The sequence below is a fragment of the Oryctolagus cuniculus genome, chromosome 14, assembly GCF_964237555.1.
Source record: "Oryctolagus cuniculus chromosome 14, mOryCun1.1, whole genome shotgun sequence".
NCBI classification, from domain to species: domain Eukaryota; kingdom Metazoa; phylum Chordata; class Mammalia; order Lagomorpha; family Leporidae; genus Oryctolagus; species Oryctolagus cuniculus.
In genome coordinates this window covers 97,157,968-97,433,023 of record NC_091445.1, presented here as the reverse complement: position 1 = coordinate 97,433,023, position 275,056 = coordinate 97,157,968, and the positions used below count along the sequence as shown (strand labels likewise).

The 275,056-nt window shown below is 61.5% G+C and overlaps 9 protein-coding genes, 1 long non-coding RNA gene and 1 pseudogene across 47 annotated transcripts in view; 4 read left to right on the top strand and 7 right to left on the bottom strand.

The window, feature by feature from the left end:
- AHRR (aryl hydrocarbon receptor repressor) overlaps positions 1-6,282 on the top strand; it is a 69,813-nt gene extending 63,531 nt beyond the window's left edge. For 4 of the 5 annotated variants that reach the window (XM_070056964.1, XM_070056960.1, XM_070056961.1 and 1 more), the window contains 3 exons: positions 2,631-2,692; positions 2,811-2,955; positions 3,563-6,282. In XM_070056964.1, coding sequence (XP_069913065.1) covers positions 2,631-2,692; positions 2,811-2,955; positions 3,563-4,505 — 1,150 coding nt within the window. In that variant the 3' untranslated portion in view covers positions 4,506-6,282. The remainder of the gene's footprint in view (positions 1-2,630; positions 2,693-2,810; positions 2,956-3,562) is intronic. The other variant, XM_070056963.1, reaches the window with a different exon arrangement.
- A 6,662-nt stretch (positions 6,283-12,944) lies between these two features.
- Positions 12,945-39,469, top strand: EXOC3 (exocyst complex component 3). The gene is made up of 13 exons (XM_070056959.1): positions 12,945-13,078; positions 15,840-16,032; positions 17,982-18,201; positions 22,270-22,951; positions 25,145-25,262; positions 26,292-26,417; positions 29,250-29,350; positions 31,125-31,235; positions 31,312-31,462; positions 32,582-32,704; positions 37,835-37,996; positions 38,370-38,497; positions 39,221-39,469. Exons 2-13 carry the CDS (start codon positions 15,889-15,891, stop codon positions 39,390-39,392), a joined length of 2,238 nt encoding a protein of 745 aa, XP_069913060.1. The 5' UTR covers positions 12,945-13,078; positions 15,840-15,888; the 3' UTR covers positions 39,393-39,469.
- A 5,441-nt stretch (positions 39,470-44,910) lies between these two features.
- On the bottom strand, positions 44,911-74,827 carry SLC9A3 (solute carrier family 9 member A3; the record flags this gene model as incomplete). The annotated part of the gene is given in 17 exon segments (NM_001082697.1): positions 44,911-44,952; positions 45,455-45,689; positions 45,908-46,024; positions 46,362-46,434; positions 46,523-46,702; positions 46,799-46,928; positions 47,318-47,433; positions 48,280-48,409; positions 49,605-49,675; positions 49,759-49,848; positions 50,114-50,316; positions 50,534-50,754; positions 51,173-51,350; positions 51,721-51,799; positions 53,214-53,374; positions 55,434-55,736; positions 74,496-74,827. Coding segments are annotated over 17 exon segments (2,499 nt in total). The 3' UTR covers positions 44,911-44,948.
- Positions 74,828-106,796: 31,969 nt separating this feature from the next.
- CEP72 (centrosomal protein 72) lies at positions 106,797-131,554 on the top strand. Of its 5 annotated transcripts, none has more exons than XR_011382170.1 (12): positions 106,797-106,944; positions 112,793-112,920; positions 114,951-115,143; positions 117,673-117,781; positions 118,233-118,411; positions 120,499-120,693; positions 121,799-122,076; positions 122,949-123,087; positions 123,718-123,969; positions 124,062-124,258; positions 129,882-129,993; positions 131,208-131,554. XR_011382170.1 is itself a non-coding variant. In XM_017339221.3 (12 exons), exons 1-12 carry the CDS (start codon positions 106,866-106,868, stop codon positions 131,365-131,367), a joined length of 1,896 nt encoding a protein of 631 aa, XP_017194710.3. In that variant the 5' UTR covers positions 106,797-106,865; the 3' UTR covers positions 131,368-131,554. The 5 variants fall into 5 exon arrangements, 4 of the variants coding, with proteins under 4 accessions (XP_017194710.3, XP_051697577.2, XP_051697578.2 ...); XM_017339221.3 differs by lacking the exon at positions 123,718-123,969 and adding an exon at positions 127,055-127,181; XM_051841617.2 differs by lacking the exons at positions 106,797-106,944; positions 123,718-123,969 and adding exons at positions 107,054-107,409; positions 127,055-127,181.
- Positions 131,555-135,976: 4,422 nt separating this feature from the next.
- On the bottom strand, positions 135,977-152,634 carry TPPP (tubulin polymerization promoting protein). 3 transcript variants are annotated; one of them, XM_051841622.2, is made up of 4 exons: positions 152,428-152,634; positions 144,294-144,614; positions 139,138-139,291; positions 135,977-139,040 (listed from the first exon to the last, which is right to left on the bottom strand). In XM_051841622.2, exons 2-4 carry the CDS (start codon positions 144,608-144,610, stop codon positions 138,846-138,848), a joined length of 666 nt encoding a protein of 221 aa, XP_051697582.1. In that variant the 5' UTR covers positions 144,611-144,614; positions 152,428-152,634; the 3' UTR covers positions 135,977-138,845. The 3 variants fall into 3 exon arrangements, with proteins under 3 accessions (XP_051697582.1, XP_051697581.1, XP_051697580.2); XM_051841621.2 differs by having other exon boundaries at positions 152,418-152,633; XM_051841620.2 differs by lacking the exon at positions 152,428-152,634 and adding an exon at positions 148,999-149,154.
- Positions 152,635-156,561: 3,927 nt separating this feature from the next.
- On the bottom strand, positions 156,562-158,353 carry LOC138845264 (calcium-binding protein P-like). The gene has a single exon (XM_070056958.1). The coding sequence runs from the start codon at positions 158,351-158,353 to the stop codon at positions 157,649-157,651; it is 705 nt and encodes a 234-aa protein (XP_069913059.1). The 3' UTR covers positions 156,562-157,648.
- Positions 158,354-159,472: 1,119 nt separating this feature from the next.
- On the bottom strand, positions 159,473-209,841 carry LOC103346006 (palmitoyltransferase ZDHHC11). Of its 26 annotated transcripts, XM_070056943.1 has the most exons (17): positions 205,241-209,841; positions 203,220-203,303; positions 202,770-202,860; positions 201,120-201,341; positions 191,896-192,071; positions 190,648-190,749; positions 189,138-189,262; positions 187,390-187,542; positions 182,555-182,667; positions 181,729-181,763; positions 178,432-178,513; positions 178,346-178,401; positions 177,570-177,604; positions 173,259-173,352; positions 167,186-167,214; positions 166,099-166,180; positions 163,757-165,469 (listed from the first exon to the last, which is right to left on the bottom strand). In XM_070056943.1, the coding sequence occupies exons 3-17, from the start codon at positions 202,779-202,781 to the stop codon at positions 165,238-165,240; spliced, it is 1,548 nt and encodes a 515-aa protein (XP_069913044.1). In that variant the 5' UTR covers positions 202,782-202,860; positions 203,220-203,303; positions 205,241-209,841; the 3' UTR covers positions 163,757-165,237. The 26 variants fall into 26 exon arrangements, with proteins under 26 accessions (XP_069913043.1, XP_069913035.1, XP_069913036.1 ...); XM_070056942.1 differs by lacking the exons at positions 163,757-165,469; positions 202,770-202,860; positions 203,220-203,303; positions 205,241-209,841 and adding exons at positions 159,473-159,977; positions 161,611-161,686 and having other exon boundaries at positions 201,120-202,760; XM_070056934.1 differs by lacking the exons at positions 163,757-165,469; positions 167,186-167,214; positions 202,770-202,860; positions 203,220-203,303; positions 205,241-209,841 and adding exons at positions 159,473-159,977; positions 161,611-161,686 and having other exon boundaries at positions 201,120-202,760.
- Positions 167,718-167,815, bottom strand: LOC138845266 (U6 spliceosomal RNA; annotated as a pseudogene).
- A 563-nt stretch (positions 209,842-210,404) lies between the features above and the next one.
- Positions 210,405-238,340, bottom strand: BRD9 (bromodomain containing 9). 3 transcript variants are annotated; one of them, XM_070056929.1, is made up of 16 exons: positions 238,208-238,340; positions 237,049-237,263; positions 236,644-236,776; positions 234,167-234,227; positions 233,241-233,385; positions 231,744-231,854; positions 231,046-231,221; positions 226,181-226,313; positions 224,366-224,441; positions 222,998-223,093; positions 221,321-221,453; positions 217,948-218,059; positions 216,109-216,147; positions 215,253-215,355; positions 212,159-212,326; positions 210,405-211,069 (listed from the first exon to the last, which is right to left on the bottom strand). In XM_070056929.1, exons 1-16 carry the CDS (start codon positions 238,257-238,259, stop codon positions 210,969-210,971), a joined length of 1,854 nt encoding a protein of 617 aa, XP_069913030.1. In that variant the 5' UTR covers positions 238,260-238,340; the 3' UTR covers positions 210,405-210,968. The 3 variants fall into 3 exon arrangements, with proteins under 3 accessions (XP_069913030.1, XP_069913031.1, XP_069913032.1); XM_070056930.1 differs by having other exon boundaries at positions 231,046-231,161; XM_070056931.1 differs by having other exon boundaries at positions 231,046-231,158.
- On the bottom strand, positions 218,073-221,314 carry LOC138845265 (uncharacterized). The gene is made up of 3 exons (XR_011382169.1): positions 218,831-221,314; positions 218,415-218,557; positions 218,073-218,366 (listed from the first exon to the last, which is right to left on the bottom strand). It is a non-coding gene; the product is annotated as an uncharacterized lncRNA (long non-coding RNA).
- TRIP13 (thyroid hormone receptor interactor 13) lies at positions 238,330-256,190 on the top strand. Its single transcript, XM_051840567.2, has 13 exons — positions 238,330-238,617; positions 239,599-239,764; positions 241,505-241,634; positions 242,475-242,530; positions 243,599-243,689; positions 246,206-246,278; positions 248,975-249,038; positions 249,787-249,873; positions 250,070-250,176; positions 252,035-252,188; positions 253,420-253,532; positions 254,506-254,575; positions 255,315-256,190. The coding sequence occupies exons 1-13, from the start codon at positions 238,526-238,528 to the stop codon at positions 255,408-255,410; spliced, it is 1,299 nt and encodes a 432-aa protein (XP_051696527.1). The 5' UTR covers positions 238,330-238,525; the 3' UTR covers positions 255,411-256,190.
- The last annotated feature ends 18,866 nt before the right edge of the window (positions 256,191-275,056 follow it).

Sequence of the window (275,056 nt, the reverse complement as noted above, 5' to 3'; positions counted from 1 at the left end):
CAGCCCTAAAAACAAAATAAAGGGACAAATCCTAGGCCCTCTCACTCTTCTGGAGCTGGGCTGCCCCCGGTGCCAGTGCAGGAAGTCAGGCCCTGTCCACTTGGCCAGCAGCACTGCAGGTGTACAGGGCCGCATCCTGACTCACAGGTGCCACACAGGTGTGGGGGTCAGCGGGTCATGGACCAGTCCTCCAGCTGCCCAGACACTATGAGCGCCCTGTGCCATGTTGAGGGTCTAGTGTCAGTAAGGACGCGCTGTTTCATAGAGAATGTCGTCAAAGCTCAGAGGAGGAAAGAAGGCGCCTGGAGATCTTGTCCCCCAGCAGCTGGGTGGTTCTGAACCCTGCAGTGACCAGCGTTGAGAAGCCAGCTCCCCACTCCCATAAGCCGGTCGGTTCCTGTGAGCTCCGGGGCAGGTGTAGGATGCACACCTGCAGCCTCAGGGGCCTGGCGGGCTGCTCGGGCCGGGTCACATCCCTTAGCGGCCATCGCAGTCTTTTGCAGCTTCTTCTGGCAGGGACTTTGCTACGTGCTGCTGCTCATCTTCCCGAAGTCTGTCCTGTGGGTTCTCCTGCCCACTAGAGTTTATTTGTGACGTCAAATCCATGTCTGCCTGCTTTGTTGCCCATTCATGACCCCGTGTCTGGTGGAGAATGCATGTGACTGCGAATGCTCACAGTCCTAGCCGAGGTCCAGCAAGGCAGAGCCAGCCCCCTGCCCTCTGCCCTCTGCCCTCTGCCCTCTCTCGCCTCTCCTCCTGCTCCCCTGGCCTGTGGTCTCAGGTGTCCTGCAGAGACACCCAGGGGACAGAGAGGCTGGTGGTGCGGGAGGCTGTGGCTTGGGGTCAGCGAGACAGGGTTTGACTCCAGCTCTGGCCCCTGCTAGTGGGCAGCACCAGGCGAAGCACCCAGCATCTGTCTTTAGAAAAATGAAGGAACAGCATCTGTCAATGAGCTGCTCTGTGCTCGCTGATTCGGTGTTCGTGGCTCGGTGGAGCCTGAATCCTGGGCCACGATGACTGTGTCTCCACTCTGTCCTTCTAGGAGGACACGCGGGCTCCGAGATGCCCTGGGAGTGCGTTCAGGAGCAGGGCTGGCGGCCTTCAAGGGCCTGGGAAGGGACCTGAGTCAGAGGTTTTCAGTGACAGAGAAAAGACTTTGTAATGAGGAGGAGTCCAAGGCGTGTGAGGAGTGTGAGGAGTGAGGGATGTGAAGAGTGAGGAGGGTGAGGGGTGTGAGGAGTGTGAAGGGTGTGAGGGTGTGAGGAGTGTGAGGAGTCTGAGCGTGAGAAGTATGAGGAGTCAGAGTGTGAGGGGTGTGAGTGTGAGGAGTGTGAGGGGGTGTGAGTGTGAGGAGTGTGAGGGGGTGAGGGGTGTGAGTTTGAGGAGTGTGAGTATGAGGAGTGTGAGGAGAGTGTGAGGGGTGTGAGTGTGAGGGGTGTGAGGAGTGTGAGGAGTGTGAGGGGGTGAGGAGTGTGAGGGGTGTGAGGGGTGTGAGTGTGAGGAGTGTGAGTGTGAGGAGTGTGAAGAGTATGAGGAGTCAGCATGTGAGGCATGTGAGTGTGAGGAGTGAGGCGTGTGAGGGCTGTGAGGAGTTTGAGGAGTCTGAGTGTGAGGAGTGTGAGGGGTGTGATAGTGAAAAGTGTGAGGGGTATGAGGAGTGTGAGGGGTGTGAGTGTGAGGAGTGTGAAGGGTGTGAGTGTGAGAAATGCGAGGGGTGTGAGTGTGAGGAGTGTGAGGGGTGTGAGTGTGAGGAGCGTGAGGGTCCAAGGCTTGTGAGGAGTGTGAGGAGTGTGAAGAGCCCGTGTGTATGAGGTGTGTGAGGCGTGTGAGGAGCCCTTGTGTGTGAGGAGCCCGTGTGTGTGAGGAGCCCTTGTGTGTGAGGAGCCCGTGTGTGTGAGGAGCCCTTGTGTGTGAGGAGCCCGTGTGTGTGAGGAGCCCTTGTGTGTGAGGAGCCCGTGTGTGTGAGGTGTGTGAGGAGTGTGAGGAGCCCTTGTGTGTGAGGAGTGTGAGGAGTGTGAGGAGCCCGTGTGCGTGAGGAGTTGAGGCGTGTGAGGAGCCCTGTGTGTGAGGAGCCCGTGTGCGTGAGGAGTGTGAGGCATGTGAGGAGTGTGAGGAGCCCGTGTGCGTGAGGAGTGTGAGGAGTGTGAGGAGCCCGTGTGTGTGAGGAGCCCGTGTGCGTGAGGAGTGTGAGGCGTGTGAGGAGTGTGAGGAGCCCGTGTGTGTGAGGAGTGTGAGGAGTGTGAGGAGTGTGAGGAGTGTGAGGAGTGTGAGGAGCCCGTGTGCGTGAGGAGCCCGTGTGTGTGAGGAGTGTGAGGAGTGTGAGGAGTGTGAGGAGTGTGAGGAGTGTGAGGAGCCCATGTGCGTGAGGAGCCCATGTGTGTGAGGAGTGTGAGGAGCCCGTGTGTGTGAGGAGTGTGAGGAGCCCGTGTGCGTGAGGAGCCCGTGTGTGTGAGGAGTGTGAGGAGCCCTTGTGTGTGAGGAGCCCATGTGTGTGAGGAGTCCGAGGCGTGTGAGGAGCCCGTGTGTGTGAGGAGCCCATGTGCATGAGGAGTTGAAGCGTGTGAGGTACCACTCGCCGCTGGGGAGTTCTGCCGTCCGCACGCGGTGGACCTGCGTCTCGTTCTTCACAGCGCCACGGCCGCCGCGACCCTGTGTGACGCGGACTCGCACGGGAAGCGCAGTCCGCCTGCAGGTACGCGGGCCGTCTAGCTTGTGCCTTCCCTGGGTGAGCCCCCCTGCCCCAAGCCCGAGCCCGTGCCCCGGCAGCCGCTCCTGGGCTCACGCGCGGCCTTTCCCCCGCCACACCCCAGCAGGGAGGGGCAGCGCAGAGAGCTGCACGTCGCTGTTCAGGGCGCAGATGGACGCGGGGCGCTGGGCCCGGGTCCCCGCCAGGGCCCCCTGCATGTGCCTGAGGAGTGGTCCTGACTTCATCTTCCATCCCGAGGGGGCCGCGGGGTAAGTGGTGCCGGGCGCAGCCCCTGCCCCTAATGCAAAGCAAAGGGAGGGTCCTCACTGGACGGGATGGGTGGCCGGAGGCCCTGACAGCCCCGGCGCACATGCGGGTCCCCATGGCTGCCGGGCCTGGTGGCACCCTGGAGGAAGGGTGCAGAGGACGCCCAGGGCTCTGGCCAGGGCTGCCCAGACGCTGGCCTCGCCCTCTCTGGGTCACCTGTGCTGGGGAGCCCGCTTCACTCCCATCTCCTGGGCCCTCTTGTGGCCAGCTGTGTGGCCAGCTCCTCCTCGACACGGTGTGGTCAGCGCGGCTGGAGGCGGGGCTTCACGGTCACGGCCCAGCCTCCGCACGCTGGCCACTCGCACGCAGCAGGAGCCTCCCAGAGTGGGCTCCCTGCGGGCAGGGTGGGCGGAGCTTCTGCCTCCAGTCTGGGACACCCCCCCCCCCCAGCGCTGGGGGCGGGGTAGGCACAGGGAGGCTGAGGCTTGGGCAGCCTGGAGTTACAAGGGCTGGGGCAAAGCCCTGGTGAATCCCAGCCTAATTAAAGGCCCTGCCCCGGAGACCCCCTCAAGGGGGAGAGCCCTCTTAGGAGCTGTCTTCTCTCTGCAGGGACGAGGAGGAAGAGGAGCAGGCAGGGGTGCTGAGCAGCTGTGCTGCGGTGAGGGGGCTCCGGGAGATGCGCAGGTATGACTGCCGGCTGCAGACGCCGGGGCCCGTGCGGCACCTGAGCTGGACAGCAGGAGCACACGGTGAGGGCGGTGGCTCCAGGCTGAGGCCGCAGCCCAGTAGGAGCCAGCTGGGCTCCGTGCAAGCCATGCCTCGCGGCTCCTGTGTGCCCTACCCCAGTGTGCAGGGCTCGGGCGGTGCCAGGGGTACAGCTGCCTTCAGAGATTCTCCCGCTTCGCATCTGCCGAGCCGTTGTCCCGACGCCTATGCCAGCCGGACCAGCAGGCCCCCGCGGGACGTGGCTCAGGGCCCCGGGCCCCTGCCTGCCTGCCGCGTGCCCCAGGGGCCCCCGCCTGCAGCTCAGCACTTCCCAGCAGGCAGCGGCTCCACCGAGGACACCCAGGGAGCCCCGTGCCACCCCCTGATGTCGCTGGAGATGCCCATCAAAATGGAGAAAGACTCTGGACCCGAGGATGCCGCAGGCGCCTGCAGTCCTGGCCAGGTGTGGCAGGGAGCCAGCAACGTGGCCAAGTCACACCTGGTCACTTTCCCTACCAGGGTGCACCTGAAAGTGGAGCCGCACTCCAGGCCCCAGGTGTACGCCCCACACCTTGGGCACAGAGTGCTGGGAGCAGCCCCCCACAGCAGGGCCGCCGCTGGGCCTTGCAGAGAGCTGGCCCCATTCTACCCCCCACCCTGCGCCTGCCTGGAGCACCTGCACAGCCTTCCTGAGCCGCAGCGCCCCCTCCACCTCTGCACACCTGGCCGCCCTGAGCACCAGCCCCTGGGTCCCGGGGACGCCCCCACGGTCAAGCGCGAGCCCCTAGACTCACCCCCCTGGGCCCTGATTCCGCCCGGGGCCTCTGAGTGCACATTCCTGCCCTAGCACTGCTGGCCCCCTGGGGCTGCTGACTGGCTGGGGCTGCCTCCACTGGGACACAGGGACACGGCCTGAGCCCCAGCAGCAGAGCCCTGCAGGGTGGTGTGTTGGACCGTGTGTTACAGGTGTCCTGCCATGACCCTAACTCTGCTTAGTGACCATGATGCTCTTTGAGAAGTTGAGGTCATCAAGAGAGTGGCCAGCGGTGGCACACACAACACGGCCGGCCAGTGCTTTGTGCTTCAAGAAGCAGCTCCACAGTCCAGGTTGGCGCCCACGGGTGTGGCGCCTCCAGCCCGGCCTCCAGTCTGCCTCTCAGCCTCCTGCCTGTGGGTAGGGCAAGGCTTCAGGGCGGAGGATGTTGGCGAGCAGCACAGGGTGCATTAGTGAGTCGCTCAGTGGGAGGTGACCCTGAGCATCATGGAAGGAACCCAAGAGGGTGCACGTGGAAGGGGCTGTGGGTGCTGGGAAGTGCAGCAGGTGCAAGAGGGGCCACGGGTGGGTGGAGGCACAGGAAGCATCTGGGAACTGCCCTGGGATTTTCATGGGTGCCTGAGGACCACCCACGGCAACTTGGGGCTGCAGGCGCAGTCCCGGCTCCTTCCAAGTGCCCTTGGCCGGCGTGGAACATCCAGTGCACAACAGAGGATGTGGAGGAGGCCACGCAGCGGGTCCAGTGCCTGCCCTGAGGCCACCTTCTCTTGGGAGCCGTGGCCGTGGCAGCGCCTGCAGACCAGGGACCTGTGGGCCAGGGACCTGCCTGCACATTCAGGCTTCAGCTTGGGCTCTGCCGTTCATGGCCTTGGGACAGCAGTGTTCAGCCCCTGGGTGGACATGCATGGTAAATGCACACTTGTGGACACGTGGCTCAGCAGCACACACCTGGGGTGCTTGCCCTCAGCAGCCCGGGCTCAGGAGGATTTGCCCTGGGGCAGCGATGGGGCTGAAGATATCCTCCCAGCACTCAGGGCCACCTGCGCAATGGCCTCTCGGGTCTGCTCATCCCACAATTCCCTTTGCAAAGGTGACCTTGATGCCATGCTGTCATGGGCAGGAGCCATGCTCACAGCCTCCACGTCCACTGCCAGTTTCTTATTCCCCTGACGCCTGAAATCAGGATAATGGCCTAACTACCTCGGGGCACAGCCACCTGGGGATGAAGTCACCTGGGGATGCAGCCACCTAGGGATGAAGTCACCAGGGGACGCAGACATCTGGGGACACAGCCACCTGGGTACACAGCAACCTGGGGACACAGCCACTTGGGAAGACAGCCACCTTGGGACACAGCCACCTAGGGATGAAGTCACCAGGGGACACAGCTATCTGGGGACGCAGACATCTGGGGACACAGTCACCTGGGGACACAGCCACCTGGGGACGCAGCCACCTGGGGACATAGCCACTTGGGGATGGAGCCACCTGAGGACACAGCCACCTGGAGACACAGCCACCTAGGGATGAAGTCACCAGGGGAAACAGCTATCTGGGGACACAGCCACCTGAGGATGCAACCACCTGGGGACACAGCCACCTGAGGATGCAGACACCTGGGGACGCAGTCACCTAGGGATGAAGTCACCAGGGAACGCAGACATCTGGGGACACAGCCACTTGGGGACGCAGCCACCTGGGGACACAGCCACCTAGGGATGAAGTCACCAGGGGACACAGCCACCTGGGGACGCAGCCACCTGGAGACACAGACACCTGGGGATGCAGCCGCCTTGGAATAGAGTACAACCACCTGGGGACACAGCCACCTGGGGATGCAGACACCTGGGGATGCAGCCACCTTGGAATAGAGTACAACCACCTGGGGATGCAGCCCTAAGGATGCACCTGGGGACGCAGCCACCTGGTCTGATTCTCGCTCTCTGCACAGCTGGCCCAGCGTTCCCTCTTCACTCGGTCTTGTGCCCAGCGCGGCACTGCACTCTGCTGTTAATGACTTCACCCTTAAGACAGGGGTGTGGTACTTCAGGCTCTTCCTCCTTTCCTCCTATCCCAACCAAGCGCCCACTCTGCCTCTAGAAAGCCCCTCCTGGTGTCCAGACTCCAGCATCTCCCAGGCAGGAGCGGTGGGGGCAGGGCAGTTCCCGAGGCTCGTAGGCAGCCCAGCGCTCAGCACCACCCCTTCCTGCCTTGGAGCAGGAGCAGCAACAGACGAGCAGGTGTGATGCCTCCGGAGTGTCCTGAAAGTGCATGGAAACAGGAAGAGAAGAAATGAGACGTCATCATGCGTTTCCAGCCCCTCTGAGGTGGCCGACGGGGGCCACAGATCCTGCCCAGGAGACTTCCCCCCAGAAACAGCCACCCACCCCTCCTGGACCAGCATGGACCAGTCCAGTGGCCTCGGCTGCCTGATGGGTCATGCTCTCTTGACCCTCATTCCACAGCTGGGTTTTGTGTTCTGGGGACACGCTGTGTCACGGGCGCCAAAAATTGTCTCAGTGAGAACTTTTGCCATTTTCTCCCCAGGTCCTGCAGGAGGCTGTGTGAGGAAGGCAGCAGGAAGGGGCAGGGGCAGGTGTGTGATGTCACAGGGACACAGGGAGGGGCAGGGGGCAGGTGTGTGATGTCACAGGACACAGGGAGGGGCAGGGGGCAGGTGTGTGATGTCACAGGACACGGGGGGGCTGGGGGCAGGTGTGTGATGTCACAGGGACACAGGGAAGGGCAGGGGGCAGGTATGTGATGTCACAGGAGACAGGGAGGGGCAGGGGCAGGTGTTTGATGTCACAGGAGACACAGGGAGGGGCAGGTGTGTGATGTCACAGGAGGCACAGGGAGGGGCAGGTGTGTGATGTCACAGGGACACAGGGAGGGGCAGGGGGCAGGTGTGTGATGTCACAGACACAGGGAGGGGCAGGGGCAGGTGTGTGATGTCATAGGAGACAAAGAGGCAGGGGCAGGTGTGTGATGTCATAGGACACAGGGAGGGATGGGGGTAGGTGTGTGATGTCACAGGAGACAGGAGGGGACAGGTGTGTGATGTCACAGGAGACAGGGAGGGGCAGGTGTGTGATGTCAGGGACACAGGGAGGGGCAGGGGGCAGGTTGTGATGTCACAAGAGACAGGGAGGTGCAGGTGTGTGATGTCACAGGAGACAGGGAAGGGCAGGGGGCAGGTGTGTGATGTCACAGGGACACAGGGAGGGGGCAGGTATGTGATGTCACAGGAGACAGGGAGGGGCAGGGGCAGGTGTGTGATGTCACAGGGAGGGGCAGGGGGCAGGTGTGTGATATCACAGGAGGCAGTTGTGTCTTTCTGTTGTGGGCTCTTTTGCTTGTACAAATATAACTGAAAATTATTAAAATCATATATAAAGTGGGAATGGGAGGGAAGGGGAGTGAGATACAAGTCCTGTTTTACATTTTTTCAGATTGTATTAGAAGAAATGAGTTAATATCCAGACTAAATTGCTCTATTTTTAAGCTGTTGCTGTGATGCCAATTCTTCCTCGGTGCCTGTATGAGACCTCTCAGCTATATCGTCATGCAGTGGTTTTACGCAATGTGCAACAGGACGTGAGGGAAACCACGAGTTCATTGGGTTTAGTGAAGTGGAAGTGCCTGCGTGATCTTCTGAATGGAGTGACTCCACTTCCTTCAGGTGTGGGCGGTTGAGTTACGCTGTGCGGTGGAGGCAGGTGCAGGTGAAGACAGAGCCCAGGCTGCACCAGGGAAACTGGGGACCCAGCGCCCGTGGCCACCCGGGTGAGGGCTGTCCTGCAGGCAACGAGGAGGGCAGAGCTGAAGGTGCTGTGGTGACCGCTGCTGGCAGTGGGCGAAGCCAGGCCCAGGCCTCCTCCATGTGTCCTGTGGTGCCGTGTGCTGTCTGTGTCGGCAGCCTCCCCGTCACACCCTGCAACCCTGCGTCCTCCCCAGGCCAGTCCCACCTGGGGAACCCCGTCTGTCACCACACCCTGGCCCAGCTTGCACCCCTCATGCCCCCACACCACCACTGCTGCCCAGGAGCCGGGGGTGGCCCTGTGAGACCTGTGAGGGCATCTGGCAGCTGCTGGCAAGGCTCAAATTTCAATAGATATATAGCAGGCAAATTTTAAAGAGAATTATTTATTTGAAAGGTAGAGTTACAGAGAGGGAGGAAGAAGAATCTTCTGTCCACCGGTTCATTCCCCAGATGGCCACACAGCCTGGGCTGGGCCAAGCTGAAGCCAGGAGCCAGGAGTTTCTTCTGGGTCTCCCACATGGGTGCGGGGGCCCAAGCCCTCAGGCCATCTTCCACTGCTTTTCCAGGGAGCTGGATTGGAAGTGGAGCAGCCGGGACTCGAACTGGTGCCCATATGGGATGCAGGCAGCGGCTTGACTCGAAGGGGCCAGGTGCCACTCAAGTGGCCTCCATTCCCAGCCACTTGTGCGTTTTCTCCCGGGCTGTCCCCGCCTGTGTTCTGTTTTTGTCCCTGTCCCTCCATGTGCAGGCTCACAACGCTCTCTTCCTGGGACCTCTGCAGTCTGCCCCTGTCGGGGCTGGGCAGAGTCTTCCTGGGCTTTGCTTTTCTTTTTTGACAGGCAGAGTAGACAGAGAGAGAGAGAGAGAGAGAGAGAAAGGTCTTCCTTTGCCGTTGGTTCACCCTCCAATGGCCGCTGTGGCCGGCGCACCGCGCTGATCCAAAGACAGGAGCCAGGTGCTTCTCCTGGTCTCCCATGGGGTGCAGAGCCCAAGGACTTGGGCCATCCTCCACTGCACTCCCGGGCCACAGCAGAGAGCTGGCCTGGAAGAGGGGCAACCAGGACAGAATCCGGCGCCCCGACCAGGACTAGAACCCGGGGTGCCGGCGCCACAAGGCGGAGGATTAGCCTAGTGAGCCACAGCGCCGGCCTTCCTTGGCTTCTGCCAAGGGCTGAGGGTCAAACCCTCAGCCTTGCAGAACTGAAACCATGCCCGGGCTGGCCTGGGCAGTCAGGCAGGCCTCCTGCCATCCTTGGGACCCTGGAGAGCATTTCTCAGTTTATTTCAGAGGTGGGAGGAGAGGAGTCATCGGTGGTGGGGTGGGGTCAAAGGGGCTCCTGTTTCCCAGGTTCACTCTCCAGGTGCCTGCGACAGCCGTGCTGGGCACGCCCTCCGGATCTCCTGCATGGATGTCGGGCGCCAAGCGCTTGAGCCATCACTGTTGCCTCCCAGGTGTGCACAAGCAGGAGCTGGATTGGAATGGGAGCCGTGCGTGGATTAGGGTGCACAGTCCAGGCAGCATCTTAACCTTGCTTTCCGATTTCTGGTGTGTTTTTCTGGGTCTGCCCTTCCTCGGGGGATGCACCCCTGTGAACACCCAGCCTCACATGGGATCTCCACCTGCTGGGAGCCTGACCCCATCTTGTCCTCTGTGCAGTGAGAATCCAAGCCCTGGCATAGCCGGCCACCTCCCGCTCCCTGTTTGCTGCTTCCTCACCTCCACTTCTGCTTACATCCCACACCTCCCCTCTCTGAGCTACACCCAGGTGTGAGCCCCAACCTCCCCTCTCTGAGGTGCACCAGGTGTGTGAGCCCCAACCTCCCCTCTCTGAGGTGCACCAGGTGTGTGAGCCCCAACCTCCCCTCTCTGAGGTGCACCAGGTGTGTGAGCCCAACCTCCCCGCTCTGAGGTGCACCAGGTATGTGAGCCCAACCTCCCCGCTCTGAGGTGCACCAGGTATGTGAGCTCTGGGGCACGTGTGGCAGCCCCCAGCTCCGTGTTCCCATCCCTGTCACGTTCAGACCCCCCTGAACGGGATGTGGGCACCATCCCGGCTGATGATCATCCGCAGAGTTGGTGACAGACTGAAAGACTCTCATTCAGATGCAGTGTTGAGGCCACAGGTGTTTCCACCACAGCTGGTGGTCTCACAGTGGCCGCTCTCAGGAGGGTGAGGCCCTTGCAGCCGCTGGCCTCCCCTCCATCCCCCACAGGGCCTGCCACACCTTCCCACCTGCACGCCGCTCAGGGCAGTGCCCCACAGGTGGAGGGCCTTGCCTGCCCAGGGACCTGCCCAGCCTGGCATCCAAGGCTCTCCTGAGTGTTCCAGGGCCCCTGTCCCACTGCTGTGGGTCCCACGTGGGCTTCTGGTCTGTGTGTGTGCCACGAGGGCTGAATTCATTCCTCACCCCTGGGCACGGCAGAGGCCAGGCTGCCCCCGGGTGGCAGCTGCTACAGGAGTCACACTACACACTGTCCCTTCCTCCTGAGCCCGTGCCCTGTGCCAGCCGTCAGCCCGAGGGGAGCCGGGCTACTGCAGGGAGCACGTGGGGTCTCGGCGTGGCACTGGGAAGGAGGAGGAGGGCCCTGGGCGCTCCAAGAGCCGTCCCTGCCTCCATTTGCAGCACGCTCAGCTTCTGCTCACAAAGCAGAGACCACTTCACTGATGCCTTAAAGAAGGTTCACACAAAATTGTAGCCAAAAAGCCCGAGCCCGCATGGGAGCAGAGGTGGAATGCTCCACTAGGGAGCGGGGGCAGAGGTTCACTTCAGCTGGTTTTCTGTGGGACGGAGGGTGCACCGTTTGTCATAGGGGCGGGGGAGTCTCTGGGGGTCCAGGCAGGGAGTCCACACTCCCTGGTCTGATGGAGACACCCGCCTGTGACAAGCACTGACCTGGCTGAGGATGGCGTTTGCTACTTTTTGTTGCACATGGGAGGGGCGCCCGGCACCAGAGCTGACCCAGTGAGGGCTCCGCTGGTGCCCGCAGCTGCCCCACACCTGTCTCTCTTAGGGGCTCTCCCAGTGAGCAGCAGCCTTATGGGACAGACAGAGCCTGACTGCCCAGCCTGCTGGGCCTCCATCAGCCTGAGCCCCAGCCCGAGCCTGTTCTGTATGAGAGCAGAGGTCACTGCCAAGGATGTCCCCTGTGACCATGTGACTCACAGCCTGATGCCATCTGTCCATCCTGAGGGCATCTGACCCCGGGCACCATCCTGTCCATCCTGAGGGCATCTGACCCCAGGCACCACCTGTCCATCCTGAGGGCATCTGACCCCGGGCACCACCTGTCCATCCTGAGGGCATCTGACCCCGGGCACCACCTGTCCACCCTGAGGGCATCTGACCCCGGGCACCATCCTGTCCATCCTGAGGGCATCTGACCCCGGGCACCACCTGTCCATCCTGAGGGCATCTGACCCCGGGCACCACCTGTCCACCCTGAGGGCATCTGACCCCGGGCACCACCTGTCCACCCTGAGGGCATCTGACCCCGGGCACCATCCTGTCCATCCTGAGGGCATCTGACCCCGGGCACCACCTGTCCACCCTGAGGGCATCTGACCCCGGGCACCACCTGTCCATCCTGAGGGCATCTGACCCCGGGCACCATCCTGTCCATCCTGAGGGCATCTGACCCCGGGCACCATCCTGAGGGCATCTGACCCCGGGCACCATCCTGTCCATCCTGAGGGCATCTGACCCCGAGAACCACCTGTCCACCCTGAGGGCATCTGACCCCGGGCACCACCTGTCCATCCTGAGGGCATCTGACCCCGGGCACCATCCTAAGGGCATCTGACCCCGGGCACCATCCTGCGGGTATCTGACCCTGGGTTTCACCTGTCCATCCTGAGGGCAACACCCCTGGGTTTCACCTGTCCATCCTGAGGGCACCACCCCTGGGTGCCACCTGTCCATCCTGAGGGCATCTGACCCCGGGCACCATCCTGTGGGCATCTGACCCCGGGCACCATCTGTCCATCCTGAGGGCACCACCCCTGGGTGCCACCTGTCCATCCTGAGGGCATCTGACACATGGAGTGAAGCCAGCTGGGACTCACTGCACTGTCCCTGACTGTGCCCGCCTCACTGGGTCAGAGCTCAGGGAACGGAAGGCTGTAAACACCTCAGTTGTGTTTCATTCAGTGCCCACACTTGCTTTGCCAGGAAGAAGTGGCAGCGGCAGCATGAAGGGAAACGCTCCCAAGAACGCCCATGCACGCTGCTGCCGTGACCCCCCCAGGGCCCAGCACAGAGGGTGGAGGGCTCCTGTGAGCCCCCTCCCATGTCCGGTATTCTAGGCCGTTATGGCCTTGACACCGAGGTGCCCACAGCAGAACTTCTGTGACACGAAAGCACACGCGCGAACACACATGTCCACACGCATGTGCACACATGTGCACACCCACACAAATACACACATGCACACGCGTTCACACACGTTCACGCACACACACATACATACACGGGCATACGCGCCCACACAAATACACACATGCACACGCGTTCACGCACAGGCGCGCACACACGCGCACGCCCGCACACCCGCACACCCGCACTCGCGCACACACACCGCGATGGGGCGGGCCGGGGGTCGGCGCCTGCGGCTGTGAATCCTGAGGGGTCCGGGCGGGCGGCGTCCGGCGCACGTCAGGGAAGGGGCGGCGGAGCCGGGACAGGCAGGAAGCCCCCAGCCGTCACCGGGCTCCGTGGACAGCGACCCCCGGAGCACCGGACGGTCTTGCCGTCCCGAAGGCCCGCCCACTGGCCAGGCCCCGCCCGCCACCTGCGTCGCCGGAAGCGGAAGTGCCCTTCAGCGTCCACTTCCTGTCGGGCCCGGGAGCGGGCGGCGGCTGCAGCGGCAGCGGCGGCGCGGGCGGTGAGGCGTTGTGGGGTCCGAAGGCTTGCGGTCCGCTGGGTGGTGGCCGCCGACCCTGCCGCCGTTGTCCTTGGGCGTCCGCGGGATGAGCGGCGGCCGGGGCGGGGCCCGAGGGCGGGGCTCCCCGAGGCCGTCTGGGCCGCGGTGCGGTGTCCGCCTCGCTGTGTCCTCTCGGCTCGGGAGTCTCTTCAGCCGGGTGTCACCCCGCGCGGGTCGTCCCCCGGCCCGGCCGTCACCCCCGCGGGTGTCCCCGGGCCGGGTGTTAGCCCCGCGGGTCGTCCACCAGTGCGGGTGTCACCCCCACGGATCGTCCCCAGGCCCGGGTGTCCCCCCCGCGGGTCATCCCCCGGCCTGAGTGTCACCCCCGCGGGTCGTCCCCTGGCCTGGCCGTCACCCCCACGGATCGTCCCCCTGCCTGAGTGTTACCCCCACGGATCGTCCCCCTGCCTGTCACCCCTGCGGGTCGTCCCCCGGCCCGGGTGTCCCCCCCGCGGGTCGTCCCCTGGCCTGGCCGTCACCCCCACGGATCGTCCCCCTGCCTGAGTGTTACCCCCACGGATCGTCCCCCTGCCTGTCACCCCTGCGGGTCGTCCCCCGGCCCGGGTGTCCCCCCCGCGGGTCATACCCCGGCCTGAGTGTCACCCCCGCGGGTCGTCCCCTGGCCTGGCCGTCACCCCCACGGATCGTCCCCCTGCCTGAGTGTCACCCCTGCGGGTCATCCCCCGGCCTGAGTGTCACCCCCGCGGGTCGTCCCCGGGCACGGTGTCACCCCCAGGGCGTCGCCCCCTGGCCCGGGAGTCACCCCCGCGGGTCGCTCCCGAGCACAGGTGTCACCCCGTGGTGTCTGCCCATCTGACTCCTCAGCCCATCGGTGCCTCCCCGATGCCGGTGTGGGAGGGCTGTGGAGGTTCCTCAGGGTCTCTGGGGCCCTAGGAGTTCCCGTCTGGCCTGGGGAGACTGGCGCACCCTGTGCGGTCCCTGGTGAGCCTCCTGCTTTCCCGGTCTGTTCAGAGGCGAGCCCTCCGCTGCCCTGCACCCAGGAAGGGTGCTGAGGGCCAGTGCGGCCGGGCTCAGGGCACGCTGCGAGCGTCTTGGCTGTGGTCATCAAGATGAGGGTCCCGTGTCAGCGGGAACGTGGTCGTGTGCAAAGCCGCACTCTGGGTACTGAAGCAATGCAGGGAGCAGCGGGGGCCACCGAGCCGGCAGGAGAGGGCGCCTGGGGGGGCGGGGGGACGCGGCTGCCTCTGGCGTGTCCATATCTCCCGTGCGTTGTTGTATGTGGTTTGATTTCGTAACCAGGGGAGGAGAAGAGGGTAGTGGTTGCAGTGCCGCCTCTGAAAGAGAAGAGACCCGCACGTTCTCCTGAGAGCCGGGAATGGGAATGAGAAAGCCCGGCAGAGGTGGCCGTGGTGGGGGTAGTGCTGGAGCTGGGGCCGCTGGCGGGGGAGCTGGGTCAGCGCCTGTGCCGCGTCCCCTGCCCTCCCCACCCTCTGTCAGGGCTGTGAAATGCAGGGGATGGAGTTGTGCGTGGTGATTTGCAGGGCGGCCCTGGGTGCGTGCTCGCCCTCTGGGGCAGTTGTGCGCGGCCCTGGGCTGGCGAGAAGGCTCCTGTCAGGGGCGCCGCAGGGCCTCGGGCTGACGTGTGCAGGTTCACGCACAGGGACTGGTGCGCGCGCTTGCTTTCTCGTGCACAGGGGTTTCTTTCTTCCTTTTTCTTTTTTATTAAGATTTATTTATTTATTTGAAAGAGTTACACATTGAGAGGAGAGGCAGAGAGAGAGAGGGGTCTTCCACCGCTGGTTCACTCCTCAACCGGCCACTACAGTCGGAGCTGTGCTAATTTGAAGCCAGGAGCCAGGAGCTTCTTCCGGGTCTCCCACATGGGTGCAGGGGCCCAAGGACTTGGACCATCTTCTACTGCTTTCCCAGGCCATAGCGGAAGCTGGATCAGAAGTGGAGCAGCCGGGACTGGAGCCGGCGCCCATGTGGGATGCCGGCATTGCAGGCAGCAGCTTTATGCGCTACGCCACAGTGCCGGCCCCAACAGGGGTTTCTACATGTAATGTAAAACCATCCCTGAGGGGCCGGCGCTGTGGTGCAGTGGGTTAACACCCTGGCCTAAAGCACCAGCATCCCATATTGGTGCCGGTTCTAGTCCCGGCTGCTCCTCTTCCGATCTAGCTCTCTGCTGTGGCCTGGGAAAGCAGTGGAGGATGGCTCAAGTCCTTGGGCCCGTACATCCATGTGGGAGACCCGGAAGAAGCTCCTGGCTCCTGGCTTCAGATCCAGCCGTTGCAGCCATCTGGGGAGTGAACCATCAGATGGAAGACCTCTCTCTCTCTCTCTCTCTCTCTCTCTCTCTGCCTCTTCTCTCTCTGTGTAGCTCAGACTTTGAAATAAATAAATAAATCTTAAAAAAAAAAATCCCTGAATTTGAGTCAGGGGGTTCATGAGCCTGGTTACGCTTTCTTTCTAGTTTACTTGCGGTCTCAGACACCTCTCATATGGCCCCAGATGGTCAGTCGACTGGGGGTGTTCAGTGCCCTTGTGGTCAGCTGGCTATAGGGGGAGTGCTCAGTGCCCACATGGTCAGCTGGGTAGGGACGTGCTCTGTGCCCACGTGGTCAGCTGGCTGGGGGACATGCTCTGTGCCCACGTGGTCAGCTGGCTGGGGGCGTGCTCAGTGCCCACATGGCCAGCTGGCTGGGGACGTGCTCGGTGCCCGTGTCTCCACCTTCCTAACCCTGTCTCTCTTGTACAGTCAGTGCCCCTGGAATGACAGGCGTGGGGACTGTGCCCTCTCGTGGACCATGAAGGAGACCGACCGCGAGGCTGTGGCAACAGCCGTGCAGCGGGTAGCTGGCATGCTTCAGCGCCCAGACCAGCTGGACAAAGTGCAGCAGTACCGCCGAAGAGAGGCTCGGAAGAAGGCCTCCGTGGAGGCCAGGCTGAAGGTAGGAGGCCGCACCTGCTGCACTCTGGGCGGGACAGTCATTTATTTTGAACTTGGGTTCCTGCCTGACAGTGTCACAGTGAGTTTGCTCAGCTGGACTTTCTGAGGACGAGGACGAGGCAGAGCTGGACTCCTCCCAGTCAGCAGATTCGCAGGAGAAACCAGGTCCTGGTCCTGCTGGGCTGAGTGTGCCAGCAGTCAGGAGGAAGAGCTACACACCTTTTTTTTTTTTTTTTTTTTAAGATTGATTTATTTATTTGAAAGGCAGAGTTACAGGGAGGGGGAGAGAGCGAGCTCTTTCATATCCTGGTTCCCCCCCAAATGGCAGCAACAGCTAGGATGGAGGCAGGCTGGAGCCAGGAGCTTCGTCTGGGTCTCCCACGTGGGTGCAGGGGCCCAAGGTCTTGGGCATCCTCCGCTGCCTTCCCGGGCATGTTGGCAGGAAGCTGCATTGGAAGTGGAGCGGCTGGGACTCGAGCAGCTGCTTGTGTGGCGAGCCGGCATCTCGTAACCCACTGCTCCATGACACTGGCCCCTGGACAGGTTCACGAAGTGTGTGTGGGAGTGAGACAGAAAAGGTATTTTATGGTTTAGATTGGCTTTCAGCCTGACTGATCTGAGCAGGCAAGGTTTTATTGAAATAGGCACATTCAGGGTAGTCATAGCAGGTTAGAACCACGGCCTGCCTGGCTGCCACCCACTCGAGCCGTGCAGGACCTGAGAGAGGGCCTTGAGGAGAGCCAGCTCACATGGGCAGGGCAGTGAGCTTGCGCTCCACTTGGAGACAGGAGGGCTGTCAGCAAGCCAGGGTGGGCTCGTTCGTGTCCCAGCCAGGCACCCAGAGCCCCCTGCACTGCTCTGAAACAGCGGCTTCCTGTTAACCGGAAAAACAGTTTGGACCTGCTGTGTTTCTAACCTGAGCTTTTATCTGCTGTCAAAATGTGTGGGACTTGGCCGGCGCCGCGGCTCACTTGGCTAATCCTCCGCCTGCGGTGCCAGCACCCCAGGTCCTAGTCCCGGTTGGGGTGCCAGATTCTGTCCCGGTTGCTTCCCTTCCAGTCCAGCTCTCTGCTGTGGCCCAGGAAGGCAATGGAGGATGGCCCAAGTGCTTGGGCCCTGCACCCCATGGGAGACCAGGAGAAGCACCTGGCTCCTGGCTTTGGATTGGTGCAGCGTGCCAGCAGTAGCGGTCATTTGGGGGGTGAACCAACGGAAAAGGAAGACCTTTTTCTCTCTCTCACTGTCTAACTCTGCCTGTCCAAAAAAAAAGTGTGGGACTAACAGTCGTCATAGTGACTTAGAGACCTTGAGGGGTTGTTGTGACTATGGATGCCTGTTTCTAGGTGTGACATAGACTCCCGGTGAATGTTGTTCCTGGCTGGTCCCTCCCTTCCCCATCCCCGGCCATGGCTCCTGCACGGCCCTCCCCGTGGCTGTGCTGCTCTGGCTGGCCCAGCACGAGAGCCCACACCCCGATGTGCCAGTTCAGTGTGGGGTCCACCACCCTTGCATCGAGTCTGGGCCCAGGTGAGTGGTGGGAGCCCCAGCTGAGGAAGAAGTCTGCTAGTTTCCTGTACCTCAGGAAGCTCTGTTGGAAAGGTGGGAGATACCTGGGTGATGTCCCTCTAAGGAGGTCATTTAAGAGGTGGCGAGGGCCCGAGGCAGGCCCAGGAGGTGTCCGTTGTCATCAGGTGGCGAGGCAGGACAGGGCTCTTGGGAAGATTTCTTGTCAGAGCTTTCAGAGGCATCGTTGTTCCGTCCCAAGGCAGCAGTGAGAAAAGAAGCGATCTGAGTAAATCTCTGTCCACTTGATTCCTTTTTCTGGATGGGAACTATCTCTTGCTGCTGAGATGCATCTTCTGAACTTGGCCATCCTGGGGAAGGTTTGCTCGTTGGGATGCAGCTGGTGGCTGTCTCTGGCTCTGCTCACCTGCACACTGTCTCCCTTAGGCTGCGATCCAGTCACAGCTGGACGGGGTGCGCACAGGCCTGAGCCAGCTCCACAACGCACTGAGCGATGTCAAGGACATCCAGCAGGCGCTGGCCGACGTCAGCAAGGACTGGAGGCAGAGCATCAACACCATCGAGAGCCTCAAGGACGTGAAGGACGCTGTGGTGCAGCATAGCCAGCTGGCCGCCGCCGTGGAGAACCTCAAGAACATCTTCTCAGGTGCCCTGGCCGGCGGCGGGGCCTGGCGGTCGTGGGCTGCCCACTGCCCATGTTCACACCCCGGCCGTTACTCGAGGCGTTTTGGAGACCTGTCGGAGTGGGCAGTGAGCCTGTGTCCCACCTGCTCAGTTTCTTCTGACACTGACGGCCCTGGCTCTGCAGGGAGGCCCAGAGCTGAGCGAGCAGTGTTGGAACAGTGTCCTTGTGGGCTGTGGGCTGTGTGAGGGAGCTGGGGGAGCAGCGGCGCACAGGCCTGCGGAGCAGGGGCCTGGTGGAGCTGTGCATGGCAGGGCGGGGCGACGCTTTCAGAGTGGTCTCTCTCAGTACCTGGTGAGCAGGAGCCTCGGGCTCAGCAGCCTGGCCTGGAGCAGTGTCAGGTGCACCTGGGTGGTGGCTCCTGGCGTTTGTGCTCACACACCTCCCCACTCGCGGGGATGTGACCTGGTCTTAGGCCCCCAGAACATGTATTTCTCCTCCATCACCTGCCAGCGTCCCCGACGTGCTTCAGACCCCCCAAGCAGCAGCCTTGGCGTGGTCGGACTCCTTACCTGTCTCCCTCAAACATCTTGCACCAAAGTCTTCTTTCTGCTCCGTCCCCACAGTGCCAGGTCAGGAGTCAAGGTCTGCCCAGTGCCCTGGGATTCCAGCTTCCTCCCCACTTGGCTCCGTGCTGGCCATGGCTGCTTGGCTGTGCTCCACAGCATCATAGCTACTGTCTGAACACTGAGGCCAAAGTGCCCAGGTCCTGAAGTCATGTGTGGTTGGTATGGTGCCCACACCCATGGCATACCTTGGTCTGTGTAGCCCAGCCTCCCCTGGCGTCTACTTGTGCCTGGAGCTACAGCCTGGCTGAGCCCGTCACTGTCCCCCTGTGTGTGCCCATCCTTTGGTGGCACAGAACCTATCACTTCTTACGTCGTCCCAACTGTCACGTTCACAGCAGGTGCTTGGGAAGCCGCTCCTCTCGGTGGCTGTTGACTGCCTGAAGTTGGAGCAGAGGCCCCACACCTGAACTGCCCTGGTGGTACTCAGCCGGCGCTGTCCTCGTCCATCTTGCTGCTCCTGTAACCTCCTGTTGCCTGACTGCATCTTCCTGTGAGACTAGTGCCTCGTGACCAGAGTTAGTCGCTGGGATTCGTTCATCCCCAGCTGTTGAAATGATTCTCTTCACTTGATGAACAGAGGGCCCTGTCGCGTGCACATGTTCCTGTTAGCGTGGATTTCCACTGGGAACCTGTGGCCTGTGGTTCCCTCGTGCCTGGAAGTCCTCGGGCGTAGCTGTGGACACAGGCCCCTTGGTCCTGTTAGGCCGCGTGTGACAGAGCTCACACCTCGGTGGCTGTAGGTGTGTGCGTGGTAGTTGTAAGCACACGCTACTGTTGTCCTTGCACACGTGAAAAGCTGTACCCGTGACACAGGAACTCCCCCAGCCCCAACACCTGCCTTTCTGCCTGGTGTCTCACGGGATGTGACTGCTGTGTGCACCTCAGGTGTACGTGGGACCACACGGCGTTTGTCTTTGTGTCTGGTGTGATTCACTTAGTTTGGTGAGAATTGCTTCCCCCTTCCAGGCTGACTGGGGTTGTTTTATAAATACGCGGCCTTGGCGGCTGCCGTCTATTGATGAACACTGGGGTTGCTTCTGTGTCTGGATTGCTGTTGTCAGTAGTGCTGTGAACGTGGCTTTGCAGATGTCTCAGTTCTTTCAGAAACATACTCAGGAGTGGGATTGCTGCATTTTATGTACTTCTGGTTTTAATTTTTATTTTGTTTATTTGAAAGGCAGAGAGACAGACAGGGAGAAAGACCTTTTCTCTGCCGGTTCCCTCCCTGATGGGCCGGGCTGAAGCTAGCGAATGGTCACAAGTCCAGGGCTCCCGCGTGGGTGCTGGGGACCCAGCTGTCTGACCGTGGCCTGGTGCTCCCCAGTGTCTGCAGTAGTAGGATGCTGGAGCCAGGAGCCAGAGGTGGAGCTCACACCCAGGCACTGCTGTGTGAGCTGCGGGCGTCTTCACACTGAGGCCAGACGCCCAGCCCTGTTGCCAGTTTTTGAATCAGGTTATTTTGTTGTCGTTGAGTGTAAGGTGTTTTCTGAATATTCTGCATATTAATCCTTTATCAGATAGTGCTACTTCTCCCACTCTGTGGGTTACCCCTTGATGCACAAAGTTTTAAATTTTTCATAAAATCCGGTTTATTTTTTCTTTTGCTGCCTGTGCCTTTGGTGTCTCCCCCAAGAAACCGTTGCTGCGTCAGGTGTCATGGGGCCGGCATCGTGGGTCAGTGGGTTAAGCTGGGTCGAGACATCCGCACCCATCATCAGAAAGCAGCGGATGACTGCGCAGTTGGCTGGGCCCCTGCCGCCCGTGTAGGAGACCCAGCTAGAGCTCGTAGTGGATACTGCCCAAGTGTTCGCAGTGAGGCCACCGCCTCCTGGCCGCTGGACAGGGCTGTGGTCCTTGTGAAGGCACGCCTGCCTGAACGAGTGTGGCTGCGGTAAGCGTAAGGTTTGGGGTGTTAATAGAGACTGCTCTTGGGAAAACTCCTTACCATGCTTCAAGGACACAGAAGGTGAGCCAGCAGCAGCTGGGACTTCTCTCCCACGATAAGTATGTCCCACGGCACTTACCTCCCTTCCTCGTGCCTGCTTGTCCTGCAGTGATTTGTAGGGCACATCCTTGATTGTTACGTTACTAGTTGAACCCTAGGCTGGAGCTGGCCAGTGGCATTCGTGGGGTGAATGCCTGTGTTCCGGCTCATCATCTGAAACTCCGCAGTTCCTAGCTCCTGACTGGCTTGGCCCATCCCAGAGTTAGTTCCCCTGCTTCCCGGGATTCCTGCTGTGCGTATGTCGGTCTGCGTGCAGCTGCCCGGGCTTCCTTGTGCTCTGTTCACTTTGCTTCAGTCTGTCTGTGGATTCTTCTTCTGCCTGCTCAAGTCTCTCTTTGAATTCCTTAGTGCACTTTTTTTCAGTATCAGTTTCTTTTTGGGTTTTCTCTTTTTTGACATTCCTTTTAGTTTTATATCACTTTTTTTTACGATTTATTTTATTTATTTAAAAGGCAGAGTTAGAGAGCAAGAGGTCTTCCATCCACTGGTTCACTCCCCAAATGGTGCATCAGCCTGGGCTGGGCCAGGCAGAAGCCAGAAACCACTAGTTTTATCTGGGTCTCCCATGCTAGTGCAGGGGCCCAAGCACTTGGGCCATCCTCTGCTGCTTTCCCAGGTGCATTAGCAGGGACCTGGATTGAAAGTGGAGCAGCCGTGACTCGAACTGGCAGCGGCTCAACCTGCTGAGCCACGGCGCCAGTCCATAACGCTTTCTTTACTTTCTCTGTGTCTCTTTTTAGTTCTCGAGCATCTTTAAACTCGTTGCAAAGCTTTTGACTAGGAGTTCTGCATCAGGTCTTCCGGGAGAGAATTTACTTTTTCCTTTGGGTGTATTTTCCTCCTTCTTCGTATGTCTTATGATTTTTGCCCAAATTGGACATGGAATTTAACAGTGTGGAAACCCTGGAGTCCCGTCTGCCTTTCCAGGGTGTGCTGGTTTCGCTCTTCGCCTCTGGGCTGCTGCAGGCTGGCTGTGTGCTGAGCTCCTCCCAGGTCTTCTGAGCCTTGCCTTGTCCTGGGCATGCCCAGTGACTTTCTATTCGGAACATCTTTGTCTGGCTTCAAAGCAGGGTAGTAGGGGGCCTGACCCTTTTAATGCCCTGGAAGTCAGTTTAGCAGGAGAGTGAGGGGCACTGCCAGAACAGATCCTGGGTGTTTAGAGCGTGGGATTTTTCTTGGCCCTCTACCCCCTCCATTGTCTCCTGCCAGTGGAGTGCAGGCTGCCTGTCCCGAGGCTGGCGGTGAGGGTGGGTCGCTCCTCCTGTGAAGGCAGTGTAGCACCCGGGCCTCCTCTGGCAGGCAGAAGCCTGGATGAGATTGTGCAGGTCCCATGTAGTGCACATCAGGTGGGGCCTGCCGGTACCGCTGTCTCTCTGGGGAGAGGGTGCTCGCCTGCCCAGACCCTGCCCACCCCTTGGGTGCGTTTCTTCATGGTGTGGTCTTGTGTCTGTTCCCCAGTGCCCGAGATTGTGAGGGAGACCCAGGACCTGATTGAGCAGGGGGCGCTCCTGCAGGCACACCGCAAGCTGATGGAGCTGGAGTGCTCGCGGGACGGGCTGATGTACGAGCAGTACCGCATGGACAGTGGCAACACGCGCGACATGACCCTCATCCACGGCTACTTCGGCAGCACGCAGGCGCTCTCCGACGAGCTGGCCAAGCAGCTGTGGATGGTGCTGCAGAGGTCACTGGTCACCGTCCGCCGAGACCCCACCTTGCTGGTGTCTGTGGTCAGGATCATCGAGAGGGAAGAAAAAATTGACAGGCGTATACTTGACCGCAAAAAGCAAACCGGCTTTGTTCCTCCCGGGAGGCCCAAAAATTGGAAAGAGAAAATGTTTGCCATCTTGGACAGAACCGTGACCACCAGAATCGAGGGCACACAGGCAGACACCCGGGAGTCGGACAAGATGTGGCTGGTCCGCCACCTGGAGATCATAAGGAAGTACGTCCTGGACGACCTCATCGTGGCCAAAAACCTGATGGTTCAGTGTTTTCCTCCCCATTACGAGATCTTCAAGAATCTCCTGGGCATGTACCACCAGGCCCTGAGCACACGCATGCAGGAGCTCGCGGCAGAAGACCTGGAAGCCAGTGAGATCGTGAGCCTGCTGACCTGGGTGCTGAACACCTACGCCAGGTAAAGCCGCTCCGCACGGCCGGGGCAGTCTCCGGCGAGTCTGTTGGCTGCTCTGCTGCAGGCAGAGCGTAGCTTGCTGGTGCGCCTGAGGGGACTTCCTTGGGGTCAGGACCAGCCTGTGGTTTCAGTGCTGCCTGTCTGTGGGACCCTGCTCTTGCCGTCCAGCCTCTGTCGAGCAGGTGCAGCGTCGGGCTCGCTCTCTGTGCTCACCATGTGCCGGGTGCTCCTCCCAGCAGCACCGCGGGGCAGGAGTGTTCTTTCCCATTTGACGCGAGCACACCCGCCCCAGGAGCTGCTGGGACTTGCACCAGGCACCAGCTGGTGAGATGGCCACCATCCGCTTCCAGCTTCTGAGGAAGGGAGGGTTCAGGTTCACACAGCCAGCGAGTGGGGAGCAGGGTTCCAGCCCGGGCTCTGGGCCTTGCCGGAGCTCTGGCCGCTAGGTTGTGGGTGTTTGCTTGTGTCACTCACGTTCCCACTGCCTACGCTGTCAGCACCGTGTGTCCCTGGAAGGCCTGTGGCAGCCTGGTGGACTGTGTCAGGGCAGTTGAGCTGCTCCCTAGCCCTCGCTGGGGGTTCTCGAGGCAGAGATAACCTGGGCTAAGTGAGCAGCCCCTCAGTGCTTGCAGAATTCTCTGCAAGTGCTTGGACCCCTCGCAGACCGTGGCCAGGCGTTAATGTCCATCACTCAGGGTCTGAGTGCACGTGTAGGGAGTGTGGCTTGCACACGAGATTTCTGCACCTCCACACCGCGGACTTCTCTTCTGTTGTTTTTTGTTTGTTTGTTTTAAAAATTTATCTATTTTTATTTGAATGGCAGGGTTACGGAGAAGCAGAGAGAGAGTGAGAGAGACCAGTCTTCCATCCGCTGGTTCACTCCCTAAATGGCCAGAACAGCCGGAGCTGGGTCTGTCCAAAGCCAGGAGCCAGGAGCTTCCTCTGGGTCTCCCCGTGGGTGCAGGGGCCCAAGCACTGGGCCATCTCCACTGCTTTCCCAGGCCATAGCGGAGAGCTGGATCAGAAGTGGAGCAGCGGAGACTTGAACCAGTGCCCATGTGGGATGCCAGCACTGAGGGCGGCAGCTTTCCCACTACGTCACAGCGCCCGCCTGAAGACCACAGACTTCTAAGAGCACTGCCACATACTCATGACTGTTTGTGATGAGACTTCTTTTTTTTTATGATTTATTTATTTGCAAGTCAGAGTTACACAGAGAGGAGAGGCAGAAAGAGAGAGAGAGAGAGGCCGGCGCCGCGGCTCACTAGGCTAATCCTCCGCCTAGCGGCGCCGGCACACCGGGTTCTAGTCCCGGTTGGGGCGCCGGATTCTGTCCCAGTTGCCCCTCTTCCAGGCCAGCCCTCTGCTGTGGCCAGGGAGTGCAGTGGAGGATGGCCCAGGTGCTTGGGCCCTGCACCCCATGGGAGACCAGGAAAAGCACCTGGCTCCTGGCTCCTGCCATCGGATCAGCGTGGTGCGCCGGCCGCAGCGCGCTGGCCGCGGCGGCCATTGGAGGGTGAACCAACGGCAAAGGAAGACCTTTCTCTCTGTCTCTCTCTCTCACTGTCCACTCTGCCTGTCAAAAAAAAAAAAAAAAAAAAAAGAGAGAGAGAGAGAAAGGTCTTCCATCCGATGGTTATCTCCCCAATTGGCCACAACGGCTGGAGCTGCACTGATCCAAAGCCAGGAGCTTCTTCTGGGTCTGCTACGCGGGTGCAGGGGCCCAGAGACTTGGGCCATCTTCTGCTTTCCCAGGCCACAGCACAGTGGGCTGAGCACGACTTCACTTAACTCTTGCTGGCTTGCTTTTAGTCCATCATGCCCAGTTGTGCTCCTGCAGAAACTGGTGGCTCTGCGTCCAAATTGCAGCACTTTTTATCTTCTTACTCAGTAGGACGTGCTGACCCAGCACTTGCATGAGTGAACAGACGGCTCGCTTGCACGGGGCTCTGTCTGGCGTTTGAACCCCTGGCCCCTGTGAGGCCGAGGGCTGGGTTAGAGTGACTTGGACATGCACCAATATGTGATGCCTCCTCCCTCGGGTCTGCCCACAAGGCCCCTGTCGTGCCCGAATGGTGACTGTACCGCGTCCAGGGTGGTGGACTCGTGTGTCAGAAGGAATCGCACTCCTAGACTCAGCCAAGAGTGTTCTGTGTCCCTTGTGACCCAGCATTCCCCTTCCTGGTTTCACTGCAGTGCAGAGATGATGGGAAACGCAGAGCTGGCCCCGGAAGTGGACGTGCACGCCCTAGAGCCTTTACTTTCTCCAGATGTGGTCTCTGAGCTGCTGGACACGTACATGTCAACTCTCACTGTGAGTAGAGCCTGGCAACAGTCCCACCGCTGTGTCCACTGGGCGTGGCCAGCCTTAGGGGCAAAAGAAGGTAGGGTGAGAGAGAAGTCTTGACATGTCCCTCCCAGGTGTGCTCTGCCACCTTGGCTCTGTCTAGGACTTGAAGTGGCCGGGAGAGCGGTCCATTCTCTGTCCCTGGAGTGGGGCTGTACCCCTGCAGGCTGGCGAGACCTGACGTCCATGCCACATACAGTGGTGCCTGCCAGATGCCTAGTTCTGAGTCCCAGTGAGGGTGGCAGTTAGGGGACCAGTGGGCAGGTGCGGCTGTAGCCGGCTGACCACAGGCAGTCTTCCAGTTAGACAGGGTTGTGTTCTGCTTCCTCGGAAAGGGTGTGACCAAAGGTATGAGTGAACTTTCGATGGCTACAAGGAGATACCCTCTTCAGGCTTCTTTCTGAAGCAAAGGCGCTTGCTTTGGCTCGCGGTTCCAGAGATTCACAGTCCAGGGTTGGGCAGACCCCATTGGTCCAGCCCCTGGTGATGTGTTCTTGCTGGCAGAGTCCCAGGGCAGTGCAGGGACCACATGGCCAGAGACAGGGAGCGCACAGGGCTGTGTCAGTGTCTGTGGGCTCTTGTGAAGGCCCGGATCAGCTGTGGGTGCCCCGTGCATACAGACAGACAGTGTACACGCGTCCAGCACCAGGCACAGACCCACCTCCTCAGTGCTGTTCACACAAGACGAGACGGCCTTCTGGTGCTGGGGTCCTAGGAGTGGAGGCCGTGTCTTCTGGGGGGATTGAGCTGATGTGGCTGCTGGGTCTGGGCCTGGATGTGCCCAGCCTGACCGGTGCCTGCTGTCTGCTGCCTGGCCCTGTCCTCCAGTGGGATGGCCATACGCAAGGCTCCTGGTCCGTGGAGGCTGTGCTAGGGTCTCGGGGAGCAGGGCTTTGTGACATACGGTCTGGTCTGTGCAGCTGCTCACGGCTGCAGAACTCTGGGCGGGACTCAGAGCTCTGCTCTCTCTTCTCCGTGGTATTGAACCTCTTCTAGTCAAACATCATTGCCTGGCTGCGGAAAGCTCTAGAAACAGACAAGAAAGACTGGAGCAAAGAGACGGAGCCCGAAGCTGACCAGGACGGGTACTACCAGACCACACTCCCTGCCATCGTCTTCCAGGTGCGGTCTTGGGTGGTCAGTGGGATCCATGGGATCACACACAGATGCAGTACACCTGATCTTTCTTAGAAAGCATGGAGACACGTGCACGAGTCCTGTCCCCGCCCAGTGCCCCCCGGGACTGCACTCGCCTCGTAGTCTTACAGGAGGTCTTCATGGTTTTCTCATCTCTGGGTTACTCCTGACTTAGAACACGGTGCACCCCCGTTACTCCTGACTTAGAACCTGGGTGCACCCCTGTAACTCCTGACTTAGAACACGGTGCACCCCTGTTACTCCTGACTTAGAACATGGTGCACCCCTGTTACTCCTGACTTAGAACCTGGGTGTACCCCCTGTTACTCCTGACTTAGAACACGGGTGCACACACTGTTACTCCTGACTTAGAATATGGTGCACCCCTGTTACTCCTGACTTAGAACACGGGTGCACCCCTGTTACTCCTGACTTAGAACACGAGTGCACCCCTGTTACTCCTGACTTAGAACACGAGTGCACCCCTGTTACTCCTGACTTAGAACACGAGTGCACCCCTGTTACTCGTGACTTAGAACCCGGTGCACCGCCAGTTACTCCTGACTTAGAACCGGTGCACCCCTGTTACTCCTGACTTAGAACATGGTGCACCCCTGTAACTCCTGACTTAGAACCCGGTGCACCCCCTGTTACTCGTGACTTAGAACATGGTGCACCCCTGTTACTCGTGACTTAGAACACGGTGCACCCCTGTTACTCCTGACTTAGAACACGGTGCACCCCTGTTACCCCTGACTTAGAACACGGTGCACCCCTGTTACTCGTGACTTAGAACACAGTGCACCCCTGTTACTCCTAACTTAGAACCCGGATGCACCCCTGTTACTCCTGACTTAGAACACGGTGCACCCCCTGTTACTCCTGACTTAGAACCCGGTGCACCCCTGTTACTCGTGACTTAGAACACGGTGCACCCCCTGTTACTCCTGACTTAGAACCCGGTGCACCCCTGTTACTCGTGACTTAGAACACGGTGCACCCCCTGTTACTCCTGACTTAGAACACGGGTGTACCCCCTGTTACTCCTGACTTAGAACACGGTGCACCCCTGTTACTCCTGAGTTAGAACCCGGTGCACCCCTGTTACTCCTGACTTAGAACACGGTGCACCCCCTGTAACTCCTGACTTAGAACCCGGTGCACCCCTGTTACTCGTGACTTAGAACACAGTGCACCCCTGTTACTCGTGACTTAGAACACGGTGCACCCCCTGTTACTCCTGACTTAGAACCGGTGCACCCCTGTTACTCGTGACTTAGAACCCGGTGCACCCCTGTTACTCCTGACTTAGAACACGGTGCACCCCTCTTACTCGTGACTTAGAACACGGTGCACTCCCCTGTTACTCCTGACTTAGAACACGGTACACCCCTGTTACTCGTGACTTAGAACACGGTGCACCCCTGTTACTCCTGACTTAGAACACGAGTGCACCCCTGTTACTCCTGACTTAGAACCCGGTGCACCCCTGTTACTCGTGACTTAGAACACAGTGCACCCCCCTGTTACTCCTGACTTAGAACCCAGTGCACCCCCTGTTGCTCCTGACTTAGAACCCGGGTGCACCCTCTGTAACTACTGACTTAGAACCCGGTGCACCCCTGTAACTCCTGACTTAGAACACGGTGCACCCCCTGTAACTCCTGACTTGGAACACGGTGCACCCCTGTTACTCCTGACTTAGAACCTGTGCACCCCCTGTTACTCCTGACTTAGAACACGGTGCACCCCTGTTACTCGTGACTTAGAACACAGTGCACCCCTGTTACTTGTGACTTAGAACACGGTGCACCACCTGTTACTCCTGACTTAGAACCGGTGCACCCCTGTTACTCGTGACTTAGAACCCGGTGCACCCCTGTTACTCGTGACTTAGAACACGGTGCACCCCTGTTACTCGTGACTTAGAACACAGTGCACCCCCCTGTTACTCCTGACTTAGAACCCAGTGCACCCCCTGTTGCTCCTGACTTAGAACCTGGGTGTACCCCCTGTAACTCCTGACTTAGAACACGGTGCACCCCCTGTAACTCCTGACTTGGAACACGGTGCACCCCTGTTACTCCTGACTTAGAACCTGTGCACCCCCTGTTACTCCTGACTTAGAACACGAGGGCACCCCCTGTTACTCGTGACATAGAACACGATACACCCCTGTTACTCCTGACTTAGAACCGGTGCACCCCTCTTACTCGTGGCGGACCTGAGCTGCTTCTGTGGTGCCCAGGCCTGTCGATGCCGAGGCGTCCTCAGAAGTGCTGTGCACTGAGTGGGGAGCACTAGTGTCAGTCGCTTCCTGCACTTTTACTTTGGTCCCATGCTGGGGTCAGACCCCCCGTCCTCTCACCACTGGCGGCTTTCTGGTGCCGGCCACCTCACGTGTTGCTCCCTTGCACTTGCCTCTTGCTTGAGTGGCGTTGCTGAAGGGGCGGGCGTGGGGCAGGGAGCTCTGCCTGCTCAGAGCGGTTTGAACCGCAGGCAGGAGTGCGGGCTGCTGGGCACGGGGCCTCGGGTGGCACTGTCCTCACCTCCCCTGTGCTTTGGAGCTGCCATGACAGGCATGTGCAACTGGAGCCCTGGGGGCGTAGGCTGTGCAGCCCAGCCCCTGGCCCGTGGCCCAGCATCGCCTCCTGGACGGTCCCCGTCAGCCCTCACGTCAGCACGTGGACAAGTAGCGTGTGCTATTTTTGAGGTAGTTGGGTTTTTCTCTGAATGTGCAGTAGCGGCTGAGGTTTGTGGGTACTGGGAAGCCTGCACTCCACTGGTTACGTCAGTGCTCACACCTTCTGATTTTAGATGTTTGAACAGAATCTTCAAGTTGCTGCTCAGATAAGTGAGGACTTGAAAACCAAGGTGCTGGTTCTGTGTCTGCAGCAGATGAACTCTTTCCTAAGCAGGTACGCGTCTTTGCCCCTGTGCAGTGTAGAAGTGATGTGTTACAGTTAAGAGCAGGCATCTGTGATCCAAGGATAGTTTAAGCCCAGAGGCTCTGAGAAAGCCCCTCTGCACCCACAGTGGCTCTCCTAAGGCTGCCGTTAGGGTGGGGTGCACTCTCCCTCCGGGCCTCACCCTCAGCAGTGATGTGTTCTGAGAGTGAACCGCTGGGGACGGGGGGACAGCTATGCCAGCTGAGGCAGTCACTCCCCTCCAGGGCTGCCCCTGGCAGAACTGGGCCTGGACGGAGCTCGAGGTGGGCTGTGCCCAGTGTGCTGCTCTCTTCTAAGCTGTTGGCAGAGCAGATCTCAGCCCTGTACAGCAGTAGGGAGGCGTGGAAGAGCCTGTGTCTGTCAGCGGGGATCTGCAGCCACCCTCGCCTGACCTCTCCACTCCCACCATCCTCTCTCCCTCTCCTTTCTCTGCTGAAGACCTTCCAGGTGCATCCCAGACCTCTCAAAGCAGTGCTGTCGGCTCACACTTCCCAGTTGTCTCTGACATTTCCTGGCTGTGTGTCACATGGAACCAGCAGGTCTATGCTGCAGGTGGCCATGAGGGCTCCCGCCACCAAGTCGGTGGTTTGTGGGAGGTGGGCAGATAAGTCTCCTGGAGTGCTGGCCCTCACACTGCCAGCTGCCTGAGACCAGCAGGCAGCTCTGAGGCTTCTTGGGGCCCTGCTGGTCTGTTTATTGACCTGGGCTCCCCATTGCAGTCTGTCAGGAGACTTAGAATCCGCCTGTCATGCCGAGGGCTCAAGGGCTGACGACCAGGCCTCTCACCCAGACTCCCCATCCAACATCCATCCACCCATGGGGATGGGGCTCAAGTTCCCTGAGACGGTTCCTCCAGAGGTCCTGGCCAAGTTAGCCCCCTCATCAGAGGTCAGAATGCGTGTGCAGTGGGATCGTCTGTAAGACAAACGTTCCCAGACCATCCGCGGTTGTTCAGCCACCGGAGCCATGCTTGGACAGAGCGGAGTGGGTGCTTGTCCATTGCCGGTGTGCAGCGTGAACACAGCCCGCACGTGTACTGTGTAGGCCCAGGGGTCTCCACAGCAGGCCTGAAAGCAAAGTGCATGCTGTCTTGGCCTTGACATTTTAAGTCTAATTTATTTAAATATGACTTCTTCTGAGGCAGTTTTGGAAAGGAACATCTTACCTTTTTTAAAATGATTTTTGAAGATTTATTTTATTTGAAAGACTTACACAGGAGAGGCAGGAGCGAGAGAGAGAGAGAGGGATCTTCCATCCGATGGTTCACTCCCCAGTTGGCTGCAATGGCTGGAGCTGTGCCGATTTGAAGCCAGGAGTTAGGAGCCTCCTCCAGGTCTCCTATGCAAGTGCAGGGGCCCAAGGATCGGAAGAGAAGCAGCCGGGTCTCCAACCCAACCGGCGCCCATATGGGATGCCAGTGCTTCAGGCCAGGGCGTTAACCTGCTGCGCCACAGCGCCGGTCCCAAGGGACATCTTACCTTACATTGATGCTGTTCTATGAGTTTCTAGGTGAATTGTGTGTAAGATAAAATAAGATAATGCTTCCTGAAGTCCCTGTAATCAGGTATCTTCATGATCAGGGTATCAGAATATAGAACCATGTTTCCATACCTGGTACAGAATTGAATCTGGTTTGTTGCTGGGGACGTGGGGTTGTTGCACCAGACAGAGTCAGCGCGGTGTTGGGAATGGCTGTCGGCTGTCCTTGCTTGATGAGACTCTTGCCTGGGCTGTGCGTCTGTAGGTACCGGGAAGAGGCACAGCTGTATAAGGAGGAGCACCTGAGGAACCGGCAGCAGCCGCACTGCTACGTCCAGTACATGATCGCAGTCATCAACAACTGCCAGACGTTCAAGTGAGTGTCGTGTGGAACGGGACAAAGCGGCCACAGTGCGCAGCCACCTCCTTGAGCCTGAAATGTTTCCTTGCAGAGAATCCATCGTGAGTTTAAAAAAGAAGTATTTAAAGAACGAAGTGGAGGAGGGCGTGGCCCCCAGCCAACCCAACATGGACGGGATATTAGACGCCATTGCAAAGGAGGGCTGTGGCAGCCTGCTGGAGGAGGTCTTCCTGGACTTGGAGGTGGGTGATTCCCTTGGGCGCAGGTGTAGGAGGCACACCGTAAACTGTCCAGGTGGACACTGTGCGTACTGACCTGTACACTGCACTCGTACTCAGTGTTGGAGGGTGTCTGTGTCTGGGGTGCGCCCTCGGCAGAGACCCCCAGGAAGCACTGAAGCCGTGAGCAACTCGGTGCATGCAGAGTAGGAACAAGCGTGGAGAAGCTGTCCCCACACCAGATTGCACAGCTGTGGGAAAACACAGCACAGGCGTCACGTGACCTGGCACTGACTCAGAGGCCTCACATACGTGAGCCGGTGGGTTTCCTGCACACGTAGAGGGGCTCAGTATCACTTAGGTGTATGCCGGGCACCCTCGCTTGGGTCCTGCTGGAAGGGAGCTTGGGTGCTGCGTGGTTCCAGTGTCACGTGGTGGGCGTGCTGTGGCAGTGTAAGAGCTTCCTCACAAGTGGCTGAAGAGAAAGAAAGTGTTTGCCTTTGAGAGAACGTCAGAAAGCTTATTAGCAAGACAGCGTGATAGCAGTTAACACAGGACTTGCGTGGACACTTCCTGGGAAGGGGAGCACCAGTGTCCTGACCGAGGAGCAGGGGCCGGTGCAGGCTGAACGTCGTCTGTTGCTGGGGCAGGAGCAGCTCTGTGGCTGAGGGCAGAGAACAGAGGTGTGGCGCTGCGTCGGGGAGCTTGGGGGAGCAGTTGGGAAGTCTGGTTCTCAGAGTTCTGGTTGGTGCACTGTGGACTGAGGAATTCGGCTTTAGGAATTTCACCAGCAGAAATGTGCAGATTCCCTGCCGCACTGCGTACAGTTGAAAACATGAGGACGTTTCAGTGTCCTTCAGTAGAGAATCTAGCTGATAAACTGGAGTGTGAACATGTAAGTGTCTGAGCCATGGAATGAAGCTCAGCACACACAGGACTTCATATCTGATGTCGTACACAGAGCTACACGTCTCGCGTGGTTTAGGGGAGCCCGTCCCAGTGGTTGCAGGTAGTGCACGTGCAGCGCATCTGCAGGTGACGAGTGTGTGTCGCGGTCATCAGTGGGCCTGGCAGAGGCACACGGCCGTGACCCCCTCCTGGGTGCACGGTCCCATGGGCGTTGTTCCTGTGATGTGCTTGCAGCAACATCTGAATGAGCTCATGACGAAGAAGTGGCTTCTGGGGTCAAACGCCGTGGACATCATCTGTGTCACCGTGGAAGACTATTTCAACGATTTTGCCAAAATCAAAAAGCCATATAAAAAGGTAAGAATGTGGGTTCACTGGAACCAGTGTCTCCAAGAAGGCTGTGGGGGGCGTCAGTGAGCACTGAGGCACCGCTCACCTGACCTCCAGGGGGCACCGCTCACCTGTCCTCCAGGGGGCACCGCTCACCTGAGGCACCGCTCACCTGACCTCCAGGGGGCACCGCTCACCTGAGGCACAGCTCACCTGCCCACTTGTCTTCCCTGGGCAAGAGGGCCCAGCACTGGGGGCTGCAAGCCCTTCTCAGACCCCTCCAGTGCACACTCAGGTTGCTGGCCTGTCCACTCTGCAGTGGCCAGAGCCCATGGTCAGTGGGCTGGAGGGACTGCATGCACCTGCAGAGCCTGTCTGGCTGCCTGCCCTCCTACCCCCACACCAGGTGCTGTGTCTTCTCCTTACCCATGTCTCGGGCATCTTTTCTTACAGTCGTTGCTACTCTTAAGTTTTACGTTTGGGGGCTAGTGCTGTGGCGTAGTGGGTAAAACCGCTGGCATCCCATATGCACACCAGTTTGAGTCCCGGCTGTTCCATTTTCCATCTAACTCCCTGCTAATGAGCCTGGGAAGGCAGTGGAAGATTGCCCAAGTGCTTGGCCCCTGCACCCATGTAGGAGACCCGAAAGAAGCTCCTGGCTCCTGGCTTTGGATCAGCCCAGCTCCTGCTGTTGCAGCCATTTGGGGAGTGAACCAGCAGATGGAAAACCTTTCTCGCTGTCTACTCCCTGCCAACTCTGCCTTTTCACTAAATAAATCTTAAAAGGAGTTTTAACTTAAAAAAAATGTTTAGTTTTTATTTAGTTGAAAGGCAGAGCAACAGAGAGAGCTTCCATCTGCTCTTTACTCCCCAGATGTCTCCAAAAGCCGAGGCCGGGCCAGGCTGAAGCTGGGAGCCAGGAGCTCCTTCTGAGTCTCCCCTATGAGTGGCAAAGCCTGCTTCCTCCCAGGTGCATTGTGGGAAGCTGGCTGGGAAGGTGGGGGCAGGACCTGACCCAGGCCCTCTGAGCTGGGCTGTCGGTGTCATGAGCGGGGCGAGTGCGTGCAGCAGGAGAACGGACGTCCAGCTGCCTGTGTCTGGCTGATGGAAATCCAGGTGGTTTGATAGCTTCCGTGTATGCCCAGCCCTCTGTCCATCTGTCTAGCTTCTTTCACTCCACATGGACAGCCGTAGCCTCTGTGTGTGAGGGCGTTGTGTGCCGTTTTCATTGCTGGTGGTCACCACCGCCCTGTCTTCCCTGTCTCCACACTGGCTGGGACACCCAGCACGGCCCAACTCCTGATTTTAAGGGAAATTCTTCCAACTCCTCGCTTTTAGAAAGGAGCCCCACAGGGAGATCCAGAGGTGGTAAATTGACTGAACTTGATTGGACTCATCACGGCAGCCAGAGGCCTCCGCCAACAGTCACGGCCAGCGAAAGCAAGCCCGGGAGAACGCCTTGCTGAGTGACAAGTGTGGTTGTTGTGGCCCTTGTCCTGGGCAAGCGCAGGGACAAGAAACCCCAGGAGTCACACCCCCTCCCCCACTCCCAGGCCAGCCAAGACTGGCCGTGAGCATGGGACCTGTGATGAGGGTGCTCACTCCTGTGCTGTGGGTGAGTGTGCACTGGTGCACCCTGGGTCACTCCACACCCAGCAAATGTCTTCAGAGGCCTTGGGCCCCAAGTGGGCCCATGAGGACAGAGAGGGGCCAGATCCCTGAGTGGTCCTCCTTCCTGGACGCTGGTTGGTGGCCTGGTGCCAGGGGTGAGGGGTCCAAGCAAGAGACCCAGGAGGAAAGGGAGGCCGTGGTGTGTGACGTGTATGCACACTGCATGCGTGGTGTAGAAATGTGTCTTTAATGTGTGTGGTGTGTATGTGTAGGATGTGTGAGGCTTGTGCATATTGTATGTTTTTGCATGTGTGAAATGTGTGTGTTGTATACATTGAGTGTGGGAATATGTGTACACATGTGTGCACATGTATGTGTATGCATGTGTATGGCCACATATGCATGTGGTGTGGGCTGTGTGCTCGTTGCATGGAGGGTGCACTGTGTGTTGTGTACGTGGGTGTTACATTCTGCTTTGGTCATGCCCAGAGCTCCTCCCTGCTTGGAGTTGGGCTGAGGCGGTCCCTTGTAGGGGACAGCGCCAGGCATGGGACCAGCTGCCCCTGGTCCTAGGATTCCCTTTTAGGCAGGGCGGGTTGTTCTGAGGCCAGCACAGGTAAGAACTAGGAATGCACGCAGCCAGAGGAGGCAGGAGCTCCGAGCTGTCTGCAGGTTGGTGATCGGTGCGTGGTGGCCGTGGCTTCCCAAGAGCGCGTCACACCGGCAGGGGACCCCTCCCCCAGAGGCGGCCTCGCCCTCCTCGCGTGGCAGACCTTGTGTGTCTTACGTCTCGTATTTTACAGAGGACTGTGAGGAATGTTGGCAGATGGGAGCTGTTCATGTCCTTTCCTTTGTGTCCCGACGTCTCTTTCTTTCCTGACATTAATGTGATAAGGGGAGGCTGTCCTGGACACCTCTCCTCTGACCAGGAGAGCACCCGTCTCTTCCTGACAGGAGCGCGTGTGTGGTTTGGGTTTGTTTTTAGCCAGGACCTGGCGTTGAGTTTTACTAATGGGCTTCTCCGTCTGTTGGAGTCTCTCCGGTGTCAGCCAAGGCCGTGAACTACGTGTAAAGGGTTTTCTGCTGTCAGTGACCTTTGTGTTTCTGAGACGAGTTCACCCGAGTCATGGGGGTTTCTTACTGCTCCGTGCTTGGTGGGTCTGCTCCTCGTGTTTTGTTGGGGATTCTCTTTCACCCAGATGTGCGTGTGGGACATGGCCTGTGATTTTCCTCCGAGTGTCTCTCGCTGGCTTTCTCCTCGCGCGTGTGGCGATCTGATGTGCTGACGTAGGGCGGACCCCTCTTCCCACGTCGTCTGGGGACTGGAAGCCCCTGCTCCTCCACGGTGTGGGAAGTCCCTGAGGTTTCTGAGTGGGTGTAGTGCCCCCTCTGCCCTGAGGGGGCTTTGGCCGTCTGTTTGCTGGTGTGGGTGGTGTTTCGCTGTCAGCTAGCCTAGAAGTGCAGTCAACAGAAGGCCAGGGAAACACCAGATGGAGAACGCGGTGTGGCCAGTGCCCCTTCCCGGGGTTCTGACTTCCTCCGTGGCTACTTGTCTGCTGTGTGTCCTCCTTAGCCGCAAGCCCAGAGCCGTGTCCATACACTCACAGTGGCCCTCGTGCGTGTCCACACCTCCCTGAGCCGAGGAGGTTGTGGCCAGAGGCCGACTTCCTGGCCGTCCCCCATCCCTGGTCCTCGGCCCTCTCCCAGCTGAGGCCGGGCGGTGGGCTTGGGGAGTCTGCCCTGCATCCAGAGGGGTTGGGCCAGGCTGCGCACCCCCAGCATCGAGCGAAGGCCCCTCCCCCATCAGCATCTTGTTCCGCAGTCACCCCCTCTCCCTACTGGGTTCACCTGGAGCCCTCTATCCTGAGCTCCGTCACAGTCCCGCATTTGTGCTGGGCCATCTGGGTTTGTAGTCTCTTGTAGGTTGGGGTCCTGGTTGGCTCTGAGTCGCATCTTGCTCCTCCTGCTTGTGTGTCTCTGTCCTGGGCTGGCCCCCGTCCCAGAATTCCTGTCTAGAGTCCTGGCCTGGTGTCTCAGGGCGTGACTTTACAGAGGACTGTGTGGGTGGTGCTGGGCTCTGGTGTCCGTGTGAGAAGAGGAGGTTAGGGTGCAGACGTGCACAGGGCCCTCAGGACACAGGGAGAGGACAGCGTCTGCACACCTAGGAGAGGCCTTGGTAGGGGCCAGCCCTGCCCACCCCTGGGTCTTGGATTCCACCTGCACAGTGTGGCACAGGTCTCTGCCACGGAGCCCTGGTCTGCGTCCTTTTTCATGGCAGCTGAGTGGACCGAGACAGCTTCTAGCATAGCTTCCCCTGAGGAACGACACCCTTGATTTTAGTGGAGTCAAATTCACCCCATTTTTTACGGTCCTATCGGTGTGTCTTGGGGAATCTTCCTTCCCCAGGAGCCTGAAGATTAAGCCGACTGCCGGGATGACCTGGCCTGAATCAGAGCCCTGCTTCCGTTAGTTCACGTCTCAACAATCGTGTTTCTCTTCCTGAAAACTATGGTTGTTTAATTTTAGGCTTACCTGGTCAGTTTTGTATCTTTTTGCTTTTGTATTTTGGACCTTCCGTATCTGGACACTAGATGCGTTGACTGGTGTCTGGGCCGCTTCTGTCTTGCGCTATGCTGTCCGTTGAGATGGGGTTTGAGCTCATGTTGGACAGGGGATTCTGGGAGCTAAGGGAAGGGTGCCTCTTCCGGCTGCCAGCAGCTGCCGGTGCTGTCGGTCTTCTTCAGGGCCCTGGGGTCTCCTTGCTTTGCTATGAAGCCGCACCCTCAGGACAGCGGTTGGCGTGGGTCTCAGTTCATGTCAGGGCAGCCTTCTCACGCTTGCTCAGGCCACAACAGAGTGGACGCAGCTGGGATCCCAATGTGATGTCAGCTGTCACATTGTCGATCCACAGTTGAGGGACGGCTGACCAACACCTGTGTGTCCCGATGGGCTCAGTCATGCCCACTTGTGTTCCTGCGCCGCCTTCCTGGCCTTCCCCCTTGGCTTCTCCTCTGGAAACCTCCCCAGTACTCGGGCTTGGGGCTCCTCTTCCCCCAGAGGTCCTGCCAGTGCTTGAGGTGTGGCTGTCATCAACCCCAAAGAACAGCAGGCTCGTGCCCCTGCACACACCTCTGTCCTGTCAAGCCCCACACCGTCCAGCCGCTCTGCCGAGGGGTCATAGCTCAGAGACAGTTGCGGGGCGGGGGGCTGAGGAGGGGGTCAGGAGACCTGAAGCAGGTTTCATAAAGCTGGTGCTGGGCTGGCGTGCATGGCAGCTTTCTCGTGCCCATAACGATGACGTCAAACCTGGGCTCTTTGTTCTGAGCATCGGCGTCCACACGCTGGGTACCCTGGAGGTCTCCCCGCTCAGCCCTGGGCCTCTGTGCTTGCAGTGACCCCGTTAGAGGTGTCCACGGGTTGGTAACAAAACTGCCGCTGTGCTTATTTGGCATAGTGGTACTCACACTACACCGGCCCGCGGTGGCGCCCAGGAGCAGGCGGGACAGCTGGCCGGCTGGGCGTCCGGCTGACTGTGCTTCCCTGCAGAGGATGACGGCGGAGGCGCACCGGCGCGTGGTGGTGGAGTACCTGCGGGCCGTCATGCAGAAGCGGATCTCCTTCCGCAGCCCCGAGGAGCGCAAAGAGGGCGCTGAGAAGATGGTGAGGGAGGCGGAGCAGCTGCGTTTCCTGTTCCGGAAGCTGGCTTCTGTGAGTGTCGGGAGTGACCCAGGTGGTCTGGGTTCAGATCCTGCCCAGCCCTGTGGTTGGAGAGTGACTGAATTACCTCAGGGGCCCTGCTCTTTGAGTGCCTTCCCCGACCCCCCCTCCTGCCCCCCACCCCGTCCCATCTTGTTTCTGTGCCAGGCTGGTCACGAACCTCTGACCTGACTGAAGCCAGGCACAGGTGTGACAGGCACCCCTCACCCCAGCCCCCGGCCCTGCAAGGAAAGCCCTGGCTCTCGGGTGGATCGTGAGGGATTTTCACACAAGAGGAAGGTGCGGTGCTGGCCAGAACAGCACCTGCACCTGCAGCTGGGCTGATGGAGCTGAGGCCACTCTCCGGGTCCCCGCTGCTGTCCAGGGGTTCGGTGAGGACGTGGATGGACATTGTGACACCATCGTGGCCGTTGCTGAAGTGATCAAGCTGACTGACCCGTCCCTGCTCTACTTGGAGGTGTCGACCCTGGTCAGCAAGTACCCCGACATCAGGTACGCGCGGCACGGCGCCTGCCGGAGCACGTGCACCACCTCCTGGCTCTCGGGATCCAGAGGTGAAGGCTGGGCCTGCTGGTGGAGGGGGCTGGCAAAGGCACAGCAGACCAAGTTTTGGGGCCGGCTGAGCAGGCCCCTGCTGCGTCCTGCTGGCAGGACCCTTGGCCCAGGTCCACACACCTGCATGTGGCTCAGCCACGCCAGCCTGAGTGGGCAGAAGCTATGGGCGTGTCACAGCAGCATGGGCCATGGGAGTGGGCTGAGCCAGTGACTGTAGGAACCTCGTGTGGGTCTCATGCCATGCTATTCCCATGGACACAATATTCAGAGTCCCCAGTGTCAGGCTAAGGGAGTGGGCAGGTCCACGCCCCCGCCCATGGACCGAGCCTTTGTGATCCTGTCCCAGGCACCTGTTGCCTTCCCAAGGGGCCATGTTGTGTTGTGGAGCTCAGTGGGTACCTCCAAGGCCTCAGCTTCTTCTCTTACTGCTACGCTCTGCGAGGTGGGAAGAGCCAGGATCCTGGGTCCTCTGGGATCTCCGTTTTACACTGGCAGCTTTTAAACCGAGACTTGGAGAAGCAGCATTCGAAAGCTGTCTGCCATGGAGGTGGGGAGGAGCACAGTGGGGGACGGGCGCCTGCTGCTCACAGCTGTCCACACCACCCGTGGGGGCCGGAGACGGTGAGGGGCACGTGTGGGCTGACATCTTCTCCCCTACAGAGATGACCACATTGGCGCTCTCCTGGCCATGCGGGGGGACGCTAGCCGAGACATGAAGCAGACCATCATAGAAACGCTGGAGCAGGGCCCCACGCAGGCCAACCCCAACTACGTGCCCATCTTCAAGGAGATCATGGTGCCCAGCCTGAACGTGGCAAAGCTCCTCAAGTAGCCACGTGGGTCGCCAGCCTGCCACTCAGCACCTTCTCGCCCACACCCTCAGAAACGCATTAAAAGCAAAGTTACACTACAGATCCATGTTTGCTGGTGTCAGTTTCACAGGCCTCTTCTGAGCGTCGGGCGTGGAGAGTGTGTCCTGGTGGCTGTGAGGCCACACAGTTGTCCCCTTTTGCTTTCCAAGACTGTGAACACAGTGCTGCTGGGAGTGTGCACGAGGTGCAGGGTGGGACTGCATCCAGCTCTGGGTCTCACACTCCCCCGAGACGCACACTCTGGTCTCACACCCTCCTGTGATACACCGTGTGGGTCTCACACCTGCCTGGGTCACATACTCTGTCACACACCCACCTGAGACATGCACTCTGTGTCACACACACACTCTGTGTCTCACACCCACCTGAGACATGCACTCTGTGTCACACACACACTCTGTGTCTCACACCCACCTGAGACATGCACTCTGTGTCACACACACTCTGTCTCACACCCACCTGAGACATGCACTCTGTGTCACACACACTCTGTGTCTCATACTCTCCTGAGACACACACTCTGTGTCTCACACACTCTGTGTCACACACCCGCCGGGGACGTGCACTCTGGGTCTCACACCTGCCTGTATCACACACACTGGGTCTCATGCCCTCCTGAGACGCACACTCTGTGTCGCACACTCTGGTCTCACACTCACCTGAGATGCACACTCTGTGTCTCACACCCGTCTGGGACATGCACTCTGGAACTCTGGCCCCCAGTTGGCACCTCAGCTCCTCGGTGAAGGTGGAGCAAGGCTGTGTCTCACTGTGATGTTCTCTGGGGTTGCTGCAGCGTCAGATCTGTTTCCGGCCACCAGCTGGCCATGCAGCCTGGCCAGCATGCAGGGCACCCATTGCACCTCAGCTTGTCCTGCAGATGACAGACTCACCTCCCCGGCACCCCTGAAGACGAGCACGGTGCTGGTGCTTTCGAGAGTGTAAATTTTGATAAAAGTGTATGTGGGATGCGTTTTAGGACTTGTAGATTTGCTTATTCCTTTTTTATTGTAAAGACTGGTTGATTGATTTGAAAGGCAGAACATCAGAGAGTGAGGATGAGACAGCGAGCTCGTCCCTTGGTTTACTCCCCAAATGGCTGCAGCAGCCAGGGCTGGACCAGGATGAAGCCAGGAGTCAGGAACTCCATCCTGGTCTCCTCCATGAGTGTAAGGGCCCATGCACCTGGGCCATCATCCGCCCCCTTCCCAGGTGCATCGGCTGGAAGCTGGGTCAGAAGCCAAGAAGCTCTGATGTGGCATCCTGGCCACCGGTGAACCTGCTGCACAAAAACCCAGCCCTAAATTCTGCTTATTCTTGACACGGAATCCCTTAGTCACCATCACCGAGCTGCCCCGTGCATCTGCCTTTGGTCTGGTGGCGGCGTGCATGTGTCTTCACTGAGCTCAGTAAGAAACTGTGTCCAAGCCGGCACCGTGGCTCAATAGGCTAATCCTCCACCTTGCGGCGCCGGCATACCGGGTTCTAGTCCCGGTTGGGGCGCCGGATTCTGTCCAGGTTGCCCCTCTTCCAGGCCAGCTCTCTGCTGTGGCCAGGGAGTGCAGTGGAGGATGGCCCAGGTGCTTGGGCCCTGCACCCCATGGGAGACCAGGAAAAGCACCTGGATCCTGGCTCCTGCCTTCGGATCAGCACGGTGCGCCGGCTGCAGTGGCAGCCATTGGAGGGTGAACCAACGGCAAAGGAAGACCTTTCTCTCTCTGTCTCTGTCCACTCTGCCTGTCAAAAATTAAAAAAAAAAAAAGAAACTGTGTCCAGAGTGAAGTGGGTCCCTGCCAGCCCCTGGTCCTGCCATCACTGCAGGTGTGTGCTCTGCTGGGTAAGCGCTGTGTGGGTTCCCCTGTGCCCGGCGGCCAGCCCTCTGTCCTTGCATCAAAGCCCAGAGCACGCTGCTGCTGTGTGGGCCCGGGTCCGCACTTTAAACATGACTGAGTGTGCATTCACCGTTCTTCCGTCTTCATTGAAGAAGGGAAAAGTCACAAATAGGACTTTTTCTTAAAATAATCAAAACCTGAATAGAATTAACTAACTAAAAATTAGATGCAGGGTTGGTTTTTTTGACTTACTGAAAAGGCAGGGTTACAGAGATAGAGGGAAAGGGAGAGAGATCGGCCACCTGCTGGTTCACTCCCCAGACGGCCCCAGCAGCCGGGGCTGAGCCAGGCTAAGATCAGGGGCTCAAGTGCTTGGGCCGCCCTCAGCTGTTTTCCGAGCGGATTTGCAGGGAGCTGGGTCGGGACTTGAACCAGTGTGCGTGTGGGCTGCCGGTGTCCCCTTAACCAGGGGGTGCAGTCCTTGGTGGTTATTGGCTCAGGAGAGATGTGCGGCTAATGCGTGGTTTAACCCTGCTCCCTGCCTAACACGGAGCCTGGCACGCCCCTGGGTGTGGGAAGAGGCAGCACGCGCAGAGCTGCACTGCGTGTTCACAGTTCTCCGGAGGCTGTCGTAATAGTGTGAACTCCTCCGCTGAGGAGTCAGCCCCTCACCCTGGGAGGAGCGTCCTGGTGGCAGCCGTGTGGTGTGCGAGGTGTCCTTAACCGCGTGTCACGCCCCTGCAGGGCCATGTGGCTGAGCATCTGCAGTGCGGACAGGAGCGCTTTCCTGAAGGGTGGGTAGGCTTGACTCCAGAGGCAGAGCGTTGGCCAGAATGCACAGGAAGGCACGGCCATCTGATTCCAGGAGGGTCACCTCCAAGCCACACAGTGGGTGTGAGACCTGGTAGCCACGGCCCAGGGAGGGGGCAGCACGGAGCCTGGGTGTGGGGTTGGAAAGAGCAGGCAGTTCACTGGGGTCCCAGAAAGCGAGGAGGCTGCAGGTGAGGCTCAGCGAAGCAGCCTCCTCTCTTCCTCAAGGTGGTCCCCGTCCCCTCAGTGCGGCCAGTCAAGAGGAAGCCACCCTGAGAGGGCGGGACTGGACAGTGTCCCCCCCCCCCCCCCCCCCGCAGGCTGCTGGCAGGGGCGTGGACTCTGTGTGGTCTGAAGCCCTGTAATGTCAGGTTACCTCCCCTCGCAGTTCTCTTTTTATAACAAACATTTACAAACTTAACTGTTCAAGAGTGCGTCTGTGACCTCTTACTCCACCTGCAGGGGTCAGAGTCCGCCTGGACATGGGGTCGGGCACATGGCTGTCCTGGGTCCACTGACCTCTGCCCGCTCTACCACCGCGTCTCATGCAAAGACGCTTCCTTGGTCGCAGGCTCGGGACCCTAGTGTCCCTGCCCACTCTGGTTGCTAAGGTGCCTCACCCTCCAGCACACACCAGGGGGTGCTGTTCCTGCAACCTGGATGCCAGCCTGCTGCCTGCGGCTGCCCTAGCCAGTACCCTGGGGGCCTTGGACCTCTGTTCTGGTGTTTCATGGGGCCTGCTTGGCACTACCCAGTACCCAGGCTGTGTCTACTCCACCAGCCAGAAAGGGCAGCCACGCTGTCTGGTCAGTGTCCCCAGGACAGTGCTCCTGAACACAGCTGCACCCAGAATGCCTTCAAACGTCTTTAATCGAGTGGCTGCAGCAGCTGTCGCGGGGCTCGGGCATCTTAAGGCACATAGTTTTGTGATTAGAACCCCCCAGTCTACAGGTGACATCACCGATTCACAGCCCTCCCCACTCGTCACTTGGATACAGTCCATGTCCACCTCTGATGTGATTCTTCCTGAAGTCTCACAATTGGGCAGTTCTGAACAATCCACTGGGCACTGTAACAGTGGATTTCAAGAGGATACAGAAGTGAGGACTAGTGATTTCCTAAGTTGTGTACTTTGTAGTCTACCGCAAGGTAGGCCAGCGTTTAGCATTAAATAAATACTCCTCCGTAATAAAAATTTTTACAGTGGTTTTCCTAAGGAAATACATTCATGAGGCTCTGTGTACATTCTGTTTACAACCGTGACGACACGAGGCTTCTCATCCAGGAGACGAGCACAGAGCCCAGGCACAGCACTGCGCGCGGACGTCAGGGTGCGAGACGTTGGCGCATCGTTCCGTCGCAGCCGGGCTCAGCTTGGTGGGGCCCCGGACACAGAGGCAGATGCAGGCTGCCGCCACGGATCTAGCTGCTTCCCGCAGCTGGGAGTCTGCCCAGCATCCAGTGGTCCAGCCGGAGGTGCCGGCCGCCTGCTACTCTGTCCCCCCCAGGCGGGGCAGGCACTTGGAAGGTGGCTGTGGCGCAGATGGGACTGCCCCCTGGAGCCGGGTGGTTCAGGCTCTGCTGCGTAGGTGGCTGATTTTGTCTCGGAGCTGGCTGAAGGGGCTGGGAAGCGTGAGGAGGCCTGCTGAAGCCAGACGCCCGGGAACTGTCCACAGCGGCCCCACTGATGAGTCCGACTGTGAGCAAACCGTCGGCGTGCCGAAGCCTCGGAAAGTGATTTGTGTGGTGAGCGAACTTGCTGTTGCTTTCACTTTTCTCAGCTGCAAAGCCGTGGACAGAGCTCAGCGTGTGACATTCAGCTACTGGTGACGTCCCTTAGCTGGGCGATTCAGAGCACAGACTCAGAACTGGGCCAGACACACGCAGCTGAGTTTTCCTGAGCAGGGTGAGGCCAGTGGCAGGTGACAGCTCCATGGGCTGCGACCCCAGGGTGGGGGAGAGGGGATCCATGGCCCAGGAGTCTCAGCCAAGTCTCCCTCGGGGCCTGAGCCCCTGCTGTCCCTTTAGCCCTCCCCTGCTGTGGCTAGTGGGGACAGCAACCACCTGGCCCTCAACCCCCTGAAGGGCAGGCTGTGGTTCTGAACAGGAACCCTGCCCGCGTCACCCACAGCAGCCGCAGTGTCCCAGCCCCTAGAGCCCTGGGTGCAGGCAGGGCTGCAGTCCAGGGTGACAGGACCTGTGTGCCCAGCTCAGGAGTTCCAGCACAAAACTGAAGAGTGAACAAGGGATGTCGCTGCCCGCAGCCCACACGGAGTCCCGCAGTCCCAGAACTGGCCAGAGAACAGCCACCACGCAGGCCCCCTGCCGGCCAGAGTTGGCTCAGGACGCCCAAGGACTGCACCCTCCCCCGCACCCCGTCCCGCTGCCCTGGGGCGCAGAGCCCCGCTCTGGGGGCCCCTGTCCCTGAGTGGGTCGGCAGTGCAAACAGCATCATGGACGTGCAGACGAGGACATCGGAGCACCTGCCCTGCCCTCGGCGGGCGCCGTCACAGCGGCGTCTCCTCTTGCTCCAGGGCCAGAGGCGACGAGGCGCTCGACAGGGGCAGCGACGCGAGCTTGAGCAGCGCGGGGCGGCGGCGCACGCGGGGCCGCTGGAACGAACGCCGGCTGTGCACGCGGCGCGCCGCCGCAGACCTCGCGTGGGCACTGGGCAGCGCCCTGCGCTCCGGTCCCGCACCGGGCTCGCGGGCGGGCCCGGACGGGGCGGCGTCCGGCGCTGCGTCGTCGGACGTGGGCGGAGCGGGGCTCGGAGCTCGCGGGCGCGGGAGCCGCGCGGGCGGCGGGGGCTTCTCGGCGTCAGGTGGCCGGCGGCGCGGGGACGAGCGTCCGGTCAGCGGCGTGTCGGAGCCCGTGTCACCTGCGGGGTTGGGGCGGGCGTGAGGCGCGGGAGGCGCTGGGGGACCCCCGCCCGCGCCGAGGCCCGCCCGAGCAGCTCCCTCCCGGATGCCCGCTCTGGGCGGCGGATCGGGGGTGCTCCTGGGAGGGCGCAGCGAGGAGCGGCGGGGGCCGCCCTGCCTGGGGCCTGCCGGGCTGCAAGGCCGAAGGTAACTGCTGCTCGCAGAGAGAAAGAGAGAGAGAGGGCGAGGGCGAGAGCGACAGAGCAGAGCTCCTGCTTCCTGGGAAATGGAGGTGAACCGCCCCCCCCCCCACCGCGCGCGGGCCCTCCCCGCCCCCGGCGCCACCGCCTCTCCTGCACTCTTTCCTTCTTCACCCGCGCCTGTCCCTTTGGGAAGAGAAACACCTCCCGGCGGGCCCTGAGCGGCTCCCTCCCGCCTGCAGCAGGGTCCCAGGAAGGGTGCGGAGGACAGTTCCAGAAGGGAGGCTGCGAGAGGAGCTGCGAGAGAGCAGGCAGTGGTTACATGTGTGTGGACTCGGGGTGTTCAGCGCCGTCCTCCGCCAGCAGGAACGAGTCCACCGACTTGTTGCTGAGCCGGAAGGGCGCCAGGCGGCGGAAGTTGCCCGGGGAGTAGGGGATCTGCACGCGGGCCCTCTGGGAGGGCACCACGGCCTCCCCGGGAGACAGCCAGGGTGGCACCCTGGCCAGGAGGCTGGGGGCCAGGTCCTCGTCCGGGGAGAACACAGGGTTGTCAATTCCTAGGAGAGAGGGCGTGGCCGCTGAGTGTCCAGGGCACCTCAGCTGCAGGGGTCGGCCGGCACCACAGGCTCCAGTCACCTGCCACGTTTCAGGCTGCAGCCCCTCACCCACCCGGGACACAGGCCCAGCCAGCTCCTGGCCAGGCAGACCTGCTGGGAGGGTGTGCACGGCCCCCAGGCCCTCGTGTCCCCTCGTCCACACTCCCCTCGGTCCTCACCTGCAGGGGAGTCGGAGGTCGTGTCCTTGGTGACGCTGGCCAGGAACTCGATCCCCCCACTCATCTTCTCAGCCTCGTAGTAGTCGGGGGCCTCCTCGGGGTCTGAAAGTTCCAGCTCTGGTGGGGAGTGGGGGGTGAGGGGACTCCCCGGGGGTGAGGAGGACCCAGGTCCACCCTGCCCAGAGGGGCTGTCGTGGCCACCAGATGGCCAGCCGGGTGTGCTGGACAAAAAGCCACGGAGTGCTGCCCACCTGCCCTGGCCATCCCTGGCCTTCTGGGGAGTTAGGTCAGAGAGAAAGGGGCAGGGACCCCAGGGCCAGGAGGGAAGGGGAGAGGGGCAGGGATGAGGCGGCAGTGGGCTGCAGGCCACCAGGGTTCCCCAGGGGACGCCCCTCCCCCGTATCTCTCCTTAAGGGTGAAGTCATGGGCAAGGGACACCGCCCCCTCCCCGTACCTCTCTCCTTAAGGGTGAGGCCGTAGGCAGGGCTGTCCAGGGGCAGCTTCCCGTTGGGGACACTGCTGTTTCTCTGAGGAGCAGACATGGAGCCTTGCAGAGCCGGTGAGGGGTCCCTGGGGTCCAGCCGTCCCCCGCCCCGCACGCCGCCCCGCGCGTACCCGCTTCTGCGCCCGCTCCCGCTCCCGCTTGTGCTTGGTCGCCTTCTTGCTCTGGCCGAGGCCCAGCTTGGCCGACTTGAAGGACTCCAGCCGCTTGCGCATGGTGCGGTGGAAGATCTCCTTGTCCTGCTTCTCGTCCTCGCTGGGGCTGAGCACGTGCCGGCTGTACAGGTGTTTGTACTGGGGACGGGGCGGGGGAGGGGGCGTCAGCCCTGCGCCCGCCCCGCCCCGCCCCGCCCCACGCCGCCCAGCGCCGCCCCGCCTGCCCCGCGCCACCTCCTGCCGAGGCTTGTACAGGTACTGCTGCAGCGTGTGGTGCGTGATGACGTCCTCTGCGTCGCGCACGCTGCGCCGCCGCTGCTCCAGCGACTGCATGTCCAGGCACACGGCGCTGGCACTCTCCCTCCTGTGCAGGGGAACGCTGAGCCCACAGCACCCACTCCCACGAGGCCACAAACCCCCGCCCTGAGACCCCCCGGAGGTGGGCATGGTGCTGTCCACTGCCTCTCCCCAGCGCCCGCATAGCCAAACCAGCCACAGCTGCCAGGGGCCCTGCAGGCGCCTTCGCGGCTGGCAATGTGCCTGCAGCTCCCTCCTTCCCTGTCCGCTTCCTGCCCACCCAGCCCCCTGGGGACCCTGCCTCCCTCGGTGAGCCGCCCCCCCCCCCCCGCCGCCGCCGCCGCCGCCGCCACATTTACAGCTCTCGGCCGCTTGATGGTTGGGTGAGGGGCCTCTCGGGAAGGACCCCCACCCAGCAGCAGGCTCTGGGGCCCCGGGAGCCCCTGGGACACGTACAGGAGGTAGGAGACGGAGGCCTCCACGGTGGACGGGCGCGGCGTGCTGAAGTCCACATTGACCATGTTGTCAGTGCTCGGGGAGCGGATGAAGGCCAGGGAGCCTCGGCGCTCTCCCTGGGGGACACGGCCCCATCAGCCACGTGTCCCTGCCCACATGAGAGGGCTCCTGCCCCACCCGAGACCCAAGCCAGGAAGAAGTGGGGTGTTGGGGCCCGGAGCTCTTGGCTGTGTGAAGGGACACCTTGGGGACACCTGAGAAAGGGAGCCCAAAGGCCGCCAGGGGACAGCTGGGCGCTAGGGCTACTGTGTGAGAGGACCGAGGCCCCCCACGGCCCCCGCCGGGCTGGGGGTCCGCATGGGGGCCCTGGGGGCCAGCCGGCCCGGCTCCACTGCTCTGCACGGGCTGAGGGAGGCGGGGCGTGCCGCCGTCGCTGCCGGTTTGCCCTGCCAGGGCTCTGCTCGTCACCGGGACGGGCTCTGGTTTTTTGCCTCTAACTCACGGCTCCTCTCTGACCTTGCGCAGACTGGTGGTGCGGGAAGGGCTGCGCCCCCAGCAGCGCTGAGTGACTGGGACGTGGGTCACGGACTGCTTACAGAGTCACGCGTGTGTGGCAGCACTGAACTCACACGTGGCTTGTGTGCAGGCACATTCGCTCCCTTGTGTGGTGACGCGTGTGATCACACGTGTGCACATGTGTGTGCATGTAGGCCTACAAGGCTACTTCTAAATGTTCACCAAAAATGAAATGAAAAGATACGTTTATCCTGGTGCGTCTTTGAATGCCATCCACAGTTGTTGGTACCCATTTCTGTGGTGTGTGCACAGGGGTACTGGGGCCTCGCCTCCCTGTCTCCTGCTGTCTCTTGGGAGGGCAAATAAGGACCTGGCCTGGGTCTGGGGACCGGGGAGATGAAGCGAAGCTGGCTGAGCCGGCCCCGCGAGGGAAGGGGGCCGGGCACCTCGGTCACGTAGCTGATGGCATCCTTCAGGTTCAGCTCGTGGAACACGTTCAGAATCCGGTCCCGAGACTTCTGGGCCGACTGCCTCATGAGCAGTTTGCTGAGGAACCTCCGGTCGAAGTTGGCCCACCTGGAAACAGGCGGACAGAGCCGTCAGCTCACGGAGCCCGCGGCCTCGACCCAGGACCCGTTCTCCTCCTGGGCGGGTGGACGTGACGACCCCGGGGCCCAGCAGTTACGAGGCTGCTCGGGACACCCCGTCCCATGTGAGAGTGCCTGGGTTCTGCTTCCTGCTGATACTGCAGTGCCGCCCACGTGGGAGACGGGCTGCGCTCCCAGCCGTCGCAGGGTGAACCAGCGGGTGAGAGGTCTTCGTGTCTGTCCTCCCCCTCCCTCTCTGTCTCGCTCCATTCCTCTCCCTCTGCTCGCATTCCACAATCTCCCTGGTTGGATGGCACTGTCTGAACACACACAAACGTGGATTCTACATTCCCAGGGTCTGCCTCATCCTCAGGAGGTGGCCTGGGGGCGCGCACAGGACCCTGGCCAGGAGCCTGTGTGACCTTCCCAGGAGCAGGGGCCCACGGAGCTCTCGGCTTGGACAGAGCCAAGTTGGCCAGAGTGAGGCTGTTCAGCTCAGACACCCCGGGGGGCTCCAGACACAGCCCCTCAGTGGCAGAGGGGGTGAGGCCCCAGGGAGCTGGAGCTGTCGCCCCAGGGGCCAGCTGCTTCACTGCCCTCTACCCAGGTCAAGTTTTCGGCCAGACCGAGACCCTTCGCTGATGTAGGTTTCTGAGGGCCCAGACATGAGGCCGTCCAGCGCCTGCTGTTGGTGGCCGTGCAGGAGGCCGAGTCCTGCTGGCTACCAGGCTGATCACGTCCTAGCATCCAGTTTGTCTTTTGACCACACGTGCCCAGTGCCAGGCTCACACAGTGGTGCTGGCACGCCCCCCTCTGCTTACAGGAGGGGAATGAGCGCATCTCTCCCACTCCCATCTCCCACGTAACGTGGCTGCCTGGGATGAACTGGCCACCGTGGCCGTCCGGGCCCCGGCAGCTCAGTGGAGCCAGGCGTTCTCCTTTCCATGTGTGTGCACCTGCGTGTCTGGTGCACACCTGAGCCTTGGCCTCGTGGGGCAGAGGAGCCCTGAGAGTCAGGACCGGGCTGATTACCCGGCCAGAGTGGAGGGACTTCCGGAAGCTCCGTGCCATTTGGTTTACGTGGCTTTCTGTTCCCCCGCTTGTCCTGTAGGTTCCACAGCCCATCACCAGGGTCAGGGGCTGAAGGAGGGTGCCACCGGCCACGACCGGCGCCTCTTACTTACTTGTCCCTGAGATAATTGTGCCCGATCTGCCCGGATATGTCCTCGATGGCCGAGAGGATGTGGTCGAAAGCCTTTTGGAGGAGAGGGGTGTTGGGTGTGGGCCAGCAGCAGGACTGCCCAGCCCCCCGGCGGCCCCGGGGACCCCGGCCCCTACCCGGCCGTGCAGCTTCTCGTTCAGCTTGGGCTCCCGGTGCTCGCTGCGCTTCACCTTCAGCCACTGCACCAGCGGCTTGATGGTCAGGCCCTGGGGACACAGGGGCCCTGCTGAGCCCACGCCCCACCTGGCAGGGCAAGCGGAGGCCCGGCTGCCGTGCCCCACCCTGCAGGAGCCCCCAGCCCCTTGCTTTGGCCAGAAGTCCCGGTCCGGGCCCTCCCGCGAGAGCCACTGCCCCGACAAATGGTGCTGTGTCCCCAGTGGCCGCGTGGAGGCCTACATAGCGCTCCTAGTTACTAAAATTACAAAACCCAATTAGGTCCCGAGCCCAAGACCCCGTCCTGGGGCGCCGCACCTGGAAGATGACGGTGAAGAAGACGACGATGATGGTGGTGCTGACGAACAAGTTCTTCTCCTTGACCTTGTTCCCGTCCAGCAGCGCGACCAGGGCGAAGGCCACGGCCCCGCGCAGGCCGCCGTAGGACATGACCACCTGGTCGATCAGCTCCAGCTGCACCATGCGGTACCGGTTCAGCAGCCAGGTCTGCAGCACGACACCTGGGGGCCGGCGGTGCTCAGCCCCGGGCCGGGCCGGGCCTGCATCTCTGTGCCCCGTGGGCCCCTCCCCAGCCTCGCTGCCCTGCCCGGAGTTAGCAGGAACCCAGCAGGCTCCCCGTGAGTTCCAGCACCGTCCATCCCGACAGGCAGGGCACACCCCAGTCTGTGGGGGTGCTGGGACCCTCACGGGGGGCGGCCCCCAGCCCCCGGAGCTCACCGATGGCCCGGAACACGGACACGAAGAGCAGCGTGAGCAGCACGAAGGCCGTGTTCCAGGTCCAGATGAGCGGGTCCACGGCCGAGATGCCCAGGAACATGAAGATGATGGTCTCAGCCCCGCTGGCCAGCATCTTCATGGTGTAGCGCACTGTGGTGGCCGACTGCTCCGAGATGTTGGCTTTCACGTACTTCTGACAGCAGATGCCGCAGAAGGTGATACTGGGGGCGGCAGGCCGGGCGGGGCAGCTCAGGACCAGCGGGCGGGGCAGCGGAGCCCAGACCCGCCATCCCGGCCGCTGGCCCCGCCTTGGGGTCAGCCCTGCGCTGAGTGGATGTAGCGCCGCTGGCGACCAGCGCCCTGGACTGGTGCCCACAGCCCGGCGTGCACACCAAACCCACAAAGACCTGCTTCTGGGCCCCAAGCGGGCAGCCTGGGGGTCCGTCCACAGCCTGGTCCTGCCCGCTTGGGGGCTCAGGGCAGACCCGGGGCACCGGTGCCCCACAAGGGCCTCCTGGAAGCCTTGCCCCACCCAGCAGGTCCCAGGGCCCATGGGCAGAGACCTGGGCATGCACCTCCCCCACGGCGAGGGCCAGGCCTCGGCCACCCTGGCCCAGACGCGCTCTGCGGGGCACTCACGCCAGGATGGACGACAGGGACAGCATCTCGGACGTCAGGTAGCTCAGGTAGGAGATGATGAAGACGAAGCCGGGCTCGATGACGCGCACGTGCTTGGTGAAGCGCGTCACCAGCGACAGCAGGAAGGCGAAGACCACCCCCACCAGCGTGCCCCCCAGGCTCACCACGAAGAAGGACACTGCGGGGACAGCAGGCCCGGCTCAGCCCGGCAGCGTGGGCGAGGCTGGCCGCCACTCCTGCCCACAGTTGCCTGGTAACCGCCCCGCGGAGGGGCCGTGGGCCTGGGAAACAAGAGCTTGATTCTCTGTCCTCAGTGTGGAGGGGAGAGGACGCAGCCCGCCCACCCAGGGGAGCAGCGTGGGGGTTGGGGAGGCGGCAGGACCTCCCAGGGTGCCCAGCTCAGCTGTCCTCTGACTGCCCGGGGCCCATGGGAAACCCTGACAGTGAAGAGGCCTGCAGGGCCTCGCACCCCAGGAGCAGCAGAGACTTCTGGGAACTTCCTGTGCTCCTCTGATGGACAGGCAGGGCGGGACCCACAACCCACATACCTATGCCCTTCACACAGTCCACGCCTGTCACCTTGTCACCACCCAGTGTCACAAAAGATTGGAACACGTTGTACAGCACCTGCGGGAGGGCGTCTGGTCAGCCCCGGGCTGCGGCTGCGGGGGGCCAGCAGGCGGCAGAGGCGGCAGCCCCGGGGGCAGAGCTGGTCTTTCCCACCTCGCCGGGGCAGTGCAGACTTGCCCAGACACATGCTGACGGTGGCGCTGGGACCCTGGGGGCTGTGGCCCCCGACTCTGGGCTCTTGGAGTTTGGGGTCTGCTCAGACCCCAGGGCTGCCCTGAAGGGTTGAGGCGCAAAGATGGAGTGGTCTGGCTGTGATGGTCCTACGGTCGCCTACGGGGTCTTCAAGGGCAGCCGGGACGTCACAACCTCGGCAGGGAGCCCGGGAGCTCTCCCTGCACGGGACACGGCGCTGCCACCCCCAGGGCCCCAGGGGCACACAGCAGCCTTCGCTCTGTTTTCGATTAAAGTCCAATTAATTCTGCATTTTCCTGGGAGCCTTGTGTCTGCTGCCAAACACAAGAAATCTGGTGCAGGGCAGATCTGGCTCCTGGAGCCTGAGACTCGGATGGCGCGGCGGCTGGAAGGCGGGGCCCCCAGGCTGCAGAGGACGGCCAGTCGGGGCCGTGCAGCTGCACGACTTCCTTGTGGGATATGGCTGACGCAGCCCCAGCCCATGGCAGCCCGGCTCGCTTCCCGGCCCAGAACTCACGTGTGGGAGCCCCGTGCCCGGATAGGGTCTTTAAAAGAGGCAAACTGGCCAGACGGAGGCACTGAGGGTCTGCGTCACAGGAGAGGGACGCACACGGAGGGCCGGCCACACGAGGCACAGCCAGCCCTGCCCCCACTGCTGTGTCCCGGCTTCTGCTGGGCAACCCCAGGTGTTATTGTGACTCCCGTGGGAGGGGAGACAGAGAAAGCCCCCACGTGCTGGTTCACTCCGCTAATGCTTGCCGCGGCTGGGGCTGGGCCAGGCTGAAGTGGGGAGCCAGGAGCTCAGGCGGGTCTCGCACGTGGGCGGCGGGGACCCAACCGCTTGAGCTCACCGCAGCCCCCAGCTGTGCATAGCAGGAAGCTGGAGTCAGGAGCGGGGCTGGGCTGGAAGCCAAGTGCTCCGAGGGGATGCAGGTGTCTGTCACCTCTAGGCCAAACGCCTCCCCCTGCTCGTCTGCTCCTAAGGAAGCAGGAAGCGGCAGATCCACAGTAGAGACCCCTGCCCTGGGGTCTCAGCGCTGGCCCCTGGCCCTGCGGGATGAAGTGGGCAGGTCTGAGGAGCAAACCGTGAGACTGTGACGGAAACTCCACTAGGCGTGGGTGGGGGCTGCTAACCACGAGGCCCTGTGCCTCACGGCGTTGGAGGCAGCAGTGGTGCAGGGTCATAGGTCATCGAGGCCAGGCCCCTGCGGCCCACAGATGCCAGGGACACTAGACACCCAATCAGTTTTGCTGCGGCTGGGACGCCGCCCACTCTCACCACCGTGACGGCGTCGTTTAGCAGCGACTCCCCGAAAACGATGATGAACAGAACCTCGTTGACGTGGACCTCCTCGAACACGGCCAGCACGGCCACGGGGTCCACGGCAGCAATGAGGCTGCCGAACAGCAGGAAGTCCAGGAGGCCGATCTTCAGTTCGCCTGCAAGATAAGCAGGGACTGTGGGTCTCCGGGGCACCCGGGAAGGGCGCAGCCAGGGCACCGGAGCCCCTGTGGGGTCAGTGTGACCCCTGAAGTCACAGGGGGCTGCAGGGGAGCAGGCAGGGGCAGGGCCGACCCAGGCCTGGCCTGAGGTGGGGCTATGGGCACACAAAGTGCTAAGAGGCCTGCCGGCAGGTGGGCAACAGAAGGCAGGTGCAGAGGGCGTTCAGGGTGTCGGGGACAGCAGGGGAAGGCAGGTCCACATGAGGCCCCTCCCTCTCAGGGCTCCAGGCAGGTCTGCACCCCTGCATCTCAGGCCGTGCACATCCCCTCCCTGCCCTGCATCTCACACCCTGCACAGCCCCCCCATCTCAGGCCATGCACCACAGCACCCCCCCACCCTGCATCTCAGGCCGTGCACAGCCCCCCAGATCTCACACTGCACAGCCCCCCCCATCTCAGGCCGTGCACAGCTCCCCCCCATCTCAGGCCGTGCACAGCTCCCCCTGTATCTCAGGCCATGCACAGCCCCCCCCCCCATCTCAGGCTGTGCACAGCTCCCCCCCCATCTCAGGCCATGCACAGCCCCCTCCTCAGGCCGGCTTTCTGGGGCCCTGCCGGCCGCCTTCTTGGCTATAAAGAGGGCATTGAGTCCTCTGTCCATCCCGTGGGCCTAGCAGACCGCTCAGCCTTGAGGGGGTGCAGGAGCCTGCCCAGGGCCGGAGAAGTGCAGGGAGGGCCGGGACCAAGCTCACAGCTGGCAGTCCTCCAGGGCGCCCACGTCCGCGCAGCCCAGAATACGTCTGCCTGGGCTGTGCCAGAACCTGCCCATCCCACTCCAGGCCGAGGCCCGGGCCCGTGGGAGGGCCCAGCGGGAGCCAGTGAGCGGGTCCCCGTGCTCCCCGTGGGGTCAGCAGTGCAGCCCCTGAGACTCCGCAGGGCCTGGGGTTTCTGTCTGGGGCAGGACTTGCGCTGCCCCTCCACCCAGCTGAGCCTCAGGCTGCGGCCACACGCAGCCCTGCTAGGCCCGCCTCCGAGGGGCGCTGTGGGCCAGGCCTCCCCGTGACGCTGCACGCCGCATCTGAGCGTCAGTTCTGGTCCCAGCTGCTGCCCTTCCGCTCCAGCCCCCTGCTCGTGGCCTGGGAAGGCAGTGGAGGGTGGCCCAAGTGCTTGGGCCCTGCACCTGTGTCAGAGAGCGGGGCGGAGCTCCTGGCTCCTGGCTCTGGCCTGTCTCAGCCCTGGATGTTGTGGCCATGTGGGAAGTGAATCAACCAGCAGATGGAAGCTCTCTTGCTCACTCTCCACACCCCAACCCCTGTCACTCTGCCTTTCGACTGAAAATAAGTAAAGAAAAAAATAAGAACAAAAGTCCCCTCTCAGGCCTCCCGTGCAGGTCCAGCTCTTGCTCCAGGGCCTGACGGGTCTGCGGCAATTTCTGGAAAAGTGCTGACCCCAGCAGTCCCGAGGTGGCCAGGGGTGGGCCCTCCCCGGGGCAGCAGCCCTTCTGGCCTCCGCCTGGCGGTCCAGCAGGCACTGGCCCTGCCGGGGGCCTCACCCTGCACCCGGGGCAAGGAGACGGCAGCATCTGCACGGCTTCTCCCCCTGCCTGGGCCACCCAAGCATGGGCCACGGCTGTTCACGTCCACAGTGCAGGAGCAGCCCGGCCTGCCTGTGCACACGGCCCCGGGCCTCTGAGCCTGGCCAGCCTGCGCAGCTAACCAGTTAGAGCCAGCGCAGTCCCGGGCAGGATCAGGTACCTGTGGCAGGTGGGGTGACCCGGGCTGCTATGTGGCCACCGACACACAGGAGGGCTGCAGTGCCGGGCTCAGTGGACAGGACACTGGGCGCTGTGGGCAGCTCAGCCTGTGGTCCGTGGCCCTCACCTGGGGGCTTCTGCCAGCCCCTCCTCCCTTTCCCTGGGGCCGACCCCAGCCCCAGACGCTCCCCGGAAGAACAGGCTCCCACCTGCCCGGCCGGTCCTGAATTCGAGGGGGCGCTCGGTGGGCCCCTTGTGCACACCCTCCTTGGGGTCTGTTTCCTGCCCGGCCCCCGGACTCACCCATGATGCCGCTGAGGAAGACTCCGTAGAGCGACAGCCCGGTGGTGGCCGCGTTCCACACGGTGCCCACGACGGCGTAGAGCAGGATGCTGCCCAGGTTGCTGAAGAAGAGCCGGTTGGGCATGAAGTAGCCGGCGTCCAGCACGATGGGCGGCAGCAGGTAGAAGAAGAAGACGGTGGGCGTGAGCGTGAAGGAGGCGATGTGGTCGGCGGCCAGGACGATGCCGCCTAGCACCAGGCCCAGCACGATGAGCAGCGCGCTCTCGGGGACGACACTGGTGACCTTGTGGGACAGGTGGAAGACTGCGGGGGAGGGGAGCGCGTCAGGAGCGGCCGCGGCAGGCACCTGAGCCCCTGGGGGCCCTGTGCTCCCTGCACTGCCCTCCCTCAGCTGCCCGGACCCTGCCCCAGCTGGTGTCTCCCCTCCCTGTCGGGTCAAGCCCAGAGGCTCAGCGCCTCAGACGCCGCCCCCACTCTTGCACAGGGAGCTCAGCGGGGCTGGCAGGAGGTGGCTGAGGGGACAGGCGGAGCCCCCCACGAGGGGCCAGGGCGGGGGAGCCCAGTCCCAGGGCAGCCATCGCCTGTCCCACTGTAGCCACCTTCGGGGGGCTGTGGAGTGCAGCCCCAGGTCTCCGGGTCTCCCCCAGCCAGCCTCCGGCCTCGGCCGCCCTGGGCTGCGCAGACTGAGCCCCACACGAAGCTCTGGGGGTCGGGAAGCTGCCAGGAGGGTGACTCCTTCAGCCCGAGAAAGTACGGTGCAGTTACTACTTTTGTTCCCGGGCTTTGGCCAAAGTCCTCTTGGATGCCAAGCGTCCCCCAGGACAGCCGAGGCCCCAGCCCAGCACAGAGAGTGAGGAGCAGGAGGACCCAGGTCCCGGGCCACACCAGAACCTCCAGGAGGCACCAGCCAGCCCCGCCCTCGACCCGCTCGGCTCCTCCCTGCCCAGCTCCCCCCTGCGGCTTCCTGACGGGTCCTCTTCAAACCTGGTCTGAGCCGGGCACCCTGACCCTGCAGCCAGCACCGCTGTGGGGACAGAGGACCTGCTCCCGGGTGTCCGGTCACGGCTCTGTCCCCCTCTGGGGGGCAGCAGCGCTGGGAGGCAGCACGATGGCCACCATGGCCACGATGGCCAAAGCCCGCAAGGCAGCCTCACGGAGCATGAGTGGACAGCGCAGGTGGCGTTCCTCCGGGAGGTGCCCCCCACACCGGCTCGCCACCTGGGGCCTGGGAGTGTGCATCAGGCTCTGGGGCCTGGGGGGCACACATGGGAGCCGTGTCCCAGGTCCCAGGTCCCAGGTCCCAGGGATGGCCATGTCCGCTGCATTTGGTGCGATGGCCACAGGCCCAGGGCAGCACTGGACTCTGGCAGGCCCTGGGCTGGCTGGGGAGCCTGCACTGTCTCTCGGGGGTCACTGAGAGGTTCAGGGATGGGCCAGTGGTTGACCACCTCCCCTCCTGTTCCTTCCCAATGGCCACGGAGCTGGGCCTGTATCCGTGGTCCCTGCCCAGAGCTGGGCGCCCCCACAGGCCTGCCCACGGCTCCACACCTGCCCGTGGCTGTGGCCAGACCTGAGGGACATTTCCTTCCTCGCTGGCCCTGTTCCTCACCAGCCCCAGCCCACAGCAGCTGCCCAGCCGGGTCTCCCTGAGGATCCACTGTCCTGGGATCCACTGCTCTGCTTCTGAGCCAAAAATCCTGGCTCTGCGCCTCACCCCTGCAGACATGGCCTGCAGCTCTGACCAGGGCTCAGCCGGACGGTGTCCTGGGCTCCCACGTCCCTGAAACCCTGACTGCCGCTGCCCGTGGGGCCGGCCCAGTTGCGGGAGGCTGTTCTATCAACCAAGGGTGAACCTCGGCGCCAGCAGGTCCCCGTCACTTCCGACCCAGTTCCCTGAGCCGCCTCAGCGCCCAGCACCTGCTGCCGGCGGGGGCTCCGGGCTGCACAGGAGCCCCTCCCCCTGCACACACACGTGTGCATGTCTGTGCCTGTGTGCGTCTATGTGTGGTGTGTGTATGCCTGTGTGTCCACGTGTGCACCTGTGTGTGCATGTCTGTGCCTGTGTGTCCACGTGTGCACCTGTGTGTGCATGTCTGTGCCCACGTGTGCACCTGTGTGTGCATGTCTGTGCCCACGTGTGCACCTGTGTGTCCATGTCTGTGCCTGTATGTCCATGTGTGCCCACGTGTGCATGTCTGTGCCTGTGTGTGTCCACGTGTGCACCTGTGTGTGCATGTCTGTGCCTGTGTGTGTGTCCACATGTGCACCTGTGTGTGCGTGTGAGGGGGGTCCTTTCCCATTTCCTCCAGGCTAGCCCCTCCCCTGCCCTGGCTCTGGGGGCTGGGGGCTGATTTCTGCTGCCCTGCTGCTGAGGCCCACACCTCCATGGTTTGTGCCAGTGGTGGGGGCTGGGCTTGCCGGGGTCTCAGGACTCCCCGGCCTCCGAGCCAGGACTGCCTCTCAGGCAGCGATCGACCGGACTCCGATGGCTCAAGCGGCAATTTGCACGGTGCAGCACCCGTGGGTGCAATGGGCCCATCATGGCGGGGAGTCAGGTTCCTGCTCCGCCTGCACGGGCCTGACACGTGGGGCCACGCACATGCCTGTGACCGGGAAATGGACACCCTGACCCAGGAGTGGCTCCCGGCACGGCCTGGACGCTCCCTGTCCCTCCTGAGTGCTGATTCATCTCCAACAGCGGATTGGGCAGGCCGACGGCACGCGTGTGGACACGCACTCACCTGTGGGCCTTCCCCGTCCTCTGTCCCCCCACTCTAAGGGCAGACGCCATGCTGCTCCAGGGCATCTGGGGGTCCGTGGGGCCATCTCTGTCTACAGGTACCTCCTTCAAGCCCCAGGTGAGACAGGTGCCCCCAGGAGCCCAGGAGATGGGTGCCCCAGGAGCCCAGGGGAGGCGGGTGGACCGCTGTTTCACTCCCTAGGGCCCTGGACCTGAGAAAGTCTGGCATGGAGGTCTGGGAAGGGGATGTGTGAGGCCTTAGGGAAAACAGAGCAGAACGAACAGCCTGATGTAGACACCATCACAGCTTACAGCCCACTGTATACACTGTCACAGCCGCCCACGGTATACACCATCACAGCTAACAGCCCACTGTATACACCATCACAGCTAACAGCCCACTGTATACACCATCACAGCTACCCACTATATGCACTGTCACAGCTAGCAGCCTACTGTATACACTGCCACAGCTAACAGGCACTGTGTACACCGTCGCAGTCAGGGCCGACAGCGACCCAGGCTCAGTGTTGGAATGTGCCTGTTGTGACGCTCAGCGGCACCACGACCAAGCCCAGCACTGAGGTGAGCTCTGACACGTGCGGAAGGAGGCGGTGTGGCCCGTGGCTGGCTCCGGCGTGGCTGGCTCCGGCGTGGCTGACAGCCTGACACAGCAGCAGCCAGAGACAGGGCTGGGTCTCTTCGGAGGCCAGAAGAAAGCACGGTGGGGACAGGACGCTGGGAGCGGTGAGGACAGAGCCGCCCACAGGTCGAGGGGCACCCAGCCACGGGAACCATGGCCGAGGCCCAGGGGGTCACAGCCAATTAAGCACAGAATGGCGTGGCCGCGCGCTGGTAACGACAGGTGGCTTTTAGTGCTCATTACAAAGCCCCGTGCGAGGCAAAGGTTGCTGCGAAACTGCCCGTTTCCGGACCAGCGCTGGGCTGCCCAGGGGCAGGCTTGGCCCCGAGGGACACAGCCTGGCGGGCCTGGGTCAAGCCCGAGTCCCGGCCGTCCAGGGGATGGGCAGATTCCGCTGAGTCTACGCAAGGGCAGCAGCACAGCAAATCCTCTGGTTTTACTTTAACGTGGACCTGGCCTCACGCATGGGCTCTGCCTCACAGAGACCAGGGTGGGCAGCAAGGGCGGGAGAAGTGGGGGGCTCGTCACACAGCCCAGGTCGGCAGGGCGGGCCGGGCGGTCTCACTCACAAGTGGGCAGATGCACAGGCACACACGCACACACACGGATACACGCGGATACACACACATGCACACACACAGATACATACACAGTCAGGTACACGCACATGTACACAGTCTCACACAGATACAGAGATACACACGTACATGTGTACACACAGTCACACACAGAGATACACACGTGTGCACACACATACAGATACACGTAACACAAATGCAACACTAGCACACAGCGCAGTCACATATGCACTCAATGCACACACAGAGCACAAAGTCACACAGGTGTACACACGTGTACACACAGAGACACACATGTGTGCACATGCAGACACACAGATACACATGTGTACACGTGCAGTCACACACATACAGAGATACATGTAACACACACACAAATGCAACACTAGCACACAGCGCAGTCACACACACACACTCACAGTGCGCACACAGAGCACAGAGACACCGGCACACGCACACGGGCACCACACAAGGACACACGGGCACGCGCAGACACGGGCACCGCACAAGGACACACGGGCACGCGCAGACACACGGGCACCGCGCAAGGACACACGGGCACGCGCAGACACACGGGCACCACACAAGGACACACGGGCACGCGCAGACACGGGCACCGCACAAGGTCACACGAGCACATGCAGACACACGGGCACCGCGCAAGGACACACGGGCACGCGCAGACACGGGCACCGCACAAGGACACACGGGCACGCGCAGACACGGGCACCGTGCAGGGGTTCCCACAGACTTGCACACAGGGAGCAGAGCCTGTTGCTCAGAGCAGCTCAGGGCAGGGACCGCAGCTGAGTCAGCCCCGCCCCGGGCGCGAGGCCCAGGCGTGTGCGGTGACCTCCCAGCAGCCTCTGCAGCCAGCACCAGTGGCCGCCCTGAGCCCGACGGGTGAGGAGGGCTGTGGGGTTCTCCCGGGGCCGTGTGGGGAGCTCCTCCCCGGCAAGGCGGGGCCTGCTGGGGCCAGGGCGGCCGCAGCCTCTGCTCCGCGTCTCGTGGCTTCCAGAACAGCAGCCCCTTCCGATGGCCTCGGCTCACCCGTCAGGCACTTCAAAGGCTGCCCACTTACAAAATGCAAGCAAGCCTTGCCGCGTTTTATATTTTAAAACTATGTCGTTGGGGCCAGCGTGTACACAGCAGGGAAAGCCACCTGCGGTGCCGGCATCCCATAGGAGCGCCAGCTCGAGGCCCGGCTGCCCCTCTTCCAGGCCAGCTCTCTGCTGGGGCCCGGGAAGGCAGTGGAGGATGCCCAAGTGCTTGGGCCCTGCACCCCATGGGAGACACGGAGGAAGCTCCTGGCTCCTGCCTTCGGCCTGGCCCAGCCCTGGCTGCTGCAGCCATCTGGGGAGTGAACCAGAGGATGGAAGACCTCTCTCTCTCTCTCTCTCTCTGTCTCTTATTCTATCTGTAACTCTGCCTTTCAAATAAAATAAATTTTAAAATCTTTAAAACCTAAAGTGGAAGGGGGGGGGGAACTAACCAGTGTTGAGTGCGGCTGTCCCAGGACCCAACCTCCTGACACAAGTGGCCTCCGGGGTCGACTTAGAAAACCCAGGTGAGAACCCCTGTGGGCAGCGGCCCAGTGCGGGCAGTGGGAGAGCAGGGTCCCCGACGCTGTCCCCCGAGAGCGGCAGCCACCCCCAGGACTGTGCGCATCAGTCACGGCAAGCAGCAAGGGCTCGGGTCCCCAGAAGCTGGAGCCCAGCGGCCACCCACACCACGCTGCCCTCTCGACCCCCCGCCTGTCACTGCGCCACAGCCCGTCCTTGCGGGGGCTCTGGCTGCCAGTCCCGGCGTCCTCACGGCCTCCTGGGCCCGGGGCTGCCGGCTGGGGCTGTCCCGGCAGCAGCCCCGGAGGAGCAGACACGACACAGGGGCCCCGGCCCGGAGAAGGGACAAGCTCACAGCAAGGTCCCTGCCTCCTGCAGCTATTTGGCACGTGGGAAGCACTCCTGGAAGGAGCAAGCCCGGCCCCCGTGTGAGCTCTTGGGAGCTTGGGAGGACGCAAGCGGACCCTCAGCCCACCCAAGTGGACTGCCTGGTACAACGACACCACTCCCAGATGTGACGTCCGTCACACGGTCCCAGACGAAGATTAGTTTTAATTTTTTAATTTTTTTTTTGACAGGCAGTTAGACAGTCAGAAAGAGACAGAGAAAGGCCTTCCTTTCCATTGGTTCACCCCTCAAGTGACCACCACAGCCAGCATGATGCGCCGATCTGAAGCCAGGAGCCAGGTGCTTCTCCTGGTCTCCCATGGGGTGCAGGGCCCAAGCACTTGGGCATCCTCCACTGCACTCCCAGGCCACAGCAGAGAGCTGGACTGGAAGAAGAGTGAACGGGACAGAACCGGCACCCCAACCAGGACTAGAACCTGGTGTGCTGGCGCTGCAGGCGGAGGATTAGCCTAGTGAGCCGCGGTGCCGGCCCCAGACGAAGATCAGGCAGAGACTCTGGGTCGACCCAGAGAACGGCCTCAAAGCTGCTGCTAGCACCTACGCAAGGGCACCAGGGAAACAGGTCCTGACGCACTGGATGGCGCCTACCTGTCTGCTGGGGAGACAGGGACGGCACATCTCCCTCCACTGCCTCACCCCCAGATGCCTGCAACAGCTGGGCTGGGCCAGGCCAGGGCCAGGGGCAGGGGCTCCATCCAGGCCTCCCACGTGGGCGGCAGGGCACAAGCAGGGCAGCCGTGGCTGCTGCCCCTGGGCTGCGCGTCAGCAGGGAGCGGAACTGGGCCAGGCTTGCTGACCGGGGTGCAGGCTGGACGCCACCTGTCTCGCAGGGGTAGCGACATGTCGGCCAGGAGCACACGGGCCGTGAACGCCTCAACCGGGACGCACAGAAGGACTCAGGCCTGCGGCCACACAGCAGAGAGCAGAGCTGGCCCCAACACAGCCCGCGGGCCAAGACTGCTGACCACGGAAACAGAAGCCGCCCAAAGAACCTACAGGGAATTCCGGGTTGATGAGCGCGGTGTCTGAAGGGACCCTCAGCTGCCTGGGTGAGGAGGTGACTTGGGCAGTAGAGGTGACCTGGGCAGCAGAGGAGGTGACCTGGGCAGCAGAGGAGGTGGCCTGGACAGCAGAGGTGACCTGGGCAGCAGAGGTGACCTGGACAGCAGAGGAGGTGACCTGGGCAGCAGAGGAGACCTGGACAGCAGAGGTGACCTGGACAGCAGAGGAGGTGACCTGGGCAGCAGAGGAGACCTGGACAGCAGAGGAGGTGACCTGGGCAGCAGAGGAGACCTGGACAGCAGAGGAGGTGACCTGGGCAGCAGAGGAGACCTGGGCAGCAGAAGTGACCTGGACAGCAGAGGTGACCTGGACAGCAGAGGTGACCTGGGCAGCAGAAGTGACCTGGACAGCAGAGGAGGTGGCCTGGACAGCAGAGGTGACCTGGGCAGCAGAAGTGACCTGGACAGCAGAGGAGGTGACCTGGACAGCAGAGGTGACCTGGACAGCAGAGGAGTGACCTGGACAGCAGAGGAGGTGACCTGGACAGCAGAGGTGACCTGGACAGCAGAGGAGTGACCTGGACAGCACAGGAGGTGACCTGGGCAGCAGAGGAGTGACCTGGGCAGCAGAGGAGGTGACCTGGGCAGCAGGAGGTGACCTTGACCTTCCAGCAAAGGGCTGGCGGGCGTGAGCAGGGCCTGGATGACCTGAAGGTGCCACTCTGCACCAGGAGCTGCTCCCGTCCTCGGCTAGGAGGCTTGTGTGGATCTGGGGAACTCTGCGGTTCCCGGGCAGGGCAAGTACAAGACTGCAGGCACCCAGGCACTGGCCAGCGCCGTGCGGCCGGCCCCTCTGACGTGAGAGCCAGCACAGGCCGCACCGGGACCCCGGCGCCGGCTGAGGGGAGGGGCCCCGCCCCGACAGAGCGTGGTGCTGAGGAAGCGCAGCCCTGAGCGGGGAGCAGGCACAGCCGGCAGGGAGGAGGGCGCTCCAGCCTCAGGGGACCCCACCAGAAGCGGGGGCCCCAGGGACCCAGGGCCAAACGCACCCAAAGACCCCAGGGGGCGGGCTCCCAGTGGCATCTGGGCGTGGGGAATGCCGGGAACCTGTCAATCACATTGCGGAGCAGCCGCCAGATTGGCTGGGCTCTACAGCCGGGTGTGGTGGCCGGGGGCCAGGAGGGCCACCCCAAGGACCGAGCCGATGGAAAATCCACGGAGGAGACGCAGCTCTGGGGCAGGCCTGGGGACGCGGGGCCTCCCGGAGGCGTGCGAGCAGGGTCTCTGCGGGGGGCAGGCTCAGCCCGGCTTGAGAAAATTCCAGCGGGGACATTCGCTCCGAGGGCTCCTTTTGTGCAGATAAAATGTGTGGGCAGCGTCCCAAGGCCACTGCAGACCAGACCAGCCTGTGCCGCTCACGTGGCCACGGCCCCCACCATCCGGGAGCCCACAGAGTGACCCCCAGCCGGGCCTGAGTCACGAGCTGCTGCCTGGGCAGCGGCAGGGAGCCACGGGCACGATGAGTTTGGATGTCTGTGCCGTGTGCCAAGGGCACGGGGGCCAGCGGCAGAGAAGCCCCCCACAGGGGACGAGGGAGGGCCCAGGGTCCCCCCGCCAGGTCTTGAAGCATGTGGAGCTGGGGGCGGTGCAAAGGGCACTGAGGCCCCGGGCGCAGCCTCGCCCAGGCTGTGCCAGCTCCCCAGGCCCCATCGTCCACCCCAGACGTGGCGGGGTCATGCTAGGAGGCCCTGGCCACCTCCCTGTGGGGCCACCCCACAGGGTGAGCGGCCACCGCAGAGCAGGCGGCCCCGTCTGTGGAGTCACAAGTCCACGCTCCCTGCACACGGGACGGCTCTGTGTCCAGGCCTGGCTTATCTCTGGCAGCCTCGGTTTCCAGGGGCTGAGATGAAAGTCCCCGCCCCCGGGCTGCTGGGAGATGCCAATCAGACCCCCGGAGCGCTGGCTCCCCAGTGGCGGGCGGGCAGCCACACAGGCAGCCCCCACTCCGGGGCACCCCAGTTGCCCCAGCTCGGTTCACCCACACGGGCCCTGGCAAGTCTCGGGGGGAAGCCAGTGACCTGGCCGCCGGGAGCAGCTCCCAGGGGAGGGGGTGCCAGGGGCTGAAGCCCTCAGAAGTTCCAAATGCCAGAGTAGAAACCAGAATCCAACAGAACAGTCCAGAGCCCCCCCCTTGGGAGAGAAACCCCGAGGCGAGCTGGCTGCTCCCAAGGAGGCACAGCACAGACACAGACTGGGGCCGGACCCCGGGGGCTCAGGGCAGTGGCCCACCTGAGCCTCCCCTGCCAGCTGGGGAGCGGGGCCAGAGCGGGGGCGGGCAGGGCTGGCCTCCTCCCTGAGGGAAGCCGACAGCCCCAGGGGACAAAGATGGCTCTGCCTGGCAGGCAGCACGGGCAGGGGTTTGCTGGAGGCTCCCCCATCTTCCGAGAGTCGAGAGGTCAGTGCCAGTGGGCAGGGCAAGAGCGACAGCTTGGAGGAGTAGCGCAGAGGCCCTGGGGAGGGGGCTGGCACGTGCGCCCCCTGTCGGCACGCCCATGCTGCCAGCCCCCCCCGCCCCCGCCCCGTGACTCCCAGCATCCCACGCCTGGGCCCAGCACAGCCCCTGCTAGGCCTACCCATCCCCTTTCTCTGCAGGCTCTGCCCTCGGTCCTGTAAGCCCACCTTGGGACTCCTGTATGCACCCACCCACAGGTGAGGTCCTGGCCGAGAGGCCCCAAATACCCAACACGCATCAGCAAAACCATGGGTGGCCCAAAGGTGACAAAACACACAGACGCTGACGCCGAAAGCACACCCACTTAGCTCAGCACCAAGACCCACAAAGGAATCGCAATAACCAAACTCGGGCACAAGTCTGACAGAGTGCGCAAGAGCCCTGTGCCGGGAAAATGTGGAATTCTGATGGAAGCCATTTAAAAGGTGACCTTCCTGGAGGGAAACGCCAAGACCCCCTCGCTCAGCAGCAGGCCGTGACCCACATTCAAAGCAGTGCCGGCAGGAGTCTCCTGGCCACGGCGGAGCGAGCCTGGAGTGTGAGTGCCGTGCAGAGGTCCCGGGAGTCCACGCATCACGGACGCGGCACAGAGCCTGGGAGCCGACTCTGCCGAGCCCCCGCAGCTCTAGCCCTGGTGCCGTGGCCACACAGCGCTCCAACCCGGCCGCAGTGCAGGAGGGAGCCTAGCGTGGCTTCTCACCCAGTGACGCCCCCAAAACTAGGCACAGGCCCCCAGAGCTCACCAGAGGACTCACTCGAAAGGGGCAGGAGGCCCAGGTGTGGAACACGAGACCACGGGACTTCTGGAAGGACCCGCGGGGGCCGTCAGGTGACCTCCAGCTTGGCGGTGAACTTCAGGTAAAATGCCAACCACATGACCCATGCATGAGAGAAAAAACTGCTGAACTGGATTTCGCGAAAGTTAAAAGAATTAAAATGCTAAGAGAATGCAAAGACAGCCACAAGCTGGGAGAAAGCATTTGCAAAGCTTTTACCTGGAAAGGGCGCATTTCCAAAACGCACGAAAAACAAGGCAGTGAACAGCCGGACCAAAGACACCCGTGGCAAAGATGCAAATGAGAAGACGCCAGAGCCCGGCACACGGGGGCCGTCCTAAGATCCCAGCCTGGAAAGGCTGCACCATCCCGGCCGCACGAACATCCGGGGCCAGGGTCAGAGGGCGGGGTGACCCAGCTCCGGTGACCCTGACACCTTTGGGCAAACCCGGGGCGCAGCCAACACTGGGGGCACTCAAGCAAGCGAGGTCCTGTGCAGACGCTGGGGCCGGGGCCGCGGGAGGAGGCAGGCGGGGCACAGGGACGCTGGGCCACTCTGGGCTGTTCCCCAAGTCTGAAAGTCTGGGAATTCATCTCTCCCAGGAAGCAGCGCCCTCACCCGGGGTAGACACACCCGCCTCTCTCCTGGACCCTCACGGCTCAGAGGGGCCCCTGCACCGCACCAGACAGCCGCACCGCAGAGGCCAGGAGGGCTGGGGGCCAGGGAGGGGCAGTGTGGTGTGCAAGTGGGCGCCAGGTGGGTGTGGGCAGCAGCAGGGGCCGCCCGCTCCAGGAAGCGACAGAGCCCGGGGGCTGGGAGCTGGTGGCCTTGGGCGGCCCCACCTGAAGCTTGCAGCGGCTTCAGTCACCCAGGTCCCCGGCTGGCAGGCCCAGGTGTGGCAGGGAGAGTCCCACACCACCGGGCACCACCATAGCGGTGTGCGGTTAAAGTCATCCTGCTTTATCACTGGGGACCGCTGATCTATGTGCCTGTTTTATAAGCTAAACGTGAGGTGCAAAGCCATAGCCTGCACGGTTCAGCTGCACCCACAGCCCAGTCCCCCACGGGGCTCCTGGAGGGATCTGCTGTGCACAGCCGCCACACTCCCTCTCAGGAGCTGCTCCTGAGGGACCCACAATGCAGCTGTTGGTGATGCCTGGGCCCGAGGGCCCTCACAGACCCAGAATCCCCCACGCCGCAGGACTGGGGAGAGAGCCCAGGACACACCTGCAGGCCACGGGGCAAGGCGCGCTGAGTCCCAGAGACGGTGTGGGCCCCGGCCACAGACCCCTTCAGTCCCTTAGAAACCTCTGGTGCCGTGACTGCCACACCTGCCTCCACGTGTGCACACGCCTCCTCTATGCTCACACATGTGTCACCACCACGGCGCACACACGGCCCCGCTGGTGACGCTGTGTTGGCCACGGTGCCCCTCACTGCTGGGGGTGGGGAGCCTTGGGTAACTCCGCTCGGTGCTGTTGGCCACTCAGCGGGTCCAGCTCTGTGGGCTGGGCTGGAGCAGGGACCCCCACCCAGAGGGGGCTGCGCCTCCCTGCCCCTCCCCCGTCTGGGAAGCTGTGCCGTCTCCGAGTGACCCGGCTCTTGAGAAACCCAGGACGAGGACCCGGGGGTGGGAAGAGGCGCCCGGGACAGCCGAGGGAGCAGGACCCTGGGGTTGGTCCCTTGCGAGGTGCAAGCCCCTCTGAGGTCTGCGCATCCTGTACCCTCCCTCCCAGCTCTGCTGAGACCCCCCGCCGGTGACAACACAGCCACCACTCCCTGGGCACTGCCGGGGGCTGGGTCCCCAGAGATCGGGCAACGTCTGGGAGGACAGGGCCCGCAGGAGCTGGGGTCCCACTCCTCACGGCCGCCCTGGGGCGCCAGACATAGCCTTGGCCTCCATTCAGACCCCACTGGACTTTGGCACCCCAGCCCAGCAGGTGGCGAATTCACAGAGGTTTCCTGATTGGCCAGAGTCAGACTGCACAGCCGCCCCGACCCCGGCACCCGGGGACACGCTGTCCCTGCCCTCGGCCCTCCCCACGCCCCACCCAGGACGCCGGCCCAGGGAGCCCAGGCTGGCAGGCCCCCCGCAGGCGCAGGGTCACGCCCTTCCCTGCAGCACTGCTTTCCCTGAAGGCTGTCCCGTGCCTGGGCAGAGTCCACACCCTTCAGCCTGCCCTGTCTTCCAGCCCTGACACCGTCTGCACGAGCCCCGGGCGGGGCCTCCTCTGGGGACCCCAGGTCCTCTTGCTCTGCCTGGCCCCCTCCCCCAAGGCTGACTCACCATCCCCTTCTGCACCCCTGGCTGCCCCGGAGCCCTCAGCCTGAGGCTCGGTGCTCCCTGGACGCATGAGGCTCCATGGCAGAGCCCCCAGGAGCAGCCCAAGGCAGGACCCGAGGACGGCAGAGAATCGACCCCCGGCCTGTCCTGCCACGGGCACAGTGCCCCTCCCCCGACGCCACGCCCCACACAGCATACCCAGTGTGGACGCTTGGCTTCTCGGGTGTGCACTCTCTGAATGTCTTTGAGCACAGGTGGACAACGCCGGAAGCCGTGCCCACGTCACGAGCCCCGGGAGGGGCCCGGCCAGCGCTCATCAGCACCCCGCTGCCCCTTGCCCCTCTGCACATGGGCTGTGAGGGGCGGTGTCAGCAGGTGGCCGTTCCCCAGCCACGACTCCTGGGGGGGTCTGGGTTGGTTTAGCTTGGATTCACCCGCAGCGGTGCCTACAGGTCCTGACACCACATCTGTTGCCTGAATACTGAACTAACCGTTAGGGGCTCCTGTCCTGACGCAGCTGTCGCCATACGGACAAAATAAACCAGATGGAAAAGCCACCACCGTCCCGGGGGCCCGGCCCAGTCGCTGTGCCAGGAGAGGGCTGTGGGTGGGGCCTGGCGCCAAGGTGGATGATTCAGGGTGTGCCCCCACCCCGGCTCTGACACCGAGGGGCTTCAGGAGCCACTTCCCGGGTCTGGGCCCCAGCATCTGGAGGACACTACAGACGGGGCGAGCCAGGCCTCTCCCACGCAGCACGCACCTGCTCATTCATTCATTCACCCACACCCACGCCGCCATGCGTGCATTCATTCCCTCGTCTGTCCACATCGGGTCCTTGCAGCCACAGGCCCGCCAGGCTCCAGGCTCAGAGTCCAGAAGAACAAGCAGACGCCCCGGCCCCTTGCCACACAGGCTTGGCCAAGCCGGAAGAACCGGGTGCTGGGAGCGGAGTCCTGGGCGCTGGGGTGAGCAGCACTCCCAGCTCAGAGAGGGTGAGGCGGGAGATGCCGGGTGTGGGGATGAGGCGCAGTGGGTGGGGCTCGGCTCCAGGAGAGAAAACAGCACTGGGGAAGGAGGAAGTGGGGGTGGGCTGAGAGGTCAGAGGTCATGGGGATGGGACAGAGAGCCAAGGGGCAGGTGCCACCTGGGGCAACAGACAGGGACTGCTCAGCCCCTCACCCTGGAGTCACCCCTTCTTAGTGTGTCCCTACGCAATGGACAAGGACCTTCCAGCCACCCACATGGCCAGAGAGAAACCATCCACTCCGGGCTCTGCACAGACCTAGCGCCAAGACCCAGCACCCCAAGACCTGGCACCTGGAGACTCAACACCCTGAGACCCGGCACCCCAAGACCTGGCACCTGGAGACTCAGCACCCCGAGACCCAGCACCCCAAAACCCAACACCCCAAGATCCAACACCCCGAGACCCAGCACCCCGAGACCCAGCACCCCAAGACCCAACACCCCAAGATCCAACACCCCGAGACCCAGCACCCTGAGACCCAGCACCCTAAGACCCAGCACCCTAAGACCCAGTACCCTGAAACTGGCACCTGGAGACCCAGCATCATGAACTCAGTACCCTGAGACCTGGTACCCCGAGAACTAGCACCCCAAGACCCAACACCCCAAGATCCAACACCCTAAGACCCAGCTTCCTGAGACTGGCACCTAGAGACCCAGCACCCTATGAGCCAGTACCCTGAGACCCAGCACCCAAGACCCAGCACCCCAAGACCCAACACCCCAAGACCCAACACCCTGAAACTGGCACTTGGAGACCCAGCATCATGAACTCAGTACCCTGAGACCTGGTACCTGGAGACCCAGCACCCTGAGACCTGACACCCTGAGACCTGGCACCTGGAGACTCAGTACCCCGAGATCCAGCACCCCGAGACTGGCCCCTGGAGACTCAGTACCCCGAGACCCAGCACCCTGAGACCTGACACCCTGAGACCTGGCACCTGGAGACTCAGTACCCCGAGATCCAGCACCCCGAGACTGGCCCCTGGAGACTCAGTACCCCGAGACTGGCCCCTGGAGACTCAGTACCCCCAGACCCAGCACCCCAAGACTGGCCCCTAGAGACTCAGCACCCCGAGACCCAGCACCCTGAGACCTGGCCCCTGGAGTCTCAGCACCCCGAGACCCAGCACCCCGAGACTGGCCCCTGGAGACCTGATGCTGAAGAGCAGGCTCCTGGCGGCCACGCCATGGGCACAGAGGTCACAGGGGCAGGCCCCACGCCCGTGCCCAAGTGGGGACCGAGCTGGCTGTGGGGAGGCCCCGGCCTCTTCTCCGGGGAGGTGAATCGCTGGGCCTGGTTCACCACAGAGACCGCAGGTGTGGAGTTTGGCCCCCTGAATGGGGTCGGCAATACAGAGGTGGGGACCCCAAGTCCAGCTCCTGGGGAGCCCTGGCAAGGGAAATCCCCTGCTGCCAGCTGGGTGAGCAGAACCCACATCCTTCCCAGAGCGTGAGCGCCCAGCAGGGCCAACAGGTGCGGGTGGGCCCTGCCTGGACAGGACAGCCTGGGGCTCGGCCCCTGACCTTTGCCCTCTCCTCGGGAGATTCCCAGGCAAGGCGGCGTGGATTGCTTCCAGTGGCTGCTGACCCAGACCAGCAGTCTCTCCCTCCCAGGGCAACGCTGGGCACGTCCGGCTCCCACCTCTGCTGCTGGCCCTGGCTCCAGGCCCGCCGACACACCGCTCCTGCCTCTCGTGCTTGGGCCCAGAGCCCCTCCCTCGTCCTCTGGGGGAGCAGAGGGGGTGGGAGAGCAGCAGGGGCAGGAGCCGTGGGAAAGCTGTGGGACAGGCAGGGTGTCTCACAGGGCCTCCTGTCCCGGGGCACACGGAATACAAACCTCGAGCTCCCAAGCTGGACCCCGGCTCCTCCACAGCCTGGGACTGTGACCCAGGGCAGCCACGTGGAGACATCACAGGTCTAGACAGAGATCACAGCCCCACAGGCAGGAGCAGACCTCCGGGCGCCAGGACAGGGGCCTTGAAGGGCCACTGTACACGCATCCAAAGAGAAGGCTACGGTCCAAGGCCAAGGCCTCAGCAGCAGCATCACAGAACAGCACTGAGAGACAGAGGCAGACGGCAGAGCCCCCACCCTCACCCCACGGGAGCGTCCCAAGCCTGGAGCCCCTGGAACCACCACTTCCCTGAACTGGGGACAAGCACTTCCCATGACCCCGAGGGTCCCCATCTTGGCAGGCCACACGCCCAGGGCTAACACTGGTGAAGTGCCCAGGGGGGCTCCAGCTGGACGGCTACCTGAGGGGTCACAGAAGTCCCATCCAGGACCTCTGTCCTCCGCTGCCCTGCACCCCAGGGGTCCCTGCTGGTCTCTATGCCGGCCGGCCCTTGGGGTGCGAGTCTACAGCCGCCATCCAAACCCATGTTCCATGCCCGCCGGCCAGGGAGTGAATCACCAGGCGCCAGGGGCCTTGGGCCAGCATCCAGGGTGGGCCTCACCCCTCACCACCTGGCACAGCCCCAGCCTCAGTGTGCCCTCCAGACCCTGGGTTACTCGCCTAGGGTGCCATGGGGATCACTCTCCCTGCCAGGACCCACGACCTCTGCTGCGTAGTGGCCCCTGCAGGCCGCTGGTATGAGTGTCTCAGCCTCGCCGTGTCCTCACAGCCACCCCAGCTGGCAGGACAGACGAGGTCAGCGCAGTGGACGGCCCTGCCCAGAAGCGAGCGGCTCGGGGGGTAGGGGGACAGACTGGGCCGGAAGCCCCCACCTCTGCATTGCAATTGACAGCCCAGGACCCCCGCTGTCCTCCCAGGAGCAGCTCTGGGTTGTGCCCATTCTGTCCATTGCCCTATGGCCAGTGCTGACCAAGTCCCGCCCTCCCGACAGCCCCAAGTAGGGGCCAAAGTCCTCTGAGGCCTGCAGAGAGCCGGTTCAGCCTCCCCCATGGACCCCCGCAGCCTGGCCTCCTCCTCAGCCTGCCCGGGCGCCTCCCCTGGCCTCCTCAGCTCTCCTGCCTGGCCCAGGGTCACCAGCTCACCAAACGGGATGAGGCAGGATGTGACCTGCTGTGTGTGGCTGCTGGCTGGAGACCCCAGGAGCAGGCATCCTGGATGTCCCTGCCCCCGTGCCACGGACAGGAGCTCCAGCCTCAGCGGCTCCTCCCTCCCTTTCTGACTCTCCATACCAGGTGGGGAGCCCAGGGGCCAAGGGCACAGAGCAGGGAGCTCACAGCAAAGCCTCTGGGAGGCCAGACCCACACCTGACCCTCAGCAGGCTCTGGGCCACGCTGCTGCTGCGCTGTCCCTAGCAGCTGGAACGGGCAGCTCTAGCTCTGCGGCCTCTCTCTGTCCCCAGCTGCCCGAAGGACACACCCAGAGCCAGACTGGGTGCGCATGTGCCACTCCAGAGACTCGGAACAGGGGCTGGCATCGTGGTGTGCAGGGAAGGCCACCCACACGGGCGCCGGTTCGAGTCTGGCTGCTCCACTTCCCTTCCAGCTCCCTGCTAATGGCCTGGGAAAGCAGAAGAGGACGGCCAAACTGTTTGGGCCCTGCCACCCAGGAGGGAGACCCAGATGAAGCTCCCGGCTCCTGCCTTTGGCCTGGCCCAGCACTGGCCTTGGTGGCCATGTGGGCAGTGAACCAGCAGATGGGAGATCTCTCTCTCTCTCGCTCTCACTCTCGCTCTCTCTCCATCTCTCCCCTTTCTCTGTAACTCTGACCAAATGCTGGGAGATCACAAACACCCAGCCATCCTGGTAGGACCACCCCGACCGCTTCAGACAACACAATGGCTCCACAAGCAGGATGAAGCCCTCGGCTGGGGACATGGGGCAGCTTCACGGAACCCAGGATCCCCCATTCCTGCAGGATCCGCCGCACAGTGGCTGCGCCTGGCTGCGTGATGGCGCTGGGGCCTCTGCTGCGGGCAGCGGCTCTGGAGACTGCGAGGAGGCAGGTCAGGTGCAGAGTTCACAGGGCAGGGGGCAGGAGGAGGGTGAGCCACAGGGAGGGGGATGGGTATGGGGGCCTGCTTGTTACTGTTGGGGTTGGGGAAGGTGAGTGGGGGGGGGCAGAGTCTGGGCCGGGGGCCTGCACAGGGGCACCACAGTGACTTGTGAGGCTGGGGCTTGTTACCTGAGGAGGGGACGAGGAGGGGACCCAGTGTCACCTGGGTGTGGGGAGATGACCATGCCAGGATCCCTGTTGGGCAGTCATACCCCTGGGTGAACAGGAGAGCGCCACGGTGCTGGTGTGGCCAGCCAGGCAGTGGAGATGGGGCACAGGTCAGAGCCAGGGCCTGGGTGGGGAGGAGGTCGGGCCTCTGAGCTGCTGAGACACCAGGAGGGGCGGCCACACAGAGGGCAGGTGGGTGAGGGGCAGCAAGGGTCCTGGCTTACATTTTAGGGGGGAGAGACTTGGCCCCTCTGTGGATGCGCCCCAGGGTGGGACATTGCAAAGGAGACTTGGCCCCTCTGCGGATGCACCCCAGGGTGGGACATTGCAAAGGAGACTGTGTCCTTAGAGCCCCTGCTGGTCACAGGCATGTGCTGCTGGGGAGGGGGACGGGTGGCCACCACAGCCGCCTGGACGTCCACTCTGGTCTAGTCCGTGTGCTTGGGAGACCTAGGGAACGGCAAGCTCTGGGGCCAGGCAGAACCCGGTCCCCTCGAGTGGGGTTGGCCCGCGAGTGCCCCGTCCACTGTCTGAGCCCTCCCCACTGCTGCTCCCACGGCAGGCTGTGGAGGCTGGACCTCAGCAGGCAGTAGCCTTAGGAAGCAGCCAGGGTTGGCCCTGCACCCACGGTGGCAAGGCCACAAGCCCCACTCTCACGAGGAGACCCAGCAGCCAGGTCAGGGGGCCAGGAGGCCACAGAGAAGAGGAGACAGGAGGATCTGGAGAGGGAGAGGGAGGAGAGGGATGGAAGGGGAGGGGCCAGGTCTGCAGGAGCAGATCCCAGCAGCGTGCCCCCAGGCTGGCAGGGGACCCCTAAGCCGCCCCTCCTTGCACCAGATTCCCCCATGGGAACTCCCCCGGGGGCGGCTGCTCGGCTCCCTGGCTCCACCCAGCTGGAGCCTCCACCGCTCAATCAAGCCAGCCAGCGCCTCCAGGAAGACCCTCCCTGCAAACTTTGATCCCTACCGCGCAGAAGAACGCTGACCTTGCTGTCACCTTGCCCGGAGGTCCCTGCAAGCCCCACTTTCCCGGACCTGTGCGCCGCTCAGGAAGAGAAAGGGCGGACAGACAAGCCGCGCCGGGCTCGCCCTGTTCCCGGGGTTGCTTTTCTGATGGAAGGGAAACGTCGCCGAACCCGGCCAGACCGAGAGCCTTAAAGCCCCCAGACCCTGCGGGAGACCCAGCGACAGCGGCCTGGACGCCAGCAGAAGGAGCCGATGAGACCGGCCTGGCGCCCGGACTTGCAGCTGCGCTCCAACCCGCGGCGGCCGCAACTCCGCCGGACGCGCCCCTTCCCCATCGGATACCCAAGACCAGGCGGCGGCGGCGCGGCCGAGACCGAGGCCCGCGCCTGGCTTGGTCCCTCGGACGGGATCCCAGGGCCGCTTACCGATCTTAGCCAAGCTGGCCACGAGGACCCAGAGCGCGATGATGTACGGGTCCTGGACGTGGTGCCATTTGAACGTGACTATCTGGAAGCCCTGGATCTCATCGTGATGCTCCTGCTCGGCGCCCTGCGTCCAGGGCAGCGCGCCCAGCGCCAGCACCAGCGCCAGCAGCAACCCCCAGCAAGGGCCGCAGCCCCCGCGCCCTGACATCGCCTCTGCCGCTCAGCGCCGGGGCCCGACGCGCATGTCGCGTGGGGAGGGTCCCTCTGCGCGAGGCCGCGGGACGCGCGTGGGCGGCGTGAAGCCTTGCGCGAGCCGGTGAGGCGGCAGTCCCGGTCCCCGCCAGCTGGGGTGGCCTTTAATCCGGCGGCCCCAGGGCGGGGCCTTCCCGCCCCCGCCGCGCACACGTGAGCGCAGACACCGTCGCCTGCCCGCCCGGCCTGCGCACGCCCTGCCCAGGACGCCCGGCCCCAGCTCCTGCGCGCCGGTCCCGGCGCCTTCTCCGGAGCAGCTGCCGGGAAGGCACAGGTCCGCGAGGTCGCGCTGCGAAGGGCAAACCGGGACCGGGTGGCCGCCTCCCTTGGGGGCGGGGCCCCTCGGACTCGGACACAGTGCGGATGGACGGGCCGTCCCGGCGCCTCCGGCATCCCCCGCGGGGCTCCCGAAGTCGCTCCCTGTGCGCCAGCGCGGGACCGGGGCCAGCGGGGCAGCCAGCCGGGCACTGCCTTCCACGCACACCCACAGCACGCAGAGGGTCAAGCGCCCCTCCCCGGCGCCGCCCCTCCCCGCCCACCGCAGCTGCCGCTCGTTCCGCGAGGGGCGACTGAGCTCGGAGGGCGGGGGCTCAGCCCTCCGGCTCCAGGGCGGCAGCGTCCCCGGCGCCGCACGACCCCGCCTGCACCTCGCGCGCCGCTCGCTGGGGCTCCCCAGCCTGCGAGGCGAGCTCCGCGGGCTCTGCTTTTGCTCGCGCGGTTTCCAGCCTCTCACTCGCCTGACGCTCCAGACACACAAAACTCCCGGAGCTGCCGTGCGGGCGCTGCCCCGACTCCCGCTGCTCTCCCGCCAGCTCCAGTGTCACCTTCCCCCTTCCCGCCCCGACCCCTCGGGAGCACCCGCTCCCTCTCCGTTCCCTCCCCGGGGCTCAGGCACCTGGCACACAACAGCGCGGGGACACCCGCGGGTAGGCAGCGCCCAGGTTGGCGGATGCACTCAGAGCACCCAGGGGCCTGAGCGCAGTGCTGAGGCTGGGGCTTGGTCGGCTCCCGGGCTCCCCCCCACCCACACCCGCTGACGGGAGCTGTCCTGTGACCCCCCAAGGCAGTGTTCCTGTTGGGCTGCCCTGGGCGTCCCGGCTGGGCAGCTGGTGGTGCAGGGCTAATGGGCTAACGACGGGTCTGGCACTGAGCCCACGGGGGTACCTGGCTGGCTGCTGGGGCTCTGTCATGGGCAGTGGGAGCCGGAAAGTGGAGGTCTGAGGAGGGACGCCGTGAGGCTCACCAGACCAAGTCAGCTTGGGCGGTGCGGTGGGCGCTCCCGCCCCTGTGCGCTCCGATCTACCTTCTCCCTCCACACTTGCCAGGCGGCCCCTCTCCCTGGCTTCTGTGGAGGGATTATGGCCACACAATGCACTCAAACATGTTGAGATAGTACCACCACCACCACCAAAAGTCCAGAAGGCAGCGTCATCTCCCTAACCCAAACCCTGAGCTGCAAGATTAAGAAAACTTGCTGTGAGGTCTGTAAACGCCTCTCGGGAGTGCTGAAGCAAACGGCTCAGAATCTGAGCTTCGCTTAACGAAATCGGGCGGTGCCGGCAGTGGAGCGTGGAGGCGTTTGAGGCTTGGGGCCGTGGGCACCCACCGACCACTCAGCCATCATTGCCTGCTGGCCGAGCACCCTGGTTTCTGGTTGGTGAGCCCTTGGGGACAGATGGGTGGGAGCCTCCCCTCTGGTCTCAGGAAGCCTTGGCTGGGGAGGGGTCTGGGCCCTTGGAGCCCGGGAAATGGTGAGATCTGGGCTGGGGGCTCCCAATGCCAGGGCTCCTGCAGGGATAGCCAGGGCCGGGGCGCAGGGCGGCAGGGTCTGCAGCAAGCAGCTCTGAGCACAGCCGTCTGGGGTCCCGGGCGCCACCGAGTCTAGGTTTCCTGCGGTCCAACCCGCGGCGCCGGTGCTGCCCAGGAGTCCTCCTCCCAGCTCCCGCAATCAGGCCCAGGACTACCCCTCCTCCTTCCCGGCCCCTCCCGGCATCCTCCCCGCGCATGTGGCATCTGGGGTCCGCTTCGCTGGCTGCGCGGTTCCCGGGGCACCTCCCAAGGCCCCGGCCAGCCGCCGCTCCCTCACCCCGCAAACCCAGCTGAGGAAGGAAAAGGGACAAATGCAGACAAAGGGTCGGGCCTGGGTCTCCTCCCCAGTGAAGCCGCAGCCTCAAATCCTAGGGCCGCGCAGCACTGCCCCCACCTGGTCCTGGCCATGCCGAGGGGAGAGGCGGCACAAACGAGCAACCAGGGAAGAGGGGCGTGCAGGGGCAGCTGGCTGGCGAAGCAGCAAAGGTGGAGAGGTTTCAGATCCTGGGTCAGGTTTACTCTGCCAGGTTCTCTGCACCGCGTTCTTCTCCGGTCCTTTTGATAAACTTGCAGAGGGTTGTGGTTTTATTCGCCGCTGGCACAGCCGGATCCTGATCCTGTCGGCTGCCTCTGCCGCCCACCTCCTCAGCTGTTGTGTCTTCTGTTCTCCCCGGCTTTCCTTCCTCCTTGAACTCGGAGCTGGGCCCGAATCCCAGGAGAGCCCCAGGCCCCTCCCAAGAGCAGCCGAGTGGTCCCGGAGGTCGGGGCCGCCCCCTGGGCCTTCTCTGCCTCCTTTGGACACATTGCTGGCTCCGATTGCTGCTTCACTCGCATCCTGGAGCTTCCCAGTGTGTCTGTGTGTGGGGGGGGGAGGGTGTTCCGGTTATCACCCAGGTGCCGGGGAGTCCACGCAACCCCAAGCCCACCTGGCACCCAGGCCTCTCTCTGTTTGCAGGAGCCCCAGAAGTTTGTCTCTCGTGTCACTCACGAGCCCCCAAGCCGCAGCTCCTGTTGGTTCTGTCACTCGCCCAGGTGTGGCTCCGAGGATAACAGACTCGTTCTGCTGCTGCTCGCAGACCTGGTTAATCTGGCCAAGCATTCTTATAATTCACTTGCCTGCCGCAAAGATTTGCTCGGATAGCGTTAGGTTCTGCATGTGGCACAGACATGCCCTCTGACGGATGACCACCAGGGGACGGGAAGTGGGCCCTTGGGGATAGCCAGTGTCAGAGGAGGCACAGAGGAGAGGTCCCACGAGCAGCGGTCACGAATCTTGCCACCTGCCTGCACTGCACGTTGCAAGTCGTTGCTGGGACTGCCAGTGTCCCTGACGTCTCTCACTTGCGTGATCGTTCAGGCCTCCTCTGGGGCTTCCTCCTGGGCTCCCAGGTCACCTGGGGGCTCCAGCCAGCATCCCTGGGGACATGGGCCTGGCTGCGGATGATTAGGGTCAGGGTCAGGCGTGGGGCCATCGCACCGGCCTCCTGTGGATTTGCTCTGTCCCCAGAAGCTCAGCTCTTGGCCACCTCTCCTGGCATCCGGGCCAACCCTCTGGGAGGACTCTGAAGCCTGGAAGACGCAGCAGCAGCCGCTTGGCCAAACTGAGGCTGCAGCTGGCCCGGGACCTGCTGCATGGTCAGGGGCGCCTTCCTCCAGGAGCCAGGAGGAGCTACAGGCGGCGGAGCTTGGCGTTCCAGCTGTGCTGCGTGGCCATGGTCAGCCCTCCTCACCCTGCCTCGGTGGAAGCCCGTGAGGGAGGAGGGCCTCAGTGGACACACTGTCCATGCCGCTGTCCGTGGCTTCCACCTTGGACCAGAAGGGCCGGAAGTCTCACGCAGTTTCTCGTGGGGCTCTGGGGCAGGCATCCCCTCCTGTGCTGGGTGAGATCCGTTTTCATCTGTGAGCCTGCTTCCCCTCTGTGGTGGCTGTTCCCAGGTGGGAACCGCTTCGAGCCAGCCTGCGGGGACACAGGGTGCACCCCAGTAGTTCCCTGAAGCCCTGGGGGTGACCATGGTATGCAGTGCCAGCCTGTCCCTTGCACCTCAGACCTGCTGGACAGGGACGGCACACAGAGCAGAAGCCTCTGGAACAGCTAGGACTGCTGGACGGGGGCCAGGCCCCCTGGGCCTGACAACACCGGCATCCCAGGTGGCCAGCGGCCCCGCCTCACCTGCATTGGAGCTCAACAGCGTGGGGCCTGAGAGGCTGGAAGACAATGGGGCCCACAGGGGGTGGTGGCCTCTGGACTTTGTCTAAGTGCCTGGTTGACGCAGTGTGCCCTGGAGGATCCCGGGAGTTAGCATGTACACGGTGGCCCTGAGACCCCACCCCTCAGGGTGCAGAGTTCGTGTGGTGCCACTGGAGACCCCACCCGTCGGGGAGCAGAGTGCACACGGTGCTCCTGGAGACCCCAGCCTGGGCTGGGCAGAGCCCTGGTGGTGGGAAGTGCCCTGGCTCTTGGTAGGCGGGCGTAGCTGTGTTAAGTCATTCTTGATAGCATTTCTCCCCAAAGGAATCCAGAAGGATTTCGCCGAAGAATGGAAGTTCTGTGCCTGTGAATGAGTGAGCTCTCCTCGTGGGTTGTGAGAGTCAGCATCGCCCCTGCCTCGGTCTGCCACTCCACGCACTTCTTAGGTGTGCAGCGCCTCCAGGATGATGGCGAATGGGGCCGGGTGAGCCAGGTTAAGGCACAGTCCTACAGGTGCAGGGGAGACCTAGGATGGGGGGGGGTCTGTTCCTTCTGCCTCGGGGCTGGGCCTGCAGCTGGGAAGAGGCAGCAGCTGAGGGATGAGGAGGGGACTGCGACCTGTGTTCAGGTCTCACATTCACCCATCTGTGCTGCTTCCATCATGAGCCACTGTGGACTTGTGGGAATCCTGACGGCAAAACTGGTCACCCAGGAAGCTTACAGCTGACACGGGAGCCCACTGGCATGTCCCCAGTGCCTCTTCCCACTGAGAGACGCCACATATGCCCGTCTTTGGGGTTCTATTTGGGGGATGGGGTAATCTTTGGCCTGGGTCCACCTCCCTGGTCTGCCCAACCTTGGGCCAGCAGACAGGAGCCCCTGGGCAGTGGCCATCGGCCCCAGCCACCCTGGGGTTACCAGGATCGGGACCACTGTGGGCTCCGACTCCCTGGGAAGGAAAGAATCGTCCGCATCCCAGACAGTGCTGGACACCAAGGAGCTGGGTGAGGCCCCCCCCCCCCCCGGCGGTGGGAAATTTCCACGGAGAGGAATGCCTGCTGCCTGGTGTGAGGGCTCGGGGAATTCCCAGGAAGGGGCCGGGGCACACTCATTTGCACAAATTAGCCTTTCAGATCGGAATGTCGCTCAGGCCAGAGCAGGTCGGCACAGGACGGCTCCGGGGCCAGCACTCAGTGTCCCAAGCTCAGAGCCAAGGGCCCTCCACCCCCGCGGCCTCTCCCCTCGAAGCCTTGGAGCTGGCCACTGTCATACACAGGGCCATGGAGAAGACAGAAGGACCCTAGGCCACCTGCTCCCCCTGACCCGAGGCAGTAGCATGTGCCAGCACCCCAACCCTTCTGGAACATGCCGGACTCCTCTGATGGGGGCAGAGACAGGGTTTCTGCCTCTCCCTGCCCTCTTGCTGCAGGGGCCCCCGGACAGGCTCAGGGGGCCACAGCACACGGTCGGGTCTCTCACGAGTGCATTCTGCTCAAGGAAGGAGGCCAGGCCCACCGTCCCAGCAGGGCCAGGCAGGCCCCTTGGCTGGCCTTCCCCCTGCAGCCAAGAAGCTGCCCTGGTCCCCCAGGCCACGGCCCCACCTTGGCAGGAGGAAGGCTGCTCCATCCCGGGTGCCGTCCCTGAGCCCCACCCCTCCTAAGACCTGGCAGCGTGGACTGCAGTCGCTGGAGCAGTCACCAGGTGGGTACAGGCTGTCCTAGGCCGGCCCCGGCTGGGCTGAGGTCAATTGGGCTGTAAAGGAGATGTGGCCGCATTGGACACAAACAGCGACTTCTCTCCAGAAAGTTTATTGGGTGCAATCCGGAGGCAGGATTAGGGAGCCAGCTCAGCCTGAGTCACCGTTTAGTGGCCCTGGAGGGGCGTGGGCCATTCCCCACCTGGGCAGCCCACCTGGGGCCCGACATGTGCCCCTGCCCCCAGAGCTTCCAGGGCAGCCTTGGCCAACTCCAGTGGGCACCCGAGTTCCAGACCTGAAGGCCAAACAGCCCGCGGCCAGGAGCATGGGCTGCAAGTGTTGGTTTCAGGAATAATATTTTCAGAGCTCAGCCTCTCGGTGGCAGCTCATGTTTTCCTTGGACTTGGACAGGGTCCCCCGCTCCCCTCTGCAGTGGCTCCGCTGGCCATGGGGGCTCACCGGGCCACATGGAGCCCAGGAGCTTACTGGGCCTCCATGTTCCCCATGGAAGCGTCCCAGTGTCCCAGTGTTCCCCCAGTTCTGAAACTCTCTCTGGCCAGGGTGCTCCCTCCCACCGGGTGAAGGCCAGCCCAGGGCCTGATGAGCGTGGCCTCTGTGTCCAGCAAAACCCACCAAGGAGGGACGCCTGTGCCGTGGCCCCGTGCCGTGGCCCCATGCTGCCGCCTGCACCTGCTTCCTGGCTGGCCAGGCTGGGGGTCTGCCCGACACGACGTGGTGGCCTCAGCGAGTCCCTCGTGCTCATAACGGATGAATACGCTCATTGTTCTGTGTCCGCACTTCCCTGTTTAGAGAAGGGGTATTAAGTACACGGAAAACAGCTACTGAGGGCTGCTCAACCCCCGTGTAGCCCCTGCGGGCTTCACCCGATACCCCTGGGAATCACGGCCGTGGGCCTGGCCATCACCTTCCGCTCCTAATCCCACTGTACGTCTAGGAAGTGGGCGGCTTTGGGGCTGGCCACAGACACAGGACCACGTGGCCACGCCCTGCCACCTGCACGGCCCGGCTGCCCCACTCCACTGCCATCTCTGTGCCAAGGACAGCAGGGGGTGATGGCCGGGCAGGGGGCGCCTGGGAGGGCCTGGCCGAGTGAAACCAGCTGTGGGCACCCTGCACTGAGCCAAGTGGTGGGCGCGGGTGCTGGGGTCTTTTGGAAGGCAGCAGTGCTGCATGTGTCCAGCGAGGGGGCTGCCCGGCTGCTGACCAGCCCCACATGTCAGGCCTCAGGCCCCTACCTCACAGCAGTATTTTGGGAGTGGCATCCTAGGGCTAAGGGGACAGCAGACAGCTGGAGGCCTCAGAGGACAGCAGCCCTGGGCAGGCTCAGCTTGGCCCGCCCTGGACTGGACTGGACTCAGCAGTGGCCGTCAACCGAGGCCCGTCCACCAGAGGCACAGGGGCACCAGGGGTAGCTTAGCCGTGGGGGCTTCTTCTCCTGGCCTGGCTCCAGCCACTTGTTGGCCAAGCGACCTTTAAAACACTCACGGGAGCGCCCATGACCTGGTGTTGGCTTGTGCAGCCGCAGTGTGGGGGTGAGGGAAGCAGGCAGTAGTGGCGTGGGGTGCGGAGGCATCCGCGTGCAGGGTGCGGGGAGTGCGAGGCGCCCGTGTGCGCAGCCGCGGCCTGGGGGTGAGGGGCATAGGAGAACTCTGTCTCCCCCAGAGCAGCCTCTCCAGGGTGTCCTTCATGGTCAGCTCTGCAGTAGCCGCACTCAGTGGGCGGCCTGAGGGGCCTGAGTGCAGGGGACAGAGCCGGGGTGGGGAGGCTGCCCCGCAGCCTTGTTTGCAGGAGATGTCCTCGACAGGACACAGCAGGGGAGTGACTGGGCGTCGGAGCCTTTAGAGCAGGCCGTGGCCAGGAGCTGGCCCTCAGGCGCCTGAGCACGTGAGGCCGTTCTCTGGCGGACACTGCATGCCTGTGAATACATTTCCATGTTTGCTCCCGGATTAGCGCCGCCGAGGGGCCGCCTGCCGGGGTGGGCACCATGTCACTCCATGCACCGTCTTACATGCCTGCGTCCTGGGCTCAAAGTCACTGAGTGGAGGGCGGGGCCGAGGCTGGAGGGCGGGGTGGACGGGGGCCGCCTCTGCCCCTAGTCTTTCCTCTACCCGCTCGGAAGGCCCCACCTCCCGCTGCCGGCCAGGCTCTTACACCAGCCCACGTGCTGACCGCACTGCCGGGCACTGCTTGGCCCTGTGATGGCTGGGAGGGCCCGGTTTACGAGGCACCACATCCCGCCTGGCCCTCTCCCTCGTCCAGACCCGCCTGCCGGAAGTGAGCAGCCTGCCGGGAGCAGGAGGGGCTGGCCACGGCCTGGGGTCTGGGGTGGACAAGGACGCGAGACAGTAACCCAGGTCCCCAGGGCTCTGTCCCGGAGCCCGCCACATGGGGGGGCAGCAGGCTCCCTGCAGAGGGGTCAGTGCTGCCCCCACCTGACCTTGGCATCCCACAGTGAGGGGAGGCTCTTATCAGGCTGTCTCCCTGCTCATTAAATCCTTATCAAACAATGACTCTGGTGATAGTGCAGGCACGGAATTATAGATTAACCTGCACTACTTAATGGTTATGCGGCCCTTTACGACGCTGGGCGCAGCAGCCAGGACACAGCCTCCATCCCAGGGTGGCCGTCCCCACCTGCTGTCCCTGGTCCCCCAGGCTGCTCTCCTAGCTCTGCTCTGAGATCAATAGGGCTGACTGTGGGGACACTCCCTCACCTCAGGTTACACAGGTGTGTCTGCCCCAAACCATCGTCTCCCTCCAGCTGCAGTGGGAGGAGCAGCCCTGCCTGGTCTGCGGCTCAGCCTGAGCTTTCCTCTGGCTCTGCCACCCCTCACCTACCCCCTCGCCCCTGCTGCACATCTCTCCCTCTCATACCCCCACGCACGGCTCCCCACACCCCCATGCACAGCCTCCCCCCATACACAGCCCTCCCCCCATACCCCCTCACCCCCACGCACAGCCCTCCCCCCATACACAGCCCTCCCCTCATACCCCATGCACAGCCCTCCCCCTCCCCTTCACCCCATGCACAGCCCTTCCCCACACCCCCACGCACAGCCCTCCCCCTGCAGCCCCTAAGCGCCCCATGCACAGCCCTCCCCCACACCCCCACGCACAGCCCTCCCCCTCCCCTTCACCCCATGCACAGCCCTCCCCCACACCCCCACGCACAGCCCTCCCCCTCCCCTTCACCCTATGCACAGCCCTCCCCCACACCCCCACACACAGCCCTCCCCCTGCAGCCCCTAAGCACCCCACGCACAGCCCTGCCCCACACCCCCACGCACAGCCCTCCCCCTCCCCTTCACCCCATGCACAGCCCTCCCCCACACCCCCACGCACAGCCCTCCCCCTCCCCTTCACCCTATGCACAGCCCTCCCCCACACCCCCCCACACAGCCCTCCCCCTGCAGCCCCTAAACACCCCGCGCACAGCCCTGCCCTCTCCCTCTGGTGCCGTCTCCTCTCCTCTCCTTGAGGAGCTCAGCCAGGGTCCCCTCCGCCCCAGGCTGCCAGGTCCGGTGGCTGGAGCCACAGAGTCCTCGCTCCCTGCCCCCTCCTGGGGGTCAGCCCCTCAGGCCTCTGTCCCTCCAGTCACCCCTCGGGCCTTGGCGTCCCCTCTGCCCAGGGGGCTCTGAGAAGCCTCTGATGCTCCTCCTTCAGCACCCTGCCCCTCCCAGACGCCCCAGCTCCCTGCGCTGCTGCCTCCTGGGGGCTGATCTGAAGCCACCCAGATACGGCAGAGTTCAGCCCCAACAGCTCTGACACAGTCCTGCAGCCAAGTGGGTCAGGAGCAGACACCAGCCTTTTTCCCCAGGCGAAGCTGGGACAGGGACGCCGGACACGAAGGGGAGCCGTGGCCGGGGGGACAGCTCCTGCCCAGGCCCTGCCACCACTGCTGCCCTGAGTGGCCTGGGCGGACCCACCCCTGGACACCAGGGAGCTGACACACCCAGAGAAGCCTCCAATGACCAAGTTAGAGCAGGAGTGGTCACAGCTGAGCCGTGTGGGGACCTGGAGGCAGCTGGCCTTGGTGTCACAGAGCCCTGTGCCATGCATGGGGTGGCACACGGCATCAGGGACAGACGGGAACAAGCCAGCAAACCCCAGGGGCCCAGACGCCCCAAGCCTGGGTGGCCTGTGTGCTGTCCAGGGCCACCTCTCGCCTCATCAAGTGTCAGGGAGGCCCCAGGGGAGAGGGGCAGGCAGCAAGGGCAGGGCAGGGGCGTGGTCACCTACGGAAGGTGCTGGGGGTCAGCCTGAGGGCAGGCCAGGACAGAGGCAGCGGGGAGCAGGCTGCTCGGGTCTGGTGGGGTCTGGGCTGGAAGCAGCTAGAGCGCCCTTGTGGACAGGGACAGAGGGACAGGGGCAGCCCCGAGGGAGCAGAGGGTGGCCCCGCCAGGTCTGACCTTCCTGTTTCCCAAACAGGAGGCTGGGGAGGCAGCCACAGGCACGTCTCACGGGCCACGGGAACTCAGCAGTGTGGCGGTGGCCACGGGAGAACAGTGTTGAGGGACAGGGCACAGGCCTGGGGGCTCCTCACAGCTACAGGAGGGTCTCAGAGCGCTGAGGCCCAGGGAGAGGGGTGTGGCCTGGGTCTGCTTCTGGTGGTCACTGGGACACCTCATGACGTCTGGCCAGTCCTGCTGTCTTGAGGAGCCCTGGGCAGCGCGTGTGAGGGCAGGGGCCGCGTGCCACGTCCCCATGTCTCGCAGGTGCAGAGCCCTGGGTCAAGTGAACCAGCCTTCTGGAGGGCGGCCCCAACCTCCCCCTAGACGCTCCCCGCCCCCACGTCCTGGAGCCGCATCCCAGCCAGCCTGGCCTCCCCGGGAGGGGTTGTGAGAGAGCAGCCCTCGCGGGTGGACTTGCCCTGTGCAAGGGCAAGGGTGCAGCCTGGCTGCCTGGCCAGCGCACTATGCCCCGCTCTGCTGGGAAACATAGCCTGAGACCCCCAGAGCCACCGCTTCTGGGCCCTCTCAGCCCCCAGCGGGTCCTGCCCAAATCCATGGCCCGCTGCAGCCTCCTGGCCACCCCCCTGGGCCAGGCCTCAGGCTGGACAGCCGCTGTCCCCTGCTCCGTGCTGGGCCCTGGGGAGACTGAGGGAGTCTCAGGGAGTCACCAGGCCAGCTCTGCCACAGGGGGTATGTGGGAGCGGGCAGCCTCCGCTCACCGTCCCGAGAGGGGCCCTCCGGGTCCCTACACAAACACAGGCACACGCTGGACCTGGACGAGGCCACTGCTGCCAGTCTCTCCCCCAGCATCTGAGCTGACCACACGAGGGGAAGCGGCTGCGTGGTGTGGGAGGTCTGGGACAGAAGCGGTGAGGCTCGCCCCGGGACTGAGGGCCGCTCAGGTGCCCGCGTGTGCAGGGTTCCCGGCGGGATCCGAGCAGGGGCACACGCGGGATCCGTGCAGGGGCACACGCGGGAGCATCCCCAGAAGCTGGGGTCAACCTCGCACAGCGCTGCTGGCCGGCAGGGCTCACGGGGAGCCGCCTCGCCACCCGTGACCTTCAGCCACCCCTGCTTGTGGGAAGGAAGCGAGGCTGGGCATTTAAAGCGCGAGCACGAGACCAGCACCGCCGCGGGGTACGGCCGCCACCTCGCACTTCCACTTCCTCCCCGTTTCATTTTTATGTGCTCTGAATTATGCAGGTGGAGCAGGTGGCGGCTGCATCCCAGGAGGGGACCGCAGTGGCCGCCGCCCACAGGGCCCAGCCCAGCACAGGTTCCAGGCCAGAGCCCAGTTCCAGCATGAGAGCCGAGCTTCCGCCTCACGCTGACGGCTTGCAGGTGCAGCCAGCCCCTGCCAGATGACCTGCTGGGATCGTAGCCCCGTATTAACTAGTCCCCAGTACTAACCAGTCCTTAGCTTCCTCTTCTCCACAAGCTGCGTAGGAACCTTCCCCGTGGCTCACCTCTGGCCTGTGGGTCAGCACTCGCCGGCCCTCTGGGTGGACCGAGCCCCGAGGTCAGGCATCCTGAGGGCCTGTGTTCTGGGGTGATATCTGGGCCTTGTGGGGCTTCAGGAGCCACCGAGGACACCAGGAGGTGACACCACATTCCTCTCACCGGGTTCAGCCAGACCTGGACACCCCCGCATGTGACGGCCAGGGCACCAGCAGCCTTGGGGGGCCCTGACCCTGACTCTGCACAGTGTGGCCTGGGAGTGGGTGCAGAGGGAGGGGCTGAAGTGCACGTGTGGGCTTCTGTGAGAGCAGTGTGCTGACCCTCCGCCTCCTTCCTGGCCCTTGGGGCTGGGGGCTGGGGGCTGGGGCCCCGGGCATGGAATAAACCCGTTGTCCACACTCCCTGAGGGACGTGCGCTGGGGGAGCCACCTACCAGGGCTCAGGTATCTGTTCCTTAAGCTCCGGTGCACCCTGGCATCCGTGCAGGGTCCCATGGAGCCCCAAGCTGAAGGCACAGGGTCTCCCAGGGTGCCACCCCTGCCCCACTTGAGAAGAGGGCTAGCCAGGCTACAGCCAAGCACAACGTCTCAGGCCCCAGACTACCCCACCACGTGTGCACTGTCGGCCCTGGAGTCCACAGAGCCGGTGCCTGGGCTTCGGCCGTGGGCACCTGTCCTCCAGCAGGCCGGGGGACACGCAGTGTCAACACTTTGTCCTCTGCTGGCCCGACCGCAGCAGTTCCCGGATGGCTCAGGCAGCTCTGGGAAGGGACCAGGAAGGACGAGTTCGGGGAAAGTGACTTTGCCGTCCCCGGCGAGGCCTGGAGCAGCTGCCGGTCTTATCAGAGAAGGCCTGCCCCAGGTTACAGTACCCGCGGCGCGACCCCAGCACCAACACTGGCGGGGTGCAGGCTCCTCACTGTGGCCTGGGCCGTGACCTCAGTGCCAGCCGCCGCTACCCATGCGGCCTGGCCCTGGGGCCTCCCGAGGGGGCTTCCCCGTCTTTGCCCTTTCCCTCACTGGAGGGCAGAGCTGAGCTATGGAGTGGGTGAATTGCTCCTGCAGCTGGGACACGGTGTGCTGTTGCCAGACCGGGTTTAGGACGGGGGAGCGGGCCAGGAGGGCCCCTCCTGCCAATAAAGTCTGCAGAATTGCACGCTTGGACTTTGTGACACCTGTCATTCTGCCACCCAGACAGCCGCGCTGACTTCCTGCTCTGGGGAGCCCAGGCCCGAGGGCTCCCTGTGTGTGTCCTGGGGCGCTGCACAGCCAGGAACGCAGCTCCCACCTGCGGCTGCCTCCCCCAGGAGACGGGGGAGGGGCTGGGAAGCATCATGTCTCCATCCTGGCGGGTCCCCCAGGTGGGAGGGAGAACCAGGCACCAGCTCAGCAGGCAAGGGCAGCAGAGGGTGGTCCCTGGCCTTGCTCTTGAGCCCCGGGACCCAGAGCTGGCGGGGGGTTTCCCTTGCAAGGGTCTCTGCACTGGCCAAGCGCGTGAAATTGTGCGGGGTCTTTTTGCCTGAAGGGCCCGAGGTGGAGCCACTCCTCCCCAGGAGCTCAGTGCAGGGACCCGAGCATCTGCACCAGGGTCTGAGGGGCCAGGGCCGGCTGCTCAGGTGGCAGAGGGTCCTGGTGTCAGGTCTGCCTCCAGGCCGTGGCCACAGCCTAGAGCAAGTTCAGCACCCAGGGTCTGGATCCTGGCTCTCAGGCGGTCATCCCGCAGGAATCTGGGGCCAAGGGCCAGGAGCATGGGGCAGGAGGGCGGTGCCGGGGCCCCAGGAGCAGCTGCCCCTGACCTGGTACCAGGTCCCTCCTAGGGACCCAGCAGGGCGCAGTTTGTCCAGTGGTGCGAGGGTGGGTGGGACTCTGGTTCCCTCAGGAATGGTCTGGCCCGGCTGCCCACCCCCATGGCTGCCCAGAGCTGCCCGTGGGTCGCCTGCCGGGGCAGTTGCTGCAGGGTCCCTGCCGGGGTTCGGGTGGTCCTGGGGGTTCAGGCTGGAGGGGACCTGGGCTCTGGGATCACACCTGTGTGGGGTTGGTGCCCTGCAGTCCATGAGACCTGGGCCTCAGGGAGCCCCCTCCCCAGTAGGAAGAGGCCAGGCATGCTGGGCAGCCTCCAAAGGACGCGGGTCGCACTCCATGGGCTTGGCCACAGCTGCCCCCTGGCAGGGCCGCGCCCCACCTCACACCTGGCGTGTGTCTGCATAGAAGCCCAACGAGACCCCAGCCAGTGGCTCTGTCTCTGGGCTGGGCTGCCCATGCTCAGGGCTGCGCTGCTCCAGTCACCCCCATGCGACCCATTGCCCTCCACGGCCCGGGTTGGATCTGCTCCCTCACTCCAGGATACCCAGCCCAGTGCTACAGTTCCACCTTCGAGTGGGGCCACGTAGGCAGGACCATCGGCATCCCCCGGGAGCCTCAGCCATCCCTGGGTGGCTCAGAGCACCTAGCGCAGTGTGGGCCCCGTGGCTGCTGCCCCCAGTGAGAGACAGAAGTGAGAGACGGCTCTGTGTCCAGCTGGTTGATCTGTGCTGGGGAGGCAGACAGAGGCCTGGGACCCCTGACTCTGCGTGGGCCACCAAGGAGCCTCCAGACCCAGAAGGCGTCTGCCAGACCTCGAGTTCGAGACCCAAGTGTGCACGGCAGTCTCTCCACTCCAAGCCACAGAGCCCGGCCAGGCTAAGCTCTACAGGGTGCCAGAGGTACAGAGGTGCTCAAATGAGGGTCTCGCCCTCAGAGAGCTCCGGACCAGGCCCCTGCCCCCGTCTGCCAGCCCTCGGGAGCCCCGAGGGCAGAGGCCGGCTGGCTGGGCGCGGCCATTCTCTCTGAGTGGGGAGAGGGAGTGTCCTCCTGGGAGCCAGTGCTCTGAACAGCGACTCCTTGTCCTCACATCCCCACAGCAGGAGGAATGGTCTGTGGTCCCGTCTCACGCCTCCCAGCCGCCTCCCCAGGAGTCACGCAGCTGGGCCTGGGGGGAGGTGGGAGAGTGATGTGTTTCCCACATGCGAGACCCCCCCCCCCACAAGTTAAGTTGATTTCTAGAATTTTCCCCTTGCCCAGCTCCACTGTGACATCAGTGTGGGTCTGCTGGCTAACAGTCAGCCACGCACGCCCGACGCGCGCAAACGCACAGGGGCACCGGGAGGAGAAAGCACACAGACCACCCACGGGGAAGGGAGCGCCGCGTGTCGGCGTGCCAGGGAGAGCGGCCGCCTGGAGGGCTCGGGTGAGGTGCGGGGTGGGCTGCCCTGCTGGCCCCTGCTTGCTCACAGGGTCCGAGGCAGAGTCAGCTGAGACAGGGGGCTGGGACCGGATCTAATGGCCTGGAGCCACACGCAGAGGATCTCACAGCACTGACAGCCAGGCGCCGGCGCTGCAGGAAACCAAGGGCCTGAGCTGCAGGCAAGTGCCCGGCAGAGGCTGGTGGGGAAGAGACGGGTCCTGAGCTGGTGCCCCGTCGGCTGCGGTGGGCTGTCGGGGAGCAAGTGCTTCCTCGGCCATAAGGCAGCAAAACACGACAAGGAGGTGAAGGCGAGTCTGGGAAAATGATCCAAGACGGAACAGAAACAAGAAGCGCAGAACACACAGCCTAACAGACACAGCGGACGGGGGCGCGCACCAGTCACACCGAGTGTCCGTGGCCCAAAGGCTCCCGATTAAAAAGCAAAAGTTGTCAGATGGGGGGGAGTCCTCGCAAGAAATACACTAATTAGCTGAAGAACACACCCTCGCTAATCCCTATCAAGGAAAGCTGAGAGGCTAAGTTAGCACACAAGGAAACTCCGAACACCTATCCTGAGTGAAACAAAGCAGACAAGAAAGCTGATCAGGGTACTGTCGCGTTTCCACGGAAGTCACACACATGATAACGCATGGGCGGTGACAGCGCCTGGAGCCTGGAGCCTGGAGCGGGCCGCGGGCGGGATGGAGGAGCCGGGCTGTGGGCCGGGCGCGGCCGGAGCGTGCCTGCCCTGGTGCTGTGGAGGTGTCCCGGGGCGGCCACAAGTCCGGCCTCTCGAATGGACACTTTATGTGGTTTACTGTGTGTCAAGTGCACCTCCATAAAGCTGTTCAATAAAAAGTGGTGAGTGAGAAACTTTATATCCATCCTTATAAAACAGCAGCCTCTAAATTGCAGCCACATTCCTTGCTGAGCGGCCGCACCACTGAGCGCGTGTTTGCTCCCGGCCCAGAGCAAGGTCCGGCCTGCGCCAGAGCTTCCCGGTGCCGCGCGCGTTCTCAGCACCGGGCGGGTGTGAGGGGAGGCTTGCCGGCAGCTGGACCCCCGCAGAAGCAGCCGCAGCGGGCAGACACCCCTGCCCCGGAGTGTGGGAGGCCGTCTCCATCCCAGGCCCGAGGAGAGCAGACACCGTGAGGCTGCCTGGCCCCCGGCGGCCTGCCCAGCGGCCTGGCCCCTTCAGACCCCTTGGTCTCACAGGTCCTGGGCAGGGCAGGCCCTGGCCACGCCCACTCCTAGCAGGCACCCGGCCCTGGTTCTGCTCTCCCCTGCCATTGTCTCCTGTGCCGCCTTGAGCCTTCGTGCACACGCAGGGCCTGACGCTGAGCTGAGACCCTGGCCAGGTCCTTGAAGAAGCAGCAGCGTTTTTACAATGGGGAGGAATAAACGTGTTACCTTTCACCGCATCACACGGCGTGGAACACACCCCTCTGCTTCCCAAGGGAATTTCGGGCAGGTTGTAAAGTTTTGCTCAACATAGAACAAGGCAGCTATAAATAGAAAAGAAACACACAGCACAGCCTAGGCAGATAAGCGCAGGGGTGGGCTGGAGATTACGGCAGCTTCCCGCCAGTGAAGTGTGGCCACGCCACACTGCCTGCCGTGCTCTGTCCACAGCACCCAGCGTGCTGGGCCTGCAGCTGGGGGGCTGGGGGCCGACACCTCCCAGGTGAGGCTCCTGGGGAACGGCCTCTCCCCTCCAAGAGGCAGCAGCCTGCACCCACCGCTGGCCACTGCAGGGCGCAGGCCCCACTGAAGGCCATCCTGGCATCAGAACCCATTTGTGGCTGCCCAGTCCTGCGCAGGGTGGGCCGCTGAGCTATCCCCAATTCTCTACCCCAGAACCCTATGAGGCCCCCATGGACACACAGCAAGAAGTCAGTGACCACCCCTCCCCCACTGCCTGCACCGGTGAACTCCGGGCAGGGTGCTGTCTGTGGTGTAGTGGGTTAAGCCTCCACCTGCAATGCTGGCATCCCATATGGGTGCCGGGTCAAGACTGGGCTGCTCCACTTCCAATCCAGCTCCCTACTATGGCCTGGGAAAGCAGTGGAAGATGCCCCAAGTGATTGGATCCCTGTACCCATATGGGAGACCTGGAAGAAGCTCCTGCTCCTGGCTTTGGATCAACCCAGCTCCAGCCATGTGGTCATTTTGGAAGTGAATTAGTGGATGGAGGGTCTCTGTCTCCCTCTCTCTCTCTCTCTGTAATTCTGTCTTTCAAACAAATAAATAAGTCTTAAAAAAAAAGTGTACCCAGCAGGCGGGAGCCACACGTGGGAAACCTGGAGCCACAGTGCCCACAGGCATTCTGCTGCCTGGGTCGCCTGGAAGAAAGGTGAGGACACGCGTGACGTTGTCTGGAGTGGGAGCCAGCTCAGAGGGAGCCCAGCGGTCTGCTGGGGGCGTGTCCTCGGTGACCCCAGGGCAGTGTGCGGCCACGACGGGGGCCTGGCAGAGGCAGGGGCCCGGGCCGGCATCTGGGGTGATGGTGACAAGCACAGACCCTGGGGGTCCAGGTCCCCTGGGGCCAGGAGCTGCGGGAGACCTGCTCCCATGATCCCGTCTTCCTGCCTCTCAGCCCCCTTGTCCCACAGGGTCGGCTGCGGTGGGGCGGGCGGGTGTCCAGAGCACAGACTGTGTATGGGGGGTGAACTGCCCGCCAGATACAGGATCCAGAAGCACCTGCTGTCCCTGTGGCCAGACAGGAGACACGGGGCCACCTCCAGGAGGCGCCTGGGTGGGGCAGCCTCGGGGGCCCTCGCAGGACCCGCTGCCCCCAGTGTGAACTCTGACCTCCCGTCCCTGTTTCTGATGAATCAGAGAAAAACCAAATGACGCCTGCTCCCAGGAGCGGGCAGCGGCAGAACCTTTGCTGGTGGCCAAGGGAGGAAGCGGCCGCCTGCCCCCTGCTGGCCACGCTTGGCCTCTCCCCTCCCGCCAGCCGTGGTTTTGCGAAGGACGCCCGGAGATTATGGCCTGAGGTAGTCCAGTGTGTGCCAGGCTGCTGAGAAATGACCGGAGTTTGCTGTGCCGTAGGCAGCCACCCTCCGTCCCCAAGCAGCACGCTGCTGTCCCAAGGGGCTGAGGCCGTCTTCCCCAGCGAGGAATGTGCTGTCCCTGGCAGGCGTCCAGCGGGTGTCAAGCACATCAGGACCCACGGCCCTGGGTGTGCTACTAAGACGCTGACTCTGGGCTGGCATCATGACATAGTGGGTAACGTCGCCGCCTGTGACCCCGCATCCCACAGGGACACGGCTTCGAGTCCCTGCTGCTCCTCTTCCAATCCAGCTCTCTGCTAACGCACCTGGGAAAGCAGTGGAGGACGGCCCAGGTACTCGGGCCCCTGCAGCTGCCTGAGAGACCCAGAAGAAGCGCCTGGCTCCTGGCTTCAGCCTAGCTCAGTTCCAGCTGCTGCAGCCCTGTGGGGAATAAACCAGTGGAGGGAGGATACCTCTCTGTCTCTCTCTCTCCATCTCCCCTTTAAAATAAATAATTTCTTTAAAAAGATGCAGTTTCTTTTCTTTTTTAAGATTTATTTTATTTATTTGAAAGACAGAGTTACAGAGAGAGAGAGAGAGAGAGAGAGAGAGAGAGAGAGAGGTCTTCCATCTGCAGGCTCACGCCCCAGGTAGCTGCAACAGCCAGAGCTGAGTTGATCCAAAGCCAGGAGCCCGGAGCCTCCTCTTGGTCTCCCATGCGGGTGCAGGGTCCAAGCACCTGAGCCATCCTCCACTGTCTTCCCAGGCGCATCAGTAGGGAGCTGGATCAGAAGTGGAGCAGCCGGGACTCGAACCAGCATCCATATGGGATGCTGGCACTGCAGGCCAGGGCTTTAACCCGCTACACCACAGCACCGGCCCCAAGATGCAGTTTCTGATCCAGGAGGTCTGGGCAGGCCTTGGCCTCTGCATTTCCAGCACCTCTTGGAGACAGTGTGGCTCTGAACCAGCGTCCATGGGAGTGGACAGTCCTTTCCAGGTCCCGCCCAGAAGTCGGGGAGCATTCCAGGGGCCGAAGGACCCACAGCCCCCGCCATGCTGGGCTGCAGGCTGGCTTCCTCCCCGCACGGCCTGGGCTCCCAGCTCTGCTGGAGGACAGGCCCGCAGCCACACAGCGGGGGGCTTATCCTGGGGAGGGAGGGCTTAGACTACATCCCTGAAGCCCAAGTTTGACGGACGGCTGCAGGATGGTTAGATTTTACCCCTTCTGGACTGAGGTTTGCTAGGAAGTGGTCCACCTGGCTGTGCGGGCCGGGGGAGCGCCTGTGTCTGATTCCTGCGGTGAGCAGTGAGCTTCACTCCGCCTCCAGCACGCGGCGTCGGCCCCTCCTCTCCGTCTGCCTCTGTCTCTGTCTTCTCCATCTCTCTCTCCTGTCTGTCTCTGTCTCTGTCTCCATCTCTGGCCCATGGCTGGCTGTGCCAGCTGCTGTCCGGGCCCAGGAACACGACAGGCCGCGGGCCGCAGGCCGTGCGCTCCGGCCTCGACGCTGTCCTGTTCCTCGCACTTCCCTGGCCGTCCTGTGCTGCACAGGCTCAGGTTCTGCTTCTGGAATCTCTGCCCTTGCGTTCCCCAAAGTGGCTGATCCCTGAGACCGGGAGGGCCACTGGGCGCTGAGGAATCTCTGCCCGGAGGGCTGCTGGTCAGGGCCCCATGCAGGACAGGTGCTGGCCTCCTGGCTCGGGGACACTCAGCCTCGTTCCCGCGGTGTGCTCAGTGCTGGGGTCTGATGGGTATTTTTCAGACATCAAGTCTCGGGGGCTTTGGGTTACTGTATTTCTGCCTTCCAGGTTTTATTATTTATTCAGTTGAGAGGCAGAGCGACCTCCCATCCACCGGTGCACCCCCCAAATGCCCATGTGAGTGGCAGGATCCCAGCCACTGGAGCGATCCTGCTTCCTCCCAGGGTCCGCACCAGCAGGCAGCCGGAGCCAGCAGCAGAGCCAGACACGGGACCCGGAGGTTCCGATGTGGGACGCATCGCTCGGGAAGCACCCGCCCCTCTGTGCTTTCAGCGAGCAGAGAGGTGATTTCGTGTACAGGAGACAGAGGCGGAAAGAGCCCCGCGCCACGCCCCTCCACTCTCCCTGCAGAGCGGCTGCAGCTGCCCTGAGCTCGGCCACTGTGGGGCACAGATGGGGGTGCATTCTTTGCAGTACTACTCCCCCCAAAGTGTACTCCAGGTGCTCCGCCCCCGTGGGACGGCTGTCACGTTTCCATCACCTGTGGCCTGTCCCACAGGCAGCCTATCCCCTGCCTGCCGTCTCCCTGCCTGCCATCTGCAGCTATACCTACACCTCTGTCTCTATCCCGCCTCGCATCTGTCTCGTCTGCGTTCATCTAGCACAGTCTTCCACGGCATTCATGAGGTGAAATAGAGATAAGCCCTTCGAAGTGAAATTCTTAAGGATGCACTTCCCAGTCAAACATCCTTGTCTTCCAAACACGGCCGCCCACACACAGTGAGGGGAAAGACGCCAGGTGGGGGGCACACGGCACACACGTGTGCGTGTGCACATGTGCACGTGTGTGTCTGCCTGTGAGAACGCCCCACAACGAATGGGGGGACCACTTGCTGAGCCACTGCTCCAGGCTCATCATCTGGGAAGGGAGACTCCACCCTGGGGAGGGACAGGTGCCCTGCAGCCCCGCCTCCCACCAGCAAACGTGTGCGAACCTGCAGGAGGCAGCACAGCCAGGCAGCCAGTGTAGGTCCCACAGCCCCAGAGGCCCAGGCCAGGCCAGTGTGGGCAGGGAGGCCCCTTCTCCATGTCCTCACCTCCTTGCCATGTTAGGACACAGGCACACAGGAGCAGGGCCACCCTGCGCCCCCAGCTCGGCCACACGGTGGGTCTCGCAGACACCGCCCAGCCCATCACAGAGTGCGCAGGACAGGGCCTCGCCACAAAGGCTCCCACAGCACTGTGGGTGGCAACCGAGCACTGGAAACAACCCAGCTGCGGCTCACAGAAATGGGAGGCAGTGGTGCAGGGCTGAGCAGCCGGGGCACAGACACGTCACACAGGGGCAGGCAGGTGGCCCTGTGGGGAGGACACTGCTGGGGACGCCCACATCCCAGCTCTGCTCCCGATTCCAGCCCCCCTGCCCCGACCCCTCCAAGCCCCCGCCATCCTCACTGACGCGTCACCGCCAGGCCACCCTGATCAGCGCCCCTGTGACATCTGCCCAGTGCTGTGGCTCCGCGTCGGCACCCCAGAGAACATCCTCCGTGAGGAACAGAGACTGGAAGCGACTCCCCCAGCTTCTGCAGAGTGGAGTCCTCCAGGCCCAGAGCCCCAGCAGGACAGCCCTGGCCCGGGTCAGCAGCCTGGTCCTGGGCTGCAGCAAGTAGTATGTGGCTGTGGGCTGCAAGGGCCCACAGCCAGGCCCACACTTGTGTGCCCCCTCCCCTTCCCCCGACCAAGCCTGGAGAAGGACAGGCAGCTCTGAGCGGCAGTGGGGCTGGGATCCGGTCCTTGGCCTCCCCACCCCCTGGGCTGGGCATCTGAGGCCGGTGGGGTGTCCAGACTGTCACGCCCTCTGCTCCTCCTCACCCGAGTCTGGTTACCCCGAGTGGACAGACACTCGCCTAAGCTGAGGCTGTGGCCCCAGATCTGATTTCCCCCGAGACGCCGTCTGTTCTGTGCAGGCCGAGAGGCAACAGGCAGTGGACGAGTGCAGGAAGCCCAGCCAGCGTGCCCAAGCCGAGGGCTTGGCAGCCACAGCAACCGCAGTGCCTCTGTGCGACTCGTGCGAGCACGGCTCCGGAGGGGACTGCGGCTGGCGGTGGCAGCCGTGTGTGCACCTGCTCTGGGGTGGTCCCGCCTCAGCATCCCCTCAAAAGCCCTGCCGGGCCTCGCCCTCCTGACACCCCCGGCCCGCGAGAGCAGAGCGCTGAGGGGTATCTGGGGCGCCTGGGGTGGTGCTGCGTGGCTGTGTGTGGCCTGTGGCGCGCTGGGGGCCTTGAGTTGGCCGTGCTGGACGGGCAGCCCCCATGGAAGAGCGCTTCAGGCACGAGCAGTGAGCAGAGAGGCCAGGCACAGCCCCGCCAGAGGCCCCCTCTGCAGACAATAGAGACCCAGTCGACGCAGGGGCTTACCCAGGAGGGAGGAGACGGCCACCAGGGTCCACAGCACGGTGAAGAAGGGGGCCCGCACGGAGGGCCACTGAAGGCTGACCACCGGGACCCCGCTGCTGTTCTGGGGGGCAGGGGACCCCGGGCTCCGGCCTTGGCCGGCGACAGCACACAGACACACGGTGCCCATCAGCCAGGCCAGCAGCGCCAAGACCTCCAGGCCAAACCCCCAGGCTCGCATGCCGGGCACGGGCTCCTCACAGGCTCAGCGCATCCCCTGGGCTGTGCCCGCGCCGACTGGGCCCAGGCGCCGCAGCAAACGCAGCCCCGCTTCTCGCTCCTCCTGCCTCCGCCCAGCACCGTCCCTCGCTGACCCCGCGTCCAGCCTTGCCCTGTGGCCTTCCTGGGGTGGACCCCCACCCACAGGAGTTCAAAGCCTTTGCCCGCTTCCCTGTGCCGGAAGAGAAGCAGCCGCCCATCTTGGCCTGACATGAAAAGAAAGGCCGGTGAAGGACTGGGGTTTAATGGGCGCTTTATCAGGGACTGGGTCTCTGCCCGGAACACCGCGGCTCCCAGCAGCCTTGGGGTGCACCCGGCAGTGCCACCTGCAGGCCGGGCCAGGCAGTGTCAAAGGCCCCACCTCCAGGCTACAGGGCAGCCCAAGGGAGAGGGTTGGGTCGCGTCCTGCCAAATCTGACAATCCGGTGTTGTGGCGCAGCGGGTTCAACTGCTGGCATCCACACCAGAGCGCCCGTTCAAGCCTCGGCAGCGCCACGCTCCCCCCCCCCCCCCGCCCTCTGCTAACACAGCTGGAAGCAGCAGGTGGCGGTCCAGGTGCGTGAGCCCCTGCACCCACGTGGGAGACCCTGATGGAGCTCCTGGCTCCTGGCTTCGGCCTGGCCCGGCCCTGGCTGTTGTGGCCATTTGGGAAGTGAACCATCGGATGAAGATCTCTCTCTGTCTCTCTGCCTTTCAAAGAAATAAATAAGTCTTGAAAAAATAACAATCGTCAGGAATTTTGAAACTGGAATCCATGAGCCTGTAATTATATAAAGAAATGGGAGATTTAAGATGAACAGTCTCAAAGAATCTCCCACAACTTTACCAAAACCACAGGATCCCTGTGGACCAGCCACGCCCACAGGCCGCGCAGTGACCGGCTAAGGGGCATCTCCGAGCCCTGACTGGCACTGACGTGTGCGTGGGAGGAGACTGCCGGCACCTGTGTCGCTGGCAGCCGTTTGGGAAGAGTACAAATTTAACGGTGTGTCTGTGTTGGGGCCTACAAGTGAGGCGATGCGTTCACACACACACACACACACACACACACACACACAGCTTCCGGCTCTGCCACAGTGCAGGTGGCCAAGGTGGTCAGGCCAGCTGAGCCCACGGTGTAAGTGCAGGGGACTGGGCCACGGCCACAGGGCTGGGAACTGCTGGAGATGCCCAGGAGGGACGGGCAGTGATCTCGGACGACAGCGGACGGAGGCTGCGAGGTTAATGAGTCCCCGGGAAACAGGACGGGGCATGCGTTCGGGACCCGCAGGCCTCGGACGCAAGCCCACGCTGCCCGCTGGAGGGGCCTCAGGAAGCCGAGCCCAGAGAGAAGCCAGTGGCCTCCCAGAGAGGGAAATGGTGAAAGCAAGCCGGGGGCAACACTCCAGGGAGAGGGCCGACTCCTCCCCAGTCCCGAAAAAGCAGAAAACCGTGTGCCCCTCAGGCTTCCGTGGCTTCCCCGTGGCTGTGGTGAGGCTGCAGGGGGCTGTGCGTGCAGGTTTGCGTGGCTCCCTTGACCACTGCTGCTGCCTCTGTGGCTGAGGGGCAGTGCCTGGACAGTGAAGGGCTCTCCCCAAAGGAAGGCACCACGGACAGGGGGCCTGTGTGAACCCCCAAAGTGTGCCTGACCCCTGAACCGTCAGCAGCCTGAGGAGGGTGCCGAGGGTCAGCTGCGTCTGCCACAGAGAGGGCAGAGCTGCCAGGAGCTGGCAGGGAAACGGGCCTACAACAGAGACCGGCGGCTCCGGGCTGACCCATGGCTCAGGGCCTGTGCGGCTGTGAGTGTGTCCCGTGCCCTGCCCACAGCACAGGGCCAGGAAGTGTGACCTGCAGCTCAAAGATAAGGAAACCAATGGTATTTATTTTTAAGATTTATTTATTTGAAAGTCAGAATTATAGAACAGGGAGAAAGAAGGAGAGAGAGAGAGAGAGAGTCTTCCATCCGCTGGTTCACTCCCCAGATGACCACAACGGCCAGGGCTGGGCCAGGCCAAAGCCAGGAGCCGAGTCCCATCTGGGTCTCTCAAGTGGGTGGCAGCGGCCCGAGCACTTGGCCATCTTCCGTGCTTTCCTGGACATGTCAGCAGGGAGCTGGGTCGGAAGCAGAGCGGGGGCGCAGCCGGGCCCCACAGCTTCTCCTGAAGACACAACCACCAGGGGGTGCATCGTCCTGCACCTCCCGAGGAGACTGAATGCGTTATCCGCACAAAGAAAAACCGCAGAGCCGGATGGTTGCAGTGATGCGCTCTGTCCGGTGGTGAAGGTATTTGTTGAACTTTTGCAAAAGCTGGGGCGGAGAGACTCCCAGCTCAAGTCCACGGTCAAAAGCTGGCAAAGACACCAGGAGGCGTGGACAGAGGCAGCCCCTCCACAAAACAGGCGCAGGAGACGCAGCACGGCGATGCAGACCCAGCCCGACAGACGTCAGGGCGCGGGGCCTGGCTTGGAAAGTCAGAGAGCCCACAGGGCCAGTCCCGAGGGCGCAGAGCTCAGGCCGGAGGACAGCCCTCGGAGACGGGGCGGCAGCGCACCGCCTGGGAGCTCAGCTCTGTGGGAGGGGAGGGACAGGACGGGCACCCGCAGGACTGGAGGAGTCACTGAGGGGGAGGCCGCCTGCGTCCCGGACTAGTGACCAACGCTTGGCTACAGGCAGAGGGACCAGGTGTAGCAATCCACATCTACAAGTGTCGCTGGGGTCCCTGGAGGACCGGAGTGGGAGGACCAATTCCTGGGGCTGGCACGGATGCTGGCGTGGACGCTGGCCTGCCTGGGAGGGCAGCCAGCAGCCAGACAAAGCAGGACAAAGCCGGACAAAGCCAGGAAAGCCAGGTGTGATGCCCGCGGGTGAGAGACACACTGGGGGGGCAGGAAGAGGAGCCCCCAGATGACCTTGCTGCCGCCCTCCTCACCCGCACGCAAGGAAACCGAGGCACCTGGCCTCCCTCATGTGATGCATTCAAGGCGCGTTCCCCGTTTGGGGGGTTTTCTCCCCGAGTTCTCAGGGCTGAGAAAGACTGGCTGGTCCCGGTGGGGACAGCCCTGAGGTGGGGCTGACGGTGGCCAGGGCAGTGCCCCAGGTGCTCCTGCCCACAGCTCCCTTGGACGCACGGCTGCCAGCTGTCCAGCTGTCTCCTGCGGGTTTGGCCTCAGCCTCCGGGGTACCACCCTGTCTGGCTGTCACCGGGATGCCTGGCCCACTGACCCCAGACTCTGCTTGGTTCTGCTGGGCTCTGCCCCCTCCTCCCCCTCCCCCAGCACCGGCACTCCGTGAACACTGTCTATGTGCAGCTGGGCACCGGGACCCAGGGCGAGCCTCACCACCTGCCCCTGCTGTGCGAATGGGGTCTCCCCCACTCGCCTTGGCAGCCTGAGCGTCCTGGGCAGAGGCCCAGTCCCGCTCCGAGGGCCGGGGGACTCGGTGGGAGGCCTGTCAGCACACAGGGCCAGCGCAGGAGCAAACAGCGCTCCTTCAGAGTCCTTCGATCAGTGGGCAGAGCTTCCTCCTCCGATAAGCTCCAGCGCGCGGCTCGGCCTCCAGGTCGGGGGTGCCCTCCCCACCCCACACTCGCTCCCCACCCCGGGCTGCCCTCCCCACCCCACACTCGCTCCCCACCCCGGGGTGCCCTCCCCACCCCACACTCCCCATGTGTCTGCCGGTGCCTGGAGCCTCACACGGTCTCTCCCTCACCTGGATCAGGTTCCTTCGGTTTCTGCTTGCATGGAATTGAAAAGCAGGAAGGGAGCAGAGGGGCAGGCGCGATTCTGTGGACGGCAGACTGGCCGCGTGGTGCAGAGCCACGCACGCGGGCCCACAGGGCCGTGAGACCTCCGGGCAGGGGCCGGCCGTGCACGGGTCTGAGTACCCCCCCATGTACCTGAGCTCACTCACGTGCACTTCCTCTCGGTATGGCTGTCCAGGGGACTGACTTCCTGCCGAGGGCTGGGGTCTGCACACAGCAAGGTCCCCCGCTTGGCACAAAGAGCAGGAAGTGAACACACAGCAACATGCATGTCGTCCATGGCGCTTTGGTTGGGGGAGACCTGGGAGGCCGCCTGGCAGGGTTCATGTCTCTCCCACCCCCACCCCCACCCGCCACCTGGTTGAGTCTCTGTGTCCTGGACGCTGGCCCCTTCTGATACCTCACAGAGCATGGCCAGGGTCTCCCCACAGGGAGAGGGAGGCTACTTGTCCCTTACTCGCCCTGATCTGAGAAGAGCAGCGAGCACCCGGCTGTGAGACTGGGGGATGGGACGCAGCCGTGCAGGTGGCAGGCGGACCCCGGTGTGGTCACCTAGGGTGCCCGGCTCCCAGAGTGGTCCTCAGGCACCAGTCACAGGGGCGGAGCCCCATGTAGGGGGAGGGCAAGGCGTGCCCTGGCCGGGGGGCCACCCAGGGAAGCTGCCGGGTGGACCTTGCCTGGACGTCCTGGGTCGGCATCACGGAACAGAGCATGCTGGCGTGGCGACAGTGAGCGCTCTGGGACAGTTTGACACACAGCCTCCCTGTAGGAAGGGACAGGAATCCCTGAGCCATGGCGTCCAGGGGTGGGGCCGTGTGGGGCGCGGGGACAGCAGGGGCTTCCTGCCATGGCTGGGCACCATCCTCTTCCTGCACCGCGCACGTCCCTGGTTATTGAAAAATAAAAGAACAACGCCCTCCCATAGAAAGAGCACAGAGAACCACGGAGCCTCATCCAGGGCGAGTGCCTGGGGCTGGGCAGGCGGGCAGGGCTGCTCAGAGCGCCGCTCCCCGGGGCGCCCGGATTCCCGGGCTCCCACTCTGCAGCCACTCGGCTCTGCCCAGGGAAAGGTGCGTCCCAGGGGTGCCTGCCGGGCCGTGCCGAGTGTGTGGCAGCATTGGGGTCTGAGCAGACCCACAGACCCCTTGGCCCTCTGTGCCGGGAGCCCCTCACTCCACAGGCACAGCACCAAGGAGTGGCCAGGCAGAGGGCTATGCAGCTGCAGATGGCTGGAGAGCCCAGACCAGGGCCCACTGCAGGCCCTCACCCATCACCTCACCTGTTACAAGCTCTGGCCCAGGTGCTTGGGGCTGAGGAGGTAAGAACAGTGGATGACGTGGGGCCATTGCTGTGGCATAGCGGGCAAAGCTGCCACCTGCTAAGCCGGCATCCCACATGGGTGCTGATTCAAGTCCCGGCTGCTCCACTTCCAGTCCAGCTCTCTGCTATGGCCTGAGAAAGCAGTAGAAGATGGCCCAAGTCTTTGGGCCCCTGCACCCACAGGGGAGACCTGAAAGACGCTCCTGGCTCCTGACTTCATATCGGCGCAGCTCCGGCCCTTTTGGCCAATTGGGGAGTGAATCAGCAGATGGAAGACCCCCGCCCTGCTCTGCCCCTCCTTCTCTCTCTGTGTAACTCTGACTTTCAAATAAATAGTCTTAAAAAATAAAAAAGAACAGTGATGAGCCAGTGAGGGCAGAGGCAGAGCGGCTGGATGACTGGCTGTGTGGACGTGTCCCCCTGGGCATTCCACACAGTGGGCAGGGCCACCCGAGTGGCCCAGGGCAGGTGCCCAGGCTGTGGGCACAGCCAGCGTCCAGATCCCAGTCAGCCTGAGGACGGGGTCAGTGGGGAACAGCGGGCTGTTCCGGTGTGTGGGGGCAGGGGTGGCTGGAGTCCCCTTGTGTGCTCCCTCGTCGAGCTCCCCAGAGACTGGCATGCCCGGCCCAGCCCCACCCCTGCCTGCTGTGTCCCAGGGCCCTGCACTTCCTGGGGAGCCCACACAGGAAAGAGCGGCAAGAGCTGCATCCGGGCCCCACTCTGCCCTCGCCGGCTTTGAGAACTGACCTCTCTGGCACCTGGTTTCCCTCTTGGGGACAACGTGGCCCAGCCCTCAGGTGAGAGCAGGCCCTGTGGACGGGTGGAGGCCACTGGTTTGCAGCAGGCACTTCCCGCCAGCCAGCCACCCAAGGCGACACCAGCCACAGCCTCTGCCCTCCATGCACTGGGGGCGTGAGCTCGGGGTGCAGACGGCAGACCCCACTGTCCGTGCCTTGAACAGGCTGCGGCTGAGGGAAGGCCACAGCCTCACAGAAGCCCCGGTCCTGCGGAGAAAACGTTCAAGATCACGGCGGTGCCACCACCAAGACGTCCCTCCAGTGCCTCCTGCCGGTGGCCAGCACAGTTACCCATGGGCTGGAGCGACACCCGTTGGCTCCGTTACCCACGGTCCAGAGTGATGTCCTCTGTCTACAATGTCCCACCTGAACAAGGTGCCTGTCCACGATGGGCCGAGGGGCGGCATGGGCGGACCCAGGTAACGTGCACGTGTGACTCTTGGAGGCTGTGACTGCCCACCCCTCACCCACCCCTGGTACAGTGACTGTCTGCCCAAGGCTTTCCTGCAGTCGCCCAGTGGGGTCCCCTGTGGCTGTGACACACATGTTTGCTCCAAGAGATGATTGCACAGGCTCCGTGGGCAGTGAATCCACAATCGCCCACATGCGCACGGGAAAAACACACCACGTGTGTGTGTGCGCACACGTGTGCACCGGCACTCCCATCCTGCTCGTGCGCCTGTTCCCACCTGCAGCAGAGCGGCTCCGACACGCGTCTGCCTCCTTACCTGGCTTTCTGGGACAGCCACAGGTGTGACGGCATCCAGGGCTCGGTGACCACCGGCTGCCTCCGAGGGCGTCCACGGCAGCCAGCCGCGTGGTGACCAGGTGGAAGGGTGCAGGTGTCACCACCCCCACGGCGAGAAAGGCAAACCTTGCTCCAGGTCATCTCAGGCACGAGTGACCTTGCATGGGGCTGTGGAGTACATGCAGGTGGACAGAAAACATTCACATTTATTTATTTTCACCTACTTGAAACAGAGAGAGAGAGAGAGAATATCATGCATTCACTGGCTCACTCCCCAGAGGTGCACAGTCCAGGCTGGGCCAGGCTGAAGCCAGGAGCTGGTGCTCAGGCCAGGTCTTCCACGTGGCTGGCCGGGCCCAAGCGCTGAGGCTTCACCCTTCTCCCAGGAGGCACGGGCAGCGTGGAGCCGGCCGCCGTCTCATGCTCAGGCTTCCGGCATTCTCCTCTTTGCACCTGTCATCCCACGCACCTGCCTCGGGTTCCGGGAAGAGGGGAAGTCCGCAGGCCGAAGCCGACGTCTGAGCGGAGTCCAGGGGCTACGGGCCGGGTGCAGCCACGGTGCGGGACTTCAAATGTGCCGCGGAGGAAGGCGGTCAGAGCCACGCAGGTGAGTCAGGGCCATTGTTGTGCGTATCTGACCACCAGCCGGGGCCACAGGGCAAGTGTTTGCTCACGGAGCGAAGCCGTGTGTCTAATTGGTTTTTAAAGGCCGCAGCTTCCTGCTCTGGACACTGAGCGGGGCCCTTTGCAAACAGCTCTGCAGGGCTGTGCTCTGAGCACGTGGCCTCCGCTGGGGCCCCACGGCCCGCGGCGCAGGCCTGGGCTCTCTGCCGGCGGGGGTCCGCGCAGTGCTGACGAGCCCCAGTTTACTGCCCTGTAAACTGGGCAGCTGGGCGTGAGTCTCTTCCCGGTTGGGTTCCATGGCCAAAGTCTGAGGACCTCCAGGGAGCAGCCGAGTCGCGCTGGGGCCCTGCGGAACCTGGGCCAAGTCCAGGACTTCCTGGCAGGTGCCCACAGAACACCTGTGTTCTCCCATCAGCCGCCGCCCCCAACGGCCCCCCCCCCACCCCCGTCCTAGGACAGCGGCCTGCTCCGCCCTGGGGGCCCACGCCTGCGGGCGCCTGTGCCGCCTCCTAGGCTCCCCGAGTCTCGCGTGCGAGGGCTGCAGGTGCTGAGGGCCTGCCCAGGGAGCGCTCCCGTGAGGACGCCCTCCCCAGCACGCGTGACCGCGCACGGGGTCCTCCCGCTCGCGCACCACCCTCGGCTCGGGCCTGCTCTGGGATACACCCGTGCTCCCCAGGCTGCTGCCCGTGGCCAGTGCAAACCACGCCAGGCTGGAGCTGCAGCTCGCCCGTTCTGGGGCCGCGGGAGGTGGCCTGCCTGCCTCTCCAGCTCTGGGCTCGCGGCCAGGGGCTCCGGCCTCTGCTGGGCCCCTCTCCTCTGTACCTTACGAGGGCCTCCGTGACTGCCCTCGGGGCTGCCCACATAACCCAAGGTGACCCCCTCAGGGCTCATCGCATCGCTGCCACTTGGAGGGAGGGTGTCCGTCCATCGAATGCTGTGACAGAGCTCACAGGGGCCTAAGCTCCAGCACTGGCCCCTCAGGCTCCAGGGGCCGGAAGTCCAGGTCAAGGGGAGGGCTTGGCAGACAGGAGCGGGGCCTCTGCTTTCTGACCTTGCTGCTGCCCTAGGTGCCCCTCCCATACCCACCGAGGGGCTGGGGCAGCATCCGGTTCCACACGCCCACAGGACTGGCTGTGCAGCGGCTCAGCTGAGTGAAGGGAATGGTCACGTTCACCCGCAGGGGCAGAGGAGTGGCCGTGACAGTGACAGAGTGACAGAGGAGTGGGGTGGGGGTCCCCACTCAGGAGGGGCAGCGTCGATGAGCCTTGGGGGAAGAGGAGTCCTCTTGCTCCGCCTGCCCCCGCCAGGCTCTGCCCTGACTCCAAGTGCAGGGGGCCCCCCGCCCCCACAGACCCAGGACCTGCCCTGACCCCCAAGTGCAGAGGCCCCCCCACCCCCACAGACCCAGGACCAGCCCAGTGCTCGCTCGCTCTCAGCCGTGGTCTGGGCCAGCAGGAGGCACCTCCTCATCCCAAGGTTGTTGCTGCAGCTCCAGGCATCACAGCTGTGTTCAAGGCAAGGAGTCAAGGTCATGATCTCTGCCAGCTGCACTTTTCCTTCTTCCAGAAAAGAACTTTACCCACCAATGTCGCTGTAGCTCCATGCTTGCTTCTCACTGGCCAGAGCTGGGCACTCGGTGCTGGAAACAGGCGGGGAGCACCCAGTCCCCTTATTTATTTACAAGGGCAGAGTTGGAGAGCCAGAGAGCTTCCCTGTCCTGGTTCACTCCCCAACGTGGCAACACCCAGCCTGGGCCAGGCTGGACCAGGAGGCAGGACGTGGGCCAAGGACGTGGGCCGCCTTGTGCTGCACCGGCCCTGACCCAGGGGACTGCGCACCAGGGGCACTCGACGGCCCGTAGCAGGGGTTTGGGAGTTACAAAGGTCAAGTGTCCGAGGTGTGAGAGAGGCCGCCTGGTGCAGGTGCACCGGGACAAGCAGGCTACACCCGCAGGGCGCGTGTCGGGTCTGCTCGCTGCTGAACCTCTGCTTCTCCCCGTGCGCCCTGACTTGTCTTCCACGGCGGGAGAGGAGCCGGCCGCCCGCCGACCCCAGGAAACCCAGGGAATTTGCTCCCGGCGGCGGGACGAACTGCGCAGGTGTGGCGCGGGCCTCGTCCTGCCCCACGCTCCACGCCCAGGCCCGGAGCGCCCACCACGCCGCACCTCCCCGGCCCGGCGTGCCTCCCGGGCGGCTACGGCCCGAGGACGCAGTCAAGGAGCCGGTGCAGCCGGGGCGGGCACACCGAGGGTCCCATCACGCGGAGCGGCCCCCGCGCCCCCTCCAGACAGCGAGAGACACCGCCCGCCCGACTGCGGGAGCGGCGCCCACCAGGCACGCGGGCACCTGCGGACCCAGCAGCGCGGAAGCCGGACAGAGAGGGGCCGGGGGCGGGAGTGGAGCCCTGGGAGGCGCGGCGGAGTGGGTGGGGGTCCCCACTCGCCCGCGTCCCAGCCGCGTCCCTTGAGCACTCCCGGGGAGGGCAGGGCTCGCGGAGCGGTCCGGGCGACAGTTGTGGGGTGGTCCCGCGGCCTGCAGCCGGGAGCCCAGGTCTGACCCAACCCCTTCCCCACGTCCCCAGCCGCCCTCGGCTCGCCCCGCCCCGGCCCCGCCCCGCGACGTTAGCCCCGCCCCTCGCACTGCGCAGGCGCGGCGCGCGGCGTTCGGTTTGGAGACATGGCGTCGGCTCCGCGGCTGGTGCTGTGTGAGGAGCGGATCCGGGAGAAGAGCGGTCTGGCGCCTCACCGCGACCTGGGTGCGCGGCCCGACGCGCCGGGGCTTCCCGAGGCGGCCGCTCCCGTGTGCTGCGCCTCCGGACGCGGGGCGGCGGCCGGGCTGCGGGTCCCGCGCCCTCCGCGTCCGCGCTGCGGTGTGGTGCGGTGTGGCGCGGCTTCTCTCTCGGGTTCTGCGCGCTTCTGTCTGGCCCCGGCTGCTGCCCGCCCGCTCTCTCCGGCCTGGAGTCCGCGCCGGCGGCTGACCGGTTCCTGGGCGATTTCCGCGGACCCCTGTGGCCCTGCGCATGCGTGTTTTAAAACGTCTAGCCGACCCGGTTCCTCCCCTCCCCCGCTTTGAGTCTCCTGTTGGGGTTGGTGGGGGGGAGACAGCGCCCCTGCGCTGGTCGCCCGGCCAGGGCCGAGGCTGCGAAGCTGCGAGCCCGGAGCTCCGTCCCGGCCTCCCGCGTGGCTGCGGGGCCGCACCTGGGCCGCCGGCTGTGCCGCAGGTGCCTTAGCCGGGGCTGGATCAGAAGTGGAGCAGCCGGGGCCCAGTCGGGGTGGATGCGGTGTTGCTCGGCTTCCTGAGAGCCGGCCTTGGCTTGGCTTCCTCCTGTGGCTGCAAGTCCGTTAGCGTCGGAATATTCGGGGTTCTGGCGTCTTGTACCCCCAGAGAGACTGACCTCAGAGACGGGCTGCTTTATTGAAGCAGAGGGAGACAGCCTCGGAAGGGCCTAGGGCTGGCTGAAGAGGGGCCGTAGGGGGCTTTGAAGCCCCTGGGGACTTTCTTGGGATCTGTTTAACCGGCTGCCTTGGGGGAGATAGAGCACGGTTCCTGCACCAAGAAGGGCTGGTGGGGTGACATCTTGTGAGCTTTATTGCCCTTTAAAATCTCGTTTATTGTTTCTTTTTGCTTGCTTTGCATGTCTTTTCATTTGAGAGAGTGACAGAGAGCTCCCATCGGCTGGCTCACTCCCCAGATTCCGGCTCTGGCCGAAGCGGGGAGCTAGAAACCGAGTCTGAGTCTCCCACGCGGGTGGCAGGCGTCCGGCTCCTTGAGCCACCACCCAGGGTCCCATGGGTGTGCACCGGGAGGGAACTGGAGTTAGGATCAGCAGGCCTTGAGCCCAGATGCTGATGTGGGAGGGGTCCTACCGGTGTCATCCTTACAACAAATGGCTGCTTCAGAAGTCGTATTTTTTTTTTTTTTTATTTGACAGAGTGATAGACAGTGAGAGAGAGACAGAGAGAAAGGTCTTCCTTCCGTTGGTGCACTCCCTAAGTGGCTGCAACGGCCGGCACTGCGCCGATTTGAAGCCAGGAGCCAGGTGCTTCCTCGTGGTCTCCCACGTGGGTGCAGGGACCCGAGCACTTGGGCCATCCTCCACTGCCCTCCCGGGCCACAGCCGAGAGCTGGACTGGAAGAGGAGCAACTGGGACTAGAGCTGGCGCCGCAGGCGCAGGTTTAACCTAGTGTGTCATGGCGCTGGCCCCCCTCAAAAGTCATTTTTAAAAAACATTTGTTTATTTGAAAGGCAGATTTACAGAGAGGGCGGGATAGAGGAATCTTCCATTCTCTGGTGCACTCCCAAATGGCTGCAACTGCCAGGGCTGAGCCAGGCCGAAACCAGGAGCTTCATCCGGGTCTCCCACGTGTTTGCAGGGGCTCAGGTCCTTGGGCCACCGTCCTCTGCTTTCCCAGGCCGTTAGCGGAGAGCTGGGTTGGAAGTAGAGCAGCTGGAACTACGCCCACGTGGGACGCCAGCGCTGCAGATGCGCCTTTTCCTGTCCGCGGGAATGCCAGCCCCGGACGCCATTATCCTGCAGTGTTCCCTTGGGTCTTCATCTTTGTGCTTCCCGTTGCCTGCCCCCTGTGATTTGCCGCGATGCTTTGAGTGCCTCGTTTTGACGAGTCCTGGATTTTTTCCATTAGGGAGTATCTTCTTCTTCTTTTAGGATTTATTTATTTGAAAGAGTTATACAGAGAGAAGAGAGGCGGGGGGGGGGGGGGTCTTCCATCTGATGGTTCACTCCCCAATTGGCCGCAATGGCCAGAGCTGCGCCGATCGGAAGCCAGGAGCCAAGAGCTTCATCCGGGTCTCCCACGCGGGTGCAGGGGCCCAAGGACTTGGACCATCTTCCACTGTTTCCCAGGCCACAGCAGAGATATGGATCAGAAGAGCAGCCGGAACGAGAACCAGCGCCCATATGGGATGCCAGCGCTTCAGGCCAGGGCGTTAACCGCTGTGCCACAGCGCCAGCGCCGGCCCCGGGAGTATTTTCTTTCTACCGTGAGTGCTCACGGCAGCCTTCGGTGGCTGTGGGCTTCTCTGAGCACGGGAACAGGGCTGAGCTGCGTCCTCCAGGGAGAGGTCCTCTGGGCTGAGCCCCTCCCCCTGTGGTGATGTCTTCAGTTCCCAGCAGTTTGATAGGCTGTCCGAGCGTGGCATTTTTTGGCTTATTCTGTTGAGTTTTCTAAGGTGTAGAAAGTATACATGTGCACCTGAGGCAAATTTGGAAGTTTTCAGACACCATTTCTTCAATTTTTTTAAAAAAACATGAGCCATTGTGTCTTTCTCTTTTTAACTCCAGTAGGACTGTGTTGAGCATAGTGGGTGGTGAGTGATGGGTGAGTGTGGGGAGTGATGGGTGTGAGTGTGGGGAGTGATGGGAGTGATGGGTGTGAGTGTGGTGAGTGGTGGGTGTAGTGAGTGATGGGTGTGAGTGGTGAGTGAGTGGTGGGTGTAGTGAGTGTGATGAGTGATGGGTGTGATGGGTGAGTATGGTGAGTGTGGTGTGTGATGGGTGAGTGGTGAGTGTGGGTGCGGTGAGTGTGGTGGGTGTGAGTGGGGAGTGAGTGGTGGGTGTGATGGGTGTGATGGGTGCAGTGAGTGTGATGGGTGTGGTGAGTGGTGGGCGTGGGGAGTGGATGGTTAGTGTGATGGGTGTGGTGAGGGAGATGGATCTGTTTCCATCAGTCTTTATGGCTACTCTTCAAGGTTGTTTTTTTTTTTTTTTTTTTTTTTTTTTTTTGGTCAATTCCATCATACTCTGGAGCTATTGTTAGTTTCTGCTTCAGTTGTACTTTTCATTCCTGAAATTTGTTTTATCTCTTTTGTACATCTGGCTTTTTGCCAGTACTGTGCACTTTTTCATTTAGTTCAAAATGTTGTAATTGCTCATTGAAGTATTTTTGTGAGAGTTGTTTTAAAACTGTTAGATAATTCTCTCTTCTCAGTTTTCTCTGGCTCTTGGTCCTTCTTGATTGTATTGATGACGTCTGCAGTATCGCTTTCCGACATTCTCCTTCCTGTGTAGGTTTCCATGGCTTGTGTTATGAATTCTGCTTCCTGTTTAGGTCTTGGACTCATCGCTGCTGTTATGAATTCTGCTTCCTCTTCATCGTATTTTATTTGTTTGAAGGGCAGGGGGAGATCCGTCTTCTGTGTATTCTCCAAATGGCTGCACCAGCTGGAGCTAGCCCAAGCCAGAGCCCAGAGCCCAGAGCCCAGAGCTCCAACCAGGTTTCCCACATGAGTGGCAGGGGCCCAAATACTTGGACCATCTTTTAAGACACTCTCTGGCCGGTGCCGCAGCTCACTAGGCTAATCCTCCGCCTGCAGCGCCAGCACCCCGGGTTCTAGTCCCAGTTGGGGTGTCATTTCTGTCCCTGTTGCTCCTCTTCCAGTGCAGCTCTCTGCTGTGGCCCAGGAAGGCAGTGGAGGATGCCCAAGTGCTTGGGCCCTGCACCCGCGTGGGAGACCAGGAGGAAGCACCTGGCTCCTGGCTTCGGATCGGTGCAGCGCGCCAGCCATAACAGCCATTTGGGGGGGTGAACCAACGGAAGGAAGACCTTTCTGTCTCTCTCTCTCACTGTCTAACTCTGCCTGTCCAAAAAAAAAAAAAAAAAAAAAAAAAAGACACTCTCTAATATGGGATGCCAGTCCTCTACTTCCTCTTTAGATCTCCGTGGTCATGGCTGGTGTTTTGACATTCTGCTCCCTCTAAATCTTGGCCTCATCACTGGTGTTACATAATAAATTCTTCCTGTGTGGGTCTCCTTGCTCATCCCTGGTGTTAGGTTGTTATTGTGGGCAGTGAATGTACTACTTTTCAATCCAGGTTTTTGTCTTCCACACAGGTAGAAATACTAAATACTAAGAGGAGACTAGAATTGTACACAAGTAGGAACAGAATTCATTTTACCATGAGGGGATAAACATGTTCATGGACAAGTCTGTGCTTCTCCACACAGAAAAGACCCATCATGGGTGGGCCAAAGGGTTGCACGTGAACGAGAGGACCAGGAGTGGTACTGCTAAGTGAAAACGAGAGTGGTTCATCTGATAGTCCATGGAGGAAAGAACACTGTCTTGCCTTCAACCTCTTTGTAAACAGAGGGGGGGTACTTAATTAGATGCGCAAACAGGGTGGGCTCTAAGCAACAGATGCATCCTGGGAAGGCGGGCCTATGGAGCTGACAGTTAAAGAGCATGATTTTGCAGGGGTACGAGAATTCCAGCTCAGCTAACTTTGTCTAGTTACACCACATTATCATAAGCTGCTCCTTTTTAGGTCCCCACGCTCGTGGCTGGATTGGTTGTGAATTCTCCTTCCTGCTTAGATACCTACTCATCACTGGTGGTGTTCTTCCTGTGCAGATCCGGTTACTCATTACTGGTGTTACATTTCTTCCTATCAAGTCTCTGGACTCATTCCTGGTGTTTTTTTGTTTTTAAAAGATTTATTTATTTTATTTGAAAGGCAAGAGTTACACAGAGGCAGAGAGAGAGAGAGGTCTTCCATCCTCTGGTTCACTCTGCAAATGGCCAGAGCTGGGCTAACCCGAAGCCAGGAGCTTCTTCCAGGTCTCCTACGTGGGTGCAGGGGCCCAAATGCTTGGGCCATCCTCCACTGCTTTCCCAGGCCATTAGCAGAGAGCTGGATCAGAAGTGGAGCAGCCAGGACTCAAACCGGCACCCATATGGGATGCCAGCACTGCAGGCAGTGGCTTACCCGCTATACCACAGCGCTGGCCCCATTGCTGTTGTTTTGAGTTCTTCCTATGTAGGTCTCTGTACCCATTGCTGGTTCTGTTAGGAGTTCTCCTTCCTGTTTAGGTCATGGTACTCACTGCTGGTGTTGTCTGTACTCATTGCTGGCACCTGCTGGGTGCTGCTGGCAGGAGGGTGAAGGGCGTCGCTTAGTTACAGCCGGGCCAGGCATCAGGGTCCCGGCCCACAGTCCTGGTGCCAGCCACTGCAGGTCAAGGAAGCTGGGAGTCAGGAGGATTCTGCTTAAACTGGCCTCACCGGATTCTTGGTGAGGGCAGGCCAGGCTGGTAAGATGTCACTTGGGGGTGGTGGACAGTGGGAATGGGGGCATCTGGGCTCTTCCTAAAACTGGATTTTAGAGGTGCACTGCGGGCCTGGGGGTTCAGAAACCTGACGAAAGTTATTTAAGCAGAGACTCTGCCAGTATCTGCTTTATTTTTAAGAATTTGAACCAAGGCCAGCGCTGTGGCATAGGGGGAGAAGCCGCCGTCTGCAGTGCCGGCATCCCATATGGATGCCAGTTTGAGTCCTGGCTGCTCCACTTCTGATCCAGCTCTCTGCTGTGGCCTGGGAAAGCAGTGGAAGATGGCCCAAATCCTTGGGCCTCTGCACCTGTGTGGGAGACCCAGATGAAGCTCCTGGCTTCGGATGGCTCAGCTCCAGCCGTTGGCAGCCAACTGGGGAGTGAACCAGCAGATGGAAGACCTCTCTCTCTCTGCCTCTCCTTCTCTCTCTGTATAACTCTGACTTTCAAATAAATAAATAAATCTTTAAAAAATTTGAACTTGTATTTGTTTTCAATATAAGAAATACTGAACTGTCTGTTTTCTCTTCTTAGCTGAGCTTCAGTCACTGTCTGTTCCTGGAACTTACCAGGAGAAGATTACTCACTTGGGAAATTCTCTGATGAACTTAACGGGTCTCAGAGCTCTGGACCTCTCACGCAACTCCTTGGTTAGTCTGGAGGTACGTTTGATGAAAGAGAAGATTTACTGCTGTCAGTATCAGCAGAGGCTGCACTTGTGGTAAAACCATCTGTTTCTTAGTGAAGTACTTGAAGTTCCCGTGAACGGCATGCTCAAAGGTTGGCCGGTGTTGTGTTCTGTGTCACGTCACGTCCTCACTTGACACGGGTGATCGGCACTCCGAGACTGATGGACGTGGCTGAGACCTCAGAGGAGTGACTAAGAGGCCAGGAGCTGCGGTGTGCATGCCCGTCACTCCCTACCTCGAGGTGTCCGGCCACCTTCTGCACCTCCCTGTGTCTGGCCCCGCTCTTTTTTTTTTTTTTTTTATGAATCTTATTTTATTTTTTGACAGGCGGAGTTAGACAGTGAGAGAGTCAGAAAGGTCTTCCTTTTTCCGTTGGTTCACCTTCCACGTGGCCACTATGGCCGGCGCGTTGCGGCCGGTGCGCTGTGCTGATCCAAAGCCAGGAGCCAGGTGCTTCCTCCTGGTCTCCCATCGGGTGCAGGGCCCAAGGACCTGCAGGTGCCACTCTTGACAGCAGCCAGGTGGGCACAGCCAGGCGGGTGTGGTGCGTGAGCCAGAAGCGGCAGGGCAGAGGCCCCTGGTGTCGTGGAATGCTGCTTGGAGCTTGATGAAGAGAAAGGACGCTGGCCCCAGACGTGGTGCTTTATGGAGACCACAGGAGCCCTGCTCAGCTCCGATGTGGCTCCCATCCCAAGGGGTACTTGTCTACACCTCCCCAATCTGAGGTTTTCAATCTGTAAATGTAAAATGGGATTGTGTGCAGATTAAGTGAGATTGTGTAAGTCACTAAGCTTGGCACGAAAGAGAACTCGGTAGCTGTTGACTGCCGTACCATAACGTTTCAAACTTCGTACACAGTTGTCCCACTGAGTAAAACCTTGCTCTATGCGTTCTAACAAGTGTGTGTGTTTACTTCAGTTGGTCAGTTCTTATTTGTAAGAAAACATCCGGAAGCTGGCGCTGTGGCAAGCCAGGTGAAGTCACCACCTGCAGTGCCGGCATCCCATATGGGCACTGGTTTGAGTCCCGGCTGCTCTGCTTCCCGTCCAGCTCCCTGCTAATGGCCGGGAAAGCAGTGGAAGATGGCCCAAGTGCTGGAGGCCCTGCACCCACTTGGGAGACCCGGATGAGGCGCCTGGCTCAGCCCTGGCTATTACAGCTATTTGGAGAATGAAAAAAAACAGTGGAAGATCTGTCTCCCCACCCCCACCCACGTAATTCCGTTTTTTTCTTAAAGATTTATTTATTATTTATTTGAAAGGCAGAGTTACAGAGGCAGAGAGAGAGAGACAGAGACACAGAGACGGTGAGGTCTCCCGTCCACTGGTTTGCTCCCCAAAAGGCTGCAGCAGCCTGAGCTAGGTCGATCCGAAGCCAGGAGCCTGGAGCTGCTTCTGGGCCTCCTGTGTGGCTGCAGGGCCCAAGCACTTGTGCCGTCTTCTGCTGCTTCCCCAGGCCACAGCAGAGAGCTGGATCGGAAGTGGAGCAGCTGGAACTCGAACCGGTGCCTGTTTGGGATGCCAGCACTGCAGGCGGCGGCTTTATCCACAGTGCCTCAGCGCTGGTCCCAAAATGTTCCGTTTTCAACACAGAGTAGAAAATCATGCCAGCTGGCTTGCAGATGCAGCAAAACTCCCCAGGCAATCAGGATGTTAGGGAGTAGCCGACACCAGAGAGGAAACCCAGGTACAGTGAAGGGAGGCGGAAGGTGACTTTGTAACTCGGTGTCCAGGAGACTGTGCAGCCCACAGAACTCAGCCAGTGAGGAAGGGGGAGGGACCCGCGAGCTGGGCTCTGACGCTTGCTGCGCCTGCTCCGGGTGGGCCGCTCGTCAGACACCTGGCCTCGCAAGACCTGTGGAGAAGCCTCACGTTGACTGCTCTGCCTGGGTCCACATCTCTCTCCTGAGCGGGTCGGCGAGGGTGTTTCCCACGTTGTTGGCGGCTTAGTTTGCTCTGTTACTCTTTCAAGTGTGCGCTGATTTGCCTGTTTCCTGTGAACAGGGCATTCAGTACCTGACTGCACTGGAAAGCCTCAATCTCTACTACAACTCCATTTCCTCGCTGGCAGAAGTGTTTCGGCTCCACTCCCTGACTGAGCTGCGGGACGTGGACTTCCGGCTGAACCCCGTGGTGAAGAGCGAGTCTGATTACCGCCTGTTTGTGGTGCACATGCTCCCCAGGCTGCAGCAGCTGGGTAGGTGGGGATGCCGGCTGCCCTGTGTCTTCACAGGGGCTGTGGCAGGAAAGCTGCCTGGGAGGGCAGGGCCTGGCCGTGTGTCTCCCTGCGTGAAGTGGGTGGCGTGCAGGTGGAGACTTGTGTCTGTCCCAGGACAGCACCTGGCACGGCCAAGAGCCTGTTGTGTTCCACGGGATTTCTCTCGGTACTGGAATCAGAGATGGTGTGCACTTGTTCACAGCCGGGCCCCTTCTGCACCCAGAAAGAAAAGGATCAGTGAGGGGCCAGCGCCATGGCTCACTCAGCTAATCCTCTGCCTGTGGCGCCGGCATCCCATATGGGTGCCGGTTCTAGTCCTATTGCTCCTCTTCCAGGCCAGCTCTCTGCTGTGGCCCGGGAGGGCAGTGGAGGATGGCCCAAGTGCTTGGGCCTTGCACCCCCATGGGAGACCAGGAAAAGTACCTGGCTCCTAGCTTCAGATCGGCGCAGTGCCGGCCGTAGCAGCCATTTGGGGGGTGAACCAACGGAAGGAAGACCTTTTTCTCTCCCTCTCTCTCACTGTCTAACTCTGTCAGATTAAAAAAAAAAAAAAAAAAGAAAGAAAAGAAAAGGATCAGTGGGTTTGTCTCCTGCGGCCTAAGTTCTCTGAACAAGCGTGTCCTGCATGTCCTGGGCGTTAGGGTTCTTTTGGGAGATTGACATCTGTGTGTTGATTTCAAATTGACAACAGCAAAAAGAGAGGAATGGGCTGCAGTGTGTGAGCGGCCTGTGGGGAATCTGCACTGGCCCGGCCTAGTGGCCTCGGTCCACGTTCATCTCCACACCTGGCGGGGTTTGAGGAGGAGACGGAAGGGTGTTCAGAAAGTCAGGGAAAAGTACACACTCAAGTAAATGCAGGTGGGAGAGAGAAAGAGAAGGGGAAGGGAGGGGGGGTCTGGGAGATCTCATTATACCATAGGGAGGCCTAAGGGGTGGGGCTTAACTGAATATTCAGAAGGGTGGAGTTGAAGGTGGGGCTTGAGAACTACCCGTTTGCAGGCTCCTTTTTGGAAATCTTAGAAGTGTTCCAGTGTCAGGTGCATGATGGGAGTGGCCGTGCCGGCCATGGTGATTTTATTATGATGAGTATCGTGTTTATTATAATGACCTAAAGGTCGTGTTGGGTTCCCTGCCTGCAGGCCACACTGGATCTTTCCAGCTGGCACTCACTTGGGGTGCACAGAGAGGGAGGTTCATGTGGTGCAGAGAGGGCGTTGGTCAGGCCGTCACAGAAAAGAGGTTTTAAATGGTGCGGGCTGGGCTGTGCTGCCGCGGGCGGTGCCCTTAAGGCCGAGCTCTCTGCCAGCTGCACACTTGCACACCGCAGCGTGCATGGACTGAGCACCTGGCTGCTCCCAGGAGGCCAGCACAGGGCCCAGGTCCTGTGGCGCCTGTCCACATGACTCTTCCACCCCAGGGGGTGGGCACGTCTGTGGGTCCTGCCTGTGAGAGGCGGGTCAGGGAGTGTCCATGTGCCGCTCTGAGGGCTTCAGGCTGGGCCTGCAGCCAGGCTGCTTGGGGCTGCTGCGTGTGGAGTGCAAAGCTGCGGTGTCGGCACAGGCAGCCTCGTGTGTGTGTCTGTGTGTGTGTGTGTGTGTGTGTGTGAGAGAGAGACTGTATTCTGTGCTCTACGTGATATTTCCTTATGTCCTGGGTATGTTCTGGGAGTGCTGGAAGGAGGCCATCGCGGGGAGTCGGTGAAGAGTCCCCGGGGAGGCACCGTGGTGGGCCTTGGGCGGCGTCACGACAGAGCCCGTGTTGCATCGCTCCTGCAGCTTTTCTGCAGGCTTCTGGAAGTGATTTCAGGAACTCCCAGGGCAGCCCTGAGCCTGCAGGTGCTCAGCTGCCCAGGGCGGCAGGCAGTGTGCCTGAGGAAAGTCTGGGGGCAGGAGCCCCTCTCCCCTCCTGTTTCCAGTCTCTGCTTTGGGGGCAGGCCCTCGGCACACGTGTCTCCTGCGTGCTGCCCTAAGGACAGCGAGTGGACTGCCCATCTACTCGGCCACGTGTGTGCTGGTGCCTCTTGGGAGCGTGGCCCTGCTTCTGAGGCCAAGGGATAGGCTGTGGGCATTAACGAGGGCCCCCACAGACGCTGTTTAGTTTGTCGCCATGATTATTCTAAGGTATTTGACAGGAGTAAGTTCTTGCCTTCTACAGTCTGAGTGTCTGACCCAGTAACTTATAAAGGTTTAAACTTGGCTTTTTCAGAAACGTTACAGTCTGCATCACGGGTAGTTTTTGGCATCTTAGTTTTACATCTTTGCTTTCCCTTTGTCTAGAAAGCTTAGGTTCAGCGTCATAGAGTGTTTGTGCATAGGAATACGAGAGCTTCCCAGCCGGGAGAGGCTCAGATGACAGGGGACCTCATGAGATCCTGCGTGTGCCCCTGCTGCACTTGGTGCTCCGTGAGCTGAGAGCTGATTGTCAGGGGGCCTGGGGGATGTGCAGGGAGGGTGAGCCTGTGCTGTGTGCCCCAGGTGGGTGACCAGGCCCTGTGGCCTCTCCCCCCAGATGACCGTCCCGTGAGGGACAGTGAACGGAAGGCTTCGCAGCTACACTTTGCTTCCGAGGACTCAGTCGACTCAAGAGAGAGCTTCCTGGCTGCCGTGCGAGCTGGCAGGTACGAGGTCTACGCCTCAGAGCCGTCCTTAAGCCTGGCCATGGGCAGGACGTGGTGCACCCCCGCCCCAGCGAGCAGATGCCCGGGAGAGGACGGAGCTCAGTGTCCTGCTGGTATTTACAAAAGCCATATGCAGAATGAAAGGGCCCAGGTGAGAAGCAGCCCTTCCCCAGGCCTCGTGCTCTGCGTCCTCGGCCGTGTCGGCTTCCAGGTCCCATTTGAGGGCCCTCTCCTCGCATGCGCCCTGTTCTGGATGTGAGCGCTTTAGGCAGGACCATCTACGTGGATGGAGGGAGCACTTCATGTCTCATCTCCCCACCCAGGCAAGCACCCCCTTCCTGTCCTGCCCACCCCATGGCCGTGCTTCCTGAGCACAGTAGCTGGGCTGTGCCCCCGTGTCTCACCCCTCGATGCTGCTCTGCACTGCTGATGCATTTTCGTTTCCTTGCAGACCCCTCCCCTCCCAAGCCAGGTGCACTGACGCCTCTGCCAAGAAGTGCCTGGTCATGGACGCCGATGACGAGGCCGTCCTGAGCCTCATAGCCGAGTGCGAGTGGGACCTGAGCAACCCGCCCAGGAGCACCAGCTCCAGCCAGAGGGAGCGCGAGACCGACCTCCGCAGCACCCAAGGTGTACTGCCCTGCCCGGCCCGGCCGTTAGTCCCTGGCTTCAGCATGCACAGCTGCCCTTTCTCAAGGCCTGTTTTGAAAGATGGTGTATTCCTGGAGTCTTCGTGTACTTTGTTCTTTTTCACCAGTAGACCATTTAGTGAGCTCTGGGAAGTATAAAAGCAGGGCTCTTGGTGGGGTGGATGGTACAGGGAAAACAGAACCAGGCTTGGGGGATGGCAGCCTTTGAGTTGGCTGGGGCGGGGGGAGAGTGTCCCCTGGGTCTTTGGAGGGCAGTGAGGGTCTGTCTCAGTACAGAGCATGGGAGTAGGAGGGTATACCCCAGGATTTGAGGGATGAATGCCAGGAGCTGGTGTGGACCCTAGCAGCCACAGGATGGATTCCAGGAGGCTAGGGGTAGGTCCCAGGGGTCTAGGGCTGAACCCCAACCAGTGGGAGAGGGTGAACCCCCAGGGCTGGTAGATAGGCCCCAAATGTTGGGGGGTGCACCACTGGTGCAGGAGACATTGGATACCTGGAGCTGGGGGTGGGCGGCAACTGGGGAGCCCAGGGGCCCTGAATGTGTGAGCCTGTGCTGAGGGAGGGGAGCAGGGCCCGGCCTGCTGGTGGAGCAGGGGCAGACTCTGCAGTGGTGCCTGAGGGCGCAGACTGTTCGGACATGGGGATTGAGGGCCACTTCGCCTTGAAGTGGAACTGCAGAAAAAACTGCTGGTTTCTTTGTTCCAGTGAGTCCAAAACTCGCCCTCGGTGGCCATCAGCAGGTACTGGCAGCACCGGCTGGGGCGTGGTGTCAGGGTGTAGTGCCCTCAGCAGTCTCAGAGTAGTCTGAGAGGTCGTGGAAGAGGAGGCTCTGCTGGCCGCTAGGTGGCCGATCCTCACCTCTCCCTTGACCTGCGTCTCCTTGGCTGCTGGGCAGGCCAGGTTGGCCTGGTGCTTGTCCCCTGGGTGTGTCTGAGCTACCTGCCCTCGGGGCTGTGAAGCCTCAGGAGTTCGCCTTCCTACAGTCCCAGGTGATTTTCCTAAAATAGGGGTCCTTGCTGACGCCGATGGTCTCCAGGGCCAGCTGCTGGAGACACTTTGCTGTCCCTATTGCTCTCCAAGGAGGAGGCTGCCCCCATCCCCACCCCCACTCCTGGCCTGGCCCCTGGTCCGTGCTGGAAGTCCTCATGGTGAAAGCCTTGGGACTTTATGAGGCCAGGGGAGAACCCGAGGCCATCGTTGGTGGCTCCTGGTGGACTTTGGAATGCCCTCGTTTGGACTTGGAGTCGTGAGAGAGAGTTCATGTATCGGAGTCTGTTGTTGAACTTCATTTTTCCTCAGATACCAGGAAAAGGCAAATGTCGGTGGTGGCCCATGTGGGCCACGAGGGACCTGTCATTTAGCTGTGAGGCGGCTCTGAGGTCAGGCTGCCTTAGACCTCTGCACACAAGAGGGACCTGGCGAGAGTCCCCGTTGACTGGGCCCCCGTGTGCCAGTCCACGAGGACGTGCCGAGCAGCTCTGGTGCCATCAGGAGTCCCAGGAGCTCTGCACGGCCCCAGGCGGAGGCATCAGCTGGGGCTCAAGTCCCTGAGTGAGCAGCTGGAGCGAGGAGCTGCCCTCTCGGGCCTGCAACCCAGCTCCTCCCGCGGATCCGTGGTGGCGCTCCCCAAGGCTGCAGCTTGCATCTTGCTGACGGCCAGTGGGGTTTTGTCGCTGGCTGTTTGCATGCTTTCTTTTTGAGACTTAAACTCCAGTCTGCCGTATTTTTAATGGGGTCCTTGTCCTGTTGGTACTGAGCTGGCTTTTGAAAGCAAGGCCCCTTTCTCAGACAGACACACTGAGTTTTCTCCCGCACGTGGCTATACCTGTCTGTCTCTGGCGTGGTGGCTGTCACGTCTCTGCCTGTGCCCCTCCAGCCACCTGGCTGCCACAGCGTGTCGTGCGTCCTGGGGCTGGGGCAGGTCAGTCCTCAGCTCTTCCTTGCTTGGAACGCATTGCATCATTGCAGCTTTGTCACTTCATCAGCTTGAGGGAAAGTGTGTTTAGTGGAGATTAACTGTCAGAAACTTGAAGTCTAACTTGAGATAAAATGTTTGTACTAAAACAGAATCCAGACCCTCGTCCAGCCCACCGCCAGTGCAGCACCAGTGTGGGGACTCGGGGAAGAGAGCCCATGAGAAGAGGAAAGGCAGCTCCAGAGGGGGCTGTCCAGAGAAGCAGCCCCGGGACCACCACTGTGGGGAGCTCCCCGCCCCGTACGCGGCGTCCCAGGCCGTGCGCGCCCACTTCACCCCGCATCCAGGTAATCGGCCCCGCTGGTGCCTGCTAGGAGGCGGGTGCTTCCCGCGGTGCTTGTTCCTGCGGTGGCGCCCTCCTGCCCCGGCGCTGCATGTCTGCGCGCTTGTGGCGCTCCACCATGTCTTAGGAAAGAACTGAGCACTCTGAAAGTTGTCATCTATTTATATTTTAAGTTCCTGACCATACACATTTCCTTCTAAATACACAGACCCACTTTTTAAATCAAAGTTGAGGGAAACTGGGCCTGGTATTAGGGCCAGCATTCCATATTGGAGCACTGGTTCAAGTCCTGGCTGCTCCACTTTGAATCGAGCTTCCTGCTAATGAACGTGAGAAGGCAGCAGAAGATGTGCCAAGTACTTGGGCCCCTGTCACCGATGTGGGAGACCCAGCTAGAGCTCCTGGCTTCAGCCTGGCCCAGCCTCGGCTTTTGCAGCCATTTGGGGAGGGAACCTGCAGATGGAAGATCTCTCTTTCCCTCCTTCTCTCCCTCCCTGCCTCCTCCCCCTGCCACACACACTCTTGTCCCCTCTCTCTTTGTGGCTGTGCCTTTCAAATAAATAAATGAATCTTTGTTTAAAAAGTGAGAAGAACGGAGCGAATAGGTATCTTACACGGGTCTGTGGCATGAGTGTCAGAAACCGCCCGTGGCATGAGCAGAGCCAGCAGCTTCTGGGCCTTGTTCAGGCGGAGCACTCGGGCCGCAGAGCAGGAAGGTCGGGTGGAGGCCTGGCTGTGTTCCCTGGCCGCCGCGTCACTGCCATGTTGAGTGCCTTCTGTTTCCATTGTCACTCCCCTCACAAGGCTGCCCTCCACCTCCTGGTGGCACAGCGGTCAGCTCAGTGCTGCTCCACTGTGGAGTCTGTCGTTTAACCTGTCTTCAGAAACGTGTGTGCTGATGCTGCTGAGAGCTTGCGGTAGCACACAGCCCAGCTGAGTTCACGTGCAGTGCAGAGAGGTTGATGCCTCATGCACACGCTGCCCTCTCCCTGTGCGTGCACACGTACACAGTGCACATCTGTGTTGGCATGTGCACACACGTCAGCACGCACGCCTGGCTGCTGCGCTGTGGAGAGCTTGATCTGACAGGGTCTCCTGTCTCGTCGCAGACTCCATGGACGTCGGGGACTCGGCCTCCTCTTCCCAGAAGTCAAGTACGTCAACACAGAAAGTGTTAAGTGCTTTGCCTGTTCAGGAGAAGTTGAGGAAGCGACGAATGCCCGGGGGCAGGTTCCAGGCGCCTTCCGACCAGGAGTGTCTGAGCTGCCTGGAGGAGGGGCTGAGCAGGCTGAGCAGCTCGGAAGGCAGGAGCGCGAGGGCCTTCTCTCACTCTGCGGTGTCGGGGCTGGAAGGGCAACGCTTGCACGGCGCGAGTGACGTCAGAGAGGTGAGTGCCGGCGAGGACGGCCCCCGTCTCGTTTCTGAGGACGTGTTGAGGGGCAGAGGTGGTGTGGGCTCTCTGACAGCGGCTGACACTGTCTCCGTGACTGCGGCCCCATAGCCGACTTCGTGGGTGTTTGTTGCTGGGGTTGCTTCTGTGCCCACACCCTCCTGCAGGCTCGTGTCCGGTGCAGTGGGGCAGCTGGAGCGACCGATGCCCCGTCAGAGGAGGAGCACCCAGAGCTGTCTTCCAGGAGCCCCGCCTGCCTGGGGCCTGGGAGCGGCTCGTCTCCAGCGGCTCCTCGCCCGGGTCAGCTGCCCCAGCTGCAGCCTTGAGACCGGCACGGCTGAGCAGAAAGCTTGGTCTTAGAAAGAGGGAGGCTCAGGCAAAGCTGGCAGCGATGCCAGCCTGGGGTGCGAGGCAGCTCACGGGGAGTCGAGCCCCTGATAGGGCTGGATGGGACTGAGCCGGCCCTCTGGTCGGCCCTGAGCTGGCCGCGGGGGCGAGAATGAGGGGAGCTGGCATAGTAAGCAAGCCCGGGCTTAGTACTGTTGAGGGGTTGAGGGCTTCCGTGCTGCCCCTGGAGGCCGCAGTCTGGCACCCTGCGATCCCGACTGGCTGGCAGCAGGCCAGCATCCTGAGCCAGTGCCACGCGGGGATTCGCTGTGGCCCGACCTTGGTCCCTGTCTCGTCTGAGTCTGGTTGGGGGGGGGGGCGGGTGCTGAGGACGATGTCCACGAGCCTCGCAGAACAGGTGCTGACGAGCCCCCCCTCAGCTCAGGGCTGTGGCCTCACGTGGTAGGGTGTGAACTGTGCTTTGTCACAGATGTTGCTTTTACGTGAGGATTCTGCTTTCCGTGATTCTGTTTCCCTGTCAGCCATCTCCCAAGGTGCACTCGGCAGCCACGCCTGGGAAGAAGGCTGGTCTGGAGGTGGCCCTCCTGGAAGCGGTCCTCGACCTGGTGGACAGGCACTGGAGCGGCTGCAAGTCCCTGCACAGCAACGAGACATTTCTCGGTGAGTGGGCGGAGGCGGCTCAGGCCACCAGGCTGCATCTGTGTGCAGTCATTTATCAGCTAGGTTTGGGGTCCTCAGCAAACGTGCTACTGGAACTTCAGAGAATTGTGCACGTTGTCCTGGCACTGGTCCCTGAGGTGCCTTCGCGAGTGTGAGGGGCCCTTACCCAGCCCCTCCCGACAGTTTCTGCCTCCTCTCAGAGCCGGGCTCTGGGGCACAGCAGGCCTGAAGGGCCGCGGCTTGCTGCCTCCAGCTTCCCCAGGCCTCCCTGAAGGCTTGGCTGTGTGCACAGCTCTGGCTGCAGGGCTCCGGGCCCGGGGCCGAGTCTCCTCCCTGGAGACGGTATGGGTTGGCTTGCTTCCGTGAGTGATGGTGCCGGAGCAGCCGAGATCTCCTTCCTCCAGGCTCACAGTTGGGTCCCACCTGGCAGCTTTCTTGGTCCTGCAGTTTGGGGAGTGGCTCTCAGTGTCCCCGGGGAGCCAGACCTGCCATGGGTCTCGGACAGACTCGGGTTCTGAGCGGAGTGCCGCAGGAGCTCTTGAGGCCCCTGTGCTCCTCCTGAGGGCACCCTAGGAGCGCGGCCTTCCCTGCCCCCCACAGCTGACCCCATAAATCTACACCACTTACTAGGGCCAGTGTCTCGGAGGAGGTTCCTGGTGGCTTGTGGCCGTGGGATTGGTCTGTGTGCTGACTGCTGTGTGTGGTGGGCTGCGCCTGGGAAAGGAGACTGGAGTGGCTGCTGTGACGCCCACCCAGACCTGTGCACCTGCAGAGCCTGTGACCCGCAGCCCCCCTGGAGGACCGCCTGTCCTCCTGCAGGCAGTGGAGCCGACTGGGCCTGCCCACGTCCCGTTGCCCTCCACACCTGGCAGTGCTTTTGAGGCAAGTGGACTGTGTCACTCAAAATAGGTTGAGTGTGTTTTGTTTGTATTCTTTAAATCTAAGCACTAATAGTATTTCATCTTTACTTCCAGCTCAGGCAAGACACATCTTGTCAGCTGTTCCAGAACTGACCGTAGCTCGGGACAGCTCGACAGGTGTGAAGGAAGACATGAGCCACCTGGCCCTGGAGAACAGGTCTCTGCAGAGCCACCTCGCTGACCAGCAGCAGCAGCACGCCCTGAAGATGAGTGAGGTGATGTCAGACCTGCACGATGCACGCAAGGAGATGGTGAGCTGTGCCCTGCGCTGTGTCCACTGTCGACGGGATGGGGAGAGGGAGCTTCCCCACAGAGCAAGCACAGGCACTGGACTTGGCCCTGCCCTTAGCTGCCGTGGGCTGAGCGTCCCTGCTGCTCCTCCAGGCCCGAAAGCTCCCCCTCCCCTACTAGGAGTCTGACACAGTCTGTGGCTTGTGGGGGTCTACCTGCCTGGGGCTGCCGTCTGTTTTCCATGGAGCAATGGAGAGACAGTGGGATGAAACCCGGCTCCCGGAAGAATCCTTTGTGTCCACTCTCCTGACCCAGGCCTGTGTGTGAGCCTGAGGGACTCTGCAGGGCCCCCACAGGCTGGACTCTCGCAGCTGAGTGCACCCGTCGTGCTGGCCTTGACTGGGTGGGGTTACTGAGCGGGTGGTCCTTGAGAAAGTCGCTGTCAGTGAGTTACGTCGTGGGGTGAGGGGTGACTGGAGGGCTGCCAGCTGGGCCCAAAGGGCAGGGCCCTTCGCCCTGGCTTACTTGTGTGTGGCCGCCCAGCAAGTGACCACACGGGGAGCAGCCTGAAGTGGCTTGGTGAGGGCGCCTCGCTAAGCTCGTGCGGCGAGGAGGGACAGTGGTGAGGGCGCCTCGCTAAGCTCGAAAGGCGAGGAGGGACAGTGGTGAGGGCACCTCGCTAAGCTCGGGTGGCGAGGAGGGACAGTGGTGAGGGCTCGCTAAGCTCGGGTGGCGAGGAGGGACAGTGGTGAGGGCTCGCTGAGCTCGGGCGGCGAGGAGGGACAGAGACGTCTGTTGTGCTGCACAAAAGCTGTGACGCCCTTGCAGAGCTCTTCACGGTGGGCTTCCCTGGAGCCTGCTGTCGCCTTCGTGTTTTGTGGCTGAGCTGCTGCAGCTGGCTCGGGGTCGGAGGAGGAGGTTGTCACCGCATCTGAAGGCCTGACCCTCTTCCAGGTCGCTCAAGGGGGCCTGGGTCCTCACAGCATGGGGACAGCATGGGGACCTGAGACAGCCGGGGCTGTGAAGCCGGGACGTTGGACTTTGTGACTGGGAGCTGCCCACAGTACCTCGTGGGTGAGACAGGAGTGGAGGGTGCTGGGACTGTCTGACGAATACTTGGTATCTTTGCTTTGTGAGACTCTGCTCTCAGAGACCCCACAAGCAGCTTCATTTGAAGAGCAAAAAGGAAAAATAGTGAAATTCTGCAGGCACCTCTGATGTTAAACACACTGGTGAATATTCCACCTGTGGCTCCTGCATCTGGAAATGGCCGGACCCCTGGCAGCTCTGGGCCTGGGCTCGCGGAATGTTGACTGCGGAACATGGCACAGCCTGTTTGAGCAAACTAAGGATGGTACCCGTTGGGGCTTTGGTGCCAGCAAGGTGGGGACCCTTACCTGCTGGGCTCAGGAGCAGTGGGTTCAGCAGAGTCTGGCTGTTGGCTTTGTGTCAGTGCCATTTGGTGTGGCCACGTGGATGCCTGCTCCTTCACCCTGGGTGCACAGTCTGACCAGGCAGTCTCGGGCCCCACTGGGAGCAGCCTGGAGTTTCCCGTCTGGGCCAGCAGCCTGGAGCGTTTGGGAGCTGAACCTCCTCCTGTTTTTCCAGGGTGACCCCAGGTGGTGCCGGCACAGGGGCAGGAACAGTGGTCAGGGCCATACAGGGCTCTGTCCTGGGGGCAGCTGGGACTCAGAGAGAGCTGCATTCCGGCGAGACATTAGCTCTCCTGAGTTTATCCCACGGACCACGGACCATGGAGAGAGGACGCCAGCCCCGCAGCTGTGTTACTGAATTCTCACTCTAAGTGAGCACTTGTATTTCTCGAGGTCAGAGGTCCCAGGGCCCGGTGAAGGTGGAGGCCTGCTCCCAGCCTCACGTCCTGGCCCAGCCCGTAAGGCGGAGGCACCTGTCTGGGCTCTACCTCCCCAACCAGGTGGAGACTTGCCCCAGGGACTGGGAGCCCAGAGCCCTGATCACGGACCGCCCGGCCCTGGGAGCACGCCAGGCACAACCCATTCACCGAGAGCTGCTTGGTCCCAGGACAGGCAGGAAAGGAAGGTGGTGTGGATGGGCTTCGTCAGGGAGGCATTTTGAGCAGGAGGCCTGAATCTGAGATGAATGATCTTGGATGCAGCGACCGGCTCCCGCCAGGAGATGGCGCGTGCACACAGGGGCACGAGGGGGCCGTGGGGGTGGCACTTGCCCCGTGGAGAGAGTACAGCAAAGCTTCTCTGGAAATTGGGGCCATGGCACAGATTCAGGTGCTCCACCCAGGGGACGCAGAGCAGGGCGTGATGTGCGTGCTGGTGCCCGCCCTCCTTTGTGAGGCCCTACTGTGGGCTTTTTTGTACACTTGGAGTGGGTAGCAGGACCTCAAGTGCAGTTCCCGCCTGCGACCGTGGCTGATGGATTCCCACGCGTGCAGACCGAGGAGCCAGAGCCGGCTGGCGTTCCCAAGGGAGGCTGTCAATGCCGAGGGACAGCACAGGTGCTCTAGGCCTGTGGTCACCACTGGGGCTCCCTCCAGGAAGCCGGACTCGGCCACCTCCGGGTGTTCCTCCCAGCAGTAGGCTGAGGCTCCTGCGGGGGCCAGTGCACACCCACTCCGGGAGGTGCGCGGTGTGGGGGCACAGTGGATGCGTCTCACTGGGGCCAAACGACCTTGGTGTCCTGATGGCCTTGCCCTACCCCCAAAGGCAGCCAGAGCCTCACTGTGGCGCAGGGTCGTCACCGGTGAGGAAGGTGGGATCGGTGGTGAACCGAGCATTGCACAGAATTTGGTTTTTCTACGTTAAGTGTGTTTTCTGTGTCCTTAGGATGACTTGAGACACCATTTAGACAAGTCTTTGGAGGAGAATAGTAGCTTAAAGTCTCTTTTGTTCAGCATGAAAAGAGAAGTGAAAAATGCAGACGCTTCAGCTACGTTAAATGTGCAGATCTCCGGTGAGTTGTGGCGTGTGCGGTGACGTGACCGCGGATTCACACGTCCTGACGCACACAGTAGACAGAGTGGGAGCAGCAGGTCCTGCTTCTGAGGGCATCCGAGCCCGCGCTCCCAGGGTTGCGAAGTGGCCGTGGCTCGTGTTGGCGGAGCGTGTTCGTCTGGAGCCAGCCGTGGGGGAGGTGTCTGTGGAAAGAGAGCCGAGTTAGCAAGGGCAGCGGGACAGCAGCGGCTGTGCTGCCTGTGGCTGGATTCTGTTCACCTCATCCCCAGATCCAGTCTGTGGTCTGTCCGTCCGCCTCTGGGAAACGTTCCAGATCATCTCATTTCCCTCTCCGCTTCCTTGGGGTCTGTTTGCCACTTTCACAGAATTACGTCTGGTGTTTGGATCCAGTGCCTAGATTTGGTGTAAGGAGGCGTCGGGAGTGGGTGGCACTCAGCCCACCTCCTACCAGGGCTTCTGTTCTCTGGACTGGGACTTACGCCAGGGCCTGGTGGCGGCCATGGTAGCCAAAGCGGCCGTGGGCGACGCGTGCCCCAGGCCTGCTTGCTGGCGTGAGCAGGTGTCTGCAGAGGTCCCCATCTGTCTGCCGCCTAGGTGGGCCTGTGCAGTCGGGAGCGTTCTCTGTGAAGTTTTCTTTAAACTTTTCCTCTTTTGCCTTCTACTTTTTTGAGACGTTTGTTTTACCCACTTGTTCTAGGGCCTCGCTAGCTTAACCTGGTTTCTAGTGTGAATTTTTTCTGTTGTTGCTGACTCTTCCCTGGATTTAGCCCCTTTTCTGGAATTTTCTGTTTCTGGCTTTTTAAAAAGATGTATTTATTTATTTGAAAGGAGAGTTACAGAGAGGCAGAGAGAGAGAGAGAGGTCTTCCATCTGCTGGTCCCCTCCTCAGAGAGAGAGAGAGAAAGAGAGAGAGGTCTTCTACCTGCTGGTTCACTCCCCAGAGAGAGAGAAAGAGAGAGAGAGGAGTCTTCCATCTGCTGGTCCCCTCCCCAGAGAGAGAGAGAGAGAGAGGTCTTCCACCTGCTGGTTCACTCCCCAAATGGCCACAACGGCCAGAGCTGGGTTGATCCAAAGCCAGGAGCCTCTTCTGGGTCTCCCACATGGATGCCCAGGCCCAAGCACTTGGGCCATCCTGTGCTGTTTTCCCAGGCCATTAGCAGGGAGCTGGATCAGAAGTGGAGCAGCTGGGACTCGAACAGGTGCCCAGATGGGATGCAGGCAGGCAGTGCAGGTGGTGGCTTTACCCACTGTGCCACAGTGCCGGGCCCTGATTCTGGGTGTCTAGGCCATGGTTACAGCTGTCTGTGGCGTGACTTTCAGTGCCTGTAGGGTCGGTTGTGCTGCCGCCCTCTGCTCACGCCTGTGACGGTGGGCTGTGGTCTCAGTGTCTTCCTGTTGCTCTGCCTGCGGAGGAGAGTGTCCTGGGCTTGGCGAGAGCAGGGCCAGCGCAGCTTTCCCGACTCCTGGGCCCTGCTCCCTCCCTGCCTCCTCTCTGAGGTGCTTGACCCTGCTCAGCTCTGCAGCGTGGAGAGGAGCCGGGCAGGTCACCTTTGGGGGTCGCAGGGTTACTCCAGCACCCCTGGACTACAGGGCACCCCCAGTCTCACCCTCACAAGAGGGCACAGCCTCCCTTGAGTCAGCTGTGGTTTGCCTCGTTGAGCCCTCAGGTTCCGATGTGCCACAGGCCCGCGGCCCACGTGCAGCCTAGGACTGGCAGGAGTTTGTCCCGCCTCTTGAACTGGGTGCCAGAATGCTCATGGGCTTCTGCTTTTGCCATCTCATTATTCTTGGTGATCGATTGTTTTCTAATAGGAATAAGTTGTAGTTTTGTGATGAGGCTTGTTTATTTGTCTTTATTTGAAAGAGTAACAGAGACAGAGAGGGGTCTTCCAAATGTTAGTTCATTCCCCAGACGCCTGCAACAGCTAGGGCTGGGCCAGGCCAGGCTGAAGCCAGGAACCAGGAACTCCATCCTGGTCTCCCACATGGGTAGCGGGGGCCCAAGCATTTGAGCCAACCCTGCCTCCCAGGTGCGTTAGCAGGACGCTGTTTCAGAAGAAGAGATAGGACTTGACTTGAACAAGCATGATATGGGATACAGGCATCAATTCCCACCCTCTTGGTGTTTTATTGATGGGAGATGCTAGGGAACCCCAGAACCAGAATCCCTTTCAGTCATGCCCTTGACCTTGAGTGGAAGTGGGAGTGGACCTAGACCTTGGGGGTGTTGTCCTGCACTTGGGGTCCTCTGTGATGGTGCGCTTGCTGGCAGGGCTCTGTGGCTGGTGTCACTATTACTGCATTGCCTGTGACCTGCTCTGGCCTTTTTGCATCTCCGGTACCCTGTGGTTTTGCAGTTGCGTGTCTACATGTGGGCTGGCTTGTGTCTTGTTTTCTAACCTGGGGAGCCAGTAAGTAAGTGCAGTGGCAGCGCCATGTGCTCTGGCTCTGCGGCCTGTCTTGCCTGCCTCCCAGTCCAGGCCTCTCCTCACTGGCAGGGTCAGCCCCCTGGAGGAGGGAAGCCCTGCCTTTGAGGGCAGGCAGCCCCAGCCCCAGCCCTAGCCCCAAGGAGGGAGCCAGGGTGGGCCCAGCTGGAAGCCGGCGTTGTCTGTGGTGTGGGGCAGGAGTGCCCGTTGTCTCACCTGTGAGCTAGAACTGGGGGAGCCGTGGGGGTGACCGCGTTCTCCTCCTGCTGCAGGGCTGCAGTCAAGTGTGAAGAGGCTCTCGGACGAGGTGGTGGAGCTGAAGCAGCACCTGGAGCACTACGACCAGATCCAGGAGCTCACGCGCATGCTGCAGGAGAGCCACAGGTCAGTGGGCACTGCGGGGGCGGGGCGCCGAGGAGAGGGGCCGCGGGAGGGGTGGGTTGGGACTGTGGCGTGACTGTGAGGTACAGACAAGGAGAGGGACAGAGGACCGGGCACTGTGTCCTGGTCCCCTGTGCCGTGTCTCTGAGGCCTGTGTGCTGCCCTCGCTGTGGTTTGTGGGAGGCCACCTGTACCCTTGGCCATGTGCTGGGAGGGGAGAGGGCCCGAGAGTGGAGTGTCCAGGCAGAGCCTGCACTCCCAGAGCAGCTGGGGGTGGGTCCAGAGAGGTCGGTCCCTGGGAGGTGGTGCCTGGCTAGAGGGGTTGCTCGATGCCCTGTGGGTGCAGCTGTGTGAGCCCTGGCCTCGGGGGGAAGGCAGGCCTGTGGTCCGTGCTCCCGGTGCCTCTTGTCTTCTGCTCTCCCCACCTCCTCACTCCCACTGAGGCTGCCACACCTTCCCTGGGTTTGGGTCTGGTCTCTGACCCTTTGGGATTGAAGCCACAGATCTCGGTGGACCATTGTGGCCTGGCAGGGGAGCTGGGCTGAGAGCAGGTGAGGAAGAACAGGAGGAGGGAGGCTCTGACAGTCACAGGCAGGGACAGGCAAGGCCGGGCCTCTGTGGCAGGGAAGGGCAGGGTGGCTGCGTTCTCGGTCCTCCATGGCTTTGCTGTGCACCAGCTGTGTGCAGACCCTCTGCAGCCCGTGGGCTTGGCCTCCTGCCCCAGTCAGGGGTGGATGTCTTTGTGGTGAGAGCAGAGGTCAGTGTGGCCTTGCTTGGTCTGACGCTCGTGCAGCCCCAGGTGTGTGTGGGTCACGGCTGCTTGGGCACCACAGTGAGTTGGAGACGACAAAGTTGTCAAAATGCCTTGCGGTTTCTGAAGCTCTGAATGACAGTGTGAAAACCGTCAGACAACCTCGTGAGCTCTGTGGGGTGTGAACAAGCCCACACTGCCGAGTCTGTCTTCTCGAGAACGGGGACGGCATGTGCCTGTGGGGCTGTTCACGGAGGCCTTCATTCATTGCTGCATTCATTACTGCCATGGTGGTGTGCAGTGCGGAGCCAGGTCTGGGAGGAGAGGTGGGGGGCCACAGGGATGGGTGGGGGGACCTGGGTTTGGTAGAGAGCTTGGCCCGTGGGCTCTGGGCCAGGCAAGGGGCTGCTCAGAGGATGGTGTGTGTTGGGAAGGGTCCAGCCATCGCCTCACTGTCGTTGTCCAGCTCCCTGGTCAGCACCAACGAGCACCTCCTGGAGGAGCTGAGCCAGGCGCGGGCGCAGCACCGGGCGGAGGTGGAGCAGATGCACTGGAGCTACCAGGAGCTCAAGAAGACCATGGCCCTGTTCCCCCAGCGCAGCGCGGGCGGCCGCCAGTCCTGCTGACCCCGGCGGCTTGCAGCGCCCTCGCGCCCGCCCTCGGCGCCTTCGCCTGGTGAGCGTTCTCGCTTCTGTTTCATTCTATTTGATTCCTGCGGCGTGTCCAGGGCCTCGAGCTCAGCTCGCTATGCTACCCTAAGATGATGGGGTTGACAGCCCTTTGCTTGTTTTAATAAATAGGTTGTTCTGAAAATTAACTTGTTAATGGCTCTTTGTGAATTATAATGAGCTTCACATGGAATTGTTTTATAAAGTGAGCTGTGTGGTAGTTGAGCAGCCGTAAAGCAGTCCCAAGACCTGATGAAGGCCCTTAGAGAGAGGGCAAGGTCAGCAGTGCCGTCGTGTGGTGTGACCTCGTCCAGCCTCGCCTCTTGCTCATCGTGTACTGCAAATACGGCGTGAAGGACATGGCACTAGGTTTTCAGACTGGAAACTCCATATCAGGTAATACAAGCTTTAATGGGTAAAACGAGAAGTTTTTTAAGCAGTGTTTAATTAGGATGAATGAACCTGAGAAGAGGTGTGTGTGTGTGTGAATCTTTGAGGGTGTGAGATGGAGGATATGACTGTGTGAGGGTGACAGTGTGTGTATGAACCTGAGGGAATGTGTGTGTAAGACTGAGATGTGTGTAAGACTGGGTGTGAGTGTGCGGGGGTGTGCATGTGAGAGACTGTGAGGGTGCTGACAGTGTGTGTATATGTGTGAGGGTGCCTATCAGACTGGGTGGGTGAGGGTATGAGTCTGAAGGGATGTGTGTGAAAGTGAGGGTGAGTGTACATGTGAGAGGGTGAGGGCACGGGTGTGTAAAGTCATGTGGCGCTCCGAGATGGGAGTAGCTCTGTCTTCCTCAGAAGAGGAAGTGGGGGGCGGGGCGTGGTAGTTTGGCCTGGCTGTTAAGACACTGGGTGGGACGCCCTTGTCCCACATGGGAGGGACTGCAAGCACGTCCCGGCTCCACTCCCAATTCCAGGTTCCTGCTCCTGCACTTGGGAGGCAGCAGGTGCACTCTGGCCCCTGCCATCCACGCGGGAAACCTGGATAGTGCTCCAGGGCATGTGAGGATTGAACCAGCAGGTGGAAGAGCTGTCTCTCACTGTCTCTGGTTTTGGAAGACATAGCTGGGCTTCTCTGATGGTGGCCATGTCCAGAAGCCGCCGTGGGTGTCACTCGGCTGGAAGATGTGTCGCACAGGGTGAGGGTGGTGGTCTGTGGTCGGCAGGCAGCTGAGCTAAGTACTGAGATTTTAGTGTTGAAGCTCGTGGGAAAGGATCGCCACACAGCCGTTACGTTCATCTTGTCAGGTTGTGTCGAGCATCGTGGAGTAGTTTCAGCACTGTTTGTTTGTTTGATTTTTAAGATTTATTTATTTATTTGAAAGAGTTACATGGAGAGAGGAGAGGCAGAGAGAGAGAGAGGTCTTCCATCCGATGGTTCACTCCCCAGTTGGCCGCAACAGCCGGAGCTGCGCCGATCCAAAGTTAGGAGCCAGGAGCTTCTTCCAGGTCTCTCATGTGGGTGCAGCGGCCCAAGCACTTGGGCCATCTCCACTGCTTTCCCAGGCCACAACAGAGAGCTGGATCGGAAATGGAACAGCCAGGTCTTGAACCGGTGTCCACATGGGATGCCGGTGCTTCTGGCCAGGGCATTAACTCACTGTGCCACAGTGCCGGCCCCTCAGCCACCGTTTCTTAAAATTCCTTACCTGACACAGTCTCTGCACCCCCCCCCCCCAGGCCATCCCCAGGGTCACCACCCTTTGTCCTCTGCATGCCCCCGTGGCTTCCTGTGCCACCCTGGTGCGAGGCCTGAGTGACCCTCAGCAGCACAGTGACACGTGTTGTCGTCCTAAAGCTGGCGTCTTCCTGTGTGCACCCCTGAGCCTTTAACTCCCTGGGTGGCCCTGAAGGTCCCCTGTTTTTCTCTGCATTGTTCTTACCTGTTTGCAGCAGTTATTTGTAGAATTCTGAGTAGCAGTGTTGTGGGTGTTCCTCTCCATTTTTAATGGTGTCTTTTGATTAAGAAAAATATTTTAAAAAATTTTATTGGGGTGCCGACGCTGTGGGGTAGCAGGTAAAGCCACCGGCTGCTCCACTTCCGATCCAGCTCTCTGCTATGGCCTGGCAAAGCAGTGGAAGATGGTCCAAGTGCTTGGGCCCCTGCACCCACGTGGGAGACCCAAGTGAAGCTCCAGGCTTCGGATCGGCACAGCTTCGGCTGTTGTGGCCAATTGAGGAGTGAACCATTGGATGGAAGACTTCTTTCTCTTTCTCTCTCTCTCTTTCTTTCTTTCTCTTTTTTTTTCTCTCTCTCTCTGCCTTTCCTTCTCTGAGAAACTCTTTCAAATAAATAAATCTTAAAAAAAAAAAAAAAAAGATTTATTTGAGAGGCAGAATTACAGACAGAAAGAGGTCTTCCATCGACTGGTTCGCTCCCCAAATGGCTGCAGCAGCTGGAAGTGAGCTGATCCGAAGCCCATAGCCAGGAGCTTCTTCCAGGTCTCCCATGTGGATTCAGGGGCCCAAGGACCTGGGCCATCTTTCACTGCTTTCCCAGGTGCATTAGCAGGGAGCTGCATTGGAGATGGAGCAGCTGGGATCCAAACTGGTGCCCATTTGGGATGCTGGTGCTGCAGGCTTAGGCTTAACCTACTGTCCCCAGCGCTGGCCCCGAGAAAAACCTGTGACTTCAGTGTGGTCCAGTCTGCCTGCCTCCTGGGGTAAAGCATCTTCAGTCCCTATCCGCTGCTCTGGAGCTGCGGGATCTGCTCATCGGTACCTGGGTTCCTGGCTGTGGCTCCTCCAATGAGCTCACTCCTGGCCAGCAGCCACGGGGTAGCCCCTGGGGGGGGCGACCTCTAGGGAGGGGCGGGGCTGAAGGTCCTGTGAGGGGAGAGCCAGGAAGCTCCTGCCTCCCACGCCTCGTAGCATCCCTGGTAACAAACTGGTGAGTGTGAGTCAGTGTATCTCGGAGTTCTTTGACCCCAGGGATGGACATCTGGGGTTGGTGGGGGGCAGCCTTGAGGGCTGAGCCCCGCTGTTGGGGTTTGCGCCCCTGGGGTGTTGAGCCGCTTGGGGCCGCTCAAATACAGACCATGCTGAGGTCTAACTGGGCTCAAGCTGCAGAACTGCCCGCCTCGGTCACAGAAGTGCCGTGTGCTGAGCACGCTACTTCTGTCGTCACAGCCGTGAGACCACGCTGCTGTGTCGGTGTTGTGCCTGGATGGGTTGTGAGTTGTGAAGGTCAGGTTCACTGTACACAAGTCAGTTACCCCAGTCCCTCTCACTGTCCCCCACATGCCAGCCCCCCGCCCCAGTATCTTGGCCCAATCCTGAGCCAAAGTCTCAGGAACTGAGGCCATTTGGGGTGCGGTGCAGGGGAGCTGTGGCCGCAGTTGCTGCGTCACGAGGTCCAGAGCCCGTTCCCCCCGGTGGACCCCAGCGTGGTGGAGCGGCTGAGGAAGTCTGTCGCCACTGAGCTGCCGGGGCTCCTCCGCTGTGGCTGCGCGGCCCGGCCCTGTCCTCGGGAGTTGGTTCCTGCAAGGTATGTGTCTCTGGATGGCCTAGTTTGCAGGTTTTTGGCACGAGCTTCATGGTCTTTCAGTGGTCTCATGGCTTCAGCATTTGAGGTCTCGTCTCTGGCAGAGGTGTGGCAAGGCCCAGCAGCCTGGGGCAGGCATTGGAGGCGGGGAGTGGGCCAGCCTCTAGCTGCTCCCACACGGAGGACACCAGGCAGCCCTAGCCTGGTCCTGCCCACAGGGAGGTCCTCGCTGAGCCATGTCCAGACGGACCTACTGGGCGGGCCCAGACCCGGCTCCCCGCCTTGCCTGCCTCTCCATCCCTCAGCACACCACCCCTTCACGGCGTCTGCTCCCCGCCCGCACCCCTTGGTAGCAGGCGTCTGAGTGTCTCGCTCAGCCCATCCCCTCAGAGGCCAGGCTGTGTCTGCGTCTCCATTTCTTTGTATTTCCAGGCACGCTGAGGTGAGGGACTTCCTGGGCAGAAAATGGTGCTGGCTGCGCTGTCCCTCCTGGACCGTGTTTTGGATCTGCCCCACTGTGCTGTCCTGCTCGCGGGTCTTCCCACTCCACTGTGCTTCTCTGCTGCGTGCAAGCTGTACACTTGGCTTTGCTTTATTAGGAGAGTTTCTTCCATCCTGCTGTCACCCACCTCCTGAGAACGTGAGTGACAGGGCCCAGGAGTCCCCTCCCCCCCGGCACTCCCAGCCATTTCCTCTGGGCCACGACCGCACTGGGAGTCCACGTCTGTTGGCACATTTCCTGTCTGTCTGAAAGTGGCTTCATTTCATCCTCATCTTGGGAAGGGGTTTCCTGCCCCTGTTGATGACACTGCCCTGTTCCGGGCACTGCTGTGGTCGTCCACGGTGTGGCTTACCTCCTGTGAGTTAAAGACCCCTCCTCCCTCCCATGCTCCCCCGACTCCCCCAGGGCTGCCCCTGAACCAGACCTGGTGTCGAGCCTGACAGATGCTGGTCCCTCCGCCCCTCCTGCACTTGGGCCTGCAGCCGGCAGCACTAGGCTCCCCAGGACCAAGACAAGCCCCAGCCCCGAGGAGACGCCACGCTCACGCCGTCCTGCAGGCTCCAGAGGAGACAGGCCAGGCTGTAACACCTTTAATTCACCACTTTACCACGTTGACACACAGTACACCAACAGCAGACACGAGCGGTGTGCGCAGACACGAGCTGTTTCATGAAGGGCTGCAAGCGAGACCCTGGCCCTCGTCCAGAGGCGGCACGACGCCTTGCACCAGTCGCTCCTGGTGGCGGTGTGCCTGTCACGCACACTGCCCAGCGCACTGCTGAAGTGCTGTGCGCAGCGCTCCCCAGCGCTGACAAACCCGTGCAAAAATAGAGTGCTGATATATGTATAAAACTCTGCTTCCCTTTCTCAGAAAGAACTTAGTGCAGACTAGCAGTAGCATACGCTCACTTTCAACTCCCTTTCAGGTTCTGTTGCGCAGGGGTCTTTGTCACTTGCCGTGGTTTAGTCTTTAAGAGGGCTGAAGGAGGAGTTAACTTAAGCATTGCTAAGTGCCTGTCGTATTCCCAGCCCGCCCCACCAGGGTCCAGGAGTTGGTCATGAGTGCTGGGAGGACACTGTAGCTCTGAGCTGTCGTCAGCAGGTGACCGGGAACCCCCCATGGCATGGGGTGCGGCAGAAAATGAACTTAGGCAGCAGGCTTTCTGGGTGCGGGGGCCAGGGGCCGTGACTTCTGTTACCCCTCTCTACTCCAGTTGTGCAGATGCAGCTAAACACTGTGGCCGCGTGCCAGTAATTCAAAACCAGGCGGCTGGAGAGCCCACGGCGTGCCCTGAGCTGGCAGCCCCTGGGCCCGGGGGTGGGGCACACAGGCATGTGGGGAGGAGACGGGGTGGCTGCGGGTACCATGCGCCCACGTTTGCTGTGAGGAACTCTTCAGAGCGGGACACAGAAAAGGTAGAGTGCTCCAGTGTAAGTGAGGCCCTGGCTGTGGGCTGAGACGTGGCTGTCCCAGCCGACACTGCCCGCTGTGCCATAAATAGAAATAAATAGGCGCTCTGGGAGAACGCGCGCTCAGCAACTCCTGCCTCACCGCCGGGTGCCGGAGCGCCTGCCGCACCATGGCTCCTGGAGAACAGGGCTGTCCCCTCCTGACAGACCTGCCCCGGTCTCCTGGGCTGCATGTAATTCTGTTTTGGCCAGGGTTTGTAGAGCTGTTTGGCATTGCATGCACGCACACACACGCACACACACACATTCGTGCATTTGTAACACTGACACACCAAGGCGGCAGGTGACTGCACAGTGCACACTGACGGGAGTCTGGGAGTCAGAGTTGGGGGCCTGGCTGGGGCGCATCCTGTCCTGGCCCACATGTGTCTGAGTGGCCTGCGTGTGGGGTGGGGACGCCTAGGGGGGCTGACGGAGCACTCGGCTCCCCTCACAGAACCCACAGCCATCGGGGTGCGCTCAGGCTGCCATCAGGGCCTGACGTGGGCGGCCCTGCCGCTCAGCCTGCTCCAGCCAGCTGTGGGGTGCCCTGCGGGGGCTCCTCGGCTGGGACCCAGCATCCTCACATGCCCCAGGGAGCTGGCCCTGGGAGCACCCCTTCCTGCTGCATGGTGGGGACCCTCCAGTGCCACTGTTTGATGTGATGGGGGGGGGGGGCAGACTGCCCGGGAGTAAAAGCGAAGGAGAAGAGCGGCCTTGGGACCAGGATGCTGGGCAGGGCAGTGGACGAGGGTGGGGGAGCAGCCACGTTCAGTGGCCACTGCACAAGGCCTTTTGCTCCCTCAGGCCGTGGCTGAATGATTAACACTGTTCACCTGCAGGTCTCAGGGAGGGCAGGAGGGCAGGGAGCAGCCAGGCATCGCCTCTAAGAGGAGCCGGAGGCCCGGGATGCCGCACCTCAGCAGGGAGCCGCCTGCCGGGCCCAGCAGCCCACTGCGCCTGTCCAGAGAGGACTGCTGTGCTCAGCCTTCCAGGGCTCTGTGGCCACACGCAGGCACACTCTCCGTCAAGGGGACTATGGCAGTGAGGGGGGTAGCTCCGCTGTTGACTTGTGCTATGGGCCAGGCACGTGTGCAGGAACCCGGGGCCCTGCCCTGAATGGCCATCTGCCCTGGACAGTCAGCAGTGGCCACGTGGCTCGTGGGAGGCCTCCCCAAGCTCCAGCAGGGCACACGTGAGGCTGAGGCCGTGTTCGTGCAAAGGGACAGTTGCTGTGGGGGCACTGGGACAGGGTGGCCCGTGCTGCCCGCCCCGGGGCCCTCCTCGTGTGCGGAGCCCTGCACTGCACACATCCCAGAGAGGATAGAGGCAGCTGCTGCTCACAAGGGGGCTTCAGAGAGAGACCCCGAGGCAGGGACGGGCTCCACGCTGTGGGCGGCCGCTGGGCTGCACTGGCTGCCGCCTCGTCTCACTTTCCAGGAGCTGCGAGTGCCGTGGCTGCTCCCAGCGCAGACCTGGTCTATAGGCATGCACGTGCACACGTGTGAACACGTGTGTACGTGTGTGCCCCGCCGACCAGCACAGCTGCCATGTGGCCCCTGCCCTGGAGAGCACGAGGAGCCCTCGGTGTCCCGGGCTCACAGACGCCGCCCACATCTTGTCCATGGCTGATGCCCTTGTGCTGTAGCCCGTCAGCTCCCGAAAGGTCGCTGCAGTGAGGTCAGTGTGGCCTCTGGTAGGGTGTCGTTCTTGTCCCCACGCCCGCCGGCTCTTTGAAACGCTGCCGTTACCTGCAGACCAAGTGGCCAGGGTGCTGGCACCAGGAGCAGCAGCTGTCTGCTCCCAGCTCAGGGCGAGGGAGGCGAGGGAGGCAGGGTTGGTGAGTGAGGGCCTGAGCCTAGGGTGTGAGATGGGGTGCTGGGCTACACCCCAGGCGCCCCTGTGCCCAGACGAGCGCAGGAATGTAATGAAGGGTGACGAGACGCGGTCCTGCTCCCAGGACACCTGCGGAGCTGCGGGCACTGGCGCGGAGCACTACTTGCCCCCCTGCACCTTCTGGTCATAGGTGCCCGCGTGCTTGTAGCCGGGCACGTAGCCTGACTCATCCACCAGGTCCACACGGCCAGCCTTGCCTTTGCCCTTGCCCGACTGGTCGAAGCGTTCCTTGTGGGAGCCAGTGAACTTGGTGGTGTCGGTGAGCCGGGACACTGTGGGCGATGACACAGCTTTCTGCAGACACAGGAGGAGAAGGGGTGTGGGCCTGGGGGACTGGGCCTGGGGCCCAAACTGTCAGTGCGCCAAGTCCTGCCCCGGCCCCGCCCCTTACCGTGACCCCCGAGATGATGGGCGCGCGGCCCTCCACCAGCCGGTGCACCTCGCGCACGGCCTCCTCGGCGCTCTTGTCCTTGAAGCGCTTGCGGGCGAGCTCCTCCAGCGCCTCCTGGAACTGCTCGAAGGTGATGGTCCTGCAGGCCTTCCCCCTGTAGGGACAGGGCGGGAGGTGAGCCCCTGCGGCCCAGGGAGATCACAGGCAAGCGCTGGGGTCAGCGGTACGAGGGGCTGCTGTGAGAGCAGCCTGGGGCCTGCAGGGGGCTGGGGCTGGGAGCAGCTGGGCGGGATGGAGCTGTGTGTCCCCTGTCACTGCCTGCTGGCTCGCACTTCACCCACAGTCCTCCCACCGGGGTCATCCTGCTCGTTTCAGAGGGCTCTGAGCTGCTGCTTTGGCTTTGGTAGCTGCACTAGAGGAGCATGTTTTTATTTTGATTGGATCTGTCCCAGCCGGTCTCAACTGGAGAGACTGTCGGAGCAGGAGGCTCAAGTCGGATGGGGGCTCCGGCACTTTCCAGGGAGCCCAGCGGGCCACTAACAGCCAAATGGCTGAACCCTGCAAGTGCGGGGTCCTGAGTGGCCCCAGCCAAAAGATGGCTGCCTCAGTGGAACCCCAGAGAGGTCTCCATGAAGCCCCTGAGCAGAGCACCCAGCTGGAAAGCAGTGTTGAGAAGCAGGAGCCACCGTGGAGCAAGGCCAGAGGTCTAGAGCGCCCCAGGACCCCACCTGGGCAGCCTCTCCATCCGGAAGCAGCTGGATCACTCTCCAGCCACAACCTGAAGCAGGTTCTAGGACACCCAGAAGGAAACCTCTGACTGGGTGTTAGGCAAAGATTTCTTAGAAATGACACCAACACAGTAGTCGCACAGTCAAAACAAGTGAACTGGACTTCAAAATGTCACAAACCACACTCTTAAGACACAATTATGGGGACCAGCATCGTGATGTAGCAGGTAAAGCCGGGGCCTGCAACGTCTGAATCCCATCTGGGCGCTGGTTCGAGTCCTGGCTGCTCCACTTCAGATCCAGCTCTCTGCTGTGGCCTGGGAAAGCAGGGAAGACGGCCCAAGTGCTTGGGCCCCTGCACCCACGTGGGAGACCCTGATGAGGATCCTGGCTCCTGCCTGGCCTGGCCCTGGCCTGGCCACTGTGGCCATCTGGGGAATGAATCAGCGGATGGAAGGTGGGTGGATAGGTGCGTGTGCGTGTGCGTGTCTGTGTCTTCCTTCCTCTGTGTAACTCGGGGTGGGGGGGGACACCGTTAGGACTGAAGACAAGGAAGGGGTGAAGCACCTGATACTGCAGCAGGGAAGCAGGATACTGGGCCCAGACCCTCGCCACAGAGGCTGTGCCAGGGACACAGTCCAAGTCCACAGCGGGTCTGGCCCACAGACGGCTCGGGGGGGGGGGGTGCAGCACCCATGGAGCCCAGCAGCCACCCCAGGCCTGATCAGACCAGAGAAACCCAAGTGTGGGCCCGGGGTCATCACAGCTGCACTGACAACCACTGGGCTCTAGAACCCGCCCACTCGGCAGTGAGGGGGCAAGGCAGTGGCCAGCGTGGACACTGCTCTAACTGCTGCCTGGAGGGCTCGCACACCCCCCACGCCCGTGTCCTCACCCCTACCTGCAGGGCTCGCACACCCCCACGCCTGTGTCCTCACCCCTACCTGCAGGGATCGCACACCCCACGCCTGTGTCCTCACCCCTACCTGCAGGGATCGCACACCCCACGCCTGTGTCCTCACCCCTACCTGCAGGGATCGCACACCCCACGCCTGTGTCCTCACCCCTACCTGGAGGGCTTGCACACCCCCACGCCTGTGTCTTCACCCCTAGCTGGAGGGCTCGCACACCCCCCACACCCGTGTCCTCACCCCTACCTGGAGGGCTCGCACACCCCCACGCCCGTGTCCTCACCCCTACCTGCAGGGATCACACCCCCCCACGCCCGTGTCCTCACCCCTACCTGCAGGGATCACACGCACCCCGTGCCTGTGTTCGCCCTACCTGAGGGCTCACGCACCCCACGCCCGGGTCTTGGAGCCAGGACAGAGCTGGCTGCAGCCCTGTCAGGCACGTGTTTGAGTCCTGTCTCACATCTCACACCTCCTACGGTGGTGGGAGCTATGCCTGGAACATTTGGGTTTTTTTCTTTTTTAAACTGAGTTCTTTTGGTAGCATTGGGAGGGGAGGGCAGAGAGGGCCTGGCTGGGCCAAGGAGGGGCCCCTGCACACCCTGCAGGACAGGGCCCACGGGTCAGGCCGGGCCGCCGGAGAGCAGGTGCCTCTGTCCTGGGCGGCGGGAGTGCCTGCTGCATCCTAGAACGTGAGCCGCAGGAGGCTGGTAGCTTCCTGGGGGCACCGAGTCTGGGGAGCACTGGGCCTTGATTGGCATCAGCTGGGCCGTCCTTCCTCCCAGGCTCGGGGTGTGGCCCCGAGGCCCCAGGCCTCACAGGCACTCCCTGGCTGTGCCCCCAGCCTGCTGACCACAGTGCAGCACCAGGCTGTGCACCAGGGTGCGGCACGGCTGGTGGAGGGGAGACACAAGGGCTCCTCCACTGCAGGCCACGCTCAGGGCGGGGGGCTGGACACTGGCTCTCCCGCACACTGTGCAGCCGGCCGACCCTGGGCACCCCGTGATCTCGGGGAGAGGGAGCCCCAGGTGCCTGTGTCCAGAGCAGTTCAGGAGGCAGGTGCTGGTCACAGGTCCCCTGGGGCCTCCGCCCCCCTCCCCCCATCAGTGTCCTGTGGGTCTCCCAGGAACCCATCCAGGCTGTGGCGCTCAGACGTGAGAGCCAGAGGTGCCCCACAGGAAGCTGGGATCCCGCACAGGTGTGGGGCTGCTGGGGACAGAGGACGACGAGGAGCTGCCCTGTCTCTGCTGCCCACCTTGGACCAATGGCTCTGGCTTCTGGCTGGAGGTAGGTCCAGCGGCTTGGGTCACTGTCCTCGGGCACAGGCCTCTCAGTGCTGCCCCGGGCGGCCACTAGAGGGCCCCAGAGAAACGGGAGCGGGACTCCAGCCCAGGAGAAGCGCCCAGCACCCTGGAGTCTGAGGCCAGCTTGTGGCCGAGAGGTGGAGCCTGGGGGTAGAGGTTGGGGGTGGGGTGGGGTGGGCCTGGCTTTTTTCAGACAGGCAGATGTCAGAGCTGCCCCCAACACCCCAGCAGGGGCTCTCCTGACCTCCGGTCCGCCCCTGGGCACAGATGGCCCCCACCCATGCGCCTTTGTTCAGAGGTGGTGGCGGTGTGTGGGTGCAGAGCAGGCCTGGAGCACAGACCCCGCCTAGCTCTCCCCCTGCACCCCTGCAGGCCAGGGCGAGGCCGCGGACCCTTGCTCAGGATCCGGGGGCACAGGCTGGGACCGGTAGGCACACACATGCACACACATGCACACAGAGGTGGCATCCCCGGCAGCCCTGCCTGGGCGTGTGGGCGGGGTCTGCCCGCAGTGGTCTTCAGCGGCGAGAAGTGTGTTTGAAACCCGGCGCATAGTAACAGCCAAACAAGCAACTGCGGCCATGGCGACCGGGCCTCAACAAAGGCCGCAGATGCCCCGGCTGGCACGCGGCCCACGCAGCCACGGCAACCACTGGGAAACAGACGCTGGCGTCTCTCTCCCCAGCTGGCGACTTCCCGGAGGTACCTGAGCGACCCTTCCCCAAGACAGAACAGGCACAGCCCTGCCCTTCCTGGCAGCTCTGCCGCCTCCCTGCGGGACCCCACCCATTCCCTCCTGGAACCTTCTGCACGCCGGGAGGACCCTCGGGCGGGTCCAGGCCAGCACCTGCAGGGGGACAGCACGGTCCACGGCGTCCCCTCAGCCCAGGCGCCTGCCCGGCTGCATGCCCGGGCTGCCGTGGCCTGGGTCCCTCCCGGCTCAGACACAGCTCACGGCCTCAGGTCCCTGAGTCCCAGCACGCCAGGGAACCAGGTGAGAACACACGTCGCACACGTGTGTGGGGGGGTGGCGGCTGGAAGGCCACTCTGCAGGAGGAACAGCACCCTGACAGCGGGGGGTGGTGTCTGGCCCGGCCTGAGCCAGTCTTGCCCGCCTCTGCTCCCAGGCCCAGGCTCCCACATCTGCTGCTGTCCTGGCTGCACTGTCAATCAAGGGAAGCCACGCCCAGGGGTGCAGGGAGAGGCTGGGTCCAGCCCACACCCACTGCAGCCACAGGAGCAGCTGCAGGACCCAGGATGTTCAAGGCTGGGGTCAGCAGAGGGCCCGGGCCACCCCTTGCGAGGCCACCTGGGGGCAAGGGCCTGCTCTGCCTGGGCGGTGTTAATGGGGCCCCGCCCACCCCACGAGGCGGCACACATCCCCTTGGCCCAGTGAGAACTCGGCACCAGGACCAGGGCAGTGCTCTGGTCACGTGGGCCCAGCTGGGAGCACAGAAGACAGGCTGCTGGTACCATCCCCAAGCACAGCTTCCCAATCCCAAGACCCCCTCTGCCCGCAGTGCACGGGCGTCCAGGCTCGTGTGGGCCCAGCCTCCTCCCCCAGGGCCTCTCCGCTTCCCAGAGGACAGGCGGCCCCTCCCTGGCCAGTGCTCGGTCACCCTGGCCCACCACAGTGATGGCTGCCCCTCGGCATCAGGGTGGGCAGGGCAGCGAGGAGGCGTGGCACCTGGGGTGCCTGTGTGACAGCTGGAGGCCACGCCCACAGAGCATGCCACATACCCGGGCCGAGACGGGCACAAACGGGCTGGAAGAGCCATTGGGCAGGGCAGCGGGGACAGCGTCACTGTTCTCAGGTGTGAGGGCATCAAGGCAGGCAGGGAGAACGTCCTTGAGCCTCGGGGATGCTGGGGTGACGGGAGGGAGGGGTGCAGGGCCTCCGGGAACTGCATGGAATCGAGGAGAAGGCGTGTACGCGCCGTGCACGCCATCCCCGCCGAGCCTGCAGGTGCACACCAGGGCTCTGCTCTGCAACGGAGGCCTGGGGTGCAGGGGCCAGGGTGGGCACGTGCTATCCTGGCGGGCACTGTGGCTTAGCACACAGCCCAGTAAGTCCAGAATGCCCCGGGAGCCCCACAGCCTCTCTGAGCCTGACTTCTGGGCCAGCTCAGGCCAAGCCAACCCAGCCAGGGGGCTCGGGAGTGGGCCTGGGCCCTGAGAGCCGCCGGGCTGGGACACAGCACGCGCACACTCACTTGATCTTGCTGAAGACGATGTCCACGTCGGTGACCGTCACGTTCTTCCCGTCAATCACCTGGCAGTCCCGGCACAGCTTGGACCAGTTCTTGCCGTGCATCTCCTTCCCGGTGGCCCTGGTGTCCCCATGGACCGCAAACCGGCGGAAGGCTTCCTCCAGGGCGCTGAGCTCTGGGGCCGCGGCAGCCGCCCCCTCAGGGCCACCGTCAGACTCCAGAGACAGCCTCTTGGCTGCCTTGTCCTTTGTGGGGTCCCCTGGGGACTTGGGGGGTGTCTTGTTGGCGGCTTTGGCTGCCTTGGCCTTGCTGTCAGCCATGATGCTGGGGAGGAGAGAGGAGACGTGAGTCCCAGCGCCCTGCACTGCGGGGCTGCAGGCTGTAACCCGGAGCCAGGCTGCTAGACAGCGGGGCGCTGTCCCTCCCAGCACCTCGGCGTGCTGGCGACAGCAGATCCTGTGCCTGCAGCCACGGGGCCCCCAAAGCCACTCCCGCTCCGCCACGTTCCCAAGGCGGCCTTCTCGGGGAGGGGCCATGGCCACTCTCACCCTCAGCACTGAGCCATGTGCTGGGAGGGGAAGTGGCCCCCATGTGGGTTGTCCTAGAGCCCAGTGTGTGCAGTGGACAGCTCTCTGTGGACTTGGAAGTGGCCGTCCCCACAGGACTAAGAGGGCCATGCTGCTCCAGCTGGGCTCACCAGGGCCTCGGGGATGCATGTAGCTACATCTGACTACGCAGTCCCCTGCCCCCATGGCCAGCCAGCCAGACTCAACAGGCCTGGCCAGTTCGGCCCCCAGGGTGGGGCTTCCCAGGGCTCCTGAGGTCCTCGAAGGGTGCCCACAGCCCTGGGAAGCCGGGTTCTGGCCACAGCACAGCCCTCCTCTTGGGGACCTGTGGTGTGCACAGTCCACACACAGCCAGCACCACCCTGGGGGAGGGGGGCCCGGCCCCACCCAGCCCCCTTCCCAGGAGTGGCACAGAAAGTGTGAGGTGGCCTCCAGCAAGTCAGGGACTGCACTGCGGCGTCTGATGCACGAGTACCAGCCCCACTTCCCGCCCGGCTTCCTGCTGCCGCACAGCCTGGGAGGCAGTGGCTGACCTGGGCCTGACGAGGACCTGGGCCCCTGTCGCCCATGGGAGCGCTGGGTGGAGCTGTGGGCATCTGGGGAGTGAACCAGCAGACAGAAGCTCCTTGTGGCTCACAAGCATTTTTTAAAAGAAAGCTTTGCACCTCAACCCCCAGACCCCACAGCGGGTGGCAGGTGGCCGGTGGGGCCAGGGGGACAGCAGGCCCCACCCCCCTGCCTGGGGGTGGGGCAGGGCCAGGGGGACAGCAGGCCCCACCCCCCGCCTGGGGGTGGGGCAGGGCCAGGGGGACAGCAGGCCCCACCCCCCTGCCTGGGGGTGGGGCAGGGCCAGGGGGACAGCAGGCCCCACCCCCCTGCCTGGGGGTGGGGCAGGGCCAGGGGGACAGCAGGCCCCACCCCCCGCCTGGGGGTGGGGCAGGGCCAGGGGGACAGCAGGCCCCACCCCCCGGCCTGGGGGTGGGGCAGGGCCAGGGGGACAGCAGGCCCCACCCCCGGCCTGCCTCGCTCGGACTCTGAGCCAGCAGCAGGTGCTCTGTGCGCAGCCCCGCCCACTTGGCGACGAGACTGCTGCAGGCTATAACAGGAGGACTGGACAGGACCACGGAGGCCCTGCCTTTTGGGGACGCAAGGGGACCCAGGCCATAAGCACAAGGACAGCTCCAGTGAGGGACCACACACGCGCCAGTCTGCAGAGGGAGCAGGGACGGCCAGGGCCCTGGCCACGCCCTGAAGGGAAGCACCTCCCACTGGGCACTTTCACACCCACGTCCACCGCCTGCAGCTGGACACTGAGGACGTCTGCTGGGTGAGGGCTCGGGGGCTCGGCCCCTGCCCCGCGGGGACACAGCCCACAGGGGCCTGCACAGGACCCCTGGCTGCCACCCAGCCGGGGAGACGGCCAGCAGCTGCCCAGACCACCATGGGCCTGGGAGGGCAGTCTGGGAAAACGAGAGTTGGCAGGCGTTCTGAGGGCTCCGCTCCTGGGCCTGGAACATCCCGCACGGCCACAGCCACAGGACCAGGCTCCACGGCAGGAGCCAACAGGCGCCCTGGGTCCCAGGCTGTGCGCAGGGTGGTGCTGAGGCTGTCCTGGGACACAGAGGTGGCCAGCTCTGTCCTAGCTGTCCTAGCTCTGGTTCTGTTGCCCTGAGTGAACAATCCCTCAAACACAGGGAGGACTAAGCAAAGAGGACACGATGCCTCCGGCCGCTGTGCGCTCGGGACCAGCAGAGCTGTGGGGAGGGCGCGGTGGGACACAGGACACAGCCCAGGGCACTTGGGGGGTGTGCGCATGTGTGCTTGTGCATACACGCGGTGTCCACAGGTGTGTGCATCCCCATGCGTATATGCACGTGTCTACAGGTGTGTGCATCTGCACACGTATCTGCTCATGTGTGCACACGTGTCTACAGGTGTGTGCATCAGCACACGTATCTGCTTATATGTGCGCACGTGTCTACAGGTGTGTCTGTTCAGGTGTATGCATGTGTGCACACGTGTCTACAGGTGTGTGCATCAGCACACGTATCTGCTCATGTGTGCACACGTGTCTACAGGTGTGTGCTTCCGCACACGTATCTGCTCATGTGTGCACATGTGTCTACAGGTGTGTGCATCTGCACATGTGTGCACATGTCTACAGGTGTGTGCATCAGCACACGTATCTGCTCATGTGTGCACACGTGTCTACAGGTGTGTGCGTCTGCACATGTATCTGCTCATGTGTGTGCATGTGTGTCTGTGCGTGCACCTGTGTGCACGTGTCTACAGGTGTGCATGTCTGTGCACGTATCTGCTCATGTGTGTGTCTACCTGTGTGTGCATGTCTACAGGTGTGTGCATCTGCACACTTATCTGCTCATGTGTGCGCACGTGTCTACAGGTGTGTGCATCTGCACATGTATCTGCTCATGTGTGTGCGCATGTCTACACGTGTGTGCATCTGCACACGTATCTGCTCATGTGTGTGCATGTGTGCCTATGCATGCACCTTTGTGTGCATGTCTACAGGTGTGCATGTCTGTGCACATATCTGCTCGTGTGTGTCTGTACCTGTGTGTGCATGTCTACACGTGTGTGTGTGCACATATCTGCGCATGTGTGTGCATGTGCGTGTGTAGCTTCCTTACACTCGTGTGGACATGAGGAGAATGGGCTTAAACAGAAACAGCGTTCTGACGGACAGTGAGTGCTCCCTCCCCCCCGGCCCCCTCCACACTCCTGTACCAGCAAAGTGAGCCCCCTCTAGCTGTGGGGCCCCACTCCCAGGAGGGGTCCTGCCCTCGCCAGGTGTGTGTCCCACATGCCCACAGTGGGTCTGTGCTCCTGCCCCAGACCCCGGAGCTGAGGCCCCTTGCCACAGGACGAAGACTTTGCTGCCGGGGGAGGCAGGGACTCTGGGCTGCCCCCACCAGGGACTTCTGAGTTACCTGATTTGCATGTTCCAGGAGGCCTGGGGGAGGGCGGGAGAGGCCCGGGTGGAATTACAGCCATCAGGGCCAGGAGGGGCACTGCCCTGGGGAGCAGTTTCGCAGGTGGCACCCCTGCCCCCAGAAGCTGGGCCTCAGAATGAGTCTCCCTGGCCTCCCGGCCCCGAACACCTGGTACAGACCCACAGGGACAGGACGGGGACCTCGGGAGGACTGGTGTGGGGTCAGCGGGGCCAGCTGCTGCTCTAGAGGCAGCCTGGGTGCCTTCCTGGCCCCTGTCCTGGGGTGGGACCTGCCCTGAGCCTGAGGCGCCTTACCCAAGCTCCCCTGCCTCTTGGTGACCAGGTGTCCCTCCCCCTCTGCCCCCCCCCCCCCGCAGCCCTGCCCCTCCCTGGGGCCGAGAAACCCTGCACGACACAGTCCTGAACTGCCTGCCTGATGCCCATGTGGGATGAGCCCACCAGGGGGAGGGAGGCTGCTCACTCCCATGCCCCCACATAGCAGCAAGGGCTCCGGGGGTGGCCAGGACCACGCTCACCCCAGAACAGCCCAGAGGTCAGTGGGATCCGGGGTGACCAAGGCTGTAGAGCCAGGCTGCCGGCTGCCCTGCTCTGAACTCCCGAAGCCCCAGCCCAGACCCCAGGATGGCCCGACTGCACCCAGGGTCTCCCTAAGCACCCCTCCCCAACCTCTCTCTCCATTCTCGGGGCTGGGGGCTGGGGGTGGGAGCCAGGGCCAGGGGCTGGCCGGTTTCGGCAGGAACCAGTGTCTTGGGTTGACTGACAGTCACTGTCGGCAGGGGGTAGGGGAGGGAGGGGGCTTCAGGCAGCATAGGAGTCAGAGGGGGCACTCCAGGCAAGTGGGGGGCTCCCAGTGGGGTCCCCAGTTCTCAGCCCCTCCGTCGCTCCCCTGCAAACCCTCAGCCTCAGAGGGGCTTGTGGGGTGGGTACCGCGTGGCCAGGGCCCCCTGCGTCCCTGTCCCTACACTCAGGTGTGTTGGGGCCGCAGCAGGGGCCACAGGGGCCACGGTGGTGCTGAGGGAGACCTCGTGGGCCCTGGGGGTGAGTGCCCTGACCCCACAACAGCCCCGAGCTGAGGGAGAGGAAGGGGAGCGGGGTCCTGGCCGTGGGAGCAGAGGGGACAGGACAGGAACAGCCCCTGGAAGAACCCGGAGCACAGCCCCCGACCCACCTGAGTGAGAGCCGAGCCTGCTGTGGGCACCCAGGGAGGCCTGGGCCGGAAGCGGACGTCACCTCGGCGCTGGCCTCCCTCCTCAGTCCTGGCCCCTGGGACCCGGAGACCCCAGACCCCAGGGGAGGCCCAGCCCTTCTAACGTCAGGGGGAGGCGGGGCTGCAGCCCCAGAGAAACAAAAGCGGCTCAGAGCCGGGCGGGACGGCCCCCACCCTGCGCCCCGGGACACCCGGTGTGAGCGGCCGCTGGCTGCCCCGGGCAGCACAAAGCTGGCATTTTCTGAGTCTGTAGAAGCCCAGGCCGCCGTGCGATGCGGCGCCATCGCCCTGGGCACCTGCGCTGACACAATCACAGAGGCCACAGCCCTTGGGCAGGCGTGACCAGGGCTGCCCGGCCACCCGAGGACCAGAGCCTGAGCCACAGCCGGGTCACCCCACGGGGCCCTTCACCCTGCAAGCACAGCGCGCTGGGGCCTGGAGGGGATTCCTGGGCAAGGAGGCGCCGCCTCTGCCTGCCGAGGAGACGGGGACGGCAGGGACCTGGCCAGAGCCCGTGGCCTGCTGTGGCCTGCCGTGGCCTGCCAGGACCTGTGTCCAGGGTGCTGCTCCTGCCGACCCTCAGCCTGAGCCCCAAGAACGCGGTCGCTTCAGAGGCGACCACGGGGTCCTGGATGCACGGCCAGGGTCAGCAGCCGGCTCCTCACTGCGGGCTGGAGGTGAGGGATTGAGCCCCGAGCTCTCCCCGGTAGCCAGCCTGGTTCCCAGGCTCACCTGTGGAGGACATGGCAACCAGCTGAGTCGGCGGCCTGAGGCCCGCGGTCAGAGTCAGCATCGAGGGTCCTCCCATACCAGCCCCGAGCAGCAAAGAGCACCGGCGGCCACCCAGGTGCCATGCGGGCAGCCAGGCCCTCACGCTCACCCTCTCGCCAGAGGACACCATGGAACCTTCTGGTGGCCGGTCCCTCCCGATGTCAGCCCAGCTGCTGTCCCCGGGCACCCCAGCCGGGGGCCATGTCCACGCCTGCGCCCGCCTGGCTCCAGGTGTTGCTTTCTGCCACAGGTGCACAGGTGGCCCGGGGCAGAGGGCACACAGGGCCAGGGCGGGGCTGGGGGCAGCGGGGAGTGGCGCGGCCCTGCCCACATCCCAGCACTGGACTTTGAGGCTCCGGGCCGGTGTGCATCGTGTGTGACGGCAGGGACGGAAGGGACAGTGCCCTTCAGGGAAGCGACACAGCGGTCAGAGACCGGGCCGGGCAGAGGGTGTTCCAGAGGCCCTGGGGGCTCAGCGGAAGCTTAAAGGAGGCGGCGCCTCGGGGTGGGGAAAGGGGGATAGGCGGATGGCGTGAGACCCTGCCCGGTGGCCTGTTAGAAGCAGCGTGTGACAGGGCACAGAGGGAGCACAGTCCCCCGGGAGGAGCTGGGCACAGCCTCTCACTGGGGACACACGGCCCCGGGCCCTGCACCCCAACAGCCAGCAGCTCCACCCATCAGTGCCAAGAAAGGGACCAGCCAGCAGCCGCGGGAACCGGGTGCAGAACTGCACGAAGCCAGCTCCGGGGACAGCAGCACCGTCTCACGTGTCAAGGCTGAGACCCAGCCAAGGGGGGGTGTGGTGCCGCTGGGCAGGCAGCCCCTCGGGACACCTGCATCCCAGCCCACGGCCCCACTGGTCCCCGCCCGGCTCCATGACTGACCCAGCGCTCTGCCAAGGCCCCGGGAGGCGGCAGGCGTGGCCGGGGTCCCCCGTGGGAGCCCCAGATGGAGTTCCGAGCTCCTGGGTCCAGCCAGGCCCAGCCCTGACTGCCTCTGAGGAGTGACCCAGTGAGGGAAGCTCCCTCCCTCCCTCTCCCATTCTCTCTCTGTTGCTATGCTTCTCAAGTAAGTGAAAACAAACAAACAAACACCAAACAGCGGCCACGCGGAAGCCCGAAAGGCGGTGAGACCGTCGTGGTTAGCAGGACCCTCCGCCCCCCTGCCCCATCCTGGCTCCAGGGACAGAAACCCAGCTGGACCCGGACGCCCAGGGAGACGGCCGCCACCCAGGACTCAAGGTGGGCACCAGCGCCTGAGGGGCCGGACCCCATTCCCCAGCCGCACAGCCCTGGACCAGGGGCCTGGGACAGCAGGAAGTGTGCAGGCTGCGGGGGCTGGAGGGGGGGCCCCGCTTCTTATCAGCCTGGAAGCGGAGACTCCGGAGGCGAGGGGGGCCCAGGTGTCCTCGCTCCAGGCTCGGCACAGGCACACCTCCCCTCCCCCTTCACAGATCCAATCAGAGGAGAAGCCGGTGGCCCGGAAGGCACAGACGTCTTAGACTCCCTTGGAAGCCGCTCCAGTTCCTCCCCTGGGAAAGCGGGCCGGCCGGGACGTGCAGACATTCGATACAGCTCACAGTCGGGGTCACGGCGGATCAGCCCTGAGCCCCAAGAAACACACGGGGCACAGCTGCTGTGCGCTCCCCGGGGCTCCAGCCCTGCCCAGAGCCTGGCTGCAGCGGAGGCCCCCCTGCAGAGGGGCCGGGAGCTGGGGCGCAGGGACGCGGGGGCCCCTCTCACAGAGGCAGCTGGTGTCCTCAGGAGGCCAAGTCCGAGCCCCTGCTGGGCTGGGCCCCGGGCGCAGCTCCACCCCTTCCTCCAGGAAGCCCCTCTCCCCAGGGCGGGTGTGGATTTTCCTGCCCCGGGGCGGCACCTGCCTGGGTGAGGGTTGGGGGTCCCGGGCGGGCTGGCTGGGCTCTGCGGGCTCCCGGCTGCAGGCGGCGCGAGGAGCGCCTCCGCGGGGCGCAGGGCCGGACACCTCCCTGCGGCGCCCAGGTCTGCGGTGCGCCACAGCTGCGGCCGCTCGGCGGCTGGGACCAGGCCCCGCCCGGGCTGGCGCCGCCTCTCCGGAGGAAGCTTTTAATTGTCGGCCTCTCTTGCGGGCGGCGCACGGGCCTCTGCGGTGACGGGGCCTTTAATTTTCTCCGTGAGCGTCGCCTGGGTCGCGCGCGTTTCCCACAATGCGCACGAACGGCCTCGCGCTGCGGCGCAAACACCTGCGTGCGGCAGCCCCGCTGGAGAGCCGCCCGCCCCCGCCGACCTCCGGGGACCCGGCCGCACCGAGCCCTTCCCGGGGCGCGCGCGGGGCCCGGCGGCGCGGCAGCCCAGGGAGGCCTCGGGCGGCGGCCCCGGCTTCTCCGCCGCACGCCCGAAGCCGCCTCGGGACACAAGGAGCCCAGGTCACCGGCGAGGGCCAGGCGGCCCGGGCCCTAGGGACACCGCGCGCAGATCCCGCGGGGGGTGCCGCTCGTCCTCAGGGTCTGGACCGGCCCCAGCCCAGCGGGGACAGCGCGAAGCCCTCGCTCGCTCGCGGGAAACCTGGAACCCAGGGCTCCTGCAGCAGGGCGCTCACCCCGGCTGCGGCGACGGCGCCCGCGCCTCGCTTACCTGCGCGCACCTGTGCTCGCCGCCGCGACCCGGGGGGCGTTCCCGAGGGTTCGGCTCCTTCCGGGCCCGCTATGGCCCGCACCTCCCAGATCTCCAGGCCTCGGCGCCCCTGCGCGCCCCCGGGAGCGGCCTGGGCAGCCCGCAGCCCGCAGCCCGGCGGCTCAGCTCGGGACGCGGTGACGGCAGCGCCGGCGCCTCCGCGACTCGCACGCGCGCGGCCCGGCCCCGCCCCCCGACCGCGCCCCCGCCCCTGGAGCCCGCCCCCTGCCGAGGCCCCGCCCCGGCCCCGGCCTCTCGCCGGCCGGCTCCGCAGGCCCCGCCCCGCCCCGCCAGGCCGCGCCCCGCCAGGCCCCGCCCCGCAGGAGCGCGGAGCGCGGGGAGGCACCGCCTCTGCCTTATAAGGCCGGCTCGGCGGGCGGCGTGGGAACCCGCGACAGGGAGGCTGCGCGGGTGCCCGGCGAGAGGGGGTGCGTTGAGGTCGCGTACGCGGGGGCTGGGCGCTCCCGGAGTGCGGGGCCCCGCGAGACGCGCGTGGAGGAAGCCGAGCGCGGCCACGGCCTCCGGGAGAGGGCGGAGGCGCGGGGACCGCCGTGACGACCCCCGCCCGAGGCCGCTCCCCGCGGGGCCAAAGCGGGCGGCGTCCCGCAGCTCCCCCCTCCCCGCCGAGTGCCTGTGGCGCCTGCTGCCCGCCCAGCCCGCGAAGGTCTTCCCGAAGCCGGCGGGTCGCAGGGCTCGCAGCCGTCAGTCGGAGCTGCTCCAGACGGTTCCGGGCTGGGCTCAGGGTAGCGCCCTTCCAGCTTTGCTGGTCTGTGAGAGCTGCAGGACGCCCCCCCCCGGCAGGGCAAAGGTCACAGGGGGAGGTGGGTGCTGGCATCCCACAGCCCACAGGAAAGGACGGATTTGAGCCTTGGGGCGGGGGCAGATTCACACCCCATTGCCTGGCTTCCTCGGATTCCCTCCGGGTCTGCTTCCACACCAGACCGCCACAGCCTCACGCCTGCCTGATTCTCCCAGAAAGTTCCGCGGCCCAGAGGCCAGGCGGGTCCCAGGCATCGGCCAGCAGGCAGCGGGGAGGCTGCCCGGCTCCCTGGGGCTCAGGTTCAGCCCGAGGCTGGGCGCTGGCTGTGAAAACGTCGCCCTGGCCCACACTCCTCCTCGTCTGCCCAGTCGCGTCTTCCACTTATCTTCTAGAACCTGTACCCGCGCTCCACGCACCGGCAACGGTGCCCCAGCGAGGCTGCAGCCGGTGGTGGCAGCCAGTTTCCGAAGCAGGAAAGTTCTGGATCCTTTGGGAAGGGGAGGAGCGGCTTGTCCCGGGCACTGGGGCGCCCTCAGCACCCTCACCCCCACCCTGAGCCCTGGCTGGCCTGGACACGCCTCTGCCCGGGAACCCACAGCTCAGGAAGGCGCCTGCTGGTTTCCCGGGAGTGACCTTTGTAGCACAGGTGTGCCGCTCCCGACGCAGAGCCCTGGGCTGCCCGCAGAGCTGACCTCTCGTCTCCTCCTGGGAGCCCCAGGTCGGGGCGCCTTTGGCTGGGGCTCTTCCTGCCGTGACTGGACCACTCCAGCCTGCCTCCTCCCGCAGACTCTTGGCTGAATTCGTGTCCAGCCGCTGGGTTTAGGGCCCGGTTGGTCATTCTAAGAGGGTCATCGCCCCAGCTCAGGACCCTGAACTCCATGACAGCCGCAAACTCTCTTCCCCAGCGTCACATCCCGAGGTTCTCGGGGCACCACCCCAGCACACTCTGCCAGCGCAGTCACGGAGCCCGCTGCGCCGGTCCCCACGCCCCCGACCGACCCAGCCTGGTTACCCGCACAGCCTCGGCAGCCATCCCACCTGCCAGAAGCGGGTGTGGGACGTGGGGCCTCTCGCGCCGGCGTGGCCGGGCCGGGCTTCCTGCAGCTCCGCCTGGCCTTGCTGCCCTGTGCGGTGGAGCTGTGTGGGCCCAGGAGCCTGCATGTATGACTCCTGTCCTGTCACTTGGGCCCAGAGCTCCACAGATCACTGCTGACGGAGCATCCGGCTGCCCGGACGCCACACGAGGCCGGATCCAGCCCACACCTGGAAGGCATGGTGTTTGTCCGTGGGCTAAGTCCTGTGCCTCTCAGGCGGGGAAGCCGATGGCCCGCGGGGTTGCGGAACAGCCCAGGCAGGAACGGGGACTTGTAGCTGGAGCTGTGCGGAAGCTGCTTGCCCTTCAGAGACACGGAGGCAGCGGCGGCTCAGCCTGCTCTGCTTTGGCCCGCTGGGGTCTAAGGCACTGAGGCCACAGAGGGCCTGCTGGGGGTTGGGTGCCTTAGCTCCAGGCACAGGTGAGACACCCCCAAATCCATCAGCAGACGTGGGAGCAAGTGCAGGGGCTGGGCACGTGCACAGGGTCGGAGCTTGCGGCACTGGGACGTCCAGGCTGCACACGGGGTGCCCCGGGCCACAGCCAAGGCTGCTTGCCATGGTGGTACCGGCGTGGCCAACAGCGTCCCCTCAGGAGCAGCAGGGCCTGAGCTCAGGGAGAGGAGGGGTTGCTGGGAGCTGGAAGTCCAGCAGGGGCAGCAGCCGAGGCCGGGGTCTCAGGCAGGGTGAGGCGGTGTCCTGGGTGCCCGCAGCCGGGCTCCTGTGGGGGATCCTGAGCTGAGCGCGGTGTGCAGCCACCACAGGCGAGCCCCCATGCCCCGCTGGGCCTCGGGGCAGTCCTGGCAGGCAGCTGGGCGGCAGCTCCGGGAGGCACTGGGGCACAGGTGTGCTGGCATGGCTGAACGCACACGCGTGTCTGCATGCCTGTGCAATTGCCCGCGTGTGGGCTGAGACTCGCTCTGCTCTGAAGGACTGCTGGTCGCTGCCACGGACCAGGTTCAAGTGCAGGCTCCGCTCTCGTGCACCCTGCAGGGAGGGAGGGGGCTTGGCTGCTGTTGAGAGTGGCCTGAACTGGGCCAGAGCCCTGGATGTGGCCTTAGCACGTGTTAGCCCTCGCCACGGCCACGCCACGGCCACTGGGGGAGAGGAGGGACGCAGAAGCACCGCAGCAGGGCGGTGTGGATGGGAGCCTGGAGAGAGGATGGTGTCCCAGAGCCTGTGCTGGGAAGGAGGGTGGCGCCGGCGTCAGAACAGAGGACGCCCGCGGGCGGGGGCTGGGCTAGGGGACCCAGCCTGGCAGCCGCCACGGAGATGAGGTCCCAGCCTGTTCCAGGTGGACCAGAGGAGGACAGTCACACTGCGGACGCGTCCAGAGTCCAGGGTGTCTGGGCACGCGGAGCGGGAGGGAACTAGGGACAGCCCTCCTGTCCCCCTGTGCCCCAAGGGCCTGCTCTAACCTGGATCCTGGTGCAGTCGGAGCCACCCCTGTGGTCGTGGCCCTGAAGCCAGGGCAGTGCAGGGGCGGGTCAGGAGGACTCGTGCTGCTCGGGCCCTGGACGCTGGGCTGCCCTGGGCCTTCCACCCTCACCGTGGAGCTCTGCGGGGGTGGGTGGGAGGCGTGGTCCAGGCCCCACGGCCCAGTCGGGGCACCGCTGGCTCAACCTCAGCCCGAATGGTTCCAGAAAGAGGGCCCCGAGGCTCCCTGGGTTCAGTGGGCTGCTCATCACAGTCGACAGACGGGGCAGCTGGGTTCCCGTGTGGCCACACACTGAGGGCACCTGCTGGGTTCCTGGGGTCTGGAGCAGGGACCCACTGATGGCTGTGGGTGAGCAAGCAGCCCGGGTGCAGCCCCAAGACTTGAGCAGTGCCTGGAAGGCAGGGGGCGGGGCACTGGGTGTATCTGCTGTAGACCTCAGCCCAGACCGAGCACGTGTGCCCAGAAACCTGGACATCAGCTCCCCGCATGGCTCTGTCCCGTCTACACATGGTCCCCTCCCAGGTCCTGCTGGTGGGGGTCTCTTGGTGGTGAGCTCGGCTTTTATCTGTCACAGTCGGGCATGTGGCACGGCTGAAGAGCGACGCCCGCCTCTGTGGCTCCCGCCCCGCATCTGCCTGGCGCCTGACCTGTGTGTGTCCTGCCAGGAGTGCGGCAGCCTCGCCCGTGGGTCGTCTCCTGGGGCCCCGCGGGCTCGTCCTCACGCCCCTCTGCCCTCGCCTCCATTACCGCACAGCCCCTGCCGCATTCCCAAAACGGCTTCCAGTTACTTTCCAGTTTCAATGTCTGCAGCCTGATGCTTAACCAGAGTTTAGTTTACAAATACATTTCTTACTTCCAAAACCTCCGCTTGGATCACCCACAAAACGTCCTCATGAGAAGGCCCTTGCTTGTTTCTGTGCCTCCAAAGCACCCACCTGTAAATACTTCAAATAATTTCAGGGCTGACGTTCCTGGGGATCCAAGTTGACTTTCTGTTCTCTCTGTTTCTGCCGATTTCCACTCACGATGGAGTTTTCTTGGTGAGCTCTGACTGGGAGCTTATTTTGGTTGACTGAGAACTCTTAAAAATTAGGCTGCGGCGTGGTGGGGTCCCCCCAGCGCCCCAGGGCGTCTTAGAATCCCGTGTGCAGCTCGGGCTTTTGGCTCCCGGCCAGGCCTCAGGGGTCTCCCCGCCCTGCACCCGTGCTTCCGGTGTCCCCATGCCCCCCCACCCCGCGCCCCGCGCCCAGCCACGCAGGGCTCCTCACTCGGACGCCAGAGGCAGGAGACCCGCATCTTTGCACAGCCGACTGCTGGTGGGAACGGCTCACGGGGCAGACGTGAAGCCCGCCCCCCCTCCAGGTCAGCCAGGCTGGACCCACGGCACCGGCTCAACACCTGCCCTGGTACCTGGCGTTCTTGTGGCCACAGCTCCTCAGCCGGCCCATTCCCGAACCTGTCCTCTGGGCCTGGGAGTCCGGGTGGGCAGCAGAGCGCCCAGCTGAGGCCTTCGCTTGACAGTTCCCATGGCTGACTGCGGGGCCCGACTCGCGTGAGCGCTGTGGGCCCGGCCGTCTCCACCACGAGGCCAGGGAAGCAACGCTGGGTGCGGGATGGCAGTGCTCCCAGAACAGCAGCAGTCCTGGGGGCAGCGCCGGCCTGGTCAGCCGGGGGGAAGTGGAGAGGCAGGGACAGGAGCAGCCAAGGCTCCCGGCTGCAGCGGACAGGAGGGCCCCAGCTTTGGGCTGGGAGGCGGCAGAGTCGGCCCCTTTGCACATCGGTGCACCGAGCAGGGGCCTGGGCGGGCGGGTGGAAGGCCCAGCCTGCCTGGGGAGGTCACCTCAGTGCCTGTGTGTCTCAGAGGGCAGGAAGGATTGGGGCCACCTGTAGCACGCTCAGTTCTCAGTCGTATCCTGTGGTGGGCACGGCCCCCAGCTGTCCCGTGGTGGGCACGGCCTCCTGATATCCCATGGTGGGCATGGTCCCCGGCTGTCCCGTGGTGGGCACGGCCCCCGGCTGTCCCGTGGTGGGCACGGCCCCCATCTGTCCCGTGGTGGGCACGGCCCCCGGCTGTCCCGTGGTGGGCACGGCCCCCGGCTGTCCCGTGGTGGGCACGGCCCCTGGTTGTCCCGTGGTGGGCACGGCCCCTGGCTGTCCCGTGGTGGGCATGGCCTCCTGATATCCCGTGGTGGGCACGGCCCCTGGTTGTCCCATGGTGGGCACGGCCCCCATCTGTCCCGTGGTGGGCACGGCCCCCGGCTGTCCCATGGTGGGCACGGCCCCTGGTTGTCCCGTGGTGGGCACGGCCCCTGGTTGTCCCGTGGTGGGCACGGCCCCCAGCTGTCCCGTGGTGGGCACGGCCTCCTGATATCCCGTGGTGGGCACGGCCCCCGGCTGTCCCGTGGTGGGCACGGCCCCCGGCTGTCCCATGGTGGGCACGGCCCCTGGTTGTCCCGTGGTGGGCACGGCCCCCGGTTGTCCCGTGGTGGGCACGGCCCCCGGCTGTCCCGTGGTGGGCATGGCCTCCTGATATCCCGTGGTGGGCACGGCCCCCGGCTGTCCCGTGGTGGGCACAGTTTTTGTAGAAAGATCAGCTCCCCACCACATGTGGCAGGCTCAGCTCCGTGGTACCTGCTCCCCTGCCAGGGGGATGGTGACGCTGATGACCGAGGACCGTGAGCGAGGGGACTCCTCTCCTGGGACCACACACGGTGGACACTGGTGGGTGCCGAGTGATGCAGCAAGGGGCTTTCGGAGGCCAAGGCCTCAGGCAGGGCCTGTGAGCTGGTGGGGGGCTCTGGACGGAGGGCGCAGCTGTGGGGAGCTCGCCTCCTGCAGCCGAAGTCCAGTCTGAGCATGGCACCCGCCAAGTGTGGAGACCTCAGCTCCACTGGTGTGCGGCTGGGGTGCACCTCCAGCCGGCGAGGCGTGGCTGCCTCTCGTGGACTCACCCACAGTTCCACACTGTCCTCCCCAGCTGAGCAGGGCTGGCCCCGCCCCGCCCTGAGCAAGCTGAGGGGTGAGTGTCGGCCGCCAGGCTCTGTCCTACTGTCCTGCTGTGGACCGTGCACAAGGGCGCACAAAACCCTCGTGTGCATCTAGAAAGATAAGCCGTGAAGGTTCAGTGACAGCTCCGGGTGAGGCCAGAGAGCAGCGAGGGGGCAGCCCGTGTCCTCTCCCCTCGCCCACTGCCCACTGCGGGTGGGGCCACAGAGCAGCGAGGGGGCAGCCCGTGTCCTCTCCCCTCACCCACTCCACCGCCTCCTGCTTGTTTGGGAGCCCCGTGCCCGTGCGGCTTTTGCTCCACGCGACGCTGCGCTGGCCACTGCGCCGGTGGCCACCTCGGCCGTGTGTCACTCATCTTAGCCTGGGTGGGACTCTGCGATGGCCCCCACTCGTGGCTACATGAGCCCATCACACCTCTTCTTGTGACCCAGGAGCGGAGCTGAGGGCCCCGGGCTGGCCCGTGTGCCCTGGAGCGGCCATGCCGATGTGTCCCCCGCAGGCTGTCTCCAGGGCACTCGCCTGCAGGGGACGGCACCTCCGAGCTCTGGGCTGCGCCTACGGCTCCTGCGCCCGCGGCGTGGGGGCGGGGGCACGCCTCACACGTCCGCCAGCTTCGCGTCCCCTCTCTCCTAAGTGCCCATTCGACATCTGTCTGTTTTCTGATTGACCACAGCCCAGATGTTGATGCTTTCCTGATTCTGGGTTTAAGCTTTCACTTACTGGTGTTTTTATAGCTGGTTTTAATTTTGCATCCATTCCTTTGCGAGCACTGCCTGTAGGCTAACCCTCACTTGGCGATCCTCGGCTGCCCTGAGGACGTGCACTTGCTGTCCAGTGTTCGCGCTTTTTAAGGCTTCTGCCGTCTGTCGGCTCTGCAGGAGTCAGCCTGCCCTGTGTCGCTGGAACTGAGAGCAGACTGTCCGTCCCAGGTGTCTGCCACTGTACTGTGCTGGCTCCAGGGTGCACGTGGCCTCTCCGGGCCGCCCCGGGCCGTGCGAGCTGTGAGTCGTCGTCCTCTGGCCCCGTCGGCAGCTCCTCACCACCTGTGCCCGCACCGCCTCCCCCGCTTCCCCGTCCTGAGACCCCGACCGCGTCAGACTTCAAGCCGGGCCCTCGGCCCCCTCCTCAGCTTGCATTGCTCCAGTTCTCGTGCTGATCCGAGCTGCTCCGGAACCGTGTGCATCGGGCATCTTTAATCTCAGTGTTGGCCGGCGCTCGTCCCAATCTACCGGAAATGTTAAAGGCGGGATTTGGTTCCCTTCCTCTACTCCGAACTCCATTCCTCCCTGAGCCGAGTCCCCGCCCCTGTGGTTTTGGAGCCTTGTCCTCCGCCCGTCTTGCGCGTCTTTCCCACCGCAGCGCCCGCCGGTGCAGGGGGCACAGGGCCCCCCACTCACTTCTCCACAGGACTGCTGGCTTCTCTGTAGCCTCATTTGCAAGGAGCCTTGAAGGCTTGGGGTGAGGTCAGTTCCTCCCCGTGCGTGCCCAGTGCAGAACCAGGCTGTGGTAGACGCCTGGGGACTGTGGTCACCACCTGGCACCGAGCCAGCCCAGCGGGGACAGCCCTGGTCACTCTGGGGTGCAGGCGTGCGCCGGCTCAGCCCTGCTCTGAGGCCCAGCCACCAAGCGCAGCGCTGCCTCGGGCGGCCGTCAGGAGCCCACTGTGGGCTCCACACGGCGGCTGTGTCCCGAGCCCGGGCTTCTCTCCCCACCTCTCCCAAGCCGAGTTCCAGGCTCGCAGCGCCGTCAGGGCAGAGGCCAGCTGCAGAGCCTCCGGCTCCCTCCCGTGCTGCTCTGCCGAGGCCCTGGCACTTCCTTGTCCTGGATGCTCAAGAATACTGGAGCGCACATGGACACACACACGCACACACACGCACACACACGGCGCTCCTCTGCTCGCCGAGTGCTGGTGGCCCAGTCTCACTCGCCCGCACCGGAGGGCAAGGTGGGGGCACCCGCTGCTGTGTGTCAGCAAATGGACCCCCTCTGGCTCTCGGGGCGGCCAGCGCCGGGCGCGGCAGTCCCCACTGCACTCTGGGCATCCTCCAACCCTCCAGCCAGCGCACACAGGCCAAGAGCTTCTCTCCTAAAACGCCGTCGCTGCTGGAAGTCCTCGGATCAGTGTACTCGGGACAACTGATTCTCAGCAGAGACCCTGAGCACAGACGGAGGCAGTGCGCGCCGAGCCGACCACCAGAAGCCCACTTCTGCCCGCACAGCTGCAAGGCTGCAGGTGGACACAGGCCGCAGCGTGCGGCCCCCGCCGATGTATCCAGAGAAGTGTGTGGACTCTCCCCTGCCGATTTGAAAATATTTACAGGGCCAGCACTGTGGTGTAGCAGGTTAAGCCGCCGTCTGCAGTGCCAGTATCCCTTATGGGCGCTGGTTCGAGTCCCGGCTGCTCCACTTCCGATCCAGCTCTCTGCTGTGGCCTGGGAAGCAGCAGAAGACGGCCCAAGGGCTTGGGCCCCTGCACCCATGTGGGAGATATGGAATAAGCTCCTGGCTCCTGGCTTCGGCCTGGCCCAGTCCTGGTCATTGTGGTCACCTGGGGAGTGAGCCAGCAGATGGAAGACCTGTGTGTGTGTGTGTGTGTGCCCATCTTTCTGTAATTCTGCCTTCCAAATAAATAAATCTTAGAAAACATCAGCCCAGCTCTGGCCAGTGCAGCCATCTTGGGAGTGAGCCAGCAGATGAAGACCTCTCTCTCTCTCTCTCTCTGTAACTCTGCCTTTCAAATAAATAATCTTTTTTTAAAAAGGAAATAAAATATTTAGCTCTCTAAACAACACATACTCAGTTCTCTACCAAATCAGGCTTGGGCAGATCCCGGCAGGACCAAAGCACAGAGCACGCACCTGAAGCCAGCCCTTCCTTCTCAGCGCAGCCTTCTGCGGTGGGCCGTCCTGGGTCTTGCTCGTGGTGGTCTGGGACCTACAGAAAGAGAAGCCGTGAGGAACGTGAGGGCCGGGCCGTCCACGGCGAGTGGACAGCGGCCGTCAGTTCCTCACTGCGTCCTGCACACTCGTCACAGCGCAGACGGTGATGGGACCGCCACCACGGAAGACGCCTTCTGCACCTGCACCTGCAGAGCCACGGGCGTGAGCTGCACAAGATGGGGCAGCCCTCGCGGACGCAGCCGGGGACGCAGCCGGTGCTGGGGGAGGGACAGGGCTCCTGACGGGGTGATCAGTCGGGGAAACGCAGGCTGGGCGGCCAGGCGCTTGCCCACTGCTAAAAATTTCCTGCGTGTGTAGGCAGCAATAGGGTGTGTGCGTCCATGCGACAGCCGTGGGGGCTGTTGGTGCGAGCAGGGAATCTAATCTTGGTAGGGGTGGGGCAGTGGCAGGATACCAGAAGGTATTGCGAATAAAACACAAACTTGAAATAAAAATTAAAGCATGGGAAAGCGAGGTAAGGACTGGGTTAGACCCGGGAGGATGAGGCGGCAGCTGTGTTGCAGAAGGAGGGGCTGCACGCCGTGAAGATGCAGGGGCGCTGAGCAGTGACCAGGTCCCACACAGTGGACCCTGAACGGGGCCGGGGGCCGTCCGCGAGGCGACAGGAGGCGGTGCTGGCGTGCTCGGCACACTGCAGCTACCAGGCGGCGGCAGCTGCAGGCCAACGCGGCACCTCCGTGCACGACGCCATCCAAGTCCATCTGCGCGCTAAGCTGTGTGGATTTTAACTTTTTATAACAGAGCCGGGTGTATTTTACAGCAGTGACAAAATATACTATTATCTACAAATGTTATGTATTCATGACATCCAACATTTTCTTAATTTTTTTTATTTTTATACTCTTTGGTTTGTCTTGTAAGCCTTTTTAAGTTGTTATAAATCTCCCCAAAACACCCCCAATGTGCATATAAGTGAACCCCAGAGCTCACACCCCTGTTGTTCGGGACTGTGCTGGTGGAACTGTGCACAGGGAGACGCGTGCGCAGTGTGCAGGGGCCAGGGCAGCTCCCAGGAGCAGCGAGGGCCCTGTCCCTCCAGCGCCAGGGGCCACGTGTGTCAGCTGCGCTGGGCACCCTGGGGGCTGCCACAGAGCTTTCCTGGGCACCCTCTGCAGATGGGACCAGCAGGTGTTTCCCCAGCTGTGCTGGGCCTTGGAGGGTCCTTGTCAGGCCCACACTGACCACAGAGGTCACAGAGGGGGGATGTTTGGAAATGTCACAAGTGAAGGGTGCTAAGCCCACGTGAAAACCCACACTGCCAGTGGGGTGGGACAGCTCCTGCAAGCAGCACCCCATCCCCAGGTCCCAGCATGCAAAGCAGCAAGAAAACCTGGAGAAACCCCCTGAGTGAGCTCACAAGCCGAACGTCCCAAACGTGCACCAGGCAGACGGGAGCCACGACAGGAACCCAAAGTGTCAGGACCACAAGACAGACAGAAACTAAAAGGGGCCACACAGGACCCCTGGATCTGCTTAGCCCCGTAACCAGCACAGCGCTCCCTGGAGGAGCCGCAGCCGCCACCAGGCCGGAGGAGGGGCCAGGCACCACGCAGACCACTGAGAGACACCCAGCAGCCCCTGGGGTCACCTCCAACACATGGACACGCGCCTGGCAGGGGCGGGGAGGAAGACCGGGAAAGGGGTGTAAAACCATTCACAGAAGAATGGCTGAGGCTCTCCAGATACAACGGATCTCACAGACACCATGACTCCCCCTCCCCAACGTGAGGACTAGGTGACCCCCCCACAGGACAGGACAGCCACCGACTCCCCTCCCCCCGTGAGGACGAGGTGACCCCCCACACACACAGGACAGCCACCGACTCCCCTCCCCCCGTGAGGACGAGGTGACCCCCCCCACACACAGGACAGCCCCCGACTCCCCTCCCCACGTGAGGACGAGGTGACCCCACACATACAGGACAGCCACCGACTCCCCTCCCCACGTGAGGACGAGGTGACCCCACACACACAGGACAGCCACCGACTCCCCCCCCACGTGAGGACGAGGTGACCCCCCCCCACACACAGGACAGCTACCCATCGGGTGACGTCTGTCTCCCAGAGCAGAGGAGATCTGACGACTACATCCAGAGGGAGACGGGGCCGGCAACGCGGCGCGCTTGCTACGCTGGCATTGGTCAGAGCAGCTTCAGGTTCCAGGGCTCTGCTTCCAATCCAGCTCCCTGCGAACGCACCTGCTAACAGGCCTGGGTGGGGTCCCGGCTCCTGGCCCCTGGGTTGTGGTCACTTGGGGAATGAAGCAGCAGATGAAGGACCCGCCCCGGTCTCTACCTCTCTCTCTGTTGCTCTGCCTTTCAGGTAAATAAATAAGTAAATCCTCAAACAACTGTAACACTGAGTGACCTTTAAGAGCCAGGCATTCACAGGTGGACGCCTGGAGGACGAGCCCGCATCCCGGGCAAGGGCGTGACTCCGGGCGGGGCAGCAGCTGCCCCCTCCACCCCGCCCCGCCTCCCCCTCCTCTGAGCAGAGACTGGAGCCAGGTCCACAGCTCCTCCCACAACGCCCTCCCCACCTCCCTCTCCCAGAGGCAGCATCCACCCCCATCCTTACTAAGAAAGGGGCTGAGCCGGCAACGCCTCCACGCTGCCGGCCAGGCCCTCTGACGCCAGAACCCAGGTGCACCTCGTGGTGCCAGCCCCTCCCAGCTGCTGCGCTGCCCCCAGGGCGGGAGCCCCGTGTGGGGCTGGGTGTCAGAGCAGCAGGATCACCCACAGGTGATGAAGCAACAGTCGCAGGCTGGGTCGGGGCCCAGGCTGGCCATCATTACCAGATTGCAGTCACCCCGGCTGCTCTGGCCAGCCTGAGGGTCGGGCTTTCCTGGCCGTGGACCGGAATCGCCTAAGTGGAGTCACAGACAGCTGGTGTCCTGCCCCAAGCACCAGCGCCTCCCAGCAACACGGCTCAGCGCAGCTGGGACCCCAGGTGCCTCGCCCACCGGCACGGCACACGCCCGGCACACTCACACACACCGTCACCCATGTGCTTCCTGCTTGTGAAAATCTCAGACGTGAGGAAGCTCGGGAGCGCACAGCGCCCACCACGTGCCCAGCACGGAGCCCCCCTTCCTGTGCACCCCTGCTGCAGCCGGGGGCTGGCCGCACAGAGCCGCACATGGTGTGCCCTCAGCCTGCTCCTGCCACACATCCAGGCCACACACACAGACACGTGCTGCCTGTCACGTTCTCTCAGGTCTGCGCCACGGCCGTGGCCGAGAGCGGCAGCGTGGGTGGTGCGGCTACAGAGCTGCTGCTGCCGCCGCCCCAGTGGGCAATGCCGAGATTCTGGGCCCAGTATGGTGGCTGCGGAGCAGAGCTTTGGTGTTGGTCCTGAGGATGCAGCCCCCGTGCGTGGGGCCAGTGCCCGCGTGAGAACCAGCGTGCACTGACCACAGTCTCTGTGCTCTGCTGCATGGGTGCCACCAACCAGGAGGCAGAGGTAGTCACCAGACACCGCACCAGCCAGTGCTGTGCCGCTGGCTCCCCAGCCCCCAGACTAAGATCAGCGTCGGTTCTTCAGCTGTCCAGGGCTGGTATTTTTGTTACAAAAGCCTGACTGGGCTGGGACACCTGTAGACTTGCAATGGGTCGAAAACTCAATTTGGGAGAGAGAGGAGCTTAGAGCCAGGACTGGCCAGCAGCCTTGCCCTGGATACGGGGGCGAGCAGGTGGGCTCACCGTCAGCCTTGCCCTGGGTACAGGGACGAGCAGGTGGGCTCACCGTCAGCCTTGCCCTGGGTACGGGGACGAGCAGGTGGGCTCACCTGAGCCTTGCCCTGGGTACGGGGACGAGCAGGTGGGCTCACCTGCGGCCTTGCCCCGGGTACGGGGACGAGCAGGTGGGCTCACCTGCGGCCTTGCCCCGGGTACGGGGACGAGCAGGTGGGCTCACCGTCAGCCTTGCCCCGGGTACGGGGACGAGCAGGTGGGCTCACCTGAGCCTTGCCCTGGGTACGGGGACGAGCAGGTGGGCTCATCGTCAGCCTTGCCCTGGGTACGGGGACGAGCAGGTGGGCTCACCGTCAGCCTTGCCCCGGGTACGGGCATGAGTAGGTGGGCTCACCATCAGCCTTGCCCTGGGTACGGGGACGAGCAGGTGGGCTCACCGTCAGCCTTGCCCCGGGTACGGGGACGAGCAGGTGGGCTCACCTGAGCCTTGCCCTGGGTACGGGGACGAGCAGGTGGGCTCACCTGCAGCCTTGCCCTGGGTACAGGGACGAGCAGGTGGGCTCACCTGCAGCCTTTCCCTGGGTACGGGGACGAGCAGGTGGGCTCACCTGCAGCCTTGCCCTGGGTACTGGGACGAGCAGGTGGGCTCACCGTCAGCCTTGCCCTGGGTACAGGGACGAGCAGGTGGGCTCACCTTCCGGCACGAGGAGCTGTCCGTGCTGCTGCTCGAAGTGGAGCTCCAGGAGATGGGTGGCTGCAGCGGCCTGGGCGTGGCTCTGCGTGGAGGGGAGGGAGAGGGGAGCGCGCGTGGGCACAGAGGCCGCTGAAGGCTGGAGCTGGGGCAGGGGCTCCCGTGCCTTCCCTCTCATCTGCAGGCCCCTGACGACACAGCACAGGCATCTGGACCAGGGCCAACTGGAAAGGCCTGGGCGCTGGGTGCGGGGCGGGGGTGGAGAGCAGCCTCCCCCGACGGACAGAGCCCACGCGTGCCACTGAGGGGCCTGTTCAACTCGGGTGTGTCTTCCATCTGCTCTGGCCAACTTGCCTCCCTGCCTCCCAGTGATCCCACCACAGGCGAACAGGCCACAGGAAACACCCCCTGTCAGCTACCACTGGAAAGAGATACTGGGCAAGTCCTCCGTCCTGGATCTGCCCAGGTCTAACCGCACCCACGGGCACACAGCGGCATCGCCTGCTCCAGGTGGGCCCTGCTCTCTAACGCCAAGGCTCCGGGCCTCCAACAGGCACAGCCCCGAGCGCAGGGCTGGGCTCAGCCCTGCAGAGGGCCCTCTGGCCAACTGGACCCATCACTATCACATCGTGGTTTCTCTCCTGACCGAACAACGCTCAGGATGTGCTCTTTACGGGTGGTGTGGCCCAGTGCTGAAGACGCCAGCACCCCACACCGGAGGGCCTGGCTTCCAGTCTCGCTCCCTGCACACCCTGCGAGCCAGAGGAGAGGCTCAGCTACTTGGGTCCTTGCCACTCCCGTGGGAGGCTCAGATTCAGTCTTTGGGCCCTGGCTTGGGCCTGGTTAAGCCCTCGGTGTTGTGAGATTTGGGGCCTGAACCAGGAGAGAGCAGCTTTTTCAGTTGAGAGTCATCCTGCCTCTCTCAAATTAATAAAATTCCTTAAGATGTGTGCAAGATTATAGAAGTATATATAATGCGCAAAAGCCTTCAAAGGGAATAAGAATATTTTCTGCTGTGTCACCTAATCACCCCTCCCAGAGGAGTTCTTTCCCCACTGCATCAGGAGAGACCGGCAGTGTCACGACTCACCCACAGAACGTGGTCCTGGGGCCGTCAGGCTGGGGAGTGAAGGGAGATTGCAAAATGAGTAAAGTTGTTGTCACACAGAACTCAAGTCCACCCTCGGTCAGCTTTGAGTAAAGGGACCTCAGGGGCGTGGCCCCAGGTAAGGGTCCCGCAGGGCAGGGCAACCCCTCCCCCACTGTGTGCACCTGCTGGTCTCTGTGTGAGACCCCGTGAGGGGGTTTGCTGCAGTACACGGTGCTGCCACGGTCCACCTTCTGTGGCACGCGTGGACCCCAGTGTGAGGGCATCAGAAGATGGGGGACATGAAGGAGGAGCCCCTCTAGGTGACCCCGAGAGCTCCCCCACCCCCTCCACCACACAGGAACAGCCAGTGTCTCCCACGAAGCAGAAAACGGCCTCCCGGACACCGAGCCTACCGGAGGCTCCAGGCTGCAGGCTGTGAGAAGCAGAGTTCTGCTGCCGATCGGCCGGGCAGTGTTACCTTGTTAGTGACGTCCAGGGAGATGGGTAGGTTCTGAGGTTGGTTGGTTTGTTTTTCAATACGGAACGCTTCACGGACTTGCACGGCATCCTCGCACAGGGGCCATGCTAATCCGCTCTGTATTTTAGTAGAGGTGCTGCCGACGCGAGCGCGGTTCTGAGGTTTTTCAGAAGCTGCCCTAGCGCTGTGCTCAGCTGTCCTCACACAGTCCCACTGAGCTCCCCCCAGGAAAGAGACTCCCGAGGCCTCCGTCCTCTCCAGCATGCACGGGAGGCTCCTTGCCTTGGCTTCTCTTTTTCCTAAGATTTACGTGTGTGTTTGAAAGCCAGAGTTACAGAGAGAGAGAGGGAGAGACAGAGATCTTCCACCTGCTGCTTCACTGCCCAAATAGCCACAATAGCCAGCCAGGGCTGGGCCGGGCCAGGCTGGAGCCAGGAACCCAGACCTTCCAGGTCCCCCACGTGGCGCAGAGGCCCGAGCTCCTGGAACACCTCCTGGTGCTTTCCCAGGCCACGAGCAGGGAGGGGGGTCAGAAGCGGAGCAGCCGGGGCTTGCAGCCAGCGTAATCTGTTAGGTCAGGATGCCAACCCCGCCGTGGCCTTTCTGATGGGTACGGGTATGCAGTGGAGTCCAAGTGCGGCTTTAGTTTGCATTCCCCTAACGTCAGATGCATGCTGAGCACACTGTCCTGTGGTGTCCACCTTGGTGAGGGGCTTCTTCAGGTCCTTGGTCTTTTTCCTTACTGCTGGGTTTTGAAAGTCCTTTCAATACTCTGGATACAAGTACATGATCTGCAAATGTTTATTCTAGTCTGAATCATATTTTTATTGTATTTTTAAGATGTATTTATTTAAAGGCAGAGTTAGAGAGAGAGACAGAAAGAGAGAGATCTTTCACTTGCTGGTTCACTCCCCAGGTGGCTGCACTGGTCAGCTTTGGGCCAGATCAAAGCCAGGTGCTTCTTCCGCGTCTCCCACGTGGGTGCGGGCCCGAGCACCTGGGCCACCTTCCGCTGCTTCCCCAGGCCACAGCAGGGAGCTGTCCTGACGCTGCAGGTGGTGCTAGACACTGGTCCTAGGTTTTTATTGTCTGAATAGCAGCCATTGAAGAGGGAATGTTTCCCATTTTGATCAAGTGCAATTATTATTCATTTCTTCTTCAATATGAAGTAGTTGGTGTCTTGGCAAAGAAGACAGCGCCAGTCCCCAGGTAACAAAGATGGTGCTGTTTCCCACGGGGACATTTCTCTTCAGCTGATCTTGGGTTAAGTTTTCCACTAAGGTTTTCTTGGTATACGGTTATCCAAGCATCATGACATCACGTACGAACATGATCTGCCCCTCCCCTGACCACAGTCCCTCACCGACTGGCCAGAAGGGAGAAGGTTTGTTTCTGGAATGTCTGTTCCTTTTTTCTTTCTTTTTTTTAAAGATTTATTTACTTACTTGAAAGGCAGAGTTACAGAGAGGCAGAGAGAGAGAGAGAGAGGTCTTCCACCTGCTGGTTCACTCCCCAGATGGCAGCAGTGGCCAGAGCTGTGCTGAATAAAAGACAGGAGCCAGGAGCTTCTCCTGGGTCTCCCACATGGGTGCAGTTCCACTGCTTTCCCAGGCCACAGCAGAGAGCTGGATGGGAAGTGGAGTAGCCGGAACTCGAACCAGCACCCATATGGTTGGTGGCACTGCAGGCTGTGGCTTTACCCACCACGCCACAGGGCCGGCCCCTGGAATGTCCATTGTGTTCTGTTGATCTGTTGTCTACACTTAGGCCAGTATTCCACTGCCTTACTTGCAGGAGTTCATGATAAACTGTGAGGTCAATTTATTCTGTTTGCAAAATTATGTTGGCTATTCTGTGCCTCTGAATTTCCATATATGTTTGGGATCAGCTTGTTGATTTCCCTCCCCCCGCTTTTTTTTTTTAAGATTTATTTATTTGAAAGGCAGAGTTACTGAGAGACAGAGGCAGAAGCAGAGAGAGAGAGGGGGGGAGAGAGAGAGAGAGAGAGAGAGAGAGAGCGCCTCCATCTGCTGGTTTGCTCCCCAAGCAGCCAGGACGGCTGAAGCTGGGCCAATCTGAAGCCAGGAGCCAGGAGCTCCATCCGGGTCTCCCACACGGGTGCAGGGTCCAAGCACACGGGCCATCCTCTGCTGCGTCCCCAGGCCATCAGCAGGGAGCTGGATGGGAAGTGGAGCAGTCAGGACTCGAACCAGTGCCCATATGGGATGCCGGCGCTTCAGGCCAGGGCGTTAACCTGCTGCACCACAGTGCCGGCCCCTGTTGGCTTCCTTTTAGGAAAAGAACCAGCTGGGAATTGACTAGGGAGTGCTAAGCCTGCAGGTGGATTTTGGGGACTTTTCTCCACGGCAACCCCGGGGCTCCTGGTCGGTTCACCTTGCGTCCTTGCCATCACGGTGAGCTTAGTGTCGTTCCCAGAGGCTGTGTAGCTTTCAGTGTACAACGTGAACACTTGTTTGCTGAGTTACTTCCGACGCTACTGTGACTGCTTCCGTTTTCTCTGCCATGTTTGGACTCCTCGCTGCTAGCAAACAGCTACAGAACACAGCCTTGTCCATGGGCGTTGTACCCACGGCTGTGCTGAGCTGGCCTCTTCCTACCAGTCTGTCGCCATGGCTTTCGGATTGCGCTTCTCTCACGGGAAGGCAGTGGGGCTTCAGGTCTGCTGGCCCGTGGCCCGTCTCCCCTCCAGCCTAAGGACAAAGCTCCGCTCTGGCTGAGCCGTGAGTCAGGGTGCCCTGCTGCCTCCCGGGTGACGGAGTCTCCCAGTCAGAAGTCGACGTGCTGCATCGAGAACCTTCTGAGGACGGACAGCATCCTGCGACTGTTGTCCCTGCTTCTCTTATTATCTGTGTTGACTGATCCCAGAGCCGACACCACGCCTGCATGCCTGGGGTGACCCCCACTGATCCACGCGGCACCCACAGGATCGGGGCTCAGAGCAGTGCTGGCCAGGACTGTCCCAGCAAAGCAGAACGTCTGAACAGGGTCTCCTGTGGCCTCTGGGCGCCGCAGTGAGGTCTGGGCTTGGACAGACGGGCTGATGGGTTTCCACAGCGTGGTAGCAACTCACTGAACGCGAGGAGACACTGAAGGCCGTGCCTCCACTGTCCCTCGCACAGAGGTGGTGCCGCCCCTTCCTGGGTCTCAGGGACTGCAGGGGGCTTTCCCGGAAGCCCTGCAGGAATGGGCAGAAGAGCCCCTCCCACATAGAAGTGCAGTCCCCGCAGCCTCAGAAACTGGCCCAGCCCACCAGGAACCTACAGGTGGCTTCCTGGAGCAGGTGCAGAGAGCAGTGGCTCCTAACATCAGCCCTGCGCGCTGCCTGTCCGTGAAGAAGGGACACAGTGCAACACACGGCACGTGCATACACATGTGTGACACACGCAGACACAGATGGTGGAACACCCCACACATGCATCCACATGTAAAATACACACATGGACAGATGGTGCAATACACACACAGAGATAACAACACACAGAGATCCAGAAGTTCTAACACACCCCAGACACAAATAACATGTAACCCACATAGATGGACACAGAAGGTTTATCCCTCCCATACACACTTACACGTGGAAGACACACAGAGATGGTATTATAACATACCCACACACGGCACACATGGCACAGCACACACTTCACACACAAATGCACACACATGTTACAACACACCACAAAGCTCATCTCTCTCTCTCACACGTAACCAAGGAGAGTTACATACGCAGACCACATGCACACAGGCAGTACACAGCCTGTGCCAATCTGTGTTCTACAGTTTTCCCTGACCTTCCATTTCCCAGGAAAGCTGCCAGGAGCCTGCGGAGCCCCACACCCTCTGCACCTGGGCTCTGCTCACTGCCCCCACGCTGATGGACTCGTGGTGCCTCTGAGCCCGGCGGCACAGGACACCACAGATCCTGACCACATAATGAGGAGGCGTGGCACACGTGGGCCCAGGAAGAGAGGCAGACTCAACCTGAAATGTGGTTCCCACGGATACCCTGCACCTCTGCACCCTGAGCCGAGCCATCAGGTGGAGACGACTGTGCTTCTACTCTCTGGGCCATCTGGCCATTGCATTGTGGCTGAGACGTTTCAGAGTATCCATAGATTGCTTCAGTTTAAATAACATGATGTTTGAAAGATTTATTTATTTATTTGAAAGTCAGATTTACACACAGAGAGGAGGGAGGGAGGGAGAGAGGGAAAGGGGTGTCTTCCAACCGCTGGTTCACTCCCCAATTGGCCACAATGGCCAGAGCTGTGCCGATCTGAAGCCAGGAGCCAGGAGCTTCTTCCGGGTCTCCCACATGGGTGCAGGGGCCCAGAGACTTGGACCATCTTCTACTGCTTTCCCAGGCCACAGCAGAGAGCTGGATCAGAAGTGGAGCAGCCAGAACTTGAACCAGTGCCCGTACAGGATGCTGGCACTGTAGGCGGGAGCTTTACCCACTATACCACAGTGCCAGCCCCTAAATAACAACACAATTTTGGGGACCAGCTTTGTGGCACAGCAGGTTAAGCCTCTGCCTATGACACCAACTTCCCATATGAGCACTGGTTTAAGTCCCAGTTGCTCCACTTCCAATCCAGCTCCCTACTCATGCACCTGGGAAAGCAGCGGAAGGTGGTCCAAGTGCTGGGGTCCCTGCACCCACATGGGAGACAGGAATGGAGGGCCCGCCTCCTGGCTTTGGTCTGGCCCAGCCCTAGCTGTGTGGCTGCTTGGGAATGAGCCAGCAGTTAGAAGACCTCTCACTCTCTCTCCTAACTCTGACTTTCAAATAATGAATAAATCTTTCTGTATTGCACACACACATATAGAAACACAGATAAACACAGACACATAAACACAGATAGAAACACAGAAACACACATACACGGCTGGCACCATGGCTCACTAGGCTAATCCTCCGCCTTGCGGCGCCGGCACACCGGGTTCTAGTCCCGGTTGGGGCACCGGATTCTGTCCCGGCTGCTCCTCTTCCAGGCCAGCTCTCTGCTGTGGCCAGGGAGTGCAGTGGAGGATGGCCCAGGTGCTTGGGCCCTGCACCCCATGGGAGACCAGGAGAAGCACCTGGCTCCTGGCTTCAGATCAGCGCAGTGCGCCGGCCGCAGCAGCCATTGGAGGGTGAACCAACGGCAAAGGAAGACCTTTCTCTCTGTCTCTCTCTCTCACTGTCCACTCTGCCTGTTAAAAAAAAGAAAAAGAAACACACACACACACATATAGAAACACACACATACAAACTTGGATACACAGATACAGAACTGTACATATATAGAACTACTCATAGAAACAGACATATAGAAACAGACACACACACACATAAACACAGAGACATAAAGAAGCACACATACACACATAAACACACAGCTAAACACACATATAGAAACACACATACAAACACACATAAACACACACATAGAAACGCATGCACACACAGAAACACACACACAGACACTTTGCTGTCCCTCCCCTGTGTGTCCCACTCCTGTCTGGGTGGCGTCCCCGCGTTCCCCATCAATATTCCCAGAACTTTCCTGCACGGGTTCGGGGCAGCACACTCACCCTGCGCAGGGAGGGGAGCTTGGGGCCCATGGTGGCCGGGGAGCACTGGCCTGGGGTCTCGGAAGGCCGCCGGAACTCCTTGCGCCGCACCCTGCTGAGATGGGACCGGGGGGGGGGGGGAGGAAAGCACGCGTGAGCTGCGGGGAGGGAGCTCCCAGGGCCCCGAAGGCCACCACGACCGCAGCACCCACTTCGCAGAACCACAGAGAACAGCAGCCCCCGGAGGCCGGCCGGGAGCCCGGGCTCCCTGTGCGGTGCGGCTGGTGCGGCTCCAGACCTTCCCAAGGGCGGGGCGCCACACAGCCCCACCCAGGACCACACGGGACCACCATGAACACAGCAGATTCCTCTACCGACAAAGTGACACGTCTCAGAGCCCAGACAGAGCATTCCCAAGGGAGGGAATTCCTGCGGCTGCTCCGGGGAGCCGAGAGAGGATGATCCGTGTCTACCTACCGTGCGCCCCCGTACCCAAGTACAGGGAACGCTGGCGGGGAGGTCAGAGTCGGGGTCCTCCCCGGGAGGGGAACGCTGGGCTGCCGAAGCTGGGGGCCCCTCTGAGCTGTCGAGAGCCCAGCGTGCCCGGCTGCGCCTGGTGGACACCGAGCAGTGAGTGTGCACCCAGCAATGTGAGTGACGGGGGTGCAGGTGGATGCGGGGGTGCAGGTGGACACGAGGGGTATAGGTGGACACGACACATGGGGGTGCAGGTAGACATGGGGGTGCAGGTGGACACGACACATGGGGTGCAGGTAGACATGGGGTGCAGGTAGACACGAGGGGTACAGGTGGACACGACGCATGGGGGTGCAGGTAGACACGAGGGGTATAGGTGGACACGATGCATGGGGGTGCAGGTGGACACGGGGGTGCAGATGGACACGGGGGTGCAGGTGGACACGATACATGGGGGTATAGGTGGACATAACACATGGGGGTGCAGGTAGACACAAGGGGTACAGGTGGACACGACACATGGGGGTGCAGGTGGACACGAGGGGTATAGGTGGACGCGACACATGAGGGTGCAGGTGGACACGGGGGTGCAGGTAGACATGGGGTGCAGGTGGACATGGGGGTATAAGTGGACACGACACATGGGGGTGCAGGTGGATAGGGGTGCAGGTGGACACAGGGGTGCAGGTGGACACGATACATGGGGGTATAGGTGGACATGACACATGGGGGTGCAGGTAGACACAAGGGGTACAGGTGGACACAACACATGGGGGTATAGGTGGACACGACACATGGGGGTGCAGGTGGACAGGGGGTGCAGGTGGACATGAAGGGTATAGGTGGACACGACGCATGGGGTGCAGGTGGACATGGGGTGCAGGTGGACATGGGGTGCAGGTAGACATGGGGTGCAGGTGGACATGGGTGCAGGTGGACACGGGGGTGCAGGTAGACATGGGGTGCAGGTGGACACGAGGGGTATAGGTGGACACGACACATGGGGGTGCAGGTAGACATGGGGGTGCAGGTGGACATGGGGTGCAGGTGGACATGGGGTGCAGGTGGACGCAGGGGTGCAGGTGGACACGGGGGTGCAGGTAGACATGGGGTGCAGGTGGACACGAGGGGTATAGGTGGACACGACACATGGGGATGCAGGTAGACATGGGGGTGCAGGTGGACATGGGGTGCAGGTGGACATGGGGTGCAGGTGGACATGGGGTGCAGGTGGACGCAGGGGTGCAGGTGGACACGGGGGTGCAGGTAGACATGGGGTGCAGGTGGACACGAGGGGTATAGGTGGACACGACACATGGGGGTGCGGGTGGACAGGGGGTGCAGGTGGACAGGGGGTGCAGGTAGACATGGGGTGCAGGTGGACACGGGCACTCCTCTTCCCTGGCCCCCACTACCACCCTACCAGGCCCATGTCCACACAGGCACCTGCTCTGTGTGGCAGAAGTGCTCCTGGCAGGGTTGGACCACAGCCCCGACAGAGACTCTGTGTGCAGCTCCCTGAAGCTGCTCCTGAGGGGCCCCCACCTCCCCAGAAGTGCGCAGCACCGTTTCGCCCCACTGCCATGCAATCTGAGACACCTGTTTCGCAGTGTATTTGAGAGGCAGGGAAACAAGGAGAGAGACGGGGTGGGGGATCTCCCATCTGTGGTCCCCTCCCCAGAAGGCTGCAGCAGCAGCCAGAGCTGAGCCAGGCTGAGGCCAGCAGCCAGAACCCCTCCCTGGTCTCCCCTGCGCTGACAGAGACCCTGCACTTGAGCCATCACTGCCGCCTCCCACGGTGCGCGTTAGCAGGGAGCGGTTTGGAAGCAGAGGAGCCAGAACCGGAACCAGGCACTAGACAGGGCACACGGGCGTCTCCAGAGGCAGCTGTGTGTGCCAAGCCCGCCCCAACCTCTGTGAACTCGGGTGTGGCCCACACTCGCCAGCGCGGGACCCTCACAGTCCACGGGCGTTGCTGTCACGGGGCAGTGCTGTGTGGGCCGGCACACAACGGACCTCCAGGAGCAGGGGTGTGAGGCGGCCATGCTGGTGCTCCTGCAGTACTGCCCGGGCACGGTGCTGCCCCCACCGCCCGAGGAACGTTTCCTGCCACCACGAGGCCCCCGGGGTCTACTGCCCGCTGCATGCGACCTCCTGTTACACGGCACATCAGCACTCCCGCCCCTGGCTGGGGGTCGGGAAGCAACGCGTGCAGGACACTGGAAGACCACACGTCTGGAAGGAAGCACAGGCTGGCCTTCCCCGTGAGCACCACGGAATGACGCTCCCAAGACGTGGAGCCGAAGGAGAGCAGCCCGGAGCCGCCCGGCGCGGAGCGCTGTGCGAGGAAGAGCTGGGGAGGACTGCCCGGCGGCCCCGGTACTGGGGGCTCTCAGCTTCCTAGCTTTTCTACGATGAACACAAAGATTTGATAGCCAGGAAAAATAAAAGAAACTCGGGCCCCAGTGTTGTGATGTAGTGGATGGCGCCACGGCCTGTGATGCCAGCATCCCACCTGGGCACTGGTTCAAGTCCCAGCTGCTCCACTTCCGATCCAGCTCCCTGCTTATGGACTGGGAAAGCAGGGGACGATGGCCCAAGTGCTTGAGCCCCTGCACCCAGGTGAGAGACCTGGAAGAAGCTCCTGGCTCCTGGCTTTGGACCGGTGCCATTGTGGCCATTGTGGAGTGAACCACAGGTGGAAGATCTCTGTCTCTAAACTCTGTCTTTCAAATAGATAAATCTTTTTTTTTTTAAAGAAACTTCTAATCTTTGCTTTGCTTTGCCTTTGGAGTGAAAACGTCCAGTCCTGGCTCTGTTGGGTCTCTATCAGTATGTCCAAAAGGGAAAACAGAAACAAGTCTGTGACGGGGTCATGGCAGTGTCAGGGGTCACGGGCAGTGTCACAGCGGGTGGGCAGTGTCACAGTGGGTTGGCAGTGGTCACTGTGGGTGGGCAGTGGTCACAGCAGGTGGGCAGTGGCAGAAGCCGTGGGCAGTGGTCACAGCGGGTGGGCAGTGGTCACTGTGGGTGGGCAGTGGTCACAGCAGGTGGGCAGTGTCACAGCGGGTGGGCAGTGGTCACAGTGGGTACGCAGTGGCAGGGGTCATGGGCAGTGGTCACAGTGGGTGTGCAGTGGTCACAGTGGGTGTGCAGTGGCAGAAGCCGTGGGCAGTGGGCGGTGGGTGGGCAGTGGCAGGGGTCATAGCAGAGTGGTCACAGTGAAGTTGCTTGGCCGATACCTGCTCGGGTTGGGAACGAGTGAGAGGAAAGCGGGTCAGGAGCTAACGCCCACCAGGCAGGAGCACTCGGCCCAGCCCAGGCACAGGCGCGGGCGGACGCCTGGTGTGGCTCTGCTGAGTCGGAAGGGTGAAGAGGACAGAGAATCACGCGTTTCCACTGCGGGCCACACGAGTGGCTGCAAGCTCACAGGGTGGCTTTCTGTCGTCACCCACGGCTGGAGACTTACTCGTCCTGCGGCAGACTTGGGACGGCGGCATCACGTATCGAACAGGAGTGCAAGTCCCGGCTGCTTGCCTCCCACCCAGCTGCCTGTGAGCTGCGGACGCAGCACAAGTACTTGGGCCCCTGCCACCACGCAGGAGACGGGGATGGAGGCTGGGGCTCCTGGCTACGGCCTGACTAACCCTGGCCATTGCAGCCAGCTGAGGAGTGGACAGACAGAAGGTCCCTCTCTCTACTCTGTGTGTCTCTCCCTCGCACTGTCACTCTTTCCAAATAAATCTTAAAGAAGAAAGAAAACGACTCATTCTAGATGAATTATTTCCCAAAGTCACTGTGCTCGCAGAACACAGCCACGCTAGGCAGAAGCAGCAACAGCAGGTCACTACTCACCCCGGCAGTGAGAGCCTCGGAGGGCCGCGCGCTTCCTGCGAGATAAAAGCGAGAACCGGGATGTTGCCACGGGGCCTGGGTCACACAGAACTCAAGTCCACCCTCGGTCAGCTTTGAGTAAAGGGACCGCAGGGGCGTGGCCCCAGGTAAGGGTCCCACAGGGCAGGGCAACCCCTCCCCCACTGTGTGCACCTGCTGGTCTCTGTGTGAGACCCCGTGAGGGGGTTTGCTGCAGTACACGGTGCTGCCACGGTCCACCTTCTGTGGCACGCGTGGACCCCAGTGTGAGGGCATCAGAAGATGGGGGACATGAAGGAGGAGCCCCTCTAGGTGACCCCGAGAGCTCCCCCACCCCCTGCACCACACAGGAACAGCCAGTGTCTCCCATGAAGGAAAAATGGAAAAATGGCCTCCCGGACACCGAGCCTACCGGAGGCTCCAGGCTGCAGGCTGTGAGAAGCAGATTTCTGCTGCCGATCGGCCAGTGGACGGTATTTCCTCCACAGCCTGGGTCTGGCCAGCGGCCTTGCCCTGGGTACGGGGACGAGCAGGTGGGCTCACCTGCAGCCTTGCCCTGGGTACGGGGATGAGCAGGTGGGCTCACCGTCAGCCTCGCCCTGGGTACGGGGACGAGCAGGTGGGCTCACCGTCAGCCTCGCCCTGGGTACGGGGACGAGCAGGTGGGCTCACCGTCAGCCTCGCCCCGGGTACGGGGACGAGCAGGTGGGCTCACCGTCAGCCTCGCCCCGGGTACAGGGACGAGCAGGTGGGCTCACCTGCGGCCTTGCCCCGGGTACGGGGACGAGCAGGTGGGCTCACCGTCAGCCTTGCCCTGGGTACGGGGACGAGCAGGTGGGCTCACCTTCCGGCACGAGGAGCTGTCCGTGCTGCTGCTCGAAGTGGAGCTCCAGGAGATGGGTGGCTGCAGCGGCCTGGGCGTGGCTCTGCGTGGAGGGGAGGGAGAGGGGAGCGCGCGTGGGCACAGAGGCCGCTGAAGGCTGGAGCTGGGGCAGGGGCTCCCGTGCCTTCCCTCTCATCTGCAGGCCCCTGACGACACAGCACAGGCATCTGGACCAGGGCCAACTGGAAAGGCCTGGGCGCTGGGTGCGGGGCGGGGGTGGAGAGCAGCCTCCCCCGACGGACAGAGCCCACGCGTGCCACTGAGGGGCCTGTTCAACTCGGGTGTGTCTTCCATCTGCTCTGGCCAACTTGCCTCCCTGCCTCCCAGTGATCCCCACCACAGGCGAACAGCCCACAGGAAACACCCCCAGTCAGCTACACTCGGGGCTGGTGCTGTGGTGCAGCAGGTAAAGCTGCTGCCTGCAGTGCCGGCATCCCACATGGGGGCCATTCGAGTCCCGGCTGCTCCACTTCTGATCCAGCTCTCTGCTGTGGCCTGGGAAAGCAGTGGAGATGGCCCAGGTCCTTGGGCCCCTGCACTTGCATGGGAGACCTGGAAGAAGCTCCTGGCTTCAGATCAGTGCAGCTCTGGCCATTGTGGCCAACTGGGGAGTGAACCAGCAGATGGACGACCTCTCTCTCCTCCCTCTTCTCTCCTGTCTCCTCTCTCTCTCTGCCTCTCTGTATAACTCTGACTTTCAAATAAATAACTCTTTAAAAAAATTGTAGAGATTGATAAGCAAACTGCTGGTGCCAGCATATGGTGTAGTGGATAAACCACTGCCTGTGCGGCTGGCTTCCATATGGTTCTGGTTCGAGTCCCGGCTGCTCTACCTCCGATCCAGCTCCCTGCTGTGGCCTGGGAAAGCAGTGGAAGAGGGCCCACGTGCTTGGGTCCCTGCACCCACGTGGGAGACCAGGATGAAGCTCCTGGCACCTGGCTTCGGCCTGGCCTGTGTCAGCTCTGGCCATCGCAGGCGCCTGGGGAGTGAACCAGCAGATGGAAGACTGCTCTCTCCCTCTCTGCAGCTTTTCAAATAAGTAAATAAATAAGCATTGTTCTAGAAAAGCAAAGTGCTACAGATGCGTATATGATTGTGATTGTATAAAAGATACACATGATTCACAAAAAAATTCAAAGGGAGCGTGGCCAGTGTTGTGGCACAGTGAGTTAAGCCGCTTCCTGTGACGCCGGCATTCCATGTGAAAGCTGGTTCAAGTCCCGGCTGTTCCACTTCCTATCCAGGTCACTCCTGATGGGCCTGCAAAGGCAGCAGCTGGTGGCTCAAATACCTGGACCCCTGCTACCCACGTGGGAGACCTGGATGGAGCCTGGCTCCTGACTGTTGCTGCCATCTGGGGCATGAACAAGGGATGGAAGATCTCTTCGTCTCTCCTTCTCTGTCACTCTGCTTTCAAATAAATAAAAATAAATCTTAAAAAAGGGGGGGTGTCTAAGAGATACCAATGAAAACTCTAGCAGAGGGGCTGGTGCTGTGGCACAGTAGGTAAAGCCCCAGCCTGCAGTGCCGGCATCCCATATGGGCGCTGGTTCAAGTCCCGGCTTCTCCTCTTCCAATCCAGCTCTCTGCTATGGCCTGGGGAAGCAGTAGAAGATGGTCCAAGTGCTTAGGCCCCTGCACCTGCGTGGGAGACCTGGAAGAAGCTCCTGGCTCCTGGCTCGGTGCCCAGCTCCAGCCGTCAAGGTCATTTGGGGAGTGACCCAACAGATGGAAGACTTCTCTCTCTGTCTCTACCTTTCTCTGTAACTCTGCCTTTAAAATAAGCAAAAGTTAATCTTAAAAAAATTAACACTCTAGCAGCAGCTACTGGTGGCTGAGGGAATATGGGTGATACCCATTTTACATCAAGAATTTGTCGTAACTTCCATATTTTATGTGGTGATACACATTGATAAGACATCACTATGTGTTCCAGGTGGAAGTTTATGATCCAGGTTCTAGTTGGGTTCCTATCATTCTTGCCCAGAAACGGGTAAGAGAGAAAACGCTTTTTGGTTTTACTTAAGTGTGGTGATTATGGTCAGACCACACTTCAAAGTAAATTTCAGAATAATTTGTACTTATAAGAACAAAGGAAACCAGCTGAGGACCACGGCCGTGGTGCTGTCTGAAAGAGCACGCTCTTTGCCACGGAACTGTCTTTCACTGTGAAGGCCCGAAACCCCGGGGTCGCTCTCGGGGCACCTCTGCCGGCTGCCCCTCAGCTCACCCTGGACGCTGCTGCCTCTTGGGGCAGTGACGCCCACCTTCCGGGGACGCGACAGGGGTGTGGACCCGAGCAGGAGACTCGCTCCCAGAGGTGTCACCGCGGCTCCCTGCGTGTCTGAGTGAAGACACGCCTGGGCCCTCTCGAGTGAAGGGTGTATACTCAACAGCGTCCCAACCTCACCCTTTGAGAGACAGGTGCACGTCCCCTCCTCTGGTACACGCCCCGCCTGTGCACGGTGGCTGCAGGGCCGGCCGGAGGGAGCAGGAAGCGCGATGCAGGCCTCCACATGGGTGGGAGAAACTCCCGCTGTGGACCTGCGCTGCTTCCTCCCACGTGTGCATCGGCAAGAAGCTGCAGTTGGAGCCTGGAGGGAGGTTTAGAACGCGGCCATCGCGACCAGCATCTTCACCATTCCGTCAAACGCCTAACAAACTGATCTATTATTCTTGTTTTAAAAATATTTACATATTTATTTGAAAGGCAGAGTTAACAGGGAGGTAGAGACAGGAGAGAGAGAAGACAAGAGAGAGAGAGGAGAGAGAGAGAGAGATCTGCCACATGGGTGCGGGGCCCAAGGATTAAGCCATCTTCTGCTGCTTTCTCAGGCCTAGAGCTGGATCAGAAGTGGAGCAGCTGAGACTCGAACCGATGTCCATATGGGATGCTGGCACCACAGGCGGCGGCTTTACCTGCTACGCCAAGCACTGGTCCCTGTGGCCAGCGTTGTAGCACAGTGGGTTAAGCACCACCTGTGACTCCCAGACTGGAGTGCTTGTTCAAGACCCAGCTGCTCTCTTCTGATCCAGCTCCCTGCTGGCAGCAGCAAATGGCCCAGGTCCTCAGGCCCCTGCGCCCCATGGGAGACCCAGAAGAAGCTCCAGGCTCCTGGCTTCGGATCAGCGCAGCTCTGGCCATTGCCGCCATCGGGGAGTGAACCAGCGGATGGAACACCTCTGTCTCTGTAGCTCTACCTCTCTCTGTAACTCTTTCAAATAAAAACAGCAGCAGCTGGGCAGTCAGAACTCACCCAGGGAGAGAGCGGGCGGGCGGTCCACGTCTTCCCTGTGGGGTGAAGGAAAACTCATGGCAGAAACGGAGCTGCTGACCCTGAGCTTTTCCCACAGACAACCCAGTCCATGGGTGATGCTGAGTCTTGGCCTGGGCTTCTTGTGGCCCCCGGGCAAGCGTCTCCCTGCCACGGGTCTTTCTCCCAGCACCCCGCGCGTGCCTCCGTCTCCATGTGTGAGGCCTTGAAAACGCCTCTGACGTGGCCTGAGGGGACACCCCACAGCAGCCCGGTGTCGAGCACGCACGGCACCGTCCAGGGGAGCCTGGTGCCACCTGACCCGGGCGGGGTGGGCACCTCTTCCGCACACTCGCACGAAGGCAGCGGTGCTGTGACTGCATGGCCTGGGGTCGCTGGGACGGGCCGAGTCTGGGATGGAGTGGACAAGTGTGTGTTCAGCGTCCAGTGAGAGGCAACCAAGCAAGGATGTGCTCCCGGTTTCTCCCTGAGGGGGTGCTGGCCCCTCCCTGCTGTTTGTTGAGTGACTGCAGGCGTGAGGGCAGAAGACCCCTCCCCTCCGGAAGCAGAGTCCCTGCCACCTTCAGAGACCGGCACAGTGCAGCCCCGCTAAGCACAGCCCACCAGCAGTCCTGGGGCCAGGTGGCTGACTGGGAGGGAGGGGTGTGAGAAGGCGTAGACAGCCGCACACACGCCACACGGGACACACCCCAGGGTCCTGGGGCCTGCCTCACACTGAAGCAGGGAGTGGGCCAACAGGTCCCAGCTGCTCGGCCAGCTGGGCCTCGTCCCCAGGTCTGTACCAGGCGGACCGCGAGCACAGGCATACCTGCTCAGGCCCCGCCTCCGGGTCCACAGCCGGCTTGCTCCTGCACGCTGCCTTGGGACACTGTGGCAGCTGGCCCTGCGCTATGAAGTCACGCGTGCTCATCTTCTTTGCAACTAGAAGCAGAAAAGTGGAAGCGGGGGTCACCTCGTCCACTGCGGCCCCCAGCGTGGCTCCCGGGCTGCAGCCCACCTGGGCAGCAGGCAAGAGGGTCTGCCTGTCTTGCCTGGGACAGGACACAGTCGAGCCCCATGGCCCACTGTGAAGCCCCATTAAGCCGGTCTTCCCAGCAAGGGTCAGGGGAAAACACGGCAGGTGGCCTCCTGTGAGCCCACGCTCCCCCGCCACGCGACGGGCTTTGCAGGATGCCCTGGGATCGCTGCATCTGAGGGGCCAGGTGACCTGGGTGTGTGGTCTGAGCACCTTGCGGGAGCCCTGCTGGCGACGCCATCCCAGGGCCATCCTTCCATGGAGACCCTGGCTGCCCAGTATGTGCCGCTGTCTGCCGTGCCTCCCACGGGGGCCACGCTTTCACGTCTTTTCCTAACAGCCTCCATGCCTGGGACCAGACGGTGGCTGGGACACGCGGTGCCCATCTGCAGCCTCCCCCCGCCTCGGTTCTGTGTTCCCGACTGACTGCACCCCGCCCTCGTGTCAGCCTCCCATCAAGAACCTGAGTGACAGTGGGAACGTGCACTTGTTGATGTCCTAAAGCCACGCAGACCAGAGGGGAGACGCCTGGCAGGTGTGCTTGGGTGGCGTGCGTTTCATGTAAAACATTTCAAACTGGCAGGATGAAGGATGCAGCGTGCTCCCAACCTTTTAACCTCAGTGAGCAGCCCGGCCACAGCGCCCAGCAGCCTGCCCGTGCCTTCTCGGGCTGCTGGCGAGGGCCAACCAGCTCTCCACCTCCCTCGACGCCTTCCCTCCCATCTTGCTGGGGCTGCCCCGGGCCTGCACCAGCTCGAAGCCTGGGTGCACTGCTTCTCGAGTGTGGCCTCTGCTTAGGGGGACACAGGGCGGCAGGGGGTGTGGAAGACTGCCCGCCTCCCTTACCTCTCAGAGCTCACCCTGCAAGTCGGTAGTGTGCTGTGAGCTGCTCTGTGGACAGTCCATGTGGCCAGGGGTGGAGAGAGGCCTTGTCCTGCCATCTACCAGGGACGGCACCACCAGTGGCTTCACAGGGCGCTCACAGGAGCTCCCCCAACCTTCACGCCAACCACGGTCCCCACCAAGGCCTCCACCGAAGCCCAGGAGGGGTTCTGGGTGGAGGCCCCAGCTCGCCTGAGTGTGCCCCTGCATTTAGGCGCAGCTGTACCCTAGCTAACAACTGCTAGCCACACCAGTGTCCTTGGTGTGCAAATCCCCCCCTCAGCCCCACTCACACCCCTGCCCCTCTGGGGTTCTGTCCCCCAGTTCAACCCTCCCGGATGCCTCCACCTGTCTGTCACTCCAGCCGGCTGAGTCTCTGATCTCTCCCATCGCATCCTATAAACATCACGTCTTTGATGATACCAGCAGCTGTCAGGCCACGGTCTGCCCCTGGCGGATGCCCTCAGGCTGTGGTCTGCCTCTGGTGGATGCCCTCAGGCTGTGGTGCTGTGGCTGGTGGATGCCCTCAGACTGTGGTCTGCCTCTGGTGGATGCCCTCAGGCCGTGGTCTGCCCCTGGTGGATGCCCTCAGGCTGTGGTCTGCCCCTGGTGGATGCCCTCAGGCTGTGGTCTGCCCCTGGTGGATGCCCCCAGCCTGTGGTCTGCCTCTGGTGGATGCCCTCAGGCGGTGGTCTGCCCCTGGTGGATGCCCTCAGGCCGTGGTGCTGTGGCTGGTGGATGCCCTCAGGCTGTGGTGCTGTGGCTGGTGGATGCCCTCAGGCTGTGGTGCTGTGGCTGGTGGATGCCCTCAGGCTGTGGTCTGCCCCTGATGGATGCCCTCAGGCTGTGGTGCTGTGGCTGGCTGGCACTCACTCCTCTGCAGCTCTCCCCACCTGGCTCTGTGCTCAACACCTTTCTGGGGCCAGGGACGACCCTGAACTCAACTCCAGTGACCACCAGCAGCCCACTGTTGGTGCCACAGAAAGCAGAGCTCCTGCTGGCCGGTGGGAGAGCCACCTTAGAGCGCAGGGGCGCTGCGTGAGCCCCAGCTCAGGTCAGGACACGCTGGCAGGTGTCCAGCCACACACTGCCCTGCTGGGTGCCCTGCAGGCTGGTCTGTGACTGACAGCCCGTGAACGGGACAGGGCCAGCCCAGAACTACGAGATGAGTGGATTTGGGTGCCAAAACTTGCGATGCCCACGGGGCAGTCTGCTCCTAGTTTGCATTTCCCAGAGCTTGGAGATTTCAAATTAGTTTTGCACCAGAATACCCTCACCTTTTAACTCCATTCTCCATGGACACCCTCACGTCTCTCATACCATCGCCTGGCCAAGGCTGACAGACCCAGGGGTCACCCCAGCAGCCACGTGGCACTGGCCACGACACGTCCTCCCTCTCTCTGGTGCTGGCCAAGGCTGGGGCCGTGGATCCACTGCCAAGTCCTCCGACTTCAGGGCAAGCACGGCAGAGGCGGGAAGCAGTGCCGGACGTCCCTCGGCCACATGGCTCCAGCCTCCTGGGACCGGCACGTCCTTACAGGAAAGCGCAGCCGGGGCTGATGCTGTGGACGCCGCGCCAGCGTCGAGCAGCCCGCAGCCCACGTCCAAGGCTGGCCTGGGAATCCTGTAGGGGCTTTAGCCATGGCACAGACTCACTGTGAGCCACAGGTGCCGAGTCCTCCCTGTGGTCTCAGAGCACAGGGGCCACGGAACCTCCTGCAGGTGTCGCCAGGACATGGGAGTGGGAGGGGTTCTGGTGCCGGCACTCACTCGGGCTTCAGTGCAGCCGCCTCACGCACATGAAAACCACAGAGCTCCCGGAGCAGTGCGACAGGATGTGCCCTCCCAAACCGCCGTGTCCCCCGGGAGAGGGGCACGGGTGGGCAGCTGTCAGCTCTGGTCTCCCACACAGAGCACAACAGCACACCGGGGCCCACAGGCCACTCTCCTCTCCTGTTCCACTCAGAGCCAAAGTCAGGGTGCAGTGGTGCCCACCGAGCTGGGTGCCGTCACCCTCGCTTCCTGCCTACCCACCTAGGCCTCATGCCTAGCAGGTGTTCTCTGCCTGTCCCCCTGGCAGCCAAGTGCACCTGCACATGCTGTTCACATCTCAGCACCTCCACCCCCACCCCCACCCCCCTGGGGCCAGCGCTCAGCATTATAACCACAAAATCCGAAGGAATGGCCACTACTGGGTAGCTGGGCCCGTCCCTCTGCTGCACATGTGTGTCATGGCTCATGTGTGGTTCGTGGTGTGCTGTGTGTCATGCCGCTCATGTGGTCTGTGGCATGGTGTGTCATACCTCACATGTGGTTCGTGGCATGGTGTGTCATGCCTCCCACGTGTGGTTCGTGGCATGGTGTGTGTCATGCCTCTCTCATGTGGTTCGTGGCATATGTGTCACACTCACATATGGTTCGCAGCATGATGTGTCATGCCTTGTGCATGGTTGTGGTGTGCGTCACATCTCGAGTGTGGCTCGTGGCATGTTGTGGATCATGCTGCCACATGCATGGTTCATTGTGTGGTGTGTGCCACGCCTTGCACATGGCTCGTGATGGGGTGGTGAGACTGGACGAGGGCTGGTGTGAGAGCCCTGGGTGAGGAGGGCAGGGGAGTTCTGTCTGGGCACAGCAGTGGGGACCGCACCCCTGGGCAGTCAGGGAGCACTTACACACATGAGACACTTCTGGACACCTTTAGAAGGCGGAGTTTAGACACAACCCTGAGTACGCAACGGTGGAAGCAGGTTTCAAAGGCGGCCCCACTCTCTAGGGTTTGGCTGCAGGGAGTGTGCCCAGGTCCCCAGGCCCCATGGCCAGGCAGCACGCGACTTTGGACCAGCTACACGGACGTGGGCCTCTGGGAAGAGACGTCAAAGGTGCTGCTGCCCCTTCTCAGCACAGGCAACGGGCTGTTCTTCACAGCTGGGCCAGGAGCGTGCATGTGGCGCCCGTGGGATTCACGCCGGAGTCTGCACTGCACTTTCGTCAGAGACATCAGGCAAGCCTCAGGCAAGACGACCGGACGGGCTTTTCAGGGATGATGGGGTGACCCGGGGTCACAAGTGGGGCCTTTCTCCGTGGGGGCATCCATTCTGCATCAGACGTCGCTAGCACAGCCGCAGGCAAGGAGCTGTGCTGAAGACCAGAGCCCGCTGGCCGGGCTCCTGCACTCGGTGGTGAGGGAGGAGGAAGGCTGCAGGGGACGGCACCTTTGGAGGAGCGGCCTGGAGACGGTCTGTCCTGGCTGCCCACTCCCCGCAGCCCCCAGCCCAGGGCCCATGATGCCCAGAGACTGAACGAGGCTACCTGGGAGGAAGGGCTGTGGGTGGGGACAGCCCATCCTTCCAGGCCAACAGCCCCAGCGCACAGACACCCTCAGGCTCACAGCCCAGCTGCCCGGGCACTGGCCACCGTCCACTGAGCTTAGGCTGGATCTCACCATCAAGACCTCAACCTGGTGCTCTCTTAAGGGAGTCACCGTTTCCATCATGCTCTGCTCTCGCCCACAAGAACTCCTTCCTCGCTCTAATTTTATAGCCTCCCCCACGTTTCCTGCGGCTCCTGGGCCTTGAGTCCAGCCCCTCTGGGCCTGCACCCTCCCACGGTGCCTCCTCTTCCTGGGAGTTCTGTCTGCTGTGAGCTCGTTTCTGGCACAGGCTGGCCAGGAAGCCTCCTGCCTGGGTGCCACCGAGCGTGGCGGGCAGAGCTCGGCAGGGGCGGGCTCCAGGGCAGGTACGCACTCAGGTAGACGTGGAAGACGAACAGGCGGCCCAGCGCCGACACGATGCTGAGGCTCAGCAGCAGCGCAGCCACCCCGATGCACAGCACCACCGGGGTCTTCACACGCGTGGGGAGCACAGGAAGGAAAAGCAGCCACGTGCCGTCCTCTACCTCTGTCAGGACAAGGGAGACACACGTGACCAGGGAGGCCAGGGGCAGGGTTTGCTGGTGGAGGGCAGAGTGAGGACCCCGGTGAGCAGTGCCTGGGTATTTACCCTACCTGAGCCTGGGGCCCCTCCTGACTGGCGGCTGGGATAACCCCACTCTGGGTCTGGAAGGAGAGGCCACGTCCCCGGTCACTCCCACCGGCCCCTACACCTGGGCCTCTCCGTGCTACACTGGTCAGCCTCAGACAGAGCGGGGAGAGGGGGCGGGTGCTCGGGGGGGGGGGGCAGCCTCCTGTGGCCGCTGTGCCACTGGGATGAGGCGCTTCAGCACCTTCCACCCCCAGTCTGAATCCGCGTACCGGTGCTGCGTGTCCTCTGGGGCTCTGACACAGGGCTCCTCCCGCCTCTGCCGGCTTCTGCGGACGGCGGCTCTGCCTCCGCCCCTGCTGGCCCACAGCCTTCTCCTCTGGGTCTGTGCCTCCCTCCACTGGGCCCACCAGACCACCCAGGAAGACCTGGCTGGCTGGCAGCAGGGGCCGCCTCCGGGCACGGGCACACCTTTCCCCCTTGCTCCATGCAGGCAGGGCGCCCACGCTCAGCTAAGGGTCTCCAAGCCTGCAGCCTCCGGTGCCTCCCCTGACAGCTGGCTCCTGTGGGGCAGCCCACGCCTGCAGCTGCCCCGGGGACCAGACAACTGAGCACCTCGACCTGACTGTGGAAGGACTGAGGTGTGGAGTAGACCCCTCTCTCAACCCTCACTCCGGGCACTGCGGCCCCATAACAGCCCTGGAGGTGCCAGGACACCCCACAGCTGCCCACCGCAAAGTTGCTGGCAGCAGTGTACACGTGGAGCAGCTGCATGAGCCAAGGTCCACAGCCTGCCAGGGTCTGCTCCCAACCAGCGCCCCAGACACAGCACCAGGGCGTGCGCCTCTCCAGCCACTCCCTAGAGCAAGCTGGGGTGACCATGCCCTGCCAGAGGACCGTGGGAAAACAGCTGACCCAGCACCCTGGACCCCGAGGGAGGCAGAGCCGAGAGCCAACCAGCACCCCGGACCCCAAAAGAGGCAGAACCAACCCAGCACCCTGGACCCCAAGGGAGGCAGAACTGACAGCACCTTGGACTCCAAGGGAGGCAGAGCCAAGAGCCAACCCAGTACCCCAGACCCCGAGGGAGGCAGAGCTGACCCAGTACCCCGCACCCTGAGGGAGGCAGAGCTGACCCCATACCCCACACCCCGAGGGAGGCGGAGCTGACCCTGATCCCCGCACCCCGCACCCCGAGGGAGGCGGAGCTGACCCTGATCCCCGCACCCCGCACCCCGAGGGAGGCAGAGCTGACCCTGATCCCCGCACCCCGCACCCCGAGGGAGGCGGAGCTGACCCTGATCCCCGCACCCCGCACCCCGAGGGAGGCAGAGCTGACCCTGTACCCCACACCCTGAGGGAGGCGGAGCTGACCCTGATCCCCACACCCCACACCCCGAGGGAGGCAGAGCTGACCCTGATCCCCACACCCCGCACCCCGAGGGAGGCAGAGCTGACCCTGATCCCCACACCCCGCACCCCGAGGGAGGCGGAGCTGAGAGCTGCAGTGGCACCTTTGTAATGGCGGTCAGTGCGGAGACTCCTGGGGTCCATGACCTGCTTTGTAAAGATGTACAGCATGATGACCATGAGGAAGAGCAGGGCGACCAAGGCAGACAACACAGAGCAGAAAAAGTACCTGAGGGAGAGGAGCACACGCAGACGCTGTGGCTGGCCAGTCCTGAGGACAGGACCACACAGACACCCACACCTCAGGGGCCCAGGTGCCAAAGGCTGCACAGAACGGCTGTGGGTGTCCCCTGGAAGGAGCCCGAGACCCTGCTCCAGACCAAGTGGCGTGGGCCCCTAGGTCTGATCACTCCTGCCAGGCCGCGACTGCACGGACCGCACCTGCAGCTTCTCCCTCTTTACAACAAAGCACCTCTTGCAGACACGACCTCACTTAACCCTCGCGAGAAGGAAGTGAGGCCGTGAGGAGGAGGAGCAGGGGCCACTCCCTCCTCACAGCAAACCCCAGCCAGCTACCCGCGGTCAGCACGTCCCCCGAGCCCACCGCACACAGCTGCTGCCGCCCTGGGTCTGGATGAAGGCCCTCATGGCAGCCCCAGGCAGGCTGGGTCCCAGCCGGGTCCTGCGCGGTGCGAGAGGTGGCTGGGGCTGCTGGCCGAGTCAGGGGTGTGTGACCCACCGGCACCGAACATCAGCTCTGAGCACAGGGCGGCGGGCTCCAGGGCACCCTCGGCTTTTAAGTGGCTGCTGTCTGCGAGCCCAGGAGCCCTTCCCGGGCCGTGCGGGGCCGTCTCCTTAACACATCCTCCCTCAGCCTCTCAGTGCCACACTCAGCCACTTTTCTAGACCAAACATCCAAGTGCAGAACACGGGCGGCTGCTGCCTGCTTTCTCTGCCTGTGGCGGAGGGAGGGGCGTCGGGCTCTCCCTAGCCCGTCAGTCACGTGATTCCAATGCTGCGACGCGGCAGCGGTGCGCATGCTCACGCGGACCCTGGTCTACACGAGGAAGCCGGCAGGAGGAGCTGCATCGCCCAGCCTGCGGCCACGTGCGGCCTTTCGGTCGTGGTCTCCTGAACAGCTGCTGGGAGGCCACTCGGACCCCAGCCACTGCGCCGCCCAGGCCGCAGGACCGCAGGGGAGCGCTCGTTGCTTTCTTCCTGCTGACCTTCACGACTGGGCAGCTGACGGAGAGCCAGCCTGGTGGACGCTCCGCCTGTCACCTGGGTGCTGGACACACTCCTGTGTCCCAGGCTCTGGCCACTGCTCCGGGGGCTCAGGGGAGAGTTCAGGGGGCCTTGGCCAGTTCCTTTCTGTCCCCAAGAACCTCCATGACTTGCAAGTCCAGGGAGGGCTCCAGCCAGTTTCAGAACCAGACAAGACCAGAGGGATGGGAGCCCTGTCCTCTGCGGTACAGGGGACAGGGACTTGGCTCCAGGAAGACCCCTCGTGCCCACAGCCCTCGGGGCCCCTGCTCCTCACACCACAAGGACGCCCTGCCTGCAGGCAGGCCCCGCTCCCCCAGACCCCATGGCCTCTGCAGGCCACTCCCTCACCAGTAATTTCTACTGCCCACGCAGTTGTTAAGCCAATCGCAGTGATGGTCAAACCCTGCGACGCACTTGTTGCAGGTCCTACAGTGCTTAGTGTGCTTGTTCCTGGAAGGAGGATTGGAGAGGAACCGATCAGCCCACAGTGTGCAGGCCAGGGATGGGTCAGAAACCTGATCTCCCGAGCCAGGTGGCCTCGGGCAAACTGGTCCACGTGGCATGGAAGTGGGTGTCCACTGGGGACAGAGGTCAAGCCCTCTACCTGAGGCCAGGTCGAGCACTTGAAGCCTCAGTGGGGGACAACAGCCCAGGGTACAGCAATCAGAGTGGGAGGCACCTGTGCCTCTATGGGCGAGGCCCCAGCTGACATAGACACCCCAGGACCCTCCTGCAACCCCCAGTCCTGGGAACTGGGTAAGCACCCTGGTGGCGGCCACGGCTGCCCTGTAATGCCAGGATCCACTCTGCCTCACACAGCCCCACTGTCCTCCCCAGGTGGCCCTGGGACATCCATGGAGCAGGGCCTGGGATCAGGGTCCTCCCTCCTCCGTTGGGCAGGGGGCTCATCTACAAAACCCAAGAAGACAGCACTACTTTGGCCCTGGACTGAAGGGGAAGAACCCACATGCCCGAGCCCCAGGGAAGTACTCGACCCTGCACGAGGGCTGCTGCCTTCCGGCCAAGGGAGAGCGCCATTCGCTGCACAGAGCAGTGCTCCGCACGAGGCAGGCAGGCAGCAGGCAGGCTCCGCCCTGTGCACACGGTCCCGACAGAGCAGTGCATGGGAGGCAGGCTCCGCCCTGTGCACACGGTCCCGACAGAGCAGTGCATGGGAGGCAGGCTCCGCCCTGTGCACACGGTCCCGACAGAGCAGTGCTCACGGGAAGCAGGCTCCGCCCTGTGCACACGGTCCCGACAGAGCAGTGCATGGGAGGCAGGCTCACCTGTCCTGTGCACACGGTCCCGACAGAGCAGTGCTCACGGGAAGCAGGCTCCGCCCTGTGCACACGGTCCCGACAGAGCAGTGCATGGGAGGCAGGCTCAGCCGTCCTGTGCACATGGTCCTATCAGGCAACTGTGGCACCAGCGTCCACTTCACAGGGCAGCTGTGCAGCTTAGATGCAGTGTCCACAAAGTGGGCCCAGGCCAGAGCCCAGCTGAGGCCCCAGCAGGGCTGGCTGCTGTCACAGCAGTGCTGAGGGGCTGCCAGGGCCCGGGGATGCCCGACACCGGGGACAGCGGGGGCGCACTCACACTTTGATCTGGCACAGATGACAGTACAGGTCCTCGATCACATGATCGTGCTTAGAGCGGTCAAAAACTGGCGGTGGCTTCAAATAGCCCCGGAGTCGCACGTTCGGTTCCGCAGGGTCGATGGACACTGCCGTCAGGTGGGCCACGAGGTGGACCAGGAAGAGCCCACCGGCCACCTGGAGCAGCAGTCAAGGAGCACACCGATGGGCCTGGGGTGCACCGCAGAGGCGTCCCCCGCGGGCTGCTCCCCAGCCTGCTGCGCGGCTCAGGTGCCCGCAGGGACCAAAGATGGCCCCTGGAGTCCTGCTGGCTCTTCACTGTCTGCAAGCCGCAGCCCAGGGCGGACCCCACCCACAACACACCCCCTCCACGACGCCGGGCCAGCTCAGCAGCCGCGGGGCGGGCACTCCTGCCCTTCTCCATGTAACCAGGGCAGAGTGAGGGCTGCTGAACATGGGCCCATGTGGGGCCGGCACTTGGCACAGTGGGTTAGCCTCTGCCTGTGACACCGGCATCCATACGGGCATGGATTAGAGTCCCGGCTGCTGGCTTGGGAGAGCAATGGAAGGGGCCTGAGTGCGTGGGCCCCTGCACCCACGTGGGAGATGTAGAGAGAGTCCAAGCTCCTGGCTTCAGCTTGGACCAGACCAGGCAGTCGCAGCCATTTGGAGAGTGACCCAGTGGATGGAAGATCTCTCTGTCTCAAATAAACAAAGTGAAACATTAAAAAGGAAAAAGAAAAGGGGCCTATTGCAGCAGAAACAGTGCCCAGTGAGGGTGCGGGGGAAGGGCTCAGCTGCCAGCAGAGGCTGTGGGGACCACGCCACAACGAGGACTCTGGCAGCACCGGGGCAGGAGCTCAGCCAGCCACCGTCCACCTGCTGACGGGGCCCAGGCTCTCGGGGGCCCTCTGCTCTGGCTCCAGCGGCAGTGGGAAGAGGGCCTTTGTCCCTTGCAGCCAGGACGTTGATTTGTGTGCACCCACGATCAAGAGGTAAACTCAGGCGCTCAGCTCCCCACCTTTCTCCTCCTCAACTGCCCCCCAAACAACTCCTGACCACAAGCTGGGCACAGATGACCCTGAGAAGGGTCGGGAGGGTGATTCGGAGGCCAGGGGCAGGCCAGCCACGAGCAACTGGGCAGAGGGGACAGGGAGATGGCTGAGGGCCAGTGGCAGTTGGGGGCCACGTGAGGGACAGGAGTGATCAGAAGCCCCAGTGCCGTGTGTGCCCTTGGGGGACAGAGGCCTCCTGGGGCTGCTCTGACCCCAGTGCTGGAGGCGAGGCCTTGGCTACCCCCTCGGCTCCCATAAAGGGTGTAAATGGATGGGTCAGCAGGGCTGGTGACACTGTCATGGCCAAGAACTTGTCCCAGCCCATGGGCGGGTCTGCAGCACCCCTCCCTGCAGGGGAGCGGGTGGGGCACAGTACACTGTTTGTATTGTTGCTGAGGTGACAGACAGGGCTGAGGATGCTGGGAAGGGCAGGAAGAGGCCCAGGTGTGGTCCTTCCCTGCGACGGGCAGGCAGGGCAGCAGGTGAAACCGAGGCTGAAGCAGGCCCAGGCCTCTGCCAGGACAGCCTGCACATCCTCCCGGGCTGCTCACACAGAGTGGCCTGGGACAGGACGGCCTGTCCGCAGGACCCCTGGCTCCAAAGTGGAGGTGCTTGTGGCACCTGCCAGGCCCAGACTCCCTGGAGCCTGGAACCCCCAGGGCTGCCTGCATTCCCTTCCCCCAACCAGTGCCCACCCCTGCAGGTGCTGTGGCCAGGAGGGCCTCCAGGACTCCAGGCACACTGGCCACCTGGACTTCCCTCTGGCACACGGAGCTGGTCAGGGACACGCTGGTCAAGGGCAAGGCCGTCTCCCCTGTCCTCGGTGCCCTGCCTGTCCGACACAATGTGTCTCCACGTTGTACACGTGGACTCGGGTGATTCTCTGACGCGTCACCCACAGCAGCGACACTGGTGACCCCACGTCTGCTCTGAGCCCGAGATGCCCTGTGCCACACGCAGCCTCCTGAGCCTACACTCACACTTCACACTCACACTTCCACAGCGTCCCAGGTTCACCCAAATAAAAGCCAGGACAGAGGACACAGCGGGCAGCCCACCTTCCCTGCGGCTTCGGTCTGGGAGCTGCTTGGCTGACGGTGCAAGGCTCCCTAGCAACACTGTGCGTTCAGTAAACAAACAGCCCCACCCTCGGCCTTGGGAGCCTCTCCCTGCCCGGCCTGCAGGCAGGAAAAGGGGAGGAGCCGGCCCTGGGAGGCAGGTTCTGTGACTGCTGCCTCAGCCCACAGCCAGGCAGAGCTGCTATCAAATCAGAGTTGCTGACGGCAGCCTCGCGGTGCCAGCCTGGACTCTGTCCACCCTCACCAGGATCACGCTGCACAGGGTCCACCAAGGATTGGGTGACACCAGAGTCCACACTGCATGGAAAGGGGGTGGCTGTGCCAAGTCCTGAGAACACGCCCACTCAGGAGGACCCTGGCAGCTTCGTGGTCCAGCCCTCCACAAGAGGGGCGCAGCCTTCCCGGTTTCTTCTCCAGGTTCCATGGAGCTGGGGCCTGGGTCCCTCAATCTCTCTGCCTGCTCCTGACCTTGAGCCTGATCTCCCTCAGGTCACCTCCCACCCCAACCTGGAGCCTTGCAAAGGCTGTTGGCGCCCTCCAGTGGCCACAGCACGGCGTCCAAGTGCTGCTGGCCCTAAGGCCCGGGCATGTCAGGCAACAGGAGCCCAGCCTGCCTGGAGAATGCGCTCTAAGGCAGCCTGGGCCCACACGCAGGAAAGCGTTCCTGACCTGCCACTCGGGCGCCGAGTCCCAGGGGGCAGTGGGTCAGGCACAGGTGACACAGCTACACTGGGTGCCGAGTCCCAGGGGGCAGTGGGTCAGGCACAGGTGACACAGCTACACTGGGTGTGAGTCCCAGGGGGCAGTGGGTCAGGCACAGGTGACAGAGCTACACTGGGTGTGAGTCCCAGGGGGCAGTGGGTCAGGCACAGGTGACACAGCTACACTGGGTGTGAGTCCCAGGGGGCAGTGGGTCAGGCACAGGTGACAGAGCTACACTGGGTGTGAGTCCCAGGGGGCAGTGGGTCAGGCACAGCTGACAGAGCTACACTGGGTGTGAGTCCCAGGGGGCAGTGGGTCAGGCACAGGTGACACAGCTACACTGGGTGCTGAGTCCCAGGGGGCAGTGGGTCAGGCACAGGTGACAGAGCTACACTGGGTGCTGAGTCCCAGGGGGCAGTGGGTCAGGCACAGCTGACACAGCTACACTGGGTGCTGAGTCCCAGGGGGCAGTGGGTCAGGCACAGGTGAAGAGCTACACTGGGTGTGAGTCCCAGGGGGCAGTGGGTCAGGCACAGCTGACAGAGCTACACTGGGTGCCGAGTCCCAGGGGGCAGTGGGTCAGGCACAGGTGAAGAGCTACACTGGGTGTGAGTCCCAGGGGGCAGTGGCTCAGGCACAGCTGACACAGCTACACTGGGTGCTGAGCCCCAGGGGGCAGTGGGTCAGGCACAGGTGACAGAGCTACACTGGGTGCTGAGTCCCAGGGGGCAGTGGGTCAGGCACAGCTGACAGAGCTACACTGGGTGCCGAGTCCCAGGGGGCAGTGGGTCAGGCACAGCTGACACAGCTACACTGGGTGCCGAGTCCCAGGGGACAGTGGGTCAGGCACAGGTGACACAGCTACACTGGGTGCTGAGTCCCAGGGGGCAGTGGGTCAGGCACAGCTGACAGAGCTACACTGGGTGCCGAGTCCCAGGGGACAGTGGCTCAGGCACACCTGACAGAGCTACACTGGGTGTGAGCCCCAGGGGGCAGTGGGTCAGGCACAGGTGACAGAGCTACACTGGGTGTGAGTCCCAGGGGGCAGTGGGTCAGGCACAGGTGACAGAGCTACACTGGGTGCTGAGTCCCAGGGGGCAGTGGGTCAGGCACAGGTGACACAGCTACACTGGGTGCCGAGTCCCAGGGGGCAGTGGGTCAGGCACAGGTGACAGAGCTACACTGGGTGCTGAGTCCCAGGGGGCAGTGGCTCAGGCACAGCTGACACAGCTACACTGGGTGCTGAGCCCCAGGGGGCAGTGGGTCAGGCACAGGTGACACAGCTACACTGGGTGCTGAGCCCCAGGGGACAGTGGGTCAGGCACAGGTGACAGAGCTACACTGGGTGTGAGTCCCAGGGGACAGTGGGTCAGGCACAGGTGACAGAGCTACACTGGGTGCCGAGTCCCAGGGGACAGTGGCTCAGGCACACCTGACAGAGCTACACTGGGTGCTGAGTCCCAGGGGGCAGTGGGTCAGGCACAGGTGACAGAGCTACACTGGGTGCTGAGCCCCAGGGGGCAGTGGGTCAGGCACAGCTGACACAGCTACACTGGGTGTGAGTCCCAGGGGGCAGTGGGTCAGGCACAGGTGACAGAGCTACACTGGGTGCTGAGCCCCAGGGGGCAGTGGGTCAGGCACAGCTGACACAGCTACACTGGGTGTGAGTCCCAGGGGGCAGTGGGTCAGGCACAGCTGACACAGCTACACTGGGTGTGAGTCCCAGGGGGCAGTGGGTCAGGCACAGCTGACACAGCTACACTGGGTGCTGAGTCCCAGGGGGCAGTGGGTCAGGCACAGCTGACAGAGCTACACTGGGTGTGAGTCCCAGGGGGCAGTGGGTCAGGCACAGGTGACACAGCTACACTGGGTGTGAGTCCCAGGGGGCAGTGGGTCAGGCACAGGTGACAGAGCTACACTGGGTGCTGAGTCCCAGGGGGCAGTGGGTCAGGCACAGGTGACACAGCTACACTGGGTGTGAGTCCCAGGGGGCAGTGGGTCAGGCACAGGTGACAGAGCTACACTGGGTGCTGAGTCCCAGGGGGCAGTGGGTCAGGCACAGGTGAAGAGCTACACTGGGTGCCGAGTCCCAGGGGGCAGTGGGTCAGGCACAGGTGACAGAGCTACACTGGGTGCCGAGTCCCAGGGGGCAGTGGGTCAGGCACAGGTGACACAGCTACACTGGGTGTGAGTCCCAGGGGGCAGTGGCTCAGGCACAGGTGAAGAGCTACACTGGGTGTGAGTCCCAGGGGGCAGTGGGTCAGGCACAGGTGACAGAGCTACACTGGGTGCCGAGTCCCAGGGGGCAGTGGGTCAGGCACAGGTGACACAGCTACACTGGGTGCCGAGTCCCAGGGGGCAGTGGGTCAGGCACAGCTGACACAGCTACACTGGGTGCTGAGTCCCAGGGGGCAGTGGGTCAGGCACAGGTGACAGAGCTACACTGGGTGCTGAGTCCCAGGGGGCAGTGGGTCAGGCACAGGTGACACAGCTACACTGGGTGCCGAGTCCCAGGGGACAGTGGGTCAGGCACAGCTGACAGAGCTACACTGGGTGTGAGTCCCAGGGGGCAGTGGGTCAGGCACAGCTGACAGAGCTACACTGGGTGCTGAGTCCCAGGGGGCAGTGGGTCAGGCACAGGTGACACAGCTACACTGGGTGCTGAGTCCCGGGGGCAGTGGGTCAGGCACAGGTGACAGAGCTACACTGGGTGCCGAGTCCCAGGGGGCAGTGGGTCAGGCACAGCTGACAGAGCTACACTGGGTGCTGAGTCCCAGGGGACAGTGGGTCAGGCACAGGTGACACAGCTACACTGGGTGTGAGTCCCAGGGGACAGTGGGTCAGGCACCGGTGACAGAGCTACACTGGGTGCCGAGTCCCAGGGGACAGTGGGTCAGGCACAGGTGACACAGCTACACTGGGTGTGAGTCCCAGGGGGCAGTGGGTCAGGCACAGGTGACACAGCTACACTGGGTGTGAGTCCCAGGGGGCAGTGGGTCAGGCACAGGTGACACAGCTACACTGGGTGCCGAGTCCCAGGGGGCAGTGGGTCAGGCACAGGTGACAGAGCTACACTGGGTGTGAGTCCCAGGGGACAGTGGGTCAGGCACAGGTGACACAGCTACACTGGGTGTGAGTCCCAGGGGGCAGTGGGTCAGGCACAGGTGACAGAGCTACACTGGGTGCCGAGTCCCGGGGGCAGTGGGTCAGGCACAGCTGACAGAGCTACACTGGGTGCTGAGTCCCAGGGGGCAGTGGCTCAGGCACCGGTGACAGAGCTACACTGGGTGCCGAGTCCCAGGGGACTGCGGGGGCACTGAGTGATGTGCAGGTGAACAGGGAGAGGAGGTGGGTCCAGAGCAGAGTAAGATAAGTGGTGGTAACAGCACATGATAAGGCCGGATCTGCCCCCCACAATATGCTGACGTCCTAAGCCTGGCACCTGGCAATGAGACCCCACTTGAAAGTAGGTCTCTGCCGATGGCCAAACTGCGATGGTCCCTGGGGTGCCCAGATCCCAGGACTGTGTCCTTACAGAAGGGGGACTGGACTGAGACGGACGCACTCGGGACAGAAGGCCCGGGCTCGTCCTCGAGTGCCTGCAGAGCCCAGCCCTGCCGCCTGCGTCTCAGGTGCTGCCTCAGGAACCGGGTCTGCAGCCCTGTGTTGGCAGCACAGAGTCCAGGGCTCCCCCGAGGCCCTGCAGGGCAGAAGCAGAGGGCAGGGAAGTGAGCGGGGGCCTGGGGGGACTGGAAAATCACAGGCCCAGCTCAAGTGCGCCCGACAAGGCCTGCCTGGAAATGGCACCCTGCAGGCTGCCCCTGTGGGGACAGGGACTCGGCCACCACCCTGAGGGACAGCTGTGCCCACACCCTCAGGCCAGAAACCCAAAAACAGTGCTGATGCTGCCGGACAGCAGTCATGGGCCGCCCCTGCCGTGTCTCTTCTAAAACACACCCTCAGGCCCAGCTCCACCCACCCCTGCAACCTGAGCACAGGGTGGGGCCTGCAGCCCGAGACTCCAGGTCCCTGGGGACACACCACTAGGCTGCAGCTGGACGAGAGGACAGACTCAGGGTGTATGTGTGCACCACTTGTGTGCAAGCGTGCCAGCTGTGTGCATGACACCTGCATCTGTGCCACCTGTGTGCACACCACCTGTGAATGCACGCCACTTGTGTGCCACCTGTGTGCTGTGACATTTCCATGTGCACACCACTCGTGTACACATCAGTAGGTATCACCTGTGTGCCACCTGTGTACACGCCACCTGTGTGGGCATGCCACCTGCCACCTTTGTAGGTATTCCACCTGTGTGCCACCTGTGTACACGCCTGTGTGCATGCCACTAGTCTGGGCACAAACCCCTGTGCACCTGTGTGTACACATCAACTGTGTGCGTGCCACCTGTGTGTGTCTGCTACCAAAAAACTTAGAGCCTCAAGTACTTACATTAAAGAGAGATAACGATTTGAACTTGAGGCAAGTGTTCCCATTAAGAAGGCAGAAAAGTGCAAGGCAAATCCAAAATGAGTTGAAAGGAAGAAATACTAAAAATAAAAGCAGAGATTTTTTTTAAAAAAACAGGAATGAGGAAAACAAAAGAAAAAGTAAATGCTAAAGTTGACCTTTTGCAAAATCAACAGAAAACGACTAAGCCCGAGTCGGCATCTAAGGGCAAGGCCGGCACAGACCCCGCGCTCAGGATGGCCACGGGAACCGCGGACACTTCACTCCAAGACTTCCGACACATTGTGTGACAGTGACACGGCACACCAGACACACACCACACTGTGCGACACACACATTGTGTGACAGTGACACGGCACACCAGACACACACCACACCGTGTGACACACACATTGTGTGACAGTGACACGGCACACCAGACACACACCACACCGTGCGACACACACATTGTGTGACAGTGACACGGCACACCAGACACACACCACACCGTGTGACACACACACATTGTGTGACAGTGACACGGGACACCGGGACACACACCACACCGTGTGACACACACACATTGTGTGACAGTGACACGGCACACCGGGACACACACCACACCGTGCGACACACACATTGTGTGACAGTGACACGGCACACCGGGACACACACCACACCGTGCGACACATATACACCATGTAACATACCACACTGTGACACACAACATTACACACCACACCGGGATACACACCACACTGTGTGACAAATATACACCATGTGACATACCACACTATGACACATACCACTGTGTGACAGTGACACATACCATTACACACCAGACCGTGATACACCAGACTGTGACACACACCACACTGTGTGACATAAAACGCTGTTGACACACACATTGTGTGACACTGACACACACCGTGACACACATGGGACACCACACTGTGACACACACACGAGACACATCAAACCTGACAGGCACCATGTGACACAACACTGTGTGACAGTAACACACCACACCGTGTGACACACACCGTGCAACACACCAGACTGTGCTGTTTCTCTGCTCAGCACACACCTATGGAAGGCCACGTGGTGGGGGCCACACAGGGAGATCCAACCTTCACCAACACTGAGCAAGGACACAGGCCTGCTGTGCACAGACCTCCTTGTCAATGACGCATGTGTGCTGGCACTTCCCAAAGCCCACGTGCCATGCCAACGTACACCAGGCACACCTGGGGTCTCCCTACGGTAAGACAATGTCAGTCCATTTTCAACACAGAGTAGAAAATCATGCCAGCTGGCTTGCAGATGCAGCAAAACTCCCCAGGCAATCAGGATGTTAGGGAGTAGCCGACCCCAGAGAGGAAATCCAGGTACAGTGAAGGGAGGCGGAAGGTGACTTTGTAACTCGGTGTCCAGGAGACTGTGCAGCCCACAGAACTCAGCCAGTGAGGAAGGGGGAGGGACCCGCGAGCTGGGCTCTGACGCTTGCTGCGCCTGCGCCGGGTGGGCCGCTCGTCAGACACCTGGCCTCGCAAGACCTGTGGAGAAGCCTCACGTACACTGCTCTGCCTGGGTCCACGTCTCTCTCCTGAGCGGGCCGGCGAGGGTACTTCCTCACCTACCATCTCCCAGGCACAGCCCCCTCGCCCTGCACCTGTCACTCGCCCATGTGCACAGGCACCCAGCATCTGCCCTTCCCGGCAGGGAGAAGGAACGGCCGCGGTGGCACTGTCAGCGCCAGGCAGGGACGGAGCCTCAGGAAACAGACTCTGCACCGAGACTGCGGAAAGCCCCTGGACCTCAGGAGACCGGCAGGCTGAGACGCCCGCCCCCCAGGAAATGACAGGCAGTGGGCCGCGTACTCCAGCTACGGCACCGGAAGCCCCTCCACCTTAGGCAGAGCCTCCCGAGGGAAAGGATACGCAGTAGGCCGTGTACTTCCAGCTCTGTGACAACAAAGGGATAAAAATGCCAAAGCAGGCCACGGCCATGAGTGTGAAGGTGATCCAGGCAACCCCCTGGAACACGTGCAGGGGCAGCGACCAGCCGTTCACCCGGGACAGCCGCGCTGGTGGGGGCTTCTCTGTGCCCCTGGCCTCGGGTTCCGGGATGACCCGTCTAGAACTCCTGTCGCACGTGGCCACCTGCAAGGCAGAGAAGGGGGCATGAGGCCACCGTCTGGTCTGGGCAGGCAGTGGGGGATGGGCTGAGGCTCCCAGCTGCCATTGCCAGGGAGGCCACAGGACAGCCTGGAACCTCTGTCCCAGCACAGCCACAGTCATCCTGAGGCAGCTGTGAGAACACGGAACGTCCATGGGACCAGGGAACAAGGGGGCGGGGAGGGGAACACCTGCCCTTCTGGCCAGAACCCCAGGTGCCCAGAGAAGTCCTTGCTGACCACTGCAAAGCAATGAGTCCTGGGCTCTTTTGAAAACACAGCCAGACTCAGAGAGCCCAGCAGGACACACATCCCAGGGAGCTCCCCTGGTGGGGGGGGGGGGCAGCGCAGGAGGAAGGGAGCCATGCTCTCCGCAGCTGCAGCTCCCGCAGACTCTGCAGGTGTCCTGGGGAAGAGGACCAGCCCTCAGACCCACTGCGTCACCTCCTCTGCAGGCACACGATGACCTGCCGGGCCCAGACGTGGTGCTGGGGGAGGGGGCAAGAGGCAGGCGGCAGCCACCGCAAGGTGGGAGCCGGGGGGACAGGTGCTAGCTCTGGCCACGCTGCACTTCAGGCAGTTTCTGCTGATCCTGGGATGCAGAGGCGCCGCTCGGGGAAGAGCGAGCTGACACTGCCTCCTCTAAGCCGCCGGGGCCCCCACCAACAGCCCGCCGATCAGGTCCGGCCCTCTGGTCTCTGCACGTGGCCCACGAGGAAGTCTGGGGACCTGAGATAAAGGTGCTAAGGGAGGAATCAGAACACAGCAAGGCCAGCTTTATGCCTTGGAAACAAGCCCAGTGAAAGCCGCAACCAACAGCAAAGCTGCTGCCAACGTCCAAGCAGCAGCGAGGGACATCAGCGCTCCGCACGGCGGTGATCAGGGCGCAGGGGCTGAGTCGGGAAACAAGCTGCCTGGATCTCCCGCTGAGGAAGGTAGCAGCACATCACAGGAGATGGCAAGAAAATGGGATGGGGCCTTCCCATGAAGCAGAAGAGGTGCGACTACAGGGCCAGGCAGGACCTGGGACAGAGAAACCCTCCTGTGGGCTCTGTCCCTGCCTGGCACCGCCAGCCAGCTGCAACCCAGCGTGTGCCCGCACGGACAGAAACCAGAGGCCTTGGGCGGAAAACAAGACAGCGCACGGCGCAGCTCTGAGCCGCCACCGCAGAGTGGTCCTTCGGGGTCCCAGACGGCTGTGACTCCGAGGTGGCCCCCGCCACCGTATCCTCACGTCTACTCCACCAGCTCTGACATCATCGCCTAAACACAGCGAGTTATATTTAAAACAAACGCAAGCTAAATCACAATCTAAGCAACACATGCTAACAGCCCATGAGTGTGCAGCCATCGGCAGCATGGCCGGGGCAGGGGGGCCAGCTGCAGGGCACCCTGACCCAGCGGGGGGGGGCACCTGGCCTGACATCCTGTCCTCACAGGCTCTTTGCACAGCGTCAGGTCTGATCGGATCGGCGGCTTGGATCCTCCAAAAGTGAACCGGAGACCTGGGAGGAGCACAGTGGGCGGTGAATTAACTTGGGAGGGCCTGACTTGCTTCAGGCTCACCCACCCTCACTGCAGGGGGTCTGACCCTCACACACCTCCAGTAACCAGGTCGTTTCCGCCTACTTTGAAGCATGCGTGCTGTGGTTTGGACATTGTGCCCGGTGCGGTCAGCTGCCAGCAGGTGTGGGGAAGGCAGGCAGGCAGAGCCAGCCCTGCAGCCCCGGGCCCCCTGAGGCCTCACTGGAGCCACGTCGGGGTGCAGCCAGGGATGAGGGAAGCCTCCCTCTGTGTGCACCACCCAGCCCAGCAGGAGAACGGAACGGAGAGGGAAGGAAAAGCGCACGTGCCTAGTTCTTACCTCGCGGCAGCTCAGAAGCAAACGCCAGGAACCAACGCTGGGCACCTCGGCAAAGGTGGCCCCGCTTCTCCGTCAAGTGAGACCCTGTTTCCTCGTCGGGTGAGAGAGGCACAGTTAGAGGAGGGCCCAAGACGGGCTTGGGGAGCTGCCTGGTCCTGACCCCAGCCCGAGAGGTCCCCAAGAGCACCCCGAGAGGTCCCCGAGAACACCCCAAGAGGTCCCTGAGAGCTCCCCGAGAGGTCCCTGAGCGCACAAGGCGCTGGGCTGGGCCATGTCTGTGCAGCAGGGTTGGGGAAGGTACCCCTGGAGGCTGAATGGGGGCCTTCAGGGAGCTGTGTGTGCACCCAAACCCACCTCAGCGCACGCACACACACACCATGTACACACCTCAGTATACACACACACACATACCTCAGCATACACACATACTGCACACACACACACACACCATGTACACACCTCAGTACACACACACACCATGTACACACCTCAGTATACACACACACACACCATGCACATACCTCAGTATACACATACTGCACACACACTACACCATGTACACACCTCAGCACACAAACACGTGTACATGCAGTACACACACACCAGACATATCCACACCAGATACACACACACACCATGCATATCCCCGTGGTGCAATGAGAAGGCCATGCCAAGATGGCACTGGCAAGTGAGCATCAGTAACTCAGGAAATGGCTGTGGGACCCACATGGCAAAGGAGTCTGCCTAGCAACAGGCTGTGATTGGTTAGGGCATAAACCGCCCCTTGACTGGATTGGCTGTCTTGGCTATATAAGCTGCTGCACCAACTGAAATAAACGAGCCTGCAAGCTGCTCTCCTCTGGCCTGCTTTCACCCGACTCCTGGGGTCTGTGTGGTAACTCTGTGCCTCTTGCCCCCACCGCTCTTCTCTCAGACAAATCCACAGCAACATACCCACCCACCCCTCACACACATTATATACAGCATTCACCACCCACACCATGTACTCCACACCCTGTCTCACACACACATGCAAACACACACACAGCATATACACTATACACCACGTACACACACAATGCTCCCCTATAAACACCACACACATACACACGACACGTGTGTACAGCATGGTTCCACAGGCCCCAGAACCCCTCTTGCCGACATCACATTGAATCCTGGGCTGGGCGTCTCCAGCCCTTGCCAAGCCCGGCCAAGGCCACCTGTGACAGGCTCTCTGCAGCCTGGCCTCCACCCCGCATGCCTCCCTCACACCCCATGGACCTGGGTGAGGCCTTGCCTGTTTCATCCTGTCAAGGGTTAACCTCTTGGGCTCCAATCGAGCAGGGGAGTCCTGGACTCCGAGACGGTCTGCTGTGGGGCTGGAAGCTCTGCACTGTTGGCTGAGTGCCTCCTGGTCCCATCTGGGCCCCATTTGTTCTTGACTCTGGGTTTCCTTCTCCCAGAGGGCTCTGTTCTGTCTCAGTGGGAGGGGTTCCAAGTGCTGCTGACCTTGCCAGCACCCCGCCAGCCACTCCCACAGGAGTCTTGGCTGCTCAGGGGGCTCTGTGTGGCCCCGCAACCCTGCCTTGCATCCTGGCCCCCACCCACTCTGGGGAGGGGTCTCAAGCATCTCTCATCCATCCGCACCTGCTGACACCGAGAGCCCCTTCCTTGCTGTCCACCACCCTTCCAACACAGCATCAGGACGACCACCCCTCGGCCCCTGCCGTGGACGTCCCACTTGGAGGGGTGCTGGTGCCGACTGCGCTCCCCCCAGCCGCTCTCTCCCCCTACATCCCTCACGAGGAGCCTTCTGGGGGCACCCCGACAAGAAACCCTGCTCTGCCATCTTTCCCTACCGTGAAACATCTTCAGCTCAGCCTCAGAGGTGGCAGGCTCCCCGGTTATCGGAGCTGCCAACTCTGCTTGCGCGGGCTTGGCCCCTGACTACCACGAGGACCCCAGGACTCACGGTGTCAGCTCAGCAGGGAAGAGAGGAAGCCAGACGCCCTGGCACTCACCTCAATCGCAGTCCACTCTGGACGGCAAAGTCTAGCACTTCTCGCTCGGTGAAGGCTGACTGGGAAGCAAGGAGACTGTGTCACACGGAACCCCGGCCACCTCACAAAGCCCTGGCCCAGCAACCTTGGAGATGCCCCACCTAGGGGGTGGGGAGCGGCACTGACCTGGCTCGGAGGCTCCAGGGTGGACTGCACAGGTGGCCTGGGAGGCTGAGCTGCCTGATTTACTGTCCTGGGTTTTGATGGAAAACTTGTCACCGCCACCCCGAAGGGAAAGGCCGTCCGCTCCACGACTCCAGCTTCAGCAGCTCTGTGGGCGGAGGTGCTGATGCAGCTTCCCTGCCGTCAGGCCCTGGGGCTGTTCACTCCAAAGCCTGGGCTGGTGTTGGAGGCAGGCCACTGCACCTGCCCGCCCGGCGGCCACGAGAGGCCTGTGGCAGACGAATGTGCAGTGGTGTTTCCTGACGGGTCCACAGTCCCAGGAAACAGCCCACACGCGTGCCCACAGCAAGCTCTCCTCCACAGCCTCCTCCGAGTCTCCGATCTGAAGTTCAAGAAATTTCCAAGGTGGGCATTCAATCTAGAGGTTAAAATACCCGTTGGGTATTTTAGATGGAGTGTCTGGTTCACGTCCCGGCTCCACTCCTGATTCCAGCTTCCTGTTAGTGCAGACGCTGGAAGCAACAAGTGACGTCTGAAGTGCGTGGTTCCCTGCCACACGCGTGGGATTGGGATGGAGCTCCCAGCTCCTGCCATCAGCCTGGCCCTGCCTGGCTGTTGCAGACATTTGTGAAGTGAGCGAGCGGACGGGAGATCCGTCTCTGCCTCTCAAGCGAGTGAACATTTCAAACAACCTGGTTCCCATTTGTGGGTCCAAGGACTCCTGCTTCCCAGGGCAGGCCACCTGCTGACCCTGTGGACGGCACGTGCCCCCAGCAGTGCTCACCGTCCGCAGCCAGGGCCGTGGGGAGGTTGAAGTCTGCTCCATCTGGCTCTGCTGCCCACCGGGCAGCTTGGCTGCATCAGGACGTGCCTCTGAGGTCACTGGGCTGGACAGGCCGTGCAGGGTTGATCCAGGGCAGGAGGAAGCGAAGGCACATGACTGCCCCTGGGACTCAGCGTTCTGTTCAGGACCGCGTCCTGGGAGAAGAGGGCGTGGAGAGCTGCCAGCTCCCACACTACTGCCAGCAGGTATCCCAGGACAAATGGCCACTCCTGGCCAAGCCTCTCGTGCTGTGAGCACACACAGTCCTGACCTAACACCTGCATCCTTAAAGAAAACACAGGTTTCTTTCCGCTGTGAAAACACCTGCACACACCCTGCTGAAGCTGCACACCTAAGTGCACCCCTGCACCAAGGTGAGGTCTACGTGGCAACACTCCCACCAGTGTGCACTCAACAAGGCCTGGTGCCCAGCACAGGGTGGCAGCCTCTCCTTCACGGCTAAAGCAAGGGACCTGGGACACTGAGATTCACGACCACCTGAGCGCACAGCCAGTTAGCAGAGGACTCGCCACACCCAGGGGCTCGGGACAGCAGCAGGCAGTGAAGGACTGTAACAAATCCCTTGGGGTGTCATGAGGCCCCCAGACTGTGAGGTAGATGAGTTTTTTTGGGCTGAGACTAAGAGGTATGGACCTTACACATCACAAGGCCCCACCACCCTTTGCCTGTTTCCTTATCTGTGTGGGAATCCCGGCCTTAGGGGTACACTGCGCCAGCCTCACGTCCTGCCACTTCTCCTCAGGCCCCATGACTGCTGCCCTCTGTTGGGGTCCTGCCCCACCCCCACAGCCCCGGGACCCAGACCTGCAGCAGAACCCAGCTCCGGGGATCAGCCAGGCCAGGCTAAACACCCGCGGTCATCACACGAGACGGGAGCAGAGAACAGGGCTGGCAGCTGCTACCCACAGGTAGACACAGTCGTGTGTACTGGAGGCTTCTCAAAAAGCCCTCATTTCCTGCCAGAGACGGTCTGGCGGCCACTTCTGGCCTCAATGGACAGCTGAGCTCTGGGAAGGCTTCAGCCCTCTCGGAACCCCTCCACAGCAGGCTCAAGGGGGCCTGGTGGTACACTCACAGAACCAGGAATGTGTACGAACCCCAATCTGCACAGCACTGCTGCACTCAGATCACAGCCAGCCAGGCCGGCCCCTTCCCTAAAGAGCCCTTGAATTAGGGGAGCTCAGCTGGGTTTTGAGGGTTTAATGTTTCTATGGCAGTGGGAGAAAAGTGTGGTCCCCGCAGGCCATTCACAGGCCCTGGTGGGGCACACCATCTGCTCACGAGCATTCACTGTTGAGGTCACTGGACAACAGTGACTGCCCAGGTGGCAGCTGGGGCTCGGCACAGCGCAGGGCCAGGTCAGGCTGTCCGGCGCTCTCCACAGGATACGCACTTGCATTTCCCCACCTGCGGCAGGGCTACCCTAAGGGATGTCCAGCCTCCGAGGGGCCCCATGGAGTCAGGAATACGTGTAGAAGGGCCAGGTGACCAGGCAGTGGAGTGAGGTGGCTGCCTCACAAGGCCCTGGGCACCAGTACCCCCTGTGGCAGGTCCAGGAAGGCCTGAATGGGGCACCAACCGAGACTTTCTGGTCCAGCCTCTCCTGAAATGTCAACCAGACAGGAGCCTGCAGGGGTGGCCACCCACGCCACTGCCCACCACCCCATGCTGCTCAGGCCAGACCCTCCTCACCTGTGAGTCCATGGGACAGCAGCGCTGGGGCTCCCCTGCCCACCAGCAGATTGGCCAAGTGTCCCAGACCGCTCCTGAGGCCAAGCACCATCATCCCGAGGAAGGTCACCGGGATGGAGCCCACTCTGTGCAGGGCCAAGATGCCCCAAACAGACCCAGTGCAGATAAGCAGGCCGCCTGGGCATCTGACCCCCCAAGAACCCAAACACAGCACAGCAGGGGTCACGGTGCTTAAGGAAGGTATGACAGCAGTGACCACAAGTGGCCAGAAACGGGAGCCCGACACCCAAGACGCCCACCTTCCAAAGGACTTGACCTGGAGAAACTCTCCTCAGACACTGCGTGGCTACTGTCCCAGTGGCTGTGTGGCCCCCACTGCAGGCCAGCGAGGTTTTCTAATTCTCAAGAGGAGGGTGCCGTGACTGGCTTCAGATGAACGAGGTGCAGGGCAGCCACTGCCACCCAGGACTGCTGCAGGGATTCTGCTGGGACCCCACGCTAGGTGTCCGGGACAAGGTGGCCAGTGGCAGGGCTGCTCACGTGTGACCCCGAGACCTTGCAGCGCTGGAGGGGCTCCCAGAGCAGCCCAGGTCTGCAGGTGGCGGTGGAGTCGACGCTGGCTGTTCACGGCGTCAGGAGACGATGCAGACACGCATGGGCTCAGGGCTGTGCTCCACGTAAATGCAGGACGCAGACACGCAGAAGGGCGTTCAGCTGGGACCCCGCCCTGCGTGCAGCAGAGGCAAACGCAGCAGCTTCACGACGAGCGGTGCTGCTGTGGCGTCAGGGCTGACCACCACCGCACCGGCCATCCTTGGAGTCCGAGTTTCTCCAGCACGGGACGAGGCTTCTGAGCACCTGCTCAGCTCTGCTCCACACGCACCCGAGATCCCGAGACAACGCTGCACTCCCTGAAGTCTCCACCAGGCTGAGGAAGGTCAAGGGTGCGGCACAATGGCAGCTCGCCAGGTGGCCACCCAGGAGTCCAGCTGTGGGAGCGAGTGAACTCACACGTGTCAACACGCATGCACACACCTGCATGCACCTCACGGGTCTTGTTTCAGGCGCAGTCTCCAAGGACAAGAGCTCGGAGGCATCTGATCATGCAGCGTTGGCTGCCCAGTCCCTGGGGAGCGGCCTGCCGTGGCCCAGCTTCACTACCAAGGCAGGAGGGGCCCCGGCTGGGCCGGCTTGCGGTGACATGGGCAGAACGGCCAGGAGGCCTAGCCCTCTACCCTGCCATTCAGGCGAGTCATTCAGCCAACCGGAGCCCTGTATGTAGGTCTTGGCCAGGGCACCTGTAGCACCAGCCCGTGCCCAGGCCTTCCTAACTGCTGCCAGTACTCTGAAGAGCGGCCTCGGCTGCAGGGTACACAGTCCTACACGGATGAACCTCGAACGCATGCTCAGCAAACGGCAGACACAAAAGGGCACCTGTTACAGGGTCCACTGATGCACAATGCCCAGGACGGTCAGTCCAGCTGCAGGAGGGGACGGATAGCTGCTAGGAGCTCGCAGGGGTTGGGGGGATGGATGCCAGTGGGCACTGGGGTGGGTGGAGGGAGGCTTCCTTTTAGAGAATGTTCTGGAACTTCAAAGAGGGGAGGGCTGCTAACACTGGGAATGTACCAGATGCCACTGAAAAAATGGGTTCTGATGGATTCCTGCAAGAGTCAGGCTGGGGCCCGCGTCTGGGCGGGGCTGCCAACGCCCCATGTGACCACTGTGCTGCTGCACCTTCGAGTGGCAGTCACACTGCCTTCTGCTGGCTGGACCACATGTGAGCTGGAGGCCGTGCTGGCCAGGAAGGGTGGGCTCTGTCCCGGCTCTGTGCAGCAGGATGTGCACAGTGCACCCTGAGCACACAGGACTCAGCTGTGTGCCAGTCAGGCTGGGAAGAGCACTCTGCTGCAGGGCTGCCCGTCCTGCCTTCTGAGTCCACTGCCTGGCCTTCCTGGCAGCTGGGGTGCTGGCCCAGACTAGGGGTACAGGAGAGCCTGGGGTCCAGCCATGGGAGTAAGCAGGGGCAGCGTCGGAGGCCAGAGCTGTGGAGTGTGCTTCCTGGCCACCACTACAGGTGCAGCCCCCGGGCGTGTGCTTTCCCAGCCGTTTCTGCTCAAGGGGCCACAGCTGCCTTCTGCGCCTTCATTCACAGGTGGAAACATTTTGTTCCCCTTTACCAACATCCACGGGGGACCTCCCTGAGGACCCTTACCCAGCCCAGTGCTTCAGCCAGGGCACTGCCTGCTGCCCCCAGGCTCCCCAGCCACGCCTCCCCCAGCACAGCTGAGCACCAACTGTCCCCAGCCCTGGGATAAAGGGTCCTTAACATCTGCATCTCCTCGCATGGGAACAGGGGCCCCGGCAACACACAGGCGGGCCAGACGAGGGACAGCACAGCGTCACAGGGACAGGAGCATGCCTAGAGCTGCCCCAAGCCGTGTCCGAACGACCGTTCCCGTAGGCTCTTTGAACATGTCTCTTTATTAAGATCTGTATTTACAGCACTTTGCAGAGGTAAGCAGGCATCCAGTAGACACCCAGTTACAATGTGCTTCATGGACACTGGATTCTTCTGTCACAGGCTGTGTCCACTCCTCTCCCACGCTCGTCCAAACAGCAACGAGGAGACTGCCCCACCTCAGGCTGTCCTCTAGGGACCCTACTGCCTGGGAAATGTGGGCTTGCGATGGGACACAGGCCACTCAGCACAAGCATACACACTCTGGTCTGTTTCCCAGGGCCATGACCAGACACGGGCAGAGACAACAGCCTGCCCGCGTCTGACGCTGGTGCTCGGGGCAAGCCAGCCACATGCCCTTGTATATGGTTGCCACTATTCAAAGTCCACACAATGGGGCCCGGTGCCCAGGAGCGGCGCTGCTGACAGTGATGTCACAGACAGTTCATCACCTCCTGGGACTGCTTCCCACACACCAAAGCGGGAAACGTAAGTCTTTGTCTCACGACGAAACTGTAGACGCGAGTGAAAACTCAACAAAGTGAAACAACTGAAGGCTACCTACGAGGCTAGTTCTTGGTAGAGGCTGCGGGTTCTGGAGACTGAAGAAACTCGTAAGGGTCGTGGGTCACATCCGGCTGCTCCCCGACACTCAGGTGGGACGGGCTTCCTGAAATTTTGAGGAAAATGTGCCATTTCAACACATACGGATGGATTTGCAGTGTGGGGCACTTGGAACTAAACTGTCTCCCACATGGCTCTGTCTGCAAGGCCAGGTCTCAGTGACAGCCAAGGCTCCTGGGACACCAGGGTATCTCTGCTCGCTCGAGGGATGGGGGATCCTCTCACTGGCTCCCCAAGACTTGAAGTGCTCTCTGATCGAGCCACCCAGAACATCCTGGCACTGTTTAGTTCATCATTGGATTACAAGGCTATAATGGGATCGAAAAAACTACGTTTTCCTTGCAAACACATCAAGATTCACTCTGCCTAAAGAATAATTCACATCGGTGCTGGCACTGTGGCACAGTGGGTAAAGCCACTGCCTGCGACACCGGCATCCCACATAGGCACCAGTTCAAGTCCTGGCTGCTCCACTTCCAATCCAGCTCCTTGCTAATTCACCTGGGAAAGCAGAAGATGCCCAAGTGTTTGGGCCCCTGCACCCACGTGGGTGAGTGGAGGAAGCTCCTGGCTTCACACCAGCCCAACTCTGCCGCTAGAACCATTTAGGGAGTAAATCAGTGGATGGAAGATCTCTCTGTCTCTCCCTCTTTGTAAACTCTGCCTTTCAAATAAATAAATCCTAAAAAAAAAGAATTAATTCACATCTACACCTGAGAACCAGAAACAAGTAAGCACACTTAAGGAGTGATGGACCCGCCTGGCACCCTGGGCCGCAGCTGAGGCCTCCCAGCCAGGCAACTCCCGTGCTGACCTCCCTCTCCCCAGCAGAGCCCTGGTCAGAGGAGGTCACGGTCCCTGACAGCACCACTGAACATCGGGATCTATGGAGGGGCAATGTCTGTACTGTAGAAAGGACCATGGGGACGAATCCAGGACAGAAGCAAACATTCCCGAAAGTTCACCTGGACCGCCACACAGGTAGGTGCAGCTCCTCCAAGGAGGCCAGGACAAGGATGTCCCAACTGCACGTAGCCCCATGGGCCAGAGGCCACGGTCTGACCTTCCAGCCACGTCCACGTCACAGGCCACCAGCACCTGTGCACATCAGCCTGCCTGGCTGAGGCCACCTTACCCAGATGGTGAGGATCCCGCTCAGAGGTGTTGGAAAGGGAACTGAGGTTAGATGAGGGTCGGGAGCCTCCACGCTCTGCCTGCGCTTCATGCAGGTCCTGCAGGAGCTTGGTTGTCTCGTCCAAGCTCAAGTGGCCGTCATCGTGGTGTAGCTCCTTCTTCACTTTCCCTAGGGGACATGGCGTCGGTCAGCTCCGGCCCTGGGCCCAGGAGGACAAGCACTGCACAACTGCGCTGGAAGAACTCACGGCAGAAAAGCTCTCTGAGCTCGAGGTCAGGGCTATACAGTGGGAGGCCTCCAGGGCAGGGGCAGCGAACACCCAAAGTCTTTTGCACAAGCCATGCCCCACACCCAATCTGACACACTCACACTGTGGAAAGCTTTGCCACGACAGAGGACCACACCATTCTGTGGCTGACCTCCTGTATCAACAATCAGAAAGCTGAACACGGGTGCGGCATGGTCTGCGGCAGCTTCAAGCCACAGCCAGATCTGCACTCACTCCCGTGTCTCAGCAAAACACCCAGCTGAGCCTGACAGAGAAAGCTGCAGGCCAGGAAGGGCACCACAGATGGCCCAGCTACCCACAGCTGACGACGTGTGTCCCACCAGCTGGGTGTCTGCTCAAGCCCTCAGAAGCCGGTAGCCAAGAGGGGCCTGCCTGTACCCAACAGCAAGGAGGGCTCTGGGTCCAGCCTGGCAATGCCTGGAAAGGATCCAGGGGGCTCCAATCACCCAACAGCCTCAGGAAAAGGCCACCAGGACCCAGAGGTGTGCAGCCCACGCGAGTGCCCAGGGTGCAGACCCTGTCTGACATCCAACAGATAAGCTTCTGGTGTGCAAATAAGCAAATGACCAAAACCCACAGAGAACTCAGAAGGGGAGAGCAGTCAGAAACCAGCAATGCTCCACGTGTTTCAGAAGGCAAAGGAAACACAAGCGAAAGAGGTGACAAGGGGACGGCGTGAGGAGAGCAGACGGGAGTGCCAGAGAAGAATGTCCATTGGGGCCACAGCCAACACGGGGGGACTCGGGAGGAGCTCCAGGGTCCAGAGAAAGAGGACAGAGGCAGACAGCCTCAGGGCTCACATGAGGCCTCCTCAGAGGCCAGGAAAAGGGCAGGTGCTGGCTGCTGAAGGCATCAGAATTCAGAATTTCCCTATGCGATGGAAGTTATAAACCTCTGGGGCTGGCACTGTGGCACAGCGGGTAAAGCCACTGCCTGCAGTGCGGGCATCCCATATGAGCGCCAGTTTAAGTCCTGGCTGCTCTACTTCCAATCCAGCTCTCTGCTATGACCTGGGATAGCAGTAGAAGATGGCCTTAGTCCATCTCGGGCCCCTGCACCTGCATGGGAGACCAGGAAGAAGCTCCTGGCACCTGGCTTCAGATCAGCGCAGCTCCAATCGTTACGGCCAATTGGAAAGTGACCCAGTGGATAGAAGACCTATCTCTTTCTTTGCCTCTCCTTCTCTCTGTAACTCTGACTTTCAAATAAATAAATAAATCTTAAAGAAAAAGAAAGCAGGTGAAACTCTTACAAGTGCTGAGGTAGAGAAGAGCTGCTGTGTGGAAAGTTCCCACCACCGTCAGGCTGCAGGCCACGGGGGAGGACTGAGGACCTGCACCTCGGGAGTCCCAGCACAGCTAACGAGGGGCGCCCTGCACCTCCACTGTTTGGGCAGACACTGTGACTGCACCAACGCCCTGCTCTCCTCCTGTAGTCTGGACCTGGTTGTGTGCCAGGTGGAGGGTGCCACGTGGGGACTCCCCTGGGAGGAACCCCTGGACGCCGGGGCCTGCCGATTCTGCTCTGTGCCTTCCATTGCCTCAGTTCTCCTAGCGGATCACCGAACCTGGGGTGGCTGTGGGGATCTTGACACAGTTGAGGGGAAAACAGAGCAAGATGGCAAGCTGGTGATTGCACCAAATACAAATGATCTAAAAGCACGGCGAAGGGAAGGCGGCGTGGGGCTGGTGACAAGGCAAGGCCGTGCTCCTCGCTCTTCAAACAGCTCCCCGAGGGGCAGCACTGGCACAGTGGGTAGGTGCCACATCCCACACTGCGGGGCGGTGTGAGTCCTAGTTCCTTGCCTTCTGATCTGGGAGCAGCAGGGGAGGTTCAAGTGCTTGGGTCCCTGCACCCACACAGGAGACCCAACTGGCTCCTGGCTTTGGCCTGGCCCAGCCCTGGCTCTTGCAGGTATTTGGGGAAGAAACCAGTGGACATCGGGAGATCTGTCTCTCTGCCTTTCCAATAAAATGAGTAACAAAAACAAAGCTTCCCCACACCCACGTGACGGTGCGGCAGGGTTTCTCAGCCTCCGCAGTCGACACGGGGTCACCACACAGCAGGATGCAGAGCAGGCTACCCAGTGGGGCTCTGCCAGAACCACCCCCACATGACAACTCTCCAGGCATTGCCACATGTCCCTAGGATTCGGGTGGGGCTGGGGACCTGGAAAGCAGCTGTGTTCCAAGTGCCGTGAGGAAGGAGACACTGCGAAACCCGACCATGGGAAGCTGAGATGGCTCGTCAGCACCAGCGCACGGGATCGGGAAGAAGAGGCCCTTCCTGACGGTCGCCCGAGAGCAGGCCCTGCGCCAGTACTCACTGACCTGCACACTGCCTGCAGAGCCCCAGCTGTACAGGTGCAGCCCAAGTCACAACACAGACACAGGTAAGCCCAGTGTGGGTGGTCCTGAGGGCAGTGGGGCCCCTCCGCAGCTACCAGGTGGGCCAGCCTGTCTGGAAATGCACAGCTTTTTCTACTCTCATTTGCACTTCACACAGCCCTGGCACCCACAGCCGGCAGCTCTGCAGGAAACCAGCCGAGCACCCTCCGGTTCAGTTCAGTGCAAACCAGAGCCCACAGCCTAGGGCTTGGTTCTCAGGACCCCACTCCCACGCCCAGCACAGCCCCAGGTGGTTTTACCTGTGCTCCTGACAGACTGGCTATGAACCCAGTTCCTTCGCCCAATCCCCTGGTCAGGTGCTGGGTGGCTCAGAGGACTCTGGGAAACCAAGAATTCCTCCCTTGGGGCCTCACAGCATCGCAGGAGCAGGGCAGCAAAAGCACCTCATGCAACTCACCCAGAGCACCCAGCATGGAGATGTCCAGTGAGACCTCGGGGCAGGGCCGCATGGAGGTGAAGTCCAAAGCAGAGGCACCGGCCTCTCCCAGCGTGTCCCCAACCTGTGGACAATGAGACAGGCGTGAAGGTTCTATGAACACAGGGCGAGCAGACAAGAGGAGATGCCCTCCATACTGGCTCCCGAAACCTCTGATCATCTGCCAAGCCTGGGCCCACCCCTCAGTAAGGGATACGAGATCACACCCTGTTCACAGCGTCTAAGCACACAAATGGAGGCACAAACACACTCCGCAGAGAAGTCTGCTCAGACCAACAAAACGGAGGAAGACAACAGGCATGAAGTCACAAAGCAGCAGACCCCAGGCCCCGGCACCCTCTCTCCAGCCAGGCGTGGCCCCAGGTGAGCCTACAGCCACCCGTGGCGCTCTCTGGTCAGCACCAGCAGTGCAGCTTCCACCCTCAGGTCACGCCGGGGGCTGAGGTCTCACAGCTCCCAGGGACCCAAGACTAAATCCACACCTGCTGACCCAGGCAAGGCCTCCTCACTGTCAGACAAGCTTGGCAGCCCCGGCCCGGGACAGTCCTGCTCCCTGCCACCCCTCCCTGAGGACGGCAGGTCAGGCTCACTGTTCTGAAACTCCAGCTGCGAGACCTGGAAGAATGTACTACAGCCTGGCCTCCTTACCCCGAGTCTTTAGAAATGGGGGTGGGGAGAACACTACTATTTCATCTCATCCGTCAGAAAGCTGACCAGCTTCTCCATCAAACGACAGATGCGCTCCCCTCACACCCTGCACCTCAACGCCCCAGAGAACCTGCACACCAGGCTTCCCTCACATGCTCCCAACACCCACCTTCACATCATCCGGAGGTTTCGTGCGAACATTTCTCCTCTGCAAAGCAACAGGCGAGACATCAGTGTTTCGAAGGCAATTTACAGCGGGACACCCAGGTTCCTCCCCTCCCAGCACAGAAGCTGGGTGCTATTCACAGGTCAAGGTGGGGGTCTGGCCAGGGTCTTTATAACCCGCTTGGACCACCGTTATTCTCTCCTCCAGGAGGTGGTGCCAGGGCAGTGCCCCCGCCGCCAAAGACGGATGAAGGAGAGAACGCCAGTGCTGCGTCAGGAAGAAGTCAGGTGTTGTAGCCAGATCCAGACAGCTTAGGCAACACTGGTGGCTCAACCTGCAGCAGACAGGCACCTGAGACCTGCTCAAGTCCCACAGCAGGCAGGTGTGTGTGGGACACACGAGTGGACCCCTCCCAGGACACGCCCAGGGGAACAGGGCCGTCGGCCTCCGCAGTGCTGCCACCCCAGGCTGAGACGGCAGCGAGACCTTCAGACACCCCAGCACTGTGCACAACCTCAAAGGCAAGCAGGAGCGTGCCCTCTTCTGCCTGGGGTCTCTATTTTTTTTTAAGAGATGGGAAGCTACTGGTAGATTATTTATTTATTTATTTATTTGACAGGTAGAGTTAGACAGTGAGAGAGAGACAGAGAGAAAGGTCTTCCTTTTCCGTTGGTTCACACCCAAGATGGCCGCCACGGCCGGCCGGTGCACTGCGCTGATCCAAAGCCAGGAGCCAGGTGCCTTCTCCTGATCTCCCATGCGGGTGCAGGGCCCAAGCACTTGGGCCATCCTCCACTGCCTTCCCGGGCCACAGCAGAGAGCTGGACTGGAAGAGGAGCAACCGGGACAGAATCCGGGGTGCCGGTGCCGCAGGCGGAGGATTAGCCTAGTGAGCCGCGGCGCCAGCCTGGGGTCTCGGTTCAGAATGATAATTCTGCGAATCACTTAGGATTTTCACTGACTTTTTTTTAATTTGAGAGAGAGAGGTAAGGCAGATAAAGCCTCAGTTGGCTGGTTCACTCCTTAGAGGGTTATAAAGGTTGGGGCCAAGGCTGGGAGCCTGGAACAGAACCCAGGTCTCTCATGTAGGTGGCAGGGACCCAAGTACTTGAGCCATCACCACTGCCTCCTAGGGTCTTCACTGGGAGGAAACTGGAACCAGGAATGGGGCCCAGGCACTACAGAGTGGAATGAGGGCACCTTAACCAGTAGGATAAACACCTGACCCCTACTTTTAAACAGAAATAACGCCATTGCTTCAAGGTCCATTTCTGCAAATAAGTTTTCTTCCATGGCATGGATTTTGGCACTGAGTATCAGTTAGTGCTAGGTTAAATTCACAGCTTCTGGAAGAAGAGAGATGGCGGATCCAAGAAATCTGGTGCCACAAAGCGATGAGGATGTCACAGAGTTTCCAGAAGCGATAATGAACTGTTGATCTTGTTACGATTTATTTGTTTATTTGAAAGTCAGAGAGACAGGGAGACAGAGAGAGTGAGAGCTTCTACCCACTGGTTCACTCCCCAAATGGCCATGACAGCAGGGCTGGGCCAGGCCAAAGCCAGGAGCCTAGCGCTCCATCCTGGTCTTCCACAAGGGTGGCGGGGCCCAGCCACCTGAGTCATCTTCCACTGCCTTCTCCAGGAAGTGCAGCAGCCGAGACTCACACTGGCACTGGTATGGGGTGCAGGCACTGGAAGCTGTGCTACGACATGGGCCCCCATAATCAACTGTTCAAAGCAAAACTCACGTCCTGAAGGAAGACAGCTAGAGATGCCCTCAAGCAGCACACCCATCCTGACGCGAGGAGAGGCCCAGGGCGGGCTGAGGGCCCGCGCTCACCTGCTTCAGCTGGAACAGCATCCTTGAGTGGTCCCCGCCTGTGATCTGGTCCAGGAGCTCGTCCACCATCTTCTTGCTGTAGCTCCCAGCATCCTTCACAAACTCCTGCAGGCTAGAAGGGACCACGTGAGAACATGCTGGGGGAGGGCTGCAGCCCCACCTGCACGACAGTCACCGCAGCCCTGACTGCACGACACTGCCACCCGCCAGTCATGGGAGAGGGCTGCAGACCCCACCTCACGACACTGCCACCCGCCAGTCATGGGAGAGGGCTGCAGACCCACCTGCACGACACTGCCACCCGCCAGTCACTGCACGACACTGCCACCCGCCAGTCACTGCACGACACTGCCACCCTACCCGCCAGTCACTGCACGACACTGCCACCCGCCAGTCATGGGAGAGGGCTGCAGCCCCACCTCACGACACTGCCACCCGCCAGTCATGGGAGAGGGCTGCAGCCCCACCTCACGACAGTCACCGCAGACCCCACCTGCACGACACTGCCACCCGCCAGTCACCGCAGACTCCACCTGCACGACACTGCCACCCGCCAGTCATGGGAGAGGGCTGCAGCCCCACCTGCACGACACTGCCACCCGCCAGTCACCTGCACGACACTGCCACCCGCCAGTCACCGCTGCAGACCCACCTGCACGACAGTCACCGCAGCCCTGACTGCACGACACTGCCACCCGCCAGTCATGGGAGAGGGCTGCAGACCCCACCTCACGACACTGCCACCCGCCAGTCATGGGAGAGGGCTGCAGACCCACCTGCACGACACTGCCACCCGCCAGTCACTGCAGCCCTGACTGCACGACACTGCCACCCGCCAGTCACCGCAGACTCCACCTGCACGACACTGCCACCCGCCAGTCACCGCAGACTCCACCTGCACGACACTGCCACCCGCCAGTCACCGCAGCCCTGACTGCAGAGGCCTGCACGTCGCACACTGCCTCAGACACCTCGCCGAGAACCTCCCAGCTTCGAATCCTTAGGAGAGCGGGTTGACAGGTTTTTTCATTTAATTTTTTAATTTTTTTATTTGACAGGTAGAGTTATAGACAGTGAGAGAGACAGAGAGAAAGGTCCTCCCTCCGTCGGTTCACTCCCCAAATGGCCACTACAGCTGGCGCTGTGCCGATCCGAAGCCAGGAGCCAGTTGCCTCTTCCTGGTCTCCCATGCGGGTGCAGGGCCCAAGCACTTGGGCCATCCTCCACTGCCCTCTGGGGCCACAGCAGAGAGCTGGACTGGAAGAGGAGCAACCGGGGCTAGAACCCGGCGCCCATATGGGATGCCAGCGCCACAGGCGGAGAATTAACCTAGTGCGCCACAGTGCCGGCCTACAGTTTTCATTAGATTTTCAAATTGGTCCGTGATCCAAAATGAGACAGTACACAAATATATACACACAAGTGTAGAAATGTGCTTTGCTGATTGTATCAACAGATTCATTCCTATCTACTAGTTTTGCATTTTAAATACAAGCAGATTGTAGTAAATGACCAAGCAGGCACGGGGGCAGGACAACATATACTTTTTTGCATAGTTTTGATTTTTGGACATGAATGTGTTTGCTTTAAAAAACATAAGTAAAACAAAATTAGACAGTAGGCATGGAACAGAAGTGCAGTCCTAGACTTCAACCGTGTGGAGTCCTCAACAGGGCGCCTGCCCTGAGAGGAAGAGATGGCTGCTGGCTCAGACTGTGAGCCGACAGCCTGAGCCCTCCACACAGGGATGGAGACCTGCGCCAGGAAGCAGGAAACCTCCCTGCCCGACTGCAGAGCAGCGCGGCTTAGAGGGAGACCTCGAGGGCACAGCTGAGCTCGGGCTCGTCCCAGGGGGTGCTCGTCCCAGGGTGCGCCCACGGCCCTCGCGAGGAGCCGCACTGCAGAGCACACAGACCTGGACGAGCACCAGGAGCCCTGGGGAAGGCAGGCAGGTCTGGGGGCCACAGGTGTGGGACACCCAGTGATCGGTGTCCTTGAGGAGCTGTGACTGCCAACAGGGAAACACAGGGCAGTTAGGGCCTGGGCTCCACAGGGTGAGGTCACCAGCCCTTCGGTTTCTACTTGGGCACCATTCTGTCCTGCAATAAGTGTCTTCCTCAGTTTCCCATTTCTACTTTTTTTTTTTTTTTTGGTCACAAAATCTGGATTAGGTATTCATTTACTTTCTCAGGGGCTAAATGAATTGTCTGTATTTCATACATACTCTGTAATTTTTTTGGACTAAACAAAGATCTGAGATGTGAAGATTTTATTTCTTAGAGGCTTATAAAATAAACTTTTCCCAGAGAAATTACTAAATTCTACAAGAGTGACCCATTTCCATTCTGCCACAGAAAACACAAAAACGGTCCAAAAGAAACACAGTACTAGATCTATGTCCTTATTATTACGTTTGAATCCCCATGATGGGCTGAACTCTGTGCCTTCACATTTCTGCTCACGTCCTGTTTTGTTCACTATCTCAGAATGTGACTGCACTTGGAGAGAGGGACTTTAAAGAGGTGATTCAACGGCGTCACTCAGGTGGGCCCTGATCCAGTCTGATGGGTACCCTTATAAAGAGAGGGGACTGGGCCAGCGCTGTGGCATAGTAGGCTAAGCCTCCACTTGCGGTGCCGGCATCCCATATAGGTGCCGGTTTGTGTCCTGGCTGCTCCTCTTCCAGTATAGCCCTCTGCCATGGCCTGAGAAAGCAGTGGGAGATGGCCCAAGTGCTTAGGCCCCTGCACCTGTGTTGGACACTCAGAAGTGCTCCTGGCTCCTGACTCCTGGCTTTGGATGAGCCCAGCTCCAGCCACTGCAGCCATTTGGGGAGTGAACCAGAGGATAGAAGACCTTTCTGTCTCTCCCTCTCCATCTACAACTCTACCTCTCAAATAAATAAATAACAAAAATGAAGTGATTAAACAGACACACACGGAAGCACAATTACATGAAGATACAGGGAGAAGACAGTGTGTGCAAGCCCAAGAGAGAGGCCTCGGGAGGAGCCAATCCTGTCCACAACTGGATTCCAGACTCTCAGACTTTAGGAGCAACAGGCTGCGGTACCTGTTGCAGTCACCCCACTGGACTAACACAGCCACTGAGAACACGAGTCAGTGCACCCAGGGAACATAACTTATGTAAACTCAGGTGTACTCGCGCACACAGACACACCCCCACCCTCCTCCTAAGCTGCAGCCTGGAGCACTGCCTTCTCCGAGGTGATGACTGTCTTCCAGGTGGGCTGCAGCAGACCGACGGATGCCTGCACGTGACACCTGCGCCGCTGCCAGGGGCCTCCCCCCTGTGTTCAAAGATCGCCCTCAGCCACTCACAAGGCTGGGTGTGGACGTGTGGCCAAGCCTACCTCAGTGCACACTGCACGCCCGTCTCATCTCCATAGGCTGAATACAGCAGCTCTGTCTCATCCGATTTCAAGTCTCCGAACACTGAGTTATTCTGCATGGAGAGCGCGGTGCTAGCACTGGAGAGAAACGTGACTAGGAGGACAAGGAGAGCAAAGGGAACAGAGTCAGTCTGTCACCCAGCACACTCACACAGCTACACTCCTGTCTCTCCTGGGTTGACCAACCACACCCGCTCGCACAGCTGCTCCCCACCCCTGTCCTCTCTCTGAAATTTCTGCTCCAAGTCTAACTGAAGTAATAAAAGCTGTCTGTGTGAACTAGCACAATCAACTTAACCTTGTTTTATACCTCCACACACTGCAGGGAAAGGCTCTACCTCACTGTAAGGAATGACCCCTGACCCACAGCAGAGCTGCCAGGGGACTGGACAGAGGTGCCGAGGGCTCTGCCCAGCAAGGTCACAGAATCCCACCCTGCGGCCTGTACAGCGTTGGCTCCTGTGAGCACATCAATTAAGATGTGCACAGAGTACAGGGTTTCTCAGCCTCCTAAGGGTGACACCAGGGACCAGCATGCTCAGTGCCAGGTCCTGCACGCTGCAGAGTGTTACAGCACTCCCAGCCTCTTCCCAGGAGCAACCCCACTGCTGGTGACAGCCCAAACATCTCCAGGCAACCCATAAGGGCACTTGTTCTAGTCCCAGCTGCTCCTCTTCTGATCCAGCTCTCTGCTATGGCCTGGGAAAGCAGTAGAAGACGGGCCAAGTCCTTGGGCCCCTGCACCTGTGTGGGAGACCAGAGAAGCTCCTGGCTCCTAGCTTCGGATTGGCCCAACTCCAGCCCTTGCAGCCATTTGGGGAGTGAACCAGCAGATGCAAGACCCCTCTCTCTGTCTCTCCTCTCTGTCTATAACTCTGCCTCTCAAATAAATAAATATTAAAAAAAAAAAAAAGTGACCACAACTGTCGGACAGGAAGCAACAGTGGAGACAGGGAGACAGACAGGGATGGGACCTGACCACAGCTGTCAGACAGGACGCAATGGTGGAGGACGGGAGAGGAGGAGACAGACACTGCTGGACCTCAGAAAGAACACTTCTGTAAATGTCATGGGGACAGAAAATGGAAAGAAACACTGAACCCAGGATGGGAATCAAAAAGTATGTAGCCTTGCAACACACACGCACATGTGCACAAACTGTTCATGCACATGTATGCACTCCAAATCGACCAGAATGCCCAGTACAGATGTGAAACAGCTGCAGGTACAAATGCCACTACTGCCCAGGCAGCCAGCACACCCACGTGCCCCCGCATGACCTCCTCGCCCTGCCACCATCATCATGCACAGAGCTCTCGGCAGCTCCCCTCCCGTGGATTGCGGGGGGCATTCTGCTGGAAGAAATTAAATTCCCACTGGATCACCACTGAGGTCAGCTAGCCCGGTGGACACTGGGCGCTCACAGGAGAACTGCTCAAAGCTTGGGAGTGTGCCACACCCACCAATAAAGAGCAAGAAGCAGAAAGGACCTCAGATGATCTGATTTTATTCCCGTCTTACCAAACCTTAGTTACACGGTTTCTAAAGCCGGACCGCAGCCGCGGCCAGAACAGCAGCGAGCAGACCCTGTGACCCTGCGTCACCAGCGCCGTGCGCTCTGCCGCCTCAGCCCCTTACCTTTGTGCCTTCTCTCGTCCTTGAAGCCCAGCGTGGTGAAGCCCGGGAGCAGCTTACTGGAGAGCGAGCTCAGGTCCACAGGGTGCGTCTCCTCCTCTGTAAGAGCAGACACGGGGGGCCGTGAGCACAGGGCCTGCCCCAGCCCAGCATCACAACGCTTCTCCACAGCACAGCACACTGCTAGGGACAGGGTGGCGGCAAGGATTCTGTAACGACAGCTAACAGACGAGCCTCGGCTCCTGCGCACTCAGCCGACAGTGTTTGCTCTGCTCGGTTCTCACCATACTTACAGGATGTCTGCAGGGTCTCAGTTCCCAACTGAAACCTCAATCTCAATGTTTCTCTCTCTCTCTCTCTATCTATCTTGACAGTTACAGAGAGAAAGGGAGAGACAGAGATCCTCCATCTGCTGGTTCACTCCCCGGATGCTGGACCAAGTTTTAGCTAGGAGCTCCATCTGGGTCTCCCACATGTGTGGCAGGAGCCCAAGCACTTGGGCCACCTTCCACTGCTTTCCCAGGCCATCAGCAGAGCTGGATCGGAAGTGGAGCTGCCAGGACATGAACGGGCACCCATCTGGGATGCCAGCATCACAGTCCACTCCGTCACAACACCAGCCCCTCGATGTTCTAAGGTAAGCATCTCACAGAAAACACTGCCAAGCTGCTCCAGCTAACGGTGAGACTCCAGTTTATACGCTGTGTGCAGCAGGCACTAGAGGGAACACCACGAAACTCTTATCCAGGGCTGCATGAACATGTCATCAGGAACACGCAGCCCCCAGGAGCTGCCGAGCACATGCAGAGAGCCCACAGTAAGAGAACCTCAAAGCTAGCCTTGCTCGGTCCCATTTTTCTCACGTGTGTCTGGGAACATTTTCCACCAGCTTCACTGTTTGTCCAAGGATTTTCAAGGAGATGGAGAAGTAGTAACAATGTTTCACAAAGGCCATGAAAATGCCTGTCTCAGGGGACCAGAGGCAGCCTCTTCACCCTCCTTCTAGACCTCCCTTGATGGGATTACCACATGTAGCCTTTCTTCTGAAACCATTCTTAAGCCCCAGAAGCCAGTGTGCTGGTTTTGATACAGCAATGTCAGCTGAGCTCAGGACGTGAGGCAAAGCCCAGCGGCACAGCTCCTGGGAGCTTTGCAGGAGGGTGACACCAAGTCCTCCCGCAGCACCAAGGAAGCCCCGACAGGGGTCTGACCAGCATCTTGGCCCACTAGCACCCTCGGGCCCCCACTCAGCACCTATGTAGAGAGGCATGTCAAGGAACAGGAAACAGAACGCTCCTCATGCTGCCCCTTCACTGGGGTGCAGGCATCCGTGTCACCACACGTGCTCTGCTTCCCTGCCGGGGCACCCACCATCGGCATCGGGCTCAGCTGCGTTGACAACGCTGTAGAGCAGGCTTCCATCACAGAGTTTCTTCAGGTAGCCCATCTGCAAAGAAGGAGCGCCGGGGTCAGCTTCCAGGGGACCATGCGATTCCACTCAAGTGCAAATGAATAAAGTGCCATAGGCGACGTTTACCTCAGACAGGACCCAACTGGCCAGGAAGATTGCTTCCCTGTGAGCAATGCCAAAGAGGCCCCATCCACGTATCCTGGTATCTAAAACTGGCCACACGCTGCAGGATGTGCCCACAGGCTTGTCCTGACCACTTCCAAAGCAGAGCTTCTGAGATGAAGACCTTTACCCAGAGGTAAACGCTCAAAATCGCTCATGAGCCTGACCAAATGACAGGGACCCAGATGGCCCGTCAACAAGCCACACCAGCACCTTACAGCCCAAGGCTGCACCTCCATCAAAACCCCGCAGCGAACACAAGCCCACATGCTGGGGTCCAGAGACTCGGCAAGAAGACAGGTGTGTCTGTGACGTGTGGGAGGGTGGCCAGGCCTGCGGGGACATGTTCACGGAGTGGTCACGGGCTTGCACGCAGGGACAAGTGGGATGGGCACGACGCTCATGCAGAGCGTTCTGCGAGGAGTCTCGATAGAGACAGGATGAGCAGGAACGGGAGAGGCGGGAGACGAGGCACAACAGCACGCTGGCCTGAGGAGCACGCTGTGGAGGCCCTCGGGAAAAGGAGGTGGGTCCCGCGTCCTTGTTACAGGTGGAGGTCTCAGTGTCAAACGTGGCTCTGAGCAAATGGAAACCCAGCCTAACACAGCTTTCCTTCTGTCAGGTGTGCATGCATGGAAGGCACACGCACACCCACCTGCTCAGAGGGCCTTACAGACACTACAGAGTTCTCCCTAAACACACCAGGGATCCTTGGAGGAATGGCTGGCGCCAGGGCTGCAGCACATGGGGCAGGCCCTGCGCCCAGAACGAGGCAGCCCACAGATCTCTGTGCAGCTCCCTGCGGGCACATTTAGGAAGAGCAGACACAACAGGCAGCGCTAGCCTGAGTCTAGCTCCTATGACCTGACACATCCAAAATGTTTATCTCAACCTTCTTTACTTACAATCCAACGTCCATTTCAAAGACTTAGCATGAAAAAGAAAACGTAGAAATCCAATTAAGTTTTTATAAAGACTGTCTAAATGACAAGATTTTGGATAGATCAGGTCAATAAAACCTTCCAAGAGTACTTTCACCCGTGTGCTATTTTCTGCTAACCTGGCTGCCCGAAGCCTGCAGGTGCACAGGGGGCTGGCACTACACCTGTACGGGTGCCCCAGTCAGGATGCCCGTGCAAGAGGGGAGCACGCACGGGGAAGGGGCCTCATCCTAAGGACTGAGCAGTCAGCAGCACAGGCTCCCACTGGCCACCCCGGGGCAGGCAGCGCAGTCAGGTCAGCCTGACGGAGGTCGTGACCGCTGGGTAGGGAGGCACAGGGTGTGCACGAGTACTCTTAGGTCAGTACTGTGGAGGGAAAGGGGTGACCCTGAGGTGAGGCAGCTCCTGCGAGCAGGGCTCCTGGGGCCCTCCTGAGGAAACACGGTGCGTGGGCACTGCGCAGTGGGCCCCAGCTTCTGAGCCGGACCTCCCGGCTTCCCCAGGCCAGGGGCAGCTCCCAGGCCTAGGCAGTGCCCTGCCTGGATCGAGACTGTCCACCGGTAATCACCTGACTTTGAAAGCTACGTCAAAGCTCAAAGCCCCATCCCAAGAGGAAGCAGACACGAGGGTTTGGGGCCGGTGCGCCCCCCGAGGAAGGCCACGGGACACTACCTTGCCGCCAGGGAGGAAGCGGTTGATGCGGTCTCGAGCCTCATCTGCTGCGTGCTCCACGAGTGCCAGCACGTGCTCCTCTGCAGTGCTGTCCGTCAGGCTGCAGGCGTTCCCTTCAGGCTCAAACACGCAGCTAGAGGTGTGGACAGCAGGACGCATCAGCCGAGGCTCGCACGCACACCCGCCTCTGCTGCAGTCTGCAATGACGGGAGGACTCACAGAACTTCCTCCAGCTCACCCACCATCCACCGCACGGCCCGAGCACGGACACCTGGCCTGGCTTGCCCAACACTTCCTCACACACACACACACAGCACTGCCCTGCTCACACCCAAACACTCCTCCTCCACACTTCCTCACACACAGCACTGCCCCTGCTCACACCCAAACACTCCTCCTCCACACTTCCTCACACACACAGCACTGCCCCTGCTCACACCCAAACACTCCTCCTCCACACTTCCACACACACACACAGCACTGCCCCCTCACACCCAAACACTCCTCCTCCACACTTCCTCACACACACAGCACTGCCCCTCACACCCCAAACACTCCTCCTCCACACTTCCTCACACACACAGCACTGCCCCCTCACACCCAAACACTCCTCCTCCACACTTCCTCACACACACAGCACTGCCCCTGCTCACACCCAAACACTCCTCCTCCACACTTCCTCACACACACACACAGCACTGCCCTGCTCACACCCAAACACTCCTCCTCCACACTTCCTCACACACACAGCACTGCCCCCTCACACCCAAACACTCCTCCTCCACACTTCCTCACACACACACAGCACTGCCCCTCACACCCAAACACTCCTCCTCCACACTTCCTCACACACACACAGCACTGCCCCCTCACACCCAAACACTCCTCCTCCACACTTCCTCACACACACACACAGCACTGCCCTGCTCACACCCAAACACTCCTCCTCCACACTTCCTCACACACAGCACTGCCCTGCTCACACCCAAACACTCCTCCTCCACACTTCCTCACACACACAGCACTGCCCCTGCTCACACCCAAACACTCCTCCTCCACACTTCCTCACACACACACACACAGCACTGCCCCTGCTCACACCCAAACACTCCTCCTCCACACTTCCTCACACACACACACAGCACTGCCCCCTCACACCCAAACACTCCTCCTCCACACTTCCTCACACACACAGCACTGCCCCTGCTCACACCCAAACACTCCTCCTCCACACCTCTTCACACACACACACAGCACTGCCCCCTCACACCCAAACACTCCTCCTCCATACCTCCTTACACACACACACAGCACTGCCCCCTCACACCCAAACACTCCTCCTCCACACTTCCTCACACACACACACAGCACTGCCCCCTCACACCCCAAACATTCCTCCTCCACACTTCCTCACACACACACACACACACACATAGCACTGCCACCTCACACCCCAAACACTCCTCCTCCACACTTCCTCACACACACACAGCACTGCCCTGCTCACACCCAAACACTCCTCCTCCACACTCCCTCACACACAGCACTGCCCTCTCACACCCAAACACTCCTCCTCCACACTCCCTCACACACAGCACTGCCCCCTCACACCCAAACACTCCTCCTCCACACTTCCTCACATACACAGCACTGCCCCCTCACACCCCAAACACTCCTCCTCCACACTTCCTCACACACACACACAGCACTGCCCCCTCACACCCAAACACTCCTCCTCCACACTTCCTCACACACACACACACACACAGCACTGCCCCTGCTCACACCCAAACGCTCCTCCTCCACACTTCCTCACACACACACACAGCACTGCCCCTGCTCACACCCAAACACTCCTCCTCCACACTTCCTCACACACACACACACACACACACAGCACTGCCCCTGCTCACACCCAAACACTCCTCCTCCACACTTCCTCACACACACACACAGCACTGCCCCCTCACACCCAAACACTCCTCCTCCACACTTCCTCACACACACACACACACACAGCACTGCCCCTGCTCACACCCAAACACTCCTCCTCCACACTTCCTCACACACACACACAGCACTGCCCCTGCTCACACCCCAAACACTCCTCCTCCACACTTCCTCACACTCACATTCACACACTGCCACTCTCACACCCCAAACACTCCTCCTCCACACTTCCTCACACTCACACACACACAGCACTGCCCTGCTCACACCCAAACACTCCTCCTCACTTCCTAACACAGTGAGAGCACTGTCTCACATCACACTTCTCAAAATGTTTCTTCCTCTTCATAACAAAACAAGATGAAGAACAATTCTAAGCCAAGTACACGTTCCATATTTTTCAAGTGTCAAGAACACTTCAATTACTTTAAAAACAACAGAAGGAAAATGACAGAAACCTCATCCTTTAGAATCATTACAGGCACCCCTCAGCAGTGACATTTCTGGTGGGTTGAGAGCTGCACTACAGTAAGGCTGGGCAGGCGAGGTCAGGTTGCTGCCCCCAAGAGTGGCCTGGCTATTCTGCCCAAGACTGCAGTCGGTGCCCTGGGTGGCTCCCTGTGATGCAGGAGTTCTCAACCCCAAGGGCTGACAAGCACTGGACACGGCACCCGAGCAGGCAGCTCCCTCTCCCATAGAAGGCTCTAAGGCAGACGGGCCACGTATCAGCGGCCAGTGGACCGTTCCTGTGGTCACAGTGTATGGCTGGGGTATCAGCCCAGCATGCTTTGCTAAGGGACCACAGGCCTGGAAGCACGAAGCACAGGTTCTAGCTTTCTATCTAACACTTCAACACAGGCAAGGCCAGAATCTCGGCCCGAGGGCCCCTGAACCCAGGCCACAGGAAACCACGAGTGCTGGGCAGCACTGGCACATAGGGAGTCACAAAGGGAAACCATCAGCTACTTTCCTAGAAGGCACCCATCCTCTACACTAGGAGACACTCAAGGCCACAGGACCATTTGGCACAGGCGTCCCGTGCACACGCAACCTGCACAACCTACCATGAGCACACCCATGTGGGCCACACCAGAGCAGCCACTGACTGCACACACACTGTACACGGACAGGACTCAGAATTCCCTCAAAGCACTTTACAACCAACCACTAGAGAATGGCACTGTGGCCCAGCAGCTTAAGTCATCAACTGCAATGCCAGCACCCCATACTGTAGTGGTCATTTGAGTCCCAGTTGCTCTGCTTTTAATACAGCTTCCTACTAGCACATCTGGGAAGGCAGCAGATGGCCCGTGTACTGGGTCCCTGCTGCACATGTGGGAGCCCAGGATAGAGCTTCAAGCTCCTGGCTTAGTCAACCATCAGATGGAAGATCAAGCGATCTCTCTCTCCCCCACCTCCTTTCTCGCTACTCTTTCAAATAAGTAAATAAACAGAAAATTCTTTAAAAATAAATCCAGGGGCCAGTGCTGTGGATTAGCGGGTAAAGCCACTGCCTGCAGTGCTGGCATCCCTTACGGGTGCCGGTTTGAGTTCTGGCTGCTCCACTTCTGATCTGGCTCTCCGCTATGGTCTGGGAAAGCAGTGGAGGATGCCCAAGACCTTGTGCCCCTGCACCCACGTGGGAGACCCAAAGGAAGCTCCTGGCTCCTGGCTTTGGATAGCCCAGCTCTAGCCGTTGCCACCATCTGGGCAGTGAACCAGCAGATGAAGACCTCTCTCTCTGGCTAATGCTAATGCTATGATGTGTAATTCACCCTCAGCACTCAGCCCTAGGAGGAAACAAAGAGCTGCACAGACCCCAGAGAAAGGCCCGGAAGGGCCACCAGCTGCTGCCGGTGGAGGGCACAGAGCCACGGGAGCCACTACGCCCGCAGCCACTCCTCGCTTTCCACAAAACCCACACTTGACCACAGAGCTACGAGCCTTGTGTCTGTACAGCCACAGCTGTGTAGCTACTGTAGTAGAGTGTCAACTCCCCAGAATGGATGCAGCCACATCTCCTGTGCTGAGCGACAGGTACAGCTTCTGTCACCAGCAGGCATCATGTGTGGGAGGGGGTGTCCAGAGTGTGAGGGGCTGATAAATGCTAACACACAGCTCACACGGGAAGAAGTGGCAGACAAGCTGCAGGGCCAGCCATGTGAGCTGGACGGGCCACACCAGGTTAAGAATGCATGTGGCAGGGGCCAGCGTGAGGCCACTGCCTGTAATGCACTGGTTCAAGGCCTGGCTGCTCCACTTCCAATCCAGCTCCCTGTTAATGTGCCTGGGAAAGCAGTGGAAGAGGTCCAAGTACTTGGGTCCCTGCACCCACTAGTGGACCTGGGTGAAGTTCTGGCTCCTGGTTCTAGCCTGGCTTAGCACTGGCCACTGTGGCCATTTGGGGAGTGACCCAGGAAGATGGAAGATCTCTCTCTCTTAGTCTGCCTCACAAATAAATTTTAAAAAATTAAAAAACAAAAAAGGACAAATGGTAATGGGCAGGAGCCTGTCTCGGGCCTCTGCCTCCTCCATCTGTAGTGGCACAAGTGGCAATGATGCCTGCAGGACGGTGTTGTCCAAGTGTGTGTGGTGAGCAACCAAACCACCTTTCAGAATGGCCTGCCTGCATGGTCCCAGGGTCTGCTGACATCACTGGGGGACCACTGCAACATTACCTATGCAACACAGTGACCTCCCTCGAGGGGCAGGAAAGGGACAGCTACTTCTCTCTCAAGCACTGGGTAAAGGCATTGCACCTGGAGCCTCACAACACCTGGGCCCGGGCCACAGCCTGGAGATACTAAAGAACCGGGCTCCTCCCGGCAGGACCAGCAACTGCAGGCTGTCTACACCCACAGGACACCCCCAGCCCCCACTCCCACAGGCAAGCACGCTGTGCACACAGGCATTACCTCATGACCTCTCTACTCGGCTTTCTGGCTCTCTTGGCTGTTTCTACTTGGACGGGTACAACCTCAGGAGCAGGTTCCTCAACGGCGGCCTCTTCGCTGCCCAGAAGAGCTGCCTGCTGAGAAAAATCCATGTCCTGCATGAACGACATGCTGCGCCTCAGAGCTAGCAGCCGCTCCTAGAATCAGAAAGCACAGAGCAGGGCTTTACCTCTCCCTCACAGCCAGGGCGCCGTGACGATGGGTGGGATGGGATGGCCACAGCTGGTGACAGCAGGCCACTGCGCGGCACTGCTGCACCTCACCCACACGTGCCACATGCAGCCTGGCTCCCAGCTCAGATGGGAAAGCCAAGCAGGATGGCCAAGGAGGACAAGGAGGTGCCGTCGGGATTCAGGGAGGCAGCCTTGCGAACACACCCACAGGGTTGGCTGCAATCCAATGAGACGGACACCCAGGCTTGAGATCAACAGCTCCGGAACTTTCCGCCAAGTCTTAATGAGACTTTACAGCTAGGTCAGGAGCAGGTGCAGAGAGGGAAGGGGGTGGCCAGCACGTCTACCCTAAAGCAGAGGGAGCAGCACCATGGCGGTGGCGATGGATGGAGCATGTCATTCACTGTGAGTTTCTGCTCACACCTGAGGGCTGTGGACTAGAACTCGCTGGATTTTTCCGGCTCGCTGCTCTTGGCGGGGCCTTACCTTGCTCATCATCTTAAAGCCGGCATGCAGGATCTTCTTGGCCAGCTTGTAGTACACGGTATCTGGCCTGTTGTACGTCATTGCATTATCACACATCAGTTTGAAATCTGCCTGAAAATAAAAAAAAAATTTAAAAAAAAAAGCCACAAGAATTAAGTCCAAAATGCCAGAGTTTGAGATTCTTGTCAAAAGAGGCCACAAAGGAAAGGCAGAAATTGTGTGGAAAACAAACTTGGCTCTCTGACCTAAAAAACAGCTTTTAAAAGTTTTTAAGAACTCAGAGAAATTTTCATAGCTGTTCATTGGTCTTTACCAAGGCCATAGTTCCATTCTGAGCGCCGCACACAGGTTTTGTGAGAGCAAAGGGCTTCTTGTGCTTTCTCCTCCCCTCCGGGGCGCTCCCCTATTCTTGCTGGAGGCCTGGACACTCAAACAAGCAGCAGCAGCCAATGGTTCTCCCAAGTGAAGCTGGAAGGTAAAGTGGGGGTCCCAGGGACACCCTCCACCCCTCAGATTCTTCACAGAACTTCACATTTTGTCTTCAAATGGCTTCCCACAACCATCAGAAAGACCTTCCCCGGAATGAGGACAGTCTTACCGCACGCCTGAAAGTACAGGCAGGCCATCATCATACCAACCCACTCGGCACACAGCTCCAGCAGCTGTGACATTAGGACGGTGAAGGGGCACTGTACACAGCCCCACGATCAAGAGTGTGCCACCAGGGCCTCCACCAGCCCAGAATCCCCCACTGGCACTGTAAAGCACCCCCAGAGGGCGCTGAAGGTGCAGGGCCACATCTGTCATGTACCCCAACAGGCTCTAACTCGGGGTCCGTGCAGGGTGGCCGCTGCTCACCAGCGCCTCTGATCCCACAGGGTCCCTGCAGGGACACTGAGAGGACTTTGGGGCACGGCCCACTGCCACAGACCCGATCTTGTCTGGCCTGATTCCCTCACACAAGTTCTTTTCTCGCTCAGTTTCCACCTGGTCTGTCAGGCTGTGTCAGACTCAGACAGTGTCTCCAGTAAACATACACAGGAAAGTCAAGCTTTACCAAAGCTAACACCTAGAAAAAAACTTTTTCTAAATATTAATGCCAATGTTATCATTTTGTTAAAAAATGAGCTTTGCTAAAAAAAAAGGTAAAAAGCAATCTCTCTCACAATTAGTACCACAAAACACAAGAGAGTTGAGCAAAATGTGAGATACTCTAAGAATTGCTTTAAAAAATAATAAAATTAAACAACCAATGTTACAAGAACAAAACTAGGAACTGGGAAATCTATGGTTCTAAAACTACTTTTCCTCTGGCCACCCAACTGGACACATCACGCCCTGGCTATTCCTGCCGTGTTTCTAACGGCATGAGCACAGCCAGGCTCTGAGACCAAAACACAGAGAGAAGGTTTACACAGCCCACCTGCTGCTGCAGAAGCGGGAGAGGAGTGGACACACAGGACCCTGACAATTATTCCAGAAATGATGTCAATTTACCTTGAATTCTGTGACCGACTTGTACTCGTTAGCCGCGATCTTGTCTCTCATTGTGCCAAAGTCCATCGGGTGTTTTATTATCATTGAATATCCAGGAGCAATTGCATCCGTGACAGGGAAAGCAAAAAACCCGTGAGGATCTTTTCTGAAAGCAAAGACATCTTTACTTAACACAAGGAGGGCTTACAACCTAGATTTCTAAATGACAGAAATCCTCAAAATCCAGAAACTTGATACAATTGGTCAAAGCTCGCCTCTTAAAAATAAAACACCTGGGGCATCATCGCGAGGCAGCAGTGAGGCTGCTCCAGCAATGCTGCCATCCCCTATCAGCACTGGTCTCCTCCCAGCTGCTCCACTTCCAATCCTGCTTCCTGCTAATCAGCCTGGAAACGTAGAACATGGCTCAGGTACCTGGGCTCCTGCCACTCGCGTGGGAGACCAGGATGGGAGTTCTTGGCTCCTGACCTCAGTCTGGACCAGACCTGGCTGTTGCAGCCATCTGAGGAGTGAACTAGCAGATGCAAGATTGATCTTTCTCTGTTTCTGTCTCTTGCTCTGTCACACTGCCTTTCAAATAAATAAATGAATACCCTTTTAAAAATAATTAAAAACTAGAAAATCTACGCCTTTTCAGAGTGTGACAGGCGTCTTCTACACAGCACAAGTGAAGAGTACTCTCGCCTGGACGTGTGTCAAAGCTTCCCTGACACCCTACCGCTCACGCTGGGTGAACGGAGGGTCTGCAGCCCTCCTGCTCTGCTCCATGCCCTTAAGCCCTGTCCTCCACTGCCCACGATGTCCAGCCAGCCCCGGCTGGGACAGAAAGCACCTGGGAAGTGCGTGCCTGCTTCATGGCTGGAAGCCCGCAGAAAGGCGACACCTCCCCGTCCCCCAACACAGGCCCTTCAGAGACAACCCCTCACCTCTGGAGCTGGCGGAGGAAATGCTCCAGCAGCTGCTGAATAGGCGTGCTCTCGTGCTCAGCTGACAAGTGAGAACAGCGAAAAATTAACACCGACTAGCAAATTCCTGAGTCACAGCATTTTGTCAGAACTGGGGACCCAAAGATATATCAGACCCAGCCTCGGCTACCACAAAACTCGGCTGGGTGAGAAAAAGCACAGAGTGTCAATCTCAAAAACCCCTTAAAATAAGCACCAGAGTGGAACTGTCACTCACTGACCTGCCCAGCTCCTCCCACTACTGGGCCTGCTACGTTCCAGACAGGGTACAACTCAGCTCCTCCCACTACTGGGCCTGCTAGGTTCCAGACAGGGTACAACTCTCAGCTCCTCCCACTACTGGGCCTGCTACGTTCCAGACAGGGTACAACTCAGCTTCTCCCACTACTGGGCCTGCTACGTTCCAGACAGGGTACAACTCTGCACACAGAGGTTTCCTGGCGCACTTCGCAATTCCTCAACTTGCAGCCACACCTCTGGCCCACCTCTGCAGAACAGAGGTAAACACGCAGGAGTTCTGGTGAGCACCAGGGTTGTTAACACAACTCTGGGCCCAGTCAGGGACCTCAAAGGGGGGTCCGTGGTAGTGGCTCTCCACAGTGAGCAGCGTAAGTCCAGGGAAGTGAATCTCACTGTTAGCACATGAGGAGGGTCGGGATGGGAGGGCGAACCCCAAACAGGTAGTTCAGTAGAGTAAACCAGCCAGCACCAGCAATTGCACTGAGTCTGTAGACACATCCACCAGATTTACTGCTCTGTGCGTGACATGTCCACCCCAAGCGCACCAGCAAGAACGCAAACAAGGGCCAGCACTGTGAGGTAGCAGGCCAGGTTTCGTCCTGCAGCGCCAGCATCCCATACGGGTACCAGTTAGTCTGCTGGCTACTCTTCCGATCCAGTTCTGCTCATGGCCTAGGAAAGAAGTGGAAGATGGCCCAAGTCCTTGGGCCCCTGCACCTGCATGGGAGACCTGGAAGAAGCTCCTGGCTCCTTCTTTGGATCGGCTCAGCTCCAGCCATTATGGCCATTTGGGGAGTGAACCAGCAGGTAGAAGACATTTCTCTCTGTCTCTCCCTATCTGTCTTTCCCTCTCTGTCTGTTAACTCTCCCTCTCAAAAAAAAAAAAAAAAAAAAAAAAACAAAACCCTCAAGCAAACCAGGCAGGGATGTGCCAGAGAATAGCACCCCTTCTCCACAAGGACAGGATAACACCTCCCCCTCCACGCGTAAATCAGAGGTGGTCAAACCCAAGGTCAAGAAATGTCTGAAGACCAAACAATGAGACCCAGAAGGTACCGAGCGTTCACAGCCTCCCTGCTGCAGACAGCGTGACTCGCAGGGCTGCTGCTGGTCCGAGCACACATCTCCAGCACCTCCTCCTGCCCTGTCCCAGGCCCTCACGCTCAGATTCCTGCGTCCCTGCCACGTGGCAACCACCAGTGCTGTGGGGCACTGGGAAGAGAGCCCTTGCCGTACGCACCCGTGCCCAGGCACAGTGAGTCCTAAGCACGGACGCTGGGACACGGAAGGCAAGGCAGCGCTCCTGACGCAGGTCCCCCAGAGGCCTCCTACCTCCTTCGTTCCCAGCTTGCAGTCACTTTAAAGTGACATCAGACCCGGGCCGGCGCCGCGGCTCACTAGGCTAATCCTCCGCCTAGCGGCGCCGGCACACCGGGTTCTAGTCCCGGTCAGGGCGCCGGATTCTGTCCCGGTTGCCCCTCTTCCAGGCCAGCTCTCTGCTGTGGCCAGGGAGTGCAGTGGAGGATGGCCCAGGTGCTTGGGCCCTGCACCCCATGGGAGACCAGGAAAAGCACCTGGCTCCTGGCTCCTGCCATCGGATCAGCGCGGTGCGCCGGCCGCAGCGCGCTGGCCGCGGCGGCCATTGGAGGGTGAACCAACGGCAAAGGAAGACCTTTCTCTCTGTCTCTCTCTCTCACTGTCCACTCTGCCTGTCAAAAAAAAAAAAAAAAAAAAAAAAGTGACATCAGACCCACCACTGGGGCCTTCAGAGTCCCTCTTCCAAAACAGGTTTCTGTGTCCTTTGCTGGTGTGTATGTCCCTGAGTCCACTGGCCTGGCCGCCCTCCTGATGCTGCTCTGGTTCAGGCGCTAGGGCAGACAGAAGGTGGGCCTAGGCTCTGCCAGCCCCATGGGGTCGGCCTCTGCACATCTGCTCTTCAGTTCCTTCTCACTAGTCTTCAAAAGTACATAAAGCATTCTTCATGGGTCAAGGAATAAAATTTTAGTCACAAGCAGTAATCGGCCAGCCCTGCTCTCGATGTCAAAGGTGGGAAGCTCAGGTCCAGGCACACTTGGTATGAGGCCCTGAAAGAACACGCCAATTCTTTTCCCACCTCCCGGAGGCAGGAGGAGTGAGGCCAGCCCCTACTCAAGGACAAGCTGTAACGCTCCGGGAGCCTCTGGAAAGGGACCACTTGCCTGGTTGTGTCCGGCAGGCTCTCACTGGCCGATCAGGGGGTGCCTCCACCTCCACCTTCTTCCCAGGATCAAAGTCGTCGGCCTCCCCCTCTGTGTCACAGTGTTCTTTCTCTCGCTTCCGCTTCTTTTCCTCCTGGGGTACAGAGAAGCAGGAGTTGTCAGTGGCTCACCCCAGACTAGCAGCAGGGATTCGGAAGCGTCTGCCAGCCTTCTCCTTAGTTCCTGGGGGAAACAGGAAGGGGGAACGCCCTCTTCTAAACGCCCTTCTTCTTCACAAAGATCCCCCCGCAGGGGCAGCCTAGGACGATGCACGGGGGACAGAGCTGACGAACGATCTAGGAGGGCTGCGCAGGCACCTGGTGTGGGTTCCCAGGGCAGGGCCCCTCCGCCTGCTGGCGCCCTTACCTTTCGCTTCCTTCTTTCTTCGTCATCAAGTCGCTTCTCCTTCTCTGACTTCTTCTTCTTTTTCTTCTTCTTCTCTTTGTGTCTCTCTCGCTCATGGTCTGACCTATCGTCGTAGTAACTGGAGTCGTGGCCGGATCCCGAGAGTTCGGTCACTTCACTGCCCCCAACCTTAAGGACCAGCTTCAACGGCTTCTCCAGGGGCTTGTCCGCATAATCTGGACAGACACGGACAAGGGCCTCACCGTGTGCTCTGCCACCAGCACTACCCCTGGGTGGGAACCCTCAGTCCAACATGCGGGGCCGAGAGTAGAGCTTTGCCACACCACGGACAGCCAAGTGGCCAGACAAGACAGGCAGGCAAAATCGGCCATGGCCGGGTGCTCCCCCCTAGCCATCTGCGCCCACTCCCTCTGCAGTGAGCTTCATGTCCCTTTCGGGTCACTTCAGGCTCACTGGGGTGCCCGGTCTCTCACAGCAGCCCACCACTGCAGAAGCAGCAGCCTGGGCCTCAGGAGCCCCCGTCTGCTGCAGCCCCGCACGCACTGACCGGCAGAGCTGCAGGACCGGAGGGAGGGAGGGAGGGAGGGAGGGAAGGAGGGGGGGAGGCAGTGCTGGGCACTGGACTGCTGTTCCCAGGACAGGAGGCAGGAGGGGTGGGCAGCAGGCAGGAATCCCCACCACAACATGGACCCAGCCCACCGAGGGCCCTGGATGCCCCTCCCACTCCCCAGACCCTGTCCACCTTCCAGAGGCCGGGTATGCGGTCCCAGGCGCACGCCCACCGGGCTCAACCCCTGTGCCCAGGACCCGGCCCGCCACGCCAGGACCGCCTCAGACGCTGCGCCCACCACCCCTGGCCTCCCTCGGCCCCAGGGTCCACGGCCACACCCACCATGCCAGGACCCCTCAGTCCAGGCGCCGGGACCCCGCCCACCTCAGCAGAACCCCCGCAGCCCGGCCCCGGGACCCGCCCACCCCTCAGAACCCCGCAGCCCGGCCCCGGGACGCTCTCCGTCCCGTGCCCGAGACCCCGCCCACGTCCCCAGAGCCCCCTCGGGCCGTGGCCGGACCCAGCCCGCCGTCCCGGGGCCACCTCCGCCCCGCGCCGGGGCCCGCGCTCAGAACGTCCCCCGCGTCACAAAGGCCGCCGCCGCCTCACCCTCGTACGAAGAGCGCCACTCGGTCTTGTGCTTCTTGTGCTTCTTGCCCATGGCGGCGCCAGCGCCAGCGCCCGGGCGCGAGCGGGCAGCCGGGACCGCGCGCCGCTCAGAGCCCGCGCGCCGCTCCGGAACCAGCCCTGCCGGCGCCGCGCCGGAAGTCACCCCGCCCTCGGACTCGGCGACCGCGACGCCGAGCACTTCCGGGTCAGGGGGCGGGGCGCCGCGCGCGGCAGATTCGAAGCGCGGGCGGGGCCGACGGGCTGAGGCGGCGGCGGCGGCCACGCTCCGGCCGGGGTCCCTCTGCTCCCGGTGGCGCCATGGACGAGGCCGTGGGCGACCTGAAGCAGGCGTTGCCCTGCGTGGCCGAAGCGCCCACGGTCCACGTGGAGGTGCACCAGCGCGGCGGCAGGTGAGACGCCGGCCCGGGCAGGCCCGCCCGCCGCTGAGGGCCCCACCCCGGGGGACCGAGGAGACCCCGTGCCCGGAGCGCCGGGAGGAGAGGCCGCGGTTCCTCGGGCCCCGCGGTGGGCTTGGCAGGTTGCAGCTGGCCGCGTGGGGCGGGACAGGCCGCGGTTCCGTGGGCACAGGCACGCGGCGCGCTGAGGGCGTGGGCACGGGCGCCGGGGGATGTCGGAGCCGGCTCGGGGCGGCACAGGCGGGATCCGCGCGGTGCGGGCTGGCCCGAGTCGGTGGCCGAGCCGGCCGGCGGCCAGCGCTCTCGGGGTCCGGGACCCAGCGGCGCGGCGGGCAGGGGGCTCCGGGGTCCGGAAGCCCAGCGCGCGGCGGGCAGGGGGCTCCGGGGTCCGGGACCCAGCGCGCGGCGGGCAGGGGGCTCCGGGGTCCGGGACCCAGCGCGCGGCGGGCAGGGGGCTCCGGGGTCCGGGACCCAGCGCGCGGCGGGCAGGGGGCTCCGGGTTCCGGGACCCAGCGGCGCGGCGGGCAGGCGGCTCCGGGGTCCGGGACCCAGCGGCGCGGCGGGCAGGGGGCTCCGGGGTCCGGAAGCCCAGCGCGCGGCGGGCAGGGGGCTCCGGGGTCCGGGACCCAGCGCGCGGCGGGCAGGCGGCTCCGGGGTCCGGGAAGGGTGCAGCCCAGCGCGCGGCGGGCAGGGGGCTCCGGGGTCCGGGACCCAGCGCGCGGCGGGCAGGGGGCTCCGGGGTCCGGGAAGGGTGCAGCCCAGCGCGCGGCGGGCAGGGGGCTCCGGGGTCCGGGAAGGGTGCAGCCCAGCGGCGCGGCGGGCAGGCGGCTCCGGGGTCCGGGACCCAGCGCGCGGCGGGCAGGGGGCTCCGGGGGCGGCCCAGCCCGCCCGCGCCGGCGTGCGCCCCCAGGTCTTGGGGAGGCGGGACTGGTGGCGTCGCGACTCGGGTCTGCCCTGTGCTTGCTGCTTTCCCAGCACCGCGAAGAGGGAAGACGTGAAGCTGGCTGTCAGAAAGCTGCTGGACAGACACAACATTGTGTTCGGCGACTACAAGTGGACTGAGTTCGATGACCCTTTTCTGAGCAGGAACGTGCGGTCTGTGGCGCTCGTTGACACCGAGCTGAAGGTGAAAGCCCCGCAGGTAACTCCTGGTTCCGGGCCAGAGAGGGACCCCCGCTCTCGCCAGGGCCGTGGGGACCGGCTGGCGCCTGCTGGGGGCAGCTACTCTCGTGGCTGTAAGGGCCCAGGGGCTGCGTGGGAAGTGGCCCTGGGGTCAGGATGCGCTCAGGAGAGCGGGACAAGTTAGAAACCAAGGGTCAGTGCTGTGGACGAAGGGCTGTCCGCGCTCCGTGGGCGTCGGCACCGTGGCCCGGGAGGGGCCGTGGGGGCTACGCATGAGACCGCTGGTGAGCGGGGGGCTGCTTCACCAGCTGTCCTCGGGGTTCATTTGTGGGGTTGGGGGGTTCTGTTAGAGTGCCTGTGCTGGGGCGATCCTGACACCACTGTGAGAGCAGCCCCAGAAGTGTGCACAGGGAGGACACGTCCGCTAGGGCTGTGCACGCGTGTCTGGTGAGGCAGGGCCTGAGCCTTGGCGTGTAAGGCGGGCCTCCTCACTGCTCCGTCAGCAGGGGGGGAGGGGAAGAGCTCTCCAGCACGCTGTGCGTGTGCTTGGCCTGTCCTGACGCGGGCAACGCTCGCTCCTTGCCTGCACGTTCACCGGTGGGAATTGTCCTAACAGAATTTGACAGTGCTGTGTGAACAGGTGTGTGTTCTGTGCTGCCAGTGACAGCCAGCACCTCGAGGTGTTTCAGTTGCCACCAGTCAGGTACTGGTTTAACGCTTTTGATGCATTTTCACCAAATACGATGTAGCCATTGAAAAGCATGAAATGGATTTTTATCTACTGATGTCAGATGTCTCCGAGCTATAGGAAGTGGGAGAAGTTACAGATTAGGGAAGCGCGCTGGCAGAACTGAGTGCTGGTCAGATGGTGTCAGCACGGTACATCTAGGTCTCTGAGCTTGTAGTTAGGGCTGTCTTCATTCTGTGTTTGTTTTGTTTTGTTGTTGTTTTCAGATTCATCCATTTATTTGAAAGGCAGAGTTACAGAGAGGCAGAGAGAGAGAGAGGTCCTGCATCCTCTGGTTTACTCCCTAGATGGCCACAATGGCTGGAGCTGTGCCGATCCAAAACCAGGAGCCAGGAGCTTCTTTTGGGTCTCCCACAAGGTCCAGGGGCCCAAGCACTTGGGCCATCTTCCACTCTTTTCCTAGGCCATAGCAGAGAGCCGGATTAGAAGCGGAGCAGCGGGACTCGAACCGGCGCCCATATGGATGCCAGCACTGCAAGCGGCAGCTTTACCCACTACACCACAGCCTCACTCTGTGTTGTTCGCATTTTTCTCAACAGTGACGTGTTACACTGTGAATATGAAGAAACAGTTGTGGTTTTTTAGACGTATGTAAGGGAGCACAGGAAAGGAGTGAATAAACACTTTTAAAAGCTAAACTTAGGGGCCGGCGCCGTGGCGCAGTGGGTTGATCCTCTGCCTGCGGAGACCAGAAGAGGCACCTGGCTCCTGGCTTCTATCGGCACAGCTCCGGCTGTTGTGGCTACTGGGGGGTGAACTGGCGGAGGGAGGACCTTTCTCTCTGTCTCTCCTTCTCACTGTCTAACTCTGCCTCTCAAATAAAAAAAAGAAAAGAAAAAGAAAGCTACACCTACACGTGTAAATAACCTCATCTCATCTGAGATCAAGTATGTAACTACTACTCAGTTCACCTCTGCTTTTTGGACTTTAGTGCAACTTTGTGCTGCTGGAATTCGAAAGGGAGCTGTTTTAAATGTGTGTGGATTGTGTGGTGTCTCCCTCTCTTCACAGCCCATTGATTTGAGTGCATGCACTATTGCACTTCACATCTTCCAGCTGAATGAAGATGGCCCCAGCAGTGAAAATTTGGAAGAAGAGACAGAAAACATAATTGCAGCCAATCACTGGGTTCTGCCTGCAGGTACTGGTGCCGGCCGGTGTGGGGCCGGCTGGGGACCGCACGTGTCCTGGGCTCACTAAGTCGGCCGGTGTGGGGCCGGCCGGGGACCGCACGTGTCCTGGGCTCACTAAGTCGGCCGGTGTGGGGCCGGCCGGGGACCGCACGTGTCCTGGGCTCACTAAGTCGGCCGGTGTGGGGCCGGCCGGGGACCGCACGTGTCCTGGGCTCACTAAGTCGGCCGGTGTGGGGCCGGCCGGGGACCACATGTGTCCTGGGCTCACTAAGTCAGTCCCGGGCTTTTTGTTTTCTAGGATTTTAGGAGATGTTTTATTTTTCATGAAACGAAAGGGTTTCACAAAAGAGGAAAGTAGGGGTTTCGGTGTAAGGCTGCATTGTTCTTTGGCCAGGCACCTCACAGGCGGTGCTGCCGAAGCTCTTCTCGTGCCCAGCTGTGCCCCCCCCCCTCCTGTCTGTGGATTTTGCCAGTGTCCAGCTGTGGGAGTTCATTTGATCGTCAGGTTCTGTGTCCCGTGTCCCAGTAGACGTGGCCTGCCACATGGGCAGGGTGGTGGTATCTGTGCTGGTGTTCAGACGTGGCTCCCCAGAAGATGACAAGATGTGGAAGTCTGTCTTTTACTCATTTAATTTATTTGCCAGAAGTCAGCTGTGACTGGCACGTATTTTGCACCCTTAATTTCAAGACAAACTAACATTTGAAGAAAAAGTTGAGAAGCACACGCGTCCCTGTGATGAGACTCAGCCCACGGCACGCAGAGCAGCGTGGGGGCAGCAGCCCAGAGAGGCGCCAGGAGCGGCGAAGTCTGCTCTCCTCAAGTTCGTCTTGGTTTTCTTCTCTCGCAGCTGAATTCCACGGACTCTGGGACAGCCTGGTATACGATGCGGAAGTGAAGTCACACGTGAGTCGTGGTTTTCCCCAAGCACCCTCTTACTTGGAGAAGGTCGCTCCTGTGGCGCCACTACACCTCTGAGCGCCGTGGCCCGGAGGCTCTCAGGGATCCCTGACATCTGTCCTGTGTGCCGGCCCAGTGTGGAGCTCCCTGAGAGGGAAGAGGGAGGAGAATAGCTTGAGGAATCCCCCTCTTCCGGGGAGGTCTGGGCTTCGGGGCAGCCCTGCAGGAGCAGGAGAGAAGCAGGGCCAGGCCAGGAGCAGCGGGCCCACGCCTCGTTCTCTTCACGCTCTGGGGCGTGGTGGCAGACGGCACCTCGGCCATCCCAGCGGCTGCACAGAGCCCTGCTGTTGTCTGAGACTGTACCGTGAGACTGCCCATAGTTCTCCCACATGGGGAGGGATCTCACCTGTTAGCTCATAAATCCCCTCGTGGTATCATTTAACGTTGACGTTTTGAATAGAAGTGATCGTATTGTTCTTTTTTTTTTTTTTTTTTTTTTTTGACAGGCAGAGTGGACAGTGAGAGAGAGTGACAGAGAGAAAGGTCTTCCTTTGCCGTTGGTTCACCCTCCAATGGCCGCCGTGGCCGGCGCGCTGCGGCCGGCGCACCGCGCTGATCCGATGCCAGGAGCCAGGTGCTTTTCCTGGTCTCCCATGGGGTGCAGGGCCCAAGCACCTGGGCCATCCTCCACTGCACTCCCTGGCCACAGCAGAGAGCTGGCCTGGAAGAGGGGCAACTGGGACAGAATCCGGCGCCCCGACTGGGACTAGAACCCCGTGTGCCGGCGCCGCTAGGTGGAGGATTAGCCCAGTGAGCCGCGGCACCGGCCGATCGTATTGTTCTTTAGTTGAGATAGTCCTAGCCAGCTTTATCCTGTCTTTTCAAGATGCCTTCAGAAGTGAGAGCCTGGAGGTGTTCACCAGGCACGTGGAGGTGCTGGTCCCCCCGCAGGCGGCCTTGCTGCCCTGGCTGCCTCTCTTCACTGGGGAGGGCTTGAGGGGCCGCCAGCGACTTTGCTGGGAACCTTTGCCTCCCTCACAGGTCCCCTCACCTGAGCTCTCTCTCCTCCATCAGCTCCTCGATTACGTGATGACAACCTTACTGTTCTCAGACAAGAACGTGGACAGCAACCTCATCACCTGGAACCGCGTGGTGCTGCTACACGGTAAAGCACGTGGGCCCCTGGGCACGGCCAGCGGCTGCGGTGGGCTCCTGTGGGGGGCTGCAGCCGTGCCGCCAGCCTGCCCCACTTGCACCTGACACATCCTTGTCACGTGGGCTCCTGGGCTCGGCCAGCGGCTGCGGTGGGCTCCTGTGGGGGGCTCCTATGGGGGGCTGCAGCCGTCAACTTGCCACAGTCACACACTTGGCACTGGCAGCCTACACATCCTTGTCTTGTGACTTTCTGTGTTACTAAACTTTTCAAATAACTCCACCTATTTACCTATTTTCAATAGTTCTTTAGGATAGAAACTGTCGGGTAGTTATTTGTAATATCCTCAGAACTTCACCTGATGACTAGTCGATTACTAAATCACACTTTCAAAGAAATTTTGTCTGGCTCTTCTCAGGAGATAAAATTGGTGGATTTTTCTCCATGTCACTATATGGAAAGTGAACAAAGGTGCAGCCTTTCTACTTTCAAGCTTGAGCGATCATGCTAGGGGGTTTCTGTGCTCTGCCAAGGGTGAAGTAGTGCACTGCTATTGTCCGACCATTTGAGATCATAGTTTCAGACCAGAGTCTCACGGTGGGGGGTGCTTTCCCAGAATGGAGTCTCAAGTGCTCCAAAATGGAGTCCCTACTGTCAAGGTGCTACTTCAAGAGGAAGGGGGAGTGGGGCTGGGGCCGGGAGAGGGGGTCAGAGTTGGGAGGCATCTTACAGAAGGGGAAAAAATGCCTACCCAGACCACTGCGGTGGAAGCCCTAGAGAAAGTCAGCTTTGTGCAGTTCAGGTTGTCTGACTGCGTGACAGGGGTTGTGGTGCACGGGGGTGAGCCGCCAGCTTGGGGTGCCCCAGTCTCATCTCAGATGCTTGCTTCGGGTCCAGCCACTCCATCTCCCACCGGCTTCTCGCTAACGCAGCCCGAGTAGGTGGGTCCCTGCCGCCCGTGGGGGTGCCCTGGAATGAGTTGCTGACTCCTGGCTTCTGTCTGGCGCAGGCCTGGCCGCTGTGAGCATCTGGGAGTGAACCAGTGGATAGAAGGTCTCCCTGTCTCTCCTTTGTCACTCCGCCTTTCAAATAGCTATAAATCTGTAAGAGAAAAGGTGTTCTTGTACACAAACTGAAGAACTGGTTTGTGTCTTTTTAGATAGCAGATGCCCCACGGAGTGCCCTGCTTGCAGGGTCGGAGGACACGGTCAGTGGCCCTTGTGATGGTAAAGTGCATTGTTCTGGGTAGGCAGTGGCCCAGCAGTTGGGGTGCCAGCTTCCCTTGCTGGAATGCCTGGGCACCCAAACACTTAGACCATCCTCCACTGCCTTCCCAGGCCATAGCAGAGAGCTAGATCGGAAGAGGGGCAGTTGGGACTAGAACCGGAGCCCATATGGGATGCCAGCACCACAGACAGAGGATTAACCTACTGCACCACAGCACCAGCCCCTGGAATATCCTTATTTCATATGTCATCTTTTAAAAAATTTATTTTAAGATTTATGTATTTATTTTGAAAGAGCAACAGAGAGAGAGGGAGAAAGAGGGGTCTTCCATCCACTGGTTCACTTCCCAAACGGCCACATAGCAAGGGCTGGGCCAGGCTGAAGCTGGGAACCAGGAGTTTCATATGGATCTCACGTGCATGGCAGGAACCCAAACCCTCGGACCATCTTCCACTGCTTTTCCCAGGCCATTAAGAGAGCTGGATCAGAAGCAGGGCAGCCGGCACACAAACCAGTGCCCATGCGGGATGCCGCCGACAGAAGTGGCAGCTTTACCTGCTGTGCAACAGCGCTGGGCCCTCATAAATGAATTTTTAAAATAATTTTCCGTTTAGAATTGATTACGTATTTCTTCTCCAATCACTGAAAGTACTTGGAGAAAATCAGAGTTGGACCTGTCTTCGTTTTCAGCCAGGTGGCAGTCATTGTCCCTTGAAGTCACCTCAGTTCTGCAGGCCTTGTCCTTATGCAGGACACACAGGGCAGGGACGGGTGCCAGAGGAGCCCTCGCCGTGCCACTCTGGCTCAGCGTGGGCTGCAGGCCCGCCTGTAACTCCCTTCAGTGAGAGATGGCACTGCTGTGGCTCCCGGTTCCTGCGGAGGTCCTGACGAGGGTGGCTCTCTGTCTCTCTCTCAGGGGAGGTGTGTTGACCTTTGCAGGGTGCCTGGGTAGTAGATTTCACAGAGGAAGTGTGGGGGTGAGGACAGGTGTCACACTAGACTAGACCAGAAAGTGCTGTGTGGGGCTGTGGCCAGGGGCAGTGTGCTGGGTGGGGTAGGAGGTGGAGGCTGACACCAGAGCACGCAGAGGAGCCCGGATACTTAGAAAGAGGAATGGACTTACAGTATGTTCCGTGCCTTGAAGTTGCTGAAAGACTTCACAGGTTACCCAGCGCTGTTTGTAGTAGCAGCGTTAATGGTGCTCAACTCTCCTTTTATATTTGGCCAATAAGGCAAATACCAGCTGGAGAAATCTGTCACATCACTGACTTGAAATCGTATTTTCTTGGATCCTGTTACAGGTCCTCCAGGGACTGGGAAAACATCGCTGTGCAAAGCGTTGGCCCAGAAACTGACCATTAGACTGTCCAGCAGGTAACTTGTGGGCAGGCGAGAGAGGAGCAGCAGGGATGGGATTTGTAGCATAGGAAGCTGCTTTGCTTGAGAATTGTTTCATGTGAATAACAGGTTCCTCTCCTTTCATGCGAATCAGTCGTCGCTCTGTGCTTAGCATCGTCTCAAGTTTCGGTTTCAGTTTATGGAGACGTGTTTTAATTTGTTGCCACGTGTAGCCTGGTCTGGTGGACGCCCCAGGGCGAGAAGAGTGGGTGTTCTGCACTGCTGGACGGTGTGTGCAAACGTCTGGTCAGGGTGCGTGGTGTCCCTGCTGGCTTCTGTCCACTTACCCTCGGAGAGTGAGCAGTGTCCAGGGCTTCCGTTGTGGGTTGGTTTGTTTCTCTTTTGAGTTCTGGCTGTTGAGGGTTAATGGTTTTCACCACAATTGGAAAATGTGTGGTCATTGTTCCTGCAGCTAATCTCCTCATTCTTCCCTTTTGTTTGAGAATCTGTTATCTTCACATTAGACTTCTTGGTATTGTCCACAGGCCAAGTAATGTACTTGCCCATTTTATGTTTCTTAAAAAATAACCTGTGCTTCACTTTGAACAGCATCTGATGCTACAGCTTCAATTTCTTTCTTTCTTTTTTTTTTTAAGATTGATTTATTTATTTGAAAGTCAGAGTTAGAGAGGAAGAAAGAAATGGAGACAGAGAGAGGTCTTCCATCTGCTGGTTCACTCCCCAAATGGCCACAACAACCGAGGGTTGGGCCAGGCCGAAGCCAGGAAGCAGGAGCTTCTTCCGGGTCTCCCACATGGGTGCAGGGGCCCAAGCACTTGGACCATCCTCCACTGCTCTCCCAGGCCGTTAAGCAGGGAGCTAGATCAGAAGTAGAGCATCGGGACTCGAACCAACACCAGTGGAGATATCAGCATGCAGATGGCAGCTTAAGCTGCTGCGCCACAGGGCCAGTCCTACAACTTCCATTTCTTTAATTTCTGCAGCATCCAATCTGCTTTTTAAAATCTGCTCAGTGAATTTTTATTTCCATTAGTGTATTATTGTTCTTCTCTATAGTTGTCCTTTCTCTCGTTGTGCTTTTGTTGTGTCTTGAATACTTTTGTAACAGCTGCTGTGACGTTCTTGTCTCCTGATTGCATTGTCGTTAGCATATCTGAGTCTGACAGTTGTCTGGTTCTTGGGCTGATGAGTGACATATTTCTGCTTTTTGGTATGTCAAGGGATCTTTGGACGCTAAACATTGAGATTTGGAGTGTCTCGATGTCTTCTCAGGTGGTTGGATTTCAGCTCTTGTCGTGTGGTGTGAGCTTCCTGAGGTTTGTTTTAAGCTTGTTAGTGAAGGGTCTGGGTTTAGTGTCGTCTCTGCTGGGTGCCGGGAGTGATCCCCAAGTGCCCTCCACGGTGGCGCCAGAGCTGAGCTCTTCTCAGCTGCTGTGAGCTCACAGGGCTCCAGCCTCACAGAACGCGTGCCTCAGTGTTCTGCACATTTCTAGGTGTTTACCTCGTGTCCCCTTGCCCTCTGCTGTCTCCAGCCCCCCTGGCTCCCTGAACTCTGGCCTCTGTCACCTCCAGAGACCGCATGCTGTGCCTACAGCCAGGACAGCCGCAGGCCGCAGCTCACTCCTGTCCCGTGGTCACTGCTGTCTAGCAGCCTCACCGGGCGCTGTTGCATTGGCCTTTGTCTCTTTTCTCTATGCTTAGTCACAGGGCAGCTCTGGTATCTACTGTTCCAGCGGAATTAGAAGAGAAGTCCTGTGAGATGTGCTTCTGTGTGTCTGTTTCCTTCTTCTGAAACGTGTCATTGGCGTTTCCACACAGGGCGCGTGCTGGGTTTCAGTGCTTCATGTTAGTAGCCCGGCCCTTGTCTTGACAGCTGCGTTAAAGGTGGCCAAAGATGGCTTCCTAAAGGCCAGAGAAGATTTCATTATAAGAAATAGAATTGATTCCAGTTCAGAGATCCAGAGATACATGTTTATTTTAGGCTTAGTAATGGCAAAATAAATCTGACCAAGCCTTGTGCTCACTTTGTTTAATGTCCAGCCTGGTTGTTTTTCCGTTAGGTCGTCTTCCTCCCTGAGAACACAGTTAAGTAGTCTTCGTTACCAGTGTTAGTGAGAGGGAGTGGTCTTCCCTGTGGGTGTTAGCAAGTGGCCTCCTTCTCTTTTTTAAATGGAATGCCAGTGACGCCTCGGAAGTCCTGTTTCTCTGCAGACGTTTGGTTTTGGGGGGCAACGTAAGGAGTGCTTGGAGTCGGCCTTTCTCTTGCCCCTCTCGTTTGCTGTTTGACTTTAGTCTGAGGTGAGCACGTCAGAGCCGCCCGCTGCCTGCTCGTGGGCAGGGAGCAGGCACGCTGGTTCCTGACTGAGCTTCCCGGGGCTCAGGTCTGTGCAGGAGAGTGAGCCACATGCTCTTGTCCATGGGGAAACGCTCAGCTCCTGCCCAGAACGCAATTCTTGTCTTTGTTTGCTTGCTGTATTAGTATTGCCAATGATTTTTAAACATAAGACTATAAATTATAAGTAGATTAAAATGGAGGTTTTACTCTTTAATTCATACAAGGTTATGGAAAAACTTAATTTGCTGTGATCCTGTTGGGTTTGCGAAACTGTGGATACATAGTGGGCTGGGTGCCTCCTTCTTGGGTGGCTGCCCCTAGAGACACACAGCAGTGATTTGTAAAGTAATTTTCTTGGCTCATTTTTGTTATCTAGGTACCGGTATGGTCAATTAATTGAAATAAACAGCCACAGTCTGTTTTCCAAGTGGTTTTCTGAAGTAAGTATTAAATATTAATTCTGATCAGCTCAGTTGCTGACTATGTGATTGAAAGCAGCGTGACTATATCAGGCAGCTAGGATAGACGTGGTGTGCATTAGGCCGACGGGGAAGCTGTAGGGAGGAAGATGGGGGCTCACGAAGGGTTCCAGTCCGGTGGGACCTGGCACGGGCTGAGCCTGAGCGCAGCCTCCCTTAGTCACGTCCCTCACCTCCAGCAGGGCCGCAGGGCACTGCAGACCCTTAGCGGGGAACGGAGCCAGCACTCGCCGTGGGCTGTGCCCCTCCGACACACCTCCGTGCTGCTGTGCATGGAGGCTGGCTGTGAGCTGAGGGGGGGACAGGGAGTCCCATGCTGCCCCTCGCCTCTGAAGGGACCTGCCCGGGACCTGGTGTCTGTGTGTCCCACAGTGCACACGCACAGGCTCGGTGGGGACAGGGAGAGCCCTGGGGACGGCACTCAGCCCGTCTGCACCATGCTTCATCTTGCTGGTCTTGAGGACAGTGTGAGCAGGGCAGCCCCTATGCCGTGCTGCACCGGCCCAGAGCAGGTGCGGGCTCAGATCCCAGTCCTGGCTGACGAAACTGAGAGGGAAAGTTCAAGTTGACTTCCACTGCGCTGGCCTGGCTTCTCAGATCTGGAGTGTTTTCTGAGGGGCCCTCAGGAGACCGTGGGCTTGGGGGACAGGGCATGAAGTGCCCGTGTGCTCGTGTGTGTGTTCATCACAAGCTGACGTTTTGATTCCAGAGTGGCAAGCTGGTAACTAGGATGTTCCAGAAGATTCAAGATTTGATTGACGACAAAGAAGCGCTGGTGTTTGTGCTGATTGACGAGGTGGGTGTCGCAGACGTGAAGGAAGTGCCGGGCTGAACCGCCCAGCGTGCTCAGGCCACTGCCGGGTGCCCCGTGCCAGTTCTGCTGCCCGGCCACCCTGGGTGCTGAGCTCCTGCAGCAGGGGTTCAGTTGTGATCTCACTCCTGCACGGGCAGGGCTTGATGCCGTCCCTTCTGACTCGTGGCTCGCGCTGCAGGTGGAGAGTCTCACGGCCGCCCGCAGCGCCTGCAGAGCAGGCACCGAGCCCTCGGATGCCATCCGCGTGGTCAACGCCGTCTTGACCCAGATTGACCAGATTAAAAGGTAACTCCCTGACATTGGGGCCTTTGCATGGGTGATGGATGACATGTGGTGACTGCGTAAGCCTGGGTCTTTCCTCCCAGCTCTTCTAACTAAAAGTGCGTTTGGCGCTGAGTACCGACTCTCACCTGTTTCCACACTAGAGACAGCATACAGTAAATGAAAGCTTTAAAAATCAAGTGTTTTTTAATTTATCAAAAGAGTGCGACTTGGGCAGAAAACGAAGAGTGAAGCATCGCTGCAGCCAGGCGTGGGTGCTAGCGCCGGTGCCGTGAGCGTCTGAGGTGCTCGCATGGGCACAGGGCTGTCACCCTCTTGCCCAGCAGAGTGCTCCCCCAGTCCAGCCTTGTGAGTCCAGGGTCTGCTGTCTGTCAGTCAAAGGTGACTGCTCACAGGAAGTGACGTGCGAATCAGACGCATCGGTTCCCAGCAGTGCCTCAGCAACTCCTTTGCTGATCAGGACTCCGAGGTGCTGAGTGCCCGGGAGCCCACGTGTTCACCAGCTTGCGGGGTGTGCAGTGACAGAGACTGAGCTGTGCTATGGAGCACTCTGCAGACCAGCATGGGGTCAGCTGCAGGAGGGGTGGGGGCCCAGGGAGGGAGAAGGCCTTGCCTGCCTCTAGCTTCCCGCCCACCCTGCTCTAGGCCAGCCTGGTAGGAACGGAAATGGCTTCCTGGTCTCACCTCCTTCCCTCCCCACCTGCCCTCCATCTAACTTACCTGGCTCTGTCCCCGCCCCAGTCCCCTCCTTCACCTGAGTGCTCAGTTTTGTTTTCCTGGAACGTTGCACAGCATTTGACCCCTGGTGACCCGCCCTGCTGCATCTGTTCCTGCCCCGGCCTCTCTCTGCCCTTCTCCGGTGCTGCTCACTGTGGTTGTGGCTGGGTCCCAGACGTCTGCTGGCCTGGAGGCCCCTCCTGGTGGGGCTGTCAGCTGCAGTGACCTCACTGTGATGTCGGAAGATGGGGCTCCCTACCTTCCTCACTTCCTCATCACACGTGAGGTGTGGGCTCAGCTAGGAACAGGGAGATGTGCTTGCCTTCTTCCCCTCTTGTTAGCCCAGCTCCTGGTTCAGGGCCTCCGGCTGATCCCCCCCACACACACTCTGGGTCATGGTTCCCAGCTTTGTGCCTGGCTCGGCACCTCCCTCCTGCCCCGCCCCTCACCTGGCCTGCACACCACTGCCAGCCTGGGGTGCCTGGGCCCTTGTGTTCCACCAGCTTTGTTTGGCTCACCCCTGCTTTACAAGGGGGCCCCAGCCTTTGCCAGAGTTTAAGTGAAGCTGACGTCCCGGGTGCTTCCCGGTCAGGGAACTGCAGCTCCCCCACAGGCCCAGACAGGCAGCGCAGCCACATCCTCTGCACCCAGGCAAGGAGCAGCTGCTGCCGCTCTGGGGACATCGGCAAACAGGCCAAACACCAGTGGCTGTTAGTGTGGTGTTTAGAGACTGGAGAGGAAAGCAGACGTCAAACGGGACAGATAATTCAGCTCCACCACTTATGGGAGAGCGGCATGAGCTGTATGGGTTTACTTGTGTGGCTGTGCCAAGGCAAGGGGACGAAGGTGCCCAGGGACATGGCACAGGAGTGAGGGAGTGAGTCCAGCTGGGTTCAAGCAGGGCTTTCGAGAAAGCAGAGGAGCAACCCGAGCAAGGGCCCTGCGAGGGCTGCTTGGCGTGGTTGTGCTGCAGCCCGGGGCGTCCAGCGGGCGTTGGGGTGGACAGGAGTCAGAGCTCAGTAAGGCCCTGCAGGCCACAGACGGCTGATTGGTGCCGGCTGAGCCTTTGCCTCCTGCTGCTTGCACTCAGATGGGGTTGGGCACCATTGAGCCGACTGTGGGCCTTGCTTCCTGGTCGCGACAGGCATTCCAATGTGGTGATCCTGACCACTTCCAACATCACTGAGAAGATCGACGTGGCCTTCGTGGACAGAGCTGATCTCAAGCAGTACATCGGGCCCCCCTCGGCAGCAGCCATCTTTAAAATCTACCTCTCTTGCTTGGAAGAACTCATGAAGGTACCCTCGTTATTCTCACCCTCGTGAGCTGGCGTGACTTGAAATGAGCTGGCCCTGTTGTGGGACACAGGCATTAACCGTAGTCTTGGTCGGAAAGGCAGCCTGGTCTAAGGGTGGGCATGAGGGCCACTGACCCATTAGCTTTGCTCTTTCGGCAAAATAGGGCGATCTCTTCTTATTTGAGACGCTGATGTGCAGGAGGTGGGTGAGTGAACTGTGGATGTGTCATCTGCTGTTCTAGACTGGCCGTGCCTTGGAAATGACCTTCCACTCTGGCCAGGTCTCCCTGCATGAAGGAGGAGACGGTGGTGGGCTGAGCTCACGGGAAGCGGATGCTGGCTGAGCTCGCGAGACTGCAGTCTGACCCAGGGTCTGACCTGTGGGGCTCACTCTGCCTACAGAGGGTCGTTGTAACTGGCCACAGCAATGACCGTGGTTCATGGGAGAGGCACAGTGCAGGTCCTGGCTGTTGTCATCTGACTGAAGATCGGAGTCCAGGGGCTGTCATCTGACAAGTGTTCCTGCTCTGCTCACATGGAACGACCCTGTTCTTCACCGTGCCAAGAGCAACTGACAGGGCCCGTGTCAGTCCCACGGGACCCCATGTAGTCATGTCCCACCTTCCCTGGCTGCAGACAGACTAGCGCCCCCAGACGCTGAGCCTTGAGGGAATTCAGGTGGTGACCAAGCCCGCCAGCAGTGAGGGTACACAGTAGCTGTTGTGCTAGTAGTGTGGAGCTGTGCCCACTCTGCAGCCCACCTCGGCGTCATCAGTCAGGTCAGCACAGCCTCTCTAGTGGCCCCACAGCAGAGAGCTGGACAGGAAGAGGGGCAACCGGGACAGAATCCGGCGCCCCGACCGGGACTAGAACCTGGTGTGCCGGTGCCGCAGGCGGAGGATTAGCCTATTGAGCCGCGGCGCCGGCCTCTTTGCCTTTCAAAAAAGTTAAAAATAAGTAAACAATCTTAAAAAACAAACTAAGGTTGCTCTTTGAGAGGTGTTCGAAGCGCTGGCCGCAGTGTCCCATCTGTGGGTGTAGGTGCTGGACTCGCCCCGTTGGTCAGCTGTGCTGGGGAGGGGTGTGTGAGGGAACAAGCTTGTTGGTGTCTGTACTTCTGTGAGGTGAGCTGGTCTGCGCTCAGGCTGTGTGTGCTGTCTGTCCCTTGCTGAGGGTGCCTGCACTCTGTCGTCTGTGGGCCCTGTCCTAACTGTCCACGCCATGTCTCCCAGTGTCAGATCATCTACCCGCGCCAGCAGCTGCTGACCCTGCGAGAGCTCGAGATGATCGGCTTCATTGAAAACAACGTGTCCAAGCTCAGCCTCCTTTTGAGTGAGATTTCAAGGTGCGCATCAGCCTCGTTTGTGACCTGGGGAATGCGGGAAGCCTAGTGACAGGACAGCGAGGGCTGTGGTGTGAACTCCCGAAGCACCAGAGAGGTGACACGCGTGTGCCTGAGAGCAGAGCCTGCAGTACAGCCCTGCCCCCCTGAGGACAGGAGACGCAGGAGCTGTGAGACCCGCAGGCACGCGTGCTGGTGCCCCCCACTGCTGCAGAGACGAGAAGTGGCCTTGGTGTTCACGGGGAAGCAGAGCCGTGAGGGGCAGCTAGTCGGGGTCTGGGGTTGTGTGGGAGCACTGCCAGGACCCTGTGTGAGGGGCCTCACCACACACGGCAGTCGGGGAGTGAGGGGCCAGTGTGGCAGAGCCTTGGACTTACCTGAAGCCATGAGGAGTTCTTGAGTGAAGGGTAACGTGAAGAACGAAGTGAGTTTTCCTTTTTCTACTCTGGAGAGAGCGCTCCCGTCTCACAGGGCCAGGGCTGGGGTGAAAAGAGCCAGGAACAAGTCCAGGTCTCCTGCACAGGCGGCGGCAAGAGTGCTGGCCCTCGAGCCAGGGCGGCGTCAGCAGGAAACGAGTCAGGGTCAGAGCTGTGCCTGTCTGGGGCCTTGGCTGACCGTGCATGTCCAGGGCGCCTGGCTTTACGCCTGGTGCCCCTGGCAGGTGCTGCATTCCCTGAGCACAAAGAGGGGCGCCACGCAGTGGAACACAGACGTGGGCCTGGGTGGTGCTTGCTTTGGGGTCCAGGGCTACTGCCCCGCCTAGAGCAGAAGCTGAGAATGGGAAGCCAGCCCCACTCAAAGGTCGCAAGGTCAGAAAGGACACAGCGGAGGGAACCAGCAGGGGCTGCAAGGGGAGAGAACGTGGGGCCAAGGGTGGGCCTGGGCCGCCCTGAGCCACCCCCAGCCTCGGGTTTGGCCCTGAAATGAAGGAGTTGTTGCTTGGAACTGACATCCTGCGCTTGGCCGCTTCACACAGGAAGAGCGAGGGCCTCAGCGGCCGGGTCCTGAGGAAGCTGCCGTTCCTGGCTCACGCGCTGTACGTGCAGGTGAGTCTGGGCGCTCGGTTCCCACCCTCACCCTCTTGGTCCACAGGTCTGGGCCTCCTGGGACTCCCACTCGGCAGCCGAGGGGCTGCCTTGCTCTATCCCCGTGCCTGGGCGGAGCTGCGATGGCTGTCTTGAGCTTCCTGGAAGAGGAGGCCGGCCGTGTGTCTGCTCACACACACACACGTCTGCCTCCATCCGGCCCCAGCGTATCCCGTCCCCAGCTCTGGGCTTGGCGCACACAGAACGCGACCTGGGGCCACGGCCTCTCCTGGTCGGGGGGGCTCTGAGAGGGTGGCAGGCAGAGAAGCTGACGTCTGGTGAGAACACGCGTCTCGTAATAGTTCCTTCCCAATTGGTCACTTGGCTCCTGTCTGGTCATAGCAGCCTGTTTGCTGGGTGTGGTGCTCAGAGCTGAGCTGAGGTGGGTGGCTGGGGCCGGTGAGTGGGAGCCGTTCAATGCAGCGAGGGTGCAGGGACGTGGTGACTTTGTTAAGCCAGCAATGTCCTTGGAGCCGCGTGGACCGAGGGCTCCAGGCAGGCAGACCGAGAGGTCCCGAGTCTGTTCCCAACAGCGTCTCCCTGCCTGCAGGAGCAAGGGAGCCCTCGGGTCACCTTGTTTGCCTTTTGTGAAGTAGAGAATGCGTCACATTTGTGCCCTGCTGAGTCCTGGGCTTGCTGAGCCCCTTGGTGTGTCTGCTGCCAGAGGCCCTGCCAGGGTGACGGCTGTGTGCTCTTGCAGGCCCCCACTGTCACCATAGAGGGCTTCCTGCAGGCGCTGTCGCTGGCAGTGGACAAGCAGTTTGAAGAGAGAAAGAAGCTCTCAGCTTATGTTTGACCGGATCCCAGCAGCGGCGTTCCTGGAGCACCACTGCCGGGACGTGGCCTCACGGCAGCCGCCGCTCAGCATCCCCCTGGAAGCCGCCTGGGCCTGCAGGCCAGCCCCCGACGAGGCCGGGCTTCCCGGGAAGAGGTGTGCGACCTTTGTGCTATTCCTGATGCCCGCCAGACCTCGACTTGTCACTTCCGCTCTAGAGCTCATCTGTAGGAAACCACGTGTTTCCTCCACCCATCCTGCCTGCAGCCGACCAGACGCGTCACACTGCCAAGGCTGGCTTTTGTTTAAAAGGAAGCCGAGGACGGGCGCTATGGAAACAAAAGAAAAACGCTGTTGCCTTCGGTAAGCATGAAGCCATAGCGTTTCTCAGGCCAGAACCCAGAGTTGCTTCCTGATGGGAAGCCTGTTCCCAGGCAGAGGGCTCGGTGAAGTGTCCTGTGTGACCATCGGACGCCTGCTGCCTGCAGGGAGCACCGCCTCCCGTGGAGGCGCCTGCGTGCCGGTCATCCCTCGGGACTGCCACCAGCTCCGGTCACTGCCTGGACGTTTCTGCCCATTTTCTTCTCTGTTCTGATGTTTTTCATGCTTCCAGAGAAGATGCACGTCAGCAGAACAAATAAATGGGTCGGTTATTGATGTGTCACAAAATACCATGTTTTGCTTTTATCTCATGCTAAAATAAATCTCATAATACTGTTTTGTACATGAAGTTCACTTTCTAAAGAGTTGTTAACTTTTTGTTGTAGAACTTTTTAAATATTAAATTTTTTCACAACTTTTTTTTTAAATGTATTTATTTGTCAGAGTTACACAGAGAGAGAGAGAGATCTTCCACCTGCTGGTTCACTCCCCAAATGTCTACAATGGCCGTATCTGCACTGATCCAAAGCCAGGAGCCAGGAGCTTCCTCTGGGTCTCCCACGTGGCTGCAGGGGACCAAGGACTTGGGCATCTTCTGCTGCTTTCCCAGGCCACAGCAGAGAGCTGGATCAGAATAGAGCAGCCAGGACAGAACTGGTGCCCATATGGGATGCCGGCATGCGGGCAGTGGCTTTACTCACTAGGCCACAGCACTGGCCCCAATTTTCTCTTCTTTTGATTCTCTCTCCCAGGTGCTTGGGTTTTACTAAAAATTTCTTATGCTGTCACTTAATTGGCATCTGCCATGAGCTTTGTGTGTTTGCCTCATCCAGGGGAAGCCCCCTCACCACAGGGTGGCACCCATAGCCGTGGCACTGGGCTGGGGCCAGGATGCTGGGTCACCACTTGCAGAGGTCCCCCAGGCTGCGCCATCTTTTGGGCTTTAACTTCCAGTCCAGATCCTGACACTGCTCCTGCCCTGGAGAGTGGAGCTGGCCTGGTGGTTTCCTTACGTGAGAAGCCCATGGAGCGGGCGTGGGTCTAGGTCTTCCCTTGTCAGTTCTCAAAAACGGAGTGCCAGGTACACATGGCTGCACTGGTAAGTCTGGTCAAGCTTTAAAAGCCTTTAAAGAAAAATATTGACGTATTTGAAAGGAAAAGTCACAAAGCGAGAAGGATAGAGAGATCCTCCATCTGCTGGCTCACTCTCCAGATGGCCACAGTGGCCAGGGCTGGGCCAGGCTGGAGCCAGGAGCCTGGAGCTCCATCAGGGTCTCCTGTGGTGGAGGGCCCCCCGTGTCTGGGCCGTCTCCTGCTTCCCCAGGTGCACTGGCAGTGCCAGAACGGGCGAGAGGTGTCCTGAGCTGACAGCCGCAGCACCCAGCGCCTGCCTGTTTCTCAGTGTGACAGATGGAGCTGCAGTCACCTGGGTCACAGCCGGGAACTCTGTCCGCGTCCCCCACCGGGAGCCAGAGCTCACATCCAGCTGCCTCCCGGGTGCACAGAGCAGGAAGCGGGACCCTGGAGTGGAGCTGGACTCCACCCCAAGCGCTGCCGTGGAGTGCGGTTGTTCAGCCCCTAGGCCCAACTCCCGTTTCCAGTTGCTTAGAGAAGGCTGTTGCCTCTGTTCTTCCTTCTGCCCTGCGCACCCCCAGGAGGGGTGTGTGTCTGTCCTCCTTTCCCTTTCCCGCAGCGTCTGTAGTTGAGTCTCCTGTGTCACGGCTGCCTGCTAGCGGGACCTTCATCAGGGCACCTGCTTGCCTGTGTCCCGCGAGCCTGGTGGCTTTATCCCGCCTGGTGACGGCAGGCGTCCCCGGATGCCGGTGAGCTGCTTCTGGAGCACCTCTAGCTTTCCTCTGTGCCTTCCCTGTGCTGCCTGCACACGTGAGCGTCCGTCCTGTGCGCGTCCGGGCCGCGGGCCGTCCTTGTTGCCTCAGAGCCGGGCTTTTCCGTGGGGCTCGGCTCTGGTTCTCACTGACACTGGAGCGGTCTCACTAGCTTTCTTTTGATTCGTTTTTATGTGATATTGTAACATCGTTGTACTTTTTAAAACTTTTTTATCGACTTACTTGAGAGGCAGAGAGAGAGAGAGAGAGAGAGAGAGAGAGAGAGAGACCGATCTGTCTGCTGGCCCTCCCCATTTGGACACACGGGCTTGGGCTGGCCTCGGTCCACTCGGGGGCTGCCTGGCCTTCCCTGGGCACTGAGAGGCCAGAGCCACCCATTTTCCCCGGCTCCTGCCTGTCCCCCAGGCTGCTGTTGTGAGCACTTCACAGTTACTCCTCCCGACTGTGGCTGTTTGAACGGTGTGTGAAACAGCCAGGATTCTGTTACCTATTTATTTATTTATTTATGACAGGCAGAGTGGACAGTGAGAGAGAGAGCAGAGAGAAAGGTCTTTTTGCTGTTGGTTCACCCTCCAATGGCTGCTGCGGCCGGCGCACCACGCTGATCCGAAGGCAGGAGCCAGGTACTTCTCCTGGTCTCCTATGGGGTGCAGGGCCCAAGCACTTGGGCCATCCTCCACTGCCCTCCCTGGCCACAGCAGAGAGCTGGCCTGGAAGAGGGGCAACCGGGACAGAATCCAGCGCCCCGTCCGGGACTAGAACCTGGTGTGCCGGCGCTGCAGGTGGAGGATTAGCCTAGTGAGCCGCGGCGCCGGCCCACCTATTTACTTCAAAGGCAGAGTTAGAAGGGGAGAGGGAGAGAGAGAGATCGTCCATCTGCCGGTTCACTCCCCAAGTGACTGCAATGGCCGAGGCTGGGCCAGGCTGAAGCCAGGAGCCTGGAACTCCGTCTGGGTCTCCCACATGGGTGACAGGGGCCCAAGCTCTCTGGCCGTCTTCTACTGCTTTCCCAGGCAGGAAGCTGCATCGGAAGTGGAGCAGCCGGGACTCCAACCCCTGTCGTCCCACAGTGCTGGCCCCCATTTTTGAATGACATCTTCTCTGGCTTCAGCGTCCCGGGGACTGTTTAAAGGTGGCATTCCCGCAGTGTGACAGGGAGGCACGCAGCGAGCGCGGGAGCAGGGCTGTGCTGGACACGGTGGCAGTGGAAGTGCCGCGCGGCCGGGGCAGAGCCACGCCTGTTTTGAAGGCAAGGTGTAGGAGCCTGCACAGCCGTGGTGAGGCCCTGTGTGGCGGGTGTGTGCGCACGCCCACGCTCTGTGCCTGCAACAAGCTTGGTGGGGGAGCCTGCACACCCGTGGTGAAGCTGGGGGGGGGGGGGGAGCCTGCACAGCCGTGATGAAGCCGTGGGGGGGGGCATTGCCCACGCTCTGCCTGGAACAAGCTCCGGGGGCGGGGGTGCAGCACAGCCGCCTGGCCTCCCCAGGACTGCCCCTGTACTTGTGAGGTCGCGTCTGCACTCCGGGAGCAATCTCTGGGCACACACTGTTTGTGCCTTCACACTCGGGGCTGACTGCATAGCGTGTCGAAATTAGAGGGCTGACCTCCAATTAAGTGTTCATGAGACTCAGAGCTCAGCAGGATTGAAGCGGCTTAACTGCATCTGCAGAGCGAGAGAGAAGTCACTCTTGTCCCCTGGGCCACGTTCCGACAGATGTCGGGGTGGGGTCCCCAGTGACAGCTTCCGCGGAGCCTCGTGAAAGTGACCCCCACAGTTGGTAAGTACCTGTGAGAGCAGCGCGGGCACCGGGAGCGACTTCTCCTGCCCTGCGTGGCAGCTCCACCTGCAGACTGTGGCCTCGGAGGCCCAGTCCTGCACCTGCTTTGGGGGGAGGGGCCGAGACTCAGCAGCCGGCACAGGGTCAGCCGTGCCCTTTCTGCTGTCCTCTGTGGTCACTGGTCAGGGTAACAAGGCCGCTTCCTTTAAGCTCAGGGACAGACCTGCCCAGGCCACACGACCCTTCAGGCAGGGCCTGTGTGACAGCATCCGTGGGGTGTCCAGGGAGTGCCAAAGGGAGCTAACCTGGCTGCCTGGAGGGAGGTGCCAGCTCCCCACAGAGCAGGGCCAGGGAGGGGGATGCCGTGGGCCCCATGCTGGCCACCCAGCCCTCCCGGCACATGCTCAACCGGGCACCACCTCTCAGCGATGCTGGCTGGGGTAGTGGTGCGGGTGAAGTGGCCATGCCCCCGAGAGGTGAGTCTGGGGGCACCAGGTCAGGAGGAGGAGGGTGCTGCATGCTCCAGGATCGGGGGCTGGAGTAGCAAGGACCCTAAAAATGTCACACGTTTGCTGTCGAGAGGTCTCAGTGCCCAGGCAGAGAGGCTGGGGACGGAAAGTGCAGGAGAGCCAGAGGAGGTGGGTGGGGGAGGGGACGGGCCAGGGGCCATCAGAGCCCAGGCCCTGTGGGCAGGGGCTGGCCACTGGGGGATAGCGTGTTCACCAGGTTTCCAGAGCGGTCATGCTGCTGCGTCTGATGGCCCAGACCCTGGCCACTAGAGGGCAGCACCTCCCTGCAGGATAGGATGAGTGGCATAGCCAGGATCAGCAGAGACCCCACCACGGTGTGTGTGCAAGTGCACGGTGTGCGAGTGTGCAGGGAAGGATTGCCTCCAGCACTCTTCTGGCCTGTGCTGGGCAGGTTCAGGGTGGGGGTCCCTCTGTGGGCTGGGCTGGAAGCAGGAGCCTGGCTGGGGGAGGCCATGTGGGGAGGCAGGTGGTGCTCGGCCACCTGAAGCCAGCCCAGCAGGGCCCACCTGATCTCCCCACCAGGCCCCTTCACCGCGTGAGCTGGGTGTCCAGGCTCTGCGGACAGAGGGTGCACGGTGGGGGAAGGGCCGGGGCGGCACAGTGGGCAGCACCGGGAAGCTGAGCTGGGCACAGTTGGGTGCAGCACCCATCCCAGGTCCCTGAGCCACGCAGCCACACCTGGCAGTGGTGTGGGGACCAGCGCCAGCATGGAGCTGCAGGCAGTCCCAGTCCCCACTTCCACAGGCTCAGGCTGGTGAGTTAAACTCGGCACTTTTAACCCTGGTGCCAGCCCTGCCCACGGCACCAGCCTCCTATACCATGGAGGGGGAGTTGGGGGCTCCACTAGGCCACCCAGTGAGACGGCCACGGTCTCACGCGGAGCCACCCCATCCACCCTGTGTCATCCCTCTGAGGCTGTCCCGAGCCTCTGGTCATCCCTGGTCCTCTGCTGTCTGGCCCCATCGCAGGCCTTGGGCCTGTTCGCCCCACACTGCGGCAGTGGCAGTGGCCATTGCTTGGCTCCTCCTGTCCTTCCGGACGATCGGGGGAGGCCGGACCTTACAGCGAGAGCTGGCAGACGGCCTGCACCTGAGGCGTGGTGCTCCGGAGCAGATGGCCATGAGTGGCGTCCCACCCCGGTGGACAGAAAGGACGGGGCTCTGGACCCCTCGGAGTGTTTGTCCACCATCCTCTCCCTCCCCACGGCTCACAGGCAGGGGTCCCGGGGTCAGGATCCGGGCCAGGCAGTCCTGAGCTGCGGGAACCCAAAGTGTGTCTAGACTGCAAGCAAACCTCCCCTCTGCTCACAGCAGCCCTACCTGTCCCCCAGCCTGCCGGCGTGGGCAGTCCTTGTCAACAGTGCAGGACGAAGCTGGTCGCACGGGCACCCATGCAGGGACGGGCCTCACCCAGGGCGAGAAGCCACCCTCAGCCGACCCAGGCACCATGTTCTTGGGAAGGCACCACACACAGCCCCATATCCCCTGGGTGCTCGTGTGGGTCAGGGAGGCTACGGTGAGCCGGGGAGGGGGAGCACAGAAGGCACAGGTGGATGGCAGCAGGGGACACTTCAGCTCCTGGGGTTCTTCCTTGTGGAAAGCGGGAAGAGGCCCCTCCCCCACGAGCTGCGCCACGCTGGGCGCTGTAGGCCATGGGGTGCTCCAGGGCGGCCCGGTGAGGTGTCATGAGCACCACTTGTCACAGCTCGACAAGGCTAATGTGACGTGTCGGAGCACGGGGAAGAATCACGCAAGACTGTGATAGTCTTCTCAATGTAATTTGTTATTCAGTATTCAGTACCACTCAGTATACACTCACTGCACACTTCTGAAGGTCAGTGCCACTCAATATGTCATCAGTCCACAGGTCATGCACACATCTAGGAGCAAGGCAGGTTCCAGAAACATCCAGCAGTGGTAATAAGCATGAAGCATCAAAGCACAAGCACGCTAACATGACGGCTGCCTTCTCAAGGCTCATGTCGCGGTCGCAAGAAGTCAGAGTCCAGAGCGTGCGTTCCCACTGGGAGAGACGGATCGCAGAACAGTCACTTACGGGCAGGGGTCGTGGGGTGACTGGCACCCTGGGCAGTAGGCTCGGAGTTCCCAGACGGACAGCAAGGTGAAGGCTGGAGAGGTCACCTGACGAGAGGTCCGGCCCGGCTCTGATGTCACCTGATGAGCGGTCCGGTCGGGTCCGACGCCGTCTGGCAGCTGGGGCATCCAGGGAGGTGGCTCCAGCAGGGCGGCGGGCAGAGCGTCACTGGCACTGAGCCGTGGTCCCCCGGGGGCGCGGACAGTTGTGAGCTTTGCCTTGTCATCCCCGCTCTGGGGTAGGTGGGCGGTGAAGGTGCCCTGGGTGTCACCAATCACAAGCTCATCTTTTGGGGTGTCACCAACCAGATGTGGGTGTCTGGGTGTGACCAGTGGTGTGTTAGGGGTCTCCTGGGTGTGGCCAGTCGTGGTGCAGTGGCCGGTTGGTTGGCTGCTTCTAACGTAATGTCCCCCAGCCCTTATCAGGCCTCACCACCAGTCTGTTCTGACAGATGGTCCAGGCAGTTCCTGCTGCTTAGTGGCCTTAGCTTTAGTAACTCCATTTTGGTTTTGCTTTTTCTTTTTGGGTTCGTGGTGCTCCGAAACTCTTTTGGGACTCCTGTGGGATTCCCTGGCCGCCCAGGTCCCGGAGGAGGGACCGGGTGAGTGAAGTGGAAAGTGGACCGACACCTGGCGGCCAGGGGTTTCCAGAACAAAGGAGAGACCCTGGGATGACCCTGCCCTGTCACGATGAGGAGGTACCCACGGGACGAGAGCCTCACGGGCAGGGCCGTCCGGGAGGAGGGGAAGGGTCCCTGATGCCTTTGAGGGCACTGCCCCCCAGCACCCCTTGTCTGTCAGAGGGTCCTGGCCACCCATGCCCACAGCCCCAGTGTGGGCCCTGTGGACACAGCGGGGAGGGGAGGGGGCCGTGTGAACAGGGCGTGGGCTGTGCGTGTGAACACGGGGGAGGGGGCCGTGTGAACAGGGCGTGGGCTGCGCCGTGTGAACATGGGGGAGGGGCTAGAACCCACGGGTACAGTATGTCTGCCCTCAGAGCCCCGAGGAGGAGCTCACCTGGGAGCCCTCGCGGGTTGCCCGTGCCCCCAGCAGCTCTGCCTCGCCTGGGGTCAGGAACTCTTCAGACACACCTGCCCCTTGCCCCCGCCAAGCCTCCCTCAGAGCCCCCGTGGCATCCGCGTGGTCCTGTCTTTCCTGGGGGAATCACCCATGCTGCCGGGGCCCGTCCTGAGCTGCCCCAGGCAGTGGTCAGGACCCACCAGCCCAGACAGCCAGCGTCCCCTCGCCCCTGCATGTGCCAAGCTCAGCCGTGCGGGCTGGAAGCAAGGCCTGGCTCCGGGGAGGGCACGGGCGGGTGGCATCTCAGAGCCGGTGGGGAAGTCCAGGTGCCTGTGGCTCTGGTCCTAATCTTGGCCAGCGCCCCCTGGGGACAGCCACTCCCAGAGCAGGGCCAGCCTGGCCAGCTGCAGCACGGACATGAGGCGCTCACCGCATGCTGGGTGACAGAGCGGCCTCGGTCGGCTCCACCCTTCAGCCCCCCACCAGACCCAAGACAGGGCTCCTGACAGCATCCCCGGGAGGCCCAGCATGAAGAGAACTGGGAACTGAAGCTCTCGGGCAGCTCAAGAGCGGAAACCTGAGGCATGGCCGCCCAGGGTCCCCGGGCCTGCTCAGCCTCCAGCCCCCCAGCCAGGCAGCGGGAGACACATCTGGAAGTCACCCTCCCTCAGCACTGGGGTCATTGAAGCTGCCTCGGCTGCCACTCCATATTGCCAAAGGCTTTGACAGAAAACCGTGGGCGGGCATCGGCACAGTGTTACAACCACGACTAGAGTGCTGGCGCCCTGGCTGCTCCAATTCCAGCCTCCTGTTCATGCAGGCCCTGCAGGCAGCAGGTGATGGCTCAAGTACACGGGTCCCTGCCACCCGGGAGGGAGACCTGGATGGAGCTTATGGCTCCTGGCCCCAGCCTGGCCCCAGCCTGGCCTCAGCCACTGTGGGCATCTGGGCGGGGGTGAAGCAGCAGGGGCAGGAGGGAGATCTCTGTCTGTCTGTCTGTTTCTCAAATAACAAACTGGTTTCAGAAGGAGGCTTTCAGGCCGGCGCTGTGGTGCGGGGGGTTAAAGCCCCAGCCTGCAGCGCTAGCATCCCATAGGGGTGCTCCACTTCTGATCCAGCTCTCTGCTGTGGCCTGGGAAAGCAGTGGAAGATGGCCCAAGTCCTTGGTCCCCTGCACCCACGTAGGAGACCTGGAAGAAGCTCCTGGCTCCTGGCTTCCAATCAGCTCAGCTATGGCCATTGTGGTCATTTGGGGAGTGAACCAGTGGAATGGAAGACCCCCCCAACTCTTTCAAATAAAATAAATCTTTTTTTAAAAAAAGGATGCTTTCGGGGTGGCCTGGCTCCCTGGGGTCCTCCACACCCCACCAGATGGCTCAGCCCAGCTCTCCTGACCCTCGGGGGGCAGCGGGGGGGGGGGTCCTGCTGTGTTTGCTTCTCTGAATTACAAAGGCAGCTGCGGCTATGGGACAGGTGTGGATCCAACCATGACCCCATGACCGTGACCACAAAGGACCTGAATGTCCCCCAGGCTCCTCCCAGGGGCAGCCTGTCCAGGGCCTGCCTTGGATGTCAGCAACACACGTTGAGTGGACACCCGTGGCCCCTGGCTTGACAGGCGCCAGCCAGCCCAGCACTCTCCTGCCTGGAGAGGTGGACGAGGTGACCCTGACCATCCGCTCTCCAGCCCCCTGAGCCTCCGGGTCCGGAGGTTCTGCCCACTTCACGGGACCTGTCTCCACGGGCACTGTGCCAGCCACAGCCTGCACTCACTGCTGCTCAGTCAGGCCTCAGGTGATGTGATCAGTAAGAGAAGCAGTGAGACAGAAAAGACGCCGAGGAAGGAAACAGCAGCCTGCGACTGTGCTTGGGCCGGACGAGGCAGGGGGTGGACATGGGGAGACCACGTGGTTCTGTCGGCCAGGTCCAGGTGGCGGTCACGCCTAGATTTTATCCAGACACACCCTCCCGCTCCTCACCCTTCAGACTTCAACGGGGCCAGGCCGCATGCCCGTGGGGTGAGCAAGGGCCAGAGGAGGACGCGCGTGTGGGAGGCGGCCGGCCCGGGGAAGGCCCCGAGGAAGGCTTGGGCGGTAAACACTGCGGCGCAGGGGGCAGGAGCTGTGATCTCGCCCCAGTTAATGGTATGGGAGCCGAGCGAGGGCACGCCAGGCGGACAGGGGTGGGCATCGATTCCAGAGGCCCCGAGCGTCCAGTCCCAGCTCCCCACGGGCAGCGCTGTCCCCATGGTGGCCTGGGGTCTGTTCTCTACCTCCCCGAATGCCTGGGCACAGTCCGCCTGGTGTCATCCCCCGCTCCCACGGCCTGCAGTGGCTCTGGCCAGGGATGCCGCCTGCTGGGTAGGGCAGGGCTGTTTCCGGTGCTGCCCCACGTGGGGAGGCCTGGGGGAAACAAATCCTGAAGGCCCCTGCGCAGGAGTCATCCAGGCCTTGTGCTCGGCCGCCTCGCTCCCTCGCCTGCCCGCCTCGCTGCTGACGTGCACATGGGCGCCCTGGGCCAGGTCGATGCCTGCAGCCGCCCCTGAGAGGTGGGGCACCAGATGCCTCCGTGGCAGCCCCAGCCGCGGGGCCACAGGCAGGCTGTCCAGGTCTCTCTGACAGACCCTTCTGTCCAGAGACTGTGGCGACCACACCCAGCCAGGGGCAGGGCGTCCAGACGCCCAGGGGCTCCCGCGCATGCTCCGTAGGGCCCGTCCCCCTCTGTCCTGCGGGGGGATGGGGGGTGGGGGCATGTGGGCCTCAGAGATCTGTGGAGCCGGTCGGGTGGGCCTGGCACCCTGGGCTGAGGGCAAGTCCACCGCTGCATGAAACCCCCCCACCCCGGACTTCGCAGCTGAGACAGGGCTGTGACCCTAGAGGGCCCTGCTGAGGTCGGGGGTCCACTGCCAGCCGCCCGTCACAGGCGGTCCCAGCTCCTGATGTCTTGGCCATGAACTCGCGGACGTCACCCTCGGCGTCGACTCTCAGGTGAACAGCAGTGGTGTCCCCATGACCTCCGCCCCGACCCAGGACCAGCGGCAGGATGGCCTCCTGTGGTGTGGGAGCTGCACCGGACGCACGGTTTACATCCCTGTCGCCCCTGTCCAGGCCCCATGTCCCACCCACCAGCCCGGGGCCCGGCATGGTGTCGCGTGGGCCTCAGTTGTGGACAGGAGGGAAGCGGGAGTCCCCTGGCCACAGTGATGGGTGGAGGCAGCTTCCCAGACAGCTGGCTCCCAGAGGGGCGGGGAGCCACGGTCTGACCGGTCCACACGGCCTCTGAACGTCAGCCAGGCCCAGCGTGAGGGTCCCACCACCAGGCCCGGCCCTGCTCCCCGGCTCAGGACCTGGAGCCACCCTGTCCTCGTGCACAGCCGCCCTCGAACCCTCCAGCAGCTCCTGTCCACAGGAGGGCTCTGCGGTCTCCTGGGAGAAATCCACCCGTTGATCAACAGCCAGGCCCACAAGATAACCCCAGTGCACTCGCCCCTGCTGGGGTCGGGCTGTGCTGTCGGGAGGGTGTTGGCCGGGCTGTGGCCCCAGAGCGCCTGTGTCCGACAGTTCGGGGCCCAGCCCTGGTTCTGGCTGAAGCCCCAGTGTCCTCCCCAGGAGGCCCTGGCGCTGGCCCGGAGCTCTGTGCGCCCTTGGGGAAGGAAGGGGGTGGCGCAGCTCGGCCCCAGGCTCCGGGCTTCCTCTTCCCCTCGGTCAGGAGCAGCCCTACGGCCGTCCCGCCGGTGAGCCGGGTGTGCACCAAGGCCCGGCTGCAAGCCCTCCGGACGCCTGCAGGCCCAGAGCCGCAGCCACGCTCACCGTGCCAACAAGCACGTGTTGTTCTGCGTCCGTGGCCAGCGGATGTCCCTGGGGAGGAGAAGCCCCACCCCGGCCCTCGGCGCGAGAATCGCGGGGAGTCACTGAAACCAACGCAGTGCTGCCCAGCTGCCCAGGGCAGGTCCGCGGGCGACACCCGTCCTCGGCGCCGGGCACGGGCCTGCCCCTCGGAAGGCGCGGGGGCTCCCGGGCACCGCGGGGCGTGGACGGCAAGGCCCTGGTCAAACACGCGTCCTGGGAGCCCGATCTGCGTGGTGGCTTGGACTCCCCCATCCCGGCGTCCAATCCTCCTTCGCGCACCACCGGGCTGGGGAGGTGGCGGACTGACTCCACCGGCGGCCACAGGGGCGCCAAGACTCCGCCCATCTGGGCGAGCTCCGCCCACCGGAGCACGCGCTCTGGCGCTGACCGCTGACCTCTGACCTCTGACTAGGGCGCGCGCCCGTCGTCCTCTTCCCTCAGGTGCTGCGGTGCACGCCGGAGCTTGGCGAGAACCCGGTGGCCGGGGCGGGGAGGGGGGGGGGTCGTAAGTCTCAAGTGATTGACTGAAACCCACCTGGTGTGGGGCGAGTTTCCCGCGTCTTGAAGACTCGAAGCGCGGGACGCCGAGTGTGCGCGCGCGCGTGCGGGGTGTCCGCAGCTTCCCACGCAGGGAAACCGGGGACGTGAGGGGGCGGCGGGCCGCGGGCAGCGGGTGTGTGTGGAGAACCGGCTCCTGCCCGCCGCCGCCCACGCGGGGACGTCCCGGGCCCAAGGCCGAGCCGTGGTGGACGGTCCAGGCCGGCCCGCCCCGCCACACGCGCGCTCGCGCTCACACACTCGCTCACACTCGCTCTCACACACACACTCGCACTCACACACACTCGCTCTCACACGCGTGCACACACACACTCTCTGACACACACACTTGCTCTCAGACATGCTCACACACACGCTGTCATACACACTCGTGCACACACACTCGCTCACACTCGCTCTCACACACACTCGCTCTCACACGCGTGCACACACGCACACTCTCTGACACACACACTCGCACTCAGACATGCTCACACACGCACACGCTGTCATACACACTCGTGCACACACACTCGCTCTCACACACACTCGCTCTCACACGCGTGCACACACACACACTCTCTGACACACACACTCGCTCTCAGACTCGCTCTCACGCACACTCGCTCTCACACACACACTCGCACTCAGACATGCTCACACACTCGCGCACACACGCACACACTCGCTGTCATACACACTCGTGCACACACACACACTCGCTCACACATTCGCTCTCACACTTGCTCTCACACACTCGCACTCACTCGCACACACACTCAGACGCACTCTCACACAGTCACGCTCACACACTCGCACTCAGATGCTCTCACACACTCAGACGCAGACAGCCCACCTCGTTTTCGTATGAGTGTGCGTGTCGCTCATCTCATGGCCTTTGTGATGAAAGCGAGGTTGGCTGTGAAATGACAGCACGTGTGTAGCCAGCTGTCACCCAGGCCCACACACGTGCACACCCGCCCGTGCACATGCGTGCACGCAGAACAGGAACCTTATCTCCTTGTCAAAAGGGACCGAGACGAGTGAGGGCACCCAAGGCCTTCCTTGCACGGCGGGAGGTGAGCCGCCGGAGGCCTTCCTTGCACGGCGGGAGGTGAGCCGCCGGCGCTGTCACTCAGCTTGCTACGTCCACAGAGATGGGCCTGGGGCGGAAGTGCCAGCACCTGCTCCCCCAGCCTCCTGCTGGGAGTCCAGCCTTCCGGGCCCCCGCCCAGGTGGCCCCAGCAGGATGTGGGAGAAATGTGAGGAAACGCTCCTGGGTCAGAGAGACTGCTCAGGCCGAGCCCTGGGAGCTCGGGGGCCGTGCAGACTTGAGCGGTCACCCTGCGGCCCTGCCGTGGAGGAGAGCTGTACCCAGCTGTGCTGCCACCGCAGTGCTGAGCTGGGCTGCGCCCCCCCAGGCCCCAGCCCACCCTGGGGCAGAGCTCAGGAAGGAGAACCCCGGCAGAGAACACGGAGCCCAACCCCCAGCAGCCTGCCCGGCCACGGCAGGAATGCGAGACCCCAGGACGGAACTTTCTAGTAAGTGTCAGTTCAGGCCTTGCTGCGGCCCCTGAACCCGGGACAGATGGGTTCCGAGACCTGGCGAAAGGACAGGACCCCTGCACCTGCCTGCTGTGGGCCGGCAGGGGCTGTGGAGGGCAGGGCTGCACCAGCACCCTGGGCGGGACCACATCACAGGGCCGCTGGGCCAGGGGGAGCCAGAGGACCGCCTGCAGTAGCTGCGTGCCAGGCAGTCCCTGCCCGCACCTTGCACTCGTCCAGTGCTTTGTCTCCCTCGGCTACCAGAGCTGCCTGAGGCTCTTGTTGGTAGAACACGTGGGTGGATGACAAGGGTGCAGAGAGGAGGTCTGGGGCCTGGCCTGGGGTCTCCCACTCACCTGCCAAACCTGCGGTGAGGTGGCTGTGCCTGGTGCCCACTGAGGGCCACCTCACGCTGTGACGCTCCCTGAGTGTCCACTCCTCAAGCGCGCGGTCTGTCCTGTGGGCTGGCTCCAGGGCGGCTGGGAGCTCCATGCTCAACTCCTGAGCTCTTGGATGGACGGGAGGAGAGGCTGCGTGGAGGGCAGCGTGGGCGCTCCCCGGAGCCATCGCCCTGACGACCGAGCTCAAGGCAGACCAGCGTGGGGGCACAGGACCTCGTGTGTGCCTCAGAAACCTTTGTTGTTGGAGTCAGGGTCAGGCCGGCAGACAGTGGCTTCCCGGTGGGGGCCAGGAAAGGATGCATTGTCCCCTGGAGACTCCCAGGAGGGCATTGGGTCGCCCCTGGGTAGGCCTGTCTGCCGGACAGAGGCTGGAATGCGTCCTGAGGGCCTCTTCTGTTGCCTTGGTTTCGGCCACCAGATATCAGCAGAAGCAGCAGCAGCAGGCCGGCCTGCTTGTGGCTCAGTGTGCGCAGGTGTGCATGTTCCCAGGTCCCCACGGAGTCCCCGGTGAGGCCGGGCTCGAATCCAACGCGTTCTAACAAATACTTAACGGCTGTCCTGGAAATAGGGGGCCGCAGCAAAGCCTGAACTGGCACTTACTAGAAGGTTCTGGAAGCTGAAAAGCTGCTTCCGTGCTGCGTTTCGGGAGACGTCTCCGTGTTGGCTCCCGCATTACGGGGCAGTTCATTCCAGGAAGCAGCTCCATTTCAGATCAGGGCCGCTCAGGTGTCAGCGGGGCGCAGGGTGGCCCCTGGTGCCGCGTCTCCCTACTGGGGAGCAGGCAGGGAGGGGGAGACCCCTCATTCCAAAGCACTGGCCCCTCCTTTCCCCTGGACAGACGCGCCGGGCCCCCTGGGGTTCAGATCTGAGCTGCAGACGGTGTTTCCCTGCTTTGATGGCATTCTGCGCTGCACTTTGAAGTTTATTTGTTGCCACTAAGTTGCATTAATGACTTTTGAAGTTCGCACTTGTGTTCTTGATGTTACGCTTTGTGAAAGGCGTGCCATTAATGTGAATTCCAATGATTCCAAGAAACGGGTTCAGCAGTTCCTTGTAATTGGGAGCAGAATGTGGCCGATTTATTACAAACGTACACGCCACGGTTTACAGCTAATTTTAGTTCCCCTTGAAGTTGGAATTCAGAACCTCAGTCGTGGCTTGACAGGGCTTTCTCCGAGGAGAATGTTTGCTTACAGTTTGAAACAAGAACCCCGACCCTTGATGAGCTCCGATATTATTTCCATATGGGGTGGCAGGGTGGAAGGGCGCGGGAACAGAGTGACTCACGCGGGGCGGCGCCAGCCCCAGTGGTAGATGTCCCGTGTCCTCGGTCAGCGCTGCGCCAGCCGGACCTTGGCAAGGCAACAGGGAAGCCTTGCAGGCGGTGCTGACAGTGGGAGCACCGCACACGCGTGTGCACACACATGCACGGGCACACACATGCACACACAGGTGCGGGACCTCAGTGCCGAGCCCAGGCTTCGTCCGGCTCAGCTCTTCCGCCAAAGCAGGGTCCTGAGCCGACACCCAGGAACCCTCATGGTCTTTTCCTCTCCCCCTCCCCCTCTCCCCCTCTCCCCCTCCCCCTCCCCCCTCCCCCTCCCCCTCCCCCCTCCCCTCCCCCTCCCTTTCTTGGCATCCCCAGCATTTCCTGAGCGCCCACCAAGGGAGGGGCAGTTCCAAGCCCTGGGGTGGGCACTGAGTGGGACAGGAAACACCCTGGGGTCAGCATGGAGTGGGGGCTCCGCTGTTTCCTGTGGGCTGGGCAGTGTCCCCCAAGCAGATCCAAGACAAGCACTTCGATGTGTGGATGAGGAGTAGCCCGGAACGCGGGAAGGGGGCAGAGGGAGAGAGGGCAGGGGGAGCTGCAGCCCCTGCCCAGGCTGTGCAGGATGTGTCTGGTTTGCTTCACGGTGGACAGGCTCTGGATTTCCACCCCACTCCCTCCGCAGCCCTGGAGTGCAGACTGTGTGCTCTGGGGCTCCCACAGACGGCCCACCCACCGTGCGGGGAGGGGAGAAACTGGGGGCTGTCCCTGTGGCTGCAGGGAGAGCAGCGACTCCTCCGAGGCCTGAACGGTGGAGGCTCCGAGCACGTCTCGGGGAGACTGCAGGGAGTGGAGAGTGTGTGCAGACCCCGGGTGGGCCGACCCCACAGCGTCAGTCGGGGCACAGGGGCCGTGGCCGGGGAGCAGGCAGTCTGGCCTTCGTTGCAAGGACACACACTTTTGTTGTGTGTTGGCGGTCCTGCCTCTATGGAGGCAGCTGTGTCGAGTGCCGGGGGAGTCCTCGGGGCCTGCACAGGTGGAGGAGGCTGTCCAGGTAGGGGATCTGGGAGAGACGGAGCTGACAGAGATCGCAGGGGGGCTGGGTAGCGCTGAGATTGCCAGGGCCAGTTGGGGGCTTTATGGGAAGCCCTGGATTGGCCACTGTGGCCCTCACCGGGGAGGCGATGGTGGGCTCCCAGAACACCTGGAGCAGACGTCACGGGAGAGTTGGAAATTTGAGGTTGGGGTCCCAGGGAAAGGGGAGTCGGTGTGGAGATGCACAGCTTGAGCTGGCTGCACGGTGCCCCCCCGGGCCCCACACTGGTGCCCCGTGTGCCCCAAGACCCGGTGCTCAATGTCCTAGATGGGATGCAGACTTGCTCCGTGGGGGAGGGGTATCCAGCAAACCCTGGTGGGCCACGGTGTCCCTGCACCGCCTCCCTGAGCTGGAAAGTCCTGGCAGGGATGCCCACCCTCCGAGTTCACCTTGTGCTTGGGCCGTTGTCGCCCGGTAGAGGTCAGGGCCCTTGACGCCCGGTGGAGATCAGGGCCCTTGTCGCCCGGTGGAGGTCAGGGCCCTTGACACCCGGTGGAGGTCAGGGCCCTTGACACCCGGTGGAGGTCAGGGCCCTTGACACCCGGTGGAGGTCAGGGCCCTTGACGCCCGGTGGAGGTCAGGGCCCTTGGCCTCACGGTCTGTCCGTGACCTGGGAGCAGTTGCTCACGCGACCCGGACACAGTGCAGCTCCTGCCTGCCACACCCTGAGTGCGGTCAGCGGGCCCTGCTGAGAGCTCTGCTCCCCGCTGGGTCCTGCGTGCGCATTGATTAAGGCAGCAGCACTCGGTAAGTCATCACTTTCATCCTTCCCTCCTCTCCTGCCCCTTGTGGCTTTCCCGGGAGTCTGTTCTCTTCCCATTTTGAGTGTTTCCACGGTGGGTCTTGCTGGCCAGACTTCTGAAGCCTCGCGGAGTGTGTCCCGACGCGCTCAGAGGCTCTTGTTCCCAGCTGTGGCGCTTCTGTGCCTGCGCTGGCTCTGCACCCCGCAGTCCTGCTCCTGGTCCGCCCGCCCTGTGTGCTCACGGAGGCCTCTTCTCCTCCGTGATGTTGACCTTCTAGATGCTTCTGCTCCCTGTCCCACAGGCGGGCCTGAGCCCCTCAGGAGGAAGAGAATCACCCAAACCTCGCAGGTGTGCATCGGATCTAAAGCACAGACTTCCCGGTGCTGCCTGGGACACACGAACAGCCACTGAGAGACGGAGCAGACAGAGCTGGTGTGAGCAGACGCCACTGAGAGACGGAGCAGACAGAGCTGGTGTGAGCAGACGCCACTGAGGACCAGGAGCAGACAGAGCTGGTGTGAGCAGACGCCACTGAGGACCAGGAGCAGACAGAGCTGGTGTGAGCAGACGCCACTGAGAGACGGAGCAGACAGAGCTGGTGTGAGCAGACGCCACTGAGACGGAGCAGACAGAGCTGGTGTGAGCAGATGCCACTGAGGGCCAGGGAGCAGACAGAGCTGGTGTGAGCAGACGCCACTGAGGACCAGGAACAGACAAAGCTGGTGTGAGCAGACGCCACTGAGATGGAGCAGATAGAGCTGGTGTGAGCAGACGCCACTGAGGGACGGAGCAGACAGAGCTGGTGTGAGCAGACGCCACTGAGGGACGGAGCAGACAGAGCTGGTGTGAGCAGACGCCACTGAGGGACGGAGCAGACAGAGCTGGTGTGAGCAGACGCCACTGAGGGACGGAGCAGACAGAGCTGGTGTGAGCAGACGCCACTGAGGGACGGAGCAGACAGAGCTGGTGTGAGCAGATGCCGCTGAGGGACGGAGCAGACAGAGCTGGTGTGAGCAGACGCCACTGAGATGGAGCAGACAGAGCTGGTGTGAGCAGACGCCACTGAGGGACGAATCAGACAGAGCTGGTGTGAGCAGACGCCACTGAGGGACGGAGCAGACAGAGCTGGTGTGAGCAGACGCCACTGAGGGACGGAGCAGACAGAGCTGGTGTGAGCAGACGCCACTGAGGGACGGAGCAGACAGAGCTGGTGTGAGCAGACGCCACTGAGGGACGGAGCAGACAGAGCTGGTGTGAGCAGACGCCACTGAGGGACGGAGCAGACAGAGCTGGTGTGAGCAGACGCCACTGAGGGACGGAGCAGACAGAGCTGGTGTGAGCAGACGCCACTGAGGGACGGAGCAGACAGAGCTGGTGTGAGCAGACGCCACTGAGGGACGGAGCAGACAGAGCTGGTGTGAGCAGACGCCACTGAGGGACGGAGCAGACAGAGCTGGTGTGAGCAGATGCGGTCCTCACCAGGCCGGAGCTGAGTCTGCTGGGCTTCATCTGTGCACAGAAACACGGCCGATGGACAATTCAGGAGAGCAGAAGTCACTTTTCTTAAAACTCGGTGGAAATCCTGCATCAGATGGGAACGAACCCTAACTGAAATCAGGATGGGGAGTGGGCAGCACATCAGCCGGGGAGGAGTCCCAGCTGCTCACAGCTCCACGCGCAGGCCATCAGAGTCCCACAGGAGCAGAGAGCACGTCGTTGAAGAAACCAAGGACCCTCCCAAACCAGCCAGAGAACCCAGGCCCCGTGTTGATGGCGCTGCACACACACACAGTGAGATCAGAGGGGAACCAGTCTGGCATGTCATAGTCAGAAATCCAAGGAGCACACGTCACAGTGAACAGCTGGGCAGTCCCCAGTGAGAACGGTGGGAGTGGAGAGGTGACCGAACAATTTGCTTGTGTTTTAAAAATTCTGGGATGAGATGACAGCCTGCTGGTAATACCACATCCACTGAAAGCATTCTTTGGAAAATGAACATGAGATGAATGTGAAAAAAGTTGAGACTTTGTCAACAACAATAAAATGATAAAGGGGCTTCTTCAGGCAGAAGGAAATTGTTTTTTAAAATCTTTTCAGGCCGGTGTCACGGCTCACTAGGCTAATCCTCCGCCTTGCGGTGCCGGCACACCGGGTTCTAGTCCCGGTCGGGGCGCCGGATTCTGTCCCGGTTGCCCCTCTTCCAGGCCAGCTCTCTGCTGTGGCCCGGGAGTGCAGTGGAGGAGTACTTGGGCCCTGCACCCCATGGGAGACCAGGAGAAGCACCTGGCTCCTGGCTTCGGATCAGCGCGGTGCGCCAGCTGCACTGCGCCGGCCGCAGCGGCCATTGGAGGGTGAACCAATGGCAAAAAGGAAGACCTTTCTCTGTCTCTGTCTCTGTCTCTCTCTCACTGTCCACTCTACCTGTCAAAAAAAATAATAAATTGTTTCTTGGGGCTGGCGCTGTGGTGCATTGGGTAAAGTCACTGCCTGCAGTGCCAGTATTCCATATGGGTGCCGGTTCGAGTCCTGGCTGCTCCACTTCCCATCCAGCTTCCTGATAATGTGCCTGAGAAAGCAGCAG

Bases quoted from the DNA above. Each gene is read 5' to 3' on its own strand.
- EXOC3 (XM_070056959.1), top strand. From the start codon at position 15,889: ATGAAGGAGACCGACCGCGAGGCTGTGGCAACAGCCGTGCAGCGGGTA. The intron at 18,202-22,269 runs GTGCCCTGGCCG...TCTGTTCCCCAG, and splicing joins CCTCAAGAACATCTTCTCAG to TGCCCGAGATTGTGAGGGAG. The intron at 38,498-39,220 runs GTACGCGCGGCA...TCTCCCCTACAG, and splicing joins AGCAAGTACCCCGACATCAG to AGATGACCACATTGGCGCTC.
- CEP72 (XM_017339221.3), top strand. From the start codon at position 106,866: ATGGCGTCGGCTCCGCGGCTGGTGCTGTGTGAGGAGCGGATCCGGGAG. The intron at 106,945-112,792 runs GTGCGCGGCCCG...TTCTCTTCTTAG, and splicing joins GGCGCCTCACCGCGACCTGG to CTGAGCTTCAGTCACTGTCT. The intron at 112,921-114,950 runs GTACGTTTGATG...TCCTGTGAACAG, and splicing joins ACTCCTTGGTTAGTCTGGAG to GGCATTCAGTACCTGACTGC.
- TPPP (XM_051841622.2), bottom strand. From the start codon at position 144,610: ATGGCTGACAGCAAGGCCAAGGCAGCCAAAGCCGCCAACAAGACACCC. The intron at 139,292-144,293 runs GTGAGTGTGCGC...CTGTCCCTACAG, and splicing joins ATCGTCTTCAGCAAGATCAA to GGGGAAGGCCTGCAGGACCA. The intron at 139,041-139,137 runs GTAAGGGGCGGG...CTGTGTCTGCAG, and splicing joins CCATCATCTCGGGGGTCACG to AAAGCTGTGTCATCGCCCAC.
- LOC138845264 (XM_070056958.1), bottom strand. From the start codon at position 158,353: ATGTGGTGGGGAGCTGATCTTTCTACAAAAACTGTGCCCACCACGGGA.
- LOC103346006 (XM_070056932.1), bottom strand. From the start codon at position 201,512: ATGGACGTTCCGTGTTCTCACAGCTGCCTCAGGATGACTGTGGCTGTG. The intron at 189,263-190,647 runs GTGAGGGAGTGG...CCTCTCCCTCAG, and splicing joins GTGGGCAGTAGAAATTACTG to GTACTTTTTCTGCTCTGTGT. The intron at 178,514-181,728 runs GTGAGTTCTGAC...CCCTCCACGCAG, and splicing joins CCCGCCCGCTCTCTCCCTGG to AGCCACGCCCAGGCCGCTGC.
- BRD9 (XM_070056929.1), bottom strand. From the start codon at position 238,259: ATGGGCAAGAAGCACAAGAAGCACAAGACCGAGTGGCGCTCTTCGTAC. The intron at 212,327-215,252 runs GTGAGTTGCATG...CATGTCCCCTAG, and splicing joins CTCCATGCTGGGTGCTCTGG to GGAAAGTGAAGAAGGAGCTA. The intron at 211,070-212,158 runs GTAAGGTGGCCT...TCAAAATTTCAG, and splicing joins GCGGGATCCTCACCATCTGG to GAAGCCCGTCCCACCTGAGT.
- TRIP13 (XM_051840567.2), top strand. From the start codon at position 238,526: ATGGACGAGGCCGTGGGCGACCTGAAGCAGGCGTTGCCCTGCGTGGCC. The intron at 246,279-248,974 runs GTAACTTGTGGG...TTTGTTATCTAG, and splicing joins ACCATTAGACTGTCCAGCAG to GTACCGGTATGGTCAATTAA. The intron at 253,533-254,505 runs GTGCGCATCAGC...CGCTTCACACAG, and splicing joins CTTTTGAGTGAGATTTCAAG to GAAGAGCGAGGGCCTCAGCG.